Below are 255,171 nucleotides of genomic sequence, written 5' to 3'. Positions count from 1 at the left end.
TGCATGGGAGTACTGGTGGAGGAACACTGAACGTGTGGTGGGCAATACTTAGAAGTTCCGTTATTTTAGCTTCATTTTCCAAGCATGAAATCAAGGTGAACACAGCAGCTCCTCCAGTCTCAGCTGCAACTAAGGCTTCTCCAAAGAGATATTCAGAAATGTGCAAACGACCTGGCAAGGGCACCTTTTCATCAGTGCTTGTAAAGGCCACCACAGGAGCTTGATAAGGGTATCTGTTTCCCTCAGGGAAGCGGATCTCCAGTTCATAAAGCGGAGGAGAAAAGGCATCACCATACGCCTGACTTGAATTGATGGGATTTTTTAATACGTTTAGTGTCACATCTGAAGGGATGTGATGCTTAAATCGACACCTTGCCCCAAACCGACAACCTCCTTCTTTCATGAAAAACCTGCACACGTCCTTAGGAGGAAACTGACTGGCTTCTTTCTTCATTTTCATTTCTTTGTTGTTAAGTGCAGAAGGTAGAAAGTTGGGTGCGAGGTTTACCGTCCATACCCTATTGCGGATACGCTCAGAAAATTTGACTCCGTATATAGAAGCGAGGGCAAAAGCTTCCTCTTGCCGCTGCAGCATGCAGTCCTGCATTGTTATTTCCTCAGACAAGAAAACGGCGTTAGTCCTCGTTCCATATTTTCCCGTGTAGCACTGCTGCATTAGAACCTCCAAGGCAGCCCCGACATCTCGGTTACACGCTTCTAATGCCAATTCACTCCGCTCCCTGTCAAAGCCGTACCTGTGGAAAAAGGAAGCAAATGAAAATTCATGACATAATGGTGAAATATGACATTACAAAAGTGGACTGAAATAAAGGTTCACTGTTATGACTTGCATAGAATAAACACATTTTAAAAATTTAAATTGCACCTAGGGGTAAACATCACAAGTAAATATAAAGATCTTTTCAACAAAATGTTTGGTGTTTGCATGGATAAAATTAAACAAGACGTGCACAGATGGTCTACCCTCCATCTTACTTTAGCAGGAACAATTAACATTGTGAAGATGAATATCCTCCCCTAAGCTTCTGTTCCTATTTCAAAACATCTCCATATACATTAACAAATGTTTTTTCAAGAAATTGGATTCACTCATAACCTCATTTATTTGGAATTCAAAAAATCGATGCATTCAAGACAACCCTACAATTACATAAATCAGAAGGTGGCATGGCACTACCTAATTTTCAGTTTTACTACTGGGCAGCAAACATACAAGCTATAAAAACCTGGACATTGACACAAATAGATGAACAGACACAGGCTTGGTCTGCAATAGAAATGAAATCCTGCGGCACTTACTTATATTCCTTCCTTTGTGCCCCGGTAAATATGAGTTATCATCAATATGCTAACAACTCATTTGTCCTTCGTTCACTCAGAATATGGGACCAATATAGGAAGCATTTCAAGTCAGAGAATATCTGTGGCACCTCTACATGATAAACACCCTCTCAAACTTACACTGTTTTTAATGTCTGGAAAACGTATGGGATTAAATCATTTATAGATTTGTATATAAATAACTAGGGGGCTTCGCCCACCCCCTACTTCTCTCGCGGGATTTCACTTTCACCAAACAACAAATCTTTTAATTCTCGCAGATACGCCTCTTCATTGGGAAGAAACACTACTTTTTTTTCCCCTGATGGCAACAAGAATTAGACGATCCACAAGTCTCTGAAATTAAAGTTTAAATCCGAACAAATTATTTGATCTCTTTTCTCTGTTCCGTTATTTTACCGAGTAATAATTTCCGTCTGTTTGCTCTAATGCGATCTTTACTATCCTTTTTTGAGACTTTCAAATTTTTGTACTTCTATTATCTTTAACCTGCTCTGTATGTGTACCATGCCAACGCTGTTAAATTCTTTACAACGTTTTGTCATCTACTCTTTGTTTTAGTTCCGGCCCCGGGCGTGGTTAAATCTCTTGGCACAAAGACTCGTCTTGTGGGACGTGAAAGTATCTCTCTGAGAAAATCATGTCTCGTCTCCAATCTTCCAAGATTTTTTTTTATAATAGAGATGACTTCGCATCCTATGAACAATTACACTCCAAACTGAATCTCCCATCAACACAATTTTTCCACCATCTCCAAATTAGAAACTTTGCTAAACAAAATCTGCTCAGTTTTCCTTACCTGCCACCTATTTCTATTCCGGAAGAGATATTGATCAGTCTTGGGGACTCAGACAGCATTTCTATAATATATTAAAACATTTTAATGTCCCTTCCTTTTAAAGATCTCAGAGTACTGTGGGAAAAGGATCTCTCAACATTTCAGAAACAGAGTAGAAGGCAGCCACAGGCACAGAATTCACTCGAGCTCCATATGTGCAAAGCATTCAATTATTCAACTTAAAATCTTTTATTGCGCACATCGATCTCGTTTGAAATTGTCCAAGATGTTTCCAGGGCAAAATCAACCTGCGAACATTGCAATCGAGCTCCAGCCTCACTGGGCCGCATGTTCGGGCCTGCACCAAATTAACATCATTTTGGACCAAAATTTTTAAATGCCTATCAGACAGCCTTAGTGTCACAATCCCTCCTAACCCATTATAACAGCTGTGTTTGGTGGGCTGACAGAGGGGCTTTAAAGTGAACTTCACTATTGGCAAATAGACTTATTTTGCTTAACTGTAAGAATTCTAACCCACATTTTTAAAGTCAGTAGGTAACTGATGTTATATACTATTTGAGTATCTGTAGAAATCTTTTTTTAAAACCTGGCAGGACCTAATCAATAACATTTTAGTATATGCATTTATATTGGGGAGAAGACTCTCGGGTTCTTGGCCTTCCTCTCTTTCTCATGGGTGGAGAGAGAGCACGTACTGATACAGCGCATTACCGCACCCACCACATGACAAAAAAACAACTCAGGATCCCGCATTAGTACCTGAGTGCAGCCATGCGATGGGTGACACCTCAGCACCACACTAGTTCAGATGGAATGGAACCAGTGTGAGGTTTTTATGGTGGCTGGATTGTCAATTCCACCACCAACCCCGACGTTTTCCTCTGCAAGCTGGAGGGTCTACATGCAAGTTAACGTCATACCCAGGACGGAGCAATTGCAGGTTAAGGGCCCAACAAAGTAGTAGAGTCACTTTTGGTGTTTACTGGATTCGAACCGGCAATCTTCCGATTGAGAGTGCAGATCCCTAGCCTCATGGGTGGAGGCTGATTTGAATTTAGTTTTGCTAAGTTTGACTCGATTGTATGGAATGTTACATCCTTTTAATAAATTCAATAAAGAAGAAAAAAAAATTTGAAATCGCAACCCCAGCCCCCTAATACCGTGTAAGATTATGAACCAATGCTTTAGAAATTTAGCTTCAGCAGCTGTGCAAGTTCAACTTACTTCTTGCTACATCTTTAAAAGCACTATGTGCTAAATAAGACTCAAGTGTATGCCTCAGTTAAATGTAGTAACTATTCTGCACACCTCGCACTTGAAGCTTTACTCGATATTTAACTTGTTTAATTATACAAGTGTCTTTATTCCCAAAATAATTAGCAGTTGCTGTGGAATGCTTACTGTGGAAGTCTTTGGATAAAAAGATTGATGTGATCCTCAAGAAATATCTTAGGATTAGAAATAGAAGAGAAAGAGTGGATGTAACTCAGGCCCACAGGGAGACTAAGACAGTAGATTTCTGATTCAGCCAATCAAATAATTACAACTACCCTGAACCATGAACAATGCTGCACTAGAAACTATTGTTCCTTTTCATTTGTATTGTCAAATCAACATGATTTAGGTAGTTTTATATTAAATTTACTCCACAGTATAAGCGCTATTAGTCTGTGAAAGCTGGGATCTTAGACCCTGACAGCCATCCAACAATAGCAATGAAAGAGAGTGAAGGTTACTAAAGGCTGACATGTTGCAGTCCAAACAGCAATACAAAATAGTAAGTACAGGCACTCATCGACTTACAATATTTGTTTTACTACTGCTACCATGTCTCGCGTTTGGCAGTGTGAGTGTTGCTATGCTGGGTATATGACAGTTTTCACCATGACAGCTCTCTCCTTCCTACTATATCTTCTCAGTGTGGCCGTATGCCGTGACTCCTTCATCTCAGTCTCAGTTTATTACCTATAGCAATTTCAACTACACTCAATTACATTTCTCTTACAATTAGCATTTATTTCAAAACCTCTAAACATGTCCACCAAGAGGAAAATTCTTTTGTCTACTCCTGGCCCTGCCAAGAAGGAAAGAAAAACCATGGATCTCAATATAAAAATGAAGGCATTCAAGCAGTATGAGGGAGGAAAGAAAGTCAATGAGATCGGTTGCAACCTTAAGCTATCCCCATTCTACAGCACTGACGATTTTGAAGAACAAAGAAAGGATTACACTAAAGGTTGTACTAAAAATAATTTTAAAAAATGGTAGAAAATCTACACAATGAGCCAAGAATGATGATAAAAAAAGGATATAAAACAATCAATATGGCTTAAGGGTCTTATTTTACAGTACTATACATACAGTCATGATTGAATACAATTACCAGTTCGTCTTACGTCCAGATCGTCTTACGACTGGTGGGTCAGAACCAAACGTGGTTGCAAGTAGACGACTGGCAACACCCCATGGAAACGGTTGACTTTTTCAAAATATCTGAATAGCCAAACATTAGATCTTTATACAGACAGTGCCTACAGATAAAGGTGACGTACTTGAACAAAAAGTAAAAACGTTCTATGCATTTACTCATGTGCCCTGTGTTTAACATTAGATTTTGATTGAAGATTAGAAAACACTCAGTGTCAAAAATATGTAGTCACAGAGAAAATCAAGAAATAAGCAAATTTTTCAGAGCGCTGTATTTTCTCTAAGGTTCTTGCTACTTTTTCCATAAATAATTTTTTGCTTAAAAAAAATAAAAATACCTGCAGAGCTTTCCAATGGCAAATGGGGAAGGGGGTGTCTTACAAACTTCTTGGACTTCCCAAGAATCAGACTTAAATCTGGAGTAGTCCGGGCGTTCTAAGGGCTCATCATTGGTCAACCAGTACTGATCGTCTTCTCGGTAATCCAGTTCATCATACTCCTCTGGTTCGGGTTCGGACCCCGACTCCACTCTGTCAGGACATGAAAAGTGAAATTGTGACCATTAGGCATTCTCAGATACACACAGAAAGCAAAGACAAATATATAATTGGGCAGAAAATGATCAGCTTTATCTTAAATAAGATGAACAGGAGGCTAATTCAAGGCCTTGTAAACTAAAGGAAATATCCACCCATTTTGTTAATGTATTTCTATGGTACCGGGTTCAAGGGGAATCAGGACTGCTTCTAACCAGCAGATCCTCTCAAGCTCCATTAGACTGAACGGGAAGAGTCTGTACACAGCCATCTTCAGGTCTCTCTGCACGGGTTCTATGGGTTTTAAGTCTGGGCGACTCGAGGACAGTCAGACACTTGTTCCAAAGCTACTCCAAGTGTTGACTTAGTTGTATGCCTCAGATCATTGTTGGAGCGCTAGCTCTTTTTAATTGCGGCGTTTTAAGTAACCTGAACCTGAACAGATGTATTATAATGAGGCGATATCCTTCCCATAGTGATACGGTGGTAAGAAATCACATAAGAGAAAACGACTTAGCTTTCTTTAATGACGAATTACGCGGCATAACAGACAAGGAAGCCAATGAGAAGCCCATGTGAGAGTCTGCCATTTTTGTCGCTACGCTGAAAGGATTTTCAAGATCGGATGATGTAATCCTCCATCCGTCCATCGGTTTCGAGGTGTTTGGCTGCAGTCCAAGTCTTTCATAGTGTTTTCTCCACGTGCAGGCCCTTACTTAGGTAAATCATGCCATTCCAAACAAGGCAAGGAGAAGATTCAGTTTCATCTCTAACATACAGAAATAATATAATGCCCATTTTCGCAGTTGTCCCTTTCAAATGCTTGCCTAGCAATTCTAAATGATGAGCCCCTGTGTGTTAAATTTGGCCTGTACATGTGAGTGGATTTATAAAATATTTCTTGTACAGAGCACAGTGACATTAAACTTATATTCTTATTACAGTGCGCTTCAAGGACCTCTCTGTATTGGGCAATCTCCCTGTCCCCATTTTGCAGCCACCATTCTTCACCAAGTGGTGATGTTTGGCACTTGATGAGCAGTGCCTGGTCTTTACCAGACATAGTGTTTACAGTTCTGCCCAGAGAGTTTCATTTTGCTCTCATCAAACAGGAGAATCTTTTCCCTCAGGTTCTCAGAGTCCAAGCAGGCTGTCATATGCCTTTTACTCAAGAGTGGCTACTGCCTAACCAGTCTACCATAAACGCATGACTGATGGACTTTTGCTGACATCATCCTCCCGACAGGTTCTTCCATCTCAGCAGAGGATTTTAGAAGCTCTGTTAGTGTGACCTTTGAGTTCTTGGTCACCTTCTTGACCAATTACCCAATTTGGAAGGATGACCAATTCTAGAAAGTGTCCTGGTGGTTCCAAACGTCTTTCATTTCACAATTATTGAGGCCATTGTGCCCCTGGGAACACTCAAAGCTGCAGAAATGGTTTTATCCCCCTACTGTGATCTTTACCTCAGCACAATTTGATTTTGGAGGTCTACAGAAAGTTCCTTGGACTTCATGACTTGATTTTTGACCTGACAGACACTGTGAATTGTGGGAACTTTTATACAAAGGTGCATGTGTGCCTTTACAAACAACGTCCAGACACTTCAGTTTGCCACAGATGGACTGCAATCGAGCTCTGGTCACATCTCAAGGATAAATAAAGCTTGAAGGAGTCACCTTAATAACAATTTGGAGGGTCACAACACAGGGTCTGAAAACTTCTAGGAATGAGAGGTTTCCATTTTGGATTTGTAATAAATCTGCAAACCTTTCTGAAAACCTGTTGTCACTTTGCCATTATGGATTATTGAGTGCAGACTGATGGGAAAAAATGGTAAACTTAAAATTAAAACAACAACACAATAATGTGTACAATAAGTGAAGGGGTCTGTAAACTTTTAAAATAATCTTATAAATAACGCCTGGACAAACTGGTAAGGAAGGCAGGCTCTATTGTAGGCATGGAGCTGGACAGTTTGACATCTGTGGCAGAGCGACGGGCGCTGAGCAGACTCCTGTCAATCATGGAGAATCCACTGCATCCACTAAACAGTGTCATCTCCAGACAGAGGAGCAGCTTCAGCGACAGACTGCTATCACTGTCCTGCTCCACTGACAGACTGAGGAGATCGTTCCTCCCCCAAACTATTCGACTCTTCAATTCCACCCACCTGGGGGGGGGGGGGGGGGGGGGGTAAACGTTAATATTATTCAAAGTTATTGTCTGTTTTTACCTGCATTTTTATTACTCTTTAATTTAATATTGTTTTTTGCATCAGTATGCTGCTGCTGGAGTATGTGAATTTCCCCTTGGGATTAATAAAGTTTCTATCTATCTATCTATCTAAAACCAGTCTCTAATCTCTGCTCTTTACTTTGTAAAGCACCTTATAAATATCTGCCCTCGATTTCTCTTTGATCCACAGACCTTTCTCCTCTCTCTTCACCCCTTTCACGGGACACCATTCTCTCTAATTTAAGGTTTTGTTCTAGAAACCCAAATTACCAGCACACCCAGTTCAAAATTCTATCCAGACTTTACCATACTCCCCATATCTAAAGGGCCTCACTGCTGATCCTCTCTGTCATTTAATGTCAATTTTTTTATATACCACATTTAAAACAACATAGGAATGCTGTGGCCAAAGTGCTTTACAGTAAAAGAAGAAAAAAAAAACATAACATAAATAGAAATAAAATAAATGAACATAAATAAAATAAATAATAAATAGAAGCAAGATTACATAATCACAATGAGGAAACCATCAGTAGTACTGAAGGTCACTGAAAGCCGGTGAACAGTTCAATTGTAGACGACTCCTTTACATAATGAGGTAAATTTGTTACGATTTTTTTTTTTGTTATGTTCGTTTATCTGTTTTAATTTACTTTATTGTCTTGTGTAATAGAAGTTAGTGTTGCTTTTCCTGAAATTACTGTTGTGTCTTTCATTGTGTGTTTACTCACTGCCCAACTTAAAGAACCCTGTGTGCTATTTTCTATAAATCTCAAAAGTTCCCAATCTCTTAATAAAACTGGGTGGCGTAGTCGGATATATTAATGGTGTCTAAGCTAGATTTCCTGTGAGTGTGACCGAAAGAGTTCCACAGGCGAGGCTGACAAAGCCCTGTCTGTCCCCCTTAGTTTTACACTTGGTACGAGGGACAACAAGAGACAACTGACCAGAAGATCTAAGCACTCTAGATGGCTGTGTAAAGCACACAATTCAGATAAATAGGCGGGAGCAAGCCCATGTAAAGATTTAAAAACTAGCAACAAGATTTTAAAATCAATTCGAAAACTGACAGGCAGCCAGTGTAAAGAAGCTAATATTGGAGAATATTACGTTTCCTTGGTTTACCTGGCTTTTTTTCCCCACATGTTCTGGCTCTGTCCCGTCTTTTCCTTTTGAACACATGTATGTCACCTATTGTCTTGTGTTTCTTTCCTGGAGTATTCCTCGGTTACGTCTTCTTTAAGACCTTTCTAGACTTCCATTTAAACTTCCTGAACATAAGTTACTTTGTCTGGGCACCCTGGCAGCCAAATCTTGCTTCCCGCTGGAAGACACATGAATGTATTACTGTTGGCAACTGGCCATCCTCTTTCTATAACGTAATACATTTGCAGTTGTCTGTAGTGAGGATTAATGGTGCTTCTAGTAATGTAATTGAAACCTGGTCTGCAGCAGCTCCAAATCGTGCAAATTATGGCCTGTAACTCCTTGACTTCTTTTTTTTCCCTTTAGCTTTTTCATGCCTTGGCTCAGGCTGGTTGGGACAGGATGGGAGTGGGTGGTTTGGATCACTATGTATGTTATATCCGTTTATTGATTATATTCTGTCATTTTGTTTTTACTTAGCAAAAAGTTGATCACAATTAAAAATGTTATTCGCTTTAAGTTTTGTGCCTTGTGATAAATGGCCGGTAATGCATGCCAAAAGTAAGTGGAATCCAATGTGTCAACTGGATTGAAAGTTGTATTATTTGAATTTACCTAAAGAAGCTCTTATTAGAAAGATTTCAAAGCTGACATTTGACTGTAAAAGTATGACTGTTTGTTTTGGCCGCACTAAGAATTGATAATTGATTTTTGGCGCACCAAAGAGCCTCTATGTCTGGTCACTATTGAGGGAGTGTTTGGGGGTCCACATTAATAACAGGATGGACTGGTCTCGGAACACAGTAGAACTAGAGAAGAAAGGGCGGAGTCAATCAGCTTATTACATTTTCATTCTGTTCTAACAACAAGAATTTACATCACAGATGAATAAATACACTTTAAATGTCTTTTACCCTGCATTTTTTTAAATATACACAAACAATATGGACAAACCATAATTAAAAAAGACACACTTTGTGTTTATATTAACAAATAGTGCTAAAGACTCACTCATTAGGGGACTCAAGAATTTGTGTTTGTAATTCCCGCAGCAGTTCTTTAACTTCAACTTGGTTCACAGAGGACATGTGAATTGTCTGAATTGGCATGGATGGGATTTCCACAGGGCCAAACTGTACCGCCCTAAGCCTTGGCCTGCTCCCACATCCGCCTCCTCCTCTCCCTCTATAAAAGGTTGACCTGTAAAAACAGAGCTCTATGAGTAACATTTCAGATGAAACTACAAAATCCGCTGTATTTTTAAATTGCTCAAATCACCTTCACTTACTACAGTTTCACTCCTCATAATAAACATTTGTCCCTTTATCTTTTACTACTAAAAACAACAGCTTTATGTTGAGAAAGTCACAGAGAAATAAAAATGTTTTTTTTTTTTTTAAATACACACACCATTGATCTTTAGTTTTTATTATATCTATTATTAATTTCAAACTTCCGTTAAAAACACATCATTTCAAGGAGTATTATTCTTTTTCGTGTATGTAATTTCTACTGTCTTGTTAATGTGTGTATTGAATTGAAAAGTGTCCTTGAGTGTATGAAAGGTGCTACATAAATAAAACTTATTATTATTCCAGACAAAACTAAATTGTGGAATTACTCCCGGTGACTGCTTTTCAGTTTTAACCATAACATTAAAGAGGGAGGCACTGGTGAGAAATATCAACAAGAACAAGAAATTTGTAAAAACGTTTCAGACATATGGCATTTTATAAGCAGGCATGCAAGTTAAAAAATGTAAATACCGTTTACCTGAAAAATGTTGTCCTCTTATATGTAAAAAAGGTGATCAGGCTGATCCATGTGATTATAAGTCAGAAAGCTTAACGGCCATCATGGGTAAATAACTAATGCAAATTATTAAAGAAACGATCGAGCACAACATAGCCAGAGCGGGCGTATTACTAAACAGTCTGTGAGGGTTCAGTCAGCGGAGATATTGCTTTTTGCCAAGTTTTGCACCTAAAACTTGGAATAGTTTACCGATAGAAATTTGCAGGGCTAATACGGTGACATATGTAAAAAAAAACCTGCTAAAAACCCATTATTTTAACATGGCTTGTTCAGAGCTTCATTTTAGTGTATCCTTGTTAGGTTATAAGTGCATTGAATTATCGTTTTAGTCATGGCTCCACAATCCACACTAATCCTTACCTTTCTCTGCTGTTCTTTTTCCAGTTTTCTGTGGTGGTGTTCTGTGCCACCACCTCCTGATCAGGGCACCTTGCAGTCCTTATATTGATGGATTGAAGGCAGAACCCCAGATGTCCACATGACCACCATCATCAAATTCATGCATGTGAAGCCTGAAAGCCATGAGGACTGATTGAGATCATTTATGTAAGTGGGCTCGACGGGTGGTCTCTTGGCCTTGGAACCGTTGCAGATTGTTTTTTTTTCCTACGGCCCATCAGGAACTTTTTTTTTTTTATTTTGTTTTTTCTGTCTTCCTGGCCACCTGACCTTACTTTATTCTTTGTATTGCCTGATCTTAATTTTGTTTCATATAATCTTTTCTTTCTTCATCTTGTACAACACTTTGAGCTACATTTGTATGTGCTATATAAATATTGTTATTGCTTCACTAAAATGCTGGACTCTTACGATGAAACGTTAAGAACGTATGAAAAGTCGGGTGCACGTGATATTATTTGTCTTGACTTCAAGAAAGTGTTTGCTAAGGCCCGAGATCAAACTAAAAAAGTGGGGGTTCAAGACACAATGGGGAAGAAGGCTTAAAGATAAGAAGAAAGGATTATGGGACAAGGAACTTTTCCAGAATTAGATGTTAAAAGTGATGTTCCTCAGAGCTCCTTTTCTTATAAATAATAATCTTGATATGAATATCATGGGTAAATAAATAATGCAAATTATTAAAGAAAACATCGAGCACAACATAGCCAGAGCGGTCGTATTACTAAACAGTCTGTGAGGGTTCAGGCAGGGAAGATATTAGTAATTTTGGAAAAACGCAGCTACAACCACTTCCGGTTAGTGGAAATAGCTAAAAAGATGATAGAAATCTACATTTTGTACCTAATACTTGTATGCAAAATTTAGATGACCTAAGTGAAAGCGAACTCAAGTTATCGTGTTTACACACATTCACACAGAGACTGACAGACACACAGACATAATTCAATTCAACATTTGCCCTCAGGGAGGTCTAAAACTTTGAGATTCATCAAAATCTTGACATTGAATTTTTGGACGATTACAATACTTTCCCTATACTTTGTATATGAAAAAGTAAAAATAAAAAAAACTATAAGGGTGGAAGCTTGGAGTTTTTCTGCATTTGGGGAGTTTAGAGTTTCTCTCCATGTAAAGCTCTGTGAGCGTATTTGTTTATTTACTTCTCTAATGTGGCGTACATGTGTGCTGCTGCTACATCAACGTTTGAGAAGCATAGATCTATGGGTTCATCAGACGTTTACAGGCAGTCCCCGGGTTATGTACAAGATAGGGACTGTAGGTTTGTACTTAAGTTGAATTTGTATGTAAGTCGGAACAGGTACATTATTTTAATAAATGCTATTGTTGACCGACTGTAACCAAGTGCTCCGACAATGAATGATGGATTTTCACCTCTCTCTGACCTTTTTATTATTTCTACTTTATTTTCAATGGTGATGGTTTTTCTCTTCTTTACTGTATCACCAGCACTTGCATCAGATTTGTGTTTCAGAGACATTCTTGAAGGGTGAAGACAAAAGGTTAAGATGAGCTCTTCTGCACAGCACTGTACAGCTATCACAGCAGGCAGGCATCCCTCGTCAGCACGTCTGGTGTACTGACAAGAGACAACTTCCTGCTATGTACCTAACAGTACAAGCAGGCTTGCTATTGAGAATGAATGGGAGTAGTGAGAGGCGGTTCACCACCCGCCCACCACACAGTCACCTCCACTACAGTATGCAGCCTGCAGCGTGTGTCCGCCCACCGAGAACGAACACGGTGCGGCCAAAGGCGTGTAGTGAATCGCCCACCACCGCCCCCATTCAACAGGCAGCCACCCGAAGCACACTACAATGCTACCCCCGCCGCCCTGTTCACCCTCAATGGTCTCCGTTCAGCCACAACCGGGTCACCGCTTGCAGAATTACCAGCCGCCCACCGAAAACGATTCGGGGGGAGCCGTGTGTAGTGGGCGGGCAGTGAAACGCCCTACACCGCTTCATCCAGCCTGCGTCCAGTCAGGAGCAGTAGCTGCGGCGGCGTAGTGGGCAGACAGCAAACCGCCCCATTAAGCCTCCGTCCTACACACAAGCGATAGCTATGGCCCCAGTGACTATAGACCACGGGTCACCGCTGGCTTGCCACCCAAGGGACAGTACACTGCGTGAGCAGCGAAATCGCACCCCTCCAGCCACTACTTGCAGCGTCCTCTGGCCAAAGATGACGGAGCGGCAGTTAATGAGGCGCATGTGTCACAGCTGCGGCCTCGTTCGTAAGTCAAAGGTCGAGTGTCTGTAACCTGGGGACTACCTGTATTGAGAATTATACAGCAGATAAAACCTTAAGGACATGAAGTGGACAAAAAGTAAACTTGGTTGGGAACAATGGGCCGCAGTGTGAAAAACCTGGATAAACTAACAGCTTTGTAAACACCGCCTGGACAGGTGCCTAAAAAGAAGACATTTTAAGGGCAACCAGGAGACATGGTAACTGTAGGTGGATCCCAGCTATCATTTTTAAATGAGCTCATTAACAAAAACACAGGACACAGCTGAAAACTTGGCAGTAAATTTTGTACAAGCTGTTTCCTCCCACAGTCCAAAGACATGCAGGTTAGGTGCATTGGCAATCCTAAATTGTTCCTAGTGAATGCTTGGTGTGTGTGTATGTGTGTGTGCCCTGTGGTGGGCTGGCGCCCTGCCTGGGATTTGTTCCTGCCTTGCGCCCTGTGCTGGATGGGATTGGCTCCAGCGGACCCCCGTAACCTTGTGTTAGGATATAGCGGGTTGGAAAATGACTGACTGACTAATACCAAAGTCACACAGAGAACCACAGGTAAATGGAATAAGATGCCAAATAATGTGGTAGAAAGTAGTACTCTGGAGAATTTCAGAAATTGCCTTGATGGTTATTTTGGAGAAATGATTTGACTAGGATTGACAAGCTTTATTGGGTTGAACAGCACGTTGTCATCAAAATTTATTTTTATGTTTTTAATTCTCATAAAGCAGTTAAGGAGTTATAAGCATAACATGAGGAACACAATGAAAAGGATACTAAAGGCATTTAGACATTGTGAAAAAAGGTCCTAATTCACATCAATCTGATAACTGACTCACCTGGTTGGTGGGCTACGACTGCAAAAGGGTGTAAAATCCTCTCCATCATCCCAGCCCTTCTTGAAGCCTCCCCCAACCCCGCCACCTCCACCTCCACCTCGAGATTTGTTAAAATGTGCCCCTCCTCTGTGAGGCTTTGCTTTTCTTCTACCATTCATACCTTCGGATGTGGTTTACACCCTGAAATGAAAATTGAAAGAAGTATTAAAATGAGGATTAGAGACGGCAAATATTTAGGTTATGGGTTGCTTTACACCTTGGGAACCAATCAAAATACTCATCTCTTGTGAGTGAGCAAATGTCAATGTATTTATATAGCACATTTAAAACAACATAGGAATGCTGTGGCCAAAGTGCTTTACAATAAAAGAAGAAAAAAACATACAATTAACATAAAACATAAATAGAAATAAAATAAATGAACATAAATAAAATAAATAATAAACAGAAGTAAGATTATAGAATCACAAGGAGGAAACCATCAGTATTACTGAAGGTCACGGAAAGCAAGTGAATAAAAATGAGTCTTTAATCTTGTTTTTGAACAGTTCAATTGTAGACGACTCCTTCAGGTGATGAGGTAAAGAGTTCCACAGGCGAGGAGCAGCAGCTGCAAAAGCCCTGTCTGTCCCCCTTAGTTTTACACTTGGTACAAGGAACAACAAGAGACAACTGACCAGAAGATCTAAGTTATAAGCATAACATAAGGAACACAATGAAAAGGATACTAAAGGCATTTAGACATTGTGAAAAAAGGTCCTCATTCACTTCAATCTGATAACCGACTGACATTTTTCTCTTTTTTCAAACATCAAAACCAAAACACAAACAGTAATACTTTTCAGTAAATACGCAGCTACCAAAACGGCCAATCACAGTCATAGGGGTCTGTGCAGTGTTCACGCTGACAAGATGTGTACTTATATTGTTTGGAGGAGATGCACTATCAGGCTACACATTAGCTACATTGTAGGCTATGTGAGCGACAGCATAGCTACATTATGGGCTCAACAGAGAAGCATACATCAGCCTTAATTTGATGGCAAGTGACTTTAGTAGCCTTTTCAAATTGACGATGCTGCTGTAGTTCATTGCTAGCACTGTTTCTGCTCTAAGACGTGCATGAGGTTACCTACATCTTATTCAGGTGTCAGCATATGCAAGGCCCCTCCTAAAGACTCCTAGCTGGTGGAACTTGCTGCTCACCTATACTGATGCCAACTAAACTCGACATCAGTCGATTGGTCCCCAGCTGATCATGCAGCTGACGCACCTACAACAATGGCTGACTGGAAGGACTACACAGACACTTATCGAATTTCAATTTTGATGCAAACAATCTGGAAATCGAAAATGAAAAAGACAGGTACTTGCAACATCTGATCGGTCCCCAGATGACAACCTACAGCAACGTTCGACTGGGAGGACTACACAGCCACTTATCGAACACTGATTTTGATGCAAACAATCTGGAAATCAAAAATGAAACACAGGTACCAGTACTTGCATCAGCTGATTGTGCAGCTGATGCCCCAACGTCAACGTTCAACTTGGAGGACTACACAGCCACTTATCCTGCTGCTGGATAATGTGAATTTCACATTGGGATTAATAAAGTATCTATCTATCAAACTCCGAATTTGATGCAAACAATCTGGGAATCGAAAATAAAAAAGACAGGTACCTGCATCAGCTGATCGTAGTGCTGAACACACTCACGTAGCTGACGTGCCTACAGCAACGTTCACCCTAGAAGGACTACACAGACACAGATATGTGGGAGGTAAGCTGGTTACTGGACTTCATCAAATACACGGCGGGCTAGTGGACACTACGGATTACCGGCCACTCGACTACTTTAAGCTGTTTTTTTTCCAGAAAGTTCCTTCCAGCTTATGAGTGATGAGACAAACAGGCATGTAATAAGCATGTGATTTTAAATACTGTAGAGGCTCACAGAACATAAAGCAGAGAGACATTTGTCATAAAGAATTATTTTATGTTGATTTATGTGTGAAAACATTGTGTTGTGTGCTTTTATGGAAAAATATTCAGCCCTGGGACAATATGAAAAAAATAATTAGCCCTAAAAGAGTTAAGAAGTGTCTGAAGAACCTCTTGTGTGATGAATTTCTGTCCAACTGACATTAGCTGTAAGGTTTTTATAATCTATGAGCTGTAACTTGCTTCTATTTTGTTCCAAGCTCTTCACCTCCCCTTGGCCCCTAAACTGAGGTTTACTTAATGATGTTGACCCCTTTTGTACATCACTTTGGATAAACGTGTCCGCTACACCAATAAATGAAAACATAAGTTGAAATCCTTGATACTTTCCTACGAAGCATTAGAGACACTTGAGAGGTTCACTGGTCCTGCTAGACCACTCAAGTGTGCAGATGAATGGCATCTGGTGAATTTCTGTCTAAGCCGTTAGGTTTTTATAATCTAGAAATCGTAACTCACTTGTATTGTGTTCTGATCAATTGTGTACCCTTGTCCTGTCACACTTGTCCCCATGCAGTCCCCAAGACTGATGACTACTTGACTATGTTCACCTCTTTTGTAAGTCACTCTGGAAGAATGCGTCTGCTATACAAGTAAATGTAAATACGACAAGGAAGAGGAGGCTCGGCGCTGATAGTGGTGGTGAGCATCAGAAGATGGGCATCCTTAACAGAGAAGATGGAAGATAAAGGAACCAAAGCGTAGAATGACACTCCACGGAGATCAAAGAGGCGTCATCTCCATGGGAGGCACTTCCTTGGGGTAGGAGGAGTACAAGAAGTTGGGACCTGGAGGGGCAGGCATTGGGGTGTTGACTTTAGACTAATTCTACACTCATATTTAGGCTGCACGGAGTCGTAAGGACCCGAAGCTTTTCCCTTTTCTTTTTGCTACTCCTCGCCCTCACGTTGCACCACAGACACAAAGCCTCGAATTGTTAGGATTAACGAACAACTATGCATTAACTGAGCTCATACGTTATTTAAACAGATCGCAACATCACCATACACAGACACACGAAAAAGCGGAATGGGAAAGATTACCGGAGTACCGCTATCAGCGCCGCAACAAAGAAGAACATCAATCCGGTGACGGGCCGGCTGGAGGTTCAACGCCGCTGCTTTTCGCCAGTAATGCGCGCAACTCTACAGACGTCAATGCGACCGCCTGTACGCTATGCACAAGGTGGCAGGAGGTGGGTAATTGCGCCGTTATGCGCAGGCTTTCATGTTTGCAAATCCGGCCCTTCTACTCCCCTTCATTGTACGGGATCAGTGGAAGAGGTCGCGGCCGGCAACTTCTTCCGGGTCAAGCAGTCCTTTTCCCTCCCCCGCCTGCTCCACAGCTTCCTTAGCGCGCGTTACCATGGAGATGTTTTCGGCGTCCTGCCTTTTGCTGCCGCGAACTGCCAGCTGCCGCATTCTGCTGCCTCATACGAACACAATCTCGTGTGATTCTTACTAAGGCGGACTCATGGCAGGTAAGTTGATGTGTTGTGGGATTTAATACAGAATATTTATGAACAGAGAGAAGTAGAGGAACAGTGGGATTGTTCGTACATAACGTACAAAGGGAAGGGAGACTTTCACGATTGTGGAAGTTATAGAGGGTTAAAGCTGATGTCCAGGGCCGGATTTATATGAAAAGAGGCCCTAGGCTATTCCACTTATGAGGCCCTTTCACCTTCCATTTTTAAGTTTGTAAATTACATGAGAGATAATACAATTTTGCTAACAATTTGAATGTAGGCCCCTCTTGATCTTGAGGCCCTAGGCTGAAGCCTAGTTAGCCTATAGGAAAATCCGGCCCTGCTGATGTCACACACAATGTAAATATAGATAGATACTTTATTAATCCCAAGGGGAAATTCACATACTCCAGCAGCATACTGATAAAAAACAACATAAATTAGAGTGATTAAAATGCAGATATAACAGACAGTAACTTTGTATAATGTTAACATTTACCCCCCCCGGGTGGAACTGAAGAGTCGCATAGTGTGGGGGAGGACCGATCTCCTCAGTCTGTCAGTGCAGCAGGACGATGACAGCAGTCTGTCGCTGAAGCTGCTCCTCTGTCTGGAGATGATCCTGTTCAGTGGATGCAGTGGATTCTCCATGATTGTCAGGAGTCTGCTCAGCGCCCATCGCTCTGCCACGGATGTCAAACTGTCCAACTCCGTGTCTACAATAGAGACTGCCTTCCTCACCAGTTTGTCCAGGCGTGAGGCGTCCCTCTTCTTTATGCTGCCTCCCCAGCACACCACCGAGTTGAAGAGGGCGCTCGCCACAACCGTCTGTATATTGAGAGAAGGTATATGGAAAAGACCACCAGTTTGGGTTTATGCCAGGGAGAAGAACAACTGCTGCTAGTCTTTGCATTCAGACAGCTGACAGAGACGCATGGAGAAAAAGGTTGCCATGTGGCGGGTATTGGTGTTGAGAAGGCTTATGTGCCCTGTGAAAAGGGAGAGCATAGGAGCAGAGAAGTTGATGAAGATTCTCCAGGATATGTTTGAGGGAATGAGGGCTCAGATTGGGGTAACCCCAGTTAGAGGAGGTCTGCACCAGGGGTCTTCTTGAAGTCCTTACCTCTTCAGCCTTCAATCTGAAGTCCAGAGGTCCACATGACCATCATCGTGTAATTCTTCCACATGGAGCCTGAAAACCATGGGGCTGATTGAGATCATTAATGTTAGGTAGAATGCCTAGTGGGGTCTGGGCAAGTGGTCTTGTGGCCTTGGAACCCCTGCAAATTTTGGTTTTTTTTTTCTCTGGAGTTTTTTTTGTTTTGTTTTTTTCTGTCCTCCCTGACCATCCATCAGACCTTACTTTTATTCTATGTTAATTAGTATTGCCTAATTTTATTTTTATGTTTTTTCTTTCTTCATCCTGTAAAGCACTTTGCGCTACATCATTATGAAAATGTGCTATAGAAATAAATGTTGTTGTTGTTCAGTCTGGTTTATGAATATGTTAACCCCCTGGTGCAAGCTTTGTGCCGATGACATTGGGTTGTGTAACACCAGAAAGGAGGAAGTGGAGAGGAAGTTGGGACGAATGGAGAAGGGCTTTGGAAGATAAAGGGTTGAAACCAAATAATAAGAAGAAGACAGAATATCTGAGGTTTAATGATGGTTAGGATTCAGAAGTTAGCCTGTAGGGGGAACTACTGCATGGACCACCGCATATACCCTCCATGATATGTCTTCACGCAGCAGCGTCCCACCGAGGCGCATATTGCGCTGTGGTGCTCGCCCCACAGTCAGACGCAGCGGCTTCCCAGAGTCAGTTGGTGGCTCCCAAACAACACAACCTGTTCAAGCAGTCAATTTCAGCGAAGGCAACAGACTCACGTCTTCACAAAACGAAACCGCTTTAGTACAGATATGCTTATTGGATTAAATGACATTTCCCCAGACGCACCCGCCCTCCATGATATGTCACATATCGGATGGAACAGAAACTGATTGCCATTCTATGTCAAGCTTAAATTTAAAAGAAGCAATGTTAGAAGTCAGCATTTCATCCCCTGGAAGATCAGTCCACATTTGACACATTCTAGGAAGGAAACAACAAGAAAATTGGCCTGTACATCTTCCTGCTAAGAATGTTCAGCCATTATTGCTAATAAGATTAGCCAGATACTTTGTGTTTGTGATATTTCAGCCAGGGTTCCTCCCCTGCTGGGGGGGTTCAAATCCTGTCTTCATTTTCAATTCACTCGTTTGTGTTTGTTTTATTTCTGTTTATTCTTTGTATTTGATTTTGCCTGTTTATGTACAATATATATGCTTTGGTTACATTTTGTGCATTTTGTGGGTGGTTCCCCTTTCCCTAAAAGGCGGGACCACCTGTCCATCACTGCATGGGACTGCCCTCAGCCTTATAAATGTAGGGTCAGCCCACAGTCCCTTGCGGTTCATTGGAATACACTTGGGGGGCTGGCAAGTGTTATGATTATTTCTGTGTCTTTTTTGATTTCTGGGACTTTGACCTTTTTGCTGTTTTTTGACATTGCCTTTAGATTTCTGTATTGGGACTTTGCTGTTGCTGGCAACTCCTTTTTCCCTTTTTGTGCTCCATGGAGCTACATGTCATTATAGAGAATTTTTGTTTAAGAATAAATATTTTTTTCTTTTAAAAATATCCTATGTTTATATCTTGCCAGGGTTGGATGGGACTATCCCAGTCTAGTGGGCATTTTTGGAAGTTTTTGATACTTTACACTTGGGGTTGGGAACTCTAAAATATCATAACATTGTCTAACTGCTATAAATGGAGCAGGACGAGCCGAGGTTGAAGAATGTCTACCATTCTGGTAGAGTTTTTAGAGAAAAGGTAGAGACGTGACAGCTGTATGTAGAGAAATCTTGATAGATTAGGTAATAAATAAATGAATATTGTAAATGGCTCTATCTAATAGTCTCAGGTTAGCAATCAGCAGCAGAAATTCAAACAGGAGAATAATATTGAAACACGGATAAAATAAACGCAAGAAATGATCAATGAACTGCATCATTGTTATTAAAACTCTTATGACAATTACATAATAAACATGTCTTCTAGGTAGTGGATTTAGACAAAAGTGAAGAATGTGCCCCACAAATTAGCTTTCTATCGCTGACTGTAGTTACCTATGCATCAGTTTCCCCCCATTTACATGTATACTGTTTTATAACACCTGCTTATGTTTTTGTTCTTGAGCAGAATCTGAAGCACTGAAGATTTCTTTCATGTTTGCAAATGGCGACAGATACGGTGAGTAAATTTTTGTGGTACATGAAGCAGACCAACAAAATCAACACAGCAATTTATTAGTAAGCATTCCAGAGTGAGTGGTGCAGGGAAAAAACTCCAGGAGTCGTTCCCCCATTCCTGCTTCCTAAGGAGTCTCTGTGGTGTTGAAGGGAAGTGTTTATGGCAGCTGTGTGAGGAGCAGGATGGGAGACGTGGCCAATGAAGATGAAAAAAATAAAGCAAAGCTGGAAAGATTAGTGAGGCCAAGTAGAAGTGTGGGGTGTCATGGAGTGAGAGGAATACAAATGCTGACTTAAGAGAAATATTAGGTGTGGAGGTAATAGCTTGTTATGCTGAGGAGGAACAGAATATAGATAGATAGATAGATAGATAGATAGATAGATAGATAGATAGATAGATAGATAGATAGATAGATAGATAGATAGATAGATAATTTATTAATCCCAATGGGAAATTCACATTAATATAATTAATAAGGTGGTTTGGCCTTGTGGAGCAAAAGGCAGAGGGTGACTGGATGAAGAGGAGCTCCATGATGGAAGGGAGAAGGCCAAAGACGATGAGGCTACAGGTGATGTTGACCAATAGTAAAGGAAAGGGTCTCATCCCAAGAACATATTAGTCATTAAGACACAAACAGTTTTAAAATTCTGTGGTTTTTCTCCATTATTATACAACAGACATTCATTCATCTGTGCCATATATATTTATGTTTATTTATTTTTTCCTAATAAAGTATGGAATACCATTTGTACCAACATAAAATAAATAAAACGGCAATTATGAAATAATTAGTTACATGTAAAAAATATAAATGAGTCCATAAAATTTGAAAAAAATGCATAATTAAATAAAATTCATCTAATTATTATGAAATACAAAGTCATTATTTCATTATTATTACAGGTGTTTTTTCACAATGGCCTGATTTCCAAAAGACCATTTTTGTTCCACGAACAACACAACAACAACAACATTTATTTCTAGAGCACATTTTCATACAAATGATGTCAGTCAAAGTGCTTTACATAATGAAGAAAGAGAAAAAAGACAAAATAAATAAGAAAATAGAATTAGGGAACACTAATTAACATAGAATTAAAGTAAGGTCCGATGGCCAGGGAGGACAGAAAAAACAAAAAAAAACTCCAGACGGCTGGAGAAACAAAAAAATCTGCAGGGGGTCCGAGGTCACGAGACCACCCAGCCCCCTCTAGGCATTCTACCTAACATAAATGACCTCAATCAGTCCTCATGGTATTTAGGGTTCTCATGGACGAACTTGATGATGCTGGTCATGTGGACCTCTGGCCTTTAATCCATCAATGGAGGGGCATCACGGTGCTTTGATCAGGTGGTGGTGGCGCAGATCGCCACCACAGAAAACCGGAAAAAGAACAGAAGAGAAAGTAGGGGTTAGTACGGATTATGGAGCCACCAGGAATGATATTGATAATTAGATGCATATACAGAGTATCAGGATTAAATTAAAATGAAGCTCTGAGAAAGCCGTGTTAAAGTAATGAGTTTTTAGTTTTTTTTAAAGTGCTCCACCGTATTAGCCTGGTGAATTTCTATCAGTAAACTCGCATTCCAGATTTTAGGTGCATAACAGCAGAAGGCTGCCTCACCACTTCTTTGAAGTTTAGCTCTTGGAATTCTAAGCAGACACTCATTTGAAGATCTAAGGTTATGATTTGGAGTGTAAGGTGAGAGGCATTCTGAGATAGAGGAGTGAGCAGATTATTTAAGGCTTTGCAAACCATAAGCAGTATTTTAAAGTCAATTCTAAATGGCACAGGTAACCAGTGCAGTGACGCTAAGACTGGTGTGATGTGCTTGGATTTTCTTTTCCTAGTTAAGATTCTGGCAGCTCCATTCTGCACTCGTTGTAATCGATTGATGTCTTTTTTGGTGGTCCTGAGAAGAGTGCGGTACAGTAATCTAGCCGACTGAAAACAAAAGCGTGAACTAATTTCTCAGCATCTTGCAATGTTATAAGAGGTCTAACTTTTGTTATATTTCCTAAGTGAAAAAATGCTGTCCTAGTAATCTGATTAATATGAGATTTAAAATTCAGGTCTGAGTCAATAGTTACGCCTAAATTCTTTACCTCCGTCTTGACTTTTAATTCTAATGCATCAAGTTTATTTCTAATTACCTCATTATATCCATTTTTACCAATCAGTAAAATTTCTGTTTTCTCTTTATTTAGTTTGAGAAAATTACTACTCATCCATTCGGAAACACAAGTAAGACATTGTGTCAGTGAATCAAGAGAGTCGAGGTCATCAGGTGCTATTGATAAATACAGTTGTGTGTCATCAGCATAGCTGTGGTAGCTCACGTTATGTCCTGAGATAATCTGACCTAACGGAAGCATGTAAATCGAAAAGAGCAGCAGACCCAGAATAGAGCCTTGTGGACCATCATACAGAATATCAGTATAATCACAACTAACAAGGAATTCAAAATGGCTCTTTTATTGCCAGTGCTATTTATATCCCAATGCCTCTCTTCATGATGATTTTGTCACATGTCAATCAAGATAAGGACCACCCCACTTGGCCTGTTCCTGTTGGTTAATTCCTTGCCATCAATTACTTTTCCCTGATTGTAGACAGTAGGTGGCCAGAAGTCTTTTAGAGCTACTCGCTTTCAAACTGGCAAACACACAAGAGGCTGTGGAAAATTGGGATGATTAGTTTGAAGAGAAGGAGGTCATTCAGCGCATGATTTTATTTTAAGACGAATTGCTCAAAAAATGGAAGTGTTCTTCAAAATGGTAACTGTACCTGCGTTTTTCCAAAATTACCAAACTTCAGCAGCTCTAGCATAATAAATAGGATTCGACAGAAGCCTGATGTGGTGAAATGATCCCACAGACAAAATATCTTCGTTTTTAAAAGTGACGGTGATGAAGAAGTCATTAGTAATTTAAGACTGAGCGCAGTGTCAGCAAGAAAATGCCTGTGAAGAAATCACAAAGGGACACATTCGTGCCAAACATCTGAGATTGTAAATTCCACATGACATACTTCCAGATGACCTTTTGTATGAAAGCGGTGCCAAATTGATCTCTTCATCAATGTGAATATTTTGAAGATCACTTCTCAATGCATCGTCAAATAGGTTGCTCTTCAGATTGGCGCTGGTACACCATAGGGCTAAAGGCTTCACTGACAGTTAACCCCCTTAGAAGGGAACAGGGAGGGAGTCGCCATATTCCACAAGGTTCAAGAACATTCAAGATGAAAGGTAGAGACCTTCAGAGAGAGGACAGTGGGTTGTTCTTGCAGAACTGGGGAGAGTGAAGGAGTGGGAGAGACAGAACAACAGGGAAAGTCCAGTCACAGCTACACCGGCAATGTTAACATTAAGGAGAGGGAAGAGCGCACCGCTAACTGTGGGTCTACTTTTACCAAGTGTTTCCTGTGGATTGTAACAGTGAGAACAGTGAGGTCATTAGGTTTTTAATATTTCATTTATTATCATTTGATAAATGCACCCATTGCTTGGTACATTTACAGTATGTTAAATAATCTCTGTATATTTTGTTTGCGAAACTGACTACCAAAAAACTTACTGCCTGAATGTTTTGCCATCTTAAATGTGAGAAAAGTACAAGCAGCGTGAAAAAAATCTTTGGTAGCCTACCACCTACACCAGGTACAAGTAATCGAGAGCAAGGGATTAACCAATAGGAAGAGGCTTAAACCCGAAAAATGGCTTTTAATCTGGTGCTGATGGTGATGGTATATTTGTGTACTCATTTGTGGTGTGAAGATTAAAAGCCTTAGCAAAACAAATAAAGACATAAATAAATAAAGGTACTCTTTTACGTGCTTTTCACCTTGCAATATTATTTATTCAGGTTGGCAAAGGAAGAATCCAGAAGTCTCATTCACCTTTGATTAGCACTTGCTGATCATAGCGGCAGAAATGTTTGTCAGTCATGCAAGTATGAATTTCATGGGTTTCTGCGCACGTGACAGTAAACGTATTCATCTGTCAAAAGTCCAATTGTTACCTGATGGTGTCTTAGTAAAAATAAAGTCAGGAAAAACAGAACACACCCAAAAGGACAAACACACTTGCTAGAAGAAAAATGAAACCGAACGCCACCAGAAGGATAAAAAAGGATAGTCGAGATGGAAGAAATGTTAGCGTGGGATTAACGTTATTCATCCCGATTCAATTTTTTTGTGATCTTCGTCTGTGGTTGAACTGAAATTACATCCGCACTATAGCCATGTAAATATTGTAACACTAGATGGCGCTATACCAGCGCTTAACCCAACACACAGACACTGACAACACCAGTAAAACGCACCAAGAAGTTGTTTAATCTTCTGTTGCCCAAAGCACCTCCACCACAATCAACCAGTAATAATAACAGTAATACGCACACAATAATTCTCTTCTCCACCTCCCAGTAAGCTCTGTCACACTCCTCCCGACTCCGGCTTGCTTGCTGGGTCTCCACCAGTCCTTTATATAGTCCTTGACCCAGAAGGGCTTCCATTCTCCTGTCCTGACCCCGTGACTTGCTAGCACTTCCGGGTCAGATGGAAGACTTGAGGTTTTCTTTAGCCCAGCAGTACTTCTGTGCTTCCGTCCCTGTGACGTTGGAGTACTTCCGGGCTATGCAAACAGTAGGGACTCCCCAGTCTCTTTGCAGCATCTCCTGGTGGCACTCACGGTACCCAGCAGGGCTATGTTGCGGAACTCCAAGTCCCATAGTGCCCTGCGGGCATCCAGGGCACCGCTGCAGTCAAGGGAGGTTGCCATCTATCGTCCTTGGGGGAGGCAGTGTCCCTGATAAGCTGCCTTCCCCCATCCTTCCATTACTGGGGCGTCCCTTGCGATATATGTTACATTTTCATGCTTTCAACTCTTCAGCCTGTACAATATGCTTATCACTCAGACGTTGGTTCTGTGAATCCAAAGGGTGATCCGTTTTAAGTGTTCTTTTTTTCTGCCTTCTTGATAAGGTTGCAGATACTTTTAGTCTTAGGCTACATCCACACAACCACATTTTCACTTAAAGGCGTTTTTAAGTGAAAACAATCTCTATCCACTCAACCTTTTATGAACTTAAAAGAGTTCCAAATCCTTCTAAGATATTTCCCAAAATGACCACTAGAGGGCGGTATATCACCAAACCCCAGCTAGAATAAGGTCAACCACAGAATCCTCACAGAATAAAAAGATTTAAGTGAAGGTTTATGGATGTGGTGAGAGAGGACATGCAGGTGATGAGTGTAACAGAGTAAGATGCAGAGGACAGCAAGATGTGGAAGATGATGATCTGCTGTGGCGACCCCTAATGGGAGCAGCCGGAAGAGGAAGAAGATTTTCTCAGAATGCTCTGTCAGCACACAAGAGGCACAAAGCAGTTGTCTAAAAGAATAAGGCAATCCAAAGCAAACACAAAATCCAGATATGAAGCGGAAAATAGAATGTCCAGTCAAAAATTCATTAAAGTGCACAAGCACAGCAAAACACAAGAAGCAACTCACCAACTCCGGAGCGCATTCACAATGAACCTCCAGAAACTATGAGAGACCCTCTGGGTTTATAGGGCAGAGGGCAGATCCTGGTGGTGATTGGCCACCCACAAAACTCATTAAACATGACACGGGTTTATATGCAGATACTACAGTAAATGAATCTTAGCCTGAAGAAGTCTATTAATTTTTTACATCTAAGATGTCTTACTTAAAGGTTTTTCAAAGCTATCTCTGTCCTGGTGTCAATATAAGCACAGGGAACTCCAGTTTCTGTATTCCGTCTTGCCTGAAGAAGGGACCTGAGTTGCCTCGAAAGCTTGCATATTGTAATCTTCCTAGTTAGTCAATAAAAGGGGTCATTTTGCTTAACATCTCACTTCATCCATAGTGGCTAACATGGTGCAACACCCTTTTTTTTTTTTTTTGTTCTTTATTTCGCCTTATACAATTTCTTGTATTAGGAATGTGTTAGTTTTCGCATACCCCTTGGGGTCAGAGCGCAGGGTCAGGCATTGTACAGCGCCCCACGAGCAATTACAGGTTAAGGGTCTTGCTCAAGGGCCCAGCAGAGTAGGATCTCTTTTGGCAGTGACGGGGATTCAAACCTGCAACCTTCTGGATACCAGCACAGATCATTAGCCTCAGAGCCGCCACTCCACCCCTAGTGCTATATACAGATACATAAAAGGGGAAGAGTAATGCAAATCTTTAACTAAGGAAATAGTAACACATACAAGTAAAGCAAAAATGTACAAGATAGATAGATAGATAGATAGATAGATAGACATGAAAGGCACTATATGATAGATAGATAGATAGATAGATAGATATGAAAGGCAGTATATGATAGATAGATAGATAGATAGATAGATAGACATGAAAGGCACTATATGATACATAGATAGATAGATATGAAAGGTAGTATATGATAGATAGATAGATAGATAGATAGATAGATAGATAGATAGATAGATAGATAGATAGATAGATAGATAGATAGATAGATAGATGCATACTTTATTAATCCCAAGGGGAAATTCATTCATTCACAAAGACACAAATCAAGCAGTTGAACCCCATTCTGGAGACGCCCTGGCTGAGATACGGCACTAACGTTTTCACATTGTTTGCAAAAGTATCTGCCCACACTGAAATTTTCTTCCGTGAATGGTGACCAATCAGAGAATGAGAGGTTATAATAAGCAGGATCCAGTCAGGGAAAATCCATTAATAGGCACAAACCAATCAGAGCGTGATTAGCATCTGCGTTCTTGAATCTCCACTTTCATCCATCCGCAATGCAATGTTGAGCCAGCGATGTCAGAACTTCGTGGCCCGGGAGAGCATTTTCCAAAGTCTTCATTTTCAGGGGTTAAAACCACCAATCGTAATGTGGCAGAGAAGGCAAAAACAGAGACTATTGTCTGTGTTTTTAAATAAAAATGCGGTAGTGTGCACGTAGTCGTAACATGTTGGTTCTATAGATAACCCTAGCTTTTGTTTGTGTTGTATTCACTTTTTCTTTTCATTCTCATTTACACAAGAATTTTAAGGCATCATAGCTCCTTTAAACTGCCAAAGTTGTTTCTGCGTGTATGGTGGATCTTTGTGTTTATGGAATTAAATTGTATTACAGATGGAGAATGCGTCAAATCTTCTGATGGAACAGTGATAAGATGTGGCCATGGCACGCACACATCTGCCAATGGGGTCATTTACACTGGACATTGGGAAGATGACAAGGTAATGAGACAATTCCTAGGTGTGGTAACCACTGGTTTGAAATTTGACTTGTACAGTGATCGAAAATAATGGTTTATCAAACTGGGGGTCATGATCCCCTCAAAGGCACCAATAAGTTTCCAACACACTGGTGAGGCCTCATCTGAAGGACTGGATGCAGTTTTGGTCTCCAGGCTACAATAGGACTGGTGGGTTTTGTTGGGCTGAATGGCCTGTTCTCGTCTAGATTGTTCTAATGTTCTAAAGCCACAGTCTCGATCCACTGGACTAATTCCCTTCATAATTTAAACACTTCAGTCAGGTCTCCTCTTAAACTGTAAAGGCTCAGCTCTTTTAATCTTTCCTCATAACTCACCCCCTGTAGCCCTGAATCAGCCTAGTCGCTCTTCTCTGGACCTTTTCTAGTGCTGCTGTGTCCTTATTGTAGCCTGAAGACCCAAACTGCATGCAGGACTCCAGATGAGGCCTCACCAGTGTGACATACAGTATATTTTGCACAAAGGTTACCATTCCTGTTGTGCAGTGGTAGAGCAACACAAAAAATGGCCAGGGACCCGACAAGTGGCCCAGGGCCTACATTGTACAGGACCTCATTGGTTCCTGTGATGGGAAAATACCTTTTGATTTCAATCCATCTTAGATGGGTAACACAGCTAGTAATTTTTATATATATATTGCATAGTTTACTGGCAAAGAGTATGCGACACGTGTTTCGCCCTAATTCTGGGCTCATCAGGCGTACACACTCACTGCACCAGAATTAGGGTGAAACACGTGTCGCATACTCTTTGCATTATTAGACAGTAAACAATGCAACATTCTATGATCTGCTTCTCGCAACTGAAGAGGGCACCGTGGCAGATGTTTGCCGACTTGCAGACCAACCACAAGTGTTACCTGGTAGGTAACCACCCATACAATCAGATTGTGATTCAGACTACGAATGTCATGAATGTATATATTGTCACGGGCACCCAGTTGGGACGCCTATATAGCGCCTCTGCTAGGAGAGGACAGCCACCCTGGTTGCTATGGGGGTCACAGGGCAGGTTCTGGTTCCTGAAGCCCTGGAAGCCAGAACTTCCGCCATACCAGAAATTGCTGGCTAAAGGTAGTCCAGGGTCACCCGGAGTGCTTCTGGTTGCTCAGCCGGCACTTCCGCCACACCAGGAAGTGCCGGCGAAAATTCATCAAGGGGCACCTGGAGCATATCCAGGACAGCATAAAAGGGGCCGCCTTCCAACAGTCGGAGAGCTGGTGTCGGGTGACAGAAGGTAAGGCTTTGGAGAGTGTTAGAAGGCGGCCCGAAAAGGACCATTGAGAGAGCCAGAAAGAGAGGTGTTTGGTGCGTGAAGCACTGTGTGCTGTGCAGGACTTTACTTGTAGGTACTGTAAATAAACGTGTGGTGGATTTAAGACAGTGTCTGTCTGTGGTCGGGCTGGCTTTCACAATGGCGACAAGGGTGGGATTCTCCACCTGTTTCAAGGCGGTGACCCATAAAAATTATTTTGTGGCCAGCCCGAGCACAGGCAGACAGGGCCTTCCTCACTCACATGCCACCCTCCGTTCAAGTCGCTCTACGTATCGCCACATGTTGGAGCGCACCTCGCCTCCACTTAGCTAGCGATACCTGTTTGTTTAACTGACATTATCATCTACAGATTGTTAAGGAGTAATGTGTGACATTTTTCAGAGAGAGATCAGAGCTCCGTACGTTTTAGAGGGCAGCTGCCGATTGCCAGAGAGCCATGTGCTTTTTTCCACATGCAGCGGACACTCTCCCATCAGAGCTGAACATCATCAGATACAGTGCCAACGTTTGACGTCAGGGCGTACCTGCCTTCCGCTTGGCCAGAATTACATTTTTTTTTTTATTGATTTTTAAAGTTTGTCCTGTTTCAATACTATGTGGGTGGAGCCGCAGCGGACAGCTAGTACAGTATGTTATATGGATAAAGAATAATATTGATAATAAGTAGATTAAAAAATTAACTTGAAAGGTGTTTTAACAAAGCAGACAAGATTACAAGGCATTGTAACAAAAAGATCACAAGGACAGGTCATTAAAATCAATGAAAGACAGTGAGAGGAAAAGAGTGAAGCAATAAAATCTTTTATCTTTTTTACTTTCTCGTGTACAAAGTATTAGAATTGTCCAAAAATTTGATTTTGAGATTTTGGTGAATCTCGACGTTTTAGACATCCCTGAGTCTGAGAATACCATTTCTTGGAATTACGTCTGTGTGCCTGTCTGTCTGTCTGTGTGTAAACACAATAACTTGAGTACACGTTCACTTCAGTCAACCTAATTTTGGATACAAGTATTCGGTACAAAACGTAGATTTATATCAACTTTGGGGCTATTTCCACCAACCAGAAGTGGTTGATTCATGCAGCTGCTGAGTCCTATTTATTCAACTTTACTTTTATAATAATTGCTCAATATATTATTAACTTGATTTGATTTGTTGTTGATGGTTCTTTAATGTACACCCTTGTCTTGCTGTTTACTCCTCAAATATCCATCCCCATATCTGAGTATATGAGAGAGTCCAGGGGAGAGCACTCCTGACTTTTTTTCCCTGCAATGCCACTCTCTATCCCAAGGCACTTTACTGGTATGGCACACTCGCTGTCGTATTCCTGCACCTGGAGGTGGAGTGGACGAAGTGTGGCTTCGAGGTGGCACTGTAAGCGTAATGACATTTGCACACGTCATCCTTGTGCTTTGCTGCACTGCTCAGCTCCTCGGCTGCTGTATTGCTGAGCTTATATTGTCTGCCATAAAATCACATCCTTAGTTCGTTCTCAATTATCAGTAATTATGCTCTCTTCTGATAATTACGGTGGACTCGGTTAACTGCCAAGACTAACACATTCCTCACAATTCTAGATGAATGGGACAGGACGACTCACATACCCGTCAGGTGCTTCTTATGAAGGCGAATTCAAAGACAACACTTTCCATGGAAGAGGGATCTACATGTTTCAGGATGGCTCAAAATATATCGGAGATTTCCACACAAACAAGTGAGTAGAACTTGTGGCCTCTTATGAGCTCCAACAATTGTAAAAGCCTGTAATTCTATCTCTTAAATACGTTAGCTTTCCCAAAATACACTGCACTCATGTTTGGCTTGACAAGACTCTCGGGGTGAGGCCTATCACCTGAAAAGTTTAAAATATCTCCTGTGGACCTCCCTGTTCATCTTTTCAGTCTACTGTTCCTGTTTAGAGGTAAAAGGCAGAAATGACGGTGTGTTCGTTTGCTATGGCAATTAGAGAAAATTCAAGGATTCCCCATGGAAAATGTCATGTAAGTGTCCTTCCAATCTGTAGGTAACCCGTTATTCGATTTCCCTGAGCTTTGATGTGACCTTGATCTCCCTCCTCATTTCATTATACACTCCGAGGCCACTTTATTAGGTTTCACCTGTTCAACTGCTTGTTAACGCAAATCTCTAATCAGCCAATCACATGGCAGCAAGTCAATGTAGGAACTGTCAAGACGACCTGCTTCAGAATGGGGAAGAAAGCTGAGTGAAGAGACTTTGAACGTGGCACCGTTGTTGGTGCCAGATGGGCTGCTCCTAGTATTTCAGAAACTGCTGGCTGATCTGCTGATCATCTCTAGTGTTTACAGAGAATGGTCCGAAAAAGGGAAAATATCCAGTGAGCGGCAGTTCTCTGGGGGAAAATGCCATGTTGATGCCAGAGGTCAGAGGAGAATGGACAGACTGGTTTGAGCTGATAGAAGGGCAACAGTAACTCAAATAAGCACTCGTTATAACCGAGGTGTGCAGAAGAGCCGTTCTGAACACACAACACGACTAACCTTGAAGCAGGTGGGCTTCAGCAGGAGGAGACCACACCAAGTGCCACTCCTGCCAGCTAAAAACAGGCAACTAATGCAGCAATTCATCAAAATTGGACAACTGAATATTGGAGAAATGTTGCATGATCTGCCGAGTCTCGATTTCTTCTGCAACATTTGGATGGTAGGGTTAGAATTTGGCATCAGCAACATGAAAGCAGGGATCCATCCTGCCTTGCGTCAACAGTTCAGGCTGCTGGAGGTGGTGTGATGGTGTGGGGGATATTTTCTTGCCACACTTTGGGCCCCTTAGGACTAACTGAGTATCGTTTAACTGCCACCACCTACCTGAGTATTGTTGCTGACATTTCCGTCCATTAATGACCATAGTGTACCCATTTTCTGGTGGCCCCTGCCAGCAGGATAACATACCATGTCCCAAACCTCAGATCATCTCCAGCTGGTTTCTTGAACATGACAATGAGTTCACTGCACTCAAATGCCCTCCACAGTCACCAGATCTCAATCCAGTAGAGCACCTTGGGGATGTGCTGGAACGGGAGATTCGCATCATGGATGTGCAGCTGACAAATCTGCAGCAACTGCGTGATGCTGTCATGCCAATGTGGACCAAAATCCCTGAGGAAGTTTTCTAGCACCTTGTTGAATGAACTATGCTATGGAGAATTATGAACACAAAAGGGGGTCCACCCGAGAACTAGCAAGGTGTACCTAATAAAGTGGCCAGGAAGTGCATATGCTTGTATAAAAAAAAAGGTCAGCAAGAAATGATATTTTATTTGGTGTAGTGTGATACCCATTTAATGGAATATCTTTCTGGTTAATCTCACACCCCTGGTGGGTCCCACGAAACCCACCAGGACCAGCCATCAAAACTACATCCCCCATCCAGGCCTATGGGTCTATACATGGGAGATCCACTAGAGTTGTGCTGCCACCTATCATGCACAGATGGCCCTGGGAGGCAGTCTCCATCCACCATCTCTATATATAATCTTCATTTGGATCTTGATCGTTGTTTGTCCGCGAATGAATTAGAAGAAGAAGCACTAGATGGCAGTAGAGAGACAGCTAAAACATAGGCATTGCATTAAGAATCTCCTCCAGGCTTATACTACTGAAGACTGTAGCACTCCAGTCACACCTCAAAACACAGACATTCAAACTAAACAAATTGTTGTGCTTTAAATTAACTAATCTTTATATATAATCTTCATTTGGATCTTGATCTTTGTTTGTCCGCGAATCCCACGCATGCGTAGACCACCTTCCAGTTTAGTACGTTGTTGTTACTCACGGATGTCAACAATGTGCCGGAATAACGAAAGGGGTGGTGGACAGTGTTACGCTGGTTAGAGAATGAGATTGACAAAGATAAAAGGTACGTGCCTACGTAACATATGAATGAAAGAAAGACAGTGGGTAAAATGAATGACAATGTAACAGCACGTTCCGGAAATTGTTATTGTTACGTTGTAGCCGGCGAGTGCTGCGCGTCTCACAGTTGTACCGTGGCTTGCTCACATGTCAGTGAAGTGATCCCTATTTGTGCTTTAAAGAGCCTGGATACCTATGTGTCCCCCTTTTATAACCATTGCTCCGTGTATATTGCCTTACTCTTTGGATTGCCACAAAGCAACCTGCGAGATAGGAGAAAGGTTGAGAAGAGATCGTGAGAGGAAACGACAGCGTCGTGAAAACGAGACGGTCTGTGAACGGAGAGAAGCAGAAATGCTCCTCCACCACCACATAATTATTATTCGGACTGTGATTCCGAGTAGGCCGTTCCTATCGAATCAATGTCCAAGGGTTTTGTTTTGTAATTTTGTTTCCCTTATAAAAAATCATAATGCTGTGCGACGAAGGGCCCAGTTCACGACTGGCAGCTGCGTTTAAACAGGGAGCCCTTCACAGACAACTTTAACACACGCAATGTAGTTGGGCACACATAGCTAGTCTAATATATAAAGCAGAGTCTATGTATGTTTGTTTGTCCGCCATACAAATCTGCACCGGGCGTCCGATCGCCACCAAACTGGGCATGGGGCTGCTTTGTGACCAGGAGGAGGTCATGGGGTATGTTTGATTTGGAAAAATGTCCTTGGTCAAGCGCAGGACACCTTTTGACCGACACAACATTCGCAAAAAGTCCCTGTAATATTCATTGACAAGATGGCCGCACGTTGCAATAGACATTAACAGCAGCACGTTTGGTCTCTGTGCATCCCTCTTTACCAATGTTTCTTTAACTTGCCAAGACATTGCGGAAGTGTCCAAGTATGAGAAAGCCGACTGCTTTCATCGCGTGAAGGGGAACTGCCGTATGGATGTAAAACGTGAACAACCCAGTGCGCGTGACTGGCTTTCCGTATTTGTGGTGCTATTTGCTCGCTTTCCGACTCAAAGTAAGATTTCAGTCTTGGTCTTTCTGACTGACTGGTTACTTTTTTTCCCTTTCTAAATAACGTACATTCATCTCACTCTGGTGCTATGACACATTATAATTGTCCTGCTTTTCGCTAATATACCCATGCCACCAAAAAAAAGACATAGCATTAGAAAGGCCACTTCTGATGCCACAAAAAAGGTCTATTTCAAGGCCATCTCAAACCTCGCGCAAGACGTCAACATGTTTTCATACAAAGAATTCCGCTGATTCCGAGTGATTTACCCTTTGATTTCAAAAGGCTACAATTTCCTATTTGTTTGGATTTTGCTATGTGAATTACTAAGGCTGAAGGGCAATCACTCCAAGTGATTCAATTCATGCTTTTTATACAGACAACTCTACGTAACGTGTTCTACAGTGGGCAATCCTTACAATTTGTTCATTTTCGGAACCCCAGGACAACACAAAAAATATACTGTATCCAAAGCCTCTAAAGTTAACACTTATATTACCTATTACAATAAAATGTCAATCAGAAAAATGTTTGTTCGATTTCTATGTTCTGTTAGGTGGATTGGCAATTCTAAATTGGCCCTAGTGTGTGCTTGGTGTGTGGGTGTATTTGTGTGTGTCCTGCGGTGGGTTGGCACCCTGCCCGGGATTGGTTCCTGCCTTGTGCCCTGTGTTGGCTGGGATTGGCTCCAGCAGACCCCCCGTGACCCTGTGTTCGGATTCAGCGGGTTGGAAAATGGATGGATGGATGGATGTTTCTTTCATTTGGGAAATTCACCGGTTATAGATTCCCGGGCAACGCCGGGTACTCCTGCTAGTTCTGTTATAAAGGCGTCCCAGCTGAGTAAAGAACCATCCATCATCGCATCCAGGATGCCAGAAACCCCTCATCCTCTAATGACAGTTCATATATACATAAATAGATTCCCAAACCTGCTGGGCCTTGCAATGGACTGGATCCCCGCATCCAGGATGGGTTTCTGTTTTGTGCCAGGAATTGCCCATAAGAAGAGAACAAGACTCCAAAAAGCAATGCAGCACAGTAGGAGAAGCGTCCTTACCAGAACATTGAAATTACTAATTCATTTTCTCTTCTGATTGTCATTTTTAGGCTTCAAGGTGAAGGTCTGTACATTGACACCAAAGAACTGGAGTGGACAGGCAAGTTTTACAATAAAGCAGCTCCTGGACTGAAGCTTAAGCTGGAAATGTAGAAGAAGGAGAGATGACCCACTGTGCACCCTTGCCTGGCTTTAACATACAGTATGAACAGATGATTCTTAGGTTTGTGATGCAGAATACAAAGAGCATCCAGTACCTCATTCGCGCGGGTGGGCAGTGTGGTGTAGTCATGAAGTGGTTAGGCCCCCGGACTCTAAAACTACCAGGCTACCAGTCCAGTCCTTACCTCTAACTCACCGTGTGACCACTTCAACAGCCTGTGCTCCGATTATAAAAGACAACGCGTGGAAACGGTTGTATCGCATCCTGATCTTGGGTGAAGTAAGTTAGGTCCGACAAGTGGATTAGAAGATTGAGCAACAACAGGCTTCTATTGTAGATAAGAAGCAAAATCAACTAGAGACCTACCAATTTTAACTGATGCTATCTCCACCATGCTTCACCACTGGCGTGCTACTGTGCAAGGTGATGATGAGCCGTGCCCAGGTGCTCTGGTGTCCTCCAGACATGATGCCAAGCAGTTCAACGTCGGCTTCGTTAGGCCAGCGATTCTTGTTTCTCATAGTCTGAGGGTCTTTTTGGTGTCTTTTTGCAAACTCCAAGTGGACTTTCATGTGTCTTTTACTGAGGAGGGGCTTCTGCCTGACCACTCTAACATAAAGCCTAATGGTTGGTTGTCCTTCTGGAAGTTTCTACCATATCTACACAGCTGCTCTGGAGCTCAGGTTTCTAGCTAAGGCACTTCTCTCTCAGTTGCTCGATTTGGCCGATCCGCCAGCTCCTGGAAGGGTTGTGGTTGTTCCCAAACTTCTTTCATTTGATAATTATGGAGGCCATTGGGCTCTTGGGAGCCTTCACCACTGAAGAATTGTTTTTATAGCCTTCCCCTGATCTTGAGCCTCCACACAGTCCTGTCACTAATCTGCTTATACAACTCCTTGGACCTCATGGCTTGGTTTTTGCTCAGCTGTGGGACCTTCTATAGACTGATGTGTCTTTCTTAATCAATCCAGTCTGTTGAATTGACCACAGGTGGACTCCAAACAAGGTGGAGGAACATCTCAGCGACGGTCAATACAATGGGATGCGCCTGAGCAAAAGCTAAAGCTTTGAGTACTAGTGCCAGTGGGATAATTCAATTTATTATCTATATCTATATGTATAGATATAAAATCCAATATCTATCTGTCCTCTTTTCACGAGTGAACTACTTAATGGATTTAGATCGGGTTTTCTTTTCTAGAATTTGCTTGAACATTCCGGTTGATTTTGCGACTTCTCTCATCATGCTAAGTATGAAGAGGTCACTTGCGGCACCAATTTATTCACACAAATCCGACAGAGAGGCTGCGGACTCACGCGCCAGCCTCCGTTTGAGTCGCTCTGCCACTCGCCACGTGTTGGAGCGCACCCTGCCTCTGCTTAGCTAGCGATACCTGTTTGTTCAGCGGACATTATCGTCTAGAGATTGTTAAACAGTAGCGTTTGACGTTGTTGAGAGAGACGTCACAGCTACGTGTGTTTTAGAGGGTAGCTGCTCACTGGCAGAGATATCATGGCCACATGCTCTTCTGCCCACGTGGGGGACGCTCTCCCGTCAGAGCTGAACACGATCACATGCTGTGCCAGCTTTTGACCTTCCACTTGGGCAGAATTACATTTTTTTTATTGACTTTTAAAGTTTCATTACTATGTGGGTGCAGCCACAGGGGGACAGCTAGTTTTTAATAAATTGGCAAACATTTCTCAATTCCTGATTTCGCTTTGTTATTCTGGGGTCATTGAGCTTTGCTTGATGAAGGACAACAATGAATGTAAATGATTTTAGCACAAGGCCGCAACCGAACAACGTGTGATAAAGGTGACGGGTGGGGGGTCTGAAGACTTTCTGAGGTGCCCTGCATGCACAAACTCTGACAAACCGAGAGGCGCATGACATGGACCCTTTCTAGCGCCTCACACTCCCAGCTGCCTTGCCCAAGAACAACATAGCAACCAGGAAAACAGCAGCCGCAATGTGGCAGTGCCACCAGAAGAATCAAGCTGGCATTGTGGGACAATGTGATTTAATTTTGAAGGTGTCTCTTTGGAGATTCCTTGGGTCCCGCTGATTTGACTTTGTGTTGCTCATGGAGTCCCAAATGAGGCACATGACCTGCACTGTGAGGGAGCGTCAGTTACGGCACTGCGGCCATGTGGCACCATTACCATGTGTCTGTCTCAGTGGGGAGTTGCAAATCAGGATGCCAAGCTGCTTCGTCCTGTGATCGGTGCTGGCAACCTAACCTGACCTGTTAAAAGCACTTTCTGGTCTAAAAACAAGTGCAACCACCACATTCTCTAAAACCCCCAAAACTGTGCTTCAGATATTTTGGAGACCAAAAATTAGTTTGAAAAAAAAGGACTTTGCCGTCGTGTAGGAGATGCCAGGATGAGTTCATCTCGACTCTGCCCTTCCCTGGCGCGTTGACCTTCTTTTAATCTTTGTTATCAGATGGCCGCAGAGCACATGTTCAGGCCCATGTTGTTGGCTTCATGCTTGTTTGTGCCTCCTGAATGCAGACTTTGTTACGAGTTCGGCGTCAGTCTCTGCTAATCTGAAGACCACTTGAAGTCTGAACCGTCTTTGTGCCGTGTCCTTTAAGGGGGTGATGTGAAGGGTGAGGCCTAACGGCATGTTGCTGTGTCAGTGCAGCTCAGCACATTGCTCTTTTTTTTCCTCTTGTCAATTATGTCATGATTTTGTGCTGGAGCCTTCTTGGGGACAGACTCTGTGCCAGCAGGGCACACATCCAGCTAAATGTGACGCAGTGGGTGGGATCCCCATTTCTGTATTTTGGTGTTGACTATTTTGTTAGGAGGACGTTCGGTGCGTTTATGTCGCGAAGTAGGAGTCACAAGTGCTAAAGAGTTCCAAAGCACGTTGTCCCAAACACTTTCAATAGAGGGGGATATCAGCGTCAAACCCTGGCTTGTCATAACGGGAAAGCACCAAATGTTTCTAAAATAAACACAAAAAGGTATTCCAAACGCAATGAAGCTCCGTGGAGCACAAAGACAAAATGGAATTGCCTGAAACAAGAAGGCAATCCAAGTCAAAGAACGTCCCAATACAGAATCCAAATAGAGCTGTCGAAAAAGAGCAACATGGCCAAATGGCTCACCAACTCTGGAGCGCATTCACAATGAACCGCCAGGGACTGTGGGAAACCCTCTGGTAGGCAGTTCCCGTTGGTGAGTGTCAGACAGCCCCGCCTCTTAAGGGACCACCCAGGACATGAAGGGGGGACTTGAAATGTAACACAGGCATGAGGCCATCACATCGGGGCAACAGCCAACATCAGAGTGACAGCCCTGAGAGACAAAGAGCGCATTGCCACACCCACTACACAACAGGCCACACCCACCACATGACAAACCACCTCGGGATCCCAAATTAGGACCCGAGTGCGGCAGCAGAGTGAGGCTTATTATAGTGACTGAAGTGCCAATCCTGACACCCACCCCCAAGTTTTCCCCCTGCATGATGGGGGCTTGGTGAGGAAATAAATGAATTTAAAAGATTTTAACACAAGGCTACAAATTAACCAAATGTGCTGAAAGTGAAGGAGTCTGAATACTTTCTGAAGGCTCTGTAAGCCAGAGATGATCATAACATCAACTACCGTGGTCCAAATCAGAAGCTCTGAGGAGCCCCTGATAAACGCTCTCTGTAAACTCTTCTGGTTGAAGGGGCTGTCCGACTCGACTTGCATATAACCTGTCCACCGTAATAAAACATCAAGTGTCCATATGTCTGCGTATCTATGCAGTTGCTGTGTCTCTGTCATTCCAACAGATGGCACATCACAAACCTTAACACTGATTTTACAAATCCCATGCCAAATAGGATATATAGAGACATATGCATTGAATTTGTCATTCGGACAGGTGGCGCATACTAGCACAAATGTTTGGGAGGTGCCATCTGTTGGGATTTTATCACTACATGTATTGCAAAATGCATTCCAACAGATGGTGCACTGCAAATGCTAACACTGAGGTCTATGTTGATTACTTAGATTTCAACCTGTCTTTGACGATTAGCACAGCTAGTATACACACACACACATATATATATATATAATTATATTATACATCATACATATTATATATATATATATATATATATATGATGTGAACGGCGTTATATAGCGCCCGACCCGGCACAGACTCAGACAGAGGCACGTACTTAAATAAAGCACACTCCTTTATTTTTCTTCAGCCGTGGGCCATGCCTTCCCCGTGTCCCACAGGCCCAACACAGTCCCACAAGCACTTAAAAAGCACACAAACCAAACTTCTTCTCTTCCTTTCTTTACCACCACTCCTCCTCAGGCTTAGTCCTCCTCCTCCTCCTCCTCCCGACTCTGGCTCTCTCAAGTGATGGTGGCTGGCCTTTTTTATACCCCACCCGGAAGTATTCCAGGTGCTTGATCACCTGGGCCTAATTGCATTTCCGGGTGGGGCTGAGGAATTGACCAGCCGGGCTGCAAAGTCCATGCAGCTCCCCCTGGCGGCCATCCGAGCCCCCAGCCAGGCTGTGGAGGACTCCATCTCCCATGGAGCCATGCGCCCGGTTGGGGAATTATCGTCTGCCAGGGAGGCTGCCACCAAGTGTCCCGGGGGAGGTATTGAGCTGTCCATTGTAGCTCCCCCGGAACAGATGCAGTAGGGGCGTCCCTGCCGGGCATGGGACCCGGCTGTCCTTCACAATATATATATATATGGGCGGCACAGTGGCGCAGTGGTAGCGCTGCTGCCTCGCAGTTGGGAGACCTGGGGACCTGGGTTCGCTTCCCGGGTCCTCCCTGCGTGGAGTTTGCATGTTCTCCCCGTGTCTGCGTGGGTTTCCTCCCACAGTCCAAAGACATGCAGGTTAGGTGGATTGGTGATTCTAAATTGGCCCTAGTGTGTGCTTGGTGTGTGGGTGTGTTTGTGTGTGTCCTGTGGTGGGTTGGCACCCTGCCCTGGATTGGTTCCCTGCCTTGTGCCCTGTGTTGGCTGGGATTGGCTCCAGCAGACCCCCGTGACCCTGTGTTTGGATTCAGCGGGTTGGAAAATGGATGGATATTATATATATATATATATATACATATATACACAGGACACAGGAAAAGGTTTGGGGCAGCCACTCGTATATTTGAATAAGGCTGTAAAGAACTGAGTGGTAGTACAGTTGTGTACAGGCTTAGTCCAAAACAGAGCTGAGTTCACAAGCAGAAGTTGACTGTCATCATGGCAGGAACAGGAAGTGATGTTATTGGGGGCCGGAACAGGAAATGACATCATTGGGTCCAGGCAGAATTTCCCATGTTTGGTCTGCAGGAATTAAAGAAAGAGGGTTACTGCGCCCCACCACCTGCCTTGGTGTGGAATTGCCTCCTTTTGGTTCTTGCAGCTGCCTCCCATGTGCACGTGCGTGACAAAAATGACAAGCGTTACGTCCGTCTGTCACACAATTGCTTGTGAACCTCTGTGGCTCGGCCCTTGACCTCGGTGCTGATCTAAAACTTATGACGTCATACGTGCTGGAGAAGCAAAAAATTGGGGTAGAAGCAACCTCTGCAAAGTTATCGGGCAAACAGCTTGAGAGGGTTGTCATTCATGCATGCTAGAGAATCGCCTTCCAGGCTCACTTGAGGTATGCAGTACCTCTCCGGGACCACAAGGGGCACTGTCACCAGCGGTCTCGTCTCTTTCCCCCCCCCCCCTCATGGTGCCGAGAAGTTGGCCAATGAGTAAAACTAAGCTAGAGAAGCCCCACCCCACCGTGTGGTCCCGATGGTATAAGAGTAGACAGAAGGTGGCCTCACCCTTTTGGACCTGATCAGTTTAGGGGTACGGAGCTCTGCCAAAATCCTGACCCCAATGCAATGAAGCCCAAGGATAGGCATTAATTAATCCATGCGATCGCCCGTTCCTTTTCTTTTCCGTTTTTCGCATGTTATGGGGTACATGGGGGGGTTCGCTTAAACTTGCTGTGGCGACCCATCAAAGACACCCCGCTAACCATATGTGACCCTTTCCCCTTGATTGCTGTTGTGAATCACGACTCAAAATGGCGACCCATAGTCCTGTATGAAGCCCCTTTATTTGAAGGTCCACGTGTTTCCTAGTAACCGTATAATATACTTAATCCAATGCCGGGTCATCATGAGGCACAAGGTGGGCTTAAACGATCCCTGGATGGGGTGCCGGACCATCAGACAGCACACTCACTCACTCACTCAGTCACTCACACACAAACAGGGTAACCGGCTGATGTTTTTGGGGAGTCGTAGGAAAACATGAAAACACCCATAGACAGGGAGAGCATTCAGACTCCACATGGAAAGTGAGAGCATTTGAACCCTGACTCTGTCACACACACACACTGTAGCAAAATGAACAGGTCGAGGCTCAAATGACATCAGTTCCAAGGGGAGCCATTTAGTGAACCCACCTTCTGGCTGAGACCCTGAAATCGGACCATCTGTCACAGCCTGGGGCTCCTGGATGTAAACTGTGAGAAAGACGTGGTCTTCACAAACACAAGACCTCGGGAGTCCTCGGGCGGCGACTTGTGACACGAATTATGCGGCCTGCATTTTTTGCTCCGCGCTCTTCCTCTTTTCCCGGCAGCGCGCTGAAGACAGAAATCGTGGAGCGAACACGAGAGCAGCAGATAAGCGGAAAGGCCACGTTATAAATAAATAGGTGCATTGTGCCAGGCTTGAAGAAGTGACTTTAGATGCGCCCTGCTTGTCTTTGGAATGTGGGAGGAGGAGGAGGAGGAAGACCTGAAGAAAACCTACAGGATCACGGGGAGAACATGCAGACTCCATATGGACAGTGGAGAGCTCGGGGCGTCACTAGCTTTAGTGATTATTAGGGGCTTAGCCCCCCCATCAGTGCTGCTAGTTGAGAGCTGGTAAGGGACGGTCCCCCTTCGAGTTTACTGCACTTATAGAATAAGGGGACGGGTCCTCCATGGAGTGTCAAGCCAATTGCAATATATAAATGTAATGAATTGTTATTATTATTAATTGGCCAATGCATATTAGAGAGCACAATGGCAAGAAGGGGGTCTGCCATCTCGAAAATCAGGAGCTGGAAACTAAAGACCCCCCCCACCCCACAATAATACCACCTGGGGAGCTGCTACTCTACAGTTCAGTAACATTTCAAATGGATCAGAATTTGTAGTTTAAAAATGGAGAAGAAGAAGCCCCATAGAACACAGAAACTTCACACCGTCCATGATTTGAACCCGGGACTCGGAGACCGTGCCGCAGCAGCTGTGTTATTACTTATTATTCGGCTGACGCCTTACTCAAGGTGACCTACAACATCTGACATACAGTTGGTTGCTCAACTTTTGTTTTTTTTTTTTTCAATTGGAGCACAGACAGGTCGAGTGACTTGCTCGGGGGTCACACAGTGGTGTCACAAGTGGGATTTGAACCCACAACCTCAAGGCTTGAAGTCCACCACACTGCCTGCCGTGACTATTGTGTCACCCCTTCTGCTACTTGTGCACAAGCAAATCCAACAAAATCCTTGGACGAGATCTGGGAGTCAGTCGGGGATCAGTGAGTTGCTCCAGGTGGGCATGACCTGTTGGATGGACCCCTTTGGTAAAAGCATCAGCTCAATAAATTAAAAATGATGGAAAGTGAGCGTCAGTTGCACTTGAGGCTCTGAAGAGTCCATCTCAGGGGACCACCAGCTTTCAAGACAGGCTTCCCCCCCCCCCCCCCCCGGACCCCTTTAACTGGTGCAGGTGTTCCCCTTACCAGCTCTCTCGGTTAGCTCAGCTGGTGGCATAACTGTTGGCAGAGCAAAGGGGGCAATTGCACCCAGGTCCTGTAAGACTTGAGAGGGGGTGGAGGGCATGCAGTGCTTGTTGCTTCTCAAAGCTTCATTATGAACACATTGGCCTTCTTGTCATCAGAAGGAGAAGGTGACTTGACTGGTGTGACCATCCCTGCAACTCCATTCATCCATTCTCTATTCTGAGGGGGGTCTTGGCGAACATTCATCGGGTGCGTGACAGGAGCAACACCTGGACGGGGTGCCACTCCACCACAGGGTGATCACACACGCAAACACGCCAGCAGAGGTGTCACCCAACACTTTAACCCCTACTGATAATGAGGCTCAGACACACCATCGTTCCATCGAACATTGGGGTTCCCCACACCCCTCCTAGTGATGCCGCTGCCCACCCAGGACCAGTTTACCAATACTGGTTCACCTAACCTGCATGTCTGCAGAAGGAAACCTGAGCACGGAAGCCCACCTACACTCGGGGAGAACATGCAAACTCCGCACAGCGAGCACCCGAGACGCGAAACCGCCATCTGCGCAGCTTGTATACGCCATTGACGGCTGTCATTTTTCTTAATTCGATTTCATTTCAATCCACAAGAAGCTTCGTTGCGACCCTACTTAAGACAAAGCAGGTTTAGAAGCAGGATGGAGATTGGGGGGGTCTTATTTATTGCAGTAGATCCCCCATCTCTAGTTACGCCACCGATAACCCCGTTGAAGAACGAGCTCAGTGTCGCCCCCTGTGGGACTGCAGTCCGCCTGAGTCGGAGGGTCAGCCGCCTGCTCAGCTGCACGGCGCACGTGGGCTCGACTCCTCCGCGAACATCCCGAGGACCTCCCGCAGCAACGTGCGCCTTAACCTCTGGCTGTCCAGTCGGGATCTGCGAACGGAAACCACGGGAGCGCCTGAGTGGGGCGGCCGCGGAGTCACGTGGCCGGCTGGAAGAACTGGAGGAGCGCGCGGCGCGGGCGGCGGGGAGAAGATGAGCGCAGCGAGAGACAACGACGACGACGACGGGGAGCCGGCGAGGGGAACACCTGCGGCAGGTAACGGGGCTCGAGGGTGCCCGGGGAGACAGAAGGCAGACGAGAAGATGCGCGGTGCGGGCGCGCGGAGCTCATCCTGCGATCGAAATGGGGCGACGGGACACTGCAGCCGGCGTGAAGAGCGCACATCACACGGGACGTCCAGTGCTGGAATTCCTTGTGAATCGGTGTACCGGACTTACTGGGGACTTTCTCTGTATTGTGGAGCGAGTAGTTTGAAAAAGTTTGTAACTGCATTTTGCTTGTGGAGTTGCGCTGCCCCGACTTGATCAGGTCGTCCTCCCTCCCGTTAAAAACGATCACATCAGATTTACTTTATCAGGGCTTGTTAGCCTTAAGGCTTAACATAGCCTTATGTTAGTGTGAATTTCCCATTGGGATTAATAAAGTATCTATCTATCTATCTATCTATCTATCTATCTTAAAAAGTGAAACGAGTCCACCAGCCTTTTACAAAATGTCACATGTAGTGTGAATGTGGCATCTTTGGTGGGTCAGCGCCATCTTCACATCAGATCCTCATTCAGGTCTGCCATCTATGCAGAGGGACAGCCATGCCAAAGGACAAGGACAAGTCGGGCTACTTCTCTGTGGGCCTGTCCTATTTGGACCCCACCACACACGTGTACTATGGTCACGGCCACCTTAACGCAGGGGCACGCTGGGCAGTTGGTGGGGGGCCCAATGCTAATATGTTGGGACTTGCTGAGTGGGTGTAGGGCCCCAGTGCACTGCTTTGGCCGGGGGGGGGCCTGTAATGCTGTTAAGATGGCCCTGATTAAGGTTTCTTAAAATAATTCTAGATATACACAACATGAAAACCACCTGCCTAGAACGCTATGTAGGCCCCCCTCGTGCCATCCCACCGATGCACAAGACCTCTGAAGGTGTCCTGTGTGCCAAGTCATTAGCAGCAGAGCCTACAAGTCCTGTAAGTTGTGAGGCGAGGTCTCCACGGATCGGACTCGTTTTTTCCGGCACATCCCACAGATGTTTGATCGGATTGAGATCTGAGGAATCAGGAGGCCAGGTCAACACTCTGAACTCTTGGTCATGTTCCTCAAACCATTGCGGCTGAGGCTAGAGATCTGCACTGGCAATCGGAAGGTTGCCGGTTCGAATCCCGTCAATGCCATTAGGGACTCTGCTCTGTTGGGCCCTTAAGCAAGGCCCTTAACCTGCAATTGCTGAGCGCTTTGAGTAGTGAGAAAAGCGCTATATAAATGCAAAAAATTATTAAAAAATTATTATTACTTTGTAGTGTGGCAGAGTGTATTGTCCTCCTAACGGGGAGTAAGTAACCAATGCCATGTAAGTGGTCTGCAGTGTTCTTTAGGTAGGGAGTATGTGATGAAGTATCACCTGCATGAATGCCAGGAGCCAAGGTTTCCCAGCAGACCGTTGCCCAGACCATCACACTCGCTTTCTTCCTGTTGTGCATCCCACAGCATGATGATGTTGCCACCACCATGCTTCACCATAGGGATGGTATTGACTTGGTGATGAGTGGCGCCTGGTTTCCTCCAAAGAGTTCAATCTTTGTCTCATCACAGATGGAGACTGAGCAGGGATTTGAACCCGTGTCCTCTGAGAATAGGGTGTACCAAGTCTTTAGAATATGCTGGACAATTGGAGTGCCAGGGAGAACATGCAAACCCGACACAATAAGTGACTTGGGAATTTATTTGATTTGAACCCCTGCAGTATCAGCGTTAACCAGTGTGCCACACTTCATTTAGTGAAGCTGGAAGACAACAGCTAACAATATGGACTCAAAAGCAGCAGCATTGTGAAACGACTCTCTGTGAAAGGCGCTATATAACATTTGTTCAGCCCAATTGAATGCGATTTTTGTGTTGGCATTCCCTGACTTCTGCCTGACTGAAAATGCACTTTAATGCCCAGTTGCCCAGCGTAGGTTTTTATGGAGCAACAGCATCACTGAGGAGACGGCGAGACAAGTGGATTGAATATGTCGTTAAGAGGAGGCCACATGGTGGTCAGGGGCTGGTCAAGCGCAGGCTTGGGCACACTTAGTGCCACCTCCAAGTTTCTCTAACCCTTGTCTTGTTTATCCAGCAGGGACAGGTGAAGGTGGACGAGAGATGGCCTGTCAGATTGCAGAGGTGAGTGGTGGCTTAAAGAGCTGGGGTGGATGTGACAGGCGTCCATCGATCGGAGACTGGGCCTCACCCTGGATGGGATGTGAGACGCTTGTCTAGTAGAGCAGCCTAACCCGTATACCCCTTTGGGGAGTGGGGACACACTCCTCTGCTCCTTCTGTTTTCAGTTTCCTAGTTTAGGGCTCTGGGGAGTTGGAGCCGGTCCTTACAGCATCTTTGGCTTCCTTGGAGTGGGGTGCCAGTCCATGACATGATAGGCTCACCGTCATTCAAACAGGGACAACTTAGGGTCAAACCCACCCACTCTGTCTTGGGAAGGTTGAAGGAATGCCAGAATACTCCGGTAGTCAATAACCACAGTGAGACTTGAACCCCTGTTCATGCAAATGCCTATCACTTTGGTGTTGGCTGAAATGTCAAACTTGTGCCCTGCTGCGCCCTTCGTGTTAATCACTGGGCTGTCCAGAAAGGCTCGACTTCAGGAGTTTGAGGAGTAAATAGCCTCACAGCGCCATCTGCTGGGCCTGTGATTCTACTGCAATTAAAATCTCCACCTTTCCCATCACTGCCACTTGCTGGCTGTTTGGAGCTTTGAAATTTCAAGCACTCATTTGCAGCACTGCCACCTGCTGGTTCTCAGTGGTTGTTACAGGTAACCTCATTAATTTCGGCACTGATATCCTATTACTGGTACATAAATATGCAGCCGTTTTTGTAAAGCACAGGTACGCACGTTTACAGCCGTTGGCGTGCGACTATTAGAGACTGGCATACAGTCCGCGACACACGCAAGTGAAAATGGACGCTTCGGACCGTGCGCCTCAAGAAGATTGAAGTATTTGGCAACTATTGTATAATAATAGTGATCGAGTTTTTGTTTTTTTCATTTTTGAGTTTACTAGACACCCCAAAGGTAGGATATCTCACAAAATGATGTTTCCCATAAAAACAGAAAATCCAAGGCCGAATCTAACTGTCTGCAGGATTTAGTATTTTTGGTGTTTCTACTAAGGCTAACTGTTCTATAGCTGTGAAATAGCCAATGATTTGAACTTTCATGTTTCTAAAGTTTATAGATGTGAGGCAGTGGCCCTGGCCATCGGACCTTACTCCTTTTCTATGTTAACTAATGTTGTCTTGTTGTAATTTTGTATTTTGTCTGTTATTTTTCTTTTCTTCATTATGTAAAGCACTTTGAGCTACTTTTTGTATGAAAATGTGCTATAGAAATAAATGTTGTTGTTGTTGTGCGGTGAGGTTCAGGGCTGGTGACTCATTCAGAGAGAGATTTACAAATCTATGAACGCCAAAGAGTCGCTAATTCACTGATCAGTTATCAGCCAGCGTGCACACGGACTACTGGTGATGTTTCATATCTCATCAGCATTCTTTACACACACATCGGTAAGGCGCAGATTCGGATGAGAAAGAACTGAGAGAGAGAGAGCGCGCGTTTGCTCCTCACCCTCCATGTGTTTTAAATTTGCCGTTGCGATTCCACAATTTCTACTCATTCAATACAAATGAAAGTATAGAGAGGTGTACAAAAAAAAACGGATTTCAATTGTGACCTTAATTGAAATGTTTAATTGTTTTTAAAAGCTTTTCATTCTGATGCTTTAATCAATCTTAATACAAAAAGATTAACAAGAAAAACAAAATAATATGTTATTTCAGGTCAAAATGTTATTTTTTAATATTGGATTGTTTTTTTCTTAGTCTGATCCCATTTTTGATAAAATTAAAAAACCGTTGATGGTCTTACCTTTATTTGTAAATGAAGTCCATGCGCCTGTCCTTCTCCACGAAAATCTCCGTCACTTTCTTGTAAAAGTCCTCCTTATTTTCCTTTAGTTTTAAAAATAATAATCTTCAATTTTGGCAGTCAGTCCGAACAAAAAATAAAATTTAAAAACAAACGGCCCGCTGCAGTGCACGTGACTTTCTGATGTCGCTAATTTATCGGCGCCTCTGTGTAGATTAGAACAGCAACGAGCACCTGTTGAGCTCACACGCGCCCCCTTCAGGCCGACACGGTACTGTCTACCTTACTCACCTTGTAGATAGATAGATAGATAGATGTGCCTTTTCACTGCGGTTTTATGTCCGATCAGCAAGACTAAAAATGTCACACACATTCATCTATATTATATATATATATATATATATATATATATATATATATAAAGGAGAGTTGGGATCCGTGTGACTGTGTTTGTGGAGGGATGGAGAGTTAAGGCGTATGGGGGAGTCACGTAATCATCTCCCCTCCCATTCACCTCATTTCATTCACTTCATTTCGCTCCGCAGCTGGCGCGGTCTTGCCCGTTCTTGATTTGCTTTTCACATGGCCAACTATAGTTGCATGCTCAAGAGTAAGCTCAGCACACAGCTTGGTCATATTACAACCGGCGGGGCGAACTGACAACATGGTATACAAAGAGATCCTTAACAAATATTTATTGGTATATTTTCCCTCAGTTTATTATTTTAAATTTTAAAGCAGTACTTCGCCACTGCGAAGCGCGGGCATTTTACTAGTCAAAGATATTAGCCAGACTGTGGAAACTCAGGGTGTGTAATAAACGTGTCTGCACACATAACATTGGTGACATACAGAGACACAGCGACAGGCACGCGACAATTGTACACATCAGCCCCGCGTGTGAGGAGAGCGCAGTCCGAGGGGAGGTGAGACTCGTTGCTGCTGCACCTCACGTTTCTCATATCGTATTTAAACAGGAAATGCGCCAATTGAGCAATCTGCACTATAAAAATTATCAAAATTATTGGAATCATACAGAAAAGAAATCTATAGCACAGACCAGTGGACACATTAATTTTATGTTATCATTATTAGTATTTTTACTTTCCATAATGACAGCTGATGCTCTGCCTCCACTGACCGCACGCCCCTGTCCCAGAAGTACCCAAACACGTGACATCTATGATTTACATACGGAGTTAAATGTTTAACTCTGCTCAGGTTTAGACATGCCACATTCTGCAAGCTGCAGAGAGGACCTTCTTGGTGCATCAAACAATAACGTTTGCTGTGCACAATTTGTACTAATAACATCCATCCATCCATCATTTATTCAACCCGCTATATCCTAACTACAGGGTCACAGGGCTGCTGGAGCCAATCCCAGCCAACACAGGATGCAAGGCAGGAAACAAACCCCGGGCAGGGCGCCAGCCCACCGCAGTATTAATAATATGCAATGCATTTTTCATTCCAACAGGTGGCGTTTGTAAATGTATAAAGAAAGAAAAAGGCTTTGCTGGGTGGCATGTCGGCATAGTTTTAGTACTGCTGCCTCAAAACAAAGAGAATGGAGTTCAAAGTGCTCCCTACTTGCATGTCCTCCCACAGTCCAAAGACGTGCAGATTAGATGGACGGGCAATGCTAAATTGCTCCCAGATGAGTGTGCTTGTGTTCACCCTGCGATGGACTTGTGCCCTGTCCACACATCGTCCCTGCCTTGCATGAAATGCTAGCTGGGATAGGCTCCAGCTTCTTCATGACCCTACTCTGGATAAGTGGATTTAGAAAAATGGATGGATAAAGCGTTTGTCTGTAGACAAATTTCAAACCTAAAATGTCTGCATGTCTTTCAGTGTTATAAGAATTTATCGGCTTGAGTTGGAGATGCTCAATGAAACAAGCAGTAATAAAGTGTTTGTATTTTTAATTCCAACAGATGGCGCATCACAATGTATGTAATTAGCGCTTATACAGGGAGATTCACTCGAAAGAGGCCCCGAATATTCTGTTGTAACTCTCGTTAGGATGAAGCAATCTGAATCAAAGAAATACGCTCCATACTTTGACGTTTGTGTAATCGATTGCGTGACATGCAATTCTGTAAGTGGTGTCCGTTTTCTGCCACAGACACATCTTGATGCGGCGCTCCATGTGCGTGAAAATATGGACAAGTGTCTGAGGGGGGAGTGTAGCAGCAATTTCCCGTCGGATGTTTTCCTTCAAATCTTCCACAGTTGTCCCGATAGACATTTCCCTTGAGCAGACCCCAAAGGAAGAAGTCTGGTGGTGTCAGACCTGGCAACTGTGGTGGCCAAAGCCCCTTTGAAATGACCCTGTTGCCGAAGATGGACTCCATTTCTGCTATCCTCCTTGCCGATGTGTGACACGCTTCTCCATCTTGCTGGAAGTAAACTTCTGTTAACTCGCGATCATCCAGTTGATCCTGACATCACTTAAACGAATTGGTGACCCATTAGGTTCGCCCCATGAAGACGCGCCGCTCAGTACTGTACACCACCATCCTGATGAGAAGTCGAGTGACTGAGTGAAGGGGTACGGGTGGTATGCACCCAGAAGTTGCAAATGTAGGTTAAACGTCACGACGGCCGTCTGGTGCCTACCTCATCACTCCGACGCAGGCTCATCCCGTCTTGTTTGAAGCTCCATATTCTGAGGAGCACATTGCACATTGTTTCATTGAGATTGCTTTGTCCTAGCGAGAGTTATTACAGAATATTTGGGGCCTCTTTTGAATGATTCTCCCTGCATTTCAAACTGCATTCCAACAGATGGCGCACCACAGATGCCATTGCTTAATACACCTCATCACACCTGATCTCAGAAGTTAAGCTCGTTACAGAAAACTTACCATAATCTGAATTTCCGACTCCATCTCGAAGTCTGTCATGTTGATCTTTCATCATCATTCAGTAGCTGACCTCCATTAATTAATAATGATGATGCAAGTGGCATCAATGGGCACGACAAAGTGATGGCATTGGACCCGGCTTGTCAGAATTTCCACCACTGTTGTTTGCAGCACTCTCCCCTCCGGCAGTCTGAGGGACAGGGTGTGGCAAAACACGAGTGTTGACTCTCTCTGTCATCCAAAGACGTCGTGACAGTTAGTGACAGTTATCAGGCGTTCTGGTTGAGATTAGGGTCACGAGATGGCTGTCTGACTCGAATAATGACAACTGCCAAGTAAACCGAGTTACATTAACGTGCCATTTTCATCATTGACATGCAGGCTTTGTGTTTCGAGTGTAGCGCGTCCATCTTTGCAGCACGTGGAGTCGTGTGTGGGGAGGGTTAAACATTTAACACAGTGTGGGTGTGGGTCCACACCGGACAGGGAAGACACAAGCCGCACGCAGATGATGAAAATGGCACGTTTATGTCCGTTGGTTTACTCGACAGTTGTCATCGTTTGAGTCAGACAGCAATCCCAATCTTAACCACAGGCCTTTTACACTCGCAGTCGCTGTAGTCTAACAAATGGGGTGGGATGGGCCACCTGGTGGTTTGCTTTTGTTTGTCCTCCCCTGGTGTTAGAATTCCAGTCTTTATCTTTTGCCACACTGCCATCTCCTGGTTCTTACTGGTAGCACAGATGATGCATATGGCTCTTTTTAAATGGAGGCTTGAGGTTATGCTGATGACCCCCTGTGCCCACAGGAGTTTGAGTGCCTGGTGAAGTGCCAAATGGCTAATGAAGATCTCTTTCCTGCTGGTTGCTTCCAGTTGCAGGTCATTGTAGCTGAGCTGAGGACTGGATTAATGAGAGCGATGCAGGATCTGTCTGACATGCAACACGGTGACCGGAGTCTGGAGAGGAAGATGAAGGAGTACCAGGAAGAAATAGAGGACAAGCTGATGACCGTTAAAAACTCGCTGAACACACTGAAGGTGGGCCTCGTGTTTCAGTGACCTTTCAGGTTTTGTCCGTCATTGATAGACGTCAGGGTAGGAGCCATTAACACCACCCAGGGTCCCAAAGCAAAACACTCCTGAACAAATAAAAGCACAACCACAAAAACGTGGCCAATGGCTCAGGCAGCCCCAGGTGGCTAGAGATGGGCAGCGGGTTACTTTGGCACCTCATTCTGTCAGAAAGGGACGCACCTGTCCCACCCGAAACATGGCCTGCTGCTGTGGTTTGACTCTCTGTGTTAGTTTTTCTAAATGGTTTCTGTACTTCATTTTGGGTGTTTTTGAGATCCAGGAATTCAATGCTCCCGCCCACCTACCGGAGCACCGCTGTCTAGCCACACCCACCTGTCACTGGGTGTGCATCTATCTCTGTCCAGCCACACCCACCTGTATCTGGGCACACACCTATCTCTGTCTAGCCACACCCACCTGTATATGGGCATGCATCTATCTCTGTCTAGCCACACCCACCTGTATCTGGGCACGCACCTATCTCTGTCTAGCCACACCCACCTGTATCTGGGCATGCACCTATCTCTGTCCAGCCACACCCACCTGTGTCTGGGCACACACCTATCTCTGTCTAGCCACACCCACCTGTATCTGGGCACGCACCTATCTCTGTCTAGCCACACCCACCTGTATCTGGGCACACCCACCTGTATCCGGGCATGCATCTATCTCTCTCTAGCCACACCCACCTGTATCTGGGCACGCACCTATCTCTGTCTAGCCACACCCACCTGTATCTGGGAGCACATTTACCTCTGTCTAGCCACACCCACCTGTAACTGGGCATGCATCTATCTCTGTCTAGCCACACCCACCTGTATCTGGGAGCATATTTACCTCTGTCTAGCCACACCCACCTGTATCTGGGCACGCACCTATCTCTGTCTAGCCACACCCACCTGTAACTGGGTACATCTATCTCTGTCTAGCCACACCCACCTATGTCTGGGAGCATATTTACCTCTGTCTAGCCACACCCACCTGTATCTGGGCACATCTATCTCTGTCTAGCCACACCCACCTATGTCTGGTGATGTCACCTGTATCTAGATATACCCACTTCTGGGTGTTTTTGAGACCCAACAGTCCAGTGCTTCTGTGTAATTTTGTGCACCAGCCCACCTACCTGACCATTTGTGCCTGGGTATCTGGACTTGCTTACATGTATCTGGGAAAACCTACTTGTACCTCATCGCAAACCCACCTCTGTCTAGCCACACCTACTTGTATCCAGTTGTGCTCACCTATATCTGGATACAGCCACACCCACCTGTGTCTGGCCACACCCACTTCTGTCTATCCACACACCCACCTTTGTATAGCCACACCATCTGTATATGGCAACACCCACCTTTGTCTAAGCACACCCACATTATCTGGCCACACCCACTTATGTCTAGCCATGCTCGCCTACTGCCTAACCACACCCACCTGTGATCTGGTCACACCCACGTGTATCTGGCTGTGGTAACTTCTGTAAAGCCACAAGGACTGGCCGCCTTCTTCTGACATTTCTTCTGCTTTGTGGTGCATGCAGGGTGAGGTGGGCTATTCTGTGAAGCTGATCAATGAGCTGAGCGCCAGACAACGAGAGCTGCAGAGGACCTTTGATGTGTTCCAGTTTGAGTCGGACCGAGACCTGCTGCTGGCCACACACCGGTAAGCCACTTCATACGCAGACCCTATTTAACTCTGAGTGGAATGCACCTTTTGATGACCCTGAGTGAGACTTCATGGCTGATGAAACCGCAGTTCAAGTCTTGTTTATATCGTGTGAAGGAGTCAAAGACGTGGTGACAAAGGGGATAAAGCCCCTTAAGAGCCTCAGAAGAGCAAGCCAGGATCTTCACTAGTTTGCCCTGATATGGCCACCCCCCCTGACTACTAACTGCAGCCTAAAAAAGGGGAATCAGCTTTTAAACCTCCTTGTCATTAACCCCAAGGGTGACTCGGGTTTGGAATTCTATGTAAATACGGTTATTCCTGAGTCAGAGTCGCTGTCAGGTGTAATGATCTGCTCACCTAACTCCTGGGACAGTATTCTGCTGCCATCTAGTGGACGAAATAACATCATGCTGATAAAAGTCATGAACATTTCTATGCGTTTTACCACTCTAAGGTAACTTATTTATTACAACATGAATATTGATAAGACACGCTGGAAAACTCCAAGAAGAACTGGGGAAGGACCCTGTATAATGTCCGTCGGACTAAAGATAAAAAATATGAGCAAAAGGATCAAAAACAAGAGCATTTGACAAAATGAAATCGGTACGTGGAGTATATATATATATATAGGGAAAATGGTGACAGGAAATGACATCCAAACAGACAGACGGAAGTGATGTCATCAGGGCGGAACCAGATTGAGGTCATCAAGGAGGACCAGTAGTGATGTCATTGTTAGGAGCTGGAATTGGAAGTGACATCATCACGGTTTGGGGGGGGGGGGGCTGCAGAAGTGACGTCATTGTTGAGAGCCAGAAAATGACGTTTTTGGGAACCGGAAGTGACATTATCGTTAGGAGTGGAAAGTGATGTCATCATGGGGGAGCCAGAAAGTGACTTCGTCGATGGTATTCGGAAATGGGATTGTTGGGTAGTAGTCATTTTGGGGAACCGAAAGCATTGTGGGGGAGTTATGGTTTTTCTTCTTTACTTCTGTTGAAGGAGAGAGAGAGACATTAGTACACACAGTCAACCCTTTATGACAATGTGACAATGCACAGGGCAAAGCCTTCAACCAAAACACAATGGCATGTAAACAAGAAGCCGTACAGCCAGTTTTAGAACAAACTGAAAATGAACCATTAGTTGAATCAAGCGATAGTGATGACGATGCAAATTGGTCAGCAGATGTCGACACAGATAGTGAAACGGCAACATATGACCGTGATATGCCTGGTAACTTGAGTTACGTAAAGCTTCAGCGTGACAAAAATGATTGCAATCAAGTGGAGCGACGTGAAGAAAGACGTTAGCCCCCTATGCACTCTTTACAAAGCAGCAACTGTCAATGTTTGTGTTAATGGGGGGTGTGGAAGTCACTTTGCCTTGTGCTGTGGCAGCCTACAGTAACACAAGGAGCGCGTCCATCCAGAAGATCAGGCACTGACATCCACACTAATTTTGATGATTTCTAAGCGTTTTCAGTGTGTCGAGGTGGTAGTGCACATTATAAAGTTCAAACCGACCCAAAAGGACATCAACCCCAGGCACCTGACTGATGCTGTGTGATTATCTCCAAAAAGCAGATGAAAGGATTCATGTGGGGTAAGCAGAGGTGTATCAGCCATGTTTGAACCTCTTAGCCACTAGGGGGCCCAGTTCCAGCTAAGCGAGATCATTTAAGACTGGACTCCTTCATGTGTGTCCATCCATCCATCCATTATCCAACCCGCTGAATCCGAACACAGGGTCACGGGGGTCTGCTGGAGCCAATCCCAGCCAACACAGGGCACAAGGCAGGAATCAATCCCAGGCAGGGTGCCAAGCCACCACAGCCTTCATGTGTGTCTCTTCAGAGAATCCTTGGGTCCCGCTGGTTTGACTTTGTGTTGCTCACGGAGTCCCGGATGAAGCACATGACCTGCAGTGTGAGGGAGTGTCAGTTAATGGCACTATGGCCATGTGGCGCCATTACCTAATGGTGATTCGGTTCATTGTTGAGGACCCGAGTGGTAGGACCAGGCCAAGGGGTCACCCACGTAACAACTGCCTGCGGCAGATAGAGGGTCATTTCTGGTGGGTGGGACTGGACCGCGTGTCTGCCTGGGGGGTTGCCAACCAGGATCACGAACTGTGTCATCGTGTGATGGATATGGCAACACGCTGTACCAGTGCAGGCTCCCTGACTTGACTTGAGATCATTTAATTGAAAGTCATTCAGTGTGTCTTGTGATTTATAACCCAGTGACAGTCCATAGGGGACGTCACTGCCACATGGCAATGTCACAGCAGACCACACAAGTCTCATTTTTACAAGTTAGTAGTGTCATCCACCCTAAACTTTAAACACTTGCTAAGGTCCTCTACTGACATCTCCATCCTAGCAGCTCATCATGGCCGATGTAGACCTTTAAACAAAGACAGAGATCAAGAGCAGACTCCTGGATTGCACACCATACTTTTGTTAGCTTTGTAAAGGTGGCTGGCCCTCTGAGCACCACCAGACAAAGTAAAGTTGGATTAAGTTGCGCCTGATGATTGCTGGGATTGGCTTTAGCTTACGCCGCCGCCCTGCTCTCTAGATAGGTGGGTTTGGAAGATGGGTGGATGGATAGACATTAAAATTAATTTTCAAAGCAATTGTTTGATGAAGAGTTGCATTATGTGGTGGACACCATACTGTAGGTCAACCCGACCCCTGTGAGGACAAATGCAGTAAGACTCGTCTTTATTTTATATTGCAGGAAAAGCCAGAGAGAGGAGATCCCAGCTAACAGCGACCTGCTTCTGCCAAGTCAGCCCGGCCTCAGGGTCATCCAGAAGTATTTTTCACGTGTAAGCAACAGCCCAGCCACTGAAAAAGGTGGGCACCATATGTGCGTGTGTGAATCTTGGGGAGATCATCTTTGTCAACAGCAGGAAATCACTCAGGGCTCCATCTCTCCCCCTTTCACATCTACACAGTGAGAAGATGGCTGTTAACTTAGGACCATCAAACTGGTCAGCTTAGCCAGTTGAGCTAAACAGCAGCCCCCTACGCAGCTGAGCACATCAGTCCCTGACTTCTACTTCAGCTGTGAGCTTATCATATCATCAACTGCTATGGCGTGTAACTATGGGGTCCTGTAGGCCGAATACCTAAATCTTTCTCTGGCACTCTGAAATACGCAGTTGTATTTTCGTGATATCTCCCTCTACTTACCCTTTACCTAGGGGTAAGTGTACTCATCAGATTCGTTACTGGGTTGGTCTACTGTAGCACCTTAAGATTAATACACGCACATAGATATACGCATGCGCTCAGACCCTCACCACAACAGTGCCCCATGAATGAGACACACACCTGGTTAAACTTTAGCACTTTAAACCACACAAGTGCCTTAGGGATAACACAGCCTGTCACTCTCTCAGCACGTCAAGAGACTTACAACATACGATGTTTTAGTGATATCTCAGTCCTCAATATTACTTTTGGTCTACAAGAATACATTTAAACATACAAAGGCTCAGCATCCTTGACTAGAGGCCATTTATCAGCCCAGAATGCCTTACTTGACATCCTGCTCCCTACTATTGGGTGGAGCTCACACCCTCCGCCTTAATAAACCTCGTAGCACAGAGCGTATGACAAACCTCCGGCTGCACCAGGTGCTCAAAGAAATCTAACTTACTACTTCAGTCACTCTAGACATGAAGACAAAGCAGAGAAAGTTAAAAGCAGCATGGTATTTATTACAGGAATAATAATAATACCCGTGGAACAAAGAATAATAGAAAATAGGACTCATAGTAATGTCTGTATATATATATATATATATATATATATATAGTCTTTAGAAAATGCTTACAAAGAGTTAAGAGATGACAAGGATGAATGTCGCAGGTGGCTTGTAATTGAGCACTCGTAGTTGTTCATGAGATGCTTTTCTGACGATCTGATGGAAACTGATGCACGTCCAGAGTTTACGACCTGCCCCTTTGTATAAGGACATGGAACAGTGGGATGGGGCGCTGAGCAACTTCTTACTGGTTACGTGGCATCGTTTGGGGGAGGGGTCTGAGTCACAGTGAAGCTGAAATGAGAGAAGAAGTACCTGAAGCTGAATGAGACAATAAACCAGTGTGGAGTTCTAGGTGAGGTTGATGGATGTCGCCCTGCGTTGCCCACAACGGGTAATCTGTGTTATTAGACTTTGACGACTTGTGGAGCGGGGATGGATGGCTTCAGTGGCCCAAAAGATTAGAATGAGTCCTGAAACATTTTAAGGATGAAAACACAAAGATTATCTTCTGCTGTGGTGCGTCACTCATCACAGTGTCAATGGAGATATCGGCCTTTTCTGCAGAGAAGGCTCCATTTAGTGGGGCAATGTGAGTGTGTTGGGGGTCGATATTAATAACATCAGTAATTAACCAGGTAACCAAGGAAGTCGAATAGGCCTGCCTTGATGAAAGCTGATTAAAACACTCTCAAACTGATGACTCTCCTTCTCATTGCAGCACCAGGAGGAGACAGAGAGGAGGTCTGCCAAGAGGGAGTTACTCAGCGAGGCTTCCCATATTCCCCTGTGTGGCCGGAAAAACTAGAGCCCACTGAATATATTGAAGGGCTGTACAGCAAAGACAACAAGAATGCGGCTGGGGAATATGACAGGACAAAATGGAGCTTGCCAGACGGAGAGCAGCGTGGCAGTGCGTACTCGAGTGAGTGAGTAGCCAGATGTAAGCGTGAGAGTGGGCCCTGTCTGGAGCCAGGTTTGGGGGTGGGCACCCAGGTTATTCTCAAGCTAAGGGGTGAGAGATCTGGAGACCATGGTGACCTTAGGATCAGCACTGATCAAAGTTGACACTTTATGAGAGTGATCACAGACACACCGTGTTTCCGTATGTACATAAAATAATCTGTACAACCAACCCAAAGAAAATGATCTCAACAGTGCAGATAACTGATTTACCCTCACATGAATACTTCAGCTCATCACCTTCTTATGTAATATGCAAATGCAATAATTCTGCAGAACTGACACACACATTCTGCCCTTCCCTTCATTCTTCAGTAAAGGTTCTCAGGGTCTTTATTGTAACGTGTACAGAGTACAGTGAGATTTTTACTTGTGTGTGATAATCGACACGTAACACTCTGACACTCTCTGGTGCCAGAAGAACCACCGTATATACTCGTGTATAAAAATCGATCATAAAATCAGACCGCAACTTATACGCCCGTTCAAAAATACAATTGCCTCCTCCAATCTCGCATCAGTCTCTCAGACACATCAAATTTTGCTGCAGCAGCTCAGTTTTCAATTTCTTTCACTACTTCAATGACTTTTAATTTAAAACCAGCTTCATATTTTCTTCTGATCGAACGCTCCATTGTAGATAAGGGATGCTCTTACGATAAAGGTGTATGAGGGGGTGAGATACAAGAAACACAAATCAGTACAAACATCGCTTCGGAATAGTGCGGGTATCACCGTGTGGTCACGTAGGCACAATACATTGAAACAAATGGCTGTGTGCCCCGTGGCGACTCTCTCAGGTGGGCGTTAGCATATCAATAGCGTGAGTTTTCTGCATTCGACTTACATGACCGACATAAAATACCGGAAATTATACGGTAAAATCAAGCCCCGACTTATCTGCGGGAGAACTTAAATGCAAGTATATATGGTAAAGACACCAATTTCAGTTACCTCTACAGTGTATTTATCTTGTAATGACCTTGTCCCAACACTCCCAACTGTATACTTTATGATTTTTTTTACCGTTTTTCTGAGCTACATGAAGTTTTCAAATTCTTCATTTTTTCCTGTACTTTTGAGTTTCACTTAAATTTTTTTTCTCTGTTCTGTTTAAAGACTTTTTTTACTTTATTTAAATATTATTTCATTTTGTTCATATACTGTATATATATATATATATAGATAGATAGATAGATAGATAGATAGATAGATAGATAGATAGATAGATAGATAGATAGATAGATAGATAGATATATTGTGACAGATAAGGGCGCTCTCGCTCCCTTGAACCCTCAGACCAGACGTCAGACACCAGATAAAAGTCCAATAATAATATTTATTATTATAAATAAGTGCACCAAGCACCCTCCTCTCCACAATACTCATATAACAATAATCAATACACTAATCAATACAATCCTCCACTCTCCCAGAAGCTTAGCCACCCTGCCTCCCAACTCAGCTTGACGTCTGAGATTTCCCACAGTCCTTTTGTAGTCCTTGACCTGGAAGTGTTTGTCCCTCAGTCCGTGTGCCTTTCTATCACTTACGGGTCAGGTAAAACTTCTTTTCTGCATCCCGGAAGCACGTCATTTCCTCTGTCCCTGTGACCAGGACGTACTTCCGGGTTATAGGGCAAAAACAAGTCTCTGAGCCTCCCTGTAGCGTCCCCTTGCGGCCCCCATGGTACCCAGCAGGGCTGTGAAGGAAAACTCCAATATCCATGATGCCCTGCTGGAATTCAGAGCACCTCCATGCTGCCGGAAGGGCTCCATCTAGTGGCGTGGGGGTATTGGCCGGGATGAATGGCCGGCCATATCTCACAATATATATATATATATATATATATATACATACAGTGGAACCTCGGTTCACGAATGCCTCAGTACACGTACAACTCGGTTTACGACCAAAAAGTTCGCCAAACTTTTGCCTCGGTTCACGACCACACACTCGGTATACGAACAAGCCAGTTTCCCTTTCGGTTTGTGCGCGCTGATGATTTCCGCACGTGTTGCATTGTTCTTATTCAGACGTGAACTGCTGCAATGTAAGAGAGAGAGAGAGAGCGAGAGCGTGTGCCGCTGCGCAGGGAGCCTCGGTGTTTGTCAGTGTTATTCAATGTTTTTACATTAGTTTACTATTACACTGTGCATTCTATGGTGTAATTAACTATATTTGTGCTTAAAAATATTTTAAAAAACATAAAGTTCGTACGGTCTGGAACGGATTAATTGTATTTACATACAATCCTATGGGGGAAATTGCTTTGGTTCACGACCAATTCGGTTTACGACCAGAGGTTTGGAACGAATTATGGTCGTGAACCGAGATTCCACTGTATATATATATATATATATATATATATATTGTGGAACAAGCCTCGGACACAGACAGGAAGACATGTTATAAAGCACCACCACACATTTATTTTACAGTTAATATTTACAGTCAATAAGTGCACACACAAACCACAGACTCCCACCAAAGTCCAGGCCAACACCACACGATGCCTCTTCTTCAGGCCGCCTCCTTGTGTCTCCTCCAGACCTCGTCTCTCGACCTCCCAACTCCAGCCCTGAATGAAGGGAGGCGGCCCCCTTTATTGTCCCCCGGATGTGCTCCAGGTGTGCTCCGGCAATCTTCCACCGACATGTCCCAGTGTGGCGGAAGTGCCGGCTGCATCCCCGGAAGAACTCAGGGTGTCCCTGCTCCTCTTCCCCTCAGCATTTCCGCCACACCAGGACCCAGGCATTGGGGCGCCCCCTGGCAGTAACCACGGGCCCCTACAGGGTTGAGCTTCAAAGCTCTGTACCCATGGTCCCCACAGCAACCAGGGCGGTCGCCCCCTCGTGGTCTGGTCCTCTTGGGCATCCCAGCTGGGTACCACCAACCAGCCGCGTGCCACAATATACATACAGCGCATCCAAAAAGTATTCACAGCGCATCACTTTTTTCACCTTTTGTTATGTTACAGCCTTATTCCAAAATGGATTCATTTTTTTCCTCAGAATTCTACACACAACACCCCATAATGACAACGTGAAAAAACTGTACTTGAGGTTCTTGCAAATTCTTTGGAAGAAATAAGTGGAGAGGATTGTTGGGCTGAATGGCCTGTCCTCGACTCGAGTGTTCTAATGTCTCTTTAAAATTCTGGCTCTTGAGGCTGGAGAACAGTGACCCAAGTTTTATTGCTGTTTTGTACCGAGTTACATGGATGGAACTCTTTCTGGTTTTGACTTTGCTTGTTTCACCTGCTCCTTTTTTCATTGCCTTGGTGGCCTGATGCCATTTTTTACCAGCTCTGGCAGAACACACTCTTGCTCAAAGCTGTTCACCACTACCTTAAAAGCCATACGTGTTGTAAAGGTGCTATATCATGTGACTTTTTTTAGGCTGCCCTGTGACTGGCACAGAAGCTGCTCGTTTGAATGATGAGATGCCAGCTCATTGTTAAGTGTGTGCTAATTTAGACCACTTTGCAGAGATCTGTCTTCATTTGGACATTAAAGTGTTTTTTAATTTTAAAACAGCAATTTAAATCCACTGGGATTCAATGTCATGTCATGTCACTTTCTAACCCGCTTAATCCAGACCAGGGTCAAGGAGGGGCTCAAGCCTGTCCAAGCTAGCTTAGGACGCAAGGCAGGAACAAACCCCGGACAGGGCACCAGTCACACACTCGCACACATAAGGGACAGTTTAGTGTCACCCATTCACCTGACCTGCATGTCTTTGGACAGTAAGAGGAAACAAATGCAGACACGGGGAGAACATGCAGACTCCACACAGGCCAGGACGTGCACCCTGGTTTGCTTACGGCGAGGCAGCAGTGTTACCACTGCACAGATTCAAAGTTGTGTAAGAATAAAATGTGCAAAGGGGAGAAATACATTTTAGAGGCAAATATAAATAAAGCCTGCGGTGGGCTGGCGCCCTGCCCAGGGTTTGTTTCCTGCCTTGTGCCCTGTGTTGGCTGGGATTGGCTCTAGCAGACGCCCGTGACCCTGTAGTTCAGATATAGAAGGTTGGCTAATGGATGGATGGATATAAATAAAGCATATTTTTTCAAAAAGATCTGTCATTTTATCTGCATTGAGTCTATTCATATTGACATTAGGGTCGTATTTATCCCAATCTGACTCTCTGATCATCTCACCTCAGAAGACCCCTCACTGTTCCCTGCTATCTGTTTTTAAGGTAAGAGGCAGACGGCTGCTTTGGAGATTCTGGAGTCAGAGCGGGCCTACGTGTCCCACCTATCCTTACTACTTCAGGCCAACATCGCCTTTAATGGATCAGAAACTGCGCATACAAAGGACAAAAGGTAAGTGTGGCGTGTAGTGCTGTAACTGGTCACTCTGTCGGGCGGGTGGTCTACCAGCCTAACATCAGCAAATCCAATGAAAGCATCGCAGGACAGGGGTCTTGTTCTTTTCTTTTTCTTTCCTTTCCTAATAACTTTCTTGTCCAGGCATCTCATTCATTATGGAGGGGATCTCACTTTCGAGAACCCGGCTGGCCGCTTTATTCCTCTTGAATTCGTAGCCCGTGTTTATTACCAACTAGGGGGCTTTGCCCTCTGCTCGATTCGATCGACAACCCCCGGGCCGGCGCTACATGCTAGCCTCTTAACGGTTCTGCTGCTCGCGTTTGGGGATGCGGATGTACAGTTTAAAACAGATTGTTATTTTCATGGGAATTGTTACTTATGCATAACTATTTTAGATTACAGCAAGTAATTAACCAGAGTAAAAAATAGTAAAACGTAATAAATTAAAAGAAAATTATGTTTCATGTTGCGTTAGAGTTATTCGTTGCATTATACGATTTCATTCTGCTTGGCTTTAAAATTAACACGCAAATACTTTTTAAATGTACACGTTTACTGTAAAATTTAGTAAAAGCAATTTTTTTAATTAAATTTTTGTCAATATCGCATTGAATTTTGATTCCGTGTTTGGACTTACATTGTGACAACGCAACGTATAACTGCCCGTGAGTGAGTTTCGTTTCTTTCTCTCTAATAAATAAAATGACTTTTTCGAATGTTTGTCTCTGTGATTTGTTAATTCCCAAATTAAAAGCTATTTTAATGGGAAACTGTAAACATTTTAATACGAATGGCATATCAAGATCTCCTTTGGTGTCTAATGTCATTAGTGAAGATGGACTACATTACCTTTCTTGGATACATCCTTCTTTCTACAGTAATTCATGTGGTGGAAGACCAGACGGTGTAAACGGTTGTAGATATTTTTCATAATATTGTAAGTTGATGTTTTCATCTTCCACACCATCACCACCAACTGTTTCAGCAGAGTCTATCGATACGCATTTAACCAATTTGCCGTGTAACCGATCGACATTTTTCACATGAATTCATTTGACTTCCTCGTTTCTCGGTGATTGCCCGTGTACTCATTTCTTCTGTTTATAACTCTTCGGGATGAAATTCTTCAATAAGATTTGGACAGAATACGACTTATTTTATTGGGAACTTAAAGTCAGGAAAACATAAAAATGTATAAGAGCTGAGAGCGCAGGAAGTGTGTCTGACAAAAACATTGACACCAATGAGAGGTGAGAGGACTGTGTGATTGGTTGAATATGTTTGAGAGGAGAGCGGGACTTGAAAAAATCTCATGACCAAAGTCTCGTCTTGTTGAAGGATGTTTTTATATAATAGCGAGATGTCCTTCTCCAGTGATCGCTCAGGTTGGAATGGGGTCACTGTGCCTCTTGTGTGGTGTTAAAGATAACTAAAGCAGGGTGGTGCCATCTGTCCGTAAGCATTTCTGAGCCGACGCCTAATGTCTTAGGGGGCAGCTGAACAATCCGGCTCAGAGAATGGTCATTAGACTAGCAGAGTGACAGAGAGAGCACAAAAGCCCCCTCTATTGTGAACGTCTCTCAACGCGGTCCGGATTTCAAGCATTGATGATCACACTGTCAGGTGTAAGGGACGGTCGGCCGGAATGCCCCGAGAATGGACGGATGGAGGAAGGCAGCTACTTTTAGACACTGCATCCTTCAAGATGCTAGACGGAGACTTCCCTGCAGTATAGCGGTACCACGGATTCCCGCAGGGCACCATGTGTATCATGGGTGCCGCCAATAGACACTGCAGGAGGATCTGGGGACTTAGTACTTCTGGAAAATGTAAAAAGTATATCGAGTCATGGGGACAGAAGCCCAGAAGTACTTCCGGGCTGATGGAAAACTTGATTTCTCCATCTGACCCGGAAGTGCTGGCAGGTCACATGGACAGAAGAGCAGAAGCACTTCAGGGTTGGACCACAAATCAAGGACTGCAGAACACCCAGAAGGCAAGCCAGAGTCGGGCGGAGGTGGACAAAGCATGCTGGGAGGTGCGGAAGAGAAAGAGAAAGAGGAGGTTTGTGTTGGTGCTCAATTACTTGCCTGTTTATTGGAGGGCACTGTTTAAGAAAAGAATTCAAAAATATTTCCTGGTGCCCTGCATGTCTGTCTGTTAGGTTTAAGGAGCAACAGCGACCCCTAGTGTCCACACAGGACAAGTGTCACTTTGTTACAACAGGCACAGCTCAGGTAAGCAACTTGACCATTTTGAGTTAGAGGTCCGGCCCAGTTTGTTACTTGCTGTAGCAATAGGCCTTGTGGGTGTTTACTTTTAAATATAAAAACTGATTATTTTTGTGTGTTGTTATATTACAAAAGCCGGTTTAGAAAATGGATGGATGGATGTTATACATAACCAACAGAGCGAGATTTGGGCTGCCGGACAAGGACAGTGTTAGCCAATCAAACGTTTAAAAAACACAGAACTATTTGCTTTCTTACCGTTACCCCTAAAAGAAATAAACCTGGACAATGCCGAGTACTTCAAATAGTTCCAAATAAAACTACATGGCCTTCATAAATAATGTCTGCTTATCACCACAAAGAAGTCACATGATGCTAATCTTGGTTTCATCAGACCAGAGATTCCAGTTTCTCACCATCTGAGAGTCTTTTAGGGGCCATTTTGCCAACTCCAAGTGACTTCCACGCGTCTTAAATAGGAGGAGAGGCTTCCTTCTGGTCACTCTGCCGTAAAGTCCTTCTGGAAGTTTCTCCCAGAAATTCATTTTTTGTAGCCTTCCCCAAGATCTGCACCTCGACACACTTCCTCCCGTCTCTATGCTCTTCAGCTAATTTCTTTGACCTCATGGCTTGGTTTTTGCTCAACTGTGGGACTGCGACCTTCTACAGTTGTGTCCCAAAGTTCTGAGAATGACCCAAGTGTTGGTTTTCACCAAGTCTGTTGCTTCAGTGTTTTTAGATCTTAGTATCTGATGTTTCTCTGGTGTACTGAAGTAGAATTACAAGCAGTTCAGAAGATTCAAAGGCTTTGTTTGACAATGACATGAAGTTTATGCACAGAGTCCGTATTTGCAGTGTTGGCCCTTCTTTCTTTATCAAGACCTCTGCAATTCACCCTGGCATGCTGTCCATCAACTTCTGGTCCAAATCCTGACTGATGGCCGCCCATAATCAATGCTTGGATTTTTCTCAGAACTGGTGGGTTTTTGTTTGTCCACCTGCCTCTCAATGGGATTAAAGGTCTGGGGAGTTTCCTGGCCATGGACCCCAAATGTCGATGTTTTGTTCCTTGAGCCACTCAGATCTCACTTTTGCCTTCTGGCCCGGCGCGCCATCATGTTGGTCACCCAACTCTTCTTGGATGGTTGGGAGAAGTTGCTCTCAGAGGATGTTGTGGTCCCATTCTTTATTCATGGTTGACTTCTTAGGCCAAATTGTGAGTGAGCCCTGCACTGCCTTGGCTGAGAAGCAACCCCATGTGACATGAGTGGTCTCAGGATGTTGGCCTGACACAGGACTGATGGCAGGGAGGAGACAAAGTGCAGTTCAACAACACTTCCATGATGAATAAAAAATTTGGACAGCGTTTTCCCTCGCCCGGACACGGGTCACCGGGGCCCCCCTCTGGAGCCAGGCCTGGCGGTGGGGCTCGATGGCGAGCGTCTGGTGGTCGGGCTTACACCCATGGGGCTCGGCCGGGCACAGCCCGAAGAGGCAACGTGGGTCCCCCTTCCCATGGGCTCACCACCTATGGGAGGGGCCAAGGAGGTCGGGTGCAGTGTGAGTTGGGTGGTGGCCGAAGGCGGGGAATCCTCTGCTACAGAAGCTGGCTGCCACCAGGCCATCCTCCAAAAGTCTTCACTTCACTCACACCTGCCTGCTACCATTCCTGCCCTGGCGATGCCCGCAGCTGAATCAACTTTAAGACACGCTCCTGGTGCTTGCTGTACTTTCTCGGGCGCCCTGACACCTTCTTCACTTCTCTGTTGTAACTCAATCAGCCTGACAGAGTGACCCCCAGCCTCGTCTTCATCGACACTCTCACCTGTGTGAACGAGAGGACCACTGAAATAACGTCAGCAGGTCCTGTGGTGGCAGGGCTGACATGCAGTGGTTTTTTGGGATGAAGTTCATTTTCATGGCAGAGGGACTATGCAGTTCATTGCAATTCATCTCATCGCTCGTCAGAACATTCTGGAGTCGATGCAAATTACCATCATAAAAACTGAGGCAGCAAACTTTGTGAAAATTAATATTTGTGTTGTTCTCAAAACTTTTAGCCACAGCTGTGCAGACAGGTGAGGGCCATCAACTGAGCTGACCACAGGTGGTCTCCAAACACGGTGCAGAAACGTCTCAATGATGAGTCCCAGCAAAGGGTCTGAATACTTGTGTCAATGTGAGATTTCACATTTTTAAATACGTTTTCAAAGTTTCTGTTCACTTTGTCCTTTTCAGGTACTGAGTGTTGTGTGACGAGAGAAAAAACAAATTGAAATGATTTTAGCACAAGGCTGCAACCTTTAAAATGTGTAAAAAGTGAAGGGTGTGAATACTTTCTGAAGGCCTTTCTGTACGTCGTAACCCTCTGTGCAGTAAAACACTAATTTAAAAGAACATAACAAAGATCCAGAAGCCTGAAACGTCACAGTGAATTCATCTTTTTTCCTTTTCTTCTGTAAATTATAGAATTTTCCTGTTCATTTGTGAGATTTGTTTTCTATTTTGAATTTTTACTAAAAAAAAAGTTTAAAAATGAAACGCCTGGAAGTTCTGGTGTTGCACATCACACTCTGGGATTTAAACGTTTGCTACCTCAGTAGTTGTAGAATTTTGAAAACCTCTATGACGAGTTGCATTTCTTCTTCTATTTGTATTTTGTTTTTGTTTCTCCATCTGGACACTCAGTCCATTTCTATAACGTCTCTTTTTTGTCTTTCCATTAGGCCATTTCCTACTTGTCTGCGATTCCTCATCCAGCACCACCTGGACCTGCTTCACGTTCTTCAGGATCGTGTCCTAAAACGCCAGTGGCAGGGCATCGTGGGCGACTTGTTCATGAAGTTAACAAGCAAACAGGTGGCGTATCGAGCAATCATTCAGCACAACCTAAGCATGCAGTAAAAGGCTGAAGGGCGACCACAGAGTGGCACCGCTTGGCACGCCACGTCTGGTTTTACTGGGGAATGTCACTTTTCATCTTGTGCACACATGGGCCACAATTGGTGATGGGTGAAACAGCAGAGTCTCGTTTCAGATAAGGTTGAAAAAATTAGTTTTGCTTGCAATTTCATAATCACAAAACTCAAAGGTAATTAAAATTAGTTGTATGGGGCGGAAAGCAAGGAATGTTGGTCCTTAAAACATTACTCTTACTGCTCTCCTCCTGCCAGTTCTGTAACACAGGTAATCAATGTCAAGGATACTAAATATCTCAGGGGATTATTATGAGCTGGCGAAAAGACCAGGACACGATAATAAAAGCCAAACGAGAAGGCAAAAGTCAGAAACTGAAAGACAATCAGAATCAAGCAACGAAATATTGGGGCAAAGACAAATGAAAACCAGAAAATGTTTAGGAAGATTGAATTATCCACTGAGGGATACTACAGCTGCCATGTGCTGCCATATATCTTACTAGCTGTACCCCGTGGCTTCGCCCACATAGTAATGAAACAGGACAAACTTTAAAAATCAATAGACGTTGACACTATATCTGATTGTGTTCAGCTCTGACGGGACAGCGTCCCCCGCGTGGGGAGAAGAGCACATGGTGGTGATATCTGTGGCATTCAGCAGCTACCCTCTAAAACACATGGAGCTCTGATCTCTCTCTCAAAAACGTCAAACGTTACTCCTTAACAACCTGTACATGATGATGTCTGCTGAACAAACAGGCAGAGGCGAGGTGCGCTCCAACGCATGGCGAGATGTAGACCAACTCAAACAGAGGCTGGCGAGTGAATGAGGAAGGCCTCGACCCCCTGCTCTCGGCCCACAGCCACTCTCTTGGATTTGCATAAATACATCGATACCACAAGCAAACTCTGGTACTTAGCGCAATGAGAGAAGTCGCAAAATCAACCGGAAAATTCAAGCAAATTATAGAAAACAACCCGATCTAAATCCATTAAGCAATTTTCTCGTCAAAAGTGGACAGACATACAGACAGAACACGCTTGGACCACGAAATTTCTTTAAAGTGTTTCTTAGCGAGCACCTATGGGCCAAGGGTCACCTACATTCCAAATTTCAGGTCCCAAGTCCTCATGGTTTGGGAGATTTTGTGATGAGTGAGTCAGTGGTATTTGGCTTTTATATATATATATATATATATATATATATATATATATATATATATAAGATATATAAACGTCTATGCGTAGAAGTGTGTGTCTGTCTGTCTGTCCAGCCCAGAAATGCAAGGCTACAGCATGAAGCTGAAAAAGCCAGCAAGGCAGCCCCAAGTTAACAAGTTCAAAGAAGAAAGAAGGATGAGGGTACAGCATGAAGCTGAAAGAAAGCGACTCTGTCGCCAAAGTGAAACCGCAGACGAAAGACAAACTCACTTAGCTGCTAATACACAAGCGAGGCGAGTACATCGGCAAAATGAAACCTCCGAGGAGAGAGAAACTCGCTTAGCCGCTGATAGACAAGGGTGGTGAGCACATCCGCAAAGCGAAACCGCCGACACCGCATTGTCCAAACTGTGACAGCAGGTGGCACTAGTGAGCCTACACAGCCGACAATCTGCTTTCCTGTTTTGAACAGGCTGAGCCACACAGCATGGCCTCCATCACTTGTAGTGCTGCTTGCTGGGAGTCAAAAGAAATTTGTCTTTTAATGGTGTATTATCGTGTTATTCCCCTGTACTTACCCTTTACCTAGGGGTAAGTGTACTCATCAGATTCATTACCAGATTGATCTACTGTTGCACCTTAGGATGAACACACACATACATAGATATATACGCATACACATAGAAACTCAACCTGGCCCCATGAATGGCACACACACAGCTGGTTAACCTCTGGCACTTTAAACCACATAAGTGTCTAGGAATAACACAGCCTGCCACTCTCTCAGCACTCCAAGAGACTTCCTTATTATCGGCACAAACAACATACGATATTTTAATGATATCTCAGACCCAAATATTACTTTTGGTCTACAACAACACATTTAAACATAAAGGCTCAGCATCCTTTACTACAGGCCATTCATCAGCCAAGAATGCCTTACTTGACGTCCTGTTCCCTACTATTGGGTGGAGCTCTCGCCCTCCGCCTTAATAAACCTCACAGCACAGAGTGTATGGCAAACCTCCGGCTGCACCAGGTGCTCAAAGAAATCTAACTTATTACTTCAATCACTCTAGACATGAAGACAAAGCATAGAAAGGTAAAAGCAGCATAGTATTTATAATACCAGTAGAACAAAGAATAATAGAAAATAGGACTGATAGTAAAGTCTGGATATATATATATATATATACATACAGTGGAACCTTGGTTCACAACCATAATTCGTTCCAAAACTCTTGTCGTAACCCGATTTGGTTGTGAACCGAAGCAATTTCCCCCATAGGATTGTATGTAAATACAATTAATCCGTTCCAGACCGTACAAACTGTATGTAAATATATATATATTTTAGTTTTTAAGCACAGATATAGTTAATTGTACCATAGAATACACAGCATAATAGTAAACTAAATGTAAAAACATTGAATAACGGAGAACACTAACACTTCAATAGTTCACGCTATAGTGCTAGGAACCGCTCACTAAAAATACTTTTTTTTTTAATGAGTTTTAAGCACAGGGGAAAAAATGAACATTTGAAAAATCCGTAATTTAATAAACCACCAAGAAAAGTAACATTGCAACAATGCAGGCTACGAACCAATCGCTGTAAACAGAACTGAAAACAAAAACAAGCCTTCTCTACCTTATGCGTCCCTCCCTCCCTCTCTCATGTGCCTGTGTGTGTGTGTCTCTCTAGTGCGCTCCTGTGTGTGTGTGTGTGTGCGCATCTGTCTCTCTCGTGCTGCCTGTGTGTGTGTGGCGCTGTCTCGCTCTCTCTCTCTTGCTCGCTGCACAGGCAGAGACTGAACATGTACAAACCGAAAGGGAACCTGGCTTGTTCGTATACCGAGTGTGTGGTCGTGAACTGAGGCAAAAGTTTGGTGAACTTTTTGGTCGTAAACCGATTTGTACGTGTACCGAGACGTTTGTGAACCAAGGTTCCACTGTATAGTCTTTAGAAAAAGCTTACGAAAAAGTAAAGATGACAAGGATGAATGTCGCAGGCGGCTTGTGATCTTAGCACTCGTAGATGTTCATGAGATGTTTTTCGGATGATCAGATGGAAATGGCTTCACGGTCCCGGCGCCCTCTTCTGACATCTTTGTCCCTTCTTCTTCCTCCCTCCTATATTGCTCTTCAGACTATGCATATTTATTATAAAATTCTACCGGGGGATTTTGCAAGATGTGATTGTTAGATATTCTGATTGGCTGACTGTCAATATGATGAATAAATTCACTGTCCGTTTTCCCAAACAATAAAACTTTGTTGATGTTGCCTGAGGTATCGGCATGTCTTCCTTTCTCAGGCTGTAAAATAATTTAGCTACTTTGGTCTCAGATGCCCAGGTTTTAAACTAATCGATAGCCTTAGGCACCAGCATGTCTTCCTTTCTTTGTTGGAACAGCTGTTTTAAAAGTGAGGTACAACTAGGAAGAGGATATACTTTAATGTGTCCCGAGTTTAGTTCATCTGTTGTTGTGTCTTGAACAAAATATCAAAATGTACAGATTTTGGAATCATTTCCATGGCTGAGTACAGAAAACAGACAAAAATGGAGTTGTGTGAGGAGTACGTGCTGCTACAGAAGTGAGGACACTGAACTTTTATTTTGTTTTTGACAGCAGCCCCCCCCCCCCCAGGTAATTTGCTGTATCTTTATGACTCTATGACTGCTGCCATTTATCAAAAAATAAAAATGAGTCAGAAAGTGAAACAAGAGAACTGTCAGCCCCGTAATGCCGAGTGCTTTATGTTTTTCAGAGTCATTTCCTCAAGTGCTACACCGCATACCTGAAGGAGCTTCCCAACTGCCTTTCGGTGGTCAACATCTGCGCCGGATCCTTGAAATCGTTTTTTCTCGAGGTATCTTCACATTTTTAGAAAAAATCACAGTCTCTGAGAAATGAATGACAATAAGATAGCGTGAGGTTGTGTCAAAAATGTAATGAAAGGAGATTAATCAAAAGAATATTCCAAAGTAAAAAGTACATTGAACCCGACGGCATAGCTTAAGAAGATGGGAGGAAAAAAATGGGGCACTGGATGAACCCCAATGAGAGGGGTAAAGGATTTTAGGAATATAAGTGGGGGAGCAGACAGTGGCGCCCCCTGATCCTGATGAGTGTCTATATAATCGGTCACCTTATTAACACACGTCAGGGTCAAAATCATTCACATTCAGTCTTCAAATACGAGTATACAAGGGTGGGCAAAAGTGGGTTTACAGTTGTTAGTATGGACAAAGGCATGCAGGTTATGGTTACTACAGAATTATTAACTTTATTAACTCAAAAAGAATGTCACAACGGCACATTCACTTGGGTACAATCTCATAAACGCTCAAATGGCCGGCCTCATGTACTGTGGACCCACTTTTGCCCACCCTCTGTATATCTTTATACTGTGGCTTGAGAAAGTCTTCAACCCCCTTTATTTTCTGCAGACCTTATTGCCTTGTAGACTGTGGAAGTTCAGGCCGACTACAGACACATGGAGGTCCAAACACACACGTCTATCTTGTCTTTCCTTTACACGGTGCACCAATCAGCTAGAGATGCTCACAGTCCCTTCTATTCTTCTTCATTCCTCTATTCTTCTGGTAATGCTCTGGATAGGCTGGCACCCCAGTCCTCCCAGCGTGGATGCGTCCCGGCCATCCGCCACAAGATTTAACTTTAATGGGATAAATGTGACATTTCTGTCCATCAGTCTATACTCAGTAATCCCTAATGACAAAGAGAAAATTGGTTTTCAGAAAGGTTTGCAAATTTATTAAAAAACAAAAATGAAACTTTTGTCGTAGCTGATAGATTTTTGCCCACAAATATTTATGACAACTTGGCGCCCACAAGTGTGATTCAAATTGTTTGATTTTTAAAACATTATTCTAATTGACTTCTTACTGTTTCAGTTTTTTGTCATTCTCCTTGAATTTTAAATGGGCTTCGCCATCTTGTGTCTGCACGATTGCATGTTAAGAGATGGCGGAGCAGAGAAAAACCTCCGAACTTGAAGACCTCTCACCGTGAGGTTTGTAGCACCTGAGAAACCAAAAACGTCAAAACGTTTTCTTGGCTTTGAAAATCTCATTTTGTTTGGACGTTTGATTATCGCTGGCATTTTGTTTTTGTTGAAAGATCTTACAACGCTTTGTCTTTAAAAGTTGTTGAAGTCGTCTCCGAGGTGTTTCAAATAAAATTCTGACCAAACGGATGTCACGTCCAGTCCGGTGTGAGCGCTTCTTGTGTTTGCATTATCACCCATCCATCCATCCATCCTCTTCTGCTTATCCGAAGTCGGGTCGCGGGGGCAGCAGCTTGAGCAGAGATACCCAGACTTCCCTCTCCCTGGCCACTTCTTCTAGCTCTTCTGGGAGAATCCCAGTTATCACCTTCCATTCTTTATTAAGAGGGTTTCAGCAGCCATAACATGGTGCACTTTACCCAATAATAATAAAAAGGAAAAAAGATGTTTATAGTCATGGATCCACAATCTTCTGTTGATTTGTCAATTTACTGTATTGTCAATACACTCGGCCTTAGATCGATTGTATTATTTTATCATCATGACGTTCCTCATCATGACTTTCACTTTGCAATCTCTAAACCAGCAGCGTGCACTTTAGACGTTCAGGTACCATTTCTGAACTGCACCTCAATTTCTGCTCCCATTCACTTGTAAAAGATGGCATTGCCCACCCTACTAATTCAAGAAACTAAGCTGCACTACTCAGGTGGCCATAGTTCGATTTCACTGGTTGTCAAATGACTTTATGTCCAGTTTTACTAAGATGAGTGAGCTGTGGACCTTCTTCAGTGACACAAGGGGTTTCATGTTGTGGAAGCAAGTGGCCGACTTTTTGTGTCTTGTTTACAGGAAGAGGCTTCCAAAAGTGTGTCCTGCCCTTCCGTGCATATGCTACTCCTACGACCAGCGCAGAGAATCCAGGAATATGCAGGATTAGTACAGGTATGCTATCACCGGTCTCTCAATGGGCTACTTGGAAAAGGGTTTGGTGGTTCTTTTTCTTTCGGCTGCTGCCATTAGGGGTCACCAGAGCAGATCATCTTCTTCCATATCTTCCTGTCCTTGCCATCTTGCTCTGTTACCCCCATCACCTGCATGTTCTCTCTCACCACATCCATAAACCTTCTCGTAGGCTTTCCTCTTTTTTGGCAGCTCTATCCTTAGCACCCTTTTCCCAATATACCCAGCACCTCTCGTCTGCACATGTCCAAACCAACACAATCTCACCTCTCTGACTTTGTCTCCCAACTAGAGCTGACCGTCTAATGTCCTCATTTCTAATCCTGTCCATCCTCGTCACATCCAATGCAAATCTTAGCATCTTTAACTTTGCCATCTCCAGCTCTGTCTCCTGTGCCACCGTCTCCAGCCCATATAACATAGCTGGTCTCATTACCATCCTGTAGACCTTCCCTGTCACTCTTGCTGATACCCGTCTGTCACTAATCACTCCTGACACTCTTCTCCACTCTCTTCTTCACCTCTCTTCCACAATCCCTGTTACTCTGAATTGTTGATCCCAAGTATTTAAACTCATCCACCTTTGCCACCTCCACTCCCTGCTGAACTGGGTGGGTTTGAAGATGATGTTTACGACGGTCTGCTTTAATGATAAAGTAAACTACGAGGTTAACGTGAACATTTCGAGATTTAAACCGAAATTTGCATGTTATTCACGAAATACACCTTTTCACCGGGTCTCTGACTTTTTTTTCTCTGTGGCTCAAATACGTCGCCGTACATTCTGATGTTGTTGTGAAGGTGCAAAAACAAAGACGCCACAGAAGATGGTACGTGAGACTTTTCAAAAGTATCGCGTCATTACGGCTGGGAATATGCGACGCCTGAATATAAAAGCACCACCAATGCATTTGTATGTCGCCATTCTGATTCACCACATCGAACCCTTCATCAAACATCGCAGCGCGCACACTGATCCCAAAGCGGCTTTCTGTCACACATAGAGACTAAAAACCGAGACTCTGACGTCACATCACACTGGCGCCCCCCCCAACTTTTTGCTGGTACTGCAAGTCGCACACCTGTCACATTAATTTCAGAGGACGCGTGGCACAGCCGTTATGCGTAGAAGTATAAACCGGCACTTAGACTGCAATTGTCCCTACTGTGCTACCCTTTCTCCAAGTGACCCAATAACATCAGGCTGTGTGTTTTTCTCCCAAATGCAGGATCTTTTCAAACAGACTGAGCCCGATCACCCGGACTTCTACTTGCTGCCAGTCTGCAGCCAGCAGCTCAGTGCCTTCGTAAATCAGAGCAGTGACCTGCTGCAGCACGCCGAGGACGCGAGGATACGAAGTAAGCGACATGCCAGGAGGTAAGGATCCCACAAGAAAATAGTCATACAGTTTGGCACAGCTTGAATAAGAACATGTACGTTAGTTTAGAAAGACTAGGGCGGGGTGGGCAATGTCGATCCTGAAGAGCCACAGTGGCTACAGGTTTTCATTCCAACCCAATTGCTTAATTAGAAACCAATCATTGACAATCTCAGACCTGATTTAATTTTATGGCTTGTTAGTCTGTGCAATGTAAAGTCTTACAGAGCATCCAGAAAGAATTCACAGCGCTTCATCACGTTTTCCACATTTTGTTATGTTACAGCCTTATTCCAAAATGGATTCAATTCATTTTTTTCCTCAGAATTCTACACACAACACCCCATAATGACAATGTAAAAAAAGTTTACTTGAGGTTTTTGCAAATTTATTAAAAATAAAAAAACTGAGAAATCCCATGTCCATAAGTATTCACAACCTTTGCTCAATACTTTGTCGATGCCCCTTTGGCAGCAATTCCAGCCTCAAGTCTTTTTGAATATGATGCCACAAGCTTGGCACACCTATCCTTGGCCAGTTTGGCCCATTCCTCTTTGCAGCACCTCTCAAGCTCCATCAGGTTGGATGGGAAGCGTCGGTGCACAGCCATTTTAAGATCTCTCCAGAGATGTTCAATGAGATTCAAGTCTGGGCTCTGGCTGGGCCACTCAAGGACATTCACAGAGTTGTCCTGAAGCCACTCCTTTGATATCTTGGCTGTGTGCTTAGGGTCGTTGTCCTACTGAAAGATGAACCGTCACCCCAATCTGAGGTCAAGAGTGCTCTGGAGCAGGTTTTCATCCAGGATGTCTCTGTACATTGCTGCAGTCATCTTTCCCTTTATCCTGACTAGTCTCCCAGTTCCCCACAGCATGATGCTGCCACCACCATGCTTCACTGTAGGGATGGTATTGGCCTGGTGATGAGCGGTGCCTGGTTTCCTCCAAACGTGACGCCTGGCATTCACACCAAAGAGTTCAATCTTTGTCTCATCAGACCAGAGAATTTTCTTTCTCATGGTCTGAGAGTCCTTCAGGTGCCTTTTGGCAAACTCCAGGCGGGCTGCCATGTGCCTTTTACTAAGGAGTGGCTTCCGTCTGGCCACTCTACCATACAGGCCTGCTTGGTGGATTGCTGCAGAGATGGTTGTCCTTCTGGAAGGTTCTCCTCTCTGCACAGAGGACCTCTGGAGCTCTGACAGAGTGACCATCGGGTTCTTGGTCACCTCCCTGACTAAGGCCCTTCTCCCCCGATCGCTCAGTTTAGATGGCCGGCCAGCTCTAGGAAGAGTCCTGGTGGTTTCGAACTTCTTCCACTTATGGATGACGGAGGTCACTGTGCTCATTGGGACCTTCAAAGCAGCAGAAATTTTTCTGTAACCTTCCCCAGATTTGCGCCTCGAGACAATCCTGTCTCAGAGGTCTACAGACAATTCCTTTGACTTCATGCTTGGTTTGTGCTCTGACATGAACTGTCAACTGTGGGACCTTCTATAGACAGGTGTGTGCCTTTCCAAATCAGGTCCAGTCAACTGAATTTACCACAGGTGGACTCCAATGAAGCTGCAGAAACATCTCAAGGATGATCAGGGGTAACAGGATGAACCTGAGCTCAATTTGGAGCTTCATGGCAAAGGCTGTGAATACTTATGTACATGTGCTTTCTCAATTTTTTAATTTTTAATAAATTTGCAAAAATCTCAAGTAAACTTTTTTCACGTTGTCATTATGGGGTGTTGTGTGTAGAATTCTGAGGAAAAAAATGAATTTAATCCATTTTGGAATAAGGCTGTAACATAACAAAATGTGGAAAAAGTGATGCACTGTGAATACTTTCCAGATGCACTGTATATTGTAGGATATCATCCAAATGAGTTGAAGCCTAAAAAGGATAATTTTCAGTCTGTCACATTTTCTATTAAATGTTTTATTAAATCAAACAATGTATGATGAACAAACACAGATGTTAATGGAAACAAGCTAGATGGAGAACTGCTGGCTGCTTTGTCTTTTACATCTTATTTTTAAAAAGGAGCCATTAAAACAACGAATGCAGCTGCTTAAGATTGAAATAAGCAATTAAGAGTGGGGCACCTTAACAAGCGAGACCACTAAAATGAAGCATCAAAATGTCACTTAAACAATAAGAGCTTCATCAGCAATAACTGACTTCTCATTAAGAAACTGGGTTGGAACAAAAACCTGCAGCCACTGTGGCTCTCCAGGACCGACATTGCCCACCCCTGGACTAGGGCAACACATACCCCCCATACCCGGAGGACGGTGTCTAAATCCTGGCCTGCTTGGTCCATAGTGGACTTGCCATGTGCTCCCTGAGCCTTTGTGGCTCTGCATATCTTGATGGTGAAATCGTAATCATCAGACTCCAGGACAAAGCTGTCACATTACGCTCCAGCGCCCCAATTCCCTTTAAATCAGACAGTAAATGGATGGCTATAACCATCGTGATTTTTTTATTTTTTTATTTTAAAGGCAAAACTTAACTGATGGCTCCAGTTGGACAGCAAAGTTAAGAGAACACCCCAAGGTCTCCAAAGCTAACAATCTGGACTCCGAGTGCAGAAAACCCGCCAAAGTGGAATCTTTAACCCAAAGCGCCGCACACAACCCAGAGCATGAGCTCCGGACACAGTCCCTGCCAATGCAGGCAGTCCCAGAGAAGGACCCCGAGTCAACTTCCATAGGGCACCACCTTGGTAAGGTCATCGGCAATCCTGCCAGTGAGCCCCTGGTGTTGCCTTATCTGGACAGCTACCTGGTAGAAGAGGATGAGCTGGATCCCGAAGGCCTTTTTGAAGAGGGAGACTCCTTGCAGAACCTCTCACTCTTTGATAACTGCTCCAGCGTCTCCTCCAGTTCCAGCCCGGGGGTCTCCCTTGGCCACAGCGAGAAATTTACAAGGCACTCGGAGATGTTTGCCTTCTATCCCGAGACTGGCCAGCTGCACACCTCCCCACCACTGCAAGTGACTCAGAGGAAGAGCAAGTCGCTCAACGGTCTGCAGCTAGACAGCCTCATTACTACCGACAGCAGCCGCAAGTTGGCGCTCTTTGTCAATCCTCACAGCAGCAGTGATGGCATTATAAAAAGCAAAGTGGTGAGGCATCCTCCCAAACCGGCCCAAACCCCAAAATCTCCAAGGACTTTCATGGCTGCACACAAAATCAGAGGGGCAGTCCGAACGATGATGGCTGAAGAGAAGAGGACAGAAATTGAGAAGGTAATGGGGAGGAAGCACTTGCACTGAGGCTGCATGGCACAGTTTTGCATGGCTTGAATTTACAGTGTTAAGGTTGCCATTATGTCACATTTTTTGTTAATTTTTTAGTTTCCCTTTATTTTGAAAGAAACTTTGTGTATTTTCATGCATTAACAACCTTCATAAAAGCAACGCACAACCACTTACTCACGCGCCAGCCTCCAGCCACGTTTTTGGGAGGGCACCTTGCCTCTGCTTAGCTAGCGATATCTTGTTGTTTTGTAACGGCCGACTCACTCTCCCTAACCAGCAGCTACACCACCAAGACCCGTGGCCTGGCAAGCTGAGGAACGTTATACTCGACAAGCCGTACTTCTTCCAAATAAACTTCCCCAATCGATGATCAAAAATAAGTTAAAAAACAATGGAGTATAGATTAATAAAACAAGAAATGAACAAACTCCAAACAATTTATCTCACACTCCAACCAGCTCCGACATAACACTCAACCCCAAAAGTGACCAGCGGAACACAGTGACGAACCCTCCTTTGACCCCACACTGAACATGAAATCAATGAAACGCACAGAAAACCCAAAACCACGTAAAAGTCCAGAAGATTAAACGGAAAATGACTAATGTGTGTGAACCTGGTTCAGCTGGAAAAGTGTCCTACGGCAATTATACGGATGAAGATGATGGCTCGCTCCTCTCCCCAAACAACAAGAAACAGTCTCACCGTGCTTATTCTCAGTACATCGGCGTAGTCCACAACCCCGGGGCTTTGCCGTGCAAAGGTGAAGTTGTCAGGCGTTTGAAAGTGGCAAGCAGAAAAAAGGTGTAAGTGATCTGCCTCGCTGCTTTCTCCTGGCTCTGCAATGAATTGGCGGTCTAGTAGAACGGGATTTCTTGTTTTTTGACCTCCTGTTTAAATAGCGAATGTCCCGGATGCAGGTGATGAGATTGACAGGACAGATTATCATGAGGGACCCCGGTTCCACAGTGTTATCCTTCCCCCTTTGTTTCCAGGGGAGCATATTTACATAGACACACAGACCGTGTAAACAGGACAACGCTACGAAAGACTGGACTCGGCCCCAAATACATTTATGACGACGTTAATCATGTAGCACCCCTAGTTTATTGATTTTTCAAGTCTGCCCTGTTTCACTACTACATGGTTGGAGCTGCGGGGGACAGCTAAATATTTACTTAATTACATTGCCATCTTTTGTAAGTTGTTTTGGATAAAAGTGTCTGCTAAGTGAATAAATGTAAAATGTTTACACTGAAAACCCGCACCAGTGAGATTTAACGTGTCTGTCTACAAGTACAGGCTTTGGGGGGAATGAAAAAGATAATTCTCATCGTCTGAGGAAAAACTGGTGTGAGAAATAACTCCGGGCTGCCCCTTGCTTGTGCGTCAATGCCGAATTTGTGTTTTAGCAGGAGTTTCCATCTGTGACCAAGAATGAGAAGGTGAAGGCGAGTCTAAGCAGCCCAGAGAAGAGCCACGCCAAGCTCACCAGCAGCAAATCGGAGCCAAAAGGATTCAAGAGCTCCTTCCGCAAACTCTTCAAAATGAAGTAAGGCTCACCTGACTTTCCCAATGTCTCCCTAACGTTCTCAAGTCACTTTATCTAACTCAGGGTCATCCTGGCAGCACTGGACATGATGCCAGTCCACTCACACACAGACGTACACTCACAAAACAGGAAGGCCGTGTGTAACTGATTAGTGTTGATTGGTGAAATTCGTCAAAATGTTACTTTGCAGTGAATTACCTGGGTTCCCCAGTGACCTTGTTCACCGAATTTATATCTCACAATTTGTTGTGCAATCAGTTAAGATAAAAAAAATTTTCCCAGCACCCCATGATGCTTCGCAAAGCCGGCATAACATCGCAGAACTCTAGCAGACACGTTGGATGGGGACGTCGCTTCCCAGTGTGTGCTACCTGCCTGATTTGTGTTGCGCATGCAGACTCTACCTCAGAGTTTACGATGCTGATTCACCCATGTGTGAATAATTTACGGCATATACACGCATGTGTAATGTCACTACTCGATCGGTAGTCCAGCTGGATTTGCACCCCATGTATGTAACACTGATCCCTTGCATGACAATGCTCTGTGGATATTAGTCAGTTGTAGTGATTGGAGCTCAGGAGCCGCAGAGAGAGAAAATGGACACATTTTCAGGGGATTATAATGGCACAGTGGTCTTTTAAATATTCTGAAGGGTAGGGAAGCATTTGCCAGTTATGCTAATCACTGCATCTCACTAAGATAAAATTATACTGCAAGTCCTTTATCTCGGTCTGTGTCTCCTGAGCTCCTATCACTACAATTAACTAATACTCAGAGCCTATAATGAAAGGGGTCAGCACTATATGGAAGGGGTGGGGGCGGCCGGTGTATTTCCCAGTCACTACCCAATCTGTGCTGGATAGCAAGGAGCATAACATGAGGACACAGCATACAACGAGTCTATGCAGAACACTGAAGCATTTTCATAATATCTTGGTTATATGGTCATGCAGGGTACAAATCCAGCTGGAGTACTGATAGATAGATAGATAGATAGATAGATAGATAGATAGATAGATAGATAGATAGATAGATAGATAGATAGATAGATAGATAGATAGATAGATAGATAGATAGATAGATAGATAGATAGATAGATAGATAGATAGATAGATAGATAGATAGATAGATAGATAGATAGATAGATAGATAGATAGATAGATAGATAGATAGATAGATACTTTATTAATCCCAAGGGGAAATTCCCATACTCCAGTAGCAGCATACTGATAAAAAAACAATATTAAAGAGTGATAACAATGCAGGTATAACAGATAATAACTTTATATAATGTTAACGTTTACCCCCCCGGTGGAATTAAAGAGTTGCATAGTGTGGGGCAGGAACAATCTCCTGTCTGTCAGTGCAGCAGGACGGTGACAGCAGTCTGTCGCTGAAGCTGCTCTTCTGTCTGGAGATGATCCTGTTCAGTGGATGCCGTCTGGTAGAACATCTGCAGCATCTTATTGCAGATGTTGAAGGACGCCAGTCTTCTAAAGAAGTATAGTCGGCTCTGTCCTCTCTTGCACAGAGCATCAGTATTGGCAGTCCAGTCCAGTTTATCATCCAGCTGCACTCCCAGGTATGGAGGTTTATGCCGTACATTTTTGACGTATGTGCAAAACAGATCGGGCAGTGCCTACAGTGTGAGGTGGAATACACTTACAATATGCATGCATGAAAAGCTTGGCACATTGGACAGGTAGTGCAGATCGGGTAGTGACATCTTCATCCATCATGGCTGCCAAAGCTCCGTGATGCTATGCTAGCCCTGCAAAGCATCATGGGACATTGGGGAACAAAAAAAATTCGGCTATGCCAGCTGAATGGTGAATTTTCCAAAAAAATTCGTCGGACAAGATCACTGTAAAAAATGGTTAGGTGAATTTTGATGCTCAACACTAGTGACCAGTACTAAGGTAATCACATAAACAGTGGCAATAAAGATGCTAAAAATGATGACTATCAAATTTAAAACATAGAAAAAGCTTAAGAATTAAATTCTAAACATGCAAAAAGCCAACATGTAATACTGCGTGTACAGCACACTGCACTAAGATACAATGCAAGTCATAGAAATGAAGGCATACCCTTGGGTTTTGACCGACCAACACTCCTTTGCTCTTCTTTTTGGCTTCTTCCTTCTTTCTCCTTCCCCTCCACATTTTCTTGAACTCTCCTCCTTTTCAAATAGAAAGTCTGTTTTCCCTCCTGGCAACACTGGTGGAGAAAGCAGTGGGACACAGAGGTCTGGTGCCACAGTGACCACACACTACACCGCACAGGAAGAACGAAACATACACTCAGCTATCTCTGTGGTGCCACTACAAAGTGACATCTTTACAAATGCGAATATTCATTGGCTTTACTTGGGAGCTTCACTCATGAATCAAATGACTGCATATGTTTTGTTTATAATTGTAACTGAATGTCTTTTAATAGTTTTGTGATAATTAGAATTCTGTCTGAACATTCTGGCACTTCCTGACTCACCAGTTTGAGGAGACCCCCACAATATGATATGCTGTCCGACTCGTCTTGATGTCTAGTTATGCAAGACGTCAAACTTTCTGGGGTTCTACCCAATTTTTGTCCCTCTAGACCCGAAAAAACCCTTGTTTTTAGTCAATTTGTGGACCATATTTTCTGCAGGAAATGACACCCTTAGGATAAAGAGTAAACAAATCAGTGTCTTGATGTTCAGGTGCCACATCATGCAACCCCAGGGGTTCACCTCCTAATGGCATACAAGGGGTCAAAGTTACTCCTTTTCTCAAAAGTTCAGTAATACAGACACATGGAGTGTCATTTTATGCTAACTCAGGGTTGCTGATCAGGAATATGATCATATGTTATATATTTGATTCTTTAGCGATGGTCCTAGCTCTCTAACAGCCACTCCCAGAAGGTTAAAAATGACAAATGTCAAACCTAATCATGTCGGGTATCGTCTTTGACTATTTCCAGGTCAGCTATTACAAGTATGATGGCATTTTTGATTTTGGATCCTTTACTAGCCCCCTACAGACAGACTCCTAACAGAGGGTAACAAATAACAGACTTCTATTACATTGGAGAATATTTCAATTTTAAATATTTAAACTGAAGCACACATTTTAATATTTCAAATACCTAAAACAAAAATTCATTTATTTATGAACTTCTCTCTCACGAAGTTATTACTTTTCTTGTGAACACCCTGAATTAGGCAGCTTACACTAATTCAGACTTTTTTTTGAAACTGTCATTGTTTTGTTGCTCTAACTGGATGAGACTAAGAGGTATATTTAAAAATTCAGTCATAAAGACGAGTCCCACCACAGTTTGTTCTTTTCATGGCAGGTCTTCTAATGAAAATCATTTGTTGTTGCAGGTCAAGCGGAGGCAACGTTAAGGAGAAATCGTATGACAGAATAACTGAAGGTGCCATGACTGCAACCGATGAACCATCAACACCAATGTGTCTGTTTGCTCAGCGCAGAAAAGCAGACAAGTGGACTCCTGTTTAAAAACCCGGCACGTCTCCCGTTGGCACACCATGGTAGGTCGTCTTAGCAGAGACGACTTTGGATGTGCTCTCTGACATTGTCTCTTGAAGGAGCTTTGCATTTTTTTTGCTGTCAGATCATTTAGGTTACCTTTTCCAATAATATTCATGAAATTCTACACCAAAAGGCACCAAGCAAACCTTCTGCACTGCCTATCACAACTGACAACAGTTTAATCTAATCAGCCTCAAAGCGTTGGAGGCCCACAGCACCAGAGGCCCAGATAGCCTGGCAGGATCAGCTACCACCGTATTAGGGTTTACGGTTATAATGGCAGGTAAACTTGGGTTAAGGCCTTCCTCAAGTTCTCCACTCAATTCACTTTACTCCGTCGTATTGGAGTCTGTGGCTGCCACGCAGGCCAAAATCAAACCTAAATTCAGATATGAAGTACACTTACTAATCCGTTTCTGAAAATCCCTTTATTGGGTGAATTTTCATCACACAAACATATATTTTGCTAAAATATTTTTAGGTAATCTTTTGCCCCAAATAATAACTTACTTCTTGCTGAAATAACACTAACATCCATGACAACTAACAGAACTAATGATATTGCGTCATCAAAAGAAAGTCTAATAAGAGATTTAAATTCCGTCGCTGTTGATTTACCCGTAACCACTTCAAGATTCCATTTTAAGGAACGACCTTTTGATCTTTCTTAAACTTTTTTTGGAGCTCTGATGCTCAAAAGTAACGTGACGTGATAAGCGAGCAATACCGAACGTGAACCATAACACCCGAGTGCAGTGTCCCTGGTGAACAGGTCGGTGAATAACTGTCGTTGTAACTTCTTTAAGAGGGGGTCGGTGAATAACTGTCGCTCTAACTTCTTAAACATGACATTTTTCAAAGTACCACTAGATGAAGATTTCAAATCTCAGTTGAGGTCTCCAGGTAAATTGTTGGCTGCTTTGGACCATGATGGAGAGCACATCCAGAGATTTTTATATAAATGACAGTGTCAGAGAAATACTGAAACACTATAACATGTGAGTTAAGGCAGCTTGGTGGTTGTTTTCATCATAACAACATAAATACTGAGTACATACAGTCGATGCTCGTTTTCCACGGGGGTCAAATTCCTGAAAAATCCTGTAGAAATGGAAACCATGGAGATTGAAGCATTGATCCTATCGGAAAATTGAGGTTAGGTTTTAGCAGAACCGATTTACTACACACGTTTTCTGCCCCGCTACCATAAACGTGTAATTTCAGGTACTGAAAATCAACTAAGCGCATCACAACACATTTGCAATAGCAGCACTGGGCAAAACCTTTTCAGTAGCAATATCCTTCATTACCATAGTTGAAATTTAATAACATTTATGTGAAATTCCGTGTAAAACACTGAGAGCACATAGAATATTATCAGAACGTGGGGACCTGTTGACACAACAGAAGCCGCAAGAATGAGATTGCAGCTTTCTTTGGTGGAGCTCGTGTTGCTGCTGTGCGAGAAGCTTCTCAGAGTTTTTTTTGTACAGCATGTGGCTGTGAGTAGGCCCGAGTAGGCCATGGGTGTCACAAAATGGGTTACACTTTTATAGAAGCGGATAAGCAAACCCGCGGTAATGGAAACTGCAGATAGCAAGGATATACTGTACAATATTTGTTCACTCTGTGCTTACAGGGTGACGCATGATTTGAGACTTTATTTTTGATGGTTAACTTACCTTACGCAGCAGGAGAAGTGTTCTGCACAGGCACCTGACAAACTTGTATTGGGTATCCGTGGTGCCACCATGAGCAGCTGGCAGTACAAGAGTTAACAGTAGAAAATCTTCAAAATATACAAGTTGAAATGAACTCTCTGAAGGTAAATTTGAAACAGTAAACCAAATCTGAATAGAGGTTTTCTAATTTGTCAGTGCTCCTCGATAGATTTTACTAAATTCAAAACGTTGTACAGTGCACTGCATTCGAGATCTTTAACCAAAATTGAACTTTCCCAACAAATTTCCTTGTAGAAAAAGTGTGGCAAATTTAAACAAAGCTGTTCCACCGAGAGCCGAGTTGCTTCATGCAGATAGACAGGTAGAGAGACAGACAGACAGATGTGGCATCAGCAGTAGGTGCTCTTTGCATTAGATGTGAGTACACTTGAAAATAAACAAACAGCAAGGACACAAACACATCAGTTCGAGTAAACTTGCTTCTGTACAAGTCACTTTTTTAATGTTTGTTCTCTTGTTACATTTTTGCGCACAAGTGGCCCGTGTACAGCTAATCCCCAGCACAAATGAATTAAAGGCACGTCGTGGCAGCAAATGGATCAGGCATGCAACTGGCACCGGTTCCAGCACTCTGAGGCGAATTTCAGGGATTCCAACTTCCGTACCACCCACCCCCAAATAGTGTAAAACATGACTTGAGTTCAAGACAAAGGAGAAATGAACATTCAATTGCACTTTAAGGTGGTGAAGCAGCACTCTCGATGGACGGTGTCATCAGCGAGAAATCACTCAATGATCCCCCAACACTCCCCTTTCCATTTCATGCCCTCAGATGGAACGGCTGGCTCTGAATCCCTCTGTGGCAGCGACCCCAGCTGAGCTAAAGGAGAAATCCTTTGGTGTGGCGGCAGAGAGGGTTACTTTGTAATCTAAAGGTCCCGCCTGAGTTCAAGTCAAACTTCTGCTGTCATCTCAGTGGAGACGAGTGAATTCCTGAGCAGAAACAATTGACGTCATGACCCAGAATCACACAGAGCAGGAGGCGGCTAGTGTAACAGAGTGGGCACAGCAGTGAGAAACCCCATAGGCCGTTGAGTCTACGGAGTTCTTCTTTAGCTCACCGACTCTAACGCCCCCAAGATCCCAGCCTGCCTTTCTGTATGAGGATGTGAAAACGGAGGGGGACAGGGCACCAATTTCTCGCTCTTCACAGTTAAGACACGACAAATGAGGTTTCCCAATATACAGAAATATGATTCAGCCTTAATGGTCGTGCTCCACAAGCACCAGGTCTGCGCGCAATGCCACAGATTTTAACAGATAGCAGCCATGAAGATGCATGTAAAAAGCTGACTTGTGAACGGTCCAGTCCAACAGTATGCTTCGGTACCTTCTCTGCCCAATTTAGTGCATCATCATCAAGCAATTATCACGGCAAGTGGGATTTTCAAAATGAGGTGCGATTACGGCCACATACTCAAACTGTGCTGCTAAGTATGAGATGTTCTGTGGACGATTAAGTGTCTGGCGTGAGCAGCGCTACATACAGCCGAGTTACCGTTTGGATGTTCTAAGAATTTTCGTTTTCTTCTGGTGCAAGGAGACAAGCAACTTCCTGCATCCTAGATTAAGAACTCATTGATAACGAGTACAAGACATCTTCTGCATAAAAGAAATAAAACTGATGCAACACCTTAACCCTTGCACACGGCTTACTGTAGCTTCTGCTCGCACGGCAGCATTTCCTAATAAACGGTGGATGGGGCTTTGCAGCACACCCGGTAACAAGGATAATGGCGGATCAGTTGAAGCGGTTTTGAAATTGACTTTCTAACAACAAAACACTTCATTTAAAGCCGTTATCACATTAGATGACTCTCCCAGTGATTTTCGAACGTAGCCTTCATTTTACATAATCTCGCTTTGGTGTCAGTTGGCGGCATGCGCCCAGTACCTCTAGTGTAGTCTAACACACTCAGCGACTTGCCCTGAAAAAATCCAACAGGTTTTAGTCGTGGGGCGGCCCTGTGTGCACGAGAGCGGACATCCAGCGAGTACAACACGTACAGTGCAGGGGCGAAGAACAAGAAACGTAGGTGTTTTGGACCTCACAAGCGAAAGAGAAGCTCGTCTGTCTAATGTCTCGTGCAAACAACAGAATTGAGGGAGCTGAACTTGTCGTACCGGTTAACCGTTCGTACGGCGCTGGCTCTGTCAGGCAATATTCTAGAAAAAAGGAGTGCGCGCGAGTGTGCTGGAAGGTCGGCACACACTTTTCAGCAATTTAAACTTACACAGTCCGCCAACAAGAGCGGCAACTGCAGTCGCCAAGTCCAATATACCCTACGACTGGAAGTCACAAAATGACACGTTCGCTTACGGGAACTTCAGGGGACGGAATTAAACATTCTGGTTACGACGTGTTGTTATAAATGATTTGAACATTTTTTTTTCATGTTGCAGTAAGGAGATCTGGCGATGCTAAACTGGCCCTAGAGTTTGCCCTGTGATGGGCTGGCATCCTGTCCGGAGTTTGATCCTGTCTTAGGATAGGCAGCGCAACCCCCCCACCCCAACCAACCAAAACCCTGGTCTGGATTACGCAGATTAGAAAAAATGTCATGACAACAAAAACACAATTGAAAGCAGAAATTCTTCTAACATTTCTCTAGAAAAGTAAAAAATGATAAAGTTCCCTGATGTGCCATCGAGAATGTTATCCAATTTCAGCCAATCACAAGGGAGATAATCAAACACAATGTCGTTTCTCGTTGTTAGTGAGGTCTGCACACATCGCGCTTCACTTGTCACAAGGCTTCTGACCACCGGTGCAGATTGACATGTATGGAAATAACAGAAAATGCGAAACAAGCAAACAAACAAAAAACAAACAAACATTTTACAAATAACGACTCTCACCGCATGTATACATCTTTTCAGTAAGTGAATTTATTTTGCTATTGTCAAACAGAAAAAAAAAAATGACCAAAAAAAAAAAAAGCGACATAACGTTGAACTTGTCTGACAACTGACAAAAGGGGGCAACTGCCGTGAGAACAGGAAAAAGAGAACGAAAGAAAAAAACGAAACGTCAAAGTGCTTAAAAACTGCAGTAACGAGTGACCGACGAAGACGCTCAGTGAATGACACGCTGAGGACAATGCTGGAGATCTCCATCCAGCATGCGTTTCCAGTTAGTGTTATGATGAGACAGGACTCAGGCTTTTATTATTAGTAATCCGGCTGTAAAAATCGGAGAAAAGCTCAGAAAGTCGACTAAATGAGGACAGGAAGATGCGACTCATGGAGACGGGAGAAGCGGAAAGAAAAAAAAAAAAGGTAAGCGTGAAGATAAAAGTTAATTAAGCCACCAAAGAAACAAAAAGGAAAAGTGTGACGTGACAGAAATTTTGAACAAACTCTCCTGACATCGTACATCTGGCTGCTTTGCAATCTCGGTAGTAAGACCGGGAACTTCCCTTGTTGTAAGGCATTCGTCGACAGACTTCTTGGCGAAAAACAAACAAAAAAAAAAAAAATTCCCCTTTGCGTCGTGTTCATTGTACCTCTTTGGTGTGGAAGGCACCCGAGCGAGCGAGCGAGCGAGCCTTCACCTGACTACTGGCACAGATTGCTAAGTTAATTTTGGATTTACAAAACAAACGTCCAAAGACCATGAAGACACGGGTCCCAAAGTCCCTTTTTTTTTTTTTTTTTCTGATGAAGATGTTTTAAAGCAAAAGCCGGGAATTTGTGATCGGACAGCAGGGTGTACATTCCTGTTTTGCTTACGTTTTTTATTTTTTTTTCTTCTTCTTGCACATTTTCTGTGAGTCATTAATTAGGTCACTAAGGACTAATTTATCTATATATATATATATATATTTATATATATATTTACTGTATATATATACACACATATATATGTATATATACACACACGCACATACACGCACGCGCTCACACACTCACACACACAAACACGCACCTCTCTCTTTCGTCTGCTTGTTTTTCTGGTGTGGTAGTTACCCAAATTTCAACGCACGTCCTTCCTCTGCAGTCTTTCAGAACAATTCACTCCATGCCGTCGGTTCACTGCTTTAGAAAAACCACCTTCTGGTTGAAGGGCATCTCACAAGCCTCCAAGTCTTTAGTGTTCACAATGCTTTGGGTGGTGACGCTCTCCAGCGAGCCATCCCGAGCAGCAGGTGGCGGCACGTGGTCCCTTTTGTACGTTTTAGGGGGCAGCTTAGGGATCACTTGGGATGTACTCTGTCTGGGAGGCACAGGGGGTCCAGCGGTGCCGGGGGCGTCCAAGTCCTGTGAAATTAAAGGCGTTGCGGGCAGGTGCCTGCGTGAACCCACCGGTGAAGGGGTCTGAGGAGGCAATGGGGTGAAAGGCAAAGGACTATTGGGAAAGAAGGTCTGGCTTGATTCAGTTCTCCTTCCTGGGGGCGGAGGCTGCAAATGTAAAGGGGAGAAGACATCTGGTGTTCTGACGGGCTCCCGTGGGGGCAACGTGGGGGGGCTGTCCGGAGGATCCGACACAGATGTCCGTTCAGGAAGAGGATACCGAGGAGAGTACACCTTTGTCGGCTGTCGTGGCGGAATGGCTGGTGGGCTGTCCAAGTGCTTTAAGAACAAAAGAGAGAAGCGAGTGTGAGAAGCTGCACAGACACACGCAACATGGCCATCAAAACGCTTTGTTTTAGGCATTTTTAGATTTGACCGACATGAAAAAATGATCTTCTCCAATTAGACACTGAAATGGATGTGGGCAGGCGACTGACTTCACTGTACAAAAGTTCACTGCAGTGGGCAGCCCATTTATGTGCCCAAATGTCGGCTCCATCTCTGCCTATGGGACGGATGAAAGCTTCAGTCTTTGCCTAATCACTTAACGGTTAAAAGGGTACAGGCAGTGGCATTGTGAGGGGGGACTTCAGAAGCTTAAACCCCTGATCTCTTTAACTATAATGAATATAGTTACATACAGACACAATAGTGAACTCAAAACCCCAAGAGGGACACCCTCTGCTCTCTAAAAGGGTATCGAAACACCAAGAGGAGGATCAAGGCACCCATCAAGGGGCCAAGGCCCTAATACCAGCAAATCCAAGAAATGCCTGTGGGTATAGACAGGGGTGGGCAAAGTCATTCCTGGAGGGCCGCGGGTTTTTGTTCCAAACCAGTTGTTTAATTAGAAAACAATCCTTGTCAATAATTACATTTCATGGCTTGTTTGAGCTTTAACTCTGCTATGTCAGGTCATTCTCATATCCTAGATTTTTTTTCCCATTCTAAGGATATCATCCAAATAAGTTGAAGTGTAAAACGGATGGGTAATTCTCTCTCTTCTCTTTCCTTCCAAGTATTTAATTAAACCAAATAGTGCACAATAAACACACACAGGTAACAAGCAAAATGGATAACTGCTGGTTTCTTTTGTCATTTGCATCTTATTGCTAATAAGGAGCAATTAAAAACCGAGAATGCAGCTGTTTAAGACTTAAATAAGCAATAAGGGTTCAAAATCTTAATGAGGGAGACAACTAAAATGAAACAGAAGATGTTTCTAGAGCAATAAGTGCTTCTTATTAAGCAATTGGGTTGGAACAAAAACCTGCAGCCACTGCGGCCCTCCAGGAATGACTTTGCCTGCCCCTGGTACAGCAACTAATGCCAGTTTAATTAGAGATGGGACCCCTGACAGAGAATTTTGTTGGAGTGAAAGGTTGCCACCACAGCACTGTCCCCAAAGGGCAAGGACAATTTGTTATAAAGCTGTGACAGGGCTAAGGTCAAGGATCACAGGGTAATGGCTGACAACACAGTTCCATAATGGCATATGGTCCACAAACAGCTACTGTAGCTCTCTGCAATATAATGATGTCGTACCTTGGAAGGGGAGGACTCTGCTGGGGCTGACTCTGGCCGTCTACGTGGAGGGACAGGGGGTGGCGCTGTGGCATCCTCTTTGCTCAAGTTGGACATGACCATAGATGAGACAGAAGATGACCCTGGAAGAAAGGAAAAAGGAACAAGGATCACTACAGGCCATTGACGTCAACTGGGCACTTGCCACACATCAAACGTCTTTGCCACAACTGAACCAAGCGCTCACTGCATTTCCGACAAGGGGACAATAACACAAAGTGTGCATGGAGTAAGGTGAACACCCAAGAGCAGTCGAGTCACGTCTTGGCCGATGCCTTGGGTAAATTCAAGAAATGGCCCATATCCACAAATACAGTACATGCCACCCCAGTGTACAAGTGCCATGCAGATGTTATGGAAAGACACTTTGGTGCTGGCACTGCTGATCACCAATAGACAGGAAGTGCCTGAGGTAAGACGATGTGGCAATAACTGAAAAGGCCGAAGGAATATGGCTGACGAGAAAACAGGATGTCACTATTGAGCTGAACTAAAAGAAAAAACACACAATTTTGACATTTTTCATTTGAAGAGGGTGTGCCTGGAGAGCCCCCCCCCCCGCAGACTTCTGTGGCTGACCTGAAACCATACAGAAAATAAGAACTCGCTGGGCAAAAGTGTTACCAGGGCTGAAGAGGCGTGCGCTGTTCTTGACGAAGGATAAAAATCGTGGCTTGGGTATGTTAAGATGTTCTTGGAAGGGCGCTGGACTGAATTGGCCGTTTCTGCGCTGTTCTTTATAAACTGTAAGGGAACAGAAAAAAGTGGCAAGTAGCCCCTCGTGCAGGGGAATTGAAACAAACAAAAATCAGCTTTGTTCAATTTTTTTGTATTATGAATAATATTCATACACTCACATCAGTACGTGATGTGACCTCCTCGACTCTTGAGAAGCATCTGGATGCGAATTGGCATGGAATCTGTCAATTTTGAACGGTCTTGGAGGATTTTGGGAGCTCTGTACTAAACCTGAATTAGGGACAGAGTCATCTTGTCCATGGCTGTGCAGTCCATTCCACAAAGTCGTTGCTTACAAAGAGACCACACACTTTCAGTTGGCTTCAGATCAGGAGAGTTTCCAGGCCCCTCCAGTGTGTTCATTTGATTCTCATCGAAACATTTCTGCACTTGCTTCAATGCAAGACGTGGTGCCAGTTCTTATTGAAAAATACTGCATCTGCAGAGAAGTTCAATGTATTCTGGTGAGGGCATCATGCTACCTCGACTAGAGGCAAGCAGCCATAACAGCTGAAGCAACCCGAAGAACGTCTCCTTTTGTGGGTACTTCACGTGATCCGGTGTTTTTCAACAAGATCTGGCTCCATGTCACACATCGAAACAAGTGAAGAAATATTTCGATGAGAATCAAATGAACATACTGTCCTGATTTGAAGCCAACTGAAAATTGGTGGTCTCTTTGTAAGCAACGACTTTGTAGAATGGACTGCATGACCATGGAGATGACGACTCAGGCCCTAATTCAAGTTTGGTACAGAGACCCCAAAGTCCTCCAAAATTGTTGAAAATTGGTGGATTCCATACCAAATCGCATCCAGACACTTCACGAGTCGAGGAGATCATATCACATACTGATGTGAGTATATGAATATTATTCATTGAACAAAACTGATTTTTGTTGTTTTCAGAGTTTGTTTCAATTCATATGCATGAGGGGGTACTGCTCTGCCGGCTCTTCCTCACTCTGTCCAAAGCTTCCAACTCCTCACTTTCGCTGCAGTCACCGACTTTTATGTTGTGCGTTTTTTGGCTTATAATTGTAATCGCTTCATGGTTTTTTGGGTATAAGATTACAATTTTGTAGTCTGGTTGCTATTTCAACTCATTATAGTTATGTTTATTTTTCTCGATGTCTTGTTTTTTTTATTTACACAATGCTCCAAGTAGTGTCACATGGCTGTATCTGCTGTGTTGCTGACATCGCAGGATGTGATGTCATAAATAAGGCGGCAGTCGCAACACTCACGTCATGAGTCTTAGCGGTAATTACTTTCGTATCAAGCAGGCCCTAAACACTGGGCTTTCAAACTCCATCGTGACCTTTGGTTTTGTTTGCTTCATCTCTTCACCTTGTGGGGTTTGACCTCTGTCTGTCCTCAACTACGATTTTTGGTTTACGCTTTTCATCTCCAGGTCTTCTGCTTTGCTCACAATAATCCCAGGAGGATTACAGGTGTGATCTTGTAAAGTGTTTAGTAACCAAACTGCACTTGGCACAGACAGGAGCAACGACATTTAGCCTAGAAGAGCAGTCCGGTGATGAAGTGTTCTGGGATTTTTATTGGAGGTAAACATCCGAGCAAACGATATTTGGGGTGCGTGGTGTTTGGGGAGGTTCTGTGAGGCTCATACTGTCTGCCGATAGCCTGATTTTGCACACGGCTCCACACAGTCTCGTCTGCCTCATTCACTGCCTTGATATTTCATGCCATCGGCTGGACTTCGCATCCCACTTGGCCTCAGAGGTGACACCATCTGCCTCTGTGGAACAATCCAATCCAGGATCCTTTAAGGAGACTCTCCAGTGGCCACAGAGAAGTGTAAGAGGGTCAGTGCTGTCTATCTGCGGCCCCCTCTTCCATGACCGGGTGTTAACTCCGATGAGTCTGCTACATGACATTTCTTTTCTCCAGCTTTTACCTTCTTTATAATCTGTATTTTAACGTCGACAGATGCTGTTTTTATTGATATAACTCACAGCACATGTAAAGTAATTAAGCAATTGTATAGAGCAGAATAGCTTTGTGTTTTGTAGGACACACGCTATCAACGACTATTCTGCGTTAAGGGGATGCACGACAACAGCACTTTACCGACTTGTATTTCAGGATACATCAACAGCGTTTTATGTGGAGTTCATCATAAAGGAGCTTCGTTCTCAGAGAATTCGTTAAGCAAGGTGTTACTGTATCATAGTAATTCTTCTGTGCTAGAACCAACATGTGGGGATTCACATCGAGATTATTTTTCAAAGCTGACATTTATTTACATTTATGAATCCCAAGTTTACACAGGCAAGTCACGTTGCTCAAGAATGTGCCGTAGTGCGGTACAGTGGGTAAGGTTTGATCTTGTTCCATTTTTTGGACAACAAATATTTAAGTCGGTGGAGTGATTATGATGGCACTTGTTGGTAGGGTGTGTGGGATGTCACAGTGTGTGGCCATGTGACTGAAGTGCAAGTAAATATCTACAGTTTATTTCAACACCTTTTCTACAACAAGAGAAACGCCAATTTCTGTTGCAATTTATTTCTCAGGGTTGTTGACCAAAGTTTGGCCCATCTATCAGCTCGTCTATTCCTTTTCATTTGGCTGCTGTTCATTTTGTCCTCCAGTATTTCAACCTTCGTTCTATCTGGTCTAATCTTTTTAGTTTTAGGCTAAAGAACCTCCTCCCTCACTCTTGGTTATGTGAAGCTTTCTCATCTGACCTTCTGGAAAGATCTAAATGGTGATGACAAAGTGCACGTGTAGTGGTGATGCTGCACGAAGAAGGTGGGGGCCGACAGTTCAGCTGACGTCACCAGGAAGTGTTCAGAACCGGACTCTACATGGCTGACTGAATGAGTTCTCCTATGGGCTTGTGCTGCAAGAAGATTCATCCTGAGCCAGAGCTTGTGGATTTGCGACTGACCCGCGGCACATTGCAAATCTTCAAATGGAGATGCTTTGCATTGCGAGTCCACGGCAATTCACTTAACAACGAGGATGGAATTTGCGCTGTGGACGGGTGGAGTGGAGTGGCGACTCTGAGCAGAAACGGTGGGGTCCGATAGTGCCTGAGTTCTGCTACCACCACCAGGAATCACCCCGCTCAAAGCGTTCACAGCAGGTCTGTGTGCGACGGACTAAAGGAGTTCTCCTATTGGCTGACGCTGCAAAAAGATCCATCCTGAGCCAGACCTGGGTTTGCGATATACCACCAGCAAATTGAAAATCTTTCAACGGAGATACTTTGCGCGTCTATGGCAATTCACTTGACAACGAGGATGGAATTTGCGCTGTGGATGGGTGGAGTGTAGTGGAGTGGCGACGCTGAGTAGAAATGGTGGGGTCTGATAGTGACAGAGGTTCAGTTGCTGCCACCAGGAATTACCCTGCTCAAAGTGTTCACAACTGTTCTCTGAGTGGCTGACTAAACGAGTTCTTCTAGTGGCTCATGCTGTAAGGAGACACATCCTGAGGCAGATCTTGTGGGTTCGTGACTGGCCAGTTCACCACATTGCACATCTTTAAAATGAGATGCTTTGTGTTGCGTGTCGAATTCACTTGATGACAAGGATGGGACTTGCACTGTGGACGGGTGGAGTGTAGTGGTGACACTGAACAGAAACGGTGGGGTCTGATAGTGACCGAGGTTCAGTTACTGCCAACAGGAAGCGCTCTGCTCACAGTGTTCAGACCGGGTCTGTATGCGACTGACTAAAGGGGTTCTCCTATTGGCTTTCGCTGTAAAGAGGCAGAAGTTGTGGGTTTGTGACTGGCCAGTTCACCATGTTATGTTGCAAATCTTTGAACGGAGATTTGTAGCGTTGTCAGTCCACAGCAATGCAGCATCAATCAACAAACAGACAAAAGAATCAAGATGTTCACCTGGGCCCAGAAAAGCAGCGACTGCCACATAATGGCCCCTTAAACACTGGTAAGGCAGAGTGAAAGATGGGATGCAGAAAGCGGTGTGTGCAAGAAATGTCGCCAACTCATCTGAGTAAGCTCAGTAACTTCATGAAGTTTTGCGCAGGCTTCACACAAGACTTGAAATGCTTCTGTCGCACACTTCTTGGGAAAAGTAACTGACATTTATGACCAAACTGAGCACAGATGTTGGTTTCCTAGGGTGAAGGTGCAGATGGTCCCTCCACCCAACAGACCAATGAGGCATGACACAAGGAGGACGAGGGGAGCTCCTAACCGACATGGGATGTCTCAACAATGACAGAAGGCTCCAGACGTGTCGCGCATGCATGACAGGGTTAGAAAGCGCAGTGCTTAAAGCAGGAGGAGGCGGAGATGGCTGTAGGGCACAGACAGGAATTTAAACCCGATACTAACGTGGCCCACGTGGCAGTGAGACAGGGATAAAGATGGCATCACTGCCTGTGAAAGGAAACAAGAGAACCCTCAGAGTGCTTCACAGCTCATCACAGTTATACGCTCAGTCAGTCATCATTTACTGATCGTCCCCGATGGCGCTGGCTGTGTAAGGTGACATCAGGAAAGGAACATCTGAAACATACTTACATTCATGCAAATAGTGTAAAACATTGCTCTAAAAGCCCGTTGCATCCCATAAACTCTCAGGTTACGTAACCCTAACAACTTAAGAAACCCTCCACAGAAAACTGAAACAAATTCTTCTTGGACAGCCCAAACCTGATCGGGATGAGGCACCTGCAAAGAATTCACAAATCTCGACGCTTCAACACAACCATTTTCTCTCGGACCCCTCATTTTTTTTTTTATTTTGTAATTTCACATAAATTGCCCACCTGCTCGAATACTAAACACAACATTTCTGACTGCTGTGGAGGGCCCATAAATGAAGAGCAGCTTACTTGACTGGAAGGGACTGGGTGGGCCGGAGTCGAAGACACAGGAAACGTCCGTGGAACTGGAGGCTCCGGAGGCAGGAGGCGGAGTCAGAGGCGTTCGCGGGGAGTTGGGGGCCGACGCGGTGCTTTCCGTTTCACTGTCGGGGATTCTGCTATAGCTGATCTTGCGAGGCTCATTTTGCAGTGGCGTTGGATGCCTCATAGTACCGGGTCTAATGTTGGAGGGTCGTACGCCAGGAGACTTGAGGGGGTAGTTGTATTTTTTAATCTGCATGAGGGAAAACAACAAGAAAAAATCATTACGTCTCCTAGGAGGCACTCGACACAACTTGCAGCGGCATCATCCAAGCACAATTAGTCACACTGGCAGCTCACGTTGTCCTCCAGGAGGAGGAGGACAACAGTTAAGGCAAAAGGGCTCCATCTGTTGGAAAACAAGTCACATGGATTGTGGATAAAAACATGAATATGGTGCAAACGTAAAGACTATTATTTAATAGACTGAGCAATTACATTTAGATGTGCTTAGCAGATGCTTTTATCCAAAGCGACTTACAAAAGAGGTCGTCATCGAGCTGTTTGAACAAATAAAGCAGGACAAGTTACAAAAGCTGATCACCACATGTGAAGATCTATAAAGCTGACATAACAAAAAAAAATAATCAAATGAACAATCTGACGGACATACACAGGACAGGAGGGCTTTCAAGGGCTTCTTATGTGGGCAGCTCGTTCCACCAGCTACGAGCTACACATGAACAGAGTCCAGACTGAAGATCTCACACCACATAGAGGTGGTGTGATCAGACGCCATTCAACGGCAGACCTGAGTGGGCGAAAAGGAGCAGAGGACCTTGCCAATGGCTCCATGTACTCAAACACTGAGCCACTGACTACTCTGTAGGCGACCATCAAGGATTTTAATTTAATGTGTGCTGCTACAGGAAGCCAAAGTAGTGACTTGAAGAAAGGAGTGACATGTGCTTGTCTTGGCTGGTCCAATACAACATGAGCCCTCTGCAGTGGCTTGACGGCACATGGTGGGTCATCCTGCAAGGAGTGAGCTATAGTAGTCTAGATATGTCAAGACCAAAGTCTGAACCAGAAGTTGTCCTGCACACACGATAAGATGAGGTCCAGTTTTTCAAATGTTATACGAAGTGAATCTGCATGAACAAGAGTGGGGTGAAATGTGGTCGGAGAAAGGCAGGCGCTCATCAATCACCACACAAGGTGTTAAGTGACAATGGACCAAGAGATGGTGGGTGGAACAGACTGGTGCCCCCTAGTGGTTACACAATGAATAAAGCAGTGCAAACATAGTGACCCTCCCAAAAAATAAGAGAAAAAAAAAAATAAAAAAATCAGGAGTGGTCCCCCCCTCGACTTTCTCGTATACTCAGATATGGGGATGGATATCTGAGGAGTAAACCGCAACACTATGGTTATATTTTTAATAATATATTGAACGATTACTAGAAAAGTAAAGTTGAACAAATCGGACTCCGAGGCTGCATTAATAAAAAAGTACCACTTCTGTTTAGCGGAAATAGTCCAAACATTGATAGAAAAACCCAAGTTTTGTACTAAAAATGTGCTTGACCTAAGTGAAAGCATACTCAAGATATCATGTTTACACTCACACACACAGACAGACAGAATTCCAAAAATGGCATTTTCGGACTCAGAGAGGTCTAAAACATTGAGACTCATCAAAAATCTCGACATCGAATCTTTGAACGATTACAATACTTTCCCTATATGAGAAAGTATAAACTTACAAATCTGGGTAATGTCTTGACATTTCGAGGCTCAATTTCCAGCGATTTGTTAAACAGGTAATCAGTGAATTCCTTCTCCATTTTTTCCTCCATTGGATTCAGATTCTCGAAGTATCTCTGAAAGATAAAAAAAAAATAAAATAAAATATCAGACCGACTAAAATCCTGTTTGTGCAGGCTGAGGGGGAGAATCCCCAACGTTGCTTCACTTGTCACAAATTGTCACCTGGAAGCTCAAGTGAAGACATTGGGGTGAGAAGATGGCAACTCGAGAAATTCCCGCTTCCCCGTGTTAGTAAGCCGCAGTGGGCAGCACGCGTGTGACGGTGACAAGTCAGAAGATTGAAATGCATTTAAACATTTGAGGCATTCGTTTTAATGCCTGCATTAGGAGGACATCAGGGCGTCTGCTGCTTTCTAAGCAGGTTAAGATAGATAGATAGATAGATAGATAGATAGATAGATAGATAGATAGATAGATAGATAGATAGATAGATAGATAGATAGATAGATAGATAGATAGATAGATAGATAGATAGATAGATAGATAGATAGATAGATAGATAGATAGATAGATATGTGAAAGGCACTATATGATAGATAGATAAACATGAAAGGCACTACATAATAGATAGATAGATAGATAGATAGATAGATAGATAGATAGATAGATAGATATGTGAAAGGCACTATATGATAGATAGATAAACATGAAAGGCACTACATAATAGATAGATAGATAGATAGATAGATAGATAGATAGATAGATAGATAGATAGATAGATAGATAGATAGATAGATAGATAGGAGTGAAAGGTCCTATATAATACATAGACAGACAGACTTTATTAATCCCCAAGGGGAAATTGACATGGACAGCAGCTCTGCGTTTTGGTGAATTGCATCCACAAAACAAGCAACACGCTTATGTGTTAAAAGTTCTGAACAAACAGCAGCAGCCACCTGATCCTAACAGCCTTGTCAAAGTGACCCCAACTTACTCGAATGTCACTCTCCACCCTTAGGCAGTACGGCTGGTTCTGGTACTGCTGGATCTCCCCTGTGATCTCTGCCACTTTCCTCCGTTTGCTGAAGTTGATCAGCTCTTTGCCATGCCGTTTGAGAAAGTCCGGGTTTCCTTCTTCTGTCTTCAGGATGTTTGTTAAGTAGATACCTGAACAAAAAAAAGTGAAGCCGGGTTTGTCCTTAAAAATAGCACAAAATATTGAAACAAACGAGTTAAGAACGCTAAGCCAGACGCTCAGAAAGACGTTGGTAAATGGGGCTTCGTGAACAGAAGCAGGAATCGTCTGCAGCTTTTATTGTACCAAATGCCTTTAGCAACGATGGACACCATTAGAGTGTGAAGTTAACGTCTAGAGTCGGGTTGGGGGGACACATCTAGGATGTCTATTTCTACATTTGTGTTTGAAAATGCAGACATACGTTTGTGCTTTTTGCCCACACTACCCAAGAATTTGTAACCCCCCCCATAAAACTGAAAACGTTCTCCAGAGCTGTGTACCATATATACTCGCGTTTAAGTTCTCCTGCGGATAAGTCGGATGCTTGATTTTACTGTATAATTTCCAATATTTTATAATGTCGGTCGTATAAGTTGAATGCGGAAAACTCGTGCTATTGGTCCAAGAGATTATGATATGCTAACACCCACCTGAGAAAGGATCCACGGAGCACATGGCCTATTTTTCTCTGTATTGTCACTACATGACCACACGGTAATACCCGCACTATTCCTAAGTGACGTCTGTACTGTTTTGTGTTTTTTGTATCTCACACCCTCATACACCTTTATCGTAAGAGCATCCCTTATCTTACGATGGAGCATTCGATCAGAAGAAAATATGAAACTGGTTTTACATTAAAAGTCATTGAAGTGGCGAAAGAAATTGGAAACTGCGCTGCTGCAACAAAATTCGATGTGTCTGAGAAACAAATGTGAGATTGGAGGAGGCAAGAAGATGTAAAAAAAAAAAAAAAAAAAGTGTCGTATTTTTGAATGGGTGTATAAGTCGGGTTCTGATTTTATGATCGATATTTCGGGTTTCAAGACCAGACTTATACACGAGTATTTCTGAAAACGCAGACTCTAGTTGTGCTCTGTAAGTGCCAAGGAGGAAGGACCAGCATCCTGCCCGGCCAGGAGGCCATAACAGAGATATGGAGTGGACATGGGTGCTGGGAGCAGTTTGTACCCCACAGGCAGGTGGCAGTGTTCCTCAGGGCTGAACCCAGTTAGGACACCTGCAAGGCATGCTGGGAATTGCAGTTCAGAAAGGCAGTCTTGTCGGGGTCCTTGGGTGCTGCCAGAGGGTGCTATCGAGGGAGTACTGCTCTGGTTTCCACACGACCAGGAAGTGTACCGGATGACTTGTGTGTGATACCGTATGCCTAGTTCAAAAGAAGCCCGCGGTCTCACCTTGGGGAGTCAGAGTTGGTAGGCAGCGGGTGACACTCTTGGAGGAAGTAAGGAGGAAGAATTCGATATTATTGTAATCCTGGCATTGATCTTTTGACGGGTGATTGTTGGAAATGTGTGGCTGATGCACAAGTATCTTTTATGTGAACCCAGAGCTCAGTGACACCCCCTTGTGGTTACAGCTTGTATTAGTTAGTGCTTATTAGCTGGCCCTTCCATGACTGGGTCCTGCTCATTACAACTTCTCATTTCCTGACTGGTCAACTTTTGCAAAAGAAAACGTATTCCAACATGGCAGACAAACAGAGGGGTCGCTTGTCGTTTTGCTTACCTGTAAGCATGTAAGTTGCACAGTCTGAATGCTGCCCACGTGTGCAAACGACAAGTAATTTACCAGCGGCTACAGTTTTACAATTTAATACCGTGGCTGGCCTTTAAGGAGGACACTTCCTCTTCCTGTTGAGTCTCATTACCATTAAGAGCAGGCCGCTCCGTGGGCATTTGGATCCCCGGCACAAAAGTCTGACCCTTGAGTTATTCATTATTGAACTTCTCCAGAAAAACATTTTCTTGGTCACCACTACATACAATATGGGGCAAGTAAAATCTAAAATCGTTTCTGGGTGGGGTTTCTTTTAAGCCCCCCTAATTAGCACATAAATGAACTGACAGTGAAGCAGCTGCTCCGATTTACAACTCGGGTTCTCTACTGCTCGTCACTAATCAAGACAAAGCCACCAATCTGTCAAAGCGGTTAGAATGAAAAGCCACAGCCCTGATGTTCCCCTGCCTTAGAGTCTGAGGGGGAGGTCATCACAAACATGACAGGTATTCACTAAAAAAATAAACCAAAGCGGACTTACCAAAGAAAGGCACACATGGTGGGTTAATGGACCTGAGTTTAGCGAGATACTTCTTATAGTGGTCTTCACTCAGCTCGTGAGCCTCCTCTAATATTCTCCTCTGCCGACTAGGGATTTGCTGTAAGGAGAAAATTAATTTTTAACACGTTGACTGGCCAAGTGAAAATACGTAAATTAGTCTTTGATGCCAATATAAAATCAGAGTGTTATTTTAATATACTAACTAAATGTATTCTGTTATTGAAAACCCACAATAAAAATGTATTTTCTCAAAAAAGACTTTCAGAGTTACCTTGTTAGCTGGCTCACAGAAAAGCAAATTCTTTGTGCACATCAGATGGGCGACAACTCAACTGGGTCTGATAGCCCAATGTGTGGCAATCGAATGTTGCAGTTTCTGCTTGAACTTTGTAGTGCCAAGACGCTAATCGGCGACAGATATTCAGGTGGTTGTGCGTCTACATGTGTAAATTATTTTTTGTCAAAATTCTCCAAAATATGACGAATAACACAAAAGCTACCTGAACGAGAAGTATTATGTTCTGGGATGTCAGGCTCATTTTCATTTCAGATGGCTGTTCACATGCATTACCAATGACTTTACCTGTGTGTGGCACTACAGCCTTGAGGGCGGCAACTCATAGGGGGCGCCCATCTATAGGACGACTACAATGACTTAACTCGTATTTAGAAATTAACGTGTTAAAGGGGAATGAAGGCTAGCAAATGTAAAAAGAAAAAGTCTGAATTAGCGTCGGCCTCCTAGTTCTGAGTGTTCTTAAGAAATGGAATGGCTTACTTCATGAGGCGAGTTGGGTCAAACACTTGAAATATTAAATTTTGTGCTTCAATTTAAATGTTTAAAGTCTAAATATTCTTAAATGCAATAGAACTTTGTCATTTTTCACAGTAAAGGATCAAAAATAACCTCATATTTGTAACATTACCGACATTGAAATTGTCCAAAACGATTCCCCACATGCTTGTGCTTGAGATGTGTCATTTTGAACCTTCTGGGAATGGCTCTTAGAGGGGTAGGACCACCAGTATAGGATAATATCAAAAATATGATCATTATTCAAGATCAGACTACACTCCACGGGCCATTACTACCAATCCCCATTTTTTCTGGAGTTCTGTGAAAAAGAGAAACTTTGACCATACCCCATTGTATCCCATTGTGTGGTGAACCCCTGGGGCTGATTGATGTGGCCTTCTGATCATCTTTCCTGAAAATATCTGTTTCCTTATTCTGTATCATAAGGGGGCCATATCTTTATGGTCCAAAATGGCCTAAAAATGTGGGGTTTTCAGGTCTAGAGGGCCAAAGGGGTTACACTCCAAAATGCTTGAAGTCTTACAAAACTAAACATCATTATTGTTCTGGGGGGTCAGGAGGCACATTTCATGTTCTGAAGAAGTCAGAAAGACAGGCCACCTGAGAAGGCTCCCAGAAAACCATTTCAACTGACTCCAAGTATGTTCAGCATGGCACACACCTAGTGAGAAGTTTAAGAAGAAGACTTCAAGGCTTCAAAGAAGGCCCCCCCTTCAACGTACCTCAAAAGTGTGGTCCAGCCGGTACACTGGAGACGAGTTCATTGCGCTCACCACCTCAAGAACGCCATTAAAGTTGTTCAGCTCCTGGAAAACCTGCAAGATCTCGATTATTCGGCTCACTACAGCTGATCTCTCTTCCAAGTTCTCCGTTTCCACTATACACCTGTAACAAACAGGAGATGGCATGAGGGCAAGTTCAGCCTGTGTGTGCCATGGCGGGTTGTGAAGACCCCCACCCACAACACAATGCCTGATTAGATTTAGACTGGGGTGGAGGGCAGGGTTAGAAATGAAGAGGCAAGGCTGATGATAAGCCATACAAGATGTCGGTCTCCTTCCAAATCCATCTGCGTATTGCAGGTAAATAGTGAATGGCAAGAGATCTCGTGCTAAAGCAAACTACCAGGATGCAGTGGTGCAACAGCAGCCCACAGGACGCACGTATACAGAAGTGAAGCCCTGAGAAGTTCTTCCTCATCATGGCGACCAAGCGAGGTCTGGATGGATCTGTCAAATGGAACATCACCAAAGCTCAGAGGCACCAGAGTGGCACGGCTTTGGATGAGAAATTAAAGGACATAACAAGGCGAGCATTTCATACCCGTCATCAAATGCTAGGCTTTTCCACTCCACTGATGAACATCCAACAGTTTTTCACGAGCCCATAAACTGCTTTAGTCACATTTAAGCCAGCGTGTGTTTTAGAGTTTTCTGTTTGCCTTTTACATCTTGCCTGAAGAAGGGGCCTGAGTTGCCTCGAAAGCTTGCATATTGTAATCTTTCTAGTTAGCCAATAAAAGGTGTCATTTTGCTTGGCTTTTCTCTACATTCATAATGGCTAACACGGTACAGCACCCTAGTACTACTGTTTGCTTAAAGGAATTTAATAAAGTTCATAATTTATCATTCACTGTGCTTACTGTGATGCAAGAAGCCAAGCACTCTGCTACTGACGTAAGCAGACAGCAAATGAAGACCACTTAGAAGGCCTCAGCGGCGTAGAATCTGATCTGGGAGGAGGAGGAGGAGAGTTAAAGCAGCCCCAGACAAGACGCCCGGCCATCACAGAGCAACACTCGCACGTGCAGAGGTCATTAATAAAAGAGGCGCTTCAGCTGTCATGTGCTCATTGTGCGGCGTCGGACCACAGGGCTGCCTGAGCTCATTTTAAAATATGAAACCCAAACTAAATAAATAAAATCTACAGAAGACCTGAAGTAAAGTAGTAGTTTTTAAAATGTTTATTACGCCAGAAGACGTTAGGCTCAAAATCATAATCTACTTCGCTGAAAATGTACTCATCGATTGCTACTTTCATTAAAGCGATGGACTGACTGACCTGAGCTAGTGGGGATCTGGATAAACCGGGTTAGACAATGACATCACTGGACTGTCATTGGAGAGTATCCTGATGGGAGCGAACAACAAGTTCATCAAATGCTCACAAGTACAGACCACCAATTCATCACAAGTAACACTCAGTCCGTCTGCCACAGGCGTTCAGTTACAGTAACCTAAACTGCAAAGGCCACAACAGCGAATGAGCTGGAGCTGTGCAAGTGAAGTGGCGACTATCCAAAAAGGGACCTGCTGGACCACAGCCCAAACACAGTCCAGCTGATTGTCTTCTTTTGGTTCCAGCTGACCTCCCTGAATTGCCTGCACACAAAATAGAAATGCGAGAAACTGTGAGAATGGCAATAACTGGACCAGGAGATGCACATATGTTTGAGAAATTGCAATGAGAGTTGATGGGTACAGTAGAACTCAGAAGCCCACGGTACTCCACTTTATATTACAGAAGATAGAAGGAGCGAGTGGCATCACCTATGTAAGTAATGTTCAGCTCTGGTCATTTTGTCTACTAGTGTGGCTTCAGTCCGTATAAAAAAAAAAAAAAAAAAAAAAAAAAAAGACAACGGGACCCCCCAGGGTCAAAAGTTTGGGTTTCAAAGAAGTCTAGTAGTCTATATATACTGTAAGCTGGAGGGCTGATCGCACCCTCAGAGGACACAGATGCCCCTGGGAAAACCCCTGAAACAGCTGACAGCCTACCTTCACATTGCTCCTTACCCTTCTTACTTGCGCTTTAATGTGCGATAAACCTCTTGTGCGGTACTCCGCTTACTTAAAAGCCTTGTACAGCGGCTGTCAGTTTTGGAATTGATTGTTTTGCTTTGCTTTTTCCCTCTAGCTCTCTCTCAGACATTTCCCGCTCCTGACGCGTACTCCTTAAAAGAGACAACTGTTTGTTTGCAGTGTTTGAATAAAATTCTTCTTCTCTCTATGATATCCTGTGTTTCTGTGCAGATCTGTGACCCAAGCGTGACAAGACATATAGAGAAGACATCAACCTGCTGTAGTGACGACGCTGCCTGAGACGGTGGGGGCTGACACAGAGAGAGATCAGCTGACATCTCCAGGAGCCCCCCATTTAGTTCACACTGCAAGGCGATCGCCTCTGAGCTGGTGACTGCGGGTTTGCAACACGCTGAACAAATCTTCAAACTGAAAGACCTGCTATGCTTGCCTGCAATCTTGTGTATCTGGATGGGGTGGCATCCTTAAATATTTGGCATGACAGCTAAAGCCACTGAGGAGGTGCCTACTGCCTTACAGTGGTTCAAAAACCCTGTGCTTTTTAGTTTAGTGTTTCTACTACTGATTGGCTAATCCATGCATTTATTTGGGCCAATGTTGTTTGACAACAGTGTCCATCTTAGCAGTACTGGGCACAAGGGAGGAACTCATCGCAGAGCACACTCACGTACACATCCACACTCGGTCACACACACACACACACACACTGGCCCAGTTTAGAACTGTCAGTCAACCCAACAAGCACATTTTTGAGATGTCTTGGGCAAATAATTTTTATTCATCATCATTTTCATTCAGCTTTTTCATGCAGCAACACTCTGAAGTGGGTGGATCAGGATTCCATATTCCCAGCAGTTCCTTTCAGTTCTGCTTCAGGAATACTCATCTGATCCCAGGGCAGCTGATAGATGCAGGTCACTCCAGTTCATTCAGGGTTTTCAAACTTAGTCTTCTCTTAGTGGATTGTGCTTGGAAGACCTCCAGTGAGAGGCATCGGTGGACATCCTAACTGCACGTCCAAACCTCCTCCATCGACTGGGACATCAGAGACTGATGGACTGTTTATGTGAAACCTAAAAGTCGGCTAAGTGTGCCACCTGAGCTTACAGTATCTACATGCTACTAAATAGAGAAGTTGTGGTGGGATGTGGTCAACTCGTGCGTGAATTTCCCCTTGGGATTAATAAAGTATCTATCTATCTATCTATCTATCTATCTATCTATCTATCTATCTATCTATCTATCTATCTATCTATCTATCTATCTATCTATCTATCTATCTATCTATCTATCTATCTATCTATCTACCTATCTATTATATAGCACCTTTCACACTATTTATCTGTCTATCTATTATATAGCACCTTTCACGTTTATCTATCTATCTATAAAGCTATTGTGTGCCTACTGCCAGGTACAGATATCACCCGCAGTGTGGGTGTCACATGGTCCTGGAGAATGGGCTAGCATTGTCTTCTAAGAAGGAAGAGCTCACTCAGAGTCACTGTTAGGAAACTTGGAAATGTTATGAATTAAAGAGGATGTGATGTCAACTGCATCTGTTCATGGCTCTTTAAAACCTGTCAAGCAGATGTGCTTTTCGTGACTCTATGTGTCATATTACTTGGCTCCAGGAAGAGTCTTCTTTTACACTTTGAGGGTCTGTGAGCAGCCACTAATATCTGTGAGGTGTTTTACTGGCACATAGGGTGGGACACTTGGCACACTACACATGTAAAACAATGCTTTGTTCAGTTTACCCACAATGTGACAAAAAGACGTGGCAACTTTCTGTGGCCTGCTGCATCTTAAAATGTTGCCACCTCGTTTGACATCAAAGCAGCTGGTGTGGCTTAGAATCAGCAGTGGGAGATTTTCCAGAACATGTTGAATGAGGACCACCTAAAAAAACGGCTGACAGGATTGCGACCACAGCAAACAGGGCCAGAATGCACAAGACTGAAAAGTGACGTTTGTGTTTCACATCTTCTTTCAACTCAAAGGAGGTTCACTTCTAACTGGTGAGGACTCATTTCTTGTACTGTACTACGAAACCGTGAAATAATCACATGAATGCTACGGAGGACACCTACTTCTCAAACCACAGGGTAAGGTTGGTCGTGTGCCTGATCATCTTGAGGAGGTTGGGAGAGTTGATTTCTTTGTCTTCTTTCGTCCACACACTGCCCACCAGCTCAGATGGCTGCACAGCCCTGTAGAAAAAACATGGACACATGAAATCACTTGAATCTGAATAACCCAACACACTAAACTAGACAAGAAGGAAAAAAGAAAATCTGAATGAGTGGCCCTTCATAAGTCATTTGTACAAATTAGATAGATAGATAGACAGATAGACAGATAGACAGACAGACAGACAGACAGACAGACAGACAGACAGACAGACAGACAGACAGACAGACAGACAGATAGATAGATAGATAGATAGATAGATAGATAGATAGATAGATAGATAGATAGATAGATAGATAGATAGATAGATACTTTATTAGGGCAACTTGGTCTGGGCAGGCTGGGCAGCGTCACATCTGAAATTAAATCTTCCATTAAACGCCTCTTCCTTTAGACAAAGTAGTGGTTGGGTCTTATGAGAAATATGTCACAGATCTGCTTTGTGGCTGAGGACACTCTTCTGGACGCTGTACCCTTCAGCGCCGGTCTCAACACCTCTCTATAAATGGATCTTATAAAGCGGTGAATGTCTGGTGAACACTTGCCATCATGAATAATACAATATCAGTAAATGCCCAACACTGATACTAGTTTGTGCTCACCATTGATGACCTGCTATTTAGGGAACAACAGTTCTGGCTGAACGAAACAAAGAAAGCTGAGTAAATACAGCGTGGCATTTCAAAAACAATATAAACCACTGCTGACATTTGAGTGCCAGCAGGATTAGGAAAAAGACTCCATTACAAGCTACTGGCACACATCACCGCCAAAGGCTGCAGTTACTGGAGGCCTTCACACCCCTGAAACAAGAATCTCGTGACCTTTACTGGAAATAAAAGACACAGCAATGCATCCTCAGGAGGACACCCAAATATTAACATTTCTTTAGTTCTTTTTTTCTACTACTATATTTTATATACACAACCGGTCCTTTACGATCTGCAGATCTGCCAATTTGCAGGTTTGTCATCAATAATTAAATTATTTTGCAAGTTTGGTGATGACACGTGTAGGCTATAAAATGCAAAGAAAACTAAAGAGGTCTGGTAAGTCTTAAATGCTTACAATATGTGTGCACGGGAGGCAGCTAAAGGGCTCAAAAGAAGGTAATTCCCGGTCATACCGGGGGATGGCAAAGTGCAGTGATCCTTTGTCTTTCTTCCCCAAAGACCAAATGTGGGAAATTCTGCCTCCTCTCTATGACGTCACTTCCGGTTCCAACCCCGGAAGACGTCACTTCCGGTACCAAAACCCAAAGACGCCACTTCCAGTTCCAAACCACCAACCCCTCCGGAATACGTCACTTCTGATTCCAAACCAACCCCATGCCACTAGGAGACATCACATCCGCTTCCAACCCAAACCCCCCCCCCCAGCACCCCATTCATCCCCCACCAGGAAACTTCCTGTTCTAAACCCCCCCCCCCCCCCCAAAGACATCACTTCCGGTTCCAACCTCCTGAAGACATCACTTCCCTCCTTTGACTTAAAAACCCACCCTGAACATACTGTACCGGTTTCAGGTGGGACTGAGTTCCAAAGAACATCTAAAAGGACAACCATCTCTGCCACACTCCACTGATCTGACAGACTGGCCAGACAGAATCCACATGGATGCCCAATCAGAGATTGTAAAAAGGCACCTAATTGACCCTCAGACTGTGAAAAACAAGATTCTCTGGTCTGATGAAGCCAAGAGTTGCGTCATGTCTGGATGAAAAACAGGCCCTGCCATTCCTCACCTGTGTAATACAATTCTATGGTGAAGTATGGTGGTGGAATCCTCAGGGACTTGGAGGGAAACCTGAATGGAGCAAAGTACTGAGATCTCCATAAGGAAAAACTGCTCAGCGTTCCGGACCTCAGACTGGGCCTATGGTTCAGCTTCCAACAGGACAATGCAAAGACAACACAGGAGTGGCTTAGAGACAACTCTCTAAATGTCCTTGAGTGTCCCAGTTGGACTTGAACTGAAACAAACTTCTCTGGACAGACCTGAAAATAGCCATCCACCGATGGTCTCAATCCAATCTGACAGAGGATCTGCAGACAGGAATGGTGGACAATCCCCCAATCCAGGTATACAAAGCTTATCATGTGAGACCCAAGAAGACTCCAGGCTGGAATGACTGTCATAGGGGCTTCAACTAAGCACTGAGGAAAGGGTCTGAATACTTGTATCAATTGGATACTACAGTTTTTTTGTTTTAATAAATTTGCAAAAATTTGCAAAATTCTGTTATCGCTTAATCATTCTGGGGTCTTAGGTGTTGCTCAATGTGGGGAAAAATGAATTTAAATGGATTTTAGCACAAGGCTGTAAAATAACAAAATGTAACAGAAGGGGTCTGAATGCATCAAGAATCCACAGTATATTTCATATATTTACTACACATATATTGTCTGAAACACACACTGGCCACTTTATTAGGTCCACCTGCAGATCTTCTCCAAACAATTCAATTATGTGGCTGTTTAAAATGCAGACGTGATCAACATCAGAAAGCACCTATGATGGTGGTGGGATTGCTAGCACTAGATATGGTAGGTCCAGCTTCCTTTCTGAGATTTTCACCTAAAAGAAGCTCTGCAGCTTATGCAGAATTGTACATCAAAATGGGACAAATGAGGGCTGGGAAAAAAAATGTCATCCGGCGAAAATCTCAGTTTCAGCTCCAACCCACAGATGGTCAGGTCTGACTTTGTCGTAGATGGCATGAATCATGGGCCCACTCAGCCTTGTGTCGATGGTGTAGGCCAGTGGTGATAGCATAGTGAGTGAATTTAGCAAAAAGGTTTTACAAAAAATGCGCATCGTACCTGTAGAGGTCTGATTCAAGAAGTGTGAGTTGCCGTGCAATCTCAATGGGGTGCAATGTGAGCAGGTCGAAGGTCTCCACTTGGCCAGGCTTGCTTATGTGCCACTCAATTGGAGGAGGGGAGCTCTCAAACGTGATATTGTGACTCGATCCATTAGCCTGCGCCTGCTTTTTCCTTTGAATGATTTTTGAAATGGATTCAACCCACTTTCTCATGGCTTTACCTGCAAAGGGTAAGAAAGGGACAAAGATCAAAATCTAAAACATGTTGACTTTTATTACACAGCTCTCAGTACAGTAGAAGATTCAAGTCAGGTCAGGTTAGGTTGGGGAGCATGCACTGGTACAGCGCGTTGCCACACCCACCACACGACAAAACAGCTTGGATTCCCGGTTGGCTACCCCCAGGCTGACATGCGGTCCAGTCCCACCCTCCAGAAATGACCGTCTATCTGCCTCAGCCAGGTGTTACGTGGGCATCCCCTTGGCCTGGTCCAGCCAGTCAGGTCCTCAACAATGAGGATCAAGCAAGCCGGATCACCGTCAGGGAATCACGCCACATGGCCGTAATGCTTTAACTTGACGCTCCCTCACAATGCGGGTCATGTGCCTCATTTGGGACTCCATGAGCAACACAACGTCAGGATTCTCTGAAGAGACACACATGAAGGAGTCCATTCTTCACCTTAGGTCACTGGATAGCATCCATGTCTCACAAACAAGAAGCACCAGGACTCTAAAGACTTGGACCTTCGTCCTTTTGCAGAGATACTGGGAACGCCACACACCCCTTTTCCAGTGATCTCATGACCACCCCCATGCTTTCCCAATCCATCTACTGACTTTATAGGAAGAGTCACCAGAGGTCGACTCTCTCTCCACAGACAGACACACTGCTGATGGCTGTGCCCGTGAGGTCAATAAAGGCCTGGCTCTTTGGTTTTTATCAGGACCCTCACAAGCCCAGACACTCTGACTCCTCGCTCAGTCTCTTGAGAGCCCCAATCACAGCCTCCATTGACTCCATGAAGATCAAAGTCAAGATCAGTGAATCTTTCTTCGTCAACACATGCCCCAAAGCCCGGCATAACACCCCGTACATACAAGCATTGAACAGAGTAGGAGCAGAACACACCGCTGACGAACTGCAGAATCAACTGGGAAAAACCACAGAGGTTCTGCCTCCACTCCACACAGCACTCACAGTACCAGTGTACAGGCCGGCCATGATATCCAGCAACCTTGAGGAGATCTCGCGAAGTCTCAGGATGTCTCACAGGGAAGCTCAATCAACTGAATCAAACGCTTTAGGAAAATTGAGAAAGGCTGCAAAGAAAACTCTGCTGATATTCATGTTTGCGCTTCATGAGAACCCTCAGTGCCAGAAGTCAATGGTAGACTTCTTAGGCGTAAAACCAGACTGCTGCCGTCAGTGGTAGGTGAGCAAGTAATAATAATAATAATAATAATAATAATTCTTTGCATTTATATAGCGCTTTTCTCACTACTCAAAGCGCTCAGCAATTGCGGGTTAAGGGCCTTGCTCAAGGGCCCAACAGAGCAGAGTCTCTTTTTGGCATTTACGGGATTCGAACCGGCAACCTTCTGATTGCCAGTGCAGATCCCTATCCTCAGATCCTAGCAAAGACCTTACCCAGCACCAAAAGCAGTGTTCTCCCCCCACAGTTGCAATAATCCAGGTGATCACCCTTCCCTTTCCAGATAGGGATGGCAAGTCCCATTTTCCAGTCAGTTGGGATGACGCCACATTCATAAATAGAACTTTTGTGTGTGTGGGGAGCTTGGGCAGGGATGCTAACATACGGGTGAAATCCACAGTTCCACTGTCTCCAATAGTGGCTACTGTTTCTCAAAAAGTAGTTGATATAAACATCATTTTTTCATTTCACCATTTTAAAATTTTATCCTCAAGTCTCTTTAAAGACTTTTTAAATAGCACACAGTCTTCTGCTTTGACCAATAATGTGCTTCCCATATTATGTTCACCATAACTGCACACACATTATATGTGGGCTCTTGGTGCATATTGAGAGGACAGGCTACCTGGGGGTCATCTGCTCCTATAAATGACAGCCAGGGCTCAATATTGCAGGATGCTATGGGCTATTGGAGGGAACTGTGAGAAAACAGACATAGCACAGAAGACAGGGCAGCACTTGAAACTGTGCAGAAGAGTACAACCAGGAGCATCCCAGGACTTAAGGAGATGATGTATTGTGACGGACTCGGAGAATTCAACCTGTTTAGTCTCAAGCAGAGGAGACTGTGTGGAGACCTCGCCCAGGTCTTCAAAATCTTCAAAGGCATTGATAAAGTAGAGATCTTAATGGGAATAACGTGCCTGGGGACACCAATGTAAATTAAGAGGAAGTACATTGAGGACTAAAACCAGGAAGCACCTCTTTGAAATAAACTATCGAGACATGGAGTTGGAACAAAACCATGACAACCTTTAAGACGGACCTGGATGAGATACTGGGACTGAATGGTGGTCTCTCATTTATCAGTTTTCTTTTGTTATGAGATGGCCCTAACCTCCCAGAACAAATTTCCAGGGACTGTCCCAGAAGTAGCTCCCAAGGTGGGGAATAAAGCCACGTCACATTCACTAACCACTTGAGCTTAGGGTATTACACTGCCTGGCCAAAAAAAAAAGTCGCCACCAAAAAAAAGGTCACACACTCTAATATTTCGTTGGACCACCTTTAGCTTGGATTACGGCACGCATTCGCTGTGGCATTGTTTCGATAAGCTTCTGCAATGTCACAAGATTTAGTTCCATCCAGTGTTGCATTAATTTTTCATCAAGATCTTGCATTGATGATGGTAGAGTCTGACCGCTGCGCAAAGTCTTCTCCAGCACATCCCAAAGATTCTCAATGGGGTTAAGGTCTGGACTCTGTGGTGGCCAATCCATGTGTGAAAATGATGTCTCATGCTCCCTGAACCACTCTTTCACAATTTGAGCCCAATGAATCCTGGCATTGTCATCTTGGAATATGCCCGTGCCTTACGGCTACACAGCTGTTCAGTCCCAATCCCCTGAGTTACCTTCGCATTGTGCGTTTGGAAATGCTCTTACTTTCACTATTAAACATAGACCTGAGTTCTACTGTTGTTTTTGTTCGATTTGATTTCACCAAACGTTTAAGTGATCGCCGATCACGATCATTCAGGATTTTTTTCCGGCCACATTTCTTCCTCAAAGACGATGGGTCCCCACTATCCTTCCAGTTTTTAATAATGCGTTGGACAGTTCTTAACCCAATTTTAGTAGTTTCTGCAGTCTCCTTAGATGTTTTCTCTGCTTGATGCATGCCAATGATTTGACCCTTCTCAAACAGACTAACATCTTTTCCACGACCACGAGATGTGTCTTTCGACATGGTTGTTTAAGAAATGAGAAGCAACTCATCGCACCAGTTGGGGTTAAATAACTTGTTGCCAGCTGAAAGATAATCGCCCATGCAGTAATTATCCAATAGGAGGCTCGTACCTATTTGCTTAGTTAAATCCAGGTGGCGACTTTTATTTTGACCAGGCAGTGTAGTTAGGGCTTTTTGCACTTCAGGACCAGGTCTTGAATGAAGAGAGGAAGTGAGGCTATTCATTGACACAGCCCTGGTGAGATATTACTGAATGCAGATACAAATCATACATTTCATGAAAGTGAAATAAACAAACACGCTGCTCATTCCATGGTGTGAAAAGCAGGATTCGTCAAATGCTTCCCAAATGCACATTTAAGGGAACAATCAAACCATCAGCTGCCATCCTCCACATACACATGTAAGGACTGACTTACCTCTGACTGTCCCAATGAACTCTTCTAATCGCTGTAACAGGTCCGGATCCCTCTCAAAATCATAAAAGTGGTGCTCTACCCAGTGCCGGCAAACATTCAAAACTCTGGAGAGGAAATATTTTAAAAAATGACACAATGTAGTTAATGTTGAAATCTCAACAATCACTTCTTTTTTTACAGACACATGAGCAATGCCGTGTGTCCTTTATCTTCAGCACATATTTGTTGTAACTGGCATGTGGTGGATCGGTGGCCAATAATGAGATGAATGCTATGACCATGATGAGCCAAGTGAGCAATGCCCTTTTGGTTGGGATTTGAGTAGAACACAAGGCCTCTGTTAACACATTTAAACATTGTAGAGACATGGCCTGCTTGAGGAGAAAGCCAGCTGGTGGTCTTCCATCTCTTCTGTTTGATTCTCTCAGCATATTGATTGGACAAGAGATTAGAAATCCAAGTGTTTCATTCTTTGCATTTATATAGCGCTTTCCTCATTACTCAAAGTGCTCAGCAATTGCAGGTTAAGGGCCCAACAGAGCAGAGTCCCTTTTTGGCATTTACGGGATTCGAACCGGCAACCTTCCGATTGCCAGTGCAGATCCCTAGCCTCAGAGCCACCACTCTGCCTCCAAGTGTTTCTAGTCCATATTCCTAGATGGAGTACTTTGCCTGTTGTCACAGATGCGTTAACGGCCCGTAAGGTAACTTCAAATAATGACAGACGCAGGGCTTAGAATTGTGTGCTTTGAAGCGTATAAAACTGACCAGTTGCTGTTCGGAGATTAACTCACATTCATTTTTTGACTACTGGAACAAACTACCAAAACATGGAGTTAAAGCAACAACCCTGACAACCTTTAAGAAGAACCGAAGTGAGATATTGGGACAGCGGAGCTGTTAGCTAAACAAATGGGCTTGAGGGATGGAATGGATTCCTCTGGTTGGTCAAATTTTCACTGTGGTGCTTCAAGAATGACCTGTGCTACAAACCTAACTGTTGCATCCCCACCTCCATATCATTTGGGCTTACCTAAGTTGGACTGGCTGCACATACTCCTTTCGAAACCGTTTGAGCTCGGCACTCAGGGGCTGGTCGCCATTCTCCGTGCCGTCTGTTTCTGCCGGTTTAGATTCAGGGATGTGAAACCTATCAAGAAATCATCAGAATCAGAGATCTTGCACAATCATGAGGCAGCAACACATCATAGGAAATGAATTATCATAATGGCAATGCCTTCTCCTCACCAATCATCGGATTCCAGCACAGCTCTGCAAGCGTTGAAAAATGACAATTACACAAAGAATGATCCAAAGCACTTACCGTTCCATTAGCAAGGTGAGCAGTTCCTGTGGCCTGCAAAATGAGCGATACGTCGTCAGAAAGGTCCTAACAAAATTGGGATCTGAAGAAGAGGGGGAAAAGAAGACAAGCGACAAACAGATGAGCCACTGAACCGACACGTCTACGGAGCAGTAAACTCATTTCTCACACTTTTGTCAGGGAACTTCTCTGAAAACAGAAGGTTAAGATTTTACCTCATGTGGTCTGCTTCATTATTCATTAAAAAGGCACAAGTATGTTAGCCCCCAAACTCTCCTGGGAAGCCAACTGTGATATTCTGACTGCGGTTTTATGCACATTTGTATTCTATTCTCATTTATTTTTTGAGTAAGGGATTCAGTTTTTTGGTTTATTCATTCATTCATGTTCTAACCCGCTGAATCCAAACACAGGGTCACGGGGGTTTGCTGGAGCCAATCCCTGCCAACACAGGGCACAAGGCAGGAACCAATCCCAGGCAGGGTGCCAACTCACCGCAGTTTTTTGATTTATGTTTCTGCAAATTCAATTTTATTATAACTAGGGGGCGTTGCCCCCTGCTTGCTTTGCTCGCCAACCCCGCTAGCACTACATCGCCGTTGTGAAGAGGTGGGCTGAACGCACCCCAAGGAGACGTGGCCGCTCTTCCGAAACCCCTCTTAAACGGAGATACAATGGGAAACAAATAACATTTGTTTTTTTACCTCCTCTTTGCTCGATCAACTGCTGGATTGCTGCTGCTGCCGTGCTGCATGATCTGCATTTCGTGTGACGCTTCAAACGTTTAAATGCCTGTATAGCATCTGTCCTTTTGTCTCACGTGACGTGAAAGTGTCTCTCTGTCGCTCTTCAAAAGATCTTTTGTCGCAAGATTTTTTTTATAATAGAGAGACAGGAGATAATTCTATCCATTGTTGTCCATTTGTTAATTTCAGACATGTCTGTAGGCTAATGTGTTTCAGAATTATGAGAGTGTTGTGATGTAAGATTTTGCATATAACATGATAAATATTTTGTATGTCTTTATTTGTAATTTAGGCAAAGCAATGTAATTTAGTGTTACATTAGTGAGATACATTCATGTTTAACCCCAATTTTAGGAATAGGTCTCTTTGAATTTTACGACAGAGTTGGGGGAGGATGTGCCTTAAACCAGTTTGGCGAGTATTTCTCTGCTAAAGCCTTTCAACCCCCGCAAGGAAGCCAGTCTACCTAACATATGGTCTTGGGGGGGTGGCAGGTGTTAAGATGTTCTATTCCCCCACTGGTCTGAAGTATGGCTGTTTGGAATTGGCTTGGATCAGAAGCTTTTAAATACCATGATGTCCTATTGGCTCTAGGGGTTGGACAGAACATCTATAAATCTGCTTGCTCAACCACATTCTCTCTCTTACTAACCAACATATGATGAAGCAGCATCTCTCTTACTAACAACTGATGAAGACCACCACACCATGAACTGAAAGGACAACACAATGGGGAGCACAGCTCGGCAGCCATATTGAACAGACATTTGGCTGAAAGCTGACCACAAATGAACTAGATACATTTTAAATAACTACAAGTCTGTGTGCCGCCTGAAAGTACACATCACCATTTAATCAGGTTGTATGGTTGCCAATATTCAAATGTACAGTACTGTGCAAAAGTTTTAGGCAGGTGTGAAAAAATGCTGTAAACAAAGAATGCTTTCAGAAATATAAATACTGATTGTTTATTGTTATCAATTTACAAAATGCAAAGTGAGCGAACAAAAGAAAAATCTAAATCAAATCAATATTTGGCGTTACTACCTTTTGCCTTCAAACCAGCATCAATTCTTCTAGGTCCACTTGCACAAAGTCAGGGATTTTGTAGGATTGTACTCAGGTGTCAACCAATTCTACCAAACAGGTGCTAATGATCATCAATGTCACACGTAGGTTGAAACACAGTCATTAACTGAAACAGAAACAGCTGTGTAGGAGACTTAAAACTGGGTGAGGAACAGCCAAACTCTGCTACCAAGGTGAGGTTGTGGAAGACAGTGTCATGGCGAGACTGAGCACAGCAACAAGACACAAGGTAGTTCTACTGCATCAGCAAGGTCTCTCCCAGGCAAAGATTTCAAAGCAGACTGGGGTTTCAAGATGTGCTGTTCAAGCTCTTTTGAAGAAGCACAAAGAAACGGGCAACGTTGAGGATCGTAGACGCAGTGGTCCGCCAAGGAAACTTAGTGCAGCAGATGAAAGACACATCAAGATTATTACCCTTCGAAATCAGAAGATGTCCAGCAGTGCCATCAGCTCAGAACTGGCAGAAACCAGTGGGACCCAGGTACACCCATCTACTGTCCGGAGAAGTCTGGCCAGAAGTGGTCTTCATGGAAGAGTTGCAGCCAAAAAGCCATACCTCTGACGTGGAAACAAGGCCAAGCGACTCAAGTATGCACAAAAACATAGGAACTGGGGTGCAGAAAAATGGCAACAGGTGCTCTGGACTGATGAGTCAAAATTTGAAATATTTGGCTGTAGCAGAAGGTAGTTTGTTCGTCGAAGGGCTGGAGAGCGGTACAATAATGAGTGTCTGCAGGCAACAGTGAAGCATGGTGGAGGTTCCTTGAACGTTTGGGGCTGCATTTCTGCAAATGGAGTTGGAGATTTGGTCAGGATTAATGGTGTTCTCAATGCTGAGAAATATAGGCAGATACTTATCCATCATGCAATACCATCAGGGAGGCGTATGATTGGCCCCAAATTTATTCTGCAGCAGGACAACACCACCAAACATACAGCCAAAGTCATTAAGAACTATCTTCAGTGTAAAGAAGAACAAGAAGTCCTGGAAGTGATGGTATGGCCCCCACAGAGCCTTGATCTCAACATCATCGAGTGTTTCTGGGATTACATGAAGAGACAGAAGGATGTGAGGAAGCCTACATCCACAGAAGATCTGTGGTTAGTTCTCCAAGATGTTTCGAACAACCTACCAGCCGAGTTCCTTCAAAATATGTGTGCAAGTGTACCTAGAAGAACTGATGCTGTTTTGAAGGCAAAGGGTGGTCACACCAAATATTGATTTGATTTAGATTTCTCTTTTGTTCATTCACTGCATTTTGTTGATTGATGAAAATAAATGATTAACACTTCCATTTTTGAAAGCATTCTTTGTTTACAGCATTTTTTTCACACCTGCCTAAAACGTTTGCACAGTACTGTACTTTGCATATTGTTATTATTTATGAATATTACCAATAATACATTGTTTAAATTGTAACTTACTACACCTAATTGCCTGAGGTTATAGATGTAGGAGGGACGGTGGGGAGACGTTATATACTATAATACCTTATAAACAGTGGTAAGTCTGTGATATCTGAGGCATTCTGACAAAGGCTACATATTAATAATACAGTGGGGGAAATTAGAGCAATATATTAGTCTACCAAGACAAAACAGAGAGTAAGTCAGTGATTATCAGCACTTTGTGACAATTTATTTTGGATTGACTATAGCGTTCTCCATGGTGTGTCTGTGGTCACAGTGGTCAAGTTTCAACCTTCATCAGTCAGTTTCTCTTGTTGTTTCCTAGGAGTAAACACGGCCGCATCACAGTCTGTTAGCTCCAAAGAAGAGCAGCTGAGCAGTGGTATTAAACTTTTCAGGAGCTGAAGATGAACCTCCATGGAAGGCTTTCTGGCCTTGTGGCAGAGTGTAGTTCCAAATGGACAGAGGAGGTCTGAAAAGTTTGGACGAGTAAAATTAGATTAGACACAATTTATTAATCCCATGGGAACGTTCAGATGCACACAGGAGCAGAAACCTAAAAAACAAGGATACAGCAGTACATGTGCGTTGATCGCCGCCAAGTCAAGCTTGTTAAAGCACAAGCAACCGGCCACCCGCGTGCTCCTGCCGCACTGAATAAGCTCATGCCTTCTGGTGCACGATGTCAACGCAGCACCGGGAAAAAAAAGAAAGAGACAAATATATGTGACATTTTGCAGGAATCATTTTATGACCTGAACAGTACCAATCAGAAAACATCGTCACACTAATGCAATATTATTTGAAAATGAACAATGCACAAGTACTGTACAAGGCATGCACGAGGGCCACTGAGAAAAGAAGAGTGTTCAGGGCTCACCTTGCAGAGGAACTTCATCATCGCTTCTTACAAGAAAAGGTGACGGATAAAGCAAAGGAGGACGCAACATCGACAAGCTTCTGTTCCAAGACCGCCGCTCCCCCAGCCCCTTCAGTGTAATAGTAACCACAGCACAGAGAGAAGTGTGTACCTTGCAACAGCACATGTTGTAAATGTAGAAAGGACGGTCCTTGGGTGTGTGGGATCTGTTAACATTTGAATCTGATGATTGCCTATAGGGCGGAACTGACCTCTCTGTACTATTCTTTCCTCTGCATGTCCTGGAGTACGAAAGAAACAGCACTGTGCACCCAAAAGTGGACACTGGCAAGATCGAAAAAAAAAAAAACACGGCCACTGATTACAAGCACAAGAAGGCGTGCGAATGAATATGAATAATATGAATAATGTTGTATCAGTGCCACAATGTTTTCTGAAATGTACTATACAGGTCATAAATTGAGTTATTCCAAATATCATATATACCGATGTCTCTGTGTTTTTTATTTTTGTCAGTGCGGCTTTGACATCATGGACATGCATACTAATTCAGTGTGAGCAGGAACACTCAATAAAACTGAATAAAAAACAAAATTCAAGTGACGGTGAGATACGAAGAAGGCAGGCAGATTCGCCAGCGTTCGTGTGTCAGCTTTTTATCCATCCAGATCAGAGAATTTCCAGTTCCATTGTCTCATAACACCTCTCACATCTCCAGTTATTCCCAGTTTCAGATAAAAAGTAACCGTGTCAGATCTGGGGCAGGAGGCTGTTACAAGTCCTATAAATTTACACCGGCTGTTACAGACACAAATCAAATGTATGTTTTTATTGTATAATATTAACAGTAAGAGCAGCTCACTACTCAAAATGGTAAATTTGCCGGGGAGCCGGTTTCGAACTCACGACCTCCGAATTATAAGTCAGCGGATCTTACCGCTACACCACGGAAGCTGTCGTATCGTACGTACTTGCACCTTTTGTGAAAATGTTTATTTGATATTTGGCCATCAGCCTTCACACATTATACAGTTCATGCCTACACTTTGTTATTTATTACTAAAACATGAAAAACGTTTCTGTTTTAACGATGTTTTTACACAGATTGTTGTAGACACAAAACACACATTACATTATTTCCCTTTACAATTCTGGGTAGCTCACTCCCAGATAATCAATCAAGGCAGGAACTGGGAGAACTTCTTGCCCATTCTGAGACGGCAGGGGGGGTGGTATAGCAGGCTGCTTGGGCTTATCGACACATTTACAAGACAAAAGACGCTGACTGAGAGGTGCGAAGGGATTCAAGGTGGGCCGGATTTACGGGTTTTTTTCGTAGGCTCTGGAAATTCTAGTGTTAATGACCACGGTATCGCTGTGCTTGATTGGCCAGCAAACTCACCTGACCTAAACTCCATAGAGAATCTATGAGGAAGATGAGAGACACCAGAGCCAACAATGCAGACAAGCTGAAGGCCGCGATCAAAGCATCCTGGGCTTCCAGAACACCACAGGCTGATCGCCTCCATGCTACACCACATCGATGCAGTCATTCATGCAAAAGCAGCCCTGACCAAGTATTGAGCGCCTACATGGGCATACTTTTCAGTAGGCCAACATTTCTGTATTAAAAATCTTTTTTTTTTATTGATCTTATGTAATATTCTCATTTTCTGAGATAATGAATTTTGAGTTTTCATTACCTGTAGGACATAATCAGCAAAATGAAAAGAAATAAACGCTTGAAATATATCACTCTGTGTGTAATGAATCTCTATAATAGTGGAGTTTCACTTTTTGAATTGCATTACTGAACTAAATGAACTTTTCAATGATATTCTAATTTATTGAGATGCACCTGTAGTTATCAGTAACTATGGCATCGTTGAATATATTATCATGGGAATTCCTGTGGTTCAAGTGAGTGAGGGAGGACGCCACCAGTAAACAGTTGTATACGGTGAGCGGGCACCTGCCTTGGTGATTGGCACGGCCTGCTTGTATCGAGCTTCTAAGTCTCTTTGCTTAAAGCAGCTGTTCAGATGCAGGTACATTAAGGCTAATTTCCATAACAATACATCCCAAAACTCCGATAGCACGTGAACACAGCACTAATTCAAAGTAATCAACGAAAATGAGCTCCAGCTAGAAGGGCTAGTGTGGAATAATGATCCAGTAAGGCCATGCCACTCATTGTTACTTGACTGGGATTCCCATGTTGATGCTGGCCAAGTTACATCCGGGTTTGAAATGGGGATTCCCCCCCCTTTAAAAGGAAAAACATTAAGTGCCTTTTTTCGGTTAGGGAACCAGCTCCAGGCTGTGGGTCTCAAGGGGCGGGAGGGGGGGATTCCCACATCCCTGTCTTGGATTAGAGGACATGCTGAACGTTTGTGGTGTGAAATGAAGCCTTTGGTTTTACTGTATGAAGACAGCCTAGAGACTGCGGGGGGGGGGGGGCGACTGTAGGCCAAATCGCCTGCGCCAAGAGCGTAAAGAGCCATCAGCCAGCTCAGTCACCAAGTGGTGCAAACAAACAAAAGGCTGATGTGCCCGCCACAAATTGGGTGAAGAGCGACAGACTAATTTTGCTCACATAATAAATCTTCAGCAAATCATGCAAGCTGGACGACACAGAACAATAACAGGTTCACCCTGGAATTATTTCAAAAAGGAAGCAGACGTAACAGTGACGCACAAACTTTGCTTTGATACTTCAAGAGGATTTAAAAATAGAACAGCCTTCAGTTCAGCACAAACATGAAGAGACCTTAAGGGTGACTTGTGAACATTGGCTTACCCAGCTCCCCCCAGTCAGGTCTCCAGTGCAAAATCCACAAGGACCAGGAAAACAAAAAAAAAAAGAGATGACCGGGCTGAAGACGTCCTCACCAGGCAGTGTCCACCTTTAACTTTCCCCCAGCTGAAACGTTACTGCGCCCCCCCCCCACACACTATCCAATTCTGAAGTCTCAGTCACAGGAAGGAGTTAAGGATGACTTCTCCTGGCCTGCTCACACCGGCTATTGTTCCTTCAGACGCAAAAACTGTTTTGCCAAGGAAGGTGGGTGAGATGACTAAAAGTGGTTGAAGTGGTGTGGCTTAATGACATGAAGGCTGGTTCAGATGTTAGCGCTGACTCAGGGAACTGTGCCTGCTCAGTTCCATCTGTGATGGGGCATTGGACTTTTTGAACAGGCAGAATTCAGGTAGGCAGGATAGTCAGCAAAACATCACCATCACCACCGAGGCTGAACACCGGAGAGCTCCACAAGGCCGAAGCTGTCCTCACTATTGGCTGTAAAGCCAGATACGACATTAATAATATCATTATCATCATCATCAGCCTCTTTAAGAACAACAAGGAGACTGCAAACCGTCAGGAGGTTAACTGTCTGCCTGACTGGACTCGCATCAACAACCTCATCTTGATCACAAGCAAAACTACAGAAATGAATCTGGACCTCAGGAGGGGACAGGCGAACCATTTATCAGTCTGCACTGATGGGACAGTTTCAAATTCTGCATGACGTCGCATAATACCACCGCCATCATTAAAAAAAGCAGAGCAGTGCCTTCACTTCCTCAGACGCTTAAGCGAGTGTGGTAGGCAGAAACAGATAGGAATGAACCTCTACAGGAGCAATAATGAGAACGAGCTGACAGGACGGATCACAGACGGGTATGGGAACAGCACAGCCTGGAAAACGAGAGGATGGTGAAGCAAACACAGCGCATCACTGACTCTACTCTTCAAACGACAGAGTCCACACATACGAAATGCTGCGAAAATAGGACTGGCGCAATTCTGTGCCACCATACTCACCCTGGGCAACAGTCTGTTTTGCACGCTAGTTAGTGTCAAAGCTGGCACCTCTCAGTTCAACAACAGTTTTTACCCCTCCATGGTCCGTCTTCTCAATAATGTGAGCAGCGGTTTGAATGAGTAAACGGCACATTAAACATCCATCGACACACAACCTGTGTCAAGAAAGGTGACTGGGGCTCTTTAATGCCAACCGCAGTACGCCTGTATGGTGACTCGCTGGAACTGCCAAAGCACTATTTTTCTTCCATTTTTAGTCATTTTAGTGTCTATATATATTTTTATCTATCTATTTATATAGTTACTTAAAAAAGAGCTTGTGTAAAAGGCCAAATTTCCCCCTGAGCACAAATTTTGTTTGTTTGTTCTATCTACATAGATATCCATATAGCACCTTTCACCCTATCTGTCTACTATATAGCACCTTTCACTGTATCTATTGCTATATGATGGATGGATGGATGGATGGATGGATGGATGGATGGATGGATGGATGGATGGATGGATAGATAGATACTTAATTAATCCCAAGGGGAAATTCACATACTACTCCAACAGCAGCATACTGATAAAAATATTAAAGAGTGATAACAATCTATATTACTAAACAAGTTTAAGTTAAGCACGGCGGATGCACCGAAGCGCCCCAGAGTCAAACACAGCAGCTTCCCAGAGTCAGTAGGTGGCGCCCAAACAACACAACCTGTAAACTAAACTTGCTCTAATCCACTGTGCCAGCAGAGGCAAAGGAGTCACGGCTCCAAATGGAAAGAGCTCAACGATTTGTAATACAAAACCGAGCCCGTAGTTCCCACAGTCAGTGTGTGGCGCCCAAACACCACGACCTGTAAACTACACCTGCTCTAATCCACTGTGCCAGCAGTCAGTGTGTGTAAGTTGGAGTATGCTTCCTAACAGTAAACGACTTCTACCTAGCGACACAGCCACAGAACATCAAAGACGAGACCGCATGGATAAAAACAATACACGGAGGCTAGGAGTCACGGCTCCAAATAGAAGGAGCTCAACGCTTAGTAATACAAACATGAGCCCGTATGGCTACGACCTGTAAACGAGCCCGTATGGATAAAAACAATGAACGAAGGCGCCCACACAAAGAAACCGCTTTAGTACAAATATGTTTATTTAATTAAATCAAAACCATGGCTACGACCTGTGAACTAAACCTGAGGTAAAGCATGCACGCCAGGTTGTACAGCTGCCCAAACGCGACCGCCCACACCACCACACCGGTTCCACCACCATGGTCACTTCTGCGCGCGACTCCGCCGCCGTCAGCAAACGACTTCTCGCTGACGACACAGCCATAGAAAAACAAAAAAGAGACTGCATGGATAAAAACAATAAACGAAGGCGCCTACAACGCGCTTCTGAAACATCAGAACCAGATGAGTCACAGCTCCAAAAAGAAGCCGCTTTAGTACAAATATATTTATTTAATTAAATGAACCTTCCCAAGACGCACCCACCCTCCATGATATTTCATCCCTCCAAGTATCGGAGGGAACAGAAAGTGATTGCCATTCTTGGATTTGCGATTCTTTCGAGAATCGCGGGCTTGATGGTGCAGGTATAACAGACAGTAACTTCGTATAATGTTAACGTTTACTCCCCTGGGTGGAATTGAAGAGTCACATAGTGTGGGGTCTCCTTAGTCTGTCAGTGGAGCAGGACGGTGACAGCAGTCTGTCGCTGAAGCTGCTCCTCTGTCTGGAGATGATCCTGTTCAGTGGATGCAGTGGATTCTCCATGATTGACAGGAGTCTGCTCAGCGCCCGTCGCTCTGCCACGGATGTCAAACTGTCCAGCTCCTTTCACCCTATCTACTATATAGCACGTTTCACTCTATCTACAGTATCTATCTACTATACAGCATCTTTCTCCCTATCTATCTATCTACTATATAGCACGTTTCACTCTATCTACAGTATCTATCTACTATACAGCATCTTTCTCCCTATCTATCTACTATCTTTCACCCTATCTACTATATAGCACGTTTCACTCTATCTATGTACTATATAGTGCCTCTCACCCTATCTATTATATAGCAACGTTCACTCTATCTACTATATAGCAACTTTCACCCTATCTACAGTATCTATCTACTATATAGTGCCTTTCACTTCCATCTATCTACTACACAGCACCTTCCTATCTATCTATCTATCTATCTATCTATCTATCTATCTATCTATCTATCTATCTATCTATCTATCTATCTATCTATCTATCTATCTATCTATCTATCTAGTCATGTAAGTGTTCTGTATTATATTGTATTGTCTCACACTTGTTTTGTCGTGTATATTAAAGCGTTGACCTGTACTGGACAGATTGAGTAAGATTTCCTATGTGCAATTTATGCAAATAGCAAATAAAGAATCTTAAATTTTGACTCAGTTTGTGAGCCTGAGTAAGTAAGATCAGCTGCACGTGGCCCAAATGTAGAAGTAAAATACCATTAAAAGAGATGACATTTAGTGTGAAATGGTAGAATTACACTCAATACACAGCCAAACGTATGCGGACACCCCTTCATATGATTGAGTTCAGGTCTGTTCATTGTTAACAATTACATAAAATCAAACATATAACCATTAGCAGATTAAAAAAAAGACATTTAGTTTGGATGTTTTTTTTTTTTCTTAAAATTTGGACTGTGGTACCCATTAGCACCATTATGAAACACAGGGGCAGGTTAGTAATTTTTTTCTAAAATTATAAAATATGCTTCACTTTACAGTGTAAATGTCATGCTGCAAATTACAATATACCACGAGTTTGAAGAAATAATTGCTTTGTTAAACAGCAAACCTATCCTTTAACTGATTGGATCTTCCATGGAAGTCTCAATTAAAATGATTTGGTAAATAACCAGTGAGTGTCGTAGGGATACTTTTCGACAAAACTGGAAGAGCAGTCTGGACAGAGCAAAAAAAGGAGCCCTTTGTGGCACTCCTTTTGTGATTTTGGGCTGTACAAAAATAAACTGTATTCTACTGTAAAAAGCATCAGCTACCAACCAGCGGCTCGAAATTACATAACAAAACTCAAAAGTAAAAGTCAAAAGTCTTGCAAGAAAAATGGACTTTCCATTATTGAAACAAAGTGCAGACAACTCCAGAGCATGTGGCTTAACCTGTAAAATAAAACAGATGCCATGATGCCATGGGCAGGCAGGTACCACAAACAAACTACTGGAATTCAAGATGTCACAGCAACCAAAATCCAAAATTGCAGAGTCAACTTCATAAAAAATGTGATGCCAAAAATTGTAAAACTATAAAATACAAATGGAACGTTCTGGTTTACAACTACAGTAATGGTGTGATGGTGTTTTCCTGCTCATTCACCGTCGTGGCTTCTATTCTCTGGGACCCTCCAGGTCAGTGCTTCCTAAACTCAGTCCTTGGGGACCCCACTGTGGCTGCAGGCGTTTGTCCCAACCAACTTCTATTTTGAATTGCACTTGCAGCAAATAATCAATTTTAAATAAAAACCATCAACTAAATAGAATATTAGAAAGTTCTAGAGTAGTGTGGTAGACAGCAAGGGAAGAAACTGTCAGGGATTTCATGATAAAGTGGCATTGCAATACTGTGGTCTCAATACAATAAGACATAAATCAGCCTGCAAATACTCCTGTCGACCGCTTTTAGAGAGAGACACTCTAATGATGTGGAGGCCTTGGGTCACAAATAATACAAATTTATACTCAGTTCATAATTTCACTTAGGGTTACATTGTTTTCTCAAAATAACATCTAAAAAACTTTTTTTATTAGATCTCCTCTTTCTACTGTAAAATGTGCAAAACACTAAAAGTGCAAAGTCAGAAGTGTAAAAAGTATAATAATGGTACAAATAATTATACAAATACGGAAACATATACACCCAGAAAAGGGTGGAGTGCCCTCTCAGAATTTCACTGCCTGAAGACACGTTCACTTTGTCATCACTGCAGATGAGAGGCTCCACAACATCACTGCTCGTATCGCTGTCAAGAGCGTGCGGCACCTGGGCTGCTGAAAAACGTTTCTTACGAGATGCCATTATGAGGCTAGGAGAACATGCATCTATACCTGTTACGCTGTTAGCATCTTTATAGCCCGAGTAATCCACAGGTCCATACTGTTACCCGAGTGATGCGTTTACCACTGTTTTCACAGCTCAAGTGATGCTCATGTCTAATAAGTCAGGATTGAAATCAGTTTCCAATTCGCAAAAGTCTGTCAGTCTGTTACACTTAATAAAAAAAAAGTCTCAGTTCACCTTTTTAAATTATGAAAAACATTTTAAAGAATCACTGCAATCTCCATGACAACCCAGGAAATACCCAGCCATGGTACAGAACACATGTCAGCACACTGCTTAAATTTAGCTCTGGGGAAGTCCTTGTGAGATGAGCCATCAGGTTTGTAGTAGGACAGTCATCTGATAACTAAGAACAGAATTTTTCCCTATTTAAAGCATTTTTTAAAATGTGGACAAATAATGCAAGTAGAACTATTGGGGCTGCATAAACATACAATGTCAGGAGGAACATGAAGACCATTAACATGCTATATTCATAAAAAAAAAAAAATATATATATATATACTGTATATACTCACAGATAAGTTCTCCAACGGATAAGTCGGGAGTTGATTTTCCTGTATAATTTCTGGTATTTTATAATGTCGGTCGTATAAGTCAAATGTAGAAAACTGATGTTATTGGTCCAAGAGATTATGACATGCTAATGGGAGAGAGAGTAACCATGGAGCTCACGGCCATTTTTTTCCTATGTGGGTGCAGCAATGCGTTATATCAGCGTGTGCTCCTAACCTCTCTCTCTGTCTCTATTGTGCCCAAACTGTTCCGAAGCGACGTTTGCACTGATTTGTGTTTTTTGTATCTCACACCCTCACACACACCTTTATCGTAAGAGCATCCCTTATCTACGATGGAGCGTTCAATCAGAAGAAAATATGAAACTGGTTTTAAATTAAATGTTGTTCAAGTAGTGAAGGAAATTGGTAATTGCGCTGCTACAACAAAATTCGATGTGTCTGAGAAGCTGATGTGAGATTGGAGGAGGCAAGAAGATGTAAAAAAAAGAAAAGAAAATTAAGTGTATTTTTGAACGGGCATATAAGTTGGGTTCTGATTTTATTATCGATTTTTCGGGTTTCAAGATCCGACTTATACGTGAGCATATAAGGTATTTATTATATATTCGCCTGGCACTGGACTTTAAATGCCCAGCTTTGACTCAGTGTGTGGCTCTGGGTGTAACTGGGCATTTACCAGTCCATGCTCCAGTTGTAAAAAATATCATACATATAAATAACTGTACAGCATATCTGGACTTCTGATGATTTTAAGGTACTGGATAAGATAAAGGGGTTTTGTTTATTTCCCTGCACTACTTTGCACAACATTTTAATACTGAAGGGGTTTGTGAAGATTTTGGTGTGTCGTTGACTGACCTCTGAGGCTAACATGGTTAACCTTAGTCTATAGCAAGAAACTACAACTAAAAAAAAAATCACATCTTATAGATAGATAGACAGACAGACATATTAAAAAGCACCACTATATGATAGATAGATAGATAGATAGATAGATAGATAGATAGATAGATAGATAGATAGATAGAAGGCACTATATAAAAGACAGAAAAGATAGACATATGAAAGGCACTATATGATACATAGAGATAGATAGACAGACATGAAAGACACTATATAACTAATAGATAGATAGAAAGGAAAGGCACTATATAATAGAGAAAGATAAGACATTAATGAAAGGCACTATATGATAGATAGATAGATAGATAGATAGAAGGCACTATATAATAGACAGACAGAAAAGATAGACATATGAAAGGCACTATAAAACATAGATAGAAAGGAAAGGCACTATATAATAGACAGAGAAAGATAAGACATATATGAAAGGCACTATATGATAGATAGATAGATAGATAGACATGAAAGGCACTATATAACTGATAGATAGAAAGGAAAGGCACTATATAATAGAGAAAGATAAGACATATATGAAAGGCACTAAATGATTGATAGATAGATAGATAGATAGATAGATAGATACGAAAGGCACTATATAATAGACAGAGAAAGATGGACATATGTGAAAGGCACTATATAACATAGATAGATAGATAGATAGATAGATAGATAGATAGATAAAAGGCACTACATAATAGACAGAAAGATAGACATATGAAAGGCACTATATAACTGATAGATAGAAAGGAAAGGCACTATATAATAGACAGAGAAAGATGGACATATGTGAAAGGCACTATATAACAGATAGATAGATAGATAGATAGATAGATAGATAGATAGATAGATAGATAGGCGCTGTATAGTAGATAGATGGAGTGAAATGCGCTATATAGTAGATACTGTAGATAGAGTGAAAGGTGCTATATAGGGTGAAAATTGGAGGTTGTCCTTTACTTGTTTTCCTCACTGTGTAATTCTTTTTTTTATTTCTATTTTGATAAATATCACTTTTTCAGCACAGATGAACCATTTCATAATGTACTGTATCTATGAAAACATTAAGACAGAATAAGAGGAGTAATATTTCTATACAGAAGCAACATTTTTAAGCTTTCGTCAAAATCTGCCCAAGCTTGCCAACAATGCAGCAGTTTTTAAAACCTCAGAAAAGTGACCTACAGTTATGCAAACCACCTGACTGCAGGGCCAGGCTCACATTTGCCAAACCTTACTTCTCACGTGACCTAAATGAGACACATGCAAAAATAAGTCCAGGCCTTGTGCTGCTCTTTAACTTGGAAGGAATGGTTGGGGGTGAGACGTAAGCCATGTCTAGATCTCCTATGCTGGGTGTATAAAATCAATGCACTGTGCGTCTGAATTAACAGTCCTAATGTAAGATGGTGTAAGTGTTTGTCAGACAATACTCACAGCAGTGGAAATGTAAAGTCCCTTTTTTACCAGTAGTGTATATTAGCTTGCCCTCATTACTTGATCTCAAATGAGTGGGAGGCCTAGACCAACAACTCCTAAACTACAAGAACAATGCAGCAGAAGTTCAGAGGATACTCAGGTTTTACTTCCAAACCCACTGTCAGCACAGAAGCAAATTAAAGCACAATTTATATGTAAGCCTTGCACATGACACTATATATTTAATGACCCTGACAGAAAGCACGAAGCCAAGCCAACTCCCCATAGCCCTCGGTACGAAGCGAGCATGGCCTTACCTGCATACATGTGGTAAGTGAGCCTCTCAATAAGCTTGACCACAGTGCCGGCCTTAATGATGGGAATGCCCGACTTGGACTGCACATTCTCTTCAAAGATGACATTCTCTTCCGAGTCGGGCTCAGCAAACCGGTACTGCTCAGCACTGGGAAACCTCATCTGCTGCTCTTTCTCCTCCTGTAGCAAGGTAAGGTCCAGCATGCGCTCCAAGGTGCTGCGATACTGCAAGGAGATGAGTGCTGCCATCCAGTTGTTTTTCTCCTCGGCAGACTTAGCAGCAAACACCACGCTATTGCCATCCTTAAGAATGATTTCAAAAGCATGTCGGTATTCCTGTGTGTCGTCCTTGTCGTTGATCTGCACCTTGCGCATTAAGAACTTCTCCTTCAGGCGGTACTCAGCGGTGCTGCCCCCTGGAAGCCGAGGCTGGCCGTGGTTGGACTTGCAGCAGATCATGAGACCATCAAAAAGGAAGATGTGCCGCTCATGTTTGGCTCCTACCCGCGTCAGGGGGCCTTCCATGATGAACTCGTTACAGCACTGTCCAATGTCTTTGCCCTCCCAGCCGTCGATATTCTTCTGAATTTCATTCATTTTTTTGATGGCCAAGTGTTTGCCCTTCATCTGTTGGCTGTAGAATCGACAAGCTGATTCACTGTACAGGTGGAAAAAGAGAGAGCCCTGTAAGTAAAAATCCAATCTTCCTTCTCCCGATCCCCCTAGCCCTCACTTTTACCTGCCACAGGAGAAACCTGCAGCTCCATGACACCCACTCTGCTCAGAGGTGGAGCTGCTAGGCCTCTCCTCTCATCTTGTTGTCTTTTCCTCACACTCAGACTGATTAGAAGGCTTTGTTTCAATAGGACCCTGTTATGCTTTACGGGAAAAAAAAACCCTCTAAGTCCACTAAACCCATAACCCGTTTTTAGTTACGTGCCCAGCGTACCAATTAGCTAGAAAGTCCACAGAGCAGACACACTGCAGTGAGCAGGAGGCTTAACTCAGAGTGAGCATTCCGGCACTTTCTTGAAACAATCAACTGTTATTCTTAAGAAGCCTGCTAATTCCTGTTTGTATAAAAATCAAATGCACACACACTCACAGACATACATACATATAAAGAAGGGGGGCCTCATGTCCTCCCTCTTACAGAGCCATTACAAAGAGCTTCTGCTGGACATCCCCAGTCGGCGTCCCCATCGGCAAGGCTGACTTGCTGGGATATTTGTAAAAGTTGGAACACAATAACAGACCCTCACATCCCACTCTGATGCAACTTCCTCTGAACAATAGAGCAGGTTAGCAAACCTCCACTCCCCACCCAACCAACCCCCCCTCTTCTTAGGAAACACTACAAGGAGCACTCCCAGGAGGAAGAGCGAGCAAAAAGGACTCCTACCTCAGGCGGCGCTTGGCAAAGTTTTTGGAACATATCCTTTCCATGCTACTCTGAAGGTTCAGAAGGGCTGTTATGGCTTGCTTTAGGCATTCCTTGTCCTCTTCTACTTCACTTTTTTCCTCGAGTTGCTGCTCCCAAAAATACAAGAAGTTGACAGGGAGGGAGGGAGAGAGGGAGAGAATGATGTGGAAGTCAGTAACAGGTTTTAGCTAAGGCTTTCCTCATGAGTAGGATTACCAGCACGCTGACACCCTTCTCCAGTGTGGATAATCACACCAAGGCAGATGTCAGGAACTAAGACAGACAGACAGCCATAGGAAAGGAACTATTACAGATAATAATAATAATAAGTTGCATTTATAGAGAACTAGCAGGAGTACCCGGCATTGCCCGGGAATCTATAACTGGTGAATTTCCCAAGTGAAAGAAACAGAACATGGAAATCGAACAAACATTTTTCTGATTGACATTTTATTGTAATCTATACTAATAAAAGGCAAAGCCTTCACTGACTGACTGACTGACTCATCACTAATTCTCCAACTTCCCGGCTGAAATTTGGCAGGCTCATTCCTTACAGCTTACTTACAAAAGTTAGGGAGGTTTCATTTTGAAATTCAAAGCGTAACGGTCATAACTGGAACCTCTTTTTTGTCCATACACTGTAATGGAATGCAGCTCACTGGCCGTGGGAGGCGGAGTTGCGTATCACGTCATCACGCCTCATACGTAATCACGTGAACTGACTGTGAACGCAGTACGTAGAAAACAAGGAAGAGCCACAAAGAGCGCTGAAGAAAACATTCATTACACAATTGAGAAGGCAGCGAAACAATAAGAAGCGAGCGAGTGACGCATACAAGCATATTCATAAGTGCAGCTACTGCGGAAACAAAGCATGGTGTAAACCGTAAATTTAAATTAAGTTTATAGAAACGCTCCAGCTGCCGTTTGCAATACCATATTCGCGACATACAAGTTTAATGAGAAGACACGAGGTATAAACGAGACTTAGAGCACCTTATATGAGCAGGCAGTCAGCTAAAGAAGGGAATCAATAAATAACTATAATCGTAATAAATGAACAAAAAACAGCGGAGAATCCGCGGACTACATAAAGGAAATGGGTACCTGAACAGAAAAGTGAGTCTCAAATAGCTACACAATAACTATAACAATTGTAATAAAAGAACAATATAAGAATACAGAACCGCTAAGCAAGAAGAAAGGACGGCCTTATATGGCGTTCATTTATAAAACAGCGGACAGGCTGTGTAAAGGCAGCTTCACAAAAAAACAGATCCTTAACAAATTGTTATTGGTATATTTTCCCTCAATTTAAAAAGGTTTTCTTTTCTTCTTAATAAAAATTTAAAAGCAGTACTTCGCCGCTGCAAAGCTCAGGGATTTTGCTCTATATATATATATATATATATATATATATATATATATATATATATATATATATATATGTAGATATGTAAATATGTATATGTATATATATGTATCTGTATGTGTATATGTATATATGTATATGTGTGTGTGTATGTATGTGTGTATATGTATGTATATATATATGTTGATATGTGTATATGTAGATATGTATATGTATATATGTATATGTATATTTATGTTTACATAACCTCTTTAACACACTACTTCTCTGCTGTGAAGCACGGGTATTTTGCTAGTAGGTAATATAAGTGGTCATTTTAGAGGCTTTGGATACAGTATATTTTTTGTGTTGTCCTGGGGTTCTGAAAATGAACAAATTGTGCGGATTGCTCACTGTAGAACATGTTACGTAGAGTTGTCCGTGTGAAAAGAACGCATTTTCGAAATTGATGCCTTTAACTTGGAGTGATTGCCCTTCAGCCTTAGTAATTCACATAGCAAAATCCAAAGGGATAGGAAAAATCTAGCCTTTTGAAATCAAAGGGTAAATCATTCAGAATCAGTGGAATTCTTGGTAAGAAAACATCTTGACGTCTTGCGCCAGGTTTGAGACGGCCTTGAAATAGACTTTTTTGTGGCATCGGAATCTAATGCTATGTCTTTTTTTTGGTGGCATGGGTATATATATTAGTGAAAAGCAGGACAATTAAGTGTCACATGGTATTACGTACGGAATAAGCACCAGAGTGAGATGAATGTACATTATTTACAATACGTCGGAAAGCGAACAAATAGTACCAGTCAGTCAGAAAGACCAAAACTGAAATGTTACTTTGAGTCGGAAGCGAGCAAATAGCACCACAAATACAGAAAGCCAGTCACGCGCACTGGGTCCTTCACGTTTTACATCCATACGGCAGTTCCCCTTCACGCGATGAAAGCAGTCGGCTTTCTCATACTTGGGACTCTTCCGCAATGTCTTGGCAATGTAAAGAAACATTGGTAATGAGGGATGCACAGAGACCAAACGTGCCGTTAGATGGCGCCGCCGTTAACGTCTGTTGCAACATACGGCCATCTTGCCGATGATAAGTATGGGCACATTTTGCAAATGTTGTGTCGGTCAAAAGGTGTCCTGTGCTTGACCAAGGACATTTTTCCAAACCAAACATACTCCATGACCTGCTCCTGGTCACAAAGCAGCCCCATGCCCAGTTTGGTGGCGATCAGATACCCGGTGCAGATTTGTATGGTGGACAAACAAACATACAGTACATAGACTCTGCTTTATATATTAGATAGATTTTTCACAAACCCAAAGTCACTTTACACACAGAGTAAAAAAAAAAAAAAAATATAGGAACACACCCACAATTGACAGACCAAAAAACGGTAAACGGGCAGACACAGAGCCCATAAAACGCAGTCGCCCCCTTAGAAGTTATACATTATTTGTCTTTTTTCACACTCGTCAACAGACTCTTGGACATTAAAGTGAAAGTAGGCTTCTGCAAAGTGATCTAAATGAATTACAAACATCAAACACAAAATCATTCATCTCATAAGTGTTCACCCCCTTCAGTCAGTATTTAGTAGGTGACCGCCATGACAGCCTTGAGTCTGTGTGCACAGGACTCTCTCCGTGTCTATCAGCCCGTTCTTCTTCACACAACTACTCCGGCTCTGTCAGATGTCATGATGATTGTGAGTGAATCGGCTTTTTTCCAGTCCAGCCAGATGGATTGAGATCTGGACTCTGACTTGGTCACTCCACGACATTCATATTGCTGTTTTGTAGCCATTCCTGTGTAAGCTTTGGCTTTATACGAGGGATGTTCAAAAAGTTTTCGCTTTTTTTAACTCTATTAAGAATTTCAAAAAACAAATGACATCACGTTTCTCATGGTGGCGCAGTGGTAGCGCTGCTGCCTCACAGTTAAGAAACCCGGGTTCATTTCCCGGGTCCTTCCTATGTGGAGTTTGCATGTTCTGCTCGTGTCCACGTGCAGGATTAGTGCATTGGTGATTCTAAATTGTCCTAGTGTGTGCTTGGTGTGTGTGTGTGTGTGTCCTGCGGTGAGCTGGTGCCCTGCCTGGGGTTTGTTTCCTGCCTTGTGCCCTGTGTTGGCTTTAACAGGCCCTGTTTTTTGACAGCTCTGCGGCCTCGACTCTCTTTTTTGGTTGATTAGTGTAAAAAAGGCAAATTAAATCCATGGTGATTCAATGTTGCGTAACAATAAAATTCAAAAACTTCCAAGAGGGCGATTACTTTTTTATAAAAGACGCTGTATAGGAAAGGAGCTACGACAGACAGACAGGTACAGGAAAGGAATCATAAGAGACAGAAAGGAGCTGTAACAGAGACAGGATGACATATTAATAGGAATGGCACTATATAACAGACAGACAGATACACAGATGAATAGAGGAGACAGTTTACACATGATACACAGATAAAGTAGCTATATAAGATGTGTTGGAGAAAAGAAGTTTGATAGATAGATAGATAGATAGATAGATAGATAGATAGATAGATAGATAGATAGAGATAGATAGATAGATATATGAAAGGCACTATAGATAGATAGATGTGAAAGGCACTATAGATAGATAGATGTGAAAGGCACTACAGTGGTGTGAAAAACTATTTGCCCCCTTCCTGATTTCTTATTCTTTTGCATGTTTGTCACACAAAATGTTTCTGATCATCAAACACATTTAACCATTAGTCAAATATAACACAAGTAAACACAAAATGCAGTTTTTAAATGATGGTTTTTATTATTTAGGGAGAAAAAAAAATCCAAACCTACATGGCCCTGTGTGAAAAAGTAATTGCCCCCTGAACCTAATAACTGGTTGGGCCACCCTTAGCAGCAATAACTGCAATCAAGCGTTTGCGATAGCTTGCAATGAGTCTTTTACAGCGCTCTGGAGGAATTTTGGCCCACTCATCTTTGCAAAATTGTTGTAATTCAGCTTTATTTGAGGGTTTTCTAGCATGAACCGCCTTTTTAAGGTCATGCCATAGCATCTCAATTGGATTCCGGTCAGGACTTTGACTAGGCCACTCCAAAGTCTTCATTTTGTTTTTCTTCAGCCATTCAGAGGTGGATTTGCTGGTGTGTTTTGGGTCATTGTCCTGTTGCAGCACCCAAGATCGCTTCAGCTTGAGTTGACGAACAGATGGCCGGACATTCTCCTTCAGGATTTTTTGGTAGACAGTAGAATTCATGGTTCCATCTATCACAGCAAGCCTTCCAGGTCCTGAAGCAGCAAAACAACCCCAGACCATCACACTACCACCACCATATTTTACTGTTGGTATGATGTTCTTTTTCTGAAATGCTGTGTTCCTTTTACGCCAGATGTAACGGGACATTTGCCTTCCAAAAAGTTCAACTTTTGACTCATCAGTCCACAAGGTACTTTCCCAAAAGTCTTGGCAATCATTGAGATGTTTCTTAGCAAAATTGAGACGAGCCCTAATGTTCTTTTTGCTTAACAGTGGTTTGCGTCTTGGAAATCTGCCATGCAGGCCGTTTTTGCCCAGTCTCTTTCTTATGGTGGAGTCGTGAACACTGACCTTAATTAAGGCAAGTGAGGCCTGCATTTCTTTAGACGTTGTCCTGGGGTCTTTTGTGACCTCTCGGATGAGTCGTCTCTGCGCTCTTGGGGTAATTTTGGTCGGCCGGCCACTCCTGGGAAGGTTCACCACTGTTCCATGTTTTTGCCATTTGTGGATAATGGCTCTCACTGTGGTTCGCTGGAGTCCCAAAGCTTTAGAAATGGCTTTATAACCTTTACCAGACTGATAGATCTCAATTACTTCTGTTCTCATTTGTTCCTGAATTCTTTGGATCTTGGCATGATGTCTATCTTTTGAGGTGCTTTTGGTGTACTTCTCTGTGTCAGGCAGCTCCTATTTAAGTGATTTCTTGATTGAAACAGGTGTGGCAGTAATCAGGCCTGGGGGTGGCTACGGAAATTGAACTCAGGTGTGATACACCACAGTTAGGTTATTTTTTAACAAGGGGGCAATTACTTTTTCACACAGGGCCATGTAGGTTTGGATTTTTTTTCTCCCTAAATAATAAACACCATCATTTAAAAACTGCATTTTGTGTTTACTTGTGTTATATTTGACTAACGGTTAAATGTGTTTGATGATCAGAAACATTTTATGTGACAAACATGCAAAAGAATAAGAAATCAGGAAGGGGGCAAATAGTTTTTCACACCACTGTATATGATAGACAGACAGACAGACAGACAGACAGACAGACAGACAGACAGACAGACAGACAGACAGATAGATAGATAGATAGATAGATACTTTATTAATCCCAAGGGGAAATTAACTGCTGCTTCTGCAATAAAGTGATAAAAATGGATAGTTATTAAAATAAAATAACAATACATGAAATGTCTTACAAATAAGGAGTAATTACATACAAAATAAACCAAAAACTGAATAAACTCTAACAACACTAGTGGGCCTAACTAATACCAGACTTGCACTGCTGCCCATCTGTCTGGGATGTACTGTGCATTTGTTCACCTAAACCCAACATCAATGCCAACCACTAACCTCCCATGGCAAACATGGCAAGTACAAACTTCCTAGTGGAAAGCTTCGGACAAATGTCTTCCTAACTTTTAGTGCCCTGTCTGCCTCTGACAGTGCGATACATTTAAGGAAGTCGCCTGGTCTCATGCATTTATTGCCTTCAACACCCATGTGCCTCAGGATCACCGTTTTATTCTTGAAATTGTGTCATGATGGGAGTTTTGTGTTTTCTGCTCCCTATCCACCGAACCTTTAGAAAATGTGCTGTATTATTTATTCCCTGAAATTGTGTTTTGAATTCGATATTGGAGTGACACTTTGGTTAGCACTGCTGTCTCGTAGCTTTCAGGCATGGCGCTAGCACGATCTGTGTGGTATTTCCACTTTCTATTCTGGTTCTATGGTTTCCTTCCACATTCTGAAGACACATAGGCTAGGTTGACAGGACATGCTAAATGCAGCCTGGTGCAACACATTACGGGTCTTTTTGTGGGTGGCCCCATGAAAGGTGTGGCACTCCATGCAGTAACAATTCCTGCAGAACATGATGGGATCATCTCTGGCTCTCCTTGATACCATATTGGAGTTGTGTAAAATGAATTAATGTCTACAAAAGCTGACAGGTTTTGCTTGGTGGAATATATCCTACCCCAGATTTCTGTGAAAAGTAATTCAGAAACAAATAAATTGTTGTTGATGGTCATTAACTTTAAACCGAGAAGGTTACAGGTAACATAACTAAGTAGATGCTCTCTTTGGCTGCTGCTCTGTTAATTGACAAGCTAGTTGTATTTGTGGATATTAGCATTAGTGGACATCTTAGAGTTAGCAAAATCACAACCGCAACAGAACTCAGAGGTGGGAAGTTACATCAATGATCAAATTTAATGTAAATAAAGGTTTTGTTTTATTGACGGTAAGTAACGAGTTGTATAGTTGAGCAATGGGAGGCCTGAAAATTGAAAATATATGTTATGAGAAACGCTCGTATGGGCCTTGCACTGACTTATAGCAAAATAGTGGTTGGAGCAATTAAGAAGGATGTCAGGGGAAACTGCACAATGTTTCATGTCCAAAGCAGAGGAGATCAACACCCTTGCGAGTCTTTATCTGGAATATCGTGCACTGTGAATACTGTTTAGTCTTAAAGGCCATACACAATGGATTCTAGAATGGTGAGGTATGAGCTACCAGGAAAGATTAACTTGAAATGATTCAACTAATTCAAGAAAATGGTGGCATCATAGAACCATTTAAAATTATAAAAGGAAGCAGTATGGTGGACGCCACCCATTACAGGGACTTCTTCAATTACAACAATGAGGGCAGGAACAAGAAGTGGTTATGGGTAAATACCACATGTCCACTACAACGTTTTTCTTCGATCAGAGAACAGCAGAAAGGTGGAATGGCTTATCAAGTAGTGTGTTAGATGGGTGTACTTTAGGGATCTGTCAGTCTACACCCCAATGGTATTTTTGTAACAGCCCAACAAAGAGAGATTGACAAACTAAGGGGTCTCTGCCAGTCAGTTTGATGGCACAGGGCATGTGACGTTTCCCTTTTTTTCCTCATAACTGTTCAGTTTGGTTTACATTACTCGTGTATAGCGTTCTTCACAGGACTCCTGACCAGAGAATGAGGGGGAGATTCATCTTTATTTCAAAACTGTGTGAAAGGGCTTTCTATTTGTGGACTGCTTTCATTTTCCAGACGTATTAATTAACAATGTTTTACCAAGAAACACATGCATTTTACATGTTGTGACCATACGACTGCTTGACTTAAGACATGTGGATTATGTGACACAAGTTAATGTGGGATTCCTTTTTTTTTTTTAACTGGATGTTTTGAAATTTCGAATTTCAAATATTGGCTCACGTTCTATCAGAAAGTTCATTATATTCGTTCTCCACAAAAACATGAGATTAAAAAGTTTTCTTGGCCATCACTATAAATTACATGGGTGAAGTAACATAAAAAAAAATTGTGTGTGGAAGAAAACTCCTTTTTCATTACTGGTGAACTATGGCCAGCTGACAACAGACGAGAGAAAAACCAAAACTATGGTCGTCAAATTTCTGGGGATTCCTTAGTCAGTTATAGCAGTTAAGTCAGAGAAGGCCACAGTTCTACCAACTGGCCTCCCACCTCCTCCTGGACGCATAACACTTTATATTTACTCTGGGCGACCAGTCCAATAAGACTACAGAATCTTCTCATCCTTTAATAAAAAATTGTCGTTTTTTTCTCCCTCACTTCTCATTAGCCACCATTGGCAGGACTGGGCAGCCCTTCACTGTTCCTGCAGGCAAGCTGCAAGGACTGGCCAGCTCTGGATTGCATTGCATAAGTCAACTCCAGGATCTGACCACACGAACCTGCCGACTGTCAGACACAGAGTGTGGCAGAGAAACAAAAGCCTGTTGTGTGGAGGCTGCCTAAGTACATTCTTTAGATGTAGACACTGAGCCCCAAATCCATAAACCCACTTGCTATAAGCAGATTACAAGTACAGCAAACTTTTCACGCTCCTCCAACTAAGCGCACGATGTGATTATGGAGAATAACATGTTGGCTTTGGTTTCATCAGGCTACTTAGCAAACAAAATCCTGAAGCTGGCTGCTTCAGTGGACTGGTGAAGAAGAAACAACATGTGCATTTATGTTTATAACACAAAACTATACTGGTCTCTAAGTTTCTAAATTAAAAATAAAAGTATACAGTCATATGAAAAAGTTTGGGAACCCATCTTAATTCGTTGGATTTTTGTTTCTCATTGGCTGAGCTTTCAAAGTAGCAACTTCCTTTTAATATCTGACATGCCTTATGGAAACAGTAGGATTTTAGCAGTGACATTAAGTTTATTGGATTAACAGAAAATATGCATCATAACAAAATTAGACGCCCCAACAGAGATATGACATCAATACTTAGTTGAGCCTCCTTTTGCAAATCTATCAGCCTCTAGACCACGGGTGTCAAACTCCAGTCCCGTAGGGCCGCACAGGCTGCAGGTTTCCATTCTAACCATCTTCTTCATTAGTGACCAGTTTTTGTTGCTGATTAACATCTTTTGCTTTAGTTTAAATTAATTTGACTCAAGCCCCTTTGTTGTCTTTTTTTCCTTCATTAGCAACCAAATAATAAGACAACAAAATGAGCCGCCACATGACCAGCTCACCTGTGCCCACCACACGATATCTGCAAATAAAGAAAGGTGACCGTCTCGGTGAGGTCTGTCTGCTCAGGTCACCAAAACATTTTGACGGTGTTCTTAGAAAAAACAGAAAAATCAACAGTTTTGGAAATGTCTGCTGTGGCAGAATGAGAGCAGCAACAAGCCACGGAATTAAATAACCGGTTTAATTAACAGGAAGAATCGGCTTCTCATTAAGAGACTGGTTGGAGTTTGAAATCCCAGTTTAGCTGCTCACCCGTCGGCTCGTTTCACATCTCATTTCTGTTTGGCTGTCATTTAATGAAGAAAGGAATCAAGTCAGAGGACTGAATCCTTAAAAATAAGGCTATTAAAATTCAAGTCTATTAAAAGAAGTTAATTAGCAGTGAAAACTGGTCACTGATTAGGAAAAGGGCTAGAATGAAAACCTGCAGCCACTGTGGCCCACCAGGCCCGGAGTTCGACACCTCTGCTCTAGACGCTGTCCTCCTATAGCCTTTGATGAGTGTCTGGATTCTGGATGGAGGTATTTCTGACCATTCTTCAATACAAAATCTCTCCAGTTCAGTTCAATTTGATGGCTGCCGAGCATGGACAGCCTGCTTCAAATCATCCCATAGATTTTCAATGATATTCAAGCACAATCCCGCAGTGGAGCATCCATGTTCATTTGACCTTGGCTTCAGCTAAACTAACACCAGAGTGTTGCTCCATGCGTGTTCAAAATACCCATAAGTCATCAGAAAAGTGTTGTATTGCGTCAGCTTTCATCTGTTGTGGTTACCGTGGAATTTTCAAATTGTCTTTACTTTTTCATTTACCCTCATAGCTTAAGCTTAACCTCCTTTGACTTGTACTCCACACATCAGGGCGCTATACCAGCTAATATCCTTTTAGCCTTCTTGATTGCTTCTGTCTACTGTCTGGACAAAGGTAGTGGCCGGTCCAATACGACTCCAACATCTGTCAAGTTTCAAACCTCTAATTGTGTATTCAAATCTATCTCACATTCAGCTTCCTATATGTAATGCTTTATGTTTACTTACATTACGTTTCACCTTACACAAACCTGCCCAAGTCTGTATGCTGTCCAGGTCCCTCTTACAAGTTAGCTTATTTAATAATATCTGCCCTTCCAAATAGTCTGGTATCATCTGCAAATTTAGTCAGCTTATCGCTTATATTCTTGTCAAACAGTTTTAAGTGTATTAAAAAGAGCAGCAGCCCCAGTGCAGATCTCCGAAAGTCACCACATCATCCAATTCTGAAAAACTGTCCCTCAGAATTACCCTTTGCTCAGGTCTTGAATTTTAGGAGGCCCAGGCCCCTCATGGACCCCGTGATCATCAGAGGTGTGTGCAGAGGGTGCAGACCTGTAAATACCTGGGAGTGCAGCTGAATGATAAATTGGACTGGACTGCCAATACTGATGCTCTGTGTAAGAAAGGACAGAGCTGACTATACTTCCTTAGAAGGTTGGCGTCCTTCAACATCTGCAATAAGATGCTGCAGATGTTCTATCAGACGGTTGTGGCAAGCGCCCTCTTCTACGCAGTGGTGTGCTGGGGAGGCAGCATAAAGAAGAGGGACGCGTCACGCCTGAACAAACTGGTGAGGAAGGCAGGCTCTATTGTAGGCACGGAGCTGGGCAGTTTGACATCCGTGACAGAGTGACAGGCGCTCAGCAGGCTCCTATCAATTATGGAGAATCCACTGCATCCACTAAACAAGATCATCTCCAGACAGAGGAGCAGCTTCAGCGACAGACTGCTGTCACCGTCCTGCTCCACTGACAGACTGAGGAGATTGTTCCTCCACCACACAATCCGACTCTTCCAACTCCACCCGGGGGGGGTACACGTTAACATTAACAAAGTTATTGTCTGTTATACCTGCATTGTTACACTCTTTAATTTAATATTGTTTTTTATCAGTATGCTGCTGCTGAGTATGTGAATTTCCCCTTGGGATTAATAAAGTATCTATCTATCTATCTATCTATCTATCTATCTATCTATCTATCTATCTATCTATCTATCTATCTATCTATCTATCTATCTATCTATCTATCTATGACAAACTTTTATGTAATACCTTATCAGACACCTCCTGAAAGTCAAGATAAATAATCTCATACGAGGGGGGACCCCAAAAATAACAAGAATTTTTTTTCTGGACGCTGGATGGGCGTTAGTTCCGACGTTTGATGCTAGGTGCGTGTACTAGACTGCCCTCTGCATCATTTGGCCAAGCGGTGTCCTTGAGGAAAGGTCTGTAAGGCCGGTGTCATTTTTTTTTCTTGAGCATCTTCTTACTGTCTTCGTCGATTTTGTGATGGCAGACTTGAAAGAATAACATGTTTGCATCAAGTTCTGTTTCCGTTTTGGGGAAGCTGTCACAGAGGCTTTCGATGAAGAAGCTTTGAGCCAGGCAAGGTTTTCTTTACCTTAAAGTGCTCAAGCGATTGCGTGATGCTGTGTGGAGAAAATGACCCGAGTTGCGGCAATCAGCTTCTGCATCACAACAACACATCATTGACTGTATGGCAGTTTCTCACGAAAAACGGAATGACAATGGTCCCCCCCCCCACTCCCTGGACCTGGTGTCCTGCGATTTTTTTTTCTTATTTCCAAGAATGAAGAGGTACCTTAAAGGAAAGTGTTTTCAGGATGTAGAGGAGGTCAAGAAGCAAACGATGGAGGCACTGAAGGCCATCACTTTGCAAGAGTGTCAGAACAGTTTTGAACAATGGAAAAAAGCGGTAGGACAAGAGAATTGTGTCTCAGGGACAGTATTTTGAGGGTGATTAAATTTTGGAAATTTTCCAAGAAATATATGATTTTTAAAAAAAAAATTCTTTGTTATTTTTAGGTCTCCCCCCCGTATGCTTTTGTTGCTTTATCAGAATTACAGCATACACTTCTTGTTCTGAAGTGGGACAAAAATGCTGGCCAAAGGTTAACATGTGTGAATAGCTGCACTGTCACTGGTAATAAATATTTTTAACATCACAGATTACAGTTGGAACTAAAAGTTTAAGCAACAAACAATGCAAAATTCAAAGAAAAGATCTGTAACATCATAATAATAACAAAGACGACTGTTGAGAAATAATTCTAATAAACCAAAAAGAAACCCACCTTCATAAACTGCCTTTCAAAGGATTACAGATTTCACCTACATGTTACCTTTCACGGTGACCCCGTCCAGACATGCAGGCATTTCAAATAAGGTGTGAGTGCAGACCAGTTAAGTCAGTCGGGTTCAGAGTAGCACAGCCCCTTGGACCGTCCACACTTCCCAGGTAAACTGGAACAACTCTTCAGTGATTTTCATTTAGTAGTCCAGATGTGTAATTAAAGTGACACACGCATGTCACTCTTTCTTTATGTGCTTTGTTTGCGGCTCAGTGTCATCTGATGTCAGCGTATAATCCAAATACAGTTTCTGCAGGAAAACCTGTAGTACTGTAAGCTCCAAAGAACAAAAAGAAATGGATGATAAATGGCTGTTGAGAAGGCTTGTGAAGTGCCGTGCGCCAGAATGACAGGTCTTGCTCACCAGACTAGAGGCCACTGTGCACATCATAATGCCACCTGCAGCAGTCATGGCAACAGGCCCACGGTATCTTGTGCGTAAATAAAACCCTGGGGAATTGAGCCTCACTTCAGAAGTGTGATGTTTGATGTCATGTCTTACAGGGAGGAAAAAAAAAACTCTTCTGGGTCTTTCTTTTTAAAGCAGCAAATACAAAAAAAATTGCCAAAGAGGGGAAACACATTTAAATGAGAGAAGAATTAGAGGTCTAATACAGTGAGGTTTGATGATGGCTTGTTAATCAAATGAAAAATTGGTGAACTTCAGGTTACAGGAGATGTAGCTTTATAAATTACATGTGAAGTGACTTCCAAACACAAAGAGTAAGAGATTCTACAGTGCTAACACACACATGGCACCAGCTCTTCTTATTCCTCCAGATTCTAATAGCCCTCATTTAACAACTTGGCCCTTCTGGACTTGTCTGCATCACGGATTAATGGAGCATCCAGCGAGTCCATTTGTAACTGGGCATTGGCTTCCTCCACAGTTAAAACCTTTATGAGCAGGGACTCGTGACAGAGGCACTCCCTGGGTAGTGTGTGGTCAGTTGGTACTGCCATGGTTCCTAATGGTATGGCACGTGACTAGTACATGCCGAGTGGGTCTATTCCATATTCTGATTGTTATGCATTTTAAAATATTGACTTGTTTTCAACTTTGTTATATAAAATAAACACCTGATCGCAAAAAGAAAAGAGTGAATATATTCACACACCAACACCAAAAAAATAATAATCTGTGACTGTAACGTCTATCAGTGCGATTATGATGTGACTTCATTACACAGCATTTCTGACAACGAAAGAAAAAATGCAGCAGATAAATACATTTTGACAAACAATGAGGCGCAAAAACATGTTATATTCCTATTATTCAGTCAAAGCAGGGACAGACAAGGTGTCAATTTTGGTTTAACTCCCAGAGGTCATGGGAAGAAACATTCCAGCTCTCTGGAGGTTAATTAGGCAGAATTCTACATTGGCTAAACTGACGTACTTTTACAGTACACATGAGAGTTGATACTGAGCTTGGGATTACAAATAAATTAATAAATGAATAAATAAAGCAAGCATGTCTAGGTGCTCCCACTTAACCACAGACTTTTTTTTTCCTTCTTAATATATACTGGTCAATGTAAACATAGGAGGCAGATCATTGGAAGGTAACAGATTTAATAAATATGCTAAGACACAAGCTCGATAAGAACAAAAATTAAGGTGTAGGCTCTTGGTGAACATCAACTGTATAGTTTTTACTTTTTCCCCAAATCAAAACTGAATTTAACAGATTATCAAAGATGCAATAAGAAGGGTGATAACATGCAGCATATAAAATGGCACAGAACTGCATGATATCCTATAGACTGACCAACAGGTGTGAGTGTGTGTAAGAACATAAAGGATATGATAAGGCAGGGAGAGGGGGCAGTCAGTGTGCTGAGCAAAGGATGTGAGTTGAGAAAGATCCTCTATGATCAGTCTGATTAGTTAGGCGCAGAGGGTACAGTCTTTACTGTTTTATTGTTTATTTGATAAGTTGGAGATGGAAGCAGTACTGGAGTAACCAGATTTATGGGAGCCACAACCAAACAGATCCCTTTGCCTCCATTGTCCTAACACATGTGGTTGGAGGACTGGTGTCTGTTGCAGATTTCCCTATATTGTTGTGTTTTGACTTAAGAGCACACATTTCCGTATGCTTTTATTCTTGACTTCTTAAACAAGGATGGCATGGCGATGCACCAGTTAAGTCTCACTGCCTCACAGATCCAGTTTCTTGGGTTTAAAATTGTTGTCCCAGTGCTTCACTATAAGGTGTCTGCAAGTTTTCCCTGTGTCCACATGGATTTTCTCCCACATTTCCAAAGATGCATGTGTTAGGTAACTGGTAATTCCAATTTGGCCCTGTGTGTATGTGTGTGTGGATTAGCACCCCTCCAGTGTTACTTTCTTCATTTAGCCCAATGGTTCTCAAACTGTGGGGCACGCCCCCCCTGGGGGGGCGCAAAGTAACAAAAAAGGGGGCGCGAATGTTGCCATATGTCATCATATGATATTCTAATCATCTACATGCTACACCGATCCCTCTCCCACTTGGACAGAGGCAGTGGTGCTGTAAGAATTATGTTTCTGGACTTCTCTAGCGCCTTCAACACCATCCAACCTCTGCTCCTTAGGGACAAGCTGACAGAGATGGGAGTAGATTCATACCTGGTGGCATGGACAGTGGACTATCTTAAAGACAGACCTCAGTATGTGCGTCTCGGGAACTGCAGGTCTGACATTGTGGTCAGCAGCACAGGAGTGCCACAGGGGACTGTACTTTCTCCGGTCCTGTTCAGCCTATATACATCGGACTTCCAATACAACTCGGAGTTCTGCCACGTGCAAAAGTTCGCTGACGACACTGCTATCGTGTGCTGCATCATGAGTGGGCAGGAGGAGGAGTATAGGGACCTAATCAAGGACTTTGTTAAATGGTGCGACTCAAACCACCTACACCTGAACACCAGCAAAACTAAGGAGCTGGTGGTGGATTTTAGCAGGCCCAGGCCCCTCACGGGCCCTGTGATCATCAGAGGTGGCTGTGTGCAGATGGTACAGACCTATAAATACCTGGGAGTGCAGCTGGATGATAAATTAGACTGGACTGCCAATACTGATGCTCTGTGCAAGAGAGGACAGAGCCACCTATACTTCCTTAGAAGACTTGCGTCCTTCAACATCTGCAATAAGATGCTGCAGATGTTCTATCAGACAGTTGTGGCGAATGTCCTCTTCTATGCGGTGGTGTGCTGGGGAGGCAGCATAAAGAAGAATGACGCCTCACGCCTGGATAAACTGGTGAGGAAGGCAGGCTCTATTGTAGGCACGGAGCTGGACAGCTTGACATCTGTGGCAGAGCGACGGGCGCTGAGCAGACTCCTGTCAATCATGGAGAATCCACTGCATCCACTAAACAGGATCATCTCCAGACAGAAGAGCAGCTTCAGTGACAGACTGAGGAGATCGTTCCTCCCCCAAACTATGTGACTCTTCAATTCCACCCTTAAATGTTAACATTATTCAAAGTTATTGTCTGTTTTTACCTACATTTTTATTACTCTTTAATTTAATATTGTTTTTTTTGTTTCAGTATGCTGCTGCTGGAGTATGTGAATTTCCCCTTGGGATCAATAAAATATCTATCTATCTTTACTGTTTTATTGTTTATTTGAAAAGTTGGAGATGGAAGCAGTAATGGAGTAACCAGATTTATGGGAGCCATAACCAAACAGATCCCTTTGCCTCCATTGTCCTAACACATGTGGTTGGAGGACTGGTGTCTGTTGCAGATTTCCCTATATTGTTGTGTTTTGACTTAAGAGCACATATTTCCGTATGCTTTTATTCTTGACTTCTTAAACAAGGATGGCATGGCGATGCACCAGTTAAGTCTCACTGCCTCACAGATCCAGTTTCTTGGGTTTAAAATTCTGTCCCAGTGCTTCACTATAAGGTGTCTGCAAGGTTTCCCTGTGTCCACATGGATTTTCTCCCACATTTCCAAAGATGCGTGTGTTAGGTAACTGGTAATTCCAATTTGGCCCTGTGTGTGTGTGTGTGGATTAGCACCCCTCTAGTGTTACTTTCTTCATTTAGTCCAGTGGTTCTCAAACTGTGGGGCACATGCCATATGTTACCATATGTGGCGTAATTTCACTAGTCGTAGGGATATTTTAAACTCGTAGCTGTGAATCAGCAGCAAAAAATATAGAACTAAATTTTATTAGGGTTTCAAAAAAACGTTAGGGGGGTGCGATTAAAACTTATGAAAACTAGGGTCGCAAATACTTTGAGAAACGCTGATTTACCCCAAGGCTGCTAGGATTAGCACTGCCTCCAGTGATGATAAATTAGATTATGTGGGTTTGATAATGTAATGTTTAAAAAAACCTCTGCTAAGGAAAACAATCTTCTTCTTCTTCTTTCGGCTGCTCCAGTTAGAGGTTGCCACAGCAGATCATCTCTTTCCATGTCTTACTGTCCTTGTCATCTTGTTCTGTTACACCCAGCACCTGCATGTCCTCTCTCACCACATCCATAAACCTTCTCTTAGGGCTTCCTCTTCTCCTCTTACCTGGCAGCTCTATCCTTAGCACCCTTCTCTCATTATACCCCTCATCTCTCCTCTGCACATGTCCAAACCAACGCCATCTTGCCTCTCTGACTTTGTCTCCAAACCGTCCAACCTTAGCAGACCCTCTGAAGAGGTCTCCATGTATTCGATGTCTGGGCTAGTGTACTGTTATAATAGTATTATTATTATTTTTTTTTTTTATATAGATAACTTTGTTGTTTTATATTCTCAAGTAACCAAAACAACTGGCAAACAATAATTATTTGTATCAGAAAAGTATCACAAGTTGTATTTTGTTCCCCCTTGGTAAAATGATAATAATTCTAAGTGTTAAACTAGTAAGGAACAGCAGAAACTTAATTGGTGGTGTTGGACTCTGAAGTTTAATAATAAATAACAATCGCAAGGGGGCTTCTCTTACCTTTAGAATTTCAAAGTAGTGCAGACAGTGGTAAACTGGAGTTAAAAGGAGTCTGGGGAGAACATACTGGACTGCCTCCTTGAAACCTTCACAAATAGACTGAAAGGAAAGAAAAAAAAATAAAGCTAAGCCAATTTAGGATGACACATACATTTTAGACTCAAATGCCTTCTACAGTACATCTCCCCCCATACATGTGTCCGAAAGACTCAGAAAACTGAACAATGCTGCACTCCACTGTAAACGCGATAATGCCAATAAGTGAATGGGAACTAAATCTAAAAATGTGCTGGGAGAGTTCAAAAGTGAGTTGACCATCTTCTTGTGTAACATCTTGAAAAGCACTTTGAGCTACGTGTTTTGTATGAAAATGTGCTAAAGAGATAAATGGTGTTGCGAAACAGTATGGAATTAAAAACAAAAATTAGAAACTCAAGCACAGCACACTGTATCCTAACATTCAGTCCCAAAGAGAACAATTGCTGCTGGTCTTAGTAGTGTTTAACCTCAAAATGAGTGGCTAACGTGCCCCAGCCAAACAAAACGTTCTTGTATTACATGCATACACACGAGGAGTGATTAAAAAGTTCTAAGACTTGCCATTTATTTCAAAGAACAATATGCATACATCATTATTAGGTCCTGTTGCCTACAAGGTAGTCCTCTCCCAACATTTCTGCCACTTTCAGAAGCCATTCTGGAAATCTTAACCTGTAATGTCACTAAGTTCTTTCTTCACATTATTCTGGATGGTGAAAGTGTCATCAGATCTTCTTCTTTCAGCTTCATTTATGGGAACAGAAGATCAAATTCGGGCTCATTTGTCAGATCCTTGAACAACTGCTCTACTTGACGCTTGCACAAAGTTTTTTGTTCAATGTCGCATGACAAGGTCCAAAGAAGGCATCTAGTTCCTCAGCAAATTCTGAAGTTTTCAATTGTCAATCACTTTTAATTTGTTTTCATGCTAGCGACTACTTCATTAGTGCATATAATCAAAGATCATTGGAAATGTGGGTCACTTTTGCAACAGAGTCTAGCTGTAGACCTCCAGAACTCTGCTCTGCTTAGGAGCCAAACAAAATTTCACTCATTCCATGTTTATCAGACTTTGCATTACATCAGTGAGGCTACGTGACACACCCAGTCGTTGGCCTCTTTCTCCACGCAACCATTTCAAGGTAAAAATCGCACATCATTCTCGTATATCAGCCATACACTATGGTTAAAATTAGGATTGTGGGAGAGTTATCTTACTCGGCTATTAAGTAGGCACGCCTTGCAGGAGGACAGTCATGCATAATGGCAGGATGGAGTCAGATCCTTCTCAGAATTTCCACTGTGTGCAAATTATCTACTCTCTATATATAAAATACTAAGCCAAGATATCTCAGCAAGATATCAAGGTAGCCATGTGTGCAGACAAGGTAAGTCCTATGCATTTTTTTTCCTCTCATTATCGACAATATAATAGATATTATTCTTTTTGCTGTGGACGTCATAGATTATCCTGACTGATTTTTATTGCTTTTTCTTTCATTTTTTTAAAAATTTGTTTTGAGTATCTGTAGCTCAGAAATCTACTCTCTATATCTAAAATCCTAAGCCTAAAAGTGCAACAATTTTATGTGACGTTTTTTGTCACGCTTTAAATCGGGCTTATTTTAAAACCTACATACATATGTGTGGAATTTATCGAAATTTAATGTGATTTTGTTAGATTTTCAGATTCTTATTCTGTTTTTAAATTATAAATGAAAAAAATATCAAAAACTTACTTCCCGTGAGACGAGACTTTGTGCCAAAAGATTTAACCACACTCGGGGCCAGAAATAAAAGACAAAGAGTAGGACAGCTGCTGTACAGGCTTGTAAATGTTTGAAGCGCCACACAAGATGCAGATCACGTGGCACGGCAGAAGCAGCAGCTGATCGAGCAAAGAGGAGGTTAAAAAAAAAAGGTATTTGTCTCCCATTGTATCACCGTTTAAGAGGGGGTTTGGGAGGAGTGACTGTGTCTACTACACAATGCGAGCGGCAGAGACGCAAAGTGGCTGCCGTGTAGTGCAGACTGGGAGAGTTGGCGAGTGAAGCGAGCAGGGGGGAACCCCCTGGTATAATATAAACCTGCAGTCTGACTGGCTGTTGTCACACGCGTGTGCTTGGGGAACAACTTACACGCTTAGATGATGACAATATTACCCCGGACCAACCAAAGGTGCTAAACAGTAATGGTATCTCTTCTTCTGTCCTTTCTGCAGAAAGGAAGATGGACGTGCATCCATTTATGACATCACTTTCGGGGTCAGCCCTTCTGTGTCCACCTCTTCCTCCCTGAAACCACCATAAACTAAACCACCACCATCTTGGGAGAGACTCGACCAACACAACGGGACTAGTCTCCAGTTTGTGTTAACACGGGTTTTCTTTAGCGCCTTTTGCACTCTTTATAATATACGTCGGGAATCTCAAACTCCAGTCCTGGAGGGCCGCAGTGGCTGCAGGTTTTCATTCTAACCCTTTTCTTAATTAGTGACCTGTTTTTGCTGCTAATTAACGTAAAGCTATTTGACTTGCTCTTGAAGATTCGGACCCCTTAATTGTTTCTTTTTCCTTAATTTTATAGCCAAACAATCATGAGATACAAAATTGGCCAAAAGAGGACCAGGAAACTGTGACCATCATACAATATCTGAAAATAAAAAGGGTGGAAGTCTCAGGAATGCTGATCTCCTCAGGTCCACAAAACATTCTACCAGTGCTCTTAGAAAAGAGAAAAATCAACAATTTTGAAAATGTCTGATTGCACAATGAAAGCAGCCACCAGCCATGGAATTAAACGATGGGTTTAATGAACGACAAGACTTGGAGCCTAATTAAGCAGCTGGTTGGAGTTTGAGGCTCTGACTTAGTTGGCCTTTTGTTGGCTCACTCGCTTCACATTTCATTTCTATTTAAGGAAAGAAATGAAGCAATGCAGAGGAATGATGAAGAAATTCTGGGGAACAAATCTTAAAAAAACAAGTCACTTAAAATTAATTCAAAAAAGCGAATTAGCAGTAAAAATAGGTCACTATTTAAGAAATGGGTTAGAATCTGCAGCCACTGCGGCCTTCTGGGACTGGAGTTTGAGATCCCCAACATACTGGGTTTGCCTTTGGGTGCCCCAGACTCTTCTTTTGTGTTTATTACAACGTTCAGTGGAGCTCCTAAATCATGTAGCTCTGGACGTCTACAGCTGGACCCTTCTCCATTGCTGACTGATTCTTAGCCATCTTCTCAAATTTTATCCACAGATAAATGACAGCCTTACTAATTCATTACTATTGACAGACCTTAATATTAAAAGGATTCCTGTTTCACAAATTGATGTGCTCAGGCTGCTTCTCTTTGTTTAAGCTACTGCTGTTATTGATTCCTCTGTCTCTAAACACACCTTTCCCAATGCTAGCATAAGGCAACGGGAAATGGCTTGGTCCTGGGATAGGTGAATACCCCTTTGTACAAACTGCAGAACAGCTCTCCACGCTGTATTACCATTTCTAATAGACAGACTCAGAACTTTTTGATCAGACCTTGTACACACCTGTAAGTAATTGGGTATGTATGCATGCATGTATAGTTCCCAGACACTGTTTGTATACATAAAAAAGATGGAAAAGCTCAATATAAATTCAGATATTAGACAAGCTTTACTTACAGTGGAAGAAAAGTCAAGACCCTCAAAGCCTTTTCGGCATCGGTAATCAATAAAATGACTTCATGGAGTATTCAGACCCTTCACTTTTTACACATTTTGTTCTGTTGCAGCCTTATCCTAAAATCATTTAAATTCATTTTTCCCCTCATCAGACAACACTCAATACCCCAGAATGACAAAGTGAAAAGAAGATTTTAGGAATTTTTGTCAATTTATTCAAAACAAAAAACTGAAATATCACATTGGTTTTCAGACCCTTTGGCTCAGGTGCATCCCATTCTATCGTGATCATTTACTGAGATGTTTGGAGTCCACCGTTGGTTAATTTCACTAAATTGGACTTGATTAGGACAGGCACACACTTATCTATTGTCACACACATGCGCATGGGAGGCAGCTAAAAGGCTTGGGTAAGGGCAATTCCGAACTAGACCAGGATGTGACAGAGTGCACGGACTCCTTTTCTCCCTTGTCTGCAGACCATTCATGGGAGATCTCACCTGGCCCTCTTGACGTCACTTCCGGGTGCGAGCCTATGGAGGAAGACCTTGCCGGCTCCGGCCCCTTTAATGTCACGTCCGGGCTCGAGCCTATGGCAGAAGACCCTTTTGAGACCGACCCCTTTGACCTCACTTCCTGTCTTCCCCTTTAAAAGCTTCCACCTTTTCCCTAATCCCTCAGTTCTGTTTTGGACTTGGTTTTGTGCACATCAGTGCTGTTTACATTTTCGCAACTTTGCAGCCAGGATATCAAATATACGGGTGGCTGCCCCAAACCTTGTTATGACCCAGAGTGGAGTTTGTGACACTACATAAGGCTCCACATGTGAGGTGGACTTCAAACAAAGTGTAGAAATATCTCAATGATCATCACTACAATGGGATGCACCCGAGCCAAGTGTCATAACACACGGTATGATTACTTGTGTCAATATGAGATTTCAGTTTTTTATTTTTAACAAATTGTCATGACAAGTCAAGCAAATTGACACCTTTTATTGGCTAACTAAAAAAAGATTACAATATGCAAGCTTTCGAGGCAACTCAGGCACCTTCTTCAGGCAACATGTAATCAATACATGTCATACATACATTACATTCTGCTTGAAGAAGGGGCCTGAGTTGCCACGAAAGCTTGCATATTGTAATCTTTTTTTAGTTAGCCAATAAAAGGTGTCATTTTACTTGACTTGTCACTGCATTCATAATGGCTAACACGGTACAACACCCTAGTACTAGTAACAAATTGTCAGAAATTCCTAAAAACACCGCAGACGGCAATTTCTGTGAGTATTCAAACCCCTTCACTTCTATCAAATTTTGTTATGCTGCAGCCTTATGCTAAAATCATTTCAATTATTTTTTCCCTCATCAAGCAACATTCAATACTACTCAATGGCAGAGCAAACACAGGATTTTTAGGAATTTCTCACTTCTTCTTTGATCCACTGTGGCAACCCCTAATGGGAGTATGGAAAATAAAAATGTATCTATTAGTATAAATAGACATAAAAGTAATTAACAGCTTCTAAAGCATTAGATTTAGCATAAATTAGACATGACAAGCAAATAAGATATGTCAAGCAAATAGTTAAATAAAGACATTAGTCATATTGCATTTTCTAGTTAAGCTTGAAGCAAAATTACCAAATATTGGGAAAGGAAGAACAGAGTAGGAAGAGAATGACGTACAGAAACTATCTGAGGACAACAGAAGGGGAAATAAGGAGAACACCTGTTGTCTGAAGGCTAGGAAGCAGGGAGTGATACCAATGACGGAATACAGAAATATGGTCAGGGTAGGCACATGAGAAACCAGCTGGAATAGTGAGTCAGCAGAAACGGCAAATGCATTGCTACAACGAGGTCAAGATGATGTAATGTATGGAAAATAAAATTAGTGTATTCATGTATTAGCATAAATAAATTTAGAAAAATATATAAGCATTAACCTTAATGCAGATATTAATGCAAGTCAGGCCTGCCCAGCAAATGATTAAATAAAAGCACATGCCATATTTCTTTTTAAAGCTTAGCTTTAAGCCACCAAGTATAAAATGGCTTGAAAGCCAAGGAAGGGGAAGTGATAAGAGAAAGCCCAAAAATGGAAGAAAGAACAGCTGCCCGGCCGAGACCAAACAAATTAAGCAAAAACAGAAAGTAAAAATGAACAATAGACAGTAAAAATACCGGTGGCTAGCTACAGAAGGAAATCAGGAGATATTAATGGTTCCCATGAGAACTCGAGGTACCGGCTGGACAGGTGCAGAATGAGCTAATTTGAGCGAGGTCAGGAAGATAAGAAATAACTATATAAACTGTGATTCTTGGCCTGTTCAGTGCTCGGTCCAGTTTGGCTGTATCGGGTTGAGTCCGTGTTATTATTGTTGTTTTATTGCAATAAAACCATATACTCTGTTTGCCTATCCTGTGTCTCCTAATAGCCTTCATTTCAGGGTATAACCTCTTGGTGCGTGTTTTGCTCTGAAATTTTCGCCACGACAGGAACAGCCGGAAGAAGAAGTAGTAGTCAGAAATTCCTAAAAATCATGCGTTTGCTCTGTCATTGGGAAGTACTGAATGTTGCTTGATAAGGGAAAAAATAATTGAAATGATTTTAGAATAAGGCTGCAGTAACACATAATGTGAAAGGAGCAAAGGGGTGTAATTACTCTCTGAAGGTGCTCTCTGTGGTGTTTCATTTAAAAAGTAGGCAAATATCTTTGAATATTTTTTTTTAACAAAATATTCCAGTAACTCTTTAGGTTAGGTACTGCAAAATTGCATCTATTAGTCGCTTACTTTGACGTAACAAGGCCTTAAACATGTCTTTGGGTCTTCATAACCCTTTTGAAGCATCAGTAAAGTGGATATTCATCTCTGCAGTGTGACAAAATAGCAAGTGGTCTGAGGGGGCTTAACCAAGACGCACTTCTCTCAATATTACATCTACTCTAAATATATATATATATATATATATATATATATATATATAAAATTCGTAAGCCTAAAAGTGCAACAATTTTGTGCAACGATTTTATGTGACTTTTTTTGACACGCTTTACATCAGGCTTATTTTAAAACCTACATACAGTAATCCCTCGCTATATCGCCCTTCGACTTTTGCGGCTTCACTCTATCGCAGATTTTATATGTAAGCATATTTAAATATATATCGCAGATTTTTTGCTGGTTCGCGGGTTTCTGCGGACAATGGGTCTTTTTATTTATGGTACATGCTTCTTCAGTTAGTTTGCCCAGTTGATTTCATACAAGGGACGCTACTGGCGGATGGCTGAGAAGCTACCCAATCAGAGCACGCGGTTAAGTTCCTGGGTGCCGATTGGCTCAGCGACGGAGCACAGAATTCAATTCCGCTTTGCGTTAACCAAGAAATCTTGTCTCACTCATTCAGTATCAACATGTTTCACTGTATAAAGAGTTAACTTTTGCGCTCTTTTGTGTTTATCTTTGTGCATAGTCAAGCCCTTCATTATGGCTCCAAAATGATCTGCGCCTGCTACTGCTTCAGGGGCTGTGCCCAAGCGTCAATGGAAGATGCTAACGATTACTGAAAAGGTAAAAGTTTTGGATATGTTGAAGGAAGGGAACAGCTACGCCGCTGTAGGACGCCATTATGGCATCAATGAGTCCACGGTTCGTTATATTAAAAAGGAGGAAAAGAATATAAGATCTACGGCCACAGTGTCCTTTAACCAGGGCACGAAATGAATTGTAAGTGGACGTAATAAGGCAGTAGTCTGGTATAAACACCTCCTTAAACAAATGAAAAAGCAGCGCCAGCAACTGCCCATCACGATATTCCTTACCCGCAAAACACCAACTAGTGCTACACAGTAGCCTGAGGAGGCTCCTTTAGAAGAGCTGTAATGCTCTCCTTTGTTAAAATTAAACTCATCGTTATCAGACAAATCGTCGTGTCATTGTTGGTGAGTACCCATAACTAATTTTCTACGTTAATAGTACATGTACGTATGTTTAGTGTAACTGTACACACATTTTACTGTATACAATTTTTCTTGCATTGTACGTATTTATTGCTGGTGGCCTGTCTATCGTAGTGGCTGTAATATATGTGATATCGTAGACGCTCGATATCTTTAAAATAACATTTAGGCTTTACTGTATATAAACAGTGTGTTTACATACATAATTTCAATGAATCTTACCTAATATCTAAGAGAATATAAAGGGTTTATGCTGTATAACTGTGTAAGAAATGTTTATAAGAGTGTGGGAGAGTTTATAAGGGCTTAAAATATATAAAAATAACCATATAAACATATGGTTTTTACTTCACGGATTTTCACCTTTCGTGGGGGGTTCTGGAACGCAACCCCCGCGATTGAGGAGGGATCACTATATATACCATTTTTACTCATGTACCACGCGCCCTTGTGTAAGACACACACCCTAATTTTTACAAAGAAAATTGCGAAAACCGTTTTGCCCCGTGTACGACGTGCATTGTGATTGTATAGGAAGCATTTAGGGCACGTTTTCCTTGAAATGCCCTTCTGTTTTTGTTGCATGACGAAAGTTTTTCTTTTGTTGCGAGAGAGACGGAGCGAGAGAGAGCAAGCAAGAGAGAGCAAGTGAGAGAGAGAGAGAGCCCAAGCAGAAGAAGTAAACATTATAGAAAAAAATTTCCTTGTGTATGACGCGCACCTGATTTTCTAATTCTAATTTTCAGGAAAAAATGCGCGCGTGGTACATGCGTAAATACGGTATGTTTGGTATCATTCTTTTCAGAATTTATCGAACTTTAATGTGATGTTGTTAGACTTTCAGATTCTTATTCCGTTTTTAAATTATAAATTAAAATATCGAGAACTCACGTCCCATGTGATGAGACTTTGTGCCAAGACATTTAACCACGCCCGGGGCCAGAAGTAAAAGACAAAGAGTAGACAACAAAGACAGCAGCTGTACAGGCTTTTAAATGTTCGAAGCGCTGTGCGAGGTGCAGATCACGCAGTACAACAGCAACGGATAGAGCAAACAGGAGGTAAAAAAAAAACAAACTATGTTTCCCATTGTATCACCGTTTAAGAGGGGGTTTCGGAGGAGCGACCGTGTCTCCTTGGTGTGCGTTCAGCCCCCCTCTTCACAACACGAGCGGCAGAGACGCAAAGTGGCTGGTGCGTAGCACAGGCCAGGGGGGTTGGCAAGCGAAGCAAGCAGGGGGTGACTCCCTAGTATTTAGTATAAGATCTAGGAATCCTTCATATTAGCCAGTCATTTTTACATCATGTCAATATGCCATACTGCACAGGGATGAATAACCGGTCAACTGATGTTTATAAGTGCTATGGAGACCAAAAGAAGCCTTTGTTAAAGCTTTGTTACTTAAAAGTTAATGAGTTAAAAGATACATTTTTGCAGTATCTAAAGTGCTCCCAACATACCTGATGAGCGGTCACCAGTTAGAAGATGTCACCATTGTTCCTTAGATAAATATGTTAAAGCGAGCCTCTAATAAATATATGCAACTAAGCTAAAGTGACTGACACAAAACATACCTGTAAATAGAAAGCAGCTCCGGGCTTTGACAGCTGGCTGAGAAAATGTTCTTGGAAACCCGGTCGGAGGATGTCTTGTGCATACGTTTCATAAGGGTCAAAGGCCAACTCCTAAAACAGGATTGTTCTTTTCAGCAAAAATCTTCATAATTGAAAAAGAAAAGGCGGCTCTCTGAATCTCATTGCAGATTTACACTGATGGACCACCACTGCAGAGCAGTAACCGCGCCATCCTCTGGTAGCATAAAGAGGCTGTTAACTGAACAGTATGGCTACTTACCTCTGCCAAATCCTCAAAGCAACTTCCTACCAAAGGATGTGGACTCCCTTCATCTGTCATTTCCACAGTATCTTCAATAAGGCCCAAAAGTTTAACAGTCAGCTCGTGGATATCTATGATGCGACTGAAGATGCTGTCCACATCCTGGTAAAAAAAACAAAACAAAAAAAACCCCAGCATGTATATAGATATTTACAACATTTAAAGTGGAAACAAGTGTTTGCCTAAAAATACTTCATTGGCTTCATTAGTTATGACACAGGCTAGCCTTTGTAACCCAGAAAATACTGAAATAAATAAAAATGAGTGAAGAAAAAATGGAAAGGTTCCTTTTTTTCTCCTCCTTTCTATGATTCACATTAGGTTATCTGAGAGGAGCAAATGAAATGAGTTCCATACTGGCCAATTCAGAAAGGGACGGGCTGCTGAAAACTCCTCCTTTCTTGTGGGCCATTAGAAATGGTCAACCCGTGTCCTTTTCATTTTGTCTTTTGGGTTGAGCTGGTCAGTTATAGAATGCATGTGACCAGTGCCATGCGTCATCCAAACTCCATGAGGCCTCTGTGCTTTAACTCTAAATGTCAGTGCATGGGGAAAGCTAAAATAAGCCTCTGCCAAAACCATCTACTGCCCTCTAGTGGTATCCTCTAAACCGGTGCTTCTTAAGCTGTGTTTCTGTGAAAATGTACTGTACAGGAGTTCATAAATACCTTGAATCAGCTACTGGAAATAAAACAAATTAACCGCAATCAACAGAGTTTGACACAACACTGATCGTGTCTCTCATCACTCTGATCTGAGCTCAGCCAAACCAAAAACCAGAGGTTCAGATGTCTGTTTTGATAGTTAAGATAATTTTATAGTATAACAAAAGCAGCGTTGCATTTATCACCGTGTATCTGTTGTGTATATTAACTGTACTGAACATATAAGTTATTTGTTACATTTTTTTTTACCAATACAAGTAGACAGTGCAAGTCAGATTTCTATTTTTTTTATTATTATTGCAGAAATTCACAGGATTTTGAGAGGTCAGATTTTTTATTTTTCAATAAATCAAACAATCGTTTAATTGTTAATTTATACAGTTTGTCTTTTGTATCATACTAAATGTTTTTGGAGATCAGATGCAATTTAAGCCCATGTCACATCGTGCAAGTCTGTGTGTCAGTAAGACTTGCCAATCGCAGTCACTGCTCTCACTGAAGCACCAAGTCATATTACATGATTGAAAAGTGCAGCCCATGTCACATTTACCAACTGAGCGCCAATCCTTCAGCACAGTCATGCTTGCCCCTTTTCTGACAGCCGGCACTGTGTTTTATGAAGGGTTAGCAGCTGCAGTTGAGTTCAGCAGCAATCTCTGCCCTTTAATTATCTTTTCCATTCTGTTATGGTATGTACAATATGAGATATCAGACTGACAAGCTTCTCTTCTATTTTTGAGGTTCAAAACACGTGTATTCCTTATGCCAGGTTGCTACATTCTAGGCATTGTATTTCCAGTTAAGCATGTGGTTTGTGCATTTGGTTTGTGGCTCTCCTCTCCAATTAACGCGGACTTCAAATTTAATAATCCTAGCCAGTCACAGACTAGTTGGTCTCAGCTGCTGGGTATGTCACATTAGGCAATCATCTTTATAGGGGTGCACGATTGACCGCTTCTGGCTGGCTAAGATGATGTAAATGAAGGCTACGATTGAAAATCGCTGGAAAAGTCATCTATTGTGACTTGGCCTTAAGTGTTATGAATAAACAAGAAAAAAAAATTGAGGAAATCAGGAAGGGGGCAAATACTGCAATTACACTTCAGGTGACCTTTGTACCATTCTTCAGAGACGCAGATGAGAATGTGAAGTTATGGTAATGTGCAGACATATGCCACTCAGGAAAACCCAAAAAAAGACATCAATCGATTGCAACGAGTGCAGAATGCAGCTGCTAGTATCTTAACTAGGAAAAGAAAAATTTGAGCACATCACACCAGTCTTAGCGTCACTACACTGGTTGCCCGTGGCATTTAGAATTGGCTTTAAAATACTGCTGATGATTTACAAAGCCTTCAATAATCTGCTCCATCCTATATCTCAGAATGCCCTACACCTTACACTCCAAATCGTAATCTTAGATCTTCAAATGAGGGTCTGGCTATTATTCGAAGAACTAAACTTAAAAGAAGTGGTGAGGCAGCCTTCTGCTGTTATGCACCTCAAATCTGGAATATGAGTTTACCAATTGAAATTGGCCAGGCTAATATGGTGGAGCACTTTAAAACACTGCTAAAAACATATTATTTTAACATGGCTTTCTCATAGCTTCATTTTAGTGCAACTCTGATATACTGTATATGCATTTAATTATCATTATCATTCATGGTGGCTCCACAATCCGTACTAACCCCTACTTTCTCTGCTGTTCTTTTTCTGGTTTTCTGTGGTGGCGATCTGTGCCACCACCACCTGATCAAAGCACCGTGATGTCCCTGCATTGATAGATTAAAGGCCAGAGGTCCACATGACCACCATCATCAAGTTCTTCCATGTGAAGCCTGAAAACCATGAGGACTGACTGAGATCACTGATGTCAGGTAGAAATGCCTAGAGGGGGCTGGGTGGTGGTCTCGTGGTCTTGGAGCCCCTGCAGATTTTGTTTTTTTTTTTTCTCCAACCATCTGGAGTTTTCTTTTTTTGTTTTTTCTGTCATCCCTGGCTGTCGGACCTTACTTTTATTCTAAGTTAATTAGTATTGCTTAATTTTATTTTTATATTTTTTCCTTTCTTCATACATCATTTGTATGAAAACGTGCTCTAGAAATAAATGTTGTTGTTCAGCTTTTGAACACTTATCTGATCAGAAAATATATAAAAATAAAATTCAGCCATAATAATAAAACAGAAGGCCCAAAGAAGCAAATTAAACCCTGGATAAAATGAACTGAAAACAACTTTGTTGATAACTTCAAATCTTAATTGACCAAATGAGGCACAGAAGAGAAAATAAGATTTCAATTCTAGCCAACTGAAGCTTATTGTGATCATTTACAAAATGCCATTGATTACATTTCAGCACTATTTTCCTAAAACTCAGGACCCAAGAGAAGTGTTTGTGTGTTCTGACTCCATTTAATTTCAATAAACAAGAACAATGCATCTATGAACGAAGATAATATATTGCCTGATCTCTAATCAGATGTTATATAAAAATTATATAAAAGTAAATAAAAATATAAAAAATATATAAAAATTTGAAAAAACAGTTTACCTCTTGACAAATTTTGGCTAGAAAAATTGCATTGAATATGGACTCTTGAGTGAAAAATAATGTAGGGTCCGAGCCCCCTTTGCTTCTACACACTCGTATGAAACTGAACGTTCAAATGTCACTACAACCAAGAACAAATTAGGCTAAATACCGTATGACCACCAATATTATAGTCAACAAACCTTACACCAAATATTGATGATCTGTGTCATTCAAGGCAAGCACGTCCTTCTTGTTAGGACTGTGCATTTATATTTATCATACCTAAAATGTGAAATGGTTATTATCACATCTTTTTACACTGCGTATATTTCCAAAATTAAAATATTTTACATTACACAACTGTTCATTTTTTTAATTTTCTTTTTGACTGAGTGTAATGAACAGGAGATAACTGGGAATAATTTGAAGCAAACTAACTTTGAAAACCATGTCTTCCTTTGTTAGAAGAATAAGTGGTTACATTTCTTATGACTGTTACTCTTCGCTTAATGCTGGGGTTCTCAAAGTCAGTCCTGGGGGCTCACTGCGGCTTCAGGTTTTTGTTCCAACCTGCGTCTGTTTTTAATTGGACTCCTGGGCTAATTAAGTGAACTAATATTTCCCACGTTCTGTGTTTTGGGAACAATATAGAAATTAGAAAACGAAGTTTGGTTAAAAAAAAAAAAAAAAAAAAATATATATATATATATATATATATATATATATATATATATATATATATATACAGTAATCCCTCGCTACTTCACGGTTCACTTTTCGCGGATTCACGACTTCGCGGATTTTATATGTAAGCATATCTAAATTCATAACGCGGATTTTTCGTTGCTTCGCGGGTTTCTGCGGACAATGGGTCTTTTTACTTGCTTCCTCAGTTGGTATGCCCAGTTGATTTCATACAAGAGATGCTATTGGCGGATGGCTGAGAAGCTACCCAATGAGAGCACGCAGTTAAGTTCCTATGTGCTGCTGATTAGCTCAGCGACGGAGTGTTGCATTAACCAGGATGTCTCATCTCACTCATTCATCATTAACGTGCTAATGCTTCAGGGGCCGTGTCCAAGCACCAACAGAAGATGCAAATGATTGCAGAAAAGGTAAAAGTTTTGGATATGTTGAAGGAAGGGAACAGCTACACTGCTGAAGGACATCGATTCTTTTTATTTAAAAAGGAGGAAAAGCTTATAAGATCTACGACCGCAGTGTCTTTTAACCAGGGTGCAAAACGAGTTGCAAGTGGACGTGATAAGGCAGTAGTCTGGATGGAATCTGCTTTAGGAATCTTTGCAACAAGGTCGACGACGTCATGACCGCCTACAAGCTGCTACGTGTACTTCGCTATATAGTAAGTGTAAACTTATCTACCGATTTCATGTTGCTTAGCAGTTGTCCCTGTTTTTAATAGAGTAAATGGTGGGTTGTAAACAATACAGGGAGGGTTTAAAAACGTCCAAATACACGTTAAATAATTAAATAAATATAGTGTCCCTACTTCGCGGAAATTCAGTTATCGCGGTCGGCCTTGGAACCTATCTCCCGCGATAAGTGAGGGATTACTGTATATTAAAATGTACTAAACAGGTAATAATGTATTTTTTTTTTGTTTTTAACACTACAGTCGACCCTCGATATATGACCGGCCTGACATGTGAACAACTTGGTTTACGACCAAAATTTTAGTTTTGAATTATGACCAATGGTCTTGCGTTACGACCCGAATGCGGTCATGTGTATCCGCTTGTGCGATTGTAAACAAACGGCTGAGAGCGTTCGTAAGCGTCAGTCGGAACCCATATACATGTGTTTGTGGATGTAATTTCAGTCAGTGCAGTGATTTATATAATTTATTTCGATAACTGCTATCAAAATGGTCACAAAAAAGCTAGAAAAGAAGCTAAGCAAGGAAGAGAAGGTAGCGAAGATAAAGAAAGCGATCACAATCGAAACAAATAAGGAAATTGTGCGGAAATTTGAGAGTGGAGTTTGTGTGACCGATCTCGCTAATAAGTACAGCATGTCAAAATCCACCATCTCGACAATTTTACAAAGAAAAGATTTAACCACCTTCCATTTCATTCTCCTCTTCCTCCCTTCCTGCAAGCCAAAGATGTCAACTTAAATGGTGAGTACAGTATGAAATTGTTATTTCTGGTAAGCTAGGCACTTTTCATAGCTTTTTGGTTATTACATTAGAAAAATTATTGGTGTTTTTGGAAAATTATGCACATTATACAACCCTTTTTAATTATGAAAAGGTTACGTAAGTGTTGCTGTGGGAGGTTCGGAACGCATTATGGGTATTCCATTATTTCTTATGGGAAAAATAGTCTTGACTTACAACCAACTTGAGTTACAACCAGCCCTCGTGAACGAATTGAGTTCGTAAGTCAAGGGTCCACTGTATTTTCATCTTGATTTTCATTCTGCTTTTCTAAGTGTTCTAATGGTTTAATTAATCCATTATTGACTAATTAGTGGATCTGACACTAAAGCAGTTGCAGCCTTTCACGATTCAGTGTTGATGCCTGGGTGTCTGCTCTGCTCGTTGTCATTATTAAGATACAATGAAGGGAGCAAACTGCACAGAGAAAGGACAAAATCAGATGAAAAGGGAGTTAAGCATTTAAATCCAAAACAGAAAAATTTCTAAGTTTCTTATAAATGTAAAACTCATGCTGCTGCGCTTTTCTGAATGTAGAATAGGAGAAGAAAGAAATCCCAGCTAATTAAATGAGATCAGTGATTGTGAATCTGGCTGGAACAAAAACCTGCAGCCACAGTGGGCCCCCAGGACCGACTTTGAGAACCCCTGGCTTAATGGGACTTTTGACACAAGAAAAACCATCAATCAAAACTCATTCCGTTCCCCCAAAATCCTTGCAACAATTGTACAAGTATCGAAATAAATCAGACGCTTATGCATGAAACACGTGGCAGCAAAGAAATGGATAAAATGAAGCAAAAGATGCAAGCTCTGTGATCTATAAACCTTGAGGAACAAGCTTGCTCTTAAGGCAACTTAATTCAAGAATTTTCATGCAGATTGAACACAACATGCCATTATACTCAAGAAACATACATGAGGTGAGAAAAGCTGACTGCTAGTGACAAACGGTTCCCTGAAGACCTTAATGATAAGGTTGAGGTCCCTCAAGTACTGGCGGACATCAGCCATGAACGCTTTCACTAACTCGTAGTACATTTGCTCTCCTGAGTTTGAGGGCTCCTCGTCTTGAAGTAACCATCCACTGATGTCCTCCTCATCTTGGTGAAACATGTCCATCAGCACCTAAGAGAAGGAACAAAATGATCAAAATAAACCCATTTAATGAAAAGTATCCTGCCATGAGCAGAAAAAAAGCAGACAAGTTCAAATAGCGATTCTTAAATCTTCTTCATAACCAGCTTACTTTTTAAGAAAATAAATTCAAACTTTTAACATTACAATAGTGCACTGCCTGCACAGCAAGCTCATCGGATGCCATGCTAATTCTTCACACATGACAGAGGATGTCAGTGTCAGCTGAAAGCACAACTGCAGAAGTTTATGGAAAGAGTTGAGAAATATGTTGGGATGTGAGAAGACTGACAGGTATGGCTGCAAGTGGGTGCAAATGATTGACTGTGTACAAAAAAATTAAACGGTATGTAATTTAACACTGAAGGTTATATACATGAATACATTAAACAGATTTACTACAGTGAAAAAACGTGCAGAACAGCCCCACCATCTGAGTAGGACATCTTGAAGTGTGAGCCAGGACACAGCCAGGGGTCCGCTCACTCGTGTAACTGGCAGTCAGATTTTAAATCATAGGAAAACGTGGGATGATCACGAGCCTACAATGGTGAACGCAACTCCAGTTTGAAAAAAAATAAAATCTTGTAGCTTCGAAGTCCACTCTAGTTTATGTATTTTCACTTGTACTGCTGCTATTTTATGATATCACTAGGGGGTTCCCCCCTGCTCGCCAACGACTTACGCTATGTGCCAGCCACTTCACGTCTCTGATGCTTGCGTTGTGAAAAGGGGGACTGAACACACCTCAAGAAGACGCGGTCGCTCCTCCCAAATGGTGATACAATGGGAAACAAATACAGTTGTTTTGTTTTAACCTCCTCTTTGCTTGATCAGCTGCTGGTTTACTGCTGCTGCTGCCGTGTGATCTGCATCTCGTGCAGCGCTTCGAACATTTAAAAGCCTGTACAGCAGCTGTCCTACTCTTTGTCTTATTTCTGGCCCCAGGCGTGGTTAAATCTCTTGACACAAAGTCTCGTCTTGCGAGATGCGAGTTTTCAATATTTTTTAGTTTATAATTTAAAAATGGAATAAAAATCTGAAAATCTGACATCACATTAAAGTTCGATAAATTCTGAAAAGAACAATACCAAACATTAGGTCCATAAATATTTGGACAGAGACAACTCTTTTCTAATTTTAATTCTGTACATCACCACAATGAATTTTAAATGAAACAACTCCGATGCAGTTGAAGTGCAGACTTTCAGCTTTAATTCAGTGGGGTGAACAAAACGATTGCATAAAAATGTGAGGCAACTAAAGCATTTTTTGAACACAATCCCTTCATTTCAGGGGCTCAAAAGTAATTGGACAAATTAAATAACTGGAAATCAAATGTTCACTTCTAATACTTGGTTGAAAACCCTTTGCTGGCAATGACAGCCTGAAGTCTTGAACTCTTGGACATCACCAGATGCTGGGTTTCCTCCTTTTTAATGCTCTGCCAGGCCTTTACTGCAGCGGCTTTCAGTTGCTGTTTGTTTGTGGGCCTTTCTGTCTGAAGTTTAGTCTTCAACAAGTGAAATGCCTGCTCAGTTGGGTTAAGATCAGGTGACTGACTTGGCCACTCAAGATTTTTCCACTTCTTTGCTTTAATAAACTCCTGGGTTGCTTTGGCTGTATGTTTTGGGTCATTGTCCATTTGTATCATGAAACGCCGCCCAATCAATTTGACTGCACTTAGCTGGATTTGAGCAGACAGTATGTCTCTGCACACCTCAGAATTCATTCGGCTGCTTCTGTCCTGTGTCACATCATCAATAAACACTAGTGTCCCAGTGTCACTGGCAGCCATGCACGCCCAAGCCATCACACTGCCTCCCTCCACCGTGTTTTACAGATGATGTGGTATGCTTTGGATAATGATCTGTTCCACGCCTTCCCCATACTTTTTTCTTGCCATCATTCTGGTAGAGGTTGATCTTGGTTTCATCTGTCCAAAGAATGTTTCTCCAGAACTGTGCTGGCTTTTTAAGATGTTCTTTAGCAAAGTCCAATCTAGCCTTTCTATTCTTGAGCCTTATGAGTGGCTTGCACCTTGCAGTGCACCCTCTGTATTTACTTTCATGCAGTCTTCTCTTTATGGTAGACTTGGATATCGATACGCCCGCCTACCCCCTAGAGAGTGTTGTTCACTTGGTTGGCTGTTGTGAAGGGGTTTCTCTTCACCATGGAAATGATTCTGCGATCATCCACCACTGTTGTCTTCCGTGGACGTCCAGGTCTTTTTGCGTTGCTGAGTTCACCAGTGCTTGCTTTCTTTCTCAGGATGTACCAAACTGTAGATCTTTCCACTCGTAATATTGGAGCAATTTCTCGGATGGGTTTTTTCTGTTTTCGCAGCTTAAGGATGGCTTCTTTCACCTGCATGGAGAGCTCCTTTGACCGCATGTTGTCTGTTCACAGCAAAATCTTCCACATGCAAGCACCACACCTCAAATCAACTCCAGGCCTTTTATCTGCTTAATTGATAATGACGTAACAATGGACTTGCCCACACCTGCCCATGAAATAGCCTTTGAGTCAATTGTCCAATTACTTTTGAGCCCCTGAAATGAAGGGATTGTGTTCAAAAAATGCTTTAGTTGCCTCCCATTTTTATGCAATCGTTTTGTTCACCCCACTGAATTAAAGCTGAAAGTCTGCACTTCAACTGCATCTGAGTTGTTTCATTTAAAATTCATTGTGGTAATGTACAGAACCAAAATGAGAAAAAAGTTGTCTCTGTCCAAATATTTATGGACCTAACTATATAAAGCGTGACAAAAAACGAGACAAAAAACATCACATAAAATTGTTGCACAAAATCGTTGCACTTTTAGGCTTAGGATTTTAGATATAGAGAGTAGATTTCTGAGCTACAGATACTCATAACAAATTTTAAAAAAATGAAACAAAAGGTAATAAAAATCAGTCAGGATAATCTATGACGTCCACAGCAAAAAGAATAAAATCTATTATTTTGTCAAAAATGAGAGGGAAAAAAATGCATAGGACTTACTTTGTCTGCACACATGGCCACCTTGATATCTTGCTGAGAAATTTCATAGTGTCGAATATTCCGTACATAGTTCCCTGCCAGTTTTAAAATATCTGCTGAAATATATTCCAGCACTGCTACGATGTAAATTGACACCTGATGATCGATTTTGTATCCCAGAACCTCCTAGAAAATCATGAAATCAAAGAAGAAATCAAATGTTAACTATCAGCTTTGCTCTACAAGTGAAGACAGGATGGATGCCTGTTACAGCTTTGATTTGGACAGTTCAGGCACTTTTTATGGTAGAACATTTACTGGACCAAGAAAAATGGGATTAATAATGTTTTATCTACTCTAATCTAATGAAGACAATTTAAAACTATTCTGTAGAATCCATGCAAAGGGCCAGAGGCAACACACCATCGCCACACTCGGCAAAAACCATAGCCAAATATCCGCCATAACCATGACAGCTCGCACAAACTCTAAACCAAGACTGACAACAAATGTTATTGGTTTGACGCATTAGCTTCAGCCTTGGTCCACCATTGTGTCGTATTAAAGGCATTTTCACACTCCTAGTCTGTTTGCTTCGTTTTGAATCAGGGCCTGACTCGTTACCCATCACCTGCGTGTTCTCTCTCCCGACATCCATAAACCTTCTCTTAGACCTTCCTCTTCTCCTCTTCCCTGTCCGCTCTATCCTTGGCACCCTTCTCCCAATATACCCAGCAACTCTCCTCTGCACATGTCCAAACCAACACAATGTCGCATCTCTGACTTTGTCTCCCAACCATCTAACTTGAGCTGACCCTCTAATGTCCACATTTCTAATCCTGTCCATCCTTGTCACACCCAATGCAAATCTTAGCATCTTTAACTCTGCCACCTCCAGCTCTGTCTCCTGTGCCACTGTCTCTAGCCCATATAACATAGCTGGTCTCACTACCGTCCTGTAGACCTTCCCTTTTACTCTTGGTGATACCCGTCTGCCACAAATAACTCCTGACACTCTTCTCCACCCACTCCACCATGCCTGCACTCTCTTCTTTACCCCTTTTCCACAATCCCCATTACTCTGTACTGTTGATCCCAGGTATTTAAAATCACCCACCTTCGCCAACTCTACTCCCTGCATCCTCACCATTCCACTGACCTCCCTCTCATTCACACACATGTATTCTGTCTTGTTCCTCTGATTTTCATAAATGTTCTCTCACAGGATTTCTTCACAATACAATTCCTATACAATTCATCCTCCTCCGCTTCTAGCGAGCTTTGTCTTACTCCGCTCCTGACTCTGACTCACCCAGGCTGGAGGGGAGAGACTTCTTTTGAAGGCAGACCCAGGAGTACTTCCAATACATCCGAGGTGTACCTTTACACGACAGACGGAGCCGCCAGGGGACATAGGAGCCGTCTTCCCAGACGCTTTATCCAGTGGCTCAGAAGGACCTCAACAGGGCTGCCTGCCCACCCTGTGAATGCTCAGGGGGGAACACAACAGAGGAATGATGCCATCCAGCATTCTGAGGGAACACACTGCCGTGGGGAGCATTTTCCCATGTCAACGTGACCATACTGTTATTTCCCACAGGCAAAACAAGAACCCAGTGGGAAACAAACCAACATATAATTAAATAAATAAAAAGCTTTGGACTGATAACAGCAACACTGTGTTGGATCTTTTTGTATTTAATACAATGGTAGGGTCTTGGGTCCAAAGAAATAAATGTGTCTTTAATGTGAGTCTACATCCAAAGGAGCAGATGGTGAGGACAAATTTCATTACCTTTAAAAGAGGGTGAATTTTGTCTACAGGCAAGGCTAAAGGGTTTCTCCTTTTTCTCTTCTCTATAGCAGCCTGAGCATCAGCGATGGCCCACTTGTCAATTGGATGGGGAAAGCTTTTCTGAACTCGCTCCTAAAATGAAAGCAGACATGGCTGGTCAGATTACCCAAATTCAAATGCAAGTTCATAACAATGTAGATTATTTACACGTGCACAGTTTTTGACTGAGAAACCATTGTTAATTGTTAGGAAATCTGGAGTACAGGAACAGTCTACTGAGATATGCAAAGCACAGTGGGAAATGTCATGTGAATTCCCTATTATGTCAGTTAGAGGAAAATTTGTTACCCAATTTCACCTACTTATGATGTAACCCCGACCTCCTTCTCCTCGTTTTGTTATATGGAACAGCAAAAAAACAAAACTCGGCCAGAAATATCATTTTGCTTTCATGTGGCATTTGGAGTAATGCTTTGATCAAATAATGCAGGGGTGGGCAAAGTCAGTCCAGAAGGGCCGCAGTGGATGCAGGTTTTTGTTCCAACCCAGTTGCGTAATTAGAAAACAATCTTTGCCAATAATTTAATTTCCCGGCTTGTTTGAGCTTTAACTCTGCCATGTCAGGTCATTCTCATATCCTAGATTTTTTTCTTCTTTTTAAGGATGTCATCCAAATGATTTGAAATTTAAAACAGATAAGTAATTCTCACTCCTTCACTTTCCTTCCAAGTACTTAATTAAACCAAACAGTGCACGATAAACACACACAGGTGTAAATGGAAATAAACTAAATGGAGAAATGTTGCTTTCTTTTGTCATTTGCATATTACTCCTAATCAGGAGCAATTAAAAAGCAAGATTACAGATACTGCAGCATCAGAGCCAGACCTGCCAGGCTGCAGGAGAGTTTTTACCCCCAAGCTGTCGGACTCTTTAACAACATGCTGCCCCCTGGCATCTTCCACACGGCCTCAACCACCTCTAATGACAGAACTTTTATACATGCACGCCACTGTCCTGTAAAGACGAGTGTGCAGGTAGAAAAGAACTGAAGATCTCATGCTGACCCTTAAGGATTTGACACTTGTAATAAAGAGACAAAACAAGCATAAAGGTTTGGGGTTTCCGGCCCCTTATACTGTCAAAACTGCAAAATAAAGCGGTCAGATACTCTGATGTGCGTCCAACAAAAGACAATCATCCCTTCACAGAGGGGAACATAAATAAGGTGGGACCGGAAGCTGGTGACTGGAATGCTGGGAGGAACCGAGGTGTTTTATGGGTAGATGATGTCATCGGGGTGAGACCAGAGGAAGGGATGGAATGCAGAAGTGGCTACGGGTGGAGTAATGGCGTCCTGAGAACGCTTAAGGCGGCATTGCGTCTGGCTTTCTGCAGGAACAAGAGAAAGAAAGGTTAGTGCCCCGTCTCCATCCCCTGGCAGACTGTTGTACGCTGCTCATCGGGTCTTTCTGCGGCCCCCTAAGCGCGCGTGCGTGACACACTCTTGATATCCTTCTGCTGTGAAACATTCTGACTTGTCATTGTTTACACATGTCTTAAACAACTATTATCATACACTGGTCATTTCTGTATTATCTGTTATTTATTATATTACATATTTATTGACTGTATTTATGTATCTAGATTGCATAATACCATACATTGCATCAACATTCATATTGCTTACTACACGTCAATATTGCTGCTACTTCTTTGTCTTGTCTTGTTTGTGTTTTAATTTTAAATTTAAATTTTATTTTTAATTTTATTTTTTATTTCTACTTCATGTTGTCACACTGTGGACCCTGAGCTTCGCAATTTCATCTATCTGTATACTTGTATATGGTTGAGATGACAATAAAGTTCACTTTGACTTTGACTTCACTTTGTTTAAGCCTAAAAGAAGCAATTAAAGGTTCAAAATCTTAATGAGCAAGATAACTAAAATAAAGGAGAAGTGTTACTTGAGCAGTAAGTGCTTCTTATTAAGCAATTGGGTTGGAACAAAAACCTGCAGCCACTGCGGCCCTCCAGGAACGACTTTGCCTACCCCGACATAATGGGTTTCTTATGCGTTGTATTTTTTAAAGGGAAAAAAAATGCTTATCTTTTAATTACACTTGGAATGAACCAATCAGGAAATACACAGTATAGTAACAAGTCACGTCGGGGAGCGGGCACTGGTACAGAGCGTTGCTGCACCCACCACACGACGAAAAAACTCAGGATCCTGGTTGGCAGCCCCCCAGGCAGACACGCAGTCCAGTCCCACCCTCCGGAAATGACCCTCTATCTGCTGCAGCCAGGTGTTAAGTGGGCGACCCCTTAGCCTGGTCCAGCCACTCGGGTCCCCAACAATAAGGATCCTACGAGCCGGATCATCCTCGGGGAAACGCGCCACATGGCTTTAGTGCCATAACAAACACTCCCTCACAATGCAGGTAATGTGCCTCATTCGGGACTCCATGAGCAACACAAAGTCAAACCAACAGTACCCAAGGATAGGATTTTCCGGAGAGAGCCCAGTCTTCGTCTCAGGTCACTGGATAGCGTCAATGTCTCACAAACAGGAAGCAACAGGACTCTACAGACTGGGATCTTTGTCCTTTTGCAGAGATATTGGAAATGCCACACACCCCTTTCCAGTGACCTCATGAACCCCCCCATGCTCTCCCAATTTGTCTACTGACTTCATAGGAAGAGTCACCAGAGGTAAGTAAACCTCTCGATGACGAGGTCGACACTCTCTCCTCAAACAGACACACTGCTGATGGCCGTGCCCACGAGGTCATTAAAGACCTGGCTCTTTGGTTTTAATCCAGGACACTTGTAAGCCCAGACACTCAGACTCCTCGCCCAGAGGAGCCTCCATTGACTCCGCGAGGCTCAAGTAAAGTAACAGTAAACTAAGAATTACAAATGCATGAGAAAAGATCAAAGTGTGGACATGAGACATTGTTAACTCCCAAACTTCCCATAGAGTGAGAGTGCAGCACTGTTACAACCATGTGATCCACTTAAAATGAGCACAAGCAGCACAGGTGGGATGGGGGTGCGTGGGGGGGGGGGGCTCTGGTGGGATTTGCAATAGTAGAGTACTGTAATAGTTTTGAATTTCCCGCATTACACTGAAGACATTTAGACTTGACGTCAAAAGATGAATATGAGACGAGAGTTGAACATTTAATCTTTCATTTCCTGGAATTGAAATCTAAATGTGTTAACATCCTTACTGTTATGTTTACCCACATCCTTCATGTGACGTTTTGAAACTGTCATCAATGCATAGCCTGGCGTCTCAAATGGGATAGTACTAGTGTTTCTTTGTTAGTTTTTTTTTTTTTTTTAAACTAACACACTTGCGCATGAGAAAATAAAATGTCAAGTGCCTGATCTGCTTGACCGATGTGCCCATTCTGTTACTGTGGGCTGAAACAGGGCAAGGCTGAGCGACTTCCACAAGTCCCCTGACACGTACCTTGACAGCTGCTGCATTGTGAATAGTCCTTAGGGGACTAACATCTTTCTTGTCCTTCCACCTCATCACTGTCTTTTTTTGCTACACAGTTGCTTGCTTGTGTCTGAAGCTTCACTTGACCAAAGTCAGCATGCATACAGTGAGGAACATAAGTATTTGAACACCCTGTGATTTTGCAAGTTCTCCCACTTAGAAATCATGGAGGGGTCTGAAATTCCCATTGTAGGTGCATTCCCACTGTGAGAGACAGAATGTAAAAAAAAAATTCATGAAATCCCATTGTATGATTTGTACAGAATTTATTTTTATTGCACTGCTGCACATAAGAATTTGAACACCTGAGAAAATCAGTGTTAATATTTGGTACAGAAGCCTTTGTTTGTAATTACAGAGGTCAAACGTTTCCCGTAGTTCTTGACCAGGTTTGCACACACACTGCAACGGGGATTTTGGCCCACTCCTCCACACAGATCTCCTCTAGATCTGTCAGGTTCCGGGGCTGGCGCTGAGCAACACGGAGTTTTAGCTCCCTCCAAAGATTTTCGATTGGATTTAGGTCTGGAGACTGGCTAGGCCACTCCAGAACCTTGATATGCTTCTTACTGAGCCACTCCTTGGTTATCCTGGTTGTGTGCTTCAGGTCATTGTCATGTTGGAAGACCCAGCCACGACCAATCTTCAGTGCTCGGACTGAGGGAAGGAGGTTGTTGCTCAAAATCTCACAATACATGGCCCCATTCATCCTCTCCTTAATACAGTGCAGTCGTCCTGTCCCCTTCGCAGAAAAGCACCCCCAAAGCATGATGTTTCCACCCCTATGCTTCACAGTAGGGATGGTGTTCTTGGGATGCAACTCCTCCTTCTTTTTCCTCCAAACACGGCGAGTGAAGTTTAGACCAAAAAGTTCTATTTTGGCCTCATCTGACCACATGACTTTCTCCTATGCCTCCTCGGGATCATCCAGATGGTCATTGGCAAACTTCAGACGGGCCTAGACATGTGATGACTTGAGCAGGGGAACCTTCCGTGCAATGTGTGATTTGAAACCATGACGGCATAGTGTTCTACTGACAGTGACCTTTGAAACTGTGGTCCCAGCTCTCTTCATGTCATTGACCAGCTCCTCCCGTGTAGTTCTGGGCTGATTCCTCACCTTTCTTATCATCTGTGATACCCCACGAGGTGAGATCTTGCATGGAGCCCCAGTCTGAGGGAGACTGACAGTCGTCTTTAGCCTCTTCCATTTTCTGACAATTGCTCCAACAGTTGATCTATTTTCATCAAGCTGCTTGGCAATTTCCCCGTAGCCCTTTCCAGCCTTGTGGAGGTCCACAATTTTGTCTCTGGTGTCATTTGACAGCTCTGTGGTCTTGCCCATGGTAGTAGTTGGAGTCTGACTGACTGTGGGGTGGACAGGTGTCTTTAAAGAGCTCAGACAGGTGCTACTAATTAAGATTACTAAGTGGAGTAGAGGTGGACTTCTTAAAGGGAGAGTAACAGGTCTTTGAGAGCCAGAATTCTTGCTGATTGCCAGGTGTTCAAATACTTATGTGCCGCAGTGCAATACAAATAAATTCTGTACAAATCATACAATGGGATTTTCTGAATTATTTTTTTACATTCTGTCTCTCACAGTGGGAATGTCAGACCCCTCCATGATTTCTAAGTGGGAGAACTTGCAAAATCGCAGGGTGTTCAAATACTTATGTTCCTCACTGTATCACTGCAGTTCGGTTTGTAACGGTATGTAACAACACCCACTGCACGCCCAACCTACCTGGAAAGGGGGTCTCTCTTTGAACTGCCTTTCCCAAGCTTTCTTCCATTTTTTACCTACAAGGTTTTTTTTTTGGGAGTTTTTCCCTTGTCTTCTTAGAGAGTCAAGGCTGGGTGGCTGTTAAGAGGCAGGGCCTGTTAAAGCCCATTGCAGCACTTCTATACAAAATTGTATTGTTTTGTATTGTATAGATATATGTGGGTGTCACTGACAGTTTTTCACCTTTCCCTAATCCTGTTGATGGTGGAATGGCTGAATGTGCAAGGCCGGCCAATGGTTCATGGGGAAGGGAGCACCCGGCTCGGAGGGCCAAACAAACTGCAAGGGGAGAAGCCGGCCAGATGTAAATCTGTGGTGGGAAAAAGGTGAAGGAGGAGAAGAGAGAAGCAGATGCCACCAAAACGACAAGAGGGGAAAGCTACTCAAGTGGCTGGAAAAAGTCAGGTGAACCCGGGGTTCATTTCTGTATTGATCATTTTGCTTTTCTTATGAAGTCAATCAGGAGAGGACCTGATGGGCCAGCATAAGGGACTGTGTAGCATTACATTTCTCAGAACTGGAGGTACGGCTCAGCGTATCCTTCGCCATAACAGACTATAGATGATCAGGCCTAATGGTGAATATTTATAGGACTCTGGTTTCATTACTTTTTCACATTTGTGTATTATTAGTGGTGCATGTTGTTGACTGTTTCGTTTCGTGATTCATGTGGGGTACGATGTATACAGGGGGTTTGTTTGTCGTGTCCTAATCCTTATTTTACAGGATAATAACAATTTTCTTTGTGGAAGCCAGCCCCGGACACAGACAGACAGACAGCACAAACAGCACACATTTATTCGCCCAACTATTTACAATGTCCACACACCGCACACAGTGCCCCTGCACCACACACCCTCGTCTAGGGCCCTCTTCGGTCCTTCACCGCCTCCACTCCTCTAAACCGAGCTCTGTCTTCTTCCTCTCGACTGCAGCTGCCGACTGGAGGGAGGCGGTGCCTTTTATGTCCACCCGGATGTGCTCCAGGTGCTTTCCGATGGACTTCCGAAGTGCTTCCGGGTGCTCCTGCAGCACTTCCGCCACACCAGGAAGTGCCGCAGGAGCACCCTGAAGCACTCCAGGTGTCCTCGGTAGTCCTTCCGCCAGCACCTCCAGCTGTGGCAGAAGCACTAATGCCCGAAGATCCACAACCATCTGGAGGACACGGGCCATTACAGGGCTGAGCTTCCATGCTCAAACCCCGTGGCCCCCAAACCAGGCAGGGCGGCTGCCCTCTCGTAGTCCTGGGGAGGCACAGTTCCTCTCCAGGTCCATCCAGGTGTCGCGACTGGGCACAGCCCCCAGCTGACCACCACATCTTGTAACTCAACTTTGCTTTCGCTGGTGTTTCTTCTGTATTTGTGGTGGTCCAGTAGTGAAGTAGTGTTAGTTACTCGCTCCCCGAATCATTTCTTTCTTTTTTTTTCCCCCCAATACTCTTTGCTGCCGCTCTAGGACTGGCAGTGCATATTATAATTGTGCCAGCTCGGGGAGTGGTACAGGCTGACCGTGTCGTATGCATCAATTTCACTATCCGTGTCATTGTGTGATGAGCGATTCACACTGTCATTGTTGTGCATCCACACCCTCCCGCCCCACCATAACGGCTTTACAACTTTTCATTGCCAAGCCATTGTGTTTTTTGGTTGAAGGCTTTGCCTCACTCATGAATATTGATGAGTTACCTTAGGGTGGCAGAATTTATAGAAATATATATGATTTGTTTTTTTACAGAATGATGTTATGTTATCCACTAGATGAAATATTCAGGCCTCACACAGTACATGTGAACAAAACAGGTTTACCCGTGTCATACTCGGGGTTAACCATTTTAACATAAATCGGGGTTAAAGCCAAGGAGGTTAAGCTGCGCCTTTTGTAGCAGACCACACATAGTTTTAGGTGCGTAAAAGTATAGGAACATGTGACTGACATTTGTTTGTTACTCAGGTGTGTCCTGTTAGATGGACAGTTAAAATAATAAAGAGCTCCGAATTGGAACTCCTGCTTTAAGCCCTTGGGTTTCACCAGTGAATGCTGCATTTGTTGTTAAAAGGGATTCATAAATATACACACCACAGAGCTGTCTACAGGATGTTGAAATTAAAATTAAAATTTAAAGCTTGATAAAAAAAGACACTGCACAAACATTGGGAACGGCCAATACAACGATTTGGAATGTTCTGAAAAATAAAGGATCCTCTGGTGTACTGGGAAACTGTCATCGGATGGGTCAGAAAAGGAAAACGACAACAGTGATGACAGAAACGTTGTGAAGAAGAACCCAAAAATAACAGACAGTGACATCACCAACAACCTACACTGGGCAAGGGTGAAGGGGTCTCAATTCACCGTGCAAAGAAGAAATACAGGAGCCATACCACAAGATGTAAACTAGTACTGAGAATCAGAAATCTGGATTGGAATTTGACAAGTACAAAGATGTGACACAAAGGTCTGGAACAGAGTTTTATGGACTGATGAAACCAAGGTGAACCTCTGCTAAAGTGATGGGACGGCCAAAGTGTGAAGGAACACAGGATCTGCTAAAGATCCAAAACCTACAAGGTCATCTGTGAAACCACGGTGGAGGTCGTGTCATGGCTTGGGCTTGCATGGATGCTTCTAGAACAGGTTCACCTATCTTTATTGATGATAGAACTCATTAAGGTTCTGGCAGAATTAATTCAGAAATCTACAAAAACATTTTGTCTGCCTGTTTTAAACAGAAATGATCCAAAACATACAAGGTCATCTGGAAACCACAGTGGAGGTTGTGTCATGGCTTGGGCTTGCATGGATGCTTCTAGAACAGGTTCACCTATCTTTACTAATGATAGAACTCATTAAGGTTCCGGCAGAATTAATTCAGAAATCTACAAAAACATTTTGTCTGCCAGTTTTAAAAAGAAATGCATCCAAACGAATCAGGAGGAACTTTGTCATGCAGCAAGATAATGAACTCAAATACATTGCCAACTCAACAAAGGACTTCATCAGGGAGGAAAAGTGAAAGGTTTTCAGCTGACCATGTCAATCAGCAGACCTTGACCCAACTAAGCATGAAGAGGAGACAGAAGGGAAAACAAGCAACAGCTGTAAGCGGCTGTGGTAACAGCATCATGAATGAAGAAGCCAACCATTTGGTGATGTTGAGGAGTTGCAGGCTTGGTGCAGATACTACAAGCAAAGAAGAAGCAACCAAATATTAGGTGTGATTTACTTTGAGGTTATATGTTCCTATACTTTTACTTACCTAAAGAAATTGGGTGGTCAGCTTTCAAAAGGTGCTATCTTCTATACAGCTTAACCTCCTTAACCCTGAGTTATATAAAAATGGTTAATCCCAAGTATGGCACAGGTAAACCAGTTTTGTTCACATGTATTATGTGAAGCCCAAATATCTCTTATTTAACAAATCTGGAGGTCAACACTAGGGAATTAAGGTGGAAACTCTTGTCTCAGTCATCTTTTGAATTGAAAATCCAAAATGTCTTCAGCTATAACAAAAATAAATGGATGGACCTCGCCATTCCAATACTTTCGGAGAGGACTGTTTTATCACATGATGCACGGGTTGATAATGAGAATAATTTCTCCCACTTGGCAAAAGGCAAACTAACATTATTGATTATTCCAATTTGCATTCTTTGTTTAGAGATATTTTTAATTTCTTAATTTATTGCAATTACTGTATCATTACTGCAACATTATTGATTATTCCAGTTTGCATTTTTTGTTTAGAGATATTTTTAATTTCTTAATTTATTGCAATTACTGCACCATTACTGTAACATTATTAATTATTCCAGTTTGCATTTTTTGTTTAGAGATATTTTTAATTTCTTAATTTAGGCACAACTTGCCATTCAAATGACACAAACGTGGGATTAAGTGCAATAATGTGTGCCAACAAAACACTCTCCAGACTATTACTCTAAGACTAGCAGCACGTACCGATGAAACGAGGCAGGCTGGATCCACAGATTCAAACAATTTGCACCAAATTCTGACCCTTTCACCACCACGTTGTAACAGAAACTGAGATTTGTCAGAGGAGGTAACATTTTTCCAGGCGATCACACTCCCACTTTTGCTTCATTTTTTCCTTTGCTCTTAGTTGATAGGACTGGAACCCAGTAAGATCTTCTTAATCAGGACCTTAAAGCCTGAGGGGAGGTTGACTGTCTGAACTGGAAAGGGGCGCCAGGACCAGCATCTTTCATATCCTTTACTCAGTCACATGTGTCCTTTATTCTCTAAGCTTTCAGTAGCATTTACTTTCTCATCCCCAGTATTGACTGATGAAGTCAATCTAAAGCAATACAATAAGCTGAGAATGTTACTTCTGATTGCTACTTTTATAAAGGAGGTTGTTTCTGCTGCCCTAGCGTAATATAAGTACTAATTCCAAGAAGAGCCGTCTCCCAGTGCTGCCAAGAATCACCATGATGCAGCAAATTGGGACGTGCTAATGGTAGCTTCTCGCTACAGGGAAATGACTTCATTTCAAGTAACTCCTTCCTCCCCCTTTTCAGACTTTCACTCTGAAGCACTTAGAAATAAATGAGAAGCACGCAGCTCCTAAAACCCGACCTTCCTAAAAATGATAATTGCCCTTTCAGAGTGGAAATGTGCAATAAAGCAGGCAACTTACCTGACCCATCTCCGAGCAATATAAAATAACGCACATGTACAGATTATCATCACTTTGGACTTTTACTGTTTTTTTAAAAGACAATGAAGTGTTAGGATGGTTTGCAAACTAAGGACCCAGAAAACTTGCCATTATTTAAAGAAACAATGACTTCTGCACTGTACTGGAATATTTTAAGGAAGAATGTGCAGTCATGTATCCATGACCCGAAGATGAAGAATAAATGGGTTATGCAGCAGGACAAGGAGCCAAAATACAAATGCAAGCCTACAAATGAATAAGTCAGAAGATACAAAATGAAAGTTTTGGAGTTGTCTAATCAAAGTCCTGACTTGAACCTTACAGAAAGGACCTGAAATGAGCAGTTAGCACTCACAATGTGTCTGGAATTAAAGCAGTTCTGCAAAGAAGAGTGGGCTTCAGTCGCTCAGCAGTAATGTTAAAGACAGATGTCAAATTATAGGAAGCATTTAGTTGAGATTATTGCTGCTAAAAGGTACAAGAATTGAAACTACAGGGTCAACAACTTTAATAAATCAGAGTAGTGCACCAAAGTGATGTGCATTCAGAACGGAGCGAGCTTTTTAAATGGAGACCCGCCTCCCTCTCTCAGTCAATGGTTAGGAGGCCTGTCTTCATTTACAAAGCTCAAATTTGCTTCACTGTGCTTCATTTTTATGCACTACCCTGATTTTCCACAAGTGTTTTTGATTCTGTTTTTATTTTGATAGATTTTGTTAATCCCCAAGATGAAATTGTACTTTTGCCTGAACTTTGGGAGATGAGAGCACAGGGTTACAACAACAACAACATTTATTTATATAGCACATTTTCATACAAAAAGTAGCTCAAAGTGCTTTACATAATGGAGAGAAGAAAAATAAAAGACAAAATAAGAAATTAAAATAAGACAACATCAATTAACATAGAAAGGAGTAAGGTCCGATGGCCAGGGTGGACAGAAAAAACAAAAAAAAACTCCAGAAGGCTGTTAGCCACCATACAGCACCCCTGGAGCAATTGTCAGGTTAAGGGACTTGCTCGAGAGCCCAACGGAGTAGGATTTCCTTCTGGCAGTAATGGGATTTGAACCAACAACCTTATACATACCAAGGCAGATCCTTAGCCAGAGAGCGACTACACCGCCATTGATTAAACAATATAAAAAAAAAAAAAAAATTGGATGTGTTTTAGACATTGTGAACATGTGACTGCAAAATTGACTTGTGGATTACGCAACATGAAACACTTCAAATTTTTAATGGACGTGTTTGCCTCTGCTGAAGCCCACTGAATCAAAAAGTGTGTAACTTCCATTCTCCATGAAAACATGAGCTTAAACTCTTTCTTGGCTATCACTATAAACAACATGGGGTAAGTAACAGATAAAAAAATATAAATATATCTTAATACATAATTCGCCTGCCTCCTCACTCAATCACTCATTCACGTTCGTCCGAAGCCGAATGCGCAGTCGCCTTCTGCGCAGCTGCCCGAAAAACCTTACGAGACCGACATCCAACCCCAACATCGCAGCAGGCGCCGGATTTACGGCCACAAAAATTCAAAGAGAAAGGCGACTTCGATTACAGCTCTAGAGGCCTGAAAGGCGATTTCGACTACAGCTCGAGGCCTAATTATGCATTCTGATTCAATTACGCATTCATTCAATACACCTATATCAGGTTTGTGGTGCTTATACTTATTACTATTCCATATTGTACTGGAACATTCATCATTCAATATTATACTATAGGCCTGGAAAATTCATCAACTAATAGTACAAGCCTGTACAGTAATGAGTAAAGCGGACTACAATCATTACAAAACAACTTCTTCGTTACTTATCATTTGTTCTTCGTACACTGCTGTCACAAACTCGTGCCCGTTTCATCTTACGTTGTCGAAACGGGCTCTTTGTCTAGTATTATATAAATATATATAAATATAAATATCATTTTCTTGTGGAGTGTTTCTTTAAGACACAGGAAATTTGACTTTGAGCCTCTTGTTCCTTTTTAACAAATCCCTTCATCCCTAAAAAGGAAGAAAAACAGACCAAGATAGACTAAGTATGGTGTCAGGGTTAAGAGTGGCAAACCAGGGCATAGACTGTAGGTGGGTACAAAACTGGCTCAAACAAAGGAAACAAAAGGCAATGGTGAGATGGACTAGGTGATGTTAAAAGTGGCGTTCCTTGGGGTCATTATGCCTCAGGGGTCACTGGTCTTTTTAATAAATATAAATAATCTGACAAAAACATCAGATTTATACAGTATCTCACAAAACTGAGTACACCCCTCACATTTTTGTAAATATTTTATGATATCATTTCATGGGACAGCACTAAAGATATGGCACTTTGACACAATGTTAAGTAGTCCGTGTACAGCTTGTATAACAGTGTAAATTTGCTGTCCCCTCAAAATAACTCAACACACAGCCATTAATGTCTAAATCGCTGGCAACAAAAGTGAATACACCCCTAAGTGAAAAATGTCCAAATTGTGCCCAATAAGCCATTTTCCCTCCCCGATGTCATGTGACTCGTTCGTGTTACAAGGTCTCAGGTGTGTTAAATTTAGTGTTATAACTCTCACACTCTCTCATACTGGTCACTGGAAGTTCAACATGGCACCTCATGGCAAAGAACTCTCTGAGGATCTGAAAACAAGAATTGTTGCTCTACATAAAGATGGCCTCGGCTATAAGAAGATTGCCAACACCCTGAAACTGAGCTGCAGCACACTGGCCAAGACCATGCAGCGGTTTAACAGGACAGGTTCCACTCAGAACAGGCCTCGCCATGGTTGACCAAAAAAGTTGAGTGCATGTGCTCAGCGTCATATCCACAGGTTATCTTTTGAAAATCGACGTATGAGTGCTGCCAGCATTGCTGCAGAGGTCTGCCTGTCAGTGCTCAGACCATATGCCCGCCGCACACTGCATCAAATTGGTCTGCATGGCTGTCGTCCCCGAAGGAAGCCTCTTCTAAAGATGATGCACAAGAAAGCCCACAAACAGTTTGCTGAAGGCAAGCAGACTAAGGACATGGATTACTGGAACCATGTCCTGTGGTCTGATGAGACCAAGATAAACTTCTTTGGTTCAGATGGTGTCAAGCGGGTGTGGTGGCAACCCGGTGAGGAGTACAAAGACTAGTGTGTCTTGCCTACAGTCAAGCATGGTGGTGGGAGTGTCATGGTTTGGGGCTGCATGAGTGCTGCCGGCACTGGGGAGCTACAGTTCATTGAGGGAATCATGAATGCCAACATGTACTGTGACCTACTGAAGCAGAGCATGATCCCCTCCCTTTGGGCAGTATTCCAACATGATAACGACCCCAGAAACACCTCCAAGACAACCACTGCCTTGCTAAAGAAACGGAGGGTAAAGGTGCTGGACTGGCCAAGCATGTCTCCAGACCTAAACCCAATTATTGAGCATCTGTGGGGCATACTCAAACAGAAGGTGGAGAAGCGCAAGGTCTCTAACATCCACCAGTTCCGTGATGTCATCATAGAGGAGTGGAAGAGGATTCCAACGGCAACCTGTGAAGCTCTAGTGGACTCCATACCCAAGAGAGTTAAGGCAGTGCTGGAAAATAATGGTGGCCACATAAAATATTGACACTTTGGGCACAATTTGGGCATTTTTCACTGGGTGTACTCACTTTTGTTGCCAGCGGTTTAGACATTAATGGCTGTGTGTGTTGAGTTATTTTGAGGGGACAGTAAATTTACACTGTTATACAAGCTGTACACTGACTACTTTACGTTGTGTCAAAGTGTCATGTCTTCAGTGTTGTCCCATGAAAAGATATCATAAAATATTTACAAAAATGTGAGGGGTGTACTCACTTTTGTGAGATACTGTAGCAACTTACCTATCCATCCATCCATCCACTGCTCCAGTGATGCAGATTTAGTACACGTGTGATATGTTTAGAGACTGTCACCAATGCAGAGCCAGACGTCACAATCAGGACAGTAGAAATGTGTTACTTTGAATACTTGTAATACTTTTTTGCTGCATGCACATATGAAGGTAGAATGTCAGTGCCTGATCTGCACAATAACCTCCACCCACTGTGTTATTGTAGGCTTCCAAAGCGTAAGGCTTAGGGACTTCCACGTGTCCCCTAACACAACAGTTGCTGCACTGTGAACAGTGCTTGAGGGGCCAACGTCCGTTTTGTCCTTGCACTTGTTTTGCTCATTTTGCCTTTTTGTCATATAGCTAGTTGCTCACACTGAAGCTTCAGCTTCACATGACTGAAGTCACCAGGTATATCACGGTGGTTCGGTCGCACAATGCCATATGGGCCAGTGTCAACTTTCTGTGTTAATATCCGAAGATCAATTCATATCATCATCACCATCGCTTGATTCAACTAATGGTTCAGTTTATTTTAATACTGTCTTATAACAGCTAACAGCTTTTCATTTACATACCATTGTGATTTTTGCATGTAAACTCCTCCCCACTCGTGACTATTGATGAGTTACCATGGAGTGGCAGAAATATCTGCTTTTTTTTTTTTTTTTTGCAGCATGATGTTATTTTAGCCACTAGATGGCACCAGAACACGGCCCCATGCATTATTCAGGCTTACAAACAAAACAGGTTAACCGCAGTCACACTCAGGGTTAACCATATTTACATAGAATTTAGAGCGATTAACACCAAGAAAGTTGAAGACACGTCGACCTTTAGTTACAAAGTAAGCAAGACAAACCGAACACCTGAAGAAGAGCTACTTTACCTCTACATCTTGTACTGAACGAGGCTGGGCCTGACACAGCATACTGAGTAACAACAAGATCAGCTCCTCGATGTACTGGAGAGCATCTTCCATGGATGAGAGATTCGGATGAACTTGATTTAAAACCTAAAAAAAGAGAAATAAAAAAAAAATAAGTCAATCTAGACTAAATTTGGTAATAATGAAAGACAAAGAAGGGTGGCACTGTGGCGCAGTGGTAGCGCTGCTGACTCGCAGTAAGGTGACCTGGGTTTGTTTCCCGGGTCCTCCCTGCGTGGAGTTTGCATGTTCTCCTCGTGTCTGCGTGGGTTTCCTCCCACAGTCTAAAGACATGCAGGTCTGGTACATTGGCGATCCTAAATTGTCCCTGGTGTGTACGGGTATGTGGTGTGTGTGTGCCCTGCCGTGGGCTGGTGCCCTGCCTGGGATTTGTTCCTGCCTTGCACCCTGTGTTGGCTGGGATTGGCTCCCCGTGTTAGGATATAGCAGGTTGGATAATGACTGAATGACTGACTGACTGAAAGACAAAAAAAGCAAATGAAGAAATAATCATTTTATGAAAAAATGTTTAACAGCCACAGGAAGCCAGAGAGTATTCACGAGCAGGAATCAATTCCCAATGAAACAGCGATTCTTCCAGGGGCACGCAGAAGGCCAAATTAAAATCACCCGTTACTCATGCATGTCTGTGGGAAACTGGACAAACTGGAAAAACCAGGTGGACATGGGAGAAAATACGCATCAAACATGGATCCCTGAAGCTCTGGGACAGCAACACCTACCACTGTGCCACCCTGCTGTCCACAGTTTAAAACATCCCTTGGCAGTTCTCAAATGCAGTGGACTGACAACAGGAAAAGCAGAAGATGTACAAATAGAAGAGGAGGTCACGGGTTTAATAAAGTGCAGAGAAGAAGTTCCCCGAGGTTCACAACCATAAAACACCTTTTGCTTCTTTAATTAATGTCTCTTTACCCTGTGGCTCGAAGAGTTTTTCATTGAAGTCTGCTGCCATGTAGCCAGCGTAACAGGGGTGGCACAAGGCACAGTGTCAGCATTTTATCTGAGTACGTCCCAGCTGGCACTCTGGGAATGAACACTTTTCCAGTAAGGAGTTTAATAAACCAGTAGTTAAGGTAGTGGCTCAATGAAACAAACTGCTTGGAAGTCGTCACTTAAGGAGAAACAGAAAAAGGTTGGCAGAAGACAGTGTTTTGTAAAAGGTGCTATATTATTATTATGAATTATTATTTGGCGCCTTTATCTAATCATAACACCTGAGATACAATTGGTTACATTTCTTTAGTTTTTCTAATTGGAGTGCAGGCTGGTGAAGTGTTGGTCTCATGGTCACAAAGGTGTCAGTAGTGGGATGTGAACACACAACCTCAGGGTTTGAAGTCCAAATTCTCAACCACTACACCACACTGCCTAACCATCCAACTTTTATACAAAACCTACTGATACGATACAGTGCCTTTAGTATCTGTCATTACGCGGCGGTGTCTTTCCTATATGTCCCCGTAATATAGTGCCTTTCATACCTAGCTGTCTGTTATTATTCCTAGTTATTATTTGTCCGTTAACATTAGATATATGATTTTATTTGAGTATGTCCCAGCTGGCACTCTGGGAATGAACACTTTTCCAGTAAGGAGTTTAATTAACCAGTAGTGGAGGTAGTGGCTCAATGAAACACAAAATGCTCGGAAACTATCAGTCAAGGAGAAACAGAAAAGGTAGGCACACGACAGTGTTTTGTAAAAGGTGCTATATTATTATTACTAATTATTATTTGGCAGATGCCTTTATCTAAGGTGACTTATAACACCCAAGATACAACTGGTTACATTTATTTAGTTTTTCCAGTTGGAGCGTAGGCAAATGAAGTGACTTGCTCGTGATCACACAGGTGTCAGTAGTGGGATAAGAATCCACAACCTTCAGGTTTGAAGTCCACGACCTTAACCATTAAGCCACACTGACTAACCATTAAGCTTTTATACAAACCAGTCTATATAATACAGTGCCTTTAGTATCTATCATTATGCAGCATCTTTTCTAGATATCAACCTGACCTAGTATGTTTCATATCAATCTATCTATTATTATTACCACTTATTATTTGGCTGACACCTTTATCTAATGCTAGCTGTCCCCCTGTGGCTCTGCCCACGTAGTATTGAAACAGGACAAACTTTAAAAAAATCAATAAAAAAATGTAATTCTGGCCAAGTGGAAGGTAGGTACGCTCTAACGTCAAACGTTGCTGTCTGATCGTGTTCAGCTCTGACGGACAGCGTCTTCCGTGTGGGGAGAAATGCACATGGCCATGATATCTCTGCCAATCAGCAGCTACCCTCTAAAAACGCACATGGCTGGGATCTCTCTCTGAAAAACATCAAACGTTACTCCTTAGCAACCTCTGGATGACAATGTCTGTTGAACAAACAGGTAGTACTGGCTAAGTGGAGACAAGGTACGCTCCAACACATGGCGCGAGGTAGAGCGACTCGAACAGTGAGTGAGGAGGGGCCCGGGCCCAGCCCTCTTCCCCTCCGCCTGCAGCCTCTCTCTTGGATTCATGCAAATAAATCAGTACCGCTAGTGGACTATGATACTTAGTGTGATGAGAGAAGTCGCAAAATCACCTGGAATGTTCAAGCAAATTATAGAAAAAAAACGTTGTTCTCTTGTGAAAAGCGGACTGACAGACAGAAAGACGTTGGGATTTTATATATAGATGACTTACGATATCTGATATACAATTGGTTACATTTCTCTTATTTTTCCAGTTGGGACTCAGGCAGATGAAGTGACGTGCTCGTGTTCACACAGGTGTCAGTAGTGGGATATAAATCCACAACCTTGGGGTTTGAAGTCCAGAGCCTTAAGCTCGACACCACACTGCCAACGCCAATGTTAAACCTAAACGGAGCTTGTAGGCGAGTTCCCCTTTAATGCAGAAATCCTTACTGTGCTCAACATGCCCGTTTGCCAGTCTCTCTGTGTGGCACAATTTGGCTCTGAGCAGGCCAATTCTGTTGAAATTTGGCACCCTTGCTTTTCCACGAGATTTGTCAGGAAAGTTCCATTCTCCTAGAGATATTTCAGTGCGCTGTACAAACATATCATGAAGCAATGGAAAGAGTGCGGCAGAGCTGTAAATCTGCCAGAGCAGGCTGTCCACCAAAACTGAAGATGATGAGTGAGGGAGGTCATCAAGAGACCTCTGAAGGAGTCACAAGTGACCGAGACTGGACAGCTTGGGCAGACAAGAACTGTTGGCCTGGTACCTCATCAGTCTTAGCTTTATGGGAATGAGACACAAGAGAAAAAAGAAATGCATAGGGTTATTTGGTAGAAAGCACATGGAAGACTCAGCAGGAAGGAGGATTTAAGGTCTGATGAGACTAAAAATGAGCCCCGTTTGGCCATCAGACTGAACGTCATCTTTGAAAACACTGCACTCCACCCTGAAGCATGGGGGTGACAGCATCAGCCTGTGGAGATGCTTCTCTGCTTGCAGGCCCTGGAAGGGTTGTGATGGGAAAACGAATGCAGCAAAATTGGAGAAAACCCTGAAGAAAAACCTGATGGCATCTGCAAGGAACCTGCACCATAAGAGAAGATGGGTTTATCAGCAAGACACTGACACCAAGCGTGAAGCTAAAGCTACAAAGGAATGGCTTCAAAACAACAATGTGTCAGAGTTCAGATCCCAGTGCATGTTTTTGCTGTTAAAATGGGTTACCAAGAGTAGAGTTCTTCTTCTTTTGGCTGCTCCCATTAGGGGTTGCCACAGCGGATCATCTTCTTCCATATCTTCCTGTCCTCATCATCTTACTCTGTTACCCCATCACCTGCATGTTCTCTTAGGCCTTCCTCTTTTCCTCTTCCCTGGCAGCTCTATCCTTAGCATCCTTCTCCCAATATACCCAGCATCTCTCCTCTGCACATGTCCAAACCAATGCAATCTCACCTCTCTGACTTTGTCTCTCAACCATCCCACCTGAGCTGACCCTCTAATGTCCTCGTTTCGAATCTGTCCATCCTCGTCACACCCAATGAAAATCTTACCATCTTTAACTCTGCCACCTCCAGCTCTGCCTCCTGTGCCACCGTCTCCAGCCCATATAACATAGCTGGTCTCACTACCGTCCTGTAGACCTTCCCTTTCACTCTTGCTGATAGACAAAAATGGCAAATTTATTAATTTAAGATTAAACCTACAACACAATAAAGTTTGCAGAAAGTGATGGGGTCTGAGTGCTTCCTGAGGCTACTGTATGGATCACTGGGCAGATGACTGGGATTACTGGGAAACACCGAAGTGACAGTAGTAACATGAAGCTGGCTCACAAGGTTATGAAGAAGTGCCAAAGCTGCAAATCCTGACTTCTGTCTGGAGACCTGCTCACTTAACCCAGACACCCATGCATGATTGCCATTGGCTAGCCACACACCACCAGCCACCAGTACTCTTTGAGCTGCCAAAACAAACCTGGAGGAAGGCTTTCTCTGAAGGGTGACAGAGGCAGCCCGGATGACGGACACCTCTGCTGCATGTCCTTTTAGCTCGAAGTGGAACTCCCAGCAGGCCACGAAACCTCAAGAGGATGAGCAAATGAATAAACAGGGGCAGAGCAGCAAATGGCGAGTGAGGAAGTCACAGCAGCTTGACCACAGAACAAGTTCAGGCAGGGAGCTGCTCAGCGGTTTGCATTCCTGCCAGTAAAGCGGAGAGAGAGAAGTGCAAACGTGTGCGTGTGTCTGTGTGTGTGTGTGTGTGTGCGGTGCTTATTGTAACATAACTTTCAGCTTCTAAAAATAGACACACCTAGGGCTGGCTCTCTTCCCCCTTTGTGTATGCAAAGTAAACAGTAATGGACAGAGTTTGATACATGAGGTAAATGAGGTTTGAATGTAAATAAAAGGTAAAGTCGAACAAGTAGGAAGGGAAACCACGACAAACATACGGCACATTACATACACAATGGCAATATCTGGAGGCAGAAGGAAATCTACGTGAAAAAGGAGGCGGGGGTCCACAACCAGAGAGCAGGCATGTTGGCTTTGAAAGCGTGCTGCGAGACTAGAAAGGCACCACTGATTCTATACAAGTCTCTTGTGTGGAAACGTCTTGAATACTGGGAAGAGGATGGTCAGCTTCTATTTTAAAGTGATGAGGCCTAGTCCAGTAAATTTAATCCAGAAACTGCAGACCCCAAGCTATAAGGAAATAAGAAAAGAGTTTAAAATGATAAGAGATTACAGCTGCGACAGCAACCTGAACTGAAGCCTTTCAGTTTGACAGGAGATGGATAGATGGGCTTTATTTTGCCCCAGGGAGAAATCTGTCTTTCTACAGAAGCTGTTTAAATAAATAAGCAGATAGATAGACACACACACACACACACACAGCATGGCCTGAGCACACACCAGAATGACTAATAAGGAACAAAATTAAAAAGAAAGACTTGGTAGTCCCAGTAAGACGCTATACAGGAATATTGCTTTTGGTATAAAAGGAGCCCCCATAGCATTTCATGACACACTTCTACTGGACGACATGTTGACTGACAGTCCTCAAAGATGGTGTGTGTCAGAGAGAGGATGTGCAGCATTGTTCATAATGGTACTCAGTTTTGTCTTCATTCTTACCTTTGTCTCTACCTCCAGCTCACCCAGAGGGCATGAGCCTAAGTGAGCCTGCCATTTTAATTAGCTTGTTGATTCAGCAGGAGTCTCTTGAAGTGATTGTACTGGCCCAGCACACCACATTGGCCATAATAGGGATATAGAAGATGTAAAGGGTGTCATTTCCCACAGGCACAGTCTGCCCAGCCTTTTCTTCCTCTGTGTTATTAGACCAGTCCATTCCATCATTGATGAGGACCAACAAGTACTGGTAGGTGTGCAACACCTCCACATCCACGCCCTGAAAAGTGACTCTTTGTCATGGTGAAACTCAATCACCAGTTCTTCTTTGGATTTGCTGACAATTCTTTCTGCACCAAGAAACAAAGTTCTCCACCTGACTCTTCTGCTTTGTCTCATCCCCTTATCAATGCACCCCAAAGGTGCAGAATTATCTGAGGTTTTCTGCAGGTGGCCTGATCTGCTGTTCTACTTATAGTCGGAGGTGTACTGTGTGAAGAAAAAAGTCAAAGATGTGTTCCAACCAAGGCTATTATAGTTTTGCCTTTTTATATTAGTTTTTATTTCTATATTTTTTCTGACCTTACTTGGAAATTCAGTTTAGTTTTAGTTTTCCTTCATCATGTATTTTTAGTTTTAATTTAGTTTTTATTTCACTAAGACATTTATTTTTATATCTACTAGTTTTAGTAATTATGGCATTGAGCTCCTATGGAGTTTAGTTTTGTGTCACAATCCAGATAGAACTGTACACTTAACTGATTTGGATACAAGTTTAATGTTAGTGGAAGCTAAATGTGAATTTCCCATTGGGATTAAGAAAGTATCTATCTATCTATCTATCTATCTATCTATCTATCTATCTATCTATCTATCTATCTATCTATCTATCTACACTACATGGTTTATTTCCTATCTGGTTTTGTTTTTGTCTGATAAAAACAAGCATAATCAAAACCAAATACTGAATATGAACAATTTTTAAAGTATTTTCTATGTGATTTGTGTTCAATAAATGTGTGCTAACTGCTGGCACTTTTTATCTTTTCCTTTTATTGCCCAGAATGAGCCAATTTGTAATGAAATTTAGATGAATTTTAAGTTTTTTTTTTTTTTTACTCTAAATGCCTACAGCACACAGCATATCCTACTCCAAGACAATTAGCTTACAGTGAATGCCTTCAATATTGCATTCAAAAATCTCCCATACTAGGCTTTGTTATTTTCTACCAGCCATATTGAAAAGCACATTCCGATTTCAAGCGTTTGAATTACATGTTGATAAACAACAAGCGCAAAGAAAGGTGGCACAGTCAATTTCTTTCTATTTCACACGCTTTACATGCTCGTATTCAGCATGCTCTGTCACTGCAAAGGCTGTGTGAACGCCCACCATCCTTCACCAGCCACCGTTTACTGGATGAATATATGCGGATGGCTCGTGGTGGTTTACTTTCTGTTTTAGAATTAAAAGTTACAAGGGGTAAAGACTAACAGCAGGAATATTCATTCAAAAATGAAAACTAAAAATATTTTTAGTAAATTATTATTTTATTTCAGTTAGTCTTTCCAGCTGCTTTAATAGCTTTGTTTAGTTTTTCATTTCGGTTTTGTTAATTATTTTATTTCAGTTTACGAAAATGCTTTTTTTAATAATAGTTTCAGTTTTGATTTTAGCTTTCGTTAACTATAATAACCTTGGTTCCAACCCAATGAAATTTCACAAACAAGCAGGGGGAGGACAAGTACATCAATCCAGAGAAAACTTTAATCTGATGGGTGTAACTGTGATCCAACAGTGCAGTGAAGCGTTAAAAACAAAAGGACACCACCAACTGTGATCCTGCAGGCTTCTTGTGACTCACGTTTCAAACTAGCACCCTCTTCTTGTTTTACCCAGAACCCCTTGCAACAACTGCCCAAGGACGCAGTACTCCCGGTGCTGCTGGGATTTGCAGTCCATTTAAGTAGCCATTCTAAAGTGTCGTCTGCGGTTTTCTGCAAAAGGCTGCAAAACTTGAAAATAATTTCCATTTAATTATTCAACACAATCCTGCGAATAGGCAGATCTGTGAAACCTAAACCCGGAAATTGTAAGAGCCAACCTGTACAAGAAAATTCTTACTTCCATGTAAGACAACACTAACAAAATAACAAACACAAAATAAATATACGGAATGCAGCATGTATACAAATTTACATACAACATAACATTGTTGCACCCCTTGCATCAGCTGAGGATGACTTCATTCCCGAGTCAGCAGCCCCATGAGCTGTCACTCAGAAATCATTCAGATGAACAGCTTCAGTGTCAGCTACAGGGGAGCCTAGAAAAGCATAGAGCCTGCAAATATTGCATGTACTCCATTCTTGTGTGGCAAAATTGGACACCCTTTCTAAGGATAGTGAGCTACCTGAAAGGGCGATGAAATGACCAAAAAATCAATTGGGTCATTGCTGGGTGAGCAAGGCGCAGAACTACAGTTTGGTTACTTCAGCTTGGTACTAGAAAATGATATTTCTTCTTACTTACTGTTAAACATATTGCACAGTTAAATACACACATAAGGCAAGTATTTAAGCTACAGTTTGGATTCCTTTACCTTTAAGAACACCAAATCCAGAGCTTTAGGTGGTGTTGAGAACAGCCAACCCTTTGAAACTTTAAGCATTCTGCAAATCAGAAGACAATTAATGTGGCTTATGGGAAATAAGCAATGAGATGGTAAGCTGAGAGACACCTTCGGTGAAACTGAAAGGTGTTAAAGAAAGCAGGGCTTGAGGGAGTTCTGAGCAAAAAAAATAAAACAGACAAAGATGGCTGCCAAGTTTCTAATAATGTGCTATAAAACACAAAGCATCTCCTCTACGCTGTATTTCAACATACGACACAAGCATCCTGCTTGCGCAGTTTGGGACTGTTGCAACGTGCCACACCAGCCAATGCAAGCAAGAAGAAGCTGCAATGAGCGCTGGTTGCAGGAAATCACACAAAGGTTTTGTCAAGTGACAGAAAAAGACAAGTTAATGAGAAAAGGCTTTGGGCAGCTCAAGGTGCCACATTCCATCTTGTAGTCGCTGTTGCCAGATGCAAGATCTGAAAATCCAGCAAGCCACAGCCAGAAAGTTCACGCAGACAGGAAAATTCTGTTGAAATGGCCGAGTGTGCACAGGTTGAGGATGTGCTTTCTAATAATAGTAAACGATGGATTTGTAAACTATTTTTTAATATCCTACTGATTATGGGCCATGAAAATGTTTGGTTAACCATTCAATAAAAAAAATATATTTTTAAATGTGTTGTAACACAGCAAGCTGTGGTAGCGGTCAGGGTGGTAAATAGTTTCTACCCCTACAGTATTTTTCTTTTAAGATGCAATAAGCCAGGAACTGTGCTACAAACATCCAAAAAGTGTGTATGGATTGTTGTGGTGACCCCTAGTCGTCCCCCATACACTATGACTCTCAATAAGTAGGGTTAAGGGTGCCTGTTGTATGTAGCACAGAAGTCCACTCACTTTGGCACCTTGCTCTGCCATGAGACCCCAGTCCTGCATCTAAAACATCCCCACCTCACTAGTGTTCTCTGCAGAGAGGCTCGGTGATCCATGACACAGCCAGCTCGCTGCACTGACCCAAGGCATTTCCATGCCATTCCTTGCATACCTGTGGTTGATGCTCATCCACTGTGGTATTTCCAGCTCTTGCCAGCTCGGCCTACACATCTGCAAATAGAAGAGAGCATGCAACATCTCTTCCATCAAGTGCGTCAACAGCAGCAGCAGGTTGGAGCTCCGAGGCCCGGCCAGGATAAAACAGGCCTCTAAAAACGCGTTGAACTGCCAAATGCTTCACTGGGAAAGAATGTCAGGAATCTTGCTATTGTCAGCAACGCTGAGCTGCTTGCTAGCTGTCTGAACTCCTGAAAGCTCATCTGATGGGCCTCTCTCTCGCTTTCTTCTCTTCTCTTTTCAGGGGGGACTTTCACCTCGACCTGCACTCCCCAACCCAAACGCTGGCAGAAGTTCAAGCCCACGTTTGAGACATGCGGGTCAAGCTCTTTGATGATCTGGCCACTAAATCCACAGCTTCAGGTGGCGTCACCCTTTCACATTTTAACCATTCTGCAAATACCAAGACAACAAATGTGGCTCAACTCAATTCATGGGAAATCAGCAGCAAGATGGCAATTTAATTTCATTAAAACAAAAATCTATCTATCTAAACAAAAATGGATCTCAAGTTGGTTAACTGGCAGGAGACAAAGTGTAAAGAGGAGAGGAGAATGGCGTGAGGTCATCAGTGGAGTCCCTCAGGGGTCTGCTCTGGGCCCAGTAATTTTTCTGATTTATATTAATGACATCTCTCTCTCTCCATATTACAGGGTATATATATATTCCTCAATAAATAAATGGCCACGTATAATATTTTTATCTCACTTGTTTAACTGGTTTCTCTTTATCTACTTTTAGGACTTGAGTGACAATCTGATGATGTTTTAGGTCATATTGATGCAGAAATAAAGAAAATTCTAAAGGGTTCACAAACTTTCATGCACAACTGTACATAAGTACATATATATATTATACATATACAGGTACTTGTCGACTTACGACCGCGATTGGTTCCGACTGACTGGTTGTAAGTTGATCTGGACGTAAGTCGGCCTATGTTAATTTAAGGTAAGAATATTAGACTGGGTAATAATATTGTAATCATCTTAAAGTAATATTTTATCAACATTTTCTTACTTTCTAAGACAAACACAGCATACTACAGTACAATTTGTTTAATATGTGGAAAACGTACAAAACAAGAAATACTGTACTGTACATTTAATTCCTGGCACCACTGGTGCTTGGCTGCGGGTTGTCGATATCGCCTTCATCAGATCAGGCGAGGCTGCGGACGGGGTGATGGGAGGAGTTGCTCTTTTCATAAACATAGTGAGCTTCGTCTGAATTGTTTGTTTTTTTTTCTCTTCATAAATTTCGCAATAAGGACGAAATGTGTTGCGTGCCATCTGTTCAATCCTCGCAAATCGTTCAATATTTGGGTCCATTTTTTCAAAATGAGCGAGGAGTTTATTCAGTAGAGATAAATCTTCTGACAATCCCTTTGTGGTGAACATTGTTTGTGGCACCTCCTCCTCTTCGTCTTACTCCAATTCTCTTGTTTCTTCTTCCGCCACTCTTTCTTCTTCCAATTCTATCAGCTCTTCATTCATAAGTTCACCTGATTCCCGGTCTAGCAACTCCTCGACATCTTCCATTTCACATTCCAATGAAAGGTCTTTTGACAGTTTCACTATTTCTTCACGAATCTCATCAAGTTCTTGTTCACTGTTAAATCCAGCAAAAGTATTTACATATCGCTTAACACACTTCTTCCATACGCCATTCATACACTGTGAGTCGACATTTCTTGCGGGGAGGGCTTCTGTTTTCTCTGATCTGAGTTCACCTCTGTTATAGCGCGTCTTTATTTGAAAAGAGCAGTGTCAGATCGGGGCGAGTGTGAACGCTAACTTTGACAAGCACTATAAATTTACAGCGGTTGTTACAGACGTAAATCAAATGTATGTTTTTATTGTATAATATTAACAATAACAGCAGCTCTCTACTCAAAGCGGTAAACTCGAGAAGCTGCTAGCATCGAACCCAGAAGCTCTTGATTGGGAGTCAGCAGTTGTGTGTGGGAACTGTTAACATTTGAATGTGATGATTGTATATAAAACTTGTGCACGAACGAGACTGGGATAACTGTGGATGTGGATGTGAGTGGTGTGTGACTGAGAATGACTGGTGTGAAGCCTGAAGTCCAAATATCAAATAAACACTTTCACAAGTACAAGTATAACAGAACAAGTGCGTTTTTATTCAAGAAGAAAAAAGAAAGCAGGTTGCGGTAAGCAGTTGATGCGACTGCTTGCGTAGTGCAATCCTAAGAACTGCCCAATCAAGAGCTTCTGGGTTTGATGCTGGCAGCTTCTCAAGTTTGCCGTTTTGAGTAGAAAGCTGCTATTAGTGTTAATATTATAGGGTTATATTATACAAGACACAAACACACGTGGGGCAACACTGCTGCGTATATTTTTACTGCTGCGTAGCGAGACTTGAGAGTGCGGGAAACTGGCGCTGCCAACAGCTGGCAGGGGAAACAGTCAAACGCGTCGTAAAGTCGAACAGTCGTAACTTGCATAGGTCGTATGTCGACGAGTACCTGTATATATATATATATATATATATATATATATATGTATCTGTGGCAGACAGAGGGTCATTTCTTGAGGGTGGAACTGGACCGCGTGTCTGCCTCAGGGGGTTTCTAACCAGGATCCCAAGCTGTTTCGTTGTGAGGTGGGTGCGGCAACGTGCTGTACTGTACCAGTGTGTGCTCCCCAACCTGACCTGACCTGGTAAGAAGCCGTTAGCCTAAGTCACCTGACAAATGGTTATGTAGAGTGACTTGTGTGGTAGAAATCATTATCTTAAATGTTTCTCTCTCTCTCAAAAAATCTTGGGTCAAGATGTGATCTTCTCGGAAGACACTTTGAAGTCCCGTGAGTCTACTTGCACATCACGCCCTACTTACAAACAATTTAATCGGAGACACTTTAACGTCCCACGAGACAAGGAAGTGAGACAAAAGGACAGCTGCTGTACAGGCTTTTAAATGATCGACGCGCAGAGCGACATGCAGATCACACAGAACCGATCAAGAAGCAGCAGCAAGCCAGCTGATCGAGCATTGAGGAGGGGGAATAACTCACTCACTACACCTTTATTACTGGCAAATATCAAGAAATAAAAAATGAATGAAAACGAATGAAATGAAAATAATAGTCTCTTTAAACTGTATATCCGGTTACCCAAACCCGGGGGTTGGCGAGTGAAGTGAGCAGGGGGCAGAGCCCCCTAGTATCAATTAATAATCAACCCGAAGAACCTGGCAGGAGGAAGCTTGTCCATTGCATCTTTTATTTCTGATCATGAAGAGGGATACACTCCATCACAACTGTCTACTAAAGGGTGGACCCTGAGCAGAGGATGCCTCAGAATGGTCACAGAATAAAGACAGAGAGACATATTTATAGACAACTGAATTAACATTGCAGAGAGCATGACGTCGCTGGAAAGGGGTGTGTGGCGCTCCCAATATACAGTAATCCCTCCTCCATCGCGGGGGTTGCGTTCCAGAGCCACCCGCGAAATAAGAAAATCCGCGAAGTAGAAACCATATGTTTATATGGTTATTTTTATATTGTCATGCTTGGATCACAGATTTGCACAGAAACACAGGAGGTTGTAGAGAGACAAGAACGTTATTCAAACACTGCAAACAAACATTTGTCTCTTTTTCAAAAGTTTAAACTGTGCTCCATGACAAGACAGAGATGACAGTTCTGTCTCACAATTAAAAGAATGCAAACATATCTTCCTCTTCAAAGGAGTGCGCGTCAGGAGCACAGACTGTCAGAAAGACAGAGGAAAGCAAACAAATCAATAGGGCTGTTTGGCTTTTAAGTATGCGAAGCACCGCAGCACAAAGCTGTTGAAGGTGGCAGCTCACACCCCCTCCGTCAGGAGCAGAGAGAGGGAGAGAGAGACAGAGAAAAGAAAAGTCAAAAATCAATACGTTCCCTTCGAGCTTTTAAGTATGGGAAGCACCGTGCAGCATGTCGTTTCAGGAAGCAGCTGCACAAAAGCAACGTGAAGATAATCTTTCAGCATTTTTAGACGAGCGTCCGTCCGTATCGTCTAGGTGTGCGAACAGCCCCCCTGCTCAATCCCCCTACGTCAGGATCAGAGAAAGTCAGCACAAGAGAGAGAGAAAAGTAAGCTGGGTAGCTTCTCAGCCATCTGCCAATAGCGTCCCTTGTATGAAATCAACTGGGCAAACCAACTGAGGAAGCATGTACCAGAAATTAAAAGACCCATTGTCCTCAGAAATCCGTGAACCAGCAAAAAATCCGCGATATATATTTAAATATGCTTACATATAAAATCCGCGATGGAGTGAAGCCGCGAAAGGCGAAGCGCGATATAGCGAGGGATCACTGTATCTGCAAAAGGACAAAGGTACATGTCTTTAGAGTCTTGGTGCTCCCTGTTTGTGAGACATGGATGCTATCCAGTGACCTGAGACGAAGACTGAACTCCTTCAGTACTGTGTTGCTTGGTTTGTGCTTATTAAGTGCTCCTTCACCAATTGGTTTCTACACTGTTGTGTTAAACTAAATAACAATTCCACCTCATTGTTAGTCCAACAAAACAATTGGCTTTTTAGGTTTTGTATTCCCCATTGCTAGTAAATAAAATTTATTATTATTATTATTAGTCTCTGTATGTAAACGCGAGCTAAAAGTGACTTGTCTACAATGGAGGACACTTCCTCTTCCCATTTCCACCAATCTATGCATGTGTTTTCCATTGTTTTAGTGGGGACTGAGATACTTTTTGTAACTGAACTGAAAACGCTAGAGTGGACAGGGATGATTTTCCTTTAAAGATGCCATTTTTAAATAAAAGCGTAAGTAGTAGTGTGGATGTAGCCTGAGGGAATGTCAGTCCCCGCGAGACTAACACTGGAGTGACTGTTATTGTTGGTCAGCACACCAATAAGCTTCGCCTGGCCTTTCTCAGAACTGGTAATTAATGAAGCCCAAAGACTAACAGTGCTTTTATCAGCTGCTTTGTCTCATTATACATTTCTTAATGTATATGTGACTGTTCTCTCACTGATTACTTCTTCGCCACAAGAAAAATCAATACCAGCTTCTTAAAAATGCATATCACCACACGAAGCCACTTGAAAGGGCAAAATGGGCAAGCACTAGGACAGAGATTGAGCTGCGGCACTGCAGTAGCAAGTGGGATGCTTCAAATTAACCACAGGATAAGTTTCAGACACTTCCTGTTATTTGTGACCGAAGTACAGAAAATGTTACAGAAAATGACTGAGCAACTCGCATACAAGCTACTGAATCATGGGGTGTCCTAACTTTTACACACGTGAATGTTGACTTGTTTTGTGTTAAATAAAACAAAGATAAAACATGTTACATGTTGTTTGTCACCCGAGGTTAAATTAGGACTTTATGGGGAAGAGATCAGTTTGACATGGCAGTATGTGTAATACTTGACCTTAATTTATTATTCCTGATCAAATCTGAATTCTGTCCAAGTCCACTGGTGGAGGTCTTGTCAATTCTTGGATATCTACAGTATTTATGCATCCAAATGTCACCCATTATGTGATTTAGCATCTTGTCTGACGGTATTAAAAGAATGGATCTCGCACCACAAGTTGCTCTGGACTGCAGGAGAGCAGAGATGAAGATCTGGAGGGAGGGCAGTCAGCCAACATGGGTGTGCCCAGAAAATGATCACGAAAACTGTGGTGATGATGAGTAAGGACAGTGCCCAATTGCCAGCTGTGAATTCACAATTGATCAGGGACCCCAGAAGAGGCCAAACAATAAATAATTGAATAATTGTGACCTACAGTTAGGTGTGGGCTGAGATGGCAACAGTAGGCATCTGGTATTTTTGAGGGTGGGTTTATACTTCACGCAATGTGATGCGTGTGTCTGTGGACACTTCTGCTATGCAAGCGTCATACTGTTTATACTTCCGTGCGTACTTTGCATAGATTTGGAAGATTCCAGCAGGTGGCAGTGCAAGATATCATCACTGCGAGAAAACGTTCGGCTTCCCTGTGTTGTGATTTGCCTGAAACATCCATTAAACTCAGGACACCTTGCCACAATATCTCTGAAAAGGATGTTTAATGATTACATCCATCTATCCAGGGATGTGCCCATTCCAGCATGTATCGGGCACGAGGCAGAAACAATCTCTGGATGGGGCATCAGCTCATTGCAAGGTGAACACAAGCACACACATACACACTGGCGTCATTCTAGCGTCACCAAAACCACAAACCTTCATGTCTTTGGAAGGAAACCCACCAGGAAAACATGCAAACACCAGGCAGGGAACACCAGCAACGTGACTCGCTACTGTGAGGCAGCAGTGCTACTGCCGCCACCGTGCTGCCCCCACATGTGCAGTTATTAAGAGTATTCATTATTTAAATACAGTTAACAACTTATCTGTAAAATGTAATATACATACATAGTTTAATGCATTTCATCATGAAACTGATCTCAAGTATAAATCTATTGATTCTAAATGTGCAGACAGCTGAAATTATCACCATAAATGTAATGTGTTCTGTGTGGCAATCGCTGCCTGCGGCAGAAGGAAGCCCCAGAAGCACATAGTGATTAACAGCTGGGTCGGTTTGAAGATGATGTTTACGACGGTCTACTATAATGACAAAATAAACTACAGGATAAAAGTGGACATTTTGAGATCAAAGCCGAAATTTCCACTTTAATTGCAAAATAGATCTTATCACCGTGTCCCTAATTTTTTTTCTCTGTGGCTCAAATATGCCAGCGTACATTCTGTTGCTGTTGTGCAGGTGCAAAAAAAAAAAAAATATATTATATACATATAAAAAAAATACTTTTTAAAAAACCACTCTTATATTAAGTTAAAAAGTGTACTAAAAAGTAAAAAATAAGTCTCTCATGCATCACTCGTAAATTAAAAGCATTGGCGCTTTTGCTAAGATTTTAAGAAGTGTTTTTTGAATGTTGATTGATGAAAAGTGCCTACGCTTTTATTTTACGAGTGAGTATGAGAGACTTTGTTTTTTACTTTTTAACTTAATATAAACATGGTTTTTAAAAAGTATTTATATATTATATATATATATATATAGTGGATGCTAGGGGTCGCTGTTGCCCCGTTGAACCCACCAGACAGACGTCCAGGACACACGTTAAAAGCACCAAGAAGATTCTTTAATATTATTTTCTTCAATAAAGTGCCCAAAGCACCGCACACTCCACAATTCTCCAATAATATAGCAATAATCACAATAATTAATAACAATAACAATAATCCTCCACACCTAGCAGCTCTGTCACACTCCCACCCAACTCTGGCACTCCCTGCTGGGTTTCTCACAGTCCTTTTATAGTCCATGACCCGGAAATGTTATTCCTCTTCTTCCGGGTCAAACTCCACATCATCTTTCTTCAAGTGTCCCGGGAGTACTGCGGGCTTCCGCCCTCGTGACCCCGAAGTACTTCCGGGTTAGCATAACAGCAACAGTCCCCGGGTTCTTGTTGAGCTTCCCCTGGCGGCACCCATGGTACCCAACAGGGCTGAAGCGATGGACTCCATGTTCCATGCTGCCCTGTGGTAATCCGGGAAACCAGCTTTTTGCTACTTGGATTCTTTCACCTGTACTTTTAAAAAATTTCACTTGCTGACTGCAAATCTGAAAACCGTTTTCGTCCCGCATGTCCCATTTTTTAGTTATGATGTACCAGGTCTTGGACAACTAGGGTGACTGGACAGTAAAGATGGATAACCTTTTTGATAAATACCGATAATTCTACTAGGGATGCCACACGCTACTAACAGCTGTAAGTTGTTTACCTTATCATTATTAGTTTTATTTAAAAATTATTCATTTTTAACCATCGGAAAAAATATTTGTTACTGATTACCAAGTTTTATATGACTCTTATGCATAATGACAAAACTCAGACTTGACGCTGCATTAGGTAGTCGGTTTTACTGTTTCCCTAACATAACACTACATTTCAGGACATTTTGTTCATTAGAGTCACCATTACTTTTAAAATTTTGTCAAGGAGATGGACAGAAACGGCAATGCATTTAAGAAATAAGTTTGGTCTTGAGAAAAGTGAAGCCAAAACTAAGGAAGGTGTTTTTGTTGGTCCTGATATCCATGAACTGATGCTTGATGATGAGTTCAGAAAGGAACTGAAGCCAACTGAATCAGCAGCATGGACAGTTGTGCAGGTTGTCCAGAATTTTCTTGGCAGTCACAGAGCAGAGAGTTATGCTGAGCTTGTGGAGAACATGCTGGTATTGTCTTCTGGTTTGTTTTCAGAATAAACACATCAAAACAATTTTGGTGGGACAGAGTCCAAACTCCAGAAACTGTCTTGATATACTGATGTTCAAAAGTGTCAAAACGTCAAAGATGTGTATCTCAAACACCTGACGTGCTAGCTTAATTCCGATTTCACAAATGAAATCAGTGTAACAAACCTAATATAGACCTGGTCGGAAGTTCCCAGTAGCAAACAAAAGATATTTTTTTGTAGGCCTGCGATATTGATTTGGCAACGGAGCAGGTTGAGGAGACCCTGGAGAAGTGGAGAGGAGAGGAATGAGGGTCAGTAGGACCACCAAGACAGAATACATGTGTGTAAATGAGAGGGAGGTCAGTGGAATGGTGAGGATGCAGGAAGTAGAGTTTAAATACTTGGGATCAACAGTACAGAGTAATGGAGATTGTGGAAGAGAAGTGAAGAAGAGAGTGAAGGCAGGGTGGAGTGGGTGGAGAAGAGTGTCAGGAGTGATTTGTGACAGACGGGTATCACCAAGAGTGAAAGGGAAGGTCTACAGGACAGTAGTGAGGCCAGCTATGTTATATGGGCTGGAGACGGTGGCACAGGAGGCAGAGCTGGAGGTGGCAGAGTTAAAGATGCTAAGATTTGCATTGGGTGTGACAAGGATGGATAGGACTAGAAATGAGGACATTAGAGGGTCAACTCAGGTTGGGAGACAAAGTCAGAGAGGTGAGATGGCATTGGTTTGGGCATGTGCAAAGGAGAGACGCTGGGCATATTGGGAGAAGGGTACCAAGGATAGAGCTGCTAGGTAAGAGGAAAAGAGGAAGACCTAAGAGGAGGTTTATGGATGTGGTGAGAGAGGATGGGGGTGACAGAGCAAGATGACAAGGACAGAAAGATTTGGAAGAAGATGATCCACTGTGGCAAACCCTAACTGGAGCAGCCGAAAGATGAAGAAGATTATTGTATTACTTTTTAGTCTTGGGTTTGTTTTAGTATTATTTTGTAATCAATATTCCTTTAATATTTCTATCCATTACTAGCGCCATCTATTGGTGAAGTCTTGAATTATTCTTCATATGAAAATTTCATTTCTTAATTAACATGGATTAATTGATCAATTAGTGAAAGTGATTATTGATTCACGTATTGTCATCGGAAGTGAGTAAGTGTGAAAAATTTCAAGTCACTTGGACAATAGGAAGTGGGTTAAATATCGATTACGAGATCTGTACCAGACAACAAACAGGTGAAGTTAAAATAAGCGTGGTAATAATAAAAAAAACGACAGCACAGAAGATGGTATGTGAGCCTTTTAAAATGTATTGCGTCATTACGATGGGGAATATGCGATGCTTGTATATAAAAGCACCACAAATACATCTGTATGTCTGCATTTTGCTTCACCAACATTGAACCGTTCATCAAACATCGATCCTGTAGCAACTCCAAAGCGACTTTCTGCCACATGCTGATAGTAAACAGAGACTCTGACATCACATTCCGACTTGAACACACTGCACCCCCCAATTTTGTGCTGGTACTGCAACTCGCGCACGCGTCTCGTTAATTTCCGAGGACGAGCTCAGAGGATGCGTCAAATGAATGCTGGGAACACGTGGCAGCCATTTTGAGTGTGAAGTATAAACTCGCCCTCTGGAAGTTGGTGACTTTTTTTTTTTTTTGTTTTCACTTTTATTTATTCAGCTCACTAGACCAGATACACTTTATGGAAGTGTACATCTTCCAGTCCCATTTCCATAAGTGAACATCTTCTTTTGGATGATGCACTGAGATGGCCAAGCAGGCCACAGAAAGCTACACATTAACACACCCCATGGACACAAAGCATTACATGTAATGCCGACAGAAGGTTTATATACAACACACTGAATGGATGAATTACCTGTCAAGATAAATGAGAAGAACCAAAGTGAAATATGGTGGATTCAGAAAGCATTCAGACCCTTTCACTTTTGTCTCGTTTTGCTATCTTTAAGCTAAAATCATTTAAATGAACTTTCCCTTCATCAATCAACACTTAATACCCCAGGATTGAGACAGCAAAAACAGAATTTCAGAAATCTTTGCAAATTTATTGAAAACGAAAAACTGAAATATCCCACTGACACTTACAAGTATTCAAACCCTTTGCTGTGACACTTGAAATGAGTCTCGCATACATTCCATTTTGGTGATCTTCACTGAGATGGTCCTGCACCTTGTTTGGAAGGCTGATTTGGCCTCCATAATCTTTAAATGGAGGAAGTTTGGAATAACCATAAGTCTTACTTGAGCTGGCTGCTCGGCCAAACAGAGCAATCAGGGGAGAAGGTCTTTGGAAAGAGAGGTGACCATGAACCCGATGGTCCCCCTGGCTGAACACTCGACGGTTGGAAGTCTCTCCTCAGTAAAAGAGACATGAAAACCCATTTGGTGTTTGCAAAAAGGCACATTAAGGACCTTCAGACTAGGAGAAACAAGATTCTCTAGTCTGATGAAACCACGATTGACCTGCTTTGTCTTAGCTTTAAGCGTCACCTTGTTTGGAGTGCAGCTGTGGTCAATTCAGTTGAGTGGGCATGATTAGTAAAGGCATACACTTATCTACAGTCGTGGCCAAAAGTTTTGAAAATTACCCAAGTGTTGCTTTTCACAAAGTTTGCTGCTTCAGTGTTTTTAGATCTTTTTGTCAGATGTTTCTATGGTGTACTGAAGTGGAATTACAAGAAGTTCACAAGTTTCAAAGGCTTTGATTGACAATGATATTAAGTTTATGCGCAGAGTCCATATTTGCAGTGTTGGCCCTTCTTTCTTTTTCAAGACCTCTGCAAATTGCCCTGGCATGATTTCAATCAACTTCTGGGCCAAATCCTGACTAAAGGCAGGCCCATTCTTGCATAATCAATGCTTTGAATTTGTGGGTGTTTGTTTGTCCACCCACGTCTTGAGGACTGTCCACAAGTTCTCAACGGGATTAACGTCTGGGGAGTTTCCTGGCCATTGACCCAAAATTTCGATGTTTTCTTCCCTGAGCCACCTTAGTTATGTTGGTCACCAAACTATTCTTGGATGGTTGGGAGAAGTTGCTCTCAGAGGAACACCAAATGAAATGCAGAGAGGCTCCATCTATGATCTAAGACTTCATAAAACTTTTTTATCAACAGCTGATTAATCCAATTCAGGGAGGCATGGAGGCTGTAGGCCATTCCTGTAGTGTGAGAATCAAGGTTGGGATGCCAGTATATACAAATTTAATCTAACATTCTCCAATTAGCTTGATCCAAAAAAGGGTCTCGGGGCATAAAGTCTATTCCAGGAGTGTCAAACCTGAATGGACATTCAGTCCATCTGAAGCATTAGAAACCCGCACTCAAACCATGTTTAAAGGCCAAGGAACAGCTGCAGAAAAGTAAAAACCAAAAGCCTGATCATGATGGCGGGCGTCTCTTCTGTTTTGCCTAATGAGCTGATGCACATAAGCCTATAAACTGACACACTAGAGTACAAGTCGAGGAGCTCTGTTGGATCTCCTGTCCTCTTAATAGCACCATTTCTGCAGAGTTCAGCACCAGGCCAATTCAGAGCATTTTCACTATAATATTGAACATTGTATTTGCTTCTAAGCAGTGAGCTAGCAAGCAACTAAGTGCATTTTTGGCAGTGCTTGTTCCTATAGTCTACCATATGCCATGACAGACCCCCTATAGTACTTCAAGCCAGCCATTTGGGTATTAAGATTTACAAACTGACACCGTATGATGTTAGGGGAGCATCTATAACACAGGGCACTGTCAGTGAGTTTTACAGAATAAAACTAAACAATAAGACATATTTTTTTCTCAGTATGACTTGCCATACATGAAGTTGTGGAATGAAACAGAAGAATCATCACCATCTCTCTACATATAAAAGAAAATCCTGGAATGGAAAGCAAATGCAAGGCTACGATACATGATAATCTCGAAAGACATTTTAAAGACCCGCGAGACCAAGGAGACTTGCCACGGTGCGTCTCGCGGGGACCGTAAACATGAGACTTGGTGCCAATAGATTGTCCCAGGGCCGTAGCAAAAAAGACAGCAGCTATACAGGCTTTAAAAAGATCGAAGGGCAGCGCGATAGCAGCTACCCCAACCAAACGCCAGCAGCGTTATACATCCTGCAATAAAGAATTCAACCATGCCCGGGGGCAGAAATAAAAGACAGGTATTGCTTTTACAACGTCACGCGAGACCAGGCAGTCAGCCATCATTTAAAACAAGTCAACAGACCTCTAAGCTAGGAGTTGTTGGATTGCTTTTGGCAGGAAGGCATCATGTGCTCGGAGCTCTTAAAACAACGACATGCGACAGGCAGAAGAGGCAGCTAGAAAGCAGCAAAAAGACAGCAGATGATCCACAGGCATATCCTTAGCGTACGTTCAGCCTCAACACCCTTCACAACACGAGCAGCATTATACGTCTGGGAAGAAAGATGTAACCATGCGTGGGGCAGGAAATAAAGAAACAAGTACTGTTTTTACAAAAGTTTGTAAAGTAAAAGTGAAAATAATGCATATCTAACAATTCACAAGAAAATAACAATCTCTTTAAATTGTAGATTGCCTGCCTAAGGTAAAGTCATCCCTGATGAATGGAGACGTGGGAATGAGGGGTCCTTTTATCGGATTAGCGCTATTTCAGATGTGGAATGGCAAAATGGGGGAGGCAGCTTTTTGAATGAGGTCTCCAGGACTTAAAACAAATCCAGATCATATTATGGGATATCATCTAATGTGAAATTCTACTCCGTACTTCTAGAATTTTTATACTGTATTGAGGATTTATTCTGTTCTATGTATTGCACTGTATTGTATTGACCCCCTTCTTTTTGACACCCACTGCACGCCCAACCTACCTGGAACCTGCCTTTCCTGAGGTTTCTTCCATTTTTTCCCTACAAGGGTTTTTTTTGGGAGTTTTTTCTGGTCTTCTTAGAGGGTCAAGGCTGGGGGGCTGTCAAGAGGCAGGGCCTGTTAAAGCCCATTGCGGCATTTCTTGTGTGATTTTGGGCTCTACAAAAAATAAATTGTATTGTATATCCGGTAAACCAAACACGGGGGTTGGCGAGCGAAGCAAGCAGGGGGCGGAGCCCCCTAGTCATTCTAAATATTAAAATGTATGTCAGAGAATTACTCATAAACTAATGAGGCTAGTATCATGATGTCAATCAAAAAGCTATGACTGGATACATTCCAGAAATTCAAAAACATTTAGGCAGCAGCAGCAGCATTGGAAAAGTAACCTGTGATTGTGCATTTACAGTATCTCACAAAAGTGAGTACACCCCTCACATTTTTGTAAATATTTTATGATATCTTTTCATGGGACAAAACTGAAGATATGACACTTTGCTCCAATGTAAAGTAATCAGTGTACAGCCTGTATAAAAGTGTAAATTTGCTGTCCCCTCAAAATAACTCAACACACAGCCATTAATGTCGAAACCGCTGGCAATAAAAGTGAGTACACCCCTAAGTGAAAAATGTCCAAATTGTGCCCAATAAGCCATTTTCCCTCCCCGGTGTCATGTGACTCGTTCGTGTTACAAGGTCTCAGGTGTGTTAAATTTAGTGTTATCGCTCTCACACTGGTCACTGGAAGTTCAACATGGCACCTCATGGCAAAGAACTCTCTGAGGATCTGAAAACAAGAATTGTTGCTCTACATAAAGATGGCCTCAGCTATAAGAAGATTGCCAACACCCTGAAACTGAGCTGCAGCACACTGGCCAGCACCATACAGCGGTTTAACAGGACAGGTTCCACTCAGAACAGGCCTCGCCATGGTTGACCAAAGAAGTTGAGTGCATGTGCTCAGCGTCATATCCAGAGGTTGTCTTTTGAAAATAAGACGTATGAGCGCAGCCAGCATTGCTGCAGAGGTTGAAGGGGTGGGGGGTCAGCCTGTCAGTGCTCAGACCATACGCCCGCCGCACTGCATCAAATTGGTCTGCATGGCTGTCATCCCAGAAGGAAGCTTTTTCTAAAGATGATGCACAAGAAAGCCCGCAAACAGTTTGCTGAAGACAAGCAGACTAAGGACATGGATTACTGGAACCATGTCCTGTGGTCTGATGAGACCAAGATAAACTTATTTGGTTCAGATGGTGTCAAGCATGTGTGGTAGCAACCAGGCGAGGAGTACAAAGACAAGTGTGTCTTGCCTACAGTCAAGTATGGTGGTGGGAATGTCATGGTTTGGGGCTGCATGAGTGCTGCCGGCACTGGGGAGCTACAGTTCATTGGGGGAACCATGAATGCCAACATGTACTGTGACCTACTGAAGCAGAGCATGATCCCTTCCCTTCGGAAACTGAACATGATAACGACCCCAAACACACCTCCAAGACGACCACTGCCTTGCTAAAGAAACTGAGGGTAAAGGTGCTGGACTGGCCAACCATGTCTCCAGTGCTAAACCCTATTGAGCATCTGTGGGGAAGGTGGAGGAGCACAAGGTCTCTAACATCCACCAGCTCCGTGATGTTATCATGGAGGAGTGGAAGAGGATTCCAGTGGCAACCTGTGACGCTTGTGTGAACTCCATGCCCAAGAGAGTTAAGGCAGTGCTGGAAAATAATGGTGGACACAGAAAATATTGACACTTTGGGCACAATTTGGGCATTTTTCACTTAGGGGTGTACTCACTTTTGTTGCCAGCGGTTTAGACATTAATGGCTGTGTGTTGAGTTATTTTGAGGGGACAGCCAATTTACACTGTTATACAAGCTGTACACGGACTACTTTACATCATATCAAAGTGTCATATCTTCAGTGTTGTCACATGAAAAGATATCATAAAATATTTACAAAAATGTGAGGGGTGTACTCACTTTTGTGAGATACTGTAACAGGAATTCCATTAGTTAGAGTGAAAGTCGTCCCGCACAATAACCCTCCTCTCTCTCGTCTCCCTCACACCAGCCACAATTCTTTTCAAAGGTACGTTAATTGGTTTGATGTATTTTTACTTTATATTTTGTATTAATCATTTTAATATGAATAGTTTTGGGTTGTGGAATGAATTATCTGAGTTTCCATTATTTCTTATGGCGATATTCACTTTGATATACGAGTGCTATTAGATTACAAGCACGTTTCCGGAATGAATTAGATAGATAGATAGATAGATAGATAGATAGATAGATAGATAGATAGATAGATAGATAGATAGATAGATAGATAGATAGATAGATAGATAGATAGATAGATAGATAGATAGATAGATAGATAGATAGATAGATAGATAGATAGATAGATAGATAGATAGATAGATAGATAGATAGATAGATAGATAGATAGATAGATAGATAGATAGATAGATAGATAGATAGATAGATAGATAGATACACTCACAAACCAAGGCACCACTGTATGTTACTTATATAAAAGCCACATCGAATGTTATTTACTGGTTTACCTTATTTATTTATCTTCCTACAGCGTAAAGTCACAAGCAGACTGCAGAGTTTTCTGTGTTTGATCAACACGAGCACGCTGACAAAGTATATTGTGCAATGCAACGAAACGTGCGGCAGCAGCTTCCACCTGCAGCTATAGACTCTCTTTATTTTATATAGCACCATGCGTAGAGTAGACCATCACAAGGTCATTTCACGTCTCATTACGTTGTATTCTTGAGGGCTTTGACCAGCTCTTTATCTCACCATCTGGGAAAGGCTCTCTGTAGAGAAAACAATCCCATGACCACCATAACATAGAGGTTAGGGGCACGCGCTGATACAGCACATTGCCGCACCCACCACATGACAAACCAACTCAGGACCCCAGGTTAGAACCCGAGTGCAGCCATGCAACGGGTGACACCTCAGCACCCACACCAGTTCAGATGGAATGGAACCAGTGGGAAGTTTTTTTATGGTGGCTGGAGTGCCAATTCTGCCACCAACCCCCAGGTTTTTCCCTACAGGGATGGATGCAGATTAACGTCATACCCAGGACGGAGCAATTTCAGGTTAAGGGCCGTGCTCAAGAGTCACTTTTGGCATTTACAGGATTCAAACCGACAACCTTCTGATTGCCAGGGCAGATCACTAGCCTGAGAGCCACCACTCCGCCATAACATACACAGTCGATTTATGTGGATCCTTGAAAGAAGACCCAGCCATCCTGCATGGATAGTGGTGCTGAATGAAATGCCAGTTGTATCCACATCTGCGTTTTAGTGGCATCTTGATATTTTATTTATTTACTTTTCTGCCTATTTATGTACCGTCGACCCTTGATATACGACCGGCCTGACATGCGAACAACTTGCTTTACGACCAAAATTTTTGTTTTGATTTACGACCAACATCTTGCGTTACGACCTGAATGTGGTCACATGTATCCACTTGCACGATTGTAAACAAACAGCCGAGAGCGTTTGTAAGTGTCAGTCGGAGCCCAGATACATGTGTTTGTGGACGTAATTTCGGTCAGTGCAGTGATTTATATAATTTTTTTCGATAATTGCTAAGGAAGGAAGAGAAGGTAACAAAGGTAAAGAAAGCAATCACAATCGAAACGAAGAAGGAAATTGTGTGGAAATATGAGAGTGGTGTTCGTGTGACCGATCTCGCGAATATGTACAGCATGTCAAAATCCACCATCTCGACAATTTTACAATGAAAAATTTGTATAAGCAGGCTCCTTCCAAACAATAACCACCTTCCATTTCATTCTCCTCCTCCACCCTTCCTGCAGCCCAAAGATGTCAACTTAAATGGTGAGTACAGTATGAAATTGTTGTTTCTGGTAGGCTAGGCACTTTTTATAACTTTTTGGTTAGTGCATTAGAAAAATTATTGGTGTTTTGGTAAATTATGCACATTATACAACCCTTTTTTATTATGAAAAGGTTAAGTAAGTGTTGCTGTGGGAGGTTCGGAATGCGTTATGGGTATTTCCATTATTTCTTATGGGGAAAAATAGGACTTACAACCAACTTGAGTTACAAGCAGCCCTCGTGAACGAATTGAGTTCGTAAGTCAAGGGTCCACTGTATTTATTTATTTAAAGAGCTGCTGTATTACTAGGGTGTTGTACCGTGTTAGCCATTATGGATGTAGTGAGAAGTAAAATGACCCCTTTTTCTGGTTAGCCAATAAGATTACAATATGCCAGCTTTCAATGCAACTCAAGACCCTTCTTCAGGCGAGATGGAATCCAGAAAGTGGAGATTTCTGTGCTTATATAGAAACCAGGACGGATACAGCACTGGAAAACCTTGAGGTGAGACATCTTAGATGTACTCCAGTTTCTTGCCTGAAGAAGAAGCCTGAGTTGCACTGAAAGCTGGCGTATTGCAATCTCTCTGGTTAGCCAATAAGAACTTCTGTAAAAAGCCAACATGTCCCCTGGGGACAAATAAAGTTCTCTCCGTCTTCCCCGTTTCTGGCTTTCAAAAATGATGTCCAATTAAAGCATTGAATATAAAAACATACAATTTTAAATATTAGCAATAGTCTTACTACTTACTTTATCAGATAAATACAATTGACAGCTTTTAAAAAGCAGCTCCCATACAATTAGAGAGTGAGTCACGCATCACTGATCCTAAATTACTCTCAAGTAAGTTTACTTCCCTAGTTACTTAAGGGTCACATGACTGCGGCACGCTGAGGTTTGACCACAATCAATGCTTGACAGAACCAGCAAAGTCCCTCAGGGGCCTGCCCTTGGACCGTTGATTTTTTTTCTGCTTTATATGAATGACACACTATTGGAAAGTGAAAAAAAGAACACCCTGAAGATGTTACACACCATGGAACAGAGATTTGTGTGGGAGAATCAGCGTGCGTTAAGGGCGCAGTCACACACAGTGATACGACGAGGCTTCTTTGGTACATTGAGTGTCCAGTGTTATAGCTTACTCCCATTAAAATCAGGTGTGACCTCACTGTGCTACAACACAGGTCCATATTCTGTCATGCACAAAAACCATACAGAAGATGAATGTCCTCTATTCCCTTTCAATATTTGAGGCTCAACTTGGTCGAGGTTCACTGGTGGTGGCTCAACGCAGGAGACATGCCATCTGCCATCCACCCTCCAGTCCAGTCCAGTCCAGTCCAGTCCAGTCCAGTCCCCTGCAGGATCAATTAGGGAGAAGTGTTGCAGGCGTGCTAGCCAATGGAGGTGAGAAATGGCCTCAAGAGGAAGATGAATTGCATGGGTGGAATGGAGACGGCACCGTTTTGCTGGATGAACACATGTTCCATTACGTGCAGGAATGGGACCATTGGTGACATAGGTAGTACTGATCAAGGTCCCCTCAACACACACCAGATGTGAGTAAGTGCTGAAGCTGATAGCTCCCCAGACCTCATTCCTTGGCATGGATCCTGAACATCATAGGTATAAACACAATGGAGGTAACTGCTCATCAGGTCTCTGTCAGACACATACACCACCATCACTCACTCACTCCCTGACATATTTTGCTTACATACAGTCTTATGAAAAGGTTTGGGACCCCCTCTCAGCCTGCATAATAATTGACCCTCCTTTCAGCAATAAAGATAACAGTGGTATGTCTTTCATTTCCTAGGAACATCTGAGTACTGCGGTGTTTTCCAAACAAAGATTTTCAGTGATGCAGTATTTAGTTGTATGAAATTAAATCAAATGTGAAAAACTGGCTGTGCAAAAATGTGGGCCCCCTTGTCATTGTGCTGATTTGAATGCCTGTCACTGCTCAATGCTGATTACTTGGTGGGATGAGCTCATTGAGCCTTGAACTTCATTGCCAGGTGTGTCCAATCATGAGATAAAAAGGTATTTAAGGTGGTCAATTGCAAGTTGTGCTTCCTTCCCTTTGACTCTCCTCTGAAGAGTGACAGCATGGGATCCTCAAAGCAACTCTCCAAAGATCTGAAAACAAAGATTGTTCAGTCTCCTGGTTTAGGGGAAGGCTACAAAAAGCCATCTCAGAGGTTTAAACTGTCAGTTTCTGTAACAGTAAGGAATGGAAACAGGAAATGGAAGGCCACAGGCACAGTTGCTGTTAAACCCAGCAGGTCTGGCAGGCCAAGAAAAATACAGGAGCGACATATGAGCAGGATTGTGAGAATGGTTACAGACAACCCACAGATCACCTCCAAAGACCTGCAAGAACATCTGGCTGCAGATGGTGCATCTGTACATCATTCTACAATTCAGCACATCTGTATGGCAGGGTGATGAGAAAGAAGCCCTCTCTGCACTCACGCCACAAACAGAGTCACTTGTTGTATGCCAATGCTCATTTAGACAAGCCAGATTCATTTTGTAACAAAGTGCTTTGGACTGATGAGACACAAATGAAGTTATTTGGTCAGAACAAAAAGCGCTTTGCATGGCGGAAGAAGAACACCGCATTCCAAGAAAAACACCTGCTACCTACTGTCAAATTTGGTGGAGGTTCCATCATGCTGTGGGGCTGTGTGGCTAGTTCAGGGACTGGGGCCCCTGTTAAAGTCGAGGGTCGGATGAATTCAACCCAATATCAACTAATTCTTCAGGATAATGTTCAAGCATCAGTCACAAAGTTGAAGTTACTTATGCAGGGGTTGGATATTCCAACAAGATAATGACCCAAAACACAGTTGGAAGTCTACAAAGGCGTTCATGCAGAGGGAGAAGTACAATGTTCTGGAATGGCCGTCACAGTCCACTGACTTGAATATCATCAAAAATCTATGGGATGATATAAAGCAGGCTGTCCATCAAATTGAACTGAACTGGAGAGATTTTGTATGAAGAATGGTCAACAATACCTCCATTCAGAATCCAGACACTCATCAGAGGCTATAGGAGGACAGTGTCTAGAGGCCAAAAGGAGGCTCAACTAAGTATTGATGTCATATCTCTGTTGGGGTGCCCAAATTTACGCACCTGTCTAATTTTGTTATGATACATATTGCATATTTTCTGTTAATCCAATCAATTTAATGTCACTGCTGAAATCCTACTGTTTCCATAAGGCATGTCATATATTAAGTTGCTACTTTGAAAGCTCAGCCAATGAGAAACAAAAATGCAAGGAATTAAGAGGGGTTCCCAAACTTTTTCATATGACTGTAACTGAAGACAAACTGTCATTTCTCCTAGTCTGCCATCGGAAGGAACACTGCAGGTGTGCTTGGCACTCATGCCAGAGGAACACATGATCACCATCCTGCTTCAAGAAGACCACTGCATTTGGTCGGAGTGAACATTTTTCTTCTGTTTAAACATATTTCTTACATGAATATTACGAACAGAGAAAAGCAAAAATATCTCTATATACAATCAATAAGATGTCTGTTTGCCCATCTGGTGCCTGTGCCCTTGCTCTTGCTCGGACATAATGTCGCCCAGTGTCAACAAGAGGGCAGTATTGTAGCCAGCGAAAGGTAGTAAACTGTGTGGCGTACCTCCATGTGTCCACAACAGAGCTAGAGGTGCATACAACGGCAACAAGAAACACAAAGAAAGAGGGATGTAAGGCATGCAGTATCTGGTGAACTGAGGTTCATAAATGCACATGGCGATTGAAACAGACAGATGTCATATTGTACCATTTTAATAAAACAGGTGTTTTACTATGTCAGTCTCTCTATTATAATAAAAAAATCCTGGGATGAGACGTGACTTTAACAGAGAGATACTTTCACGTCCCGCAAGATGAGACTTTGTGCCAAAAGATTTAACCAGGCCTGGGGCCGGAAATAAAAGACAAAGAGTAGATGACAAAGTAGAACGTCGTAAAGAATTCAAAAACGTTGGAGCGATACACATGCAGAGCAGGTTAGAGATAATGGATATACTAAAATTCAAAAGTCTCAAAAAAATGATAGTAAAGATCACATTAGCTACTTGGTGATATAACGGAACAGCGAAAAGAGATCGAATATATTGTTCGGATTTAAACTAAGTCGGAGACTTGTAGATCGTCTAATTCGTGTTGCCATCAGGGAAAAGTAGTGTTTCTTCCCAATGAAGAGGCGTATCTGCGAGAATTAAAAGATTGGCTGTTTGGTGAAAGTGAAATCCACATACGCCGTCATGCTTAGGTCACAAGAGATTTTAGAGACAGAAACGTTATTCAGATACTTCAAACAAACATAAGTCTCTTTCAGGAGTGAATCGAGCTCTGTGTGTAGTTGAAGGGGACAGTTCCGTCTCTCAATTAAAAGAATAGAAAATCTTCCTCTTCATAGGGGCGCGCCTTGGGAGCGGGACACCCCCAACAGGAGCAGAGGATGTCTGGGAGAGAAGAGAGACAAGGCAGCGAGACAAAAGGACAGCTGCTGTACAGGCTTTTAAATGTTTGAAGCGCCATGCGAGATGCAGATCACATGGCATGGTGGCAGCAGCAAGACAGCAGCTGATTGAGCAAAGAGGAGGTAAACAAAAAAACTAGTTGTTTCTCATTGTATCACCGTTTAAGAGGACCAGCAGCGACCATGTCTTCTTGGGGTGCGTTTAGTCCCGCTCTTCACAACGTGAGCGGCAGAGACACAAGGTGGCTGGCATGTAGCGCAGGCCTGTTGGGGGCGGGGGGATTTGGGGTTTAGTTGGCAAGGGTTGGCGAGCGAAGCGTGCAGGGGGCTAGTTTAGAGTATAAAAAAAAAAAAAAAACCTCAAACCCTAAAATTCACCTAAATTTTGTTAAAAATTGGACCATTTTGGACAATAAAAGGAAAATATAAAAAGTGCCAATAGTCAGCGCACATTTGTTCAGCACAAATGAAATAGAAAATCAGTCAGTCAGTCATTTTCCAACCCGCTATACCCTAACACAGGGTCACGGGGGGTCTGCTGGAGCCAATCCCAGCCAGCACAGGGTGCAAAGCAGGAACAAACCCCAGGCAGGGCGCGCACACACACACACCAAGCACACACTAGGGACAATTCAGAATCGCCAATGCACCTAACCTGCATGTCTTTGGACTGGGGGAGGAAACCAACGTAGAGAACATGCAAACTCCACACAGGGAGGACCCAGGAAGTGAACGCAGGTTTCCTTACTGTGAGGCAGCAGCGCTACCACTGCGACACCATGCCACCCGACATAGAAAATATTTTTAAAATTACATAATTATGTAATGTAAATTATTATTGTGTAAAATTGTTCATATTCAGTATCTGGTTTTGATTATGCTTGTTTTAATCAGACAAAAACAAAACCATGTAGTGTAGTAATTTTCACAAACATTAAGCTCATATTATATCCAAATCCATTAAGTGTACAGTTCTGTCTGATTGTGACACAAAAATAAACCTTATAGTAGCTCTTTAACCATACCATGATTACTAAAACTGAAACTAACAGATAGAAATGTCTTTGTGAAATGAAAACTAAATTAAAACTAAAAATACGTGATGAAGGAAAACTAAAACTAAACTGAATTTCTAAGCAAGGTCTGAACAAATATAGAAATAAAAACTAAAAAGTATAATAACCTTGATCTGTTATAATCTAAACTTCTTTTTATGTTCTTTAAATATTGATTGTTGCATTTGTGCACAATCTAGACTAGACTGAAATGACTTGGCAATCCTGGTTCTTCTGCTGTCATCTTAATGAAACCGTTATAAAGTGAAAAGATCGATGCAGTCCTGGAGCCACGACGACAGCCCATTAGGGTCCGGGTTTATTTATTCTCCCTGATCTCTGGGACCAGCAGCTATAACTAAGTCACATGACTTCCAAAAAAATCTTTTTTACTCTATCAGAAGAACAAAGTAAGTGTGCCTACTCCGTGTTCAGTGGCAGCTAGGTGTCCTAATCTACTCATCCACTAAACAGGATCATCTCCAGACAGAGGAGCAGCTTCAGCGATGGACTGCTGTCAACGTCCTGCTCCACTGACAGACTGAGGAAATCGTTCCTCCCTCACACTATGCAACTCTTCAGCTCCACCCGGGGGGGTAAACGTTAACATTATACAAAGTTATTGTCTGTCTGTATACCTGCATTGTTATCACTCTTTAATATTTTCTTTATCAGTATGCTGCTGCTGGAGTATGTGAATTTCCCCTTGGGATTAATAAAGTATCTATCTATCTATCTAATGAAGAGTCATCAGTGCAACTGTAAAAAGTGATGCGTTGAATGGGTGTGAATTTATGATTTTGTGGACCTGGCTCTTAATAAATGGGTGTGAACGTGTGCAGATCAGCCCCACTGGTGGTGCCAAATGCTGACAGGATAAGCTCTGGCCTGCTTAGCCCTTTAGTGGACAAAGCTGGTTTACAAAATGGGTGGATAGATATCTGATGATAATAAATACAACACAGTCCAAGGCATGTAGCTATTCTTCTGTAGATGCAGCTGTATCTATCCTGACATTAAATTTGTTTGTGTGTCCAGTTATTAGAAAGAACATTTCAAGGTGTTCAAATGAATGCATGAACAGACTTAAGACAACTGCATGCTCTAAGGAGGAGTGCTGCATAAAACTCTGCTGCCGATTCATCTTAATAATAATAATTCATTACATTTATATAGTGCTTTTCTCAGTACTCAATACATGTTGTGTCCTTATTAAACAACCTCCTTCCCATCTCAGCATAGACAGTTTGTGTCTTTACACTGGACAATAAAAGTTTTCAAAGGTTTTGTTTCTTGCAACATTTTTTGACAATTATAATATACATCTCCAAACTGAACACAAATATATTTTGAGGCCGACTGTATCACACAGGAATTTGGAGAAACATGAAATTACAAAATGGGATTTTATTGAATTTAGTGTGTTTAACTTCTTAATGGTGCGATCACATTGCATTAGTCTGACTAAGCTAAAAATGTAATGCTTCTTGTTTCTGAGTTGATGGACTTCACTTGCCCCATTACTGCTTGACCATTGTTGTAGCATTGTGGTGAAGCCTTTCATCATGTCTGTCACTGGCTGCACTAAGATTAGCAATGAAGCTGTCCAAGTGTGAATGCAGAACATGAATCTTTAGGAACACTTCATGGTTTTGTATGTTGGAAGCATGTTGCCAACTAGCCAACTGGTTTGGTGCTCTGTAGTTGCAAAGAAAAATTTCAATAAAATCCTTGAAAGCCTTCCATGTGATTTCCTCCAACTTCCCAGCCATAGTTACTTGCATCCTAGTAATGGTAATTTAAAAAGAACCGAGTGGCCGTGTGGGTAAATGGCACTGAAGTAGGACCTAATGATTAAAATACACCCAATGATGTCAATGTAACTCATACTAATGCTTCCTATATTCCAATTAATTAATTATTTATATATTTTTTATTAGGAATTTCATAACATAAAGTCAAAAACATTAGAATATTAGAAAACTTTTACCATGAATAAGCAATTCAGCCCAACAAAGCTAGCCAATCCAATCCTCCTAATTCCTCCAAAATAACATCACGTTGGGTTTTGCAGGTCCCTAAAGTCTTATTGTCTACAACACTACCTGGTCACTTATTCCACATGTCCATAGTCACTGTGTGAAGACTAATTTTCTGACATCTGTACAAAATGTATCCTTAACAAGTTTCCAACTGTGTCCCCGTGTTCTTGATGAACTCATTTTAAAGCCACAGTCTCGATCCACTGGACTAATTCCCTTCACCATTTTAAACACTTCAATTAGGTCACCTCTTAATCTTCTTTTGCTTAAACTGAAAAGGTCCAGCTCTTTTAATCTTTCCTTGTAACTCATGCCCTGTAGTCCTGGAATCAGCTTAGTCGCTCCTCTTTGGTCATTTTCCAGCGCTGCTGTATCTTTTTTGTAGCCTGGAGACCAAAACTGCTCACTCACCAGTGTGTTATAAGCGCACATATATATTATATTGTATATATCTTACTAATGGGGCTTTCCCCTGCTCGCTTCGCTCGCCAACCCCTGTGCCTGCGCTACGTGCGACCCTTTTTGCGGTTCTGCCGCTCACGTATGGGGATGCGGATGTACAATTTAAACAGATTTTTATTTTTATGGGAATTCTTACATATGCATAATAAAACTATTTTACATTACAGCGAGTAATTAACCATATTATAAAAGAGTAAAACGTAATAATTTGAAAGTAAACTACGGTTCATGTTGCGCTAGAGTTATTCGTTGCGCAATATGATTTTGTTCTGTTTGGCTTTGAAATTAACACACAAATACTTTTTAAACTAACACTTTAACTGTAAAACTTCAGTAAAAACAATTTTTTTGAATTAACTTTGCGTCAATATCGCTTTGAATTTTGATTCTGTGTTTGGACTTTCATCGTGACAACTCAACGTATAACTGCCCGTGACTGAATTTAATTTCTTTCTCTCTATTAAATAAAATGACTTTTTCAAATGTTTGTCCCTGTGATTTGTTAATTGTCTTTGCAAAAGCTATTCTAACGGGAAACTGTAAATGTTTTAATGCGAATGGCATATTAAGATCTCCTTTGGTGTCTAATGTTATCCCCTGAAGATGTACTACATTACCTGTCTTGGATACGCCCTTCTTTCTACAGTGATTCGTGCGGAGGAAGACCAGACAGTGTTAACTGTTGTAGATATTCTTTGTGATATTGTAAGTTGATGTTTTCATCTTCTGCACCATCACCACCACCAGTTTCAGCAGAGTCTATTGATACGCATTTAACCAATTTGCCGTGTAACTGATCGTCATTTTTGGTGTTAATTCATTTGACTTATTCATTTCTCGGTGCTAGGATTGCCCATGTACTCATTTTTTCTTTGGGATGAAATTCTTCAATAAAAGTTGGACATAATACGTCTTCTTTAATTGGGAACTTAAAGTGAGGAAAACATTAAAATTTAAAAGAACTGAGAGAGCAGCAACTGTGCCTGACAAAAGTATTCACACGAATGAGAGGTGAGAGGGCCGTGTGCGTGGTTGAATATGGTGGAGTGGGGGACGTGACTTGAAAAAAATCTCATGGCCAAACTTTCATCTTGCGGGACTTGAAAAAATCTTCCCAAAAGTCTCGCCTCGCTGCAGGATTTTTTTATACAATAGAGAGATATATAAACGTCTATGCGTGGAAGTGTGCGTGTGTCTTTCTGTCCGGCCCGGAAGTGAGCGGTGGAGTCGGGCTGAGGGCTCCACCTCTGAGGATAGGCAAGCGAGGCCAGCATGTCGGCAAAACGAAACATCTGAAGAGAGAGTCACTCATTTTTTCGCTATTACGGAAGCGAGGCAAGCACATCTGCAAAATGGTATCCCTTTTAATTTTCCTCCCGCCGCTAATACACAAGCAAGTTGAGCTCGTCAGCAAAACAAAACCTCAGAAGAAAGACAGTCATTTAGCCTCTAATGCACAAACGATGTGAGCACATCAGCAAAATGAAAACCTCCTAGGAGAGAGACGCCCAGAGTAGTTCCTTTCAATTACCTGACATCTCTACATCTGACGATTTCAATAGTTTCTAGGACCCTGTGCAATATAAAAGCATAACCTCCTTGGACTAGTACTCCGCACATCAGGGTGCTATATAACCTTATGTTCTGTTAGCCTTCTTAATGGCTCCTGAACAGTGTCAAGAAACTGATATCGAAGAGTCCACTACGACTCCTAAATCCTTCTCATAAGGTGTTCTTTCAAGTTTCAGACCTCCTATTGTGTATTCATATCTGACATTTTTACTTCCTACATGTAATTCTTTACATTCATACAGTTGGCCCTAACAGCCTGTGGAGATTACAGGTTCAGGACCCCCATGAATGCCAAAATGAATGAATACGTTTTGGAGCCCCCCACCTCACCTTCTAATACTGTACTGTGAACAACAAGCCTTACGAATAGATCTAGACAATCCAGTAGAGTTATATATGACACCAGAAGAGTAAGAGGACAGGTTAGGAGCAGACACTGAGATACAGTGCACTGCTGCACCCACCACATGACAAACCAACTCAGGATCCCAGATTTGGACCCGAGTGCAGCCATGCAACAGGTGACACCTCAGCACTACACCAGTTCAGATGGAATGGAACCATTGAGAGTTTTTTTTAATGGTGACTGGAGTACCTCAGGTTTTTCCTTGCACGTTGGAGGGCCTACATGTAGGGCTGGATGCAGGTTAACGTCATACCCAGGATGGAGCAATTGCAGGTTAAAGGCCGTGCTCAAGGGCCCATTGAAGTAGGGGCGTTTATGGGATTTGAACCAGCAACCTTCCAATTACCAGTGCAGATCCCCAGCCTCAGAGCCACCACGCCGCCTACCTTTACATTGAGAAAAAAAAAATTAACTTAGTGGCGAAAAAACCATACACAATGATGACTGTGTGGTATAGCAGGTCCGCGGCTTCAAAAAAAAAAAGGGTCAGGTTTTAAAATCTGTATAGCCGTGTCACTCTTCATGGGCGCGATTGCACGACCGTGGGAAGTTAATGAGGTAGTTGGAGTGAATTGCACCTGCACATGTGGGTGCGATCGTTCTCAATTGCTTCATTGGCTTCCTGCGGTGTGTGATTAAGATGCTGTGCTCACGGAGACGGGGCTATATATATATATATATATATATATATGGGTCGGCAGCAGGAAGGGGGATGGATAGATGGATTGAGAAAGAAAGCAGGAGGTTAAAGGACATGAATGGCGGTTTTGGAAGTACGATCTGGCCACCTGTAAGGAGAAGACGGCACGAGCTGGGGCCCTGCGAAGGAGCGTTTGTTGGTAGCACTCTAGGGGCTAATTCGCCCCATTGAATGTTCAGTTGGAGTGGGGTGAGCAAGGCAGGTGTCCTCCCGAGGGATCTGAGGTGCGACTGTGTGAGCGTGATGGATGAAGGGAGGAGGACCGACCTCGGACGGTCTGGCAGTGATGTCCGTAAGGAAGCCAAGACGAAGGTCAGCCGAAAGGAGCTCGTGGCTGTTGGGTCTCCGCCGGCGGCAGGAGCAATGGGTGAGCCAGGGAGAATGAGAGACGGAGGTGGGCTGTGATCATAATAAGAGAGACTGCATTTTAACCTCGGATTTTAATGGATTTATTTATTGATGTTTTTATCCCCTCTGAACACTTGGTATTATGTATTATTTATTGGAACTGTGGAGCACTGCACCGTTTTTGTTTGCCGATTTTTAATAAAAGCACCTTTGCACTATCCCCTGGCTTCATTTGAGAATTGTCCACATATGTCAGCTCATCTCGGTGACATTACCGACGGTGTCGGGTTCAGGGCTCCCGAACGCAAGATGGGAGCATGGAGAGAACATGGATTGTCACACACTGTGCAAGCAAATCACGTGCATGAGACAAGCTGTAGAGATGTGAGGTTTCCCCTACACAAAGTGTGAAGTTCTGCAGGTCTTAATTGAACTACTATGTTTTAAAAAGTTATTATTATATTACCATAAACAAACACACTAATTTGTTATATGATAAAAATGAGTAACATTACATAAATTGTATGCATTTATAACTTAATAGACCTTAGTAGACCTTTTAGTTTTCTTTATATTTTCCACTCTTATATTTTACTGTCTGCAGTTTTCCACTGTAGGTCGCTAAACTCGAAAAATAATTTCTATTTAATTATTGATGACAAACCAGTGGATAGTAAATCGTAAACCTGAGTCTGTACTTGCATTAAAATTCATCTGCACCAGCCTGTATGCTGTCCAAGTTTCTCTGTTATGATTCAGTGGATTCAAAAGTATCTGTCAATCCACCAAGCTTGGTATCATCGGCAAAAGTAATCAGTTTGTTGTTTAAGGCAGTTGTCAAATCTTGAAATTGTTTCACCACTCGTCTGAGGGTCTGGAACTGATGAAGCCTCTCAAATAAGTGGAGAAACATTTTTAAGATTTCACAGCAAGTCCATTTCCTTTGACATGCTACTGTGAAATGCTATTATATTATTAGGGCAGGTGAGCTTTGTTGGACTGAATGGCCTGTTCTCGTCTGGATTGTTCTAATTTCTCTTCTTTTACTCATCTATTTTCTGGCCCTGATGAAGCTTGGTGCCTATTGCAGCAGCAGAAACCATTCAAGACGGGGACAACAGCCCATCACTGGGTACCAGTCACACACCCACCCCTCAAATTCACTCAAACTGGACCAATTTAAAGAAGGCGATGAAAATAAATCACCCATCTATGAGAGGCAGAATACCTGAAGAAAATCCACACAGTCACAGAGAAACATGCAAACCTGACACAGGCAGAACCTGTTGCGTACGTTCTTACTACAAAACACCTCCATGCTTCCTCAGCTTTCAGAACCTGCAGGTTCACTACAAGATCACGCGGCACCACTGGGCACCACTATAGCTGCCCCAAAAACTTGGAGAGGTTTCTAACAAACTAAGAGAATGAAATCTGTTTAGTCTGAAGCAGAAGAGACGGCATGAGGATCTCATCCAGGTCTTCAAAATCCTCAAAGACATTGATAAAGTAGATACAGCAGCACACTTTAAACTTAACATATATACTGTATATCATGTACTTAAGGACACCAGTGGAAATTAAGGGGAAGTGCATTTATTATTATTGTTGTTTATAATTTGGCTGAGGTCTTTATCTGACCTGACTTACAAAATTGAGAGATACAACTGGTTACGTTTCTGTTGTTTTTCCAATTGGAGAACGGGTCAGATGAAGTGACTTGCTAATGGTCACACAGTGTCCATGGCAGGACAGGAACCCATACATTTATACGATACACGACTGAAAGGCCACCGTATTACCATCTGGCACAATTAAAGCAGCACACACACCAGGTGTAGATTTCCGACAGACTCAGTGAATTAAACGTCTCTAGTGTCAAGCGGAAGAGACTGCATCAGGACCTAATCCAGGTCTTCAGATTCTCAAGGGTATTAATAAAGCAGATCCATCAGAATTCTTTCAACTTAACAGTGAATCACATACTCAAAGACACCAGTTGAAATTCAGTGGAAATGCATTTATTATTATTTGTACTATCACTTATTACTTGACTGATGTATGACTTATTTGACTGATGTCTTTATTGAAAGTGAATTACAACATCTGAGGGATACAATTGGTTGTGTTTCTTTTTGTTTTTCCAGTTGGAGCAAGGGCAGGTGAAGAAGCTTGCTCATGGTCCCTCTGTGTCAGTGGCGGGATAGGAACCTATACATTTACATGATACATGTTTGTGAGGCTACCCTAAAACCCATCAGGCACCATTAAAGCAGCACCCACACCTGGTGTACATTTCCAACAGACTCAGTGAATTAAACGTCTCTAGTGTCAAGCAGAAGAGACTGCATCAGGACCTACTCCAGGTCTTCAGATTCTCATGGGTATTAATAAAGCAGATCCATCAGAATTCTTTCAACTTAACAGCGAATCACGTCCTCAAAGACAAAAGTGGAAATTAAGAGGAAGTGCATTTATTATTATTATCATCATCATTTATTACTTGACTGATGTATCACTTATTTGGCTGATGTCTTTATCCAAGGTGACTTACAACATAACATCTGAGAGATACAATTGGTTACGTTTCTTCTGTTTTTCCAATTGGAGTACAGGGCAGGTGAAGTGACGGGACTGGAGCCTATACGTTTACGTGATACATAATCTTGAGAATACCCTAAATACCCTCAGGTCCATTAAAGCAGCACACACACCTAGTATAAATTCCTGATGGTTTTTTGTGAATTAAACCTCTCTAGTGTCGAGCAGGAAAGACTACATTAGAACCTAATCCAGGTCTTTAAATTCTCAAAGGTATTAATAAAGCAGATCCAGCAGAATACTTTCAACTTAACTGTGAATCACGTACTCAAAGACACCAGTTGAAATTCAGTGGAAGTGCATTTATTATTATTTTTACTATCACTTATTACTTGACTGATGTATGACTTATTTGGCTGATGTCTTTATTGAAGGTGAATTACAACATCTGAGGGATACAATTGGTTGTGTTTCTTTTTTTTTTCCAGTTGGAGTAAGGGCAGGTGAAGAGACATCCTCACAGTCCCACTGTGTCACCGGCGGGATAGGAATCTATACATTTACAAGATACATGTTTGTGAGGCTACCCTAAATCCATCAGGCACCATTAAAGCAGCACCCACACCTGGTGTAGATTTCCAACAGACTCAGTGAATTAAACGTCTCTAGTGTCGAGCAGAAGAGACTGCATCAGGACCTAATCCAGGTCTTCAGATTCTCAAGGGTATTAATAAAGCAAATCCACCAGAATTCTTTCAACTTAACAGTTAATCATGTACTCAAAGACACCAGCGGAAATTAAGGGGAAGTGCATTTATTATTACTATTACCATTTATTATTTGCCCGACGTCTTTATCCAAGATGACTTACAACACCCGAGAGATACAATTGGTTGCGTTTCTTTAGTTTTTCCAATTTGAGAACAGGCAGATGAAGTGACAGAATAAGAACTGATACATTTACACAATACATAATCTCAAGGATGCCCCAAATACCTTCAGGCTCCATTAAAGCAGCACACACACCTAGTATTGGTTTCTGATGGCTTCGGCGAATTAAACCTCTCGAGTGTCGAGCAGGAAAGACTGCATCAGAACCTAACTCTGGTCTTCAAATTCTCAAAGGTATTAATAAGATAGATCCAGCAGAATTCTTTCAACTTAACGGTGAATCACGTATCTCAAAGAGACCAGTGCATTTAGGACTGAGGCCAGGAAGCTCTCCCGTACAGAAAGAGTTTTAGGAATCTGGAACAAACTACTAAGACATGGGGTTTTATGCAGCAACCTTGACAACTCTTAAGAAAGATCTGGATGAAATATTGAGATACCTGAGCTACGTTAGCTAAACAAACAAGCCTGATGGACTGAATGGTCTCCTCTTGTTTTGTCAGATTTCTTAAGTTTGTACTCTGGAACACATTCTTGCTTCCTCCACATTTGGAACCTGCAGGTTCAGTACACGATCGTGAGGCGACCCTAAAACCATCAGGCACCACTAAAGCAGCACCCACACTATGTATAGTTTTACGACAGACTCGGAGAATGAAACCTCCTTATCGCTGAGCAAAGGAGACCGGCGGGGACTTTACCGAACTCTTCACAATCCTCAAATGCATTCCCGAATCCAACTTAACAGTGTATCACATATTTGACACAAGTAGAAATTAAGGAGAAGTGTACTTAGGACCGAAGTCAGGAAGCACTACTTTACACAAACAGTTGTAGGAATCTACTGAGACAAGGAGTTGAAGCAGAAACCTTGATAACCCTTAATAAATATCTGAATGAGATAATGAAACATCTTAGCTATTAGCTAAACAAACAAGCTTGATTGACTGGTCACCTGTTGCTTGTCAAATTTCTTATTTTCTTCCTACGGAACACATCCATTGCTTCCTTGGCATTTGAAAACCTGCAATGTTCAGTATACGACCACGAGGCTACACTGAAACCATCGGGCACCATTAAAGCAGCACCCACACCTTGTATAGAATTAAACTTTCTTAGTGCCCAGCACAGGAGAATGTGTGGAGACCTAACCCAGATCCTCGAAAGCAATGATAAAGTAGACCCACCAGAATTCAAGTTAACAGTTGTAAAGCCGGGGCGCATACAGCCGCCCTAACCTGACACCGACAGGCAGAACACAAGTTTCACCACACAGCACACGATTTATTTACAGTCGGGGAAGCGTTTCTTCTTCGCTGCCTCCCAGTACAGTAAATACAGCACCACAGTCCCTTCTATTCGCCAGTTCTTCCGCCTCCACTTCTCATGAGCTTCGTCCACTTCCTACTGACTCTGACCATTAAGTGGTGGTGGTGACTGGCTCCTTTTTTTGATCCTGGGAGTGTTTCAGGTGGCTCATCAAGATTACCTGGAATCACTCCCAGTTGTGCTAGAAGTCCATTATAGGGCGGCCCCCCACAGAACCCAGCAGGGAATCCATAGTGCCACTGCTGCCCAGGAGGGCAGCCCTCTAGCGTTCCCAGGGGAGGCATTGCCTCACTGATCTTCTCTCCCCCATGATCTTCCATTCTGCTGGCGTCCCGGCCAAGTAATGGCCTTGGCTGCCCATCACACTGTGGTATATTTAGGAGTGAAGTTCGGAAGCACTTGTTTATATAAAAAGATTTGAGAATCTGAACAAATTATCTGGGTACAGCAAAAGCGTGATAAGAACAAGGCCCAAACATGGACAACATTATTACAGGACAAGCCCATGCTCCCTCGGTTTGCAGTCACCACTTAAACCAGGCTACATGCTTTTGGACACCTTTGCCACTGGGCAGACATTCCAACCAGAATTCGAACTGGTGTCCCAGACTCTGACTTTGGAGATGCGGCTTATTATTACTCGCAGTAGTTTTGTTTATATCGGGCTTATCTTCCTCACTTCCACAATGAGCTGGTAACCCTTCCCCAAACGCGAGTCTTCCGGGATGCCAAGAACGCCAGAAACAAACGTGCGGCACAGAATCAAGAAACACCCACAAGCAGCTCACGTGCGATCGAGCGGCACACCGCGGGGCGAGATGATGGATGGATGGACCCCTTAACCCCCGGAGCTCTCACCTTATTGAGGGATGGTGCCAGAAGTCCCCGCCATTTGGGTGCGTTCTCTTCGCTGAAGAAGTCGTATTGAAGCTGTTGAGTCTGCATGGCTCCTGCCTCTTCGGGCGCACGCACTCACGCGCGCACACACCTACGCTGCGCTCGGCCCGTGTGAGCCCCTGCACGAGACACTTGTCACGGCTTACATGAACAGAGACGGCCGATGAGGCGTGGGCGCCAACTCCGGCTCACAGCGAGCCGAGCCTCCTGCTGCTGCTGCTGCTAGTGCTGTTGTTACCGCTGCTCGGCCACTGCGCTCAGGCGACAACCCCGACTCGGGCTCAGGGGGAGAAGGAAAAAAAATCAGCAAGACGACATGTCTTAAAATGGGCAGCCTACCGATCTGCGGCTTTAGCGATCCCCAGTTAGGCTCGCCCGAGTTCACCTTGAGAACGCCGGGGAGCGCAGACTCGCCTTCGGTAAGTCGTCTAGGCTCTGTGCATTAAAATACTCCCTGTGCACAATCGCCCATCTTCACAAAGTGATCGCCACAAAAGGACGAGAGGCTTTGCTTCCTAGCCTCCGCACGCCTGATAACATGCACGCATGGCACCGCCTCAAAACGCCATCCGAATCGTGGACTCGATGCCACGCCGCCCAGTATCGTGCCACTGTCCGTGCCCGCTGCTCTATTTCATTTGGCCCAGCTTGGGATTTCTGGAGATTGTTATGACTCGGGCGCAGTTGTACTCCGAGGGGGCACGGCGCATGCGCGGCAAACTCCTTCGACGTTGCTCACAGCCTCTCCCCGCCTTGCTGCACCGCGCAGACACAAATCCGGGTTGAAGGGCAAGAGCGGACACAGGCGGAACTGCAGCGCCATCGGCGGACCCGACGGTATTAGTTTTACCGTCTGTTATGTCCAACTAGGATTTACAGCATTAGAAAAAAATAATGGAAACTTTCTCAAAATGTACTTTTTATTGGAATTATTTATTTTGTAGCTCCTTTTTGAACCCTATTTTATGCAAGAAATGACACCCTTATAATAAAGGTTAAACCTATAGGGGTGTCCTCAGCAAAAATGATAAGACAGACAAAGGAGTTGTGCAGGCGACATGAGCCGGCCCCAGGGGTCCACTCCCTAATGGGATACGAGGCATCAACGTTACTCCTTTTTGCAGACCTTCAAAGAAATGAGGCATCAGTAATCGAGGCATGTGGTGCTGTTATGTCTTCACCTGGCTGGGGTACAAAATCTTGTTAGATGTCCTTTCTTTGTTGAGCCCTCCGTTTATGTCAGTTTTACTTTTGTTAATTATCTGCCTTATGCCTAGAGGGTCTGGAGGGACTCCTCCTTGTCAATGTGCTCTGGGGTTGATGGGTTTTTGTGCCTCTTGCTTTGCTCTTTTGTGAATTTTGACCATTTTGCTTTGTTTTTTCACTTTGCCTCTACATATCTGTATTAGCACTTGTTTGCTTTGGATTGCCTTTATGTTATTGGAAATTCCATCTTGCCTTTGGTGCTGCACAGAGCTATCTTTTGTGCCTCTGGGAAGTTTGTGGAAATAGACCTTTTTATTTTAATGAAGATTCTACAGAGTCGTATTGTGTCTAGAATGGGGTTTTGAAGAGATTCCCCCCATCTAGTGGGTATTTTTAGAAGTGATTTTCAACTTATTTTGGACCCTCTGGTGCTGCTGCCTCTCAATAAGGAGACTGGGGTTCACGTCCCGGGTCCTCCTTGTGTGGAGTTAGGGTGTGTTTGCTCTGTGGCAGACTGGCGTCCTGTCCAGGGTTTGTTCCTGCCTTGAGCCCTATGCTATCTCCAGCACCCTCGCCAACCTGGTCTGGATTAAATGGGTTAGAAAATGACATGATATGGTGCTTTGAACCCATGACATGTGGAGTGTCAGTTTATGCAGGTTTAAGGTTGCTGTTCATGAATTTCTTCATATTTTGGATATTTGATTCCTTAGCGGTGGTCCCAGCCCTCTAGAGGTGTAAAAATGACAATTTCAAACATAAGCACGTGGGGGATTCAATTTCATTGAATACAAATAGGATGTTATTGTTGAGTTTTGATTCTTTACTCAGAAAGTGAAAAATGACAGTTTTATTACAACTGAGAATAGTTAGACTTTAAACATTTAAATCAAAGCACACATTTCAATATTTCAAATGTGTTCGCTTGCCACTGTCTGTTCCCAGTTTTCTGAGAGTCAGCACAGGTGAGGTGAATAACCTTGGTGTCATTTTTGGATTGAACTCTTTCTTTTGATTCAAATTAAAAATGTCACTGGGACAGCATTTATATTTCAAAAGCACAGCTGGATTTCGTCCTTTTCTTAATCGTGAATCTGCTGAGACCCTCCTATGTGCTTTTGTGACCTCACAACTGGACTACTGATATGCATTTCTTTTTGGAGTGTCTCTTTTTAGGAAACTGCGTTCCCTTAATGTGGGAAATTGACCTCCTTCACGTCTTCTATAACTCCGTGAGGGCCAGTGTGTTGTGCTGGGCCGGTAACATGAATTCAGGAGCAGCCCACCAACTCAACAGGCAAATGGAAAGGGCAGGCTCAGTTACGGGGCACACTCTGGACCCCTGGAGGTCGTAGCAAAGGAGAGAATGAAGGCAAAACTGAGTGCCGTTATGAACAACGCTGCACATCCTCTCGGTGACACACCAATACTGAGGACTTTCAGCCGACAAACTACTCAGCAGAATTGTGTCAAGAAACGCAAATGGGGGTCCTTCATACCACCAGCAAAACACCAGTATAGCACCTCACTGGAACTGGGACTGACAAGGCAGAAGTTTTCTTTCTTTTTAGTTTTCTTCCTTTTCATTCATTCTGTGATGTATTCAGACCATAGTTTGTGGATCTATCTATCTATCTATCTATCTATCTATCTATCTATCTATCTATCTATCTATCTATCTATCTATCATATAGTGCCTTTCATGTCTATCTATCTATCTATTATATAGTGCCTTTCATATCTATCTATCTATCTATTTTATAGTGCCTTTCACATCTATCTATCTATTATATAGTGCCTTTCACTCTATCTATCTATCTATCTATCTATCTATCTATCTATCTATCTATCTATCTATCTATCTATCTATCTATCTATCTATGTATTTTATAGTGCCTTACACATATCTATCTATCTATCTATCTATCTATCTATCTATCTATCTATCTATCTATCTATCTATCTATGTATTTTATAGTGCCTTACACATATCTATCTATCTATCTATCTATCTATCTATCTATCTATCTATCTATCTATCTATCTATCTATCTAATAATGCCTTTCACATCTATCTATCTATCTATCTATCTATCTATCTATCTATCTGTTATATGGTGGTCTGAGCAGCTTGCAGCCTTTGAGTCAACTTGTTATTCTGCATCACATTAAAGTGAGCTTGAGAAGAATATGAGGTCATCTGTCTGGAAGCAGAAGTGGAATCTGAAATGGACTGTTCACCATGCTAATGCTCTGAAGCACACTAGCAAATCCACCAAGGAATGGCTGAAGAAGAGGAAATGGAGGATTATGAAGTGGCCTGGTCAAAGCCCTGATTTGAATCCAACTAAAATGTTGTGGGGGGATTTGAAATGGGAAGAACAGGCAAGAAGTGCTACAAACATCTTGTAACTGAAGGGATCTGGCATGGAGGACTGGTCACAAATGCGAGAGACTGGTGGGCTGTCATGCCAAACACCTACCAGAAGTCATTTTATGCAAAAGAGGAAGGTACCAGCTTTTGAGGCAATGGGTGCACTTACTTTTTCACAGTAGACCATTGCATTTATTCATATTTTTTTGTTGAGTAAACGATGAAAAGCCAACATTTCCTTGTGTATTTATACAAGTGGATCACCTTAATCTGTAGGCCCTGTTTGCCTTTTCAAATAGTTTGAAAACATTAACCCTTTCCATGGGGTGTACTGACTTTTTCACATGGTGTACATGTATCCAAATGCAATTGAGAATTATAAGTAGGCCTAACATAATTTTTTTTGAAAAGCATATTTGGTTTTGTTGTTAGTTTAGCTGAAATGAACCCAAATGATTTTGTTGGCCCAGTTTTTATTTAGCTGCCTCTTAGCTTCAGAGGACTGGGTTCAGATCCTCGGCCTGACACTGCGTGTTTTCTCCTGTCCACGTACAGTAGGTCTCTCCCCTTGTGCTCCTTTTGTATTTAGAGTTATTTAATAAGCTCTTTATTAAGTTCGGGTACCTAACTCATTTACATAAACATACGCCATTCGTTTAAAACAAAATCTCATTATGAGAGTAAAAGGACAAGGATTTGTCGTCCCGTCCAGGACAGCATCCATCATTGCTTCAGATGCTAACCGTGACCCTGCTCTGTATTAAATGATGGACAAATGGAGAAAGTGACTCGTGCAGGAATGAAATACAAATGAACAACCGTAATTTGTAAACTTTTTTCAAGATCAAGCAATACAGACGAAGATTCTGTTTTTGTATCTAAAGCTTTCTTTCTGATGTATATTCCTAGTATTGCACAGTTATATACTTCACCTTTTTTATTTTATTGATTTTATGTCTTGCTTTTTGGAGTAAAAGTTTCAAAGTCAATCATTCAGAAAGCCACGAGTTTATGAAACAGTCAGAGCGCAGCTGCTTGGAGTTCGATGTCAATCATTGTGTTATCCCCGCCTCTAAGAAGCACGCGCTCTTCGACAAAAAAAAAAAAAGCCAAGCTTTAACGTCAATCATTTTAAAATCCCACCTACAGGAAGCACGTGACCTTGGCACCGCCCAGCTTCAATGTCAAACACACCGTAAACTCCACCCACCGGACGCGGGCTGCTCGTGGGTGATTGAGGCGGTAATGGTTAAATGAGCCAGTTGCAGACATGAATAAATATTTATTAACGTTTTCTGTCGTGGGTACGACGGTGGGTGCTGCCGTTTTGGTCAAGTGAGTGTCGGGTTACAATTATCCTTGTGAAAGGTGACAGACTTTGGAAAGTCACGATGTTTGCGTGAAATCAGAACCTGAAATGCTGGTAGTGCGTGGAGTTTTGCGTCAGCCGTGTCCGTTATATGATATGCAGTGGCGAAAAAAAGTTGTCTCTGTTAAGTTTGAAAGTAGGGATTGTTTAATGTAGGAACGTGTAAATGAATATGTAGCAGTGTATTTCATGTAAAGGTGAGTAGACAATAAACGAAGGAATCCGGAAGAGAAGAACGAATACAAGCAAATGTTGGCCTCCTGGCTTGGGGTTCTTTTCATCTTTGTTGCATGTTAGCTGTTAAAGGTTATCTCTGCTTCATTAAGTGTATTTATGAAACTGGACACCAAACTCGCTTAAGAATTTGATCTCCAAGAATTTCACTCTTTTTCTTTTTTTCCCAGGGATTATGCAACCGGTGGCACTTGTCCCAGTAAAGCCAAGATCACTGGGAAAACCGTGGTTATCACCGGAGCAAACGCTGGCATTGGAAAAGAAACTGCCTGGGAACTGGCCAGGAGAGGTAAACCCATCTGGGGTGGCGTGATGCTCTTTCATGGCTTGCCTTTCTTTGCCTTTTTGTTGAACCAAAGCTTGACCTTTATGACAGTAGTGACAGTTTGCCCGTGACTTTTACGTTTAGTGTAACTCAGCTCTGGGAAAGGAATGCTTGTTTGGGATGCTTTGGGAGGTCATTTGCTGAATACTAATAGGTACGGCTTTGAGGTACAGTCAGTAGCCTACTGCAGTACCGTCGTCCCTCATTATCCACGAGGGATTAGTTCCAGGATACCAAAATCCGCATGTGCTCAAGTCCCTTATATAAAATGGTGCAGTATTTGCATATAACCTACACATATCCTCCCATATTATTTTTCAAGTCAAGTGGCTTTATTGTCGTGCCATCCAGACACCATATATAACATTCCCCAGGACAATACATAACCACAGGACAAGTACAGACAGTTAAAGAACTATACTACAATATTAATTGTGACGTACGAGTCTCTGTCTTGCACCTCAAAACACGAGGCTGAGCATCAGTACCTTAGCAAAACCAACTTTATTCAGCTTGAGACAGGAACGGTTATTTATTGTAGTGGGATCTACCGCTCTTCTATACACAGACGCAGCAATTGGGCAGGGTCGTGGTCAGGTTAATGGCCAAGTAATCCTGTTCCTTGCATCACCCATCAACGGCAGGTGCTCATAAGGTGACTGCGATCTTTTCGGATTTGTTTTCGTGTTGAGCTGCCACAGTGGTGGGAGCCCGCAGTTGGACTGATTATCTTCCATAGATGCGGCGATTGCACTTTGGGATGCTGTTTGGCGTGTTGGGGAGGAGCCCCAAAAGAGTGTAGAAACCTTACAAAATAAATACATGTCAAATGGTAGGTAAGTGAATAGATAGTAATAATAATTTCAAAGAGACAGTAAGAAATTAATCGTAACATCCATCCATCCATCCAGCTGTATCCTAACTACCAGGTCACGGGGGGTCTGCTGGAGCCAATCCCAGCCAACACAGGGGCGCAAGGCAGGAAACAAACCCCGGGCAGGGTGCCAGCCCACCGCAGGGCACACACACACTAGGGACAATTTAGAATTTCCAATGCACCTAACCCGCATGTCTTTGGACTGTGGGAGGAAACAGGAGCACCCGGAGGAAACCCATGCAGACACGGGGAGAACATGCAAACTCCACGCAGGGAGGACCCGGGCAGCGAACCCAGGCATCTTTAATTGCGAGGCAGCAGTGCCACCACTGCGCCGCCCCTTAATCGTAACAACTAATAGTAAAAAACAACAGTGTAACAAACACACTGGATATAAAGAAGCTACTAGGAGCAGCACAGAGTTCAGAACACCAAGAGATAGAACCTCTTGCAGAACCTACCAGATCAGGTTCAGATGCTATAGTACCTTCTGTCTGATGGAAGTGGAACAAAGAGACCACCGAAGGGGTGACAGTGGTCCTCATCAAAGCTGTAGGCCCTGTGAATGCATCATTTTATAAATATGTTTATAATGGAGGGCAGAGAGGTCCCAGTGATCTTTACTGCAGCATGTACTACCCATTGTGGGACGTTACTGTCAGAGACACTGCATTTCCCAAACCAGATGGTGATCTATCTGGTCAGAATGCTCTCGATGGTGCCCCTGTAGAATGTGGTATCAAACAGAGCAAGGTAGGCTTGCCTTCTTCAGCCGCCAAAGGAGGTGCAGACACTTCAGACTTCTCTTCGGTAGGAATTTGCTTTTTAGGAGCCGTTTTTTCACAGAAACAAAGAGTGCTTGCAACGCATGTAGCAAGCGAACAAGATGTGAGACGAACAAAGCTCAAACGACGAGTGCTCTAGAGAGACGAGGGATCTGTGAAATGGTGGGAGGCTATAGCATGGTACACCTACACATAACTTAATTCGGATGGGCTGAGCGTAGTGGTTTATCATTTTACTGCACACACAGCATCAATGAATCAGATGTTCAAGAATCTTGTTTCATTCACAAAAGGGTGTGCATTGCCACACTGGAGGTTGGCATATTCAATATGACATGCAGTTTTCATTAATATGCTTTGTTTTTTGGTAAGAGTGACATTACACACAGGCAGTGTGATGTAGTGATTTAAGGTTTTGGATGGCAAACCCTGAAGTGACTGCCGACACTGTGTAACTGAGAGCAAGTCGCGTCACCTGCCTGTGCTCCAACTGGAAAAAACAAAAGAACTGCAGCCTGTTGCATCTGACATGTTGTAAGTCGCCTTGGATAAAGGTGTCAGCCAAATAATAATAAAATGTAATGCACGGCATTTAAATGTCACTTTTCCTGTTCTGACAAACACCCAGCCTTGTATCCAGTTAAATACACAGACTGTTTCCATTATATTTATGATTGATTCACTTTAGCAGTGTCAGTCCATTTTAATAAAACTGTTTTTGTTTTCTTTTTTCCTTGTCATGCATCATCCCATTTGTACAAAAGGAGGACGTATTATCATGGGGTGTCGAGATATGGAGAAGTGTGAAGCAGCTGCTAAAGAAATCAGGCGAGACACTTTGAATCATAATGTCTGCGCCAGGCATCTTGACCTCGCTTCCATGAAATCAATTTCAAATTTTGCAAAGAAAATTAATGAAGGTGAGAATTTTTTTTTTTTTTTTTTAACTAGTGAAAAATAAATAGTAGCAGTATGAAAAGATATTTTTAATTTGTGTGCAGACCCTTCTTGTTCTTTGTTGTTCGTTTGACCTTTTATCTGGTTTCCTGATATGCTTGAACAAAGTTTCCCACATTTATCAACCCTTTAATGCTACCTCAAAGATGGATGCTATAGTTTTAATAAGAAAACCACACCAAAATAAACTATTGCAGTGGATGGTCAGGGCCCTTTCTCAGACCAGGAGCCTCATGTATAAACGGTGTGTACGCACAAAAATGTTGCGTATGAATGTTTCCATGCTCAAATCGCGATCTATAAAACCTAAGCGTGGTGTAAAGCCATGCACATTTCCACGGTAGTTCAAACCCTGGCGTACGCAAGTTCTCAGCTCGGTTTTGCAGACTGGCGGCACCCAGTGTCAAAGCAGTGCTACTGTTCCTGTGTGGTTTCCCTTTCATTTTTAGATCCACATCCCTCACGCGGCTTTATAAATACACTGAAATTAACTGCATATTGTTTATTAGTTTAAGGTATCTGATTGTAATTAACCTGTAACAATATAATGGTCCAGGGAATAGCCAAAGTATTCCAAATACCATAACTGCTTTAGTGTTGTTACTCTCACTGCACCTTCTTCTTCTTTCAGCTGCTCCCGTTAGGGGTTGCCACAGCGGATCATCTTTTTCCATATTACTCTCGCTGCACCACTCAGAGAATTTATATCACTATATCTGAGTGGGGAATCACAGATCTACAGCAACTGATCGGAAAGAGAATTATCAGTATACAGCATCAAGCACACGCTGCCTCAGCCTTTCCTGTATGGACCTCGCGGTTCAGAAACAGTTTCATCTCGAGAACTCTAAATGCACTCAATCAGTCCATCAAGTGCTCCTTGTAGAACTGTTTGTACTTATAAGTACAATCACCTCACTGTAAACTTGAGATAGTTATAATATTGCACAACCTGAGCCCCTTTATAAAGCACGTATTTACATATGATGATGATATCATTTTTAAGATGAAATGCAGCAAAATATGTTTATTACATTATATAGATAAAACTTTAACTTCATTTAAATAATCTATATTGTTAATAATTAAACGTGTCAGGACATGGTGCCACAGCACTAGCGAGGAGCTGGCACTCCATTCACGGCTTGTTCATGTCTCGCGCTGTATTCTTGCTGGGACTGGTGCGACACTGAAAGGATAGATGGATAGAATAATTAAACACGTACTACAAAGATATTTCAATGTTCCTTAAAAGTTTTGAAGAATCGGCGTTCTAAGCTTACAGATGGCTTAACGTCTATTACAGAGCTGATTGTGTGGTGATTGGGTATTTGGAGAAAGAAAAGTAAGGACAGGAATTGGGGCTCAGTACGTTTGACGGAGACAGTACTGCTACAATAAAGTATTTCATCGAAGGTCGCGCATGGCGCAGCAAGCATCTTGCGTGAGACATGAACAATCACTGCGCCACCGTGTTCCCATGTTTAATAACATGCTTTAACTCCTATCATCATGTAAATGATATCACGTATTCATCTCAGTATTTTAATTATTCAGAGAGCTGTAATATCATGAATGTAATGGATTCTGTGTCCTGTCGGAGGAAGAGAAAGCCCAGAAGCACGTAGTGATTCACACACACAGAGCACATAGAAGATCAAATAAGAACAAAGCATTTAACGTGCTACTTTGGTTACGATGGGATTTGAGAAAGTAGTAAATTAAACGATTTTAAGATGAAGTTTATGATGTTCTACTTTAATGACAAAATAAACTACGTGATTAAAGTGGAAATTTCGAGATTAAAGTTGACATTTTGAACTTTTTTCCCCACTGTGTGCCTTTTTTTTTTTTTTTTTTTCCTCTGTACCCTAATAAGCTTTCATATGACACTCAGATGGTGGGCTATGACTCACCTTTTCACGGCGACTTTGATATCTGACAACTTATTTATTTCGGGCACTGTGCGACTTTTTGAACTTGAGTTTTTGAGTTTCTCCGACACTCTCTGTCACTCAATCATCTTCCTTTTGTTGTTTATATCACTGTTTAAACCAACAAATAGTATGTTTTCTTTTGCCTCTACTTGGTATTCGCTGAAATTCTTCTATTTCCCCCGTGCTTTTGCCATTGTCTTTTCACAGAAGGCTGAGCTCAAGGGCTATTTATATTGATTTGCATATTCAAAGAGGCGTAATTCTGGGAGGAGTTGGGGCGGGTACAGCAGACGCGTGCACGTGCGTTACTTTTCACACTGACCGGGATTTATGTAGCGGAAGAATGTGGAAGTTGGCGTTCGCACAGATTTATGCATCTGGATTTTTTTGTGCGTATGAACATTTCCACTTTTGTGCTTACGCCATGTTATAGTGTGAGTTCTACGCACGGTGTTATACATGAGGCCCCAGGTGATGGGGCTTTTTCAGTTGCACCTCCAAACCTCTGGAACGATTTGCCATTGCACGTTAGGCAGGCTCCTTCACTTGCTGTCTTTAAATCTTATTTAAAACACACTTTGACTCCCTGGCCTTTGACCCCGTGTGAGACGTTGACTATCTGTGTACTTTTTTATTATGAATTTCTTCAGCTGTTATGTGTTTCTGTTTCTTTTACCCTTTTGGTTATTGTGTGTCTGATATGTTGGTTTTATTGTACAGCACTTTGGTCAGCCTTGACGTTTTTTTTTAAAGTGCTTAAAAAATAAATAATTAAATATTCAGGGCAATACCTTCTCTGGAACATGAGAGGGTAACCCACCTAGCTCACAGCAGGGCTTAGAAGCTCAACCCTGCTGGGGACGGTGGCCACCATGCCAGGGGGCACCCAGGCATTTCCTGAGCCCTGGGCTGTAGCACTTCTGCCACATTTGGAAGTGCTGCCAGAAGAAGGTCTGGGAGCATCTGGAGTTCTTCTGGGTGCCTTATAATAGGGGCCAGCAGCCACTACTCCAAGAGCCAGAGTCAGGAGGAGGACAACGAAGCTTGCTGGAAGAGAAGAAGGAAAGGACTCTGTATTCGTGTTGGTGCTTTACTTTGCCCTGTGAGCATCGTGTGCTGGGCCGAAAATAAAACGTGTGTTGTGTGGCAAGTCGTTTCTCTGCCTGTCTGTGTTGGGTTAGGGTGGCTGTACGTGCCCTTGGTGGTCCCCTAAGTCTAATTTTTCTTCCACACTTGCTGCTTGTGAATTGCTACTGTATGTTTCCTTTTTCAGGGGTCTAGTACAGGGGTGGGCAATGTCGTTCCTGGGGAGCCACAGTGGCTGCAAGTTTTTGTTCCTTTATGAGAAATCAATTATTGCTTAAGTGACATTTTGATGCTTCATTTTAGTGGTCTCAATTGCTAAGGTTCCCCACCCTTAATTGCTTATTTCAATCTTAAAGAACTGCATTCACTGTTTAATAGCTCCTTATTAGCAATAAAATGTAAACGACGAAGCTGCCAGCAGTTGTCCATCTAACTTGTTTCCATTTACATCTCTGTGTGTTCATCACACACCGTTTGATTTAATAAAACACTTAATAGAAAAATGTGACAGACTGAAAATCAAACGTTTGAAACTTCAAATCATTTGGATGACATCCTTGCAAAGGAAATAATCTACGATATAAGAACCTTACATTACAGACTGGCAAGCCATAAAATTAAATAAGGTGTGAGACTGGCGAGGATTGGTTTCTAATTAAGCAATTGGGTTGGAATGAAAACCTGCAGCTACTCCGGCCCTCCGGGACTGACATTGCCCACCCCTGCTTTAAGTATGTTTGATTTTAAAGGTGGCTTGTTATATTCCCTTTTCACTTGCATTTATTTTTCTTCTTCAGAAGAGGAGCGTGTGGACATACTGATCAATAATGCAGGAGTAATGAGGTGCCCTCACTGGACCACTGAAGATGGCTTTGAGATGCAGTTTGGAGTTAATCACTTAGGTAAACTGGGAGACGGGGATTTCTAGTAGTTGATTCTCTCTGATGGCCGTCGCTTGCTGCATCAGACACATCTTTGAGAGTTTGAATGTGAAGCCGCAAAAATACCAAAACCAGCTTTGGTCCCCCCCCCCCCCACCGAAAGTCAGATCTTTGGTATTATCATTCTTGGTGGGAAGTTGACCGTGTGAAGGGCTTTACTGGAAAGAACTGCAGTGTACAGTAAAAGCATCTGATGTGACGAAAGAATGAAGTAATGCGGTTATTAAAGTGACTTTGTGGCTCTGAGAGGTTAAGAATAAATCAAGCAGATGTAAACCAACTTGATGAAATATTCAACACTTAAAGCAATAAGAGAGCTTTATCTCCAGTGCTTGCGTGCCCACAGAATCAAAGTGTCAAGTGAAGCAGATATTTAAGACTGGTGAAGTTCTGCCTTTTATCTGTGTAGTCCTGAACAGCGTCATGGAGGGAGCTTAGGGTGCAAGGCAGGAACAAACCCTGGAGAGGACGCCAGCCCATCACTGTATCCAGTGGGGGGCGCTAGCTCCCTTGTTGGAATAAGTTAGTCATTGTCCAGCCTGGTATATCCTAACACAGGGGGTCTGCTGGAGCCAATCCAGGAACAAACATAGGGGCAGGGTGCCAGCGCACTGCAGGGCACACACACACACACACACACAATAGGGACAATTTAGGATCGCCAATGCACCTAATCTGCATGTCTTTGGACTGTGGGAGGAAACCCATGCAGACACGGGGAGAACATGCGGACTCCATGTAGGGAGGACCTGGGAAGCGAACTGCGAGGCAGCAGCACTACCACTGCGCCACCGTGCTGCCCTTGTTGGAATAAATTATTTTGTAATTGAGACATGTTACATAATGAGCGCTTTGAGTAGTGAGAAAAGCACTATATAAATGCAAAGAATATATTATATATAACCCAGAACTATATATTACTAAACCACAGTTTAATTTATGCACGGGCGCACCGAAACGCATGCGCACTGCGCTCAAACGCAGCGGCTTACAACAGTCAGTAGGTGGCACCCACTTCAGACACACCAGAAGCAAACACGTCGCGGCTCCACAATGAAAGAGTTCAACTAATGGAAATACAAAACGAGCCCGTATGGATAAACACAATGAATGAACGCGCCCACAATGCGCTTCGCCCGTATGAATAACAACAATGAACGAAGGCACCCACACAAAGAAACCACTGTAGTACAAATGCGCTGCGGCGCCCCAGAGTCAAACGCAGCAGCTTCCCAGAGTCAGTAGGTGGCGTAACGGAAATACAAAACGAGCCCGTATGGATAAACACAATGAACAAATGCGCCCACACAAAGAAACCGCTGTAGTACAAATATGTGAAGTTAAATTTATGCACGGGGGACACACCGAAGCGCATGCACACTGTGGCGCCCCAGAGTCAAACGCAGCGGCTTCCCAGAGTCAGTAGGTGGCGCCCACTTCAGAAACATGTCACGGCTCCACAATGAAAGAGCTCAACTAACGGAAATACAAAACGAGCCCGTATGGATAAACACAATGAACGAACGCACCCACAATGCGCTTCGCCCGTATGGATAAAAACAATGAATGAAGGCGCCCACACAAAGAAACCACTGTAGTACAAATGCGCTGCGGCGCCCCAGAGTCAAACGCAGCAGCTTCCCAGAGTCAGTAGGTGGCGTAACGGAAATACAAAACGAGCCCGTATGGATAAACACAATGAACAAATGCGCCCACACAAAGAAACCGCTGTAGTACAAATATGTGAAGTTAAATTTATGCACGGGGGACACACCGAAGCGCATGCACACTGTGGCGCCCCAGAGTCAAACGCAGCGGCTTCCCAGAGTCAGTAGGTGGCGCCCACTTCAGAAACATGTCACGGCTCCACAATGAAAGAGCTCAACTAACGGAAATACAAAACGAGCCCGTATGGATAAACACAATGAACGAACGCACCCACAATGCGCTTTGCCCGTATGGATAAAAACAATGAATGAAGGCGCCCACACAAAGAAACCGCTGTAGTACAAATATGTGTAGTTAATTAAATGAAACCTTTACCATGGCTACGACCTGTGAAATATACCTGAGGTAACGTGTGCACGCCAGGTTGTACCAGATGAGTCACAGCTCCAAAAAGAGCCCGCTTTAGTAAAAATATATTTATTTAATTAAATGAACTTTCCCAGGACGCACCCACCCTCCATGATATATCATCCCTCCACATATCGGAGGGAACAACAAGTGATTGCCATTCTTGGATTTGCGATTCTTTCGAGAATGGCGGGCTTGCTGGTAGATATAATATAAAAAAGGCGATACCCCTCCCTCAGTGATACGGCGGTAAGAAATCACATAGGAGAAACAACGTAGCTTTCTTTAATGATGGCTTACGCTGCATAACAGACAAAGGAAGCCAATGGCAAGAGCCCAGTTCGGGAGTGGGGGCCCGATGTGTCCATTCATACTTGTAGCCAATGTTCCCTCTGATTTTTTTCTGATGAGCTTGTGTGATGGGCTGGTCCTGCACCTTTTACGAGAGATTTCTTCAATTCCTTTATATCACATGAGCTTTTCCCCTTGAAATATCAAATCAAATTGAGGAACAATGAGTTTCCCCAGTCTATCCAGCAGGGGGCGCTAGCTCCCTTGTTGGAATAAGTTCTTTTGTAATTGCGGCATGTTACATAACCTGAAACTATATAGATATAATGTAAAAAGGCGATACAGCTCCCTTAGTGATACGGCGGTAAGAAATCACATAGGAGAAATAACTTTGCTTTCTTTAATGATGATTTACGCTGCATAACAGACGAGGAAACCATGACAAGACCGTCACAGAAGTGGGGGCCCGATGTGTAGAGTCTGCCATTTTTGTCACTGCGTTGGAAGGATTTTCCGGATCGGATGATGGTATCTTCCATCCGTCCGTCGGCTTCAAAGGTGTGCCGGGCAATGTTCCAAGGCTTTAAACTCTTTCTCCATGTGCAGGCCCCCACTTAGGTGAATAATACAACCAAACAAATAAAAGAAGATCTAATGTAATGCTGACTCTGACACACAGAAATAGTGCACGTTGCCCATTTTGCTGTTGTCCTTAACTTGTCTTAAAATGCTTTGCCTAGCAGGACCCCTGTACTAAATCTGGCTCAGCTGTGCATGTGAGAAGAAATAAAAGAAAAGCAGATTTAAAATATTTGCACAGAACACAGTGACATATTAAACTTGCATTCTGATTACAATTGCAGAGTGGTACAGTAGCACATTCTGACCTTGCATACCCAGCACAGCACTTCATTCAGCTTTAGAGAGAGCATTAGACGCCATGCTGTTGCTGCACAGTTAGCAGATCTTGCTCTTCCTCTAACTCTGGAAAGCCTAAGTTCATTTTGTTTTGTTTTTTTGGTTGCTTATTGTTTGCTTTAAAAAAACAAAAAACAACAATAGAAAGGTTATAAATTAACCGGTGTGAGAGACGGCTGGGACTCCCCTGAAATGGAAGTATGAGGGAAGACAGCTACGTTTGGACACTGCCTCCCCCAAAACGCTAAATGGCACCTACCCTGGAGTGTAGCGGTGCCGCAGATTCCCACAGGCCATCCTGGGACTTGGAGTTAGGTTCCTCAGCCCTGTCGGGTGCTGTGAAAGGACCAGAGGGGTCATGTTTCCCTTCTGTCCTCGTGACTTCCAGGCTGATTAAAGCCCTAGAATTCTCCATCTGACCCGGAAGTGCTGGCAAGTCACGTGGGAGGAAGAACAGAAGCACTTCAGGGTCAAGGGCTATATAAAGGACTGCTGTGATCCCAGCAGGCAAGCCGGAGTTGGGTGGAGGTGGACAAAGCTTGCTGGGAGGTGTGGAGAAGAAACGGAGAGAGGATATTGTGCTTGGTGATTATTATTTGCCCGTTTTAGTGTGGCTGTGGTGCTGGGAGGCACAGTTTAAGGAAAGAAACGAATAAAAACAACTTCTTAATGCTTTTACCTGGTGTCCTGAGTGTCTGTCTGTTGGATATAAACAGTGCCACTTAGCGTCCACACCTGCCACAGGGTGGTGTTTATTACTGCTGCATTGGTTGCATGATATGTTTAAAATATTGTACTGAATTAGTAAAGTGCGTTGTGTTTTTAAGTTTGCTTGAACAGGCACATTTGTTGGCCACTTAATTTATACGTTTACAGCCATGCAACTTACCCCTTAATGCACTTACTTGAATAAAGACCTGATGGGGTACAAATCTTATCCCAGCTGCATCGGGAGCAAGGCAGGAATCAGCCCTGAAGGGGGGGGGGACCAGTCAAAAACTGGGCACATTCTTCGATACCCCCATGTTCTTCATACACATTAGGGAAATTTGGCAGGATATCCAAATTAGGGTTGTCAGATTGAACATTGCAACCCGAATATAATTCGATTCCCTTAAAATAAGTTGTTTTTATGCTCTTCAAAGGCAAAAGCGGACATTGATTGCCAAAGAACAGTTTGTTTGTTTGTTTTAGTCCCACTTATTTTAGCACCGTGTTACTCCAGACCCTCTGTGCAAAGATGCAGTATTTTACTGATCTGTTTTTGTGCTTCCCTTCCTTGATCTGCCATTTTGTAATTTTGAATGGTTAGCTTGTTATATTCATTAGACTGGTGGCTCCCAAACTCGGTCCTGGGGACCCCCCTGTGGCTGCAGGTTTTTGTTCCAACTAACTTCTGTTTTTCATTGGACTCTTAGCCTAATTAAGTGAGTCGTTATTTCCCAGTTTCTGTGTTTCGGAATCAATGTAGAAATTACAGACTAAGTTTGGTAGATGTTTATTAAAACGTAATAAGCAGTTATATGGGGAATATGTAGTTTTTGTTTAAGTCATTAACGGTATTTTCAACCCAATTTTCATTCTGCTTTTCCAGGTGTTCTGGTTCTTTAATTGATTCTTTACTGATTAGTGAGTCTGACACTGAAGTCGTTGCTGCTTTCATCATCCCGGGTGTCTGCTGTGCTGATTGTTGTTTGTCACTATTAGGGTTAAATGAAGGGAGCAAACTGCACAGGAAAAGGGAAAAATAATTAAGATTCATCAGACCACACTTGTGTTTTTCCAGTGTTGGTGAGCCTGTGCCCGCTTTCAGTTCTTAGCTAACAGGAGTGGAACCAGACGTGGTCTTCTGCTGTTGTAGCCCATCTGCTTGTGCATTCTAGGACGCCTTTTTGCTCAGCTCAGTTGTACAGAGTGCTTATCTGAGTTACCGCAGTCTTTCTGTCAACTCGGACCAGTCTGGCCATTTTCCTCTGACTCCTCTCATCAATAAGGCTCACCAACTATGGACTAACCCAGTATGTCACATCTTTCAAGTTTTTGGCAAACTGAGAAAACGATGTCGCCCTTATAATTAATGATCTCCAGATTTCATTTTTCATGAGCTTCACGTACACATATTGTTTTTTTCCACAAATCAACAACACCTGCCATTTAAATCGTGCAGTCGCAGCATTTAAATCACATGATCATAATCCGATGTTTTCATTGGTAGGTGGTCTTTCCTCATTGGTCAGTGGAGTTGCTAGGTTTTTATCTTGCATTACGTAAAATACTGTGTACATACCAGCTTCTCCCATCGTGCTATGACCGGAATGAAAACGTATTTGGCCGCCACCAGTACCTTATAACATCAGAAAAGACCTCGTAACTCCAAAAACTACAAAATGTTGAAAAAAATGGCATTAGGTTGGTTTTTCCATTGCATGTGAGAAGGCGTTTCTGTGCACACAGCTGTCACACCATTCTGAGTAAACTTTCAACACTGTTGCGCCTGAACATCTCAGGAGATCCGCAGTTACAGAAATACTCAGACCAGCCCACCTGGCACCAACGGTCATACCATGGTCCAAATCACTTAGGTGGTCTTCAGCATATGCAGAAGGGCGGCTACTGTAGTTACAATAAACAGTTGTCAAACAGAAAATCCATCCGCCCACCCACCTATCCATTTTCTACAGAATAGAAACTTGCCAAGACCTACCTCGGGCCATCAGTTTTGTTTTGGTTTGTTTTTCTCTTTAATACAGTGTTGTTTATAAGTTAAACTAAACTTAAACTTCATTATTTTGTTTTACAGGCCATTTCCTGTTAACCAACCTCTTGCTTGAAAAGATAAATAGTTCAGCACCAAGTCGCATCATAAACATCGCCTCGCTGGTTCATATAGCAGGACAGATAGATTTGGAGGATTTGAATTGGGAAAGGAAAATGTACGACACGAAAGCTGCTTACTGTCAAAGCAAACTTGCCAACGTGATGTTCACAAAAGAGCTGGCCAGACGGCTACAAGGTAAAGTAAACTGAACCCAGGGGGTGCACGAGTATAATTTTTAAAAGCCAAATTTTCCCCTAGGGACAAATAAAGTTCTATCTAACTATAACTATCTGTCTATCATATAGTGCCTTTCATATCTATCTGTCTGTCATATAGTGCCTTTCACATCTATTTCTGTTATATACTGCCATTCACATTTATCTATCTATTGTATAGTGACTTTAACATCTATCTATCTGTCTATTATATAGTGCCTTTCAATTCTATACAATATCTCACAAAAGTCAGTACACCCCTCACATTTTTGTAAATATTTTATTCTATCTTTTCATGGGACAGCACTGAAGATATGACACTTTGATACAATGTAACGTTGTCCGTGTACAGCTTGTATAACGGTGTAAATTTGCTGTCCCCTCTAAACTGCTGGCAACAAAAGTGAGCACATCCCTAAGTGAAAAATGTCTAAATTGTGCCCAAAGTGTGAATATTTTGTGTGGCCAACATTATTTTCCAGCACTTGGGCATGGAGTTCACACGAGCTTCACAGGTTGCCACTGGAATCTTCTTCCACTCCTCCATGACAACATCACGGAGCAGGTGGATGTTAGAGACCTTGCGCTCCTCCACCTTCCCCACAGATGCTCAATAGGGTTTAGGTTTGGAGACATGCTTAGCCAGTCCAGCACCTTTACCCTCAGTTTCTTTAGCAAGGCAGTGGTCATCTTGGAGGTGTGTTTGGGGTCGTTATCATGTTCAGTTTCCGAAGGGATGGGATCATGCTCTGCTTCACTATGTCACAGTACATGTTGGCATTCATGGTTCCCTCAATGAACTGCAGCACTCATGCAGCCCCAAACCAGGACACTCCCACCACCATGCTTGACTGTAGGCAAGACACACTTGTCTTTGTACTCCTCACCGGGTTGCCACCACACACGCTTGACACCATCTGAACCAAATAAGTTTATCTTGGTCTCATCAGACCACAGGACATGGTTCCAGTAATCCATGTCCTTAGTCTGCTTGTCTTCAGCAAACTGTTTGCGGGCTTTCTTGTGCATCATCTTTAGAAGAGGCTTCCTTCTGGGACGACAGCCATGAAGACCAATTTGAAGCAGTGTGGCGGGCGAGTGGTCTGAGCACTGACAGGCTGACCAAACCCCACCCCCCCTTCAACCTCTGCAGCAATGCTGGCAGCACTCATACGTCTTATTTTCAAAAGACAACCTCTGGATATGACACTGAGCACATGCACTCAACTTCTTTGGTCGACTATAGCGAGACCTGTCCTGTTAAACCTGTCGCTGTATGGTCTTGCCAACACCCTGAAACTGAGCTGCAGCACGGTGGCCAGTTTTCTTATACTCGAGGCCATCTTTATGTAGAGCAACAATTCTTTTTTTTCAGATCTTCAGAGAGTTCTTTGCCATGAGGTGCCATGTTGAACTTCCAGTGACCAGTATGAGAGAGTGTGAGAGTGATAACACTAAATTTAACACACCTGAGACCTTGTAACATGAACGAGTCACATGACACCGGCGAGGGAAAATGGCTAACTGGGCACAATTTGGACATTTTTCACTTAGGGGTGTACTCACTTTTGTTGCCAACAGTTTAGACATTAATGGCTGTGTGTTGAGTTATTTTGAGGGGACAGCAAATTTACACTGTGATACAAGCTGTACATGGACGACTTTACATTATGTCAAAGTGTCATATCTTCAGTGTCGTCACATGAAAAGATATCATAAAATATTTACAAAAATGTGAGGGGTGTACTGACTTTTGTGAGATCTATCTATCTATCTATCTATCTATCTATCTATCTATCTATCTATCTATCTATCTATCTATCTATCTATCTATCTATCTATCACTTGTGATAAAATGGCAGCACAGTGCAGAGATAAGCCAGGCTAGTTCTTTATTGCTTTTTAAAGCAGTTTGGATTACATGACCTGAACTCTCATGTTAAAGTGTTGTTCCCACTCACCTTCTGTGGAATGCCTTGGAGTAAACCAGTCATAGGTGGGCTCAGGCAGAAGAACTAATGGGGACCTGTTGTAAATTTTTCAGTTTGTCAATACCCTACGATCTCCATAATCAGAGGTGAGACAGGCCAAGTCAAGTGGCTTTACTGTCATACCACCCATACACCACATTGCAGCATACAGTGACATGAAGTCATGCTCCCCAGGACTGCAGTACAACATATACAAAAACACAGTGCAAGACCAGTAGAGAACTATGCCATACTATAAATAATGGAAAATCATAAAAATTAACAAGCTAACAATTCAGTTCTGAAAACTCCTTGTAATTCTTAAAAAATATGTAACTGGTACTTAAATGTCATGGAAGATATTAAAGTGAATTCCAATAATCATGTATCATGAACAAAACGGCCACATCACTCATCTTCTTATATAATACGCTACTGTGGTGGTCCGTTTGTCTGTCCAGGATTTTAAGTCACAAACTGTTTGACCTATTGACTTGAAATTTGGTGCTCGTATACTACGTGATGTCTGCTATCCGCTTTTGGAGTGATTGACCTCCAAGATTATTCCTCTCTTTTTATTTTTATTTTATTTTATTGTAGAATCAACTCTCTGCAGTTTGCAGTGCATGCGTACGGGCGCCATTCTCATCACTACCACCTTTGCCGTCACTTCACCTACCTCTTTATATCTTAAATCATTCTTGAGGCAGACTGAAGACTTAGTACGCTTTCCTTCATTTTTCATGTAAGCTGGCACTTAAGTAATTGCAACACAAACACAGACTTAATCAGTTTTAACGGGAAAAGATTCCAGATGAAAGAAGAGAAGAAGCGGGCCACTAGGATGGAGAAAAGAAGAGCTGCTCAGGAAACTGCAAGCGCATCAACATCTGGGCAAACAAATGGTAAACATACAGAAAAAGAGGAGGAAAACTAGGAATGCTCACGTCAAGTGGATTCACTGCACGCTATCATGGAGTGCGCTGTTACTGGTTAAAATTCTGTTTAAAGACCTTGTGTGTTAACACTTTAGAGTCGACTTTTGTTGACACCTACGGGTGAAGGCAGATGTCGACAGGGTAGAGGGAGGTGATCAGCTGTAAACGTCGACAAAACTCTGTTATGTTTTATAGTTCAACTCTCTTTGGTAGAAGGAAAGTTAGCTTAGTTGATTTGACCTCAGATCTCTCTGCATGCGTGAGTAGCATAAACAACGTCTAAAATGGCATTGACATCTTGTGAGAGACCAAAGTGAAAGCAGAAAGCAAAATACTCTGCGGCCAACATTTTGTGTATTATTGCTGAATCAACAACAACAACATTTCTTTCTTTAGCACATTTTCAAGCAAATGATGGAGTTCAAAGTACTTTACATGATGAAGAAAGAGAAAAAAGACAAAATAAATAAGAAAATAGAATTAGGGAACACTAATGAACATAGAATACAAGTAAGGTCCGATGGCCAGGGAGGACAGAAAAACAAAAAAAAAAAAAAACTCCAGACGGCTGGAGAGAAAAAAAAAAATATCTGCAGGGGTTTCTGAGGCCACGAGACCAAATCCGACTGAGTTATCAGACTCCAGCTTTGATGCAAGTGATTTGGAAACCGAAAATGAAAGTGAGGTACCTGCATCAGCTAATCGGTCCCCAGATGATCATAGTGCGGAACACGTTCATGTAGCTGATACGCCTACGTCAGCGTTCGCATGGGAGGACTGTCCAGACATAGATCAGTGGGAGGCAAGCTGGCAACCGGACTTCACCAAATGGCACCACTTGCTAGTGGACACTACAGATTACTAACCACTCGACTAGCATACCATACCTTGCAGGACTATGTTATGTAATAGCTATTTGAATTCACATAGTGTAGAGGATCATGGAGCATAAAACACAGTGACATTAGTCATAAATAAATTTGTTGATTTATGTGTGAAACCATTGCTTTGTGTGCTTTTTCAGAAAACTTTTTTCGAAAGAGTACTCTGCCTTGGGCCAAAACGGAAAACAAAAACTAATTAGCTCTCAAAGAGTTAATACCACCTTGCGTTTCATTCTGTGTGTGCGTGCCATCAAGTTTCGATTTATAATAATCGTTACTGCTCAGGGCCTGCGTGTCAAATTTATTAAGAGTCCAGTTAGCGTGAGCTGGTTCACAAGGTCGTCAGAAACTGAATATTAGACCGTGACTTAGCGAGCATTCACAATGCAAGGAGAGTGCAGGTTTAACTTGAAATTGTTGTGAGAAGTTAAGCAAAATGACCCCTTTTATTGGCTAACTAGAAAGATTACAATATGCAAGCTTTTGAGGCAACTCTGGAACCTTCTTCATCTTGCCTGAAGTAGGGGGCCTGAGTTGCCTTATCACTCATTTTGAAAGTTTGTGTCCTCTTTAAATACACAACTCTTGCTGTTTTGTTTAACAGGCACCGGAGTGACGGTGAACTGCGTTCACCCTGGCGTAGTGGCCACTGAACTCGGAAGACACACCGGCATGCACAAATCTGCATTTTCGAGTACCATATTGGGTAAGTCCTGAAAGGTTCCCCATGTCTCCCTTTTGTAAATACAGCCAGAATGCTTACTTTAATAGTTCATAAACCATTCCTACCTACGTGCTGTAGGATGTTTAAAATATGTGCTGTCCCATCGTTTTTCTTTCTCGCTCTCAGTTCCAGTTTTAGCAGCTAGTTGACAATGGGCAGGCACTCTCAGTTTTAGCTGCACTCCATCCAATGCCTTCAGTTTTGATTGCTACCTGAAATGTTACTTCCATATCCTGACTCGCTTGCATGTGTTGCTTTAGGTCCGGCCTGGAGTGCATGTCGACACACATGATATTCACTTACTTTTTAACTCTTTCTAGGTCCAATGTTTTATATGCTTGTGAAGACTCCAACTCAGGGAGCACAACCCAGTGTGTTCTTATCTGTGGCAGAAGAACTTAAAGACATCTCGGGAAAGTACTTTGACACATTCACACAAAAAAGTCCAGCAGCACAAGCCGAAGATGCGGACGTCGCCAAAAGACTTTGGCAAATGAGCGCTGAACTTGTGGGCCTGAGTGAGCCCACTCCTAACCCGACAGGTGCGACACACCAAATGAAAGAGCGGTGAGTGACGTGACTCCCGTTTCACCTGACCATAAATCTCGGAATGGCACGCTGGGAAAGGATCCTCCTGTTTGGCTGTTCACTTCTCAATAAATGCATTTTTAGCCAGTCACGTTTCTCTTAGGTAAAGAGCTTAAGCAGTGTATACCAAATTTATATGAACATGAAAACCAGTTTTAAAAGGTAAATGGTGCACAAATAAAAGAGGACAGGAGGAGCTGTCGGCACACTGAGACGAGCGAGTGGGGTTTGCAATGCGGCCTTTTCTGGATCCTGCGCCTAGGATGGTGGCTTAGATCTTTGACCATTTTTGAGGTTGGACTTGATTTTTGTAGGATTGCCTGGTTTGCTTTTAGTTCTTTGTTGGATTTGGTTTTCCTTTTGAGTGTTTTTGTATATAGAGTCAGCTCCATTTAAGTGCACGGCCTCCGGACGAGATCTCCACTTGCGCTTAATAGGAGTGCAACATATCAGTCCTGAAAGCTGACCATTCAGTTACCCCAACTACTAGCCTAGTCAAGTGTAATAAAACATTCATAAGTAGACTGCGGTGAAGAATATGGTGGATACACATACAATACACACACACATTAACTGTTCAGATATTCATGTACTGACAATTCGTAACACGTGTCCATCAATCAGGCCTACATTTTACGAAAATAATCAGTCATTGTTTTCTGCACGCTGTTTGCACGATTCAGGGAGTAAAACTGTCCATAGTCCTGACAGCCGTTTATCTCCAAATAACAACGTCGCGTGCGTAGGGACTTCAGTGTGTCGGTGAAGGAAACTGTGTGGCTCATTAATCGCACTGGCAGCAGCGGTATCCTCGTCTCCATCGGAGTCTCGGTTGTCAGCAGTGTGTTTAATGACTGTACAGATCTTGGCATCAATGCTGTCAGCTGAACAAGAGCAGGGCTACTTACATCGTCGTACGCCGATTACGTCATTTGAACGTGCCAATCAATATCGTTGTTTGACCAGTGGATGTGAAGAGACGGTGCAGTTGACCGGAGTGAATATGGCTGGACAGAATAGCAATGGGATCAATAATGTACGTGTGCTTATCACTAGCGCGCTTATCCGAAGTTATTGCCTGTTTACTTGACTTTATACAAATAGGGACTGTACAAGTCACGTGCAGTCGGGAAGTGGAGCGTGCGCTTAACGGACAGGCACTTAAGTGGAGTCGACTAGTTTTGATTTCTCTTGATTTAGTGAATTTCTGTGTCTTCCATACTAGTCAAATTACTGTGTTTCCCCGAAAATAAGCCCTAGCATGATTTTCAGGCTGCTCTGTAATATAAGGCCTACCCCAAAAATAAGCCCAAGTCAAGATCGTCAGCTGAAAAGTAAGGCGCCTAAGGCCAGGTTTATACTTCACGCGATGCGACGCGTGTGCCCGAAACATCAATTAAATTCTGAGGACACCTTGCCACAATATCTCTGAAAAGGATTTATAATGATTACATCCATCAATTCGGGGATGTGCCCATTCCAGCAGGATCGGCGCAAGACAAGAAACAAAGTCCCTGGACGGGACATCAGGTCATCGCAAGGTGAACACAAGCGCACGCGCACACACACTGGTGTCATTGTAGCTTCACCAAATCCCAGAAACCTTCATGTCTTTGGATGGAAAACTGAGCCCACTGTGGAAACCCACCAGGAAAACATGCAAACTCCAGGCAGGGATCACAAAGGACGAGACAGCAGCGCTACCGCTCTGCCACAGTGCCACCCACCCATGTGTGTAATTATTAGAGTACTCATTATTTAAACAAAGTTAATGATTTATCTGTAACATGTAACATACATATTTTAATGCATTTCATCATGAAAGTGATATCAAGTAGAAATCAGAGGATTCTAAATGTGCAGAAAGTTGGAATGTCATAAATGTACGTGTTCTGTGTGGCGATCGCTGCTGTCAGGTTGGGAGGAAGCCCCAGAAGCGCATAGCGATTAACAAGTGGGTCAGTTTTAAGATGACGTTTACGACAGTCTACTTCAGTGATAAACTACGAGGTTAAACTGGAGATTTCGAGATTAAAGCCAACATTTCCACTTTAATCACAAAATAGACCTTTTCATTATGTCTTTATTTTTTTTCTCTGTGGCTCAAATACGCCGCCACCGTACATTCTGATGCTACTGTAAGGTACAAAAAAAAATATGGTATGTGAGATTTTTAAAACGTGTCGTGTCATTACTTTGGGGAATATGCGACACTTGAATATCGAAGCACCACAAATGCATGCAAATGCTTGGCATTTGGCTTCACCACATCGACCCATTCGGCGGCACGGTGGCGCAGTGGGTGGCGCTCCTGCCTCGCCGTTAGGAGACCTGGGTTCGCTTCCCAGGTCCTCCCTGCGTGGAGTTTGCATGTTCTCCCCGTGTCTGCGTGGGTTTCCTCCCACAGTCCAAAGACATGCAGGTTAGGTGCATTGGCGATTCTAAATTGGCCCTACTGTGTGCTTGGTGTGTGTGCCCTGCGGTGGGCTGGTGCCCTGCCGGGGTTTGTTTCCTGCCTTGTGCCTTGTGTTGGCTGGGATTGGCTCCAGCAGACCTCCGTGACCCTGCAGTTAGGATATACAGTGCATCCAGAAAGTATTCACAGCGCTTCATCACGTTTTCCACATTTTGTTATGTTACAGCCTTACTCCAAAATGGATTAAATTCATTTTTTTCCTCAGAATTCTGCACACAACACCCCATAATGACAACGTGAAAAAAGTTTACTTGAGGTTTTTGCAAATTTATTAAAAATAAAAAAATTGAGAAATCCCATGTCCATAAGTATTCACAGCCTTTGCTCAATACTTTGTCGATGCCCCTTTGGCAGCAATTCCAGCCTCAAGTCTTGTTGAATATGATGCCACAAGCTTGGCACACCTATCCTTGGCCAGTTTGGCCCATTCCTCTTTGCAGCACCTCTCAAGCTCCATCAGGTTGGATGGGAAGCGTCGGTGCACAGCCATTTTAAGATCTCTCCAGAGATGTTCAATCAGATTCAAGTCTGGGCTCTGGCTGGGCCACTCAAGGACATTCACAGAGTTGTCCTGAAGCCACTCCTTTGATATCTTGGCTGTGTGCTTAGGGTCGTTGTCCTACTGAAAGATGAACTGTCACC

At 42.7% G+C, this 255,171-nt stretch overlaps 5 protein-coding genes across 7 annotated transcripts in view; 3 read left to right on the top strand and 2 right to left on the bottom strand.

Moving 5' to 3' along the window:
- The window catches only part of dhx57 (DEAH (Asp-Glu-Ala-Asp/His) box polypeptide 57), a 73,609-nt gene extending 56,492 nt beyond the window's left edge, over window positions 1-17,117 (bottom strand). Inside the window, exons 1-5 of the mRNA XM_028820515.2 lie at window positions 16,877-17,117; window positions 13,830-14,009; window positions 9,523-9,711; window positions 4,930-5,121; window positions 1-755 (exon numbers count right to left, since the gene is read on the bottom strand). The exon at window positions 1-755 is cut by the window's left edge and continues 84 nt beyond it. Of these exons, the coding sequence (XP_028676348.1) occupies window positions 1-755; window positions 4,930-5,121; window positions 9,523-9,711; window positions 13,830-13,987 (1,294 nt within the window). The 5' untranslated portion in view covers window positions 13,988-14,009; window positions 16,877-17,117. The remainder of the gene's footprint in view (window positions 756-4,929; window positions 5,122-9,522; window positions 9,712-13,829; window positions 14,010-16,876) is intronic.
- A 72-nt stretch (window positions 17,118-17,189) lies between these two features.
- morn2 (MORN repeat containing 2) lies at window positions 17,190-35,559 on the top strand. The gene is made up of 5 exons (XM_028820517.2): window positions 17,190-17,313; window positions 20,543-20,593; window positions 27,743-27,849; window positions 30,744-30,880; window positions 35,198-35,559. Exons 1-5 carry the CDS (start codon window positions 17,307-17,309, stop codon window positions 35,298-35,300), a joined length of 405 nt encoding a protein of 134 aa, XP_028676350.1. The 5' UTR covers window positions 17,190-17,306; the 3' UTR covers window positions 35,301-35,559.
- Window positions 35,560-43,891: 8,332 nt separating this feature from the next.
- On the top strand, window positions 43,892-84,276 carry arhgef33 (Rho guanine nucleotide exchange factor (GEF) 33). Of its 2 annotated transcripts, none has more exons than XM_028820612.2 (14): window positions 43,892-44,169; window positions 46,249-46,295; window positions 51,806-51,970; window positions 53,544-53,665; window positions 56,419-56,537; window positions 58,175-58,378; window positions 62,623-62,749; window positions 67,713-67,845; window positions 71,838-71,939; window positions 73,953-74,045; window positions 75,293-75,441; window positions 77,935-78,682; window positions 80,107-80,246; window positions 83,623-84,276. In XM_028820612.2, the coding sequence occupies exons 1-14, from the start codon at window positions 44,106-44,108 to the stop codon at window positions 83,756-83,758; spliced, it is 2,349 nt and encodes a 782-aa protein (XP_028676445.2). In that variant the 5' UTR covers window positions 43,892-44,105; the 3' UTR covers window positions 83,759-84,276. The 2 variants fall into 2 exon arrangements, with proteins under 2 accessions (XP_028676445.2, XP_028676448.2); XM_028820615.2 differs by having other exon boundaries at window positions 80,110-80,246; window positions 83,623-84,274.
- A 1,662-nt stretch (window positions 84,277-85,938) lies between these two features.
- LOC114665943 (son of sevenless homolog 1-like) lies at window positions 85,939-229,264 on the bottom strand. Of its 2 annotated transcripts, XM_028820610.2 has the most exons (23): window positions 228,502-229,264; window positions 185,379-185,504; window positions 170,660-170,791; window positions 168,886-169,050; window positions 165,663-165,872; window positions 159,323-159,466; window positions 159,043-159,153; window positions 149,802-149,900; window positions 132,515-132,642; window positions 131,115-131,770; window positions 115,892-115,973; window positions 115,601-115,717; window positions 114,568-114,671; window positions 110,743-110,965; window positions 107,820-107,939; window positions 103,627-103,789; window positions 102,067-102,184; window positions 99,765-99,937; window positions 98,764-98,880; window positions 96,986-97,250; window positions 96,483-96,527; window positions 91,372-91,493; window positions 85,939-90,105 (listed from the first exon to the last, which is right to left on the bottom strand). In XM_028820610.2, exons 1-23 carry the CDS (start codon window positions 228,586-228,588, stop codon window positions 89,566-89,568), a joined length of 4,047 nt encoding a protein of 1,348 aa, XP_028676443.1. In that variant the 5' UTR covers window positions 228,589-229,264; the 3' UTR covers window positions 85,939-89,565. The 2 variants fall into 2 exon arrangements, with proteins under 2 accessions (XP_028676443.1, XP_028676444.1); XM_028820611.2 differs by lacking the exon at window positions 96,483-96,527 and having other exon boundaries at window positions 228,502-229,263.
- Window positions 229,265-233,313: 4,049 nt separating this feature from the next.
- Window positions 233,314-252,140, top strand: LOC114665945 (retinol dehydrogenase 13-like). The gene is made up of 7 exons (XM_028820617.2): window positions 233,314-233,455; window positions 233,894-234,012; window positions 236,475-236,630; window positions 240,488-240,592; window positions 246,717-246,929; window positions 251,346-251,447; window positions 251,786-252,140. Exons 1-7 carry the CDS (start codon window positions 233,391-233,393, stop codon window positions 252,034-252,036), a joined length of 1,011 nt encoding a protein of 336 aa, XP_028676450.2. The 5' UTR covers window positions 233,314-233,390; the 3' UTR covers window positions 252,037-252,140.
- The last annotated feature ends 3,031 nt before the right edge of the window (window positions 252,141-255,171 follow it).

The sequence above is a fragment of the Erpetoichthys calabaricus genome, chromosome 15 (assembly GCF_900747795.2).
Source record: "Erpetoichthys calabaricus chromosome 15, fErpCal1.3, whole genome shotgun sequence".
NCBI classification, from domain to species: Eukaryota; Metazoa; Chordata; class Cladistia; order Polypteriformes; family Polypteridae; genus Erpetoichthys; species Erpetoichthys calabaricus.
Note: the sequence above shows the minus strand (reverse complement) of the source record. Positions and strands in the feature narration are given on the sequence as shown.

What these genes read in the sequence shown, in the direction of transcription:
- LOC114665943 (XM_028820610.2), bottom strand. Translation starts at nt 228,588, where the DNA reads ATGCAGACTCAACAGCTTCAATACGACTTCTTCAGCGAAGAGAACGCA. An exon ending in GCTTTGAGGATTTGGCAGAG is followed by an intron (nt 159,154 to 159,322) that starts GTAAGTAGCCAT and finishes ATCCTGTTTTAG; the next exon opens with GAGTTGGCCTTTGACCCTTA. An exon ending in GGGTGGAGAGTGACATTCGA is followed by an intron (nt 98,881 to 99,764) that starts GTAAGTTGGGGT and finishes TTTATCTTTCAG; the next exon opens with AGATACTTCGAGAATCTGAA.
- LOC114665945 (XM_028820617.2), top strand. Translation starts at nt 233,391, where the DNA reads ATGAATAAATATTTATTAACGTTTTCTGTCGTGGGTACGACGGTGGGT. An exon ending in TGCAAAGAAAATTAATGAAG is followed by an intron (nt 236,631 to 240,487) that starts GTGAGAATTTTT and finishes TTTCTTCTTCAG; the next exon opens with AAGAGGAGCGTGTGGACATA. An exon ending in GTTTGGAGTTAATCACTTAG is followed by an intron (nt 240,593 to 246,716) that starts GTAAACTGGGAG and finishes TTTGTTTTACAG; the next exon opens with GCCATTTCCTGTTAACCAAC.
- morn2 (XM_028820517.2), top strand. An exon ending in TGCAAATGGCGACAGATACG is followed by an intron (nt 20,594 to 27,742) that starts GTGAGTAAATTT and finishes ATTGTATTACAG; the next exon opens with ATGGAGAATGCGTCAAATCT. An exon ending in GGAGATTTCCACACAAACAA is followed by an intron (nt 30,881 to 35,197) that starts GTGAGTAGAACT and finishes TGTCATTTTTAG; the next exon opens with GCTTCAAGGTGAAGGTCTGT.
- arhgef33 (XM_028820612.2), top strand. Translation starts at nt 44,106, where the DNA reads ATGAGCGCAGCGAGAGACAACGACGACGACGACGGGGAGCCGGCGAGG. An exon ending in ACTCGCTGAACACACTGAAG is followed by an intron (nt 51,971 to 53,543) that starts GTGGGCCTCGTG and finishes TGGTGCATGCAG; the next exon opens with GGTGAGGTGGGCTATTCTGT. An exon ending in AGTAAGCGACATGCCAGGAG is followed by an intron (nt 75,442 to 77,934) that starts GTAAGGATCCCA and finishes TTTATTTTAAAG; the next exon opens with GCAAAACTTAACTGATGGCT.